The 288358-nt window shown below is 43.8% G+C and overlaps 1 protein-coding gene across 1 annotated transcript; it reads left to right on the forward strand.

Moving 5' to 3' along the window:
* The first annotated feature begins 3035 nt into the window (after nucleotides 1-3035).
* CPO (carboxypeptidase O) lies at nucleotides 3036-237507 on the forward strand. Its single transcript, XM_069221571.1, has 8 exons — nucleotides 3036-3050; nucleotides 25262-25363; nucleotides 38064-38168; nucleotides 41096-41206; nucleotides 137879-137969; nucleotides 201115-201317; nucleotides 233686-233770; nucleotides 237287-237507. The coding sequence occupies exons 1-8, from the start codon at nucleotides 3036-3038 to the stop codon at nucleotides 237505-237507; spliced, it is 933 nt and encodes a 310-aa protein (XP_069077672.1).
* The last annotated feature ends 50851 nt before the right edge of the window (nucleotides 237508-288358 follow it).

Genomic DNA, 288358 nt, shown 5'->3' on the forward strand with positions numbered 1-288358 from the left:
ACTCCCAGGCAAAAATGACGCCCGGGAGTGGGCGGGTCTAAAAAACCCGCATTAGCGCCGGATTTTAGCGCCTGGGTCAGGGCAGGCGTTAAGGGACTTGTGGGCTCAGAATGAGCCCAGAGGTGCCCTCCCCTGCCCCCAGGGACACCCCCTGCCACCCTTACCCACCCCAGGAGGACACCCAAGGATGGAGGGACCCACCCCAGGGACATTAAGGTAAGTTCAGGTAAGTATTTAAAAAAAAAAAAAATTGTGGCATAGGGGGCCTGATTTGTGCCCCCCTACATGCCACTATGCCCAATGACCATGCCCAGGGGACAGAAGTCCCCTGGGCATGGCCATTGGGCAAGGGGGCATGACTCCTGTCATTGCTAAGACAGGAGTCATTTCTATGGGGGTTGGGCGTCGTAAAAAAATGGCGCAAATCGGGTTGAGGTGATTTTTTTGCCTCAGCCTGACTTGCACCATTTGTGGACGCCCATACGCCATTTTCCCCCGACGCCGGCGCTGCCTGGTGTACGTCGTTTTTTTTAACGCACACCAGACAGCGCCGGCGGCTAACGCCGGCTAACGTCATTGAATAAATACGGCGCCCGCATGGCGCTTCAGAATGGCGTTAGCCGGCGCAAATTTTTTTGGCGCAAAACTGCATTAGCGCAGTTTTGCGTCAAAAAGTATAAATATGGCCCTGTATATCACTTTTCAGTGATATCCCTACAAATTCACATTGCAACTTTATCCGTTTTGACCTACAATTATCCTGATAAATATTATATATTTTTTCTAAACACTGTGTGGTGTATTTTTGTGGTGCTATATGGTGGTAGTATATGATTTATTGCACAAATACTTTACACATTGCCTTCTAAGTTAAGCCTGACTGCTTGTGCCAAGCTACCAGAGGGTGGGCACAGGATAATCCTGGATTGTGTGTGACTTACCCTGACTAGAGTGAGGGCTTTTGCTTGGACAGGTGGTAACCTGACTGCCAACCAAAAACTCCATTTCTAACATTGGTGATCAGCGGTGAGGATAGGACTTGTATTTGTGCAGTGACATACAGTAGCTAAGTATTTCACTACCTACCCACAGTTGAAGGTCAACTTGATTTTTATCTCGTTTTGCAAATTTGTTTTTTTCCTGACAATTTTCAAAAACTAAATCCTCACTCAACATGTCTCTGACTGGGTCTCAGATAGGAGACTTTAACCTAGTCCTGTTGGATACATATACGGTCAAACAACTAAAAGGATTCTGCAGGGCAATGAGGGTACCCACCCAAGGGGCCTCCAAAAAGGAGGACTTTCAAGTGGCGCTGAGGGCCTGGGCAGAAGCCCATTTAGAAGAGGATGAGGAGGAAGAGGAACCAGAAAATGGCCCCTCAGAGGATTTGTTACTATCTGTGGATGGTGTTACCACTGCAATTGTGCCCCCTTCCAGACCAGGGAGCAGTGTCTCTGTGCAAAGCCTGACCGCAGAGGAAAGGAGAGAGGAAAGGGAGTTCCAATTGCAAATGGCAAAACTGAATATTGAGGCTCAACAGGAGGAAAGAAAGGCAGAGAGAGAAGCCAAGCAAGCTGAGGCTGAAAGAGCAGCCAAACAGATTGAAGCTGAAAGAGCTGAAGCTGCAGCTGAGAGAGCCTTGGCTGAAAATAAACTGTTATTGGCTCATGAACTGAGTCTCAAGGAGCTGGATCTCAAGGCAAAGCAGTCTGAATCCAGCACTAATGGTGGCAGCATACTGACAGGACCTGCTGGAGAAAAGAAGGTTCGTATACCCAAAAATGTGGTGCCCAGTTTTGTGGTGGGAGATGACATACATAAATGGTTAGCTGCTTATGAAGTTGCACTAAGGGCTCATGAGGTTCCTGAAGGGCAATGGGGGGTAGCTATGTGGGGTTATGTACCGCTATTGGGGAGGGACACACTTCTCACATTGGATCAACCTGATCAAAACACATACCCACTTCAGAAAGCCACTTTACTTGCCAAGTTTGGGCTGACCCCTGAGGGATACCGTCAGAGGTTCAGGGACAGCACCAAACAAACCACACAAACATGGGTAGATTTCTTTGACTTCTCCAGTAAGGCACTGAATGGATGGGTGCGGAGCAACAAAGTAGATGATTATAAAGGTTTATATGACTTGATTCTGAGAGAGCATATGCTTAATACTACTTTTACAGAGTTGCGCCAGCACTTAGTGGATAGTAAGCTGACTGATCCCAGGAAGCTTGCTGAGGAGGCGGACCTCTAGGTTAGCACCAGAGTGTCCAAGAAGGTACCTGGGGGGGACACCCACAAAGGTGGTCAGGGTTCCCAACAGAAGAAAGAGGGGGGAGATAAACTTACAGATAAGGAACTCTCCAAAGGCCCCCAAAATAATTCCCAGGGAGGGGTGGCAACCATTCCTTTTCCAGATTTGGGAAAAAGCCAGGGACATATGATAGGTCAGGAAAATCCAACCCCAAATGCATGGAGTGTTACCAGTATGGTCACTATAAAGGCGACCCCCACTGCTCCAAGACAGCACCGTCCACTACCGGACAGACACCTGGGTTGACTAGTGTAGCGCTCGGGGAGAGATGGACCCAGATAGCTTTGGGGAACAGGTAGAGATTTCCCTAGTGTCCCTGGGAGCAGGAGAAATGGTACCCAAAGCCCACATGCCCCAAAATACTTCCAAGTACAGGCAGTGGGTCACCATTGATGGGCAGAAGGTGGAGGCTCTGCGTGACACAGGAGCCAGTATGACTACTATCAAGAGTCAGCTGGTGTCAACAGAGCAGATAGTCCCTAATACATTCCACCAGGTCATAGTCACTGACAATCGTGAGAGTCACCTACCGGTGGCTCTGGTTCCCTTTGAGTGGGGGGGGGTCTCTGGTACTCTGAAAGTAGCTGTGAGTCCTGCCATGCCTGTAGATTGTCTGTTAGGCAATGATCTTGAGCATACTGCATGGAAAGAAGTGGAGCTCAGATCTCACCTGGAGATGTTAGGGTTACCTGAGTGGGTCTGCATGATCACACGGTCCATGGCTGACCGAGAGGTAAGTCAAGGGCGTCTGGAGCCTGGAACAGTGGCCCAAAGAGCTGCCAAAAGGAGGGGCAAGGGGAGCGGGAAACCGGCCCCAGAAATTCCTGCAGTGGTTGACTGGCCTCCTGAGGAGGAGGCTCCCGAGCCAACTGGGGAAGACATTGCCACCCTAGGTGACCTACGGGAGCTTGCTGGCTGGCAAGTTGAGGGTGGACCCACCAGGGAGGAATTCTGCAAGGCGCAGAAAGAATGTCCCACTCTGGAGGGTCTGAGGAAGCAAGCCTCAGACCAGGCGGCAGGTGAAGCCTCTGGTGATCACCACATATATTGGGAGAATGATCTCCTCTACAGTGAGCCTAAGGTTCCGGCCTTTGGGGCAGCGCGTACGCTGCTGGTCCCCCAGTGTTACCGAACCTTCCTACTGGGTCTGGCTCACGAAATTCCCCTGGCAGGACATTTGGGGCAAGGCAAGACCTTTGACAGGCTTGTCACCCACTTTTATTGGCCCAGAATGAGGACGAACTCAGATAAGTTCTGCAGATCTTGTCCTACCTGCCAGGCCAGTGGTAAAGCAGGAAAAAGGGTTAAAAAAACCCTGATTCCACTTCCTGTCGTTGGCACCCCCTTTGAAAGGGTGGGCATCGACATTGTTGGTCCATTGGACCCCAAAACTGCCTTAGGCAACAGGTTCATCCTGGTTTTGGTAGACCATGCCACCCGTTACCCAGAGGCAATCCCTCTGAGGACCGTAACTGCACCGGTGGTGACCAGAACTCTGATGGGGATATTTACCCGTGTGGGATTCCCCAAGGAGATAGTGTCTGACAGAGGTACTAACTTCATGTCTGCATACATGAAGTCTCTGTGGGATGCGTGTGGTGTAACCTACAAGTTCACCACACCCTATCACCCCCAGTCTAATGGTCTTGTGGAGAGATTCAACAAGACCTTGAAAGGCATGATTGGTGGCCTCCCTGAGGCCATGAGGCGTAAGTGGGACGTCCTCTTACCATGCCTTCTCTTTGCTTACAGAGAGGTCCCCCAGAGGGGGGTAGGGTTCAGTCCCTTTGAGCTTCTATATGGGTACCCTGTCAGGGGACACTTAAGCATTGTCAAGGAGGGGTTGGAGAAAGCTCCAAAGACACCCCCTCAGGACGTGGTCAGCTACATGTTAGCCCTCCGCAACCAGATGACCCGCTTCTGGAAAGAGGCCCAAAGTAACCTTGAGGCCAGCCAAGAGGTAATGAAACGCTGGTATGACCAGAAGGCCACCCTGGTAGAGTTTCAACCTGGAGACAAAGTGTGGGTAATGGAGCCAGTAGAGCCTAGAGCTCTCCAGGACCGCTGGACTGGTCCATTTGAAGTAAAGGAGCGGAAAGGGGAGGCCACTTACCTAGTGGACCTCCAAACCCCTAGGAACCCCCTAAGGGTGCTCCATGTTAACCGACTAAAGGCTCATTTTGAGAGGTCTGAGATCAACATGCTTCTGGTCACAGATGAAGGAATGGAAGAGGAGAGTGAACCTCTCCCCAACCTCCTCTCTGCCCAAGAAGGTGATGGGTCAGTGAACGGGGTCATTCTTTCTGACTCCCTGACTCTAAACCAGAAAGGAGACTGCTATGAGCTATTGGAGCAGTTCTCCCCCCTGTTCTCCCTTACTCCTGGACTGACCCACCTCTGTGTTCATGACATTGACACCGGTGACAGTCTCCCTGTGAAGAACAAAATTTACAGGTTATCGGATAAGGTGAAGGCCAGCATCAAGGAGGAGGTCTCCAAGATGTTAGCTCTAAGGGTTATCGAGAAATCCAGTAGTCCCTGGGCCAGCCCAGTGGTGTTGGTCCCTAAGGCTACTGCCCCAGGTGCGAAGCGAGAACTCCGGTTCTGTGTGGACTACCGGGGTCTCAACTCAGTCACACGGACTGATGCTCACCCCATCCCCCGAGCTGATGAACTCGTTGACAGGCTGGGTGCTGCCAAGTTCCTGAGTACGTTTGATCTTACTTCTGGGTACTGGCAGATCGCCCTGACTGAGGGGGCTAAAGAAAGATCCGCATTTTCAACCCCTGATGGCCATTACCAGTTCCGGGTGATGCCGTTTGGATTGAAAAATGCCCCCGCTACCTTCCAACGGTTGGTTAACGGGGTCCTAGCTGGCAAGGATGCCTTCTGTGCAGCCTACCTGGATGACATAGCTGTCTACAGTTCCAGCTGGGAGGAACACCTGCTCCACCTCAAGGAGGTGCTTCAGGCCCTGCAACAGGCAGGCCTGACCATCAAGGCTAGTAAATGCCAGATTGGGCAGGGTTCCGTGGTGTACTTGGGACACCTAGTGGGTGGTGGCAAGGTGCAGCCACTCCAGGCCAAGATTGAAACTATCAAGGCCTGGCAACCACCTAGAACTCAGACTGAGGTGACAGCCTTTTTAGGCCTCACAGGATACTACCGCAGATTTGTCAAGGGCTATGGCACCATTGTGTCACCCTTGACAGAACTCACTTCCAAGAAACAACCTAGGTTGGTGAATTGGACAGAGGCTTGTCAGAAAGCCTTTGACTCCCTGAAGGAAGCCATGTGCACGGCCCCCGTGCTCAAGGCCCCTGACTACTCCCAGGAATTTATTGTGCAGACAGACGCTTCAGAGCATGGCATAGGGGCAGTCCTAGCACAGCTAAATGAGGAGGGCCTAGACCAACCAGTAGTCTTTGTTAGCAGAAGGCTATTACCACGGGAACAGAGGTGGAGTGCTATTGAGAGAGAAGCTTTTGCTGTGGTCTGGGCACTGAAGAAGCTAAGACCCTACCTGTTTGGGACTCACTTCCGGGTTCAGACAGACCACAGGCCCCTCAGATGGCTCATGCAGATGAGGGGTGAGAATCCAAAACTCTTGAAGTGGTCCATTTCCCTACAGGGGATGGACTTTACGGTGGAACATTGCCCAGGGGTTGACCACGCCAATGCTGATGGTCTCTCCAGATACTTCCGCCTTAGCGATGAGAGCTCCCAGGAGGTCGGGTAGCTCTCCCCACTTTCAGCTGGGGGGGACACATGTTAGACCTGACAGCCTTAGGGTGGTCACCCCTAACTTTTTGCCTGCCTCCCTCCACTTTTTGGACACTGTTTTTGCTGGCTTTTAGACTCTGCACACTTTACCACTGCTAACCAGTGCTAAAGTGCATATGCTCTCTCCCTTAAAACATGGTAACCTTGAATCATACCTAATTGGACTATTAATTTACTTATAAGTCCCTAGTAATGTGCTCTCTATGTGCATAGGGCCGGTAGATTAAATGCTACTAGTGGGCCTGCAGCACTGGTTGTGCCACCCACTTAAGTAACCCCTTTTCCTTGTCTCAGGCCTGCCATTGCCAGGCCTGTGTGTGCAGTTTCACTGTCACCTCGACTTGGCATTTAGAAGTACTTGCCAAGCCTAAACCTCCCCTTTCTCCACATATAAGTCACCTCTAATGTGTGCCCTAGGTAACCCCTAGAGCAGGGTGCTGTGTGGGTGAAAGGCAGGACATGTGTAGTTTACATGTCCTGGTAGTGTAAAACTCCTAAATTCGTTTTTGCACTACTGTGAGGCCTGCTCCCTTCATAGGCTAACATTGGGACTACCCTCATACAGTATTGAAGTGGTAGCTGCTGATCTGAAAGGAGTAGGAAGGTCATATTTAGCATGGCCAGAATGGTAATATAAAATCCTGCTGACTGGTGAAGTTGGATTTAATATTACTATTCTAGAAATGCCACTTTTAGAAAGTGAGCATTTCTTTGCACTTAAATCTTTCTGGGCCTTACAATCCACGTCTGGCTGGGCTTAGTTGACAGCTCCTTGTGCATTCACTCAGACACACCCCAAACACAGGGTACTCAGCCTCAGTTGCATACATCTGCATTTTGAATGGGTCTTCCTGGGCTGGGAGGGTGGAGGGCCTGCTCTCACACAAAGGACTGCCACACCCCCTACTGGGACCCTGGCAGACAGGATTGAACTGAAAGGGGACCTGGTGCACTTCTTAGCCACTCTTTGAAGTCTCCCCCCACTTCAAAGGCACATTTGGGTATAAAACAGGGCCTCTGCCCTACCTCATCAGACACTTGCTGGAGAAGAAACCTGAACCAGAAACTACATCCTGCCAAGAAGAACTGCCTGGCTGCTCAAAGGACTCCCCTGTCTGCTTTCTACAAAGGACTGCTGCCTTGCTGTTGGCCTGCTGCCTTGCTGAACTCTTGTCTGGCTGTGAAAGTGCTCTCCAAGGGCTTGGACAGAGCTTGCCTCCTGTTCCCTGAAGTCTCAGGACCAAAAAGACTTCTCTTTTTCACTTGGACGCTCCGTGCGCCGAAATTTTCGACGCACAGCTTGTTCCGCAGCGAGAAAAACGCTGCACACCGATGCTGATCGACGGGACGCCTTCGGGACGACCGGAACTTCGACGCACGGCTTCGGAAGGACAACGCTGCCCGACCTCCAGAGGAGAAATCGACGCGACGCCTGCTGTGAGATCGTAATTTTGACACGCAGCCCCGCAGAACGATGCGCAGCCGGAAAACAAGCAGGAAAATCCACGCACAGACCCGGGACATCTGGTAATCCCCACGATCCACAGAAAGAGACTGTCCGCGCGCCGGAAAACGACGCACGACTTCCCCGCGTGAAAAATAACGACGCAAGTCTGTGTGTGCTGGGGAGAAATCGACACACACACCCTTTTTCCACGTATCTCTTCTTCTGTGGCCCTCTGAGGAGATTTTCCACTCCAAACAAAGGGCCAGATGTAGCAAAAATAAAATTTGCGACTCGCATTTTGCGAGTTGATGCGACTCGCAAAATGCGAGTCGCAAATTGGAATGCCAGAAAAAAAAGCAATCCGATTTTGCGACTCGCAGCCGGACTCGCAACGCTGTGTGCGAGTCCGCAGTTTGCGAGGTCGCTGTTTGCGAGTGTGCAAAAACGAACTCGCAATTAGCGAGTGGGTGTCGCAAATTGCGAATACCTTCAAAATTGCTTGCAGATGCAGCAGAACACTCCAGAAAGCATACCAGAACACCCTGGAAACACTTCCTGGCACATGATGATGACATCACAGCCAGGAAGTTAACAAATACACCTGGGAGGAGGGCTCAACAGTGAGCAGTGTCTCTGCCACTCACAGTAGGGTGCTGAGGAGTGGTAGGCACAGCACCAAGGACGCAGCAGGGACCAGCCAGGCTGGCAGGAGGGGCAGGAGATCATAGATAACAGCCAGGACAGATTCATGTGGCACATGGCGTCAATGTGCCACATGACTGGTTGGCATTTTCCTGCCCATGGACAATTTCAACTTGTATATAGTTTCTTCATGACACTAATAAAACAGTTATTTTTGTTCCACTTAACAAATGGTTAATAGGTGAGTATGGTGGGAGTTGACACATACCGTCCAGAATATTGCGTTGCAATGTGGTCCCGTCTCAGTCTGCCTTGATTAGCTAGACTCCTATCCCCATGATGGCGATGTGGTTGTTCTTGCTCATCATCATCAGGATCTGGGTCTGCAGGGGTGAGAGGTAGCCCACGTCGGGTGGCTATGTTGTGGAGGATGGCGCATGCGACCACAATTTTGAAAGCGGTAATGGAGGTGAATTGGAGGGCGCCTCCGCTGCGGTGGAGGCATCGGAATCTTGCCTTCAGGAGTCCGAAGGTGCGCTCTATGAGGTTCCTGGTCCTCTTATGCGCACTGTTGTATTGCCTCTCTGAATCATTGCTGGGTGTTAAAAATGGAGTCATGATCCATGGCCTTAGAGCATATGCACTGTCACCTGTTGGGCACAAAAGTACACTGTTAGTAAGTCCAGATAGTCGTGCACAGTGACCTGTGTGTATGTCTGCAAGGTGTTTGCAGCTCTACCTAGGAGGTATCCGTCTCCAAACTCCCCACGTTCCAGGCGTTGATGTATCCCACTATGTCTAAAAATGTATGAGTCATGGGTACTGGCTGGAAACTTAGCTACGATGTCCGTGATGACGTAATGGGCATCACAAACAACCTGTATGTTGAGTGAGTGGGTACACTTTCTGTTGCGGAAAATATGTTCCAGATTAGCGGGGGGCATATTTGAATGTGTGTCTCATCTACACATCCAATGACATGGGGGAAGTGGGCAATGCGGTAAAAGTCCAGCTTCGTGCTGTTAATTTCTGCCTCATTCCTTGGTAAGTATATGAACTGAGACCTGTGCGCTACTAAGGCATCAAGGAATGCCCTGAGGAACCTTGACACTGCACTTTGGGATACCCCACCTGCCACGGCAATGACCCCCTGATAGCTCCCTGAGGCCAAGAGGTGCAGTGCGCATAGTACTTGCACATGCTTAGGGATGGCGCAGCCACGCAGAGTCTTGTGTTCTAGCTGTGGTTTTAGTAAATCTATTAATTCTAGAATGGCAGTGCTGCTAAGGCGGTATTTATCATAGATCTCCTCTTCAGTTTGCTGGAAAAGGGTCTGCCTTGTTCTATATATCTTCTCCTGTCTGTGGCCCCTCCTCCTCCTCTGCTGGGCTGCGTAGACTCTCCTCCTCACTGCTATCAGGTATATGTCCGCCATCTTGAGTGACCCAGATGCCTTCTGGGTCTCCTTTTATACTTTGGTAATGGTTACCACCTGCTCTGAGTTAGTGGTAAATGCGACTTGCAAACTGGGCTTTTTGCGACTAGTCGCAATTTGCGAGTTGCAATTGCATAAGGTTTGCGACTCGCAAATTGCGACTTGCAATTTGAGGGTCGCAAAATGGGGTCGCAACGGATGCGACTCGCAAACGGGTCCCATCGCTTTTTGCGAGTCGGAAATGGGCTTTTTGCATCCCATTTCCGATTTTGCACTGTCGCAAATTGCGAATCGGCCCGTTTGCGAGTCGCAAACGTTTGCTACCTCTGGCCCAAAGTACTTTGTGCTTGAAAGAGACTTTGTTTGCTTTTTTTAAAGACTTAAGACACTGTGGGGCATATTTATACTCCGTTTGCGCCAAATTTGCGTCGTTTTTTTCGACGCAAATTCGACGCAAAACTAACTCCATATTTATACTTTGGCGTTAGACGCGTCTAGCGCCAAAGTTCATGGAGTTAGCGTAATTTTTTGGCGTGAACACCTTCCTTGCGTTAATGATATGCAAGGTAGGCGTTCCCGTCTTAAAAAATGACTCCGATGCATATGCGTTGTATTTATTCTCCCGGGCAAAAATGACGCCCGGGAGTGGGCGGGTCTAAAAAACCCGCATTAGCGCCGGATTTTAGCGCCTGGGTCAGGGCAGGCGTTAAGGGACCTGTGGGCTCAGAATGAGCCCAGAGGTGCCCTTCCCTGCCCCCAGGGACACCCCCTGCCACCCTTGCCCACCCCAGGAGGACACCCAAGGATGGAGGGACCCACCCCAGGGACATTAAGGTAAGTTCAGGTAAGTATTTTTTTTTTTTTTTTTTTTAAATTGTGGCATAGGGGGGCCTGATTTGTGCCCCCCTACATGCCACTATGCCCAATGACCATGCCCAGGGGACAGAAGTCCCCTGGGCATGGCCATTGGGCAAGGGGGCATGACTCCTGTCTTTGCTAAGACAGGAGTCATTTCTATGGGGGTTGGGCGTCGTAAAAAAATGGCGCAAATCGGGTTGAGGCGATTTTTTTGCCTCAGCCTGACTTGCACCATTTGTGGACGCCCATATGCCATTTTCCCCCTACGCCGGCGCTGCCTGGTGTACATCGTTTTTTTTAACGCACACCAGACAGCGCTGGCGGCTAACGCCGGCTAACGTCATTGAATAAATACGGTGCCTGCATGGCGCTTCAGAATGGCGTTAGCCGGCGCTACTTTTTTTGGCGCAAAACTGCGTTAGCGCAGTTTTGCGTCAAAAAGTATAAATATGGCCCTGTATATCACTTTTCAGTGATATCCCTACAAATTCACATTGCAACTTTATCCGTTTTGACCTACAATTATCCTGATAAATATTATATATTTTTTCTAAACACTGTGTGGTGTATTTTTGTGGTCCTATATGGTGGTATTGTATGATTTATTGCACAAATACTTTACACATTGCCTTCTAAGTTAAGCCTGACTGCTTGTGCCAAGCTACCAGAGGGTGGGCACAGGATAATCCTGGATTGTGTGTGACTTACCCTGACTAGAGTGAGGGCTTTTGCTTGGACAGGTGGTAACCTGACTGCCAACCAAAAACTCAATTTCTAACATTGGTGATCAGCGGTGAGGATAGGACTTGTATTTGTGCAGTGACATACAGTAGCTAAGTATTTCACTACCTACCCACAGTTGAAGGTCAACTTGATTTTTATCTCTTTTTGCAAATTTGTTTTTTTCCTGACAATTTTCAAAAACTAAATCCTCACTCAACATGTCTCTGACTGGGTCTCAGATAGGAGACTTTGACCTAGTCCTGTTGGATACATATACGGTCAAACAACTAAAAGGATTCTGCAGGGCAATGAGGGTACCCACCCAAGGGGCCTCCAAAAAGGAGGACTTTCAAGTGGCGCTGAGGGCCTGGGCAGAAGCCCATTTAGAAGAGGATGAGGAGGAAGAGGAACCAGAAAATGGCCCCTCAGAGGATTTGTTACTATCTGTGGATGGTGTTACCACTGCAATTGTGCCCCCTTCCAGACCAGGGAGCAGTGTCTCTGTGCAAAGCCTGACCGCAGAGGAAAGGAGAGAGGAAAGGGAGTTCCAATTGCAAATGGCAAAACTGAATATTGAGGCTCAACAGGAGGAAAGAAAGGCAGAGAGAGAAGCCAAGCAAGCTGAGGCTGAAAGAGCAGCCAAACAGATTGAAGCTGAAAGAGCAGAAGCTGCAGCTGAGAGAGCCTTGGCTGAAAAGAAACTGTTATTGGCTCATGAACTGAGTCTCAAGGAGCTGGATCTCAAGGCAAAGCAGTCTGAATCCAGCACTAATGGTGGCAGCATACTGACAGGACCTGCTGGAGAAAAGAAGGTTCGTATACCCAAAAATGTGGTGCCCAGTTTTGTGGTGGGAGATGACATAGATAAATGGTTAGCTGCTTATGAAGTTGCACTAAGGGCTCATGAGGTTCCTGAAGGGCAATGGGGGGTAGCTATGTGGGGTTATGTACCGCTATTGGGGAGGGACACACTTCTCACATTGGATCAACCTGATCAAAACACATACCCACTTCAGAAAGCCACTTTACTTGCCAAGTTTGGGCTGACCCCTGAGGGATACCGTCAGAGGTTCAGGGACAGCACCAAACAAACCACACAAACATGGGTAGATTTCTTTGACTTCTCCAGTAAGGCACTGAATGGATGGGTGCGGGACAACAAAGTAGATGATTATAAAGGTTTATATGACTTGATTCTGAGAGAGCATATGCTTAATACTACTTTTACAGAGTTGCGCCAGCACTTAGTGGATAGTAAGCTGACTGATCCCAGGAAGCTTGCTGAGGAGGCGGACCTCTGGGTTAGCACCAGAGTGTCCACGAAGGTACCTGGGGGGGACACCCACAAAGGTGGTCAGGGTTCCCAACAGAAGAAAGAGGGGGGAGATAAACTTACAGATAAGGAACTCTCCAAAGGCCCCCAAAAGAATTCCCAGGGAGGGGGTGGCAACCATTCCTTTTCCAGATTTGGGAAAAAGCCAGGGACATATGATAGGTCAGGAAAATCCAACCCCAAATGCATGGAGTGTTACCAGTATGGTCACTATAAAGGCGACCCCCAGTGCTCCAAGACAGCACCGTCCACTACCGGACAGACACCTGGGTTGACTAGTGTAGCGCTCGGGGAGAGATGGACCCAGATAGCTTTGGGGAACAGGTAGAGATTTCCCTAGTGTCCCTGGGAGCAGGAGAAATGGTACCCAAAGCCCACATGCCCCAAAATACTTCCAAGTACAGGCAGTGGGTCACCATTGATGGGCAGAAGGTGGAGGCTCTGCGTGACACAGGAGCCAGTATGACTACTATCAAGAGTCAGCTGGTGTCAACAGAGCAGATAGTCCCTAATACATTCCACCAGGTCATAGTCACTGACAATCGTGAGAGTCACCTACCGGTGGCTCTGGTTCCCTTTGAGTGGGGGGGGGTCTCTGGTACTCTGAAAGTAGCTGTGAGTCCTGCCATGCCTGTAGATTGTCTGTTAGGCAATGATCTTGAGCATACTGCTTGGAAAGAAGTGGAGCTCAGATCTCACCTGGAGATGTTAGGGTTACCTGAGTGGGTCTGCATGATCACACGGTCCATGGCTGACCGAGAGGTAAGTCAAGGGCGTCTGGAGCCTGGAACAGTGGCCCAAAGAGCTGCCAAAAGGAGGGGCAAGGGGAGCGGGAAACCGGCCCCAGAAATTCCTGCAGTGGTTGACTGGCCTCCTGAGGAGGAGGCTCCCGAGCCAACTGGGGAAGACATTGCCACCCTAGGTGACCTACCTGAGCTTGCTGGCTGGCAAGTTGAGGGTGGACCCACCAGGGAGGAATTCTGCAAGGCGCAGAAAGAATGTCCCACTCTGGAGGGTCTGAGGAAGCAAGCCTCAGACCAGGCGGCAGGTGAAGCCTCTGGTGATCACCACATATATTGGGAGAATGATCTCCTCTACAGTGAGCCTAAGGTTCCGGCCTTTGGGGCAGCGCGTACGCTGGTGGTCCCCCAGTGTTACCGAACCTTCCTACTGGGTCTGGCTCACGACATTCCCCTGGCAGGACATTTGGGGCAAGGCAAGATCTTTGACAGGCTTGTCACCCACTTTTATTGGCCCAGAATGAGGACGAACTCAGATAAGTTCTGCAGATCTTGTCCTACCTGCCAGGCCAGTGGTAAAGCAGGAAAAAGGGTTAAAAAAAACCCTGATTCCACTTCCTGTCGTTGGCACCCCCTTTGAAAGGGTGGGCATCGACATTGTTGGTCCATTGGACCCCAAAACTGCCTTAGGCAACAGGTTCATCCTGGTTTTGGTAGACCATGCCACCCGTTACCCAGAGGCAATCCCTCTGAGGACCGTAACTGCACCGGTGGTGACCAGAACTCTGATGGGGATATTTACCCGTGTTTGATTCCCCAAGGAGATAGTGTCTGACAGAGGTACTACCTTCATGTCTGCATACATGAAGTCTCTGTGGGATGTGTGTGGTGTAACCTACAAGTTCACCACACCCTATCACCCCCAGTCTAATGGTCTTGTGGAGAGATTCAACAAGACCTTGAAAGGCATGATTGGTGGCCTCCCTGAGGCCATGAGGCGTAAGTGGGACGTCCTCTTACCATGCCTTCTCTTTGCTTACAGAGAGGTCCCCCAGAGGGGGGTAGGGTTCAGTCCCTTTGAGCTTCTATATGGGTACCCTGTCAGGGGACCCTTAAGCATTGTCAAGGAGGGGTTGGAGAAAGCTCCAAAGACACCCCCTCAGGACGTGGTCAGCTACATGTTGGCCCTCCGCAACCAGATGACCCGCTTCTGGAAAGAGGCCCAAAGTAACCTTGAGGCCAGCCAAGAGGTAATGAAACGCTGGTATGACCAGAAGGCCACCCTGGTAGAGTTTCAACCTGGAGACAAAGTGTGGGTAATGGAGCCAGTAGAGCCTAGAGCTCTCCAGGACCGCTGGACTGGTCCATTTGAAGTAAAGGAGCGGAAAGGGGAGGCCACTTACCTAGTGGACCTCCAAACCCCTAGGAACCCCCTAAGGGTGCTCCATGTTAACCGACTAAAGGCTCATTTTGAGAGGTCTGAGATCAACATGCTTCTGGTCACAGATGAAGGAATGGAAGAGGAGAGTGAACCTCTCCCCAACCTCCTCTCTGCCCAAGAAGGTGATGGGTCAGTGAACGGGGTCATTCTTTCTGACTCCCTGACTCTAAACCAGAAAGGAGACTGCTATGAGCTATTGGAGCAGTTCTCCCCCCTGTTCTCCCTTACTCCTGGACTGACCCACCTCTGTGTTCATGACATTGACACCGGTGACAGTCTCCCTGTGAAGAACAAAATTTACAGGTTATCGGATAAGGTGAAGGCCAGCATCAAGGAGGAGGTCTCCAAGATGTTAGCTCTAAGGGTTATCGAGAAATCCAGTAGTCCCTGGGCCAGCCCAGTGGTGTTGGTCCCTAAGGCTACTGCCCCAGGTGCAAAGCGAGAACTCCGGTTCTGTGTGGACTACCGGGGTCTCAACTCAGTCACACGGACTGATGCTCACCCCATCCCCCGAGCTGATGAACTCGTTGACAGGCTGGGTGCTGCCAAGTTCCTGAGTACGTTTGATCTTACTTCTGGGTACTGGCAGATCGCCCTGACTGAGGGGGCTAAAGAAAGATCCGCATTTTCAACCCCTGATGGCCATTACCAGTTCCGGGTGATGCCGTTTGGATTGAAAAATGCCCCCGCTACCTTCCAACGGTTGGTTAACGGGGTCCTAGCTGGCAAGGATGCCTTCTGTGCAGCCTACCTGGATGACATAGCTGTCTACAGTTCCAGCTGGGAGGAACACCTGCTCCACCTCAAGGAGGTGCTTCAGGCCCTGCAACAGGCAGGCCTGACCATCAAGGCTAGTAAATGCCAGATTGGGCAGGGTTCCGTGGTGTACTTGGGACACCTAGTGGGTGGTGGCAAGGTGCAGCCACTCCAGGCCAAGATTGAAACTATCAAGGCCTGGCAACCACCTAGAACTCAGACTGAGGTGAGAGCCTTTTTAGGCCTCACAGGATACTACCGCAGATTTGTCAAGGGCTATGGCACCATTGTGTCACCCTTGACAGAACTCACTTCCAAGAAACAACCTAGGTTGGTGAATTGGACAGAGGCTTGTCAGAAAGCCTTTGACTCCCTGAAGGAAGCCATGTGCACGGCCCCCGTGCTCAAGGCCCCTGACTACTCCCAGGAATTTATCGTGCAGACAGACGCTTCAGAGCATGGCATAGGGGCAGTCCTAGCACAGCTAAATGAGGAGGGCCTAGACCAACCAGTAGTCTTTATTAGCAGAAGGCTATTACCACGGGAACAGAGGTGGAGTGCTATTGAGAGAGAAGCTTTTGCTGTGGTCTGGGCACTGAAGAAGCTAAGACCCTACCTGTTTGGGACTCACTTCCGGGTTCAGACAGACCACAGGCCCCTCAGATGGCTCATGCAGATGAGGGGTGAGAATCCAAAACTCTTGAAGTGGTCCATTTCCCTACAGGGGATGGACTTTACGGTGGAACATTGCCCAGGGGTTGACCACGCCAATGCTGATGGTCTCTCCAGATACTTCCGCCTTAGCGATGAGAGCTCCCAGGAGGTCGGGTAGCTCTCCCCACTTTCAGCTGGGGGGGACACATGTTAGACCTGACAGCCTTAGGGTGGTCACCCCTAACTTTTTGCCTGCCTCCCTCCACTTTTTGGACACTGTTTTTGCTCGCTTTTAGACTCTGCACACTTTACCATTGCTAACCAGTGCTAAAGTGCATATGCTCTCTCCCTTAAAACATGGTTACCTTGAATCATACCTGATTGGACTATTAATTTACTTATAAGTCCCTAGTAATGTGCTCTCTATGTGCATAGGGCCGGTAGATTAAATGCTACTAGTGGGCCTGCAGCACTGGTTGTGCCACCCACTTAAGTAGCCCCTTTTCCTTGTCTCAGGCCTGCCATTGCCAGGCCTGTGTGTGCAGTTTCACTGTCACCTCGACTTGGCATTTAGTCAAGAAGTACTTGCCAAGCCTAAACCTCCCCTTTCTCCACATATAAGTCACCTCTAATGTGTGCCCTAGGTAACCCCTAGAGCAGGGTGCTGTGTGGGTGAAAGGCAGGACATGTACTTGTGTAGTTTACATGTCCTGGTAGTGTAAAACTCCTAAATTCGTTTTTGCACTACTGTGAGGCCTGCTCCCTTCATAGGCTAACATTGGGGCTGCCCTCATACAGTATTGAAGTGGTAGCTGCTGATCTGAAAGGAGTAGGAAGGTCATATTTAGCATGGCCAGAATGGTAATATAAAATCCTGCTGACTGGTGAAGTTGGATTTAATATTACTATTCTAGAAATGCCACTTTTAGAAAGTGAGCATGTCTTTGCACTTAAATCTTTCTGGGCCTTACAATCCACGTCTGGCTGGGCTTAGTTGACAGCTCCTTGTGCATTCACTCAGACACACCCCAAACACAGGGTACTCAGCCTCACTTGCATACATCTGCATTTTGAATGGATTTTCCTGGGCTGGGAGGGTGGAGGGCCTGCTCTCACACAAAGGACTGCCACACCCCCTACTGGGACCCTGGCAGACAGGATTGAACTGAAAGGGGACCTGGTGCACTTCTAAGCCACTCTTTGAAGTCTCCCCCCACTTCAAAGGCACATTTGGGTATAAAACAGGGCCTCTGCCCTACCTCATCAGACACTTGCTGGAGAAGAAACCTGAACCAGAAACTACATCCTGCCAAGAAGAACTGCCTGGCTGCTCAAAGGACTCACCTGTCTGCTTTCTACAAAGGACTGCTGCCTTGCTGTTGGCCTGCTGCCTTGCTGAACTCTTGTCTGGCTGTGAAAGTGCTCTCCAAGGGCTTGTATAGAGCTTGCCGCCTGTTCCCTGAAGTCTCAGGACCAAAAAGACTTCTCTTTTTCACTTGGACGCTCCGTGCGCCAACATTTTCGACGCACAGCTTGTTCCGCGATGAGAAAAACGCCGCACACCGACGCTGATCGACGCGACGCCTTCGGGACGACCGGAACTTCGACGCACGGCTTCGCAAGGACAAAGCCGCCCGACCTCCAGAGGAGAAATCGACGTGATGCCTGCCGTGAGATCGTAATTTTGACACGCAGCCCCGCAGAACGACGCGCAGCCGGAAAACAAGCAGAAAAATCCACGCACAGACCCGGGACATCTGGTAATCCCCACGATCCACAGAAAGAGACTGTCCGCGGGCCGGAAAACGACGCACGACTTCCCCGCGTGAAAAATAACGACGCAAGTCCATGTGTGCTGGGGAGAAATCGACGCACACACCCTTTTTCCACATATTTCTTCTTCTGTGGCCCTCTGAGGAGATTTTCCACTCCAAACCAGGTACTTTGTGCTTGAAACAGACTTTGTTTGCTTTTTTAAAGACTTAAGACACTGTATATCACTTTTCAGTGATATCCCTACAAATTCACATTGCAACTTTATCCGTTTTGACCTACAATTATCCTGATAAATATTATATATTTTTTCTAAACACTGTGTGGTGTATTTCTGTGGTGCTATATGGTGGTATTGTATGATTTATTGCACAAATACTTTACACATTGCCTTCTAAGTTAAGCCTGACTGCTCGTGCCAAGCTACCAGAGGGTGGGCACAGGATAATCTTGGATTGTGTGTGACTTACCCTGACTAGAGTGAGGGCTTTTGCTTGGACAGGGGGTAACCTGACTGCCAACCAAAAACCCCATTTCTAACACCACATATTTCAATGAGGGAACAAATAGGAAAAATATCAGTGATTTATTAATGTATTCACAGTTTGTATTTTCAATCTCAATGAGGTTCAGGCAGAGATATGTCCAACGGGCAGAGTATCCTGGGTAATAGAGGTGGCAGTGCCTCAGCAGTAATGTCCATAGTATATATCTGCATGTGGGTGTCCAGAGTGTCGTGTCTGACAGAGACACCAAGCCAGAGATAAGTGGTAGATGTGTAGACCATCCTTTGTGAGACAGATGGAGTGTCGGGCAGAGATTGTTGCTGGATGTGTAAAATATCCTGTATGATAATGTGAGACTGAGGCAGTGGCAGGCACAGTGATGTTGAATATTTGTGTCATAGAGATGAAAGACTCAGGTAGAATTAAATGCAAATTGTGTAGAATAGTCTGCGCAACTGAGATTAAGGCATGTACACTTAAAAGTGCAATGTCCAACACAGATGCAGCTAGGCAGAAATAAATTCCGAATGTCTTAAATATGTTGTATATTCCCAAGTGAAAGACTAACATCTTGTACATTACATTACTCAAGAGGAAATATAGTCAAACACCACCATCTCTCACTTCATTGGCTAATCAGAACACAGCCTAACAGGACTAGCAATAGAATGCCTGGTATTTACTCTGCTCCACGCTTTGTAATTATGGGAGTACTTGCTACAGTAAAGGGAATTGCTCACTTCACTGCTTGTTGTTGTTTACAAAAGGTGTTTGCGTCCCACCACTTTCAAAGTTCACCAGCTGCCACTTTTTCCACAGTCTTGGGGCATTTGAAGGGAAGGCAGTTGATGGTATGAATGTTGCTTCCTAGGACCGTCCAATGTATTTTTGTGCTTGGCCATGTACATCACACACATTATTGTTTCACATGGATGCTTGCTGGAAGGGGTTCATGTGAAGATGTTTCAGGTTGGGGTGATGGTCGGCAATCAAGCAGGCCGCCACCTGTGGACTGATTTTAACAATACCAGGACATGGTAGTGTTTGAGATGCCAGTCTGCAGTAGTTTATATTAGCCTGCTTGGCGCCTTTTGGTGGAAAGAAAGGCCTGAGTTTGTGCTTCACTATGAGTTGGGGCTAGGCCATCTCTGTTTTGTTTTTCTCGTGTGCCTTGAGCAATGAGCTGGTGTCAAAGACGCCCCATTGTCCAAACAGGAAAACTACAGGTATACATTCCTTCACTAACAGAGAATTAGCACAGAATTGAGTTATTTGCATGGAGGCAGGTGGGAGTTTTACATGTTGTCTCTGGAACAGGTTTGATGTATTTACTGCTACGTGTTAGATATTTTAACAGGCTTTAGATCAATGTATGTGATTGGTGATTCAGCCTTGTTGGATCCAGCATAGGTGGATGGAACCTTTAAAAAGAAAAGTGTCTGTCCATGATGCCAGGTGAAAACTGGTGGAAAATGTGATAAGGTGCCCAAAATGATTGACCAACAGCTATACCTAATGGGAAATAATACTAACCATGAGGTGCTGCACATATACCACAAACGGCCTATAACCTTGCTAAAGCAAGGTCTTGTAATCCATAACGGCTTCAGACTGCCTCATGGTTCATGCTAACAAAAATTATTAATGCTCTCTCTCTTTCTCTCTCTCACACTCTCTCTCATGCAGAGTCTATTCCCTAATTTTCCTTTGGGTGTTTATTTGCAAAGGAAGAAACACATTTGCACATGCACCTGTATAAAAATAAATTAGAAGCACAGGGGGACAAAAGGCATTTGGGGCCAGGCTGAGTTAACTGCCAATAGAAGTCTGCACTTAGTGCAGCGATCCAACCCTCCTGAAGGGGAGCCCCTGGCAACCCTTCAAAGGCAAGGCAGGAGTGTGCCTGTGGAGACACTTACAGTGCGGCAACATCCCAGTTATCTGTGTCATTGCATTCACACCATGTGCACCGGTCTTTGAAGGTGAATTTGAAGCCCTCATGAGGGTGAGTAAAGAAAGGACCACATCTGCTCTTGTTAGCGTGTTAGACTTTATTAAGTAAATTTACAAGGGACGCGAATAGGCCGATGGACCTTTTGACGGCGCTTCGAGTTTTTCCCACCATGAACCCCATACAAATACAAATCAATAACCATAACAAGCAATGACATCAATAATCAATAGGAGTCAGTAATTTCCACACACCATGACCTTGAGCTCATGAATAACCACACCTTTTATGTAAAAGTTAGAATGTTTATTTCCCTATATTAACAATGCTAATGTCATATTACTTAGTCTCAGAATCAAATGATAAACATACAGAAATAATACTGGCTGTCCAAAGTGACAAAAGAATTGCAATCTAATCAAAGATTGAGCCACTACACATTCCAAAGTTACAGTACAAATTAATAGCAAGAATAACTGCACAAACAATATAAAATACATTTAGATTCAGCAAAGAAAAGACATCAACTGTTATTGCATATAGCGAATTTCATCAGTGAGAACCCTAACTAACACCAGATTAGAATAGAATGTTTGGGCTTCCTACAAAACAATTTAGTTGCACAAATTTGGAAGAACATCTAACTATGGCTCTATCAAAATAGTGTTTGGTACCTAGAAACAAAGGCAAATAGACATAACAATCAATAACGTAATTATATACCTGTCCTCAATATGGTTCAGCAAGCTGTGACAGTCTTCGTCAACAGGACATCAGTTCTGTCAGCAATACATAAGTATTCAGCATCAGAGTTCAGAAAAGCAAAGTCTCTCTAAGCAGTAAAGTTAAGCATGTCTCTTTTTCAGGACGGTCAAGGAAATAACAGCGGAATGGCCCTCTCCCTCTCTGTCTTGTGTAATCACTGGAAACAGTTTAATTCCCTGTAAGGTCTCGGCTCCCCACAATTTCTGAGCATGGCCCCATCTAGCCTCCGCTAGTGTCTTTTCTGCCTTTTTCATCCTTCTCTCAAATTTCTGTTGCTGTTGCTGTCTGGCTACTAACTCCCAGATCGCTAATGCCTCGAACTGTGTTGGTCTCGGAGGGGTTCCAGATCATACAGCACCCTCCTCAGATGCTCTAAGCTCCTCAAATTAAATGTTCAATGGGCAGGAAAGCTAAGCTCCCATCCTTCTCTGTCACTTTGCACCATTGCTTCAACCAAAGACATGGCGCAACACCGTGCTCTTCGATTGCAATGTAAGCTGGTGTACCCTCTGGCAGTGCAATATCCCCTATGTGCGTTGCAATGTACGTATTTCCTCTTAAAACACTCTTTAGGGCTTTGAAAAGTTTCATTTTTGTGACCTTTATGTTATTCAAAATCAAATCAGGAAGTGACTTTTAATCCCAGAATTCTCTTCACCCACCTTCTCAACCAAATGCGCTTCACGGAAGACTGCCAATCCGTGCACGACCCTTCTCATTAACCAACGTATCCCAGCGCGGCTCCAATGACGTCAAACTCATACGCACTGCGGCTGACAAAGTCTTGTGGCTTGTCCTCCTAAACTCAGATTCACATAAAACTAATACAAAATTAATGCGAGCACTAAACAAAATTAAAAACCCAATTTGTCCATTTACCACAGGTAAGGTAACACAATTGCTTCAGAAACTTAACGGATTTTTTGCTGACGGTGTTTCGCTCTAACAGCTACTCCTTCTTAGTTTCCCTGATTCGCAAGCAAAATTTGACATGCAAATTTCACTCTCAGCTGATCAGTGGGTCTGTCCTGGTGCACATAGGACTCACCAGATCTCAGTCAAAAATTATTTCACTCACTTTGACTCTCATTCTGACTTGTCGACCACGCCCGAACGACCTATTAAACCAGACAAATTACAACAAAAACCAAGTGTCTCATACACTTTTCAATATACTCCGGAGTCTTAGACCATGCAGGGTCCATACATTAACAACCATGTGGACAATTTTTTAGCACAAAGCGCCACACATGTGAAGTTCGATGACTTCTCTACTCTCACACTTCAGAGTACACACAGTCCTTCTACAACTTCATTTGGAGTACTCAAACTCCAGAAACTCTCACAAATATCACAATTCAACTGCAATTTGCATAAACTGTGCTAGCGCAAAACCTAGCTCATTCACACCATCACTAGAACACCAAGAACATCCTCAGACTAGCTTTGGTAAGCTCCAAGATTCTGGTAAAGCCATTTTAGGTACTTAGGGGCACATTTTCTTTCCACTTTGTATCAATAAATCTAGAAAATCCAGCATTTCACCAATTTTCACTAAATCTATGAATTATTCTGCTCTTCGTACAAGACTAACCCTTATCCTACTACCATCTCTGGGGACATCTGTTATTTCTTGCTTACTATCTCTGGGATCAAATACTTTAGTATCTATCTCTGGACTTTATGAGAAGACAAATCATGTACCGAACCTCTATGATGGGCTCTTAAGGAGACAAACCATCCTCTGCTGCCATCTCTGTTAGCGCGTCAGACCTTATTAAGTAAATTTACAAGGGAGAAGCGAATAGGCCGATGGATCTTTTGACGGCGCTTCAAGTTTGTCCCACCATATATCCCATACCGATCAATAACATCAACAATCAATGACATCAATAATCAACAGGAGTAAGTAATTTCCACACACCATGACCTTGCAGTCATGAATACACACACCTTTATGTAATAGTTAGTATGTTTATTTCCCTATATTACCAATGCTAATGTTACGTAACTTAGTCTCAAAATCAAATGATAAACATACATAAATAATACTGGCTTACGAAAGCGGTGAAAGAATTGCAATCTAATCAAGGCTTTGGCTACTACACATTCTAAGGTTACAGTACAAATGAATAGCAAGAATAACCGTGCAAATAATATATAATATAATTTGGAGTCAGCATGGAAAAGACATCAACTGTTATTACATGTATCCAACATCATCAGTGAGAACCCTAACTAACACCAGATTAGAATAGCATGTTAGGACTTCATGCAAAACACTTTAGTCACACAAATTTGGAAAACATCTAACTATGGCTCTACCAAAAGTTGTAGTTGGTACCTAGAGACAAAGCAAATAGACACAACAATCAGTGACGTCATTACATACCAGTCCTCAATATGGATCAGCAAGCTGTGACAGTCTTTGTTAATAGGACATCAGTTCAGTCAGCAAGACATCAGAATTCAGCATCAAAGTTCAGAATAGGCAAAACCTCTCTAAGCAGTAAAATTAAGCACGTCTTCTTGGGACGGTCAAGAAAATAATGGACTAAACTCTATAGAAGAATGGGGGGGGGATGGCTTCTCTCCTCTCTGTGCAGTCTGGCTAAGTTAGTTTTCCTAAAACTACTTCTCACATCCTAATTGGTCAGGGGATCTTATGTTTACATTTAGTCCAATTAAACTAATCCCTCAAATCTACAATTTTACTACTACATGGTTCACATGTCGACAATTGGTTCCTCTTCTCCTGCTCCTGTCATTGAGCTCGTCAGGTATCAATATTGTTGCAGCTTATACTCTAGTCAGTGCATCCATTGTCTTCTCCTGGGAAGGTCAGTCTTACACATACTACAATATACATTGTTTCACTAGCAAGTACAGCATCTTCTAGCAAGCAGTTTCTAAGAAAAGCTTCAGCTACGAGTACATAGTCAGTACAGTGGAAAATCACAATTTAATTCTCTAACCATCTATTTTATAAAACACCTAAAAAATGCAGCTTGACGTGAGGCCGTGGAACTAGGCCAAGACCTTGCTAAGTTAAGGTCTACAACTAATAAAGCTAATTCACAATGCATAACCTTTAATATGACATATTACTACATTAATCAAACATAAGCTCAACATTTCACATTAATAAGCCATTAATAAGTACACTTTGTGAATATTGGTGGCCACTCTGGTAGTCGCACCTTTGAATGCCTGCATTATTTTTCTCTACGTTAATACGTTTTCTACGCAAACCCAAAACTCAAAATACATGAATATTCATTAATAACTCAGCGTAAACACTCTCACTGTGTGCCACTTTTAAAGGTCACAGAGCCACTTGCAGACAAATACGGAGGAGAGGGTGAACTTGTGCTCCTTGTTTCTTTTCTTTGCTCTTAAGTTAGCACATAATCTGGAAACAGGGACATACTATTGAGAACCAGAGTTGCGCGCCCATTTTATAATTAGTATCGGCTAGCCTGGTTCAGCTGATAGATATACCTCAGAACATAGAACTAGAAATGTAAGTAACAATTTGTGAGTGAAATCAGAAATTAAAAGCACTAATGCAAATTCACTAAATGTAATAAACTATCTACAGGAGCTGTTCTGTGCCTTCTAGAGACTTACGACTGAGTGGAGACAAAGGGTCATATTTAGAGTTTAGGAGACACGATACTCAGACACAGATATGGCGGAAATTCCATCCTTGCTATTACAAGTGCATTATAGTCTATGGCACTTGTAATACTACAGATGGGATAGTCGCTGCATTTTCACAGAGTACCACATCCACCAAACTCTAAATAAGGTCCATGTCCAGAAGTGTGGTTACGTTAAATGAGGAGAGCTCCTGTAGAGGCACAAAAAGGGTTTGTTGTAGAGAGACTAAGCGGTGTTGAGTCACTAAGTTGTGTAGTTCGTGTTAGAGGTGGCTACCGAACATGTGATATTAATTAAATCATAGATTAAGCAATAATACACAATGATATAAGACGAAAAATGTACTACTATTATGCTCCTTCTACCTGAAAAGTGAACTAGATAAAATTTAAAATGTTATCACATGGAATGTGGAAAAACAATGTACCTATGGTTAGCTTTCTACGCAACTAAGATGTACCATGACTGTTACAGATTTACCAGTGGATGAATGACTTAGAAAGCGTGTACAAGCAGTTAGTGACTCAACACAGCATGGGGATGACATTTGAAGCCCGGCCAATGAATTACCTGAAGGTGAGAATTAGACCTAACATCATTGGTGTGGTGTTGCTAACATTTTGCCTCCAGCTCTCCTGTTTTTGCTGACTTCACTTTTGCTGGCCTTAGGATTCTGCACACTTACCTACTGCTGACTAGTGCTAAAGTGCTTGTGCTCTTTCCCTAAAACATGATGTAATTGGCTTATCCCCATTTGGCATATTTAATTTACCTATAAGTCCCTAGTAAAGTGCACTACTTGTGCCCAGGGCCTGTAACTTAAATGCTACTAGTGGGCCTGCAGTACTGATTGTGCCACCCACTTAAGTAGCACTTTACAAATGTTTCAGGCCTGCCACTGCAGAGCCTGTGTGTGCAGTTTTAAACTGTCATGTTGACCAGGCAAAGTAAACTTTTTCCAACACAAAAGGATGATGGATGGAATGCTGAAACTTTTCAAGCACTCATCCCCAGTCACGGCTCTGGTTTGAATCCATTGTTCTTTTGCTCACCATGCCATCCCAGTTTGGACCTAACCATATGCAAATCAGTCTTGACTCTGCTCCCCTTGGGAAAAGTCCAGCCCAAACTGCCAGGCCAGGTTCTCCCTGGACTGGAAACAAGCATCCCGGGACTGGTTTTGTAGTATCACCCCTCATCAAACAGATAGCTTGAATCCAGTGGCACAGTGAGCAAGGGACCTACATCGGAGCATAACCTGGCTGCTTAGGGCGACTTTAGCAACACATACGGATGATGGACAGAGTGCTGAAACTTTCCAAGCGCAGCCATATGCAAATCAGTCTTGACCCTCTCCCAATGGGAATAGTCCAGCCCGAACTGCCAGGCCAGGTCCTCCCTGGACCAGAAACAAGCAACCTGGGACCGGTACTCATGTCTGAGCATGCCCTGGCCACTTAGGGTGACTTTTGACATGCCCAAACCTCCTTTTTAATAAAAATATCACCCCTAAGGTAGGCCCTAGACAGCCCCACGGGCAGGGTGCAGTCTATTTAAAAGGTTGGACATGTACTTTTAAGTTTTATATGTCCTGGATGTGAAATACTCTTAAATTTGTTTTTTACTACTACAAGGCCTATCACTTCCATTGGATAACATTGGCACTGCCTCATAACCTTTCATAAGTATAACTTCCAATTGGGAGGAGAAAGATTTTCTAACTTCGATGTCTTTGGAATCACAGTCTGAGATCAAACTTATGGTAAAGCCTAGTTTTCAATTGCAATTCTGAAAATGCCACTTTTAAAAACGTTTGCATTTTCTCACGTTAGCCATTTGGTGCCAGCTGCCTGTCTCTGCTCACATCTCTGGTGTGGGCTGATAGCTTATGTTGGAAATGGCCCTTTTTGCAGGGTCATCCCTAAACCTTTTGCCTCCTTTTTCCTATTTTTTCAGACCTGTTTTTGTTGGCTTTAGAACTCTGGACACTTTACCACTGCTAACCAGTGCTAAAGCGCATATGCGCTCTTTGTAAATTGTATTGTTGATTGGTTTATCCATGATTGACATATTTGATTTGCTAGGACCTCCCTAGTAAGGTGCACTAGAGGTGCCCAAGGCCTATAAATCAAATGCTGCTAGTGGGTCTGCAACAACGGTTGTGCCACCCAGATTAGTAGCCCTCTAAACATGGCTCAGACCTGCCACTGCAGTATCCGGGTATGCAGTTTTAAACTACCAATTCAACTTGGCCATTGTACCCACTTGTCAGGCCTCAACCTTCCCTTTTTGTACATATAAGGCACCCATAAGGTAGGCCCTAGGTAGCCTCATGGGCAGGGTGCAGTGTATGTTAAAGGTGAGATATGTACTGATGTGTGTTACATGTCCTAACAGTGAATTACTGCTAAATACAGTCTTCACTGTTGCAAGGCCTATCTCTCTCATAAGCATGGGGGCTGCCTTTAAATAACTTTAAAGTTCAGATTCCCTTTGAGAGCAGATAGAAATTTGGAGTTTAGGGTCTCTGAACTGACAATTTAAAAATACATCTTTTAGTGAAGTTGGTTTTTAGATTGTTAGTTTGAAAATGCCACTTTTAGGAAGTAGGTATTTTCTTGCTTAAACTATTCTGTGACTCTACCTGTTTGTGGATTCCCTGTCTGGGTCAGTTTTAAAGTTGGGCTGTTTGTGAATCCCCTCTAGACAGTGAGACAAAGGGAGTTGGGCGGTAGCCTGCATATCCTGATGTACCATCTGTACTAGAGTGGAGATGGGAGTGGTCACTTACACCTGAATGGGCTGTGCCTGCCCTCACACAATGCAGTCTCCAACCTCCTGGTGTTTGCCTGGGGCCTGGCCTGGGCAAGGTAGGATCTTGTGAACAACAAGACATTCCTTTGAAGTTTACCAACTTCAACGGCAGAAAGGGGTATAAGTATTGGAAGCTAAACCCCTGCAAATCAGATTACTTCAAGGATTCAAGAGGAACCTCTGCCTGGAGAAGAGCTGAGGAGAAGTGCTGCCCTGGCCTCTGACTGTGCTGTGTTGGGCTATCCTGCAGTTGCTGCTTCTGCCTGTGCTAGGGGACAGAGACTGGACTTTGCTTTGCATTTCTGCTTGACAGGTATCTCCAAGGGCTTGGTGTAGAGCTTGCCTCCTGTTCTGAAGCCTCAGGGATAGCAAAGGCTTCACCATCCAGTACTGAACCTGCATGCCATGGACTCTAGCTTGCCAGAGGGTGCCATTCCAGTTCCTGGGCCCCTGGAAGTGAAATTCGGGAGAAAAATGTGTCTAAGAATTCAAGACGACTCTGTGCAACTTGGCAAAGGACGCCGCTGCCCCGAACGGTGACGCCACCTGCCCCGAGGCCGTGGACCTCGCAGGAGTGCGATGACCCCGACGACCCTGTAGGCTTCGCGTAGCTGCAGCCGCTGACCCCGCCCTACTTCGCTGACTTTGGAGTGTCGTAAGTCTGACATCTGTTGCATTCAATACCATTGCAGCGCCTGCGGACCTGTGACTTCATCGCGACCCCATGAGGTCGCCCCAGAGGATCATGACTTCACCAGACTTCGTGCCTGCCAGACCCAAGGACCGACTTTGCAACCTATTCTGCTTCACCTCCACCTCTCTGCAGTAAGGACCCGATGTGGCTGCACGACACCTCTGCCCTTCTGCCCTGTAGCACCGGAACCGATGCTGCATCGGATCCAGCAACACCTTGCTCCCCGACTTTGTGCACCGGCCTGTTTTCTACCTGTTTGCTAAGGTACTGTACCTGGGGGTCGAATGACTCTGTAAACGATGCCATTGGCATCGCATTGCAGGAACGACTCCGTCACGATGCCACTTAATATCAACTTGCATTATTTGTGCCTCTCTGCACTATTTTTGTGCTTTTAAGTGCTAAATTCATATTTTTAAATGTGTATTGTGGATTTTTATCATATTTGTTCTTGTTTATTTAGATAAAATAATAACTATTTTTCTAAACCTTTGTTGTGTCATTTTGTAGTGGTTCACAGTATTACTGTGTGTGTTTGTACAAATACTTAACACATTATCTTTGAAGTTAAGCCTGCCTGCTCATGCCAAGCTACCAAGGAGGTAAGTGGGGGTTAAGTGAGTGTGATTCTCCTTTACCCTGACTAGGGTGAGAGTCGTTGCTTGGACAGGGGATAACCTGACTGCCAACCAAAGACCCCATTTATAACAGCTGAACTTTATGTATTCCTCCTAGACTGCCATACATAATAGGAGCTTACGTGTGCCCTGATGAGCTGTGTCCTGTCCACACACAAAGGGCTTCATAACTCCCTTGTGAGTCTGGAGCCAGGGCAGGAAGAGCAGGGACTCAGTGCACTTTACAGGGATGTCTTCGAAGTCACCCCTACTTCAGCGGCACAATTGGGTATAAGTACTGGACCTCTGACACTACCACTTCAATACACTTCTGGGCCTGTGAATACTCTGCCGGGAAGAAGGACTGCTGTGCTGCTGAAGGACTGCCACTTTGCTGAACAGATGCTCTGCTGTACTCCTGTCCACTCAAGATTTGTGGTGTGCTTCATTATTACAACTATTGTTGCTGGACCAGTTCGACCCCACTTTTGGTGGGAGCACTTTGGTGGTAGTCCTAAGAACTTATCAGGTGTCTGGATGTAGGAAAATGAAAACAGCCTTTAGGTGGACCCAAGAGGATTTACTTGAAAGGCATATTTGCCTGGTTTAAAAGCAGAACAAGATGGAACCAAAGCTTTTATTGGCTCCAGCTTCCTCAGGTCAGCATGTTTCAGCTTGTCAGTTTTAGCCCAAGTTATGCAGCTTTAGTCAGGAAAATTCAGGTCTCCTTAAACATTGTAAACGGGACTCTTTCTAGTAGTGTTTGTATTTGTATTTTGGATGTGTGCCACTCACTCACTCCAATCATACAAAAATACACTTTCCCATCATTTCCCAGGTTCAAATACACGCCTGACTTTCTGGTTACCTCCTGAGTTCTGTGGAGGTAGGTTTTGCAAAAGATTAAACTGTTTTTACAATCCACAATACATTGAATTATACGTGTGATTCACTGCGAACTTCATGTATTCAATGAAAGGAGAGGGTGTAGTATCTTTAGTGATCAATCACCTGTACTCATTACTGTGAGTCATTCACTTGGGGAAGCCCCGTGCTTCAACCTAAGAGGATCTTTTAACCACGTTTGAACTCATTGGAAAGGGGTTAGAAAACATAGGCAAGTTTATGTTATTACCACAACAATATCCCATCAATCCAGTGGGCTATATTGTAATTTAGAGTTGAGAGACCAGAGGGAGCACTGTTTTACCTAGATCAAGTTATTTTGTAAGCAGGGTAATCTCGTCCTATAGGAAACGTATGGATATCTGCTGCCTCTGTCATACACTGCAAGAAAAGATAAAATAATTGTCTCCTTCATCCAGAAGCCCGACAACAGAATGAGTCCTCAGAAAAAATACAAGAGTTGTACTCATTACTCCAAGGCGTGCTCCCAGCAATCCACCCATACAGGTCCCGTATATTCTGAATGTTACTTAGCGAGGGAGAACCCCTCGTTCATAAGTGCAAACATGGATTCCTGTCCATGAGTGTGGGTAAGATAAATCAGATTGATGACGTAATGTGTGGAGCATGTTCCTGTCAGAGCCATGCATGTTTGTAGCCCATAGTCGTTGTCCATCTATCGGTTACATTTTACCATCAACGTTAATTACTTCAAAATGTTCCTTGAAATGCCGTACTGAAGTGTGCCACCTAGCTAGTGGCCATTCAGGTTAATTATCTATAATTTTCCAAACTACTGGCAAAAACAATGATTAGTCATATTATGGCGTATTACTTGTCATTATGCAACACTATATATAAAATAAATAGTGCTGCTTACATTAATGGTGTATTATTTTGGGACCAACCTAGGGTATTTCTCATTTGTATTTTTACTTTTCCTGAAAGTACATCCTATGCATAAAGACTGATATATCTAATACAGTTAAACGACATATCAATCCGTTAAAGATAGATCGGGGCATGGTAAATATTTTGCTCTTTACCACAAATGGGGTATTAGTAGTTCCAGAATATTTGTGGTGTATACATTAAAAGATTACTCATAGGGTGAAGGTGTATTATGTTAAACGTACCTCAAATAAGGTGTTGTTAATTCCTAGACTGATGGTATGTACATACAATAGAGATAGTGTAAAAGTAAACGATTACTCTAAGTAATTTCAGACAAGACTCAGCCACGGAATCTGATCATTTTTGTTTGTGCTAAAATTGTATATTCATTGTTCAGGCTCCAAAAAAACTTTGCACAACCAATTTGTGGCCGCGGTTATCGTATTTGCTTCAGTATCTTCCAGTTTAAATCATTTTCTGGAAGGCCTGTGTTGATTGAGAAGGTTGTCATCTTTGTAGTAGTCTGTCTGCAACATGGGCTGCTACAAGGTTCTCCAATTTGTAGTTTAACCTTCCTGTTTGTCAACCTTCATGTCCAGTGGCCACTGGCTCAAATCTGTTCCCTCGGTGTGGTGTCCCAGCATTCACTGGGACACCAGCACAGGCTCCCCAAAAATCCTGGCACTGCTTTAATGCTGAACCTAGCTTGAAAGCAGCGTCAGGATTTCTGAGCGGCTCGGACTGCCACTCAGACACAACCCTGGGGTCTGTGCAGTTTCTCCAGCCCGGCTGTTCAAACACAGCTGGGCTGGTGAAACCTAAGTGTGCATGTGTGTTCCTCCTCCCACCTCCCATGGCCAAGCCCTGCCCATCCCTTCACTGCTAGCTGAGCAAGCACCAGAAAAACAAAACAATATTGTATTGTTTTATTTTTCTGGTGCTGGCTCAATTGGGGGGTGATGCTCTTTCGCCATAGCGAAGGAACTGCCCCTGTTCATGTCACACAGGCACATAATCCAGTATATCACATTAGTAGAATTTCAGTTGGTGTGGCCAGTTTGGATTCACTCTTTTCCAAGACCAGGTCTAAACTTTTTGTGGGTTTTGTGAGGTGGCACACACTGCAGTTACTACATGGATAATGTTCTGACACCTGCTTGATGCCCCAAAGAGTTTGCTGCTGTTCCTTCACGCCTGTTTTCTTACTCCTGGTTTGGGCCAAGGTGTACCGTTTGTTTGCAAAAAGAGGTATTTCGAAGGATAGGGTGCCAGTGCTTATGATCCTCAAGTTCTAGTTAACAATTCTTTCCCCTAATCAATTTGCCTGAATAGGTCATCATGCACACCATGCAGAGATTTTCATCCTTTCTGTTATTGGATTCGATTAGTGCCTCCCTGTTATTGTTTTGGGCCCTCTTCCTTGTTTTCTTTAGAATGGCTTCAGGATAACCACGTTGTTTGAGTTTATTGCTCAGGATGTCAGCCTGTCTGTTAAGTCATGTAAATGACTGCAATTCTGGCAAAGTCTCAGGGAGTGCTCGTATTCGACATTTTAACGCAAAGTCCGCAGGTTGAAAATATTCAAACCTAGAAGGCATTTCCAGCTGCCCCAAAATGACTTGTTGCTCTCTACTGAAGAAAGACAACAATCCTGAAACACTTATCTTGAAGAAGGACAATAATCCAGAAACACTACACAGTACTGGCAGCACAACCAAGGATGAAAACTAAAGGCTGTTACTGAAGTAAGTTTAACAATGCGCTGCATTTACTGTAATGCATTGAGGCGGGCTGAGTGCTGGGATGTGAGGCAGTATGTTCCTTTCCTCCTTTTGCAACCTAGAAGGCTGTTTTTCTCTGCTGTTTTTTTTGGTGAGTATCTGTAAATATGGAGACTTTTTCATGAAAACTTCTTATATCTGAGAAAGTAATAGAATTATTGCCTACTAAATGTTTACATTTTAGGTATTCACCTTAAGTGTTGGGCAAAATTACAAACCGTGCTGCAGTTTCAGCATTGCCAGGCCATATGATAAAGATATCATGAATGTATGTTTTCCATTCCTTGTTTGTCTAAATGGGTTGTTGCCGGTCATTACGCCAGATGATTAGAAATGGTGTGTGTAGACGCAGGCAGTGCCCAGGGCAAACGTACTGCCCATGTACCTGCTGATACAATGTTCCTTAAAATTAGGAAAGGATTTTTGTCAGTGCGCTCACATGCAATCCAATATAACATTTCTCAGGGTAGTGTGGTTCCAGGGAATGGAGTAATGAATATCCTCCCTGACCTTTAGTGTTTCTTCCTGAGGCAGAGTTGTATACAGGCTCTTTATGTCTAGACCTATAAGGAGGCTTTCATTGGGATCAAATTGTATGTCTCTTAGCAACTGCAAAAAGCTCCTGTGTATCCTTTACAAACGAGAGAATCTGTTCAACCAGGGGCCTGAGAAAGAAGTCACTGAATTGTGACAGAGGTTTTAATACTGAATTTATATCAGATACAATCAGTCTCCCAGGTACTGGATAACTATTTTTGTGTACTTTAGGCAGTGTGTAAAAGGTTAGAATGACCGGATTCTCTGATATTAAAACTTCTGCTTACTTCTTGGAGAGCCACAGATGGCTTTCTGCTTCATGCATCAAATTGGAGATAATAGACATCAGAGTGCTAGTGGGACTATTGGAGTGAGCAAGTGACACACACCAATAATACTAATATGAGCACTACTATGAAGAATTAAGTTTACAGTGTTTAAGAGTATCTGAACGGTCCTGATAAAAGCCGGGTAACTTATTGGGCTAAAACTAAATGACTGAAACATATTGACCTGGGGACCTTGAGCCAAAAAAAACCTCTTTTCCAATTGCGCCCTGCTGTTAAACCAGCTAACAGTGCCATACTCATAAAACCTCTTGGGTACACCTGAAGGCTATTTTAATTTTCCAACTACATCTAGACCATTGATAGGTCCTTAGGACTATCATCAAAGTGCTCCCTCCAAAAACAGCGTTGAGCCCGTGGGGCAGCAATAGTTGTGCGAATGCTGGCTCACTGATGAAGCATGCCACACATCATGTGTGGGAGAGAGAAAAGAGTTCTTTAAAATGAAGAACCCTTTTTGCTAATATGTACTGCAGGAACACACCCCTGTGGGTAGGACCCCTCCTTAGCGTTAGTGTTAGTCTTAGCATTATTCTGGGCCCTTTGAAGTTCTATAACCCGGCGCGGCAGTCCCTCCTGCCTTGTAGCTGCATTCAAGAGGTTTTTTCCCATGGTGGTTACATTAGTAGTTGCACCCTGAATCTCCCTCCCCTCAATAGGTGCTGCCCCAGCCCTGGCAAAAACATTCCTGTGACCTTCACTGAGTGTACACAGGTGTTGTCTGCCTTGGCTGCAGAGGTATTACAATGGCAGAGGTTGTCACAGGATCCAGAACAGGGATATCCAAAGTTGATGATGGTGTTGAGCCACTGTAGTCATGTGCAGGCACAACTGTGCATAGTGGGGATAGGAGTCTGCTACCTGTATTAGGTGTAGTGTCTTCAGGGAGAAGACAAGACATATGGCGCTGGCCTCACAAACTTGATGGATCAGGCTGCTTTTCAAGATGTCCCTTATTGGCAGGAGAGCTGTTCTCCCTGAGAGCTTCTGATCTTCTTTCTTCAGGCATAGTCGCTGTGATAAATTAGGCTGCTGGCTGAGGAGGTTGAGACCATACTCAAGCAACAACTACAATCCTTGGTAGGGTAAACCACAAAAAGTCACTAAATTAACCTGTGCTTAAATCTCTGGTAGCTTGGTACAAAAGCATTCAGAGTTAACTTTGAGGCAATGTGTAAAATATGTATGCAGCACTTAACCAGTAATAAAGTGAAAACACAACACAACAAAAATCCCACACCAATTTAGAAGAATAGAGTAATTTTAATAAATTATTTCACACTAAAATTACAAAAATCAGATCAGTAGAACTGGAGTTATGATTTTTTTGAGTTTAATATGTAAAACAGAACCTAAAAGATCTAAGTGCCAACTGCGAGCAACTAGTCGCCCAAAAGTAGGCCAAACTCAAAGGTTATTGCCAACTGCGATGGAGTACGGTTCAGAAACTGCTTACCTTCAGCCTTAGAAGAATGTTTCATGAAAAATGTCAGATATTATTACTATGGACAGGATGAAGTCATAGTGCACACACTAGCCCAACATGTTAATAGGACCTGTCACAAGTTATGATGCCTGTATCACATGCAGCCACTCAGGGCACAAGTACATGCCTATATACTAATGTGGGGACATTCCCAGCCCAATATGTGGTATTTTGAATTGTGAGACTAGTCAGTGGTGATGGAACAATTTTTAGACAAGGGGTGCAGCCATCAATGTTACATCACCCAAGACATAGGGTTTTTCAAAAATCCAAGCATCACAAAAAGAACAAGTGTAGCAAATGCGCCATGCATATTCAGCAGGAGAGTGTTAAGGATGTGGTATGTGCGGCAGGTAACAGGGTGCATTTTGGATCACACTGTCACCAATGTATTTTTCATTGAAATGGACATGAACTTTATACAGCTATGCAGTATTATTACTGATAAAGCTATATACTGCACAAAAGTCAAATGTTTAAATCAGGTTTCAGTTAAATATTTGGGCATCACCAAGTGTCTTAATTTGTCTTGATCCTATTAAAATGTTTGTTTGCACCACACTTCAGAATTAGAACAAAAGTGCTATTTTGTGCTTTTCTTAACCACTGATATATTTTTTAAATATTTGCACAATCTATTTACAGTTACATGCATTTTGTTTGTAAATCACACTCCCTGTACTCAAGCATGATTGTCACATAGTTCTCTTTACAAATTCCTCTCACTTTATTGTCAGAGATTGAAAACGAAACTGGTCTCCAGGTTACATAATAAGGAGCATTTAGTTAGAAGACAAAGCCTGACATTGGACCTCTATCTTTGACAACACAGCAAACAAGACAAGAGAAAGACACAACTTAAAGGCATCTTTATTAAACATTCACCTTCAGTCATAATTATTATTCCCAGCCCAGCTCTCTCCATGCGCTGCATTTACCTTAATTAAGCATTCACCTTCTGACATAAATACTATCCCATCTCTCCCTGTGCTGCTGCTTCACTCTTGTGCCTGTCTTCTCCTTTCTTTTTTACCTGTATTTTGTGTGCCTTCTTGCTTCTCTCTCCTTTTTGCTGCATTCTTTTTTCTTTTTCCCCTGTTTTTTGTGTCCCTTCTTGCTTCTCTCTCCTTTTCGCTGCATTCTCTTTGCTTTTCCCCCTGTTTTTTGTGTGCTTTCTTGCTTCTCTCTCCTTTTCGCTGCTTTTCTCTTTGCTTTTTCCCGTTTTTTGTGTGCCTTCTCCTTGCTTTTCACTCGTTTTCACTGCTGTCTCCAGGGCCTGCAAACACCTGGATACCCTGTCTGGTGATTAGCTGCACTTTACAAATCCTGATTGATTGATAAATCTTGTTTCATTCATTTTATTGGAGGATGGGTGTACTAGTACATTATGCAGAAAACATGGTTGTGGAACTTTTTCATGATATTTCACGGAAATCATCAGCTTTCAATATAACAGACCAAACGAAATGAGCAGGGTGAGACCTGTGTATAGTGGGGGTAAGGAAAATGGAGAAAGGCATATAGGAAGGTAAGAAAGTGTGACCCTAGAGACAAAGTGGAAATAAAAGAACAGTGTATAAAGCGGGAAACATCCTTTTTTACGACTTTTTTTTTCTGAAGGTCGTGGTTAACGAAAGCGCAACAACGCTTTTTTTAACCACGACTTCGGTTTTTTGTGCCTTAACTACGTATGTTCTGAACAACGAACATGTGTGGTTAAGGTACAAAGAAGGGACTTGGCGAAGGTAAGTGTGGGTTTAGGTTTTGGGGAGGGGGTGGGGGGTCAGGGGGTTTTGGGGTGGGGTTGGGGGTGTGGGGCGTTTTTGGTTTTGGGGAGTGGGTGGGGGTCAGGGGGTTTTAGGTTTTCGGGTGGGGTTGGGGGGGTGGGACGTTTTTGGTTTTGGGGAGTGGGTAGGGGGTCAGGGGGTTTTAGGGTGGGGTTGGGGGGTGGGGCGTTTTTGGTTTTGGGGAGTGGGTGGGGGGTCAGGGGGTTTTAGGTTTTGTGGTGGGTTTGGGGGGGTGGGGCGTTTTTGGTTTTGGGGAGTGGGTGGGGGGTCAGGGGGTTTTAGGTTTTGGGGTGGGGTTGGGGGGGTGGGGTGAGGGATGTAGGGTGAATGGTGCCTATTGCTAATGATTTTATCAGGAATGCCTTTACAACGAAATATCGTTGTTAAGGCATTCGTGGTAAAATCATTAGTAGTAGCAACGAGGTCGGTGTTCCAACCTCATTGTTAAGGCAGTAGTTTTTTTTGCAGTCGTTGTTTCATCGTACAGTTGTATAAAGCAGGGTGAAAATAATTCATTTGAGGCACAAGAGAGCAGAAGTGCAGAAAAATGTAAACCAACGAGGGACCTATGTAATTCTGATCCCAAAACCAATTGGGAAATGTACTTTTGAGACACAAGGCATTAACTGGGCTACTTTTGAAAATTGTGTATAAGTGAAAATTTAAAAAAACAACTGCACAGTATTTTCTTGGGATGCTGCAGCACACCCTGACCCCTACTTCCTCCGCCTATGAGACTGGATAGAAAACTCAAGCCCAAGATCTGAGGCACATCAGTTGAGCAACATAGTCCGTGCAGAGTGTTTGTGCAAGGACATCAACAACTCAGAAAAGTCAAGCGATTCTGGGTTCATCACACCCATGAAAACACTACTCAGCATAGCATATTCCTTAGCTCTACGCTATATATATGTCCATTTGTGAACAAATATGACTCTATTGGTCAGAAAGGAACTACAGCAGTGAAATGACAAAATGTAATGGAAACGTGCATGCTCACACAAACACTGTGCACAAAAAGATGTACACACCAGGAGTGGGCCATATCACACATATGGTGGACAGTCAAGGCTGTCATAACACCAAGATCACATTACACACAAATGTAGCAAATAAATCTCCTTATTGATTCATCCCTGGCCAGGATATGCAAGTCCCTTCAAATCAATGTGAGGCACATGGGCCGTAAATTTTGAGGTGAAGTGGAGGTGGAGGCACAGGAGATCAACCTTTATTCACCCATCACATTTTCCCTGGTGCACATCACATTTCTCTTATGTAAGGCAATCAATCACACCAATTTAATTAAATGACTGATTAATAAAGCTACTTATAATTAATTTTAGGTGTTTCTTTGGGGATGGCATTCAAAGATTAGCGAGATAATAGCAGTGTTCTATATTTTCCCGTTAGATCAGCAAGCCATCACCCTCAGCCAAGAAAATCATTTGGATGGACTGTGGTATTCATGCCAGAGAATGGATCACTCCTGCATTTTGCCAGTGGTTTGTAAAAGAGGTGAGCTTCCATGACCAGCTTGCATGTTCAGGCAAGTAGTTTGATTTAAGCGAAATTAAAGAGGCAAATAGTGGCAATAATAATTGGCCAGGCATACAAAGTGTCATGAATAACCACCAAGATGCAGGGGATGGTGCTTTATTGGGGTGACCAAGGCGCTACTTTGCTATAGACTGGTAATAGCGTTTGTAGTCTCAAGACTAGTGCAAAGAGCAATCGGTCTACAGGAGTCTAGAAACTTGTATCACATCTAATAGCTTCAGAGTAACTATGTTCCCCTCAATTACAGGAGAGGATCAGTCAGTATAAATTACCGCTGGTGAAAGCGAACTAAAAATTTGTGACAAAATCGTGCTTAGGCCTGTACTGCACTTGTGAGTTATTTAAACAAAATGTAAATGCGAGGTCAGCTTACTGGGGTCCTTATTGCGAGTTTGGCAGCCTTCCCCTAGCCAAACTCAGTTCTTCTATTTAATTTGCAGTCGGTGAAAGTGCCAGGCTTACACTGGGGAGCCTCCTCTGGTTTAGCGAGGGTAAACTTCTCACCTGGCAGTCTGTCCACCTAGGGGCCCCCAGGCCGCACTGAAGCTCGATCCCCTTCATTGAGAATGGGGCAACAGCACTTATGTTTCCAGTACATGTCCACCAAGCAATGCATAGTAGCCCTGGGCAGGAAAAATGCAAAATGGCCAAATGCGCAAGGAAAAACAAGAAATGCACGTTTGGTCATTTGTTATTTGTTAAGAGAAAGTAACATTCCGCTTCGAAAGTTTGTTTTCTCAAAAAAAACAAATAATAATCCGAGCGGTTGCTTTAATCATTGCACTTGTTTAGCTATGTTCAGTGTTGGTAAAACAGCCATGGGTGCTCCCTTCACAGCACAGAGATCCCTCCCAGCCAGTAAGATCTCTAAACACAGTACATGATTCTGCACGCAAAATAAAATGCACCTGTCTGCCTGGGACATATTCCTTATTAGTGCATAGGTTGGTGCAAGCATACCGCTCAGCAAGATGAGACATGAGGATGGGAGTTGAGGGGAGGGGCCTGCACAAAAGAGGGAAACGTCTGACACGGATATGTTTTGCATGAAAAAGAGTTGGTCAGTTTAGCGGCTTATGGAAAGAACCTGGGGCCAGATGTAGCAAATTTGGACTGTGCGACTTGCAATTTGCGAGTCGGAGCGACTCGCAAATTGCATGTCGCAATTTCCAATGCAGAACGGTATCTCAGACACCGTCTGCGACTCGCTATGGGGTCGTAATGACCCACCTCATTAATATTCATGAGGTAGGTCGCAAATTGCGGCCCCATAGCGAGTCTAGGCACTCGCAAACATGGAGGCCTGCTGTCGTCAGCAGACCTCCATGTTCATGACTGCTTTATCAATAAAGCAGTTTTATTTTTTAAGTGTAGCTCGTTTTCCTTAAAGGAAAACGAGCTGCACTTTAAAAAAAAACGAAACCTTTAGTTTCGGTATTTTTTCAGGGCAGGTAGTGGTCCTTTGGACCACTACCTGCCCTGAAAAAATAATTTTGGGTCCATTCACAAAGTGGAAGGGGTCCCATGGGGACCCCTTCCAATTTGCGAGTGGGTTACCATCCACTTGAAGTGGATGGTAACTGCGATACCCTTTGCATGGTATTGCATTCCACTCCGAATCGCAAATAGGAAGGGAACAACCCTTCCTTTTTGTGATTCTGAAATGCATATTGCGAGTCGGTCCCGACTTGCAATATGCATTTCTGCATAGGGAAATGCATTTAGCGAGTCGCAAACGGCAATTTTTGCCGTTTGCGACTCGCTAAACGTTTCCTGCATCTGGCCCCTGGAGAAGTAACTGAACTATATGCATGGTGATCTAAAACACATTGCCCAGCTAGGCTCAGGACACCTGAGCAAGATGGAGAATAGAAGGCTATATGGGTGAATGGATTGTGGTTGTCCAGAGGAAGACTAAAATAGTATGATAGGGCAGGAGGCAAGGATTTGAGTTGTGGTTGGCAACTCCTTGCTGGCATAACCTAAATTCTGATCCCAAAACCAATGGGAAATTGAGTTGTGAGATACAAGGCACTAACTAGGCTACTTTTAAAAATTTTGTAAATGTGGAAATTAAAAAAAAACAGTTTGAAATAAATGGGTTCGCAGACATAGTTTTCAGCAAATCAATATATATATATATGTATACAGTGCTTTAAATTGAAAAATAGAAGCGCAGGTACTCTGTGCCAGAGTACCTGCTTGTTTCTGAGAAGTGCCGGAACTCTCCAATTAAAAGTATTACGTTTTTCTTGAGATATGCCGGCACTCTGCCTCTCAAAATAAAAAAGTGCCGGTACTCAGTACCGGAGAGTACCGGCCCATTTAAAGCACTATATATATCTCCCCGTCTGAAACCCCAAGCGGCAACGGTGCGTGGCACAAGTGAGACAAGTGAGGTGCTTAAATCAAAAACATACTCCTTGCCACACGGACGGGCGCCGAGTACTCCAGTGCACTGAATCCAGTATCCAGCGTGCGTAAGCAAAATTTAAGTTAAAGTATTGCAGTACAGGTTGGTTTCTGACTGTGCACAGTGTTTTTCGCACTGCAATACATTAATTTTGCATACGTAGATATATTTAGATAAATTCAGTTTTTAACTGATCTTTCCAACAGCGTTTTTATAAAGTTATGAAAGCTCCTGGAGACAAAATATTCCTGCAGATTTGTTTGAGAAAATGATCAAAGAGCCGGGGATTGCACAGGAAACTCTGTCTTCTTAACTCTATCAACTGCAGGAAGTCAATTATCCCGGGATGAGCAGATTAAAAACAGACTTCCTGTCTCTCCAGCCTTTCTCACGAAGCCATTTGCTGATTCACGTTTTGTAATTGATCTGTAGCAGGCTGCCTGCTGTTCTAATTTACCCTTTCCATTTCCAGATTGTGCAAAATCACCAGCATGACCCGAAAATACAAATGCTGCTCGAGAATGTAGATGTTTATGTCCTACCAGTGTACAACGTCGATGGCTACGTGTATTCATGGACAACTGTAAGTGAACTCGGGCGCCTTCTAGTTATTGAAACTGTGATTTCTTTTCATGTGTGATTCATGTGTGAGTATGGACTGTGGCAGTGATAAACAGAATGGGCAATGTATTTAACAATCAACGGCGCTTGGAACAAAGTTGTGAATTATGTGTTGGTTGACATTCGCAAAGTCAGCCAACAATTAATATTTTGTCTGGACAATAGCAGTGCAATTTCTTCAGCAAAATCTATGCTCCCTTAACCTAAACTTCAGACCAGGTTATATCAATTACCATCAACATCCCACAGATCACACTAAATAGAACACTGCACAAACATTCCTCACAGCATGGATATGCCATGCATTTGCATATCAATCACTTTACAACAGCCCTCTCCACTAATAAACACCAAGCACAAAAATAACTAACACCGCACACAAGACAGAACATATCAGACATATTCAACAGTGCACAGATGTGTAATAAAGTTGATTATCAACATGACACCTGATGACGCAGAAATGAAGGTTTTACATTTATTAGCGCTTAAACGTAGTGCCGCAATAATCAAGTGTGACTTTAATCGAACGAATAAAGATTGTACGGGGACAAGTGTGCCCTCAGAGTAGTTTGCCAACATTTATAAGCGTGCTTTATATAACGTGATGTATTAGAATTGTACGAATCTGACATAATCGTAAACGTGTGCTACGATTTGCTTGTTTGAAACGTTTTAGCTTAGCATAACTTTAGTGCAGGCTTCGGCCTAGTTGCCTTGTCTCATGATTTGGATCCTCGTATTTTTCCAATGTGCTAATAAACGTGTATTTCTGCTTGAAGCTGTACTTTTCCCTGAGATCGTTCACATGCTTATCTTAAGGTTTCGTGCCAGCCTGGCATCTTCTTCTTTGCTCCAAGGTCAATCTGCAGGTGCGGACAATGGAAGCTCTGAAAGTGAGTTAATTGGTATAAAATGTTGCAACTTACGTAACCGTCTCCAAGGATAATGTATGCCTAGGTAGAAGCTTGAGAACTGTTGTTTTTGATTGGACAATTTGAAGCCAACCTATGAACCCTCCAATGGAAGACCCTACTGGATTTGAACTGTTGTCTATTTAAACCTGGTGCACGAGAAGAAAGTAGCCATTACCCGGACACCATAGCCTTTACCTGCCATTACCAGCCATTACCAGCCGTTGCCCGCCATTTGCAGGACTTTGCAGCTATTATGGCCCACCTTGCTGCGACGCCATTTTGAAAGAGACTCTGATGCTTTCTCTAATCGAGAGAAAGAGACTTTAAGAAATTCTCGCCCTAGAGACTTTAACTTTGATCTGTCCCTTTTGCATGAAGTAGTAGTTCATCTTGCCGCCGTGAGGCAATTGCCCCGTTCACCCTGCCCCCTCGCCCCCGTCCCATGCTGATCGAAAACGATACCTGTGAGACGAAGACTTCCTTGAATGCTGATTGAAATTGGTAAATATGAAAGGAAATTGTACAATTGCATTGTGTTTCTTTTAGGTAACCAACTGCTGATTTTTGATAAGAGCCCTAGCTAGGAGTTTTCCAAATTAATGTTGCTAAATTGTTTTTGCATGAAGTCCCACATGCCGATGCTAATTTGAGGTTAGATGAGGATTCCTTTTGTTGCACGATGCAATTTGAGACCTTGTTATGCTGACTAATGTATGCAATTAGCTCATTACAGATGATAGTTTTAGTGATTTGCATTGCCATTATCGAAGGCATTGTTATTCAAATGCTGCATAGATTGCATCTTTTCCGCCGTTATGGACAGCTATTAATGTTCATTTACATATATCATTTGGTGTTAAGACACATCTACATTGTGCTAGCTTTATTAATATAGGGAAATAAATTCATTAACTTTGAATAAATTGGTGTGGTTATTCATGACCGAAAGGTCATGGTTCGCCGAAATGTATTCTGGATTAATTGTGAAATGTTATGTTGATCAGGGTATTGCTTATGTTCGTTATTGATTATTGATTGGATTAAATTGACTGATCTCAGGTGAAGAGAGTCCCACTTGGTCAAAAGATTCATCGGCCCAAGAGCGTCCAAAACCCAGGTAAATTATTAGTACGGAACGCTCTATCAGTAGATGGTAGCAGAGGACGGTTTCGACTTTTGGGACCCCACTCGAGACGTACATGGTGTTGAATTAACGGTTTAGACTTTTGGGACCCCGCTCGAGAGGTATATGGTGTTGAATTAGATTTTTCTTGGGTAAAACAGATTGAGAAAATGATGATGGGCTAGGTCCCCCGCGACTTTCCCGGGATCTCGGAGCTTGCGAATGGAGAGAATGGAGGTGTGAAATCGGCGTTGGCGGTACTAGTGACGGTATGAGTGAGGTTAGGATTTTGCGCTTGCACAGCTTATTGCCGCAGGTTGTTTGAAAAGGTTGCGAGGATTTTAGAGAATAGCGGAGGTGCGACTCCGAGTGTAGGAGTAGGGAAGTCGTCGAACTTCATAGAAAATAGCGGAGGTGCGACTCCGAGTGTGAGAGTAGGGAAGTCGTCGAACTTCATGTGTATGTGGCGCTTTGTGCAGAAAAAGGTCCACGTGGTTGTTGTTGTTGAGACGGGCCCTGCGAGGTCAAGAGACTCCGGAGTAAGTTGAAAAGTGTATGAGACACTTGTTTTATGTTGTGGTCTGGTCGGTTTAATAGGTTGACCGGGCGTGGTCAACGAGTCGGTACGTGTGTTAAGGGAGTGAAAGAAAACTTCGACTTCGGGCTTTGACAAATTCTAAGTGCACTAGAATAGATCACTGACAAGTTGAGAGCAGAGTCTGCGGGTCAGATTTGCTTGCGAAAGTGGGGACCGAGAAAGATGGAATAACTGCCGAGGCTAGTGAAAAATCCCTAAGGTCCTGAAGCGATTGTGTTACCCTTCCTGTAGTAAACCGACAGATCTGTTTTATTATTATTTGGTTGCTCGCGATACATGCTAGAAGTTGTTACGAGAGGAGCTGAGTGAAGGAGGACAAGCCGCGAGGCTTTGTCAGCCGCAGTGTGTGAGTGTGACGTCACTAGGAGCCGCGCTGGGATAGGTTGGTTGCAGAGAAGGGTCGCGCACGGATTGGACGCAGTCCGTGGGGCTCGATTGGAAGGGGAAAGGCAAGCGAAGAGTATTCCGGGAATTAAAGTCACCTATTGATTACAAACTTTGTGAAATAAAGACGAGAAAATGAAATTTTTTAAAGCATTAAAGAGTGCGATGAAGGGGGAGTCTTACATTAAAGCGAGCGTAGGAGAGGAGATGCCACCCGAAGGTACACCAGCTTACATTGTAATGGAGGAAAAAGGGGTAGCTCCGTGCCTTTGGCTAAAGCAATGGCACAAGCTGACAGAGAAACATGGGAGCGTAGCATTCCCGATCCATGGGACATTCAATATAAGGATCCTAGAGAATTTGAGATTCGCGATGTACGACATGAAGGTACCTCCAAGGCCAGCACAGTTTGAGGCTCTAGCGATTTGGGAACTGATGGCTAGACAGCAACAGCAAAATAAGTTCGAGACCAGGATAAGAAAGGTAGAAAAGACACTAGCGGACGCTAGGTGGGATAATGCACAGAAGGTGTGGAGGTCAGATGTATTGCAGGGGATAAAATTGTTTCCCGCAATTGCTAAGGAAGAAGAGGCGACAGGCAAGAAAGTTACCTGTAAGACAAACAGGAGGTGTTCCAAAGATAGAGAGGACGAGGAAAAGTTGAGAAGAGAAGAGGAGTTAGAGGATGAGGAGTTAATCATGCAATTGCTGAACGACCGTCCACCACCTTATGCAGAGAATGGACAAGGTCCAAGTACCAGTTCTGCCCCTCCGGCACCGGTACAGAATAATGAAACTCCGAATTCAGAAACGCCATCGGGATCTAAGGACCCGAGTTTACTGTTCACCCCGCAGATACCGCAGGTTAGGAGAATATATCCAGATGTGCCGATATTGAAAACAGCAGAAAAGTATCAGCCGCAGGTCCCAAGGTACTACAGCAGTGACAACAGTACGGGAATGACCCTAGATCCAACCGTAATGGGAGTACAGAATGGTCGCAACCCAACATTGGCACAAGCTGAATCAACCCAGTTTTTGATGCCTCAAAAGCAGATGCAGGGGGGGACAGCACATGCTCAGATGACGGGGAGTCAGATGGGCATGCCGGCAATGATGACCCATAGTGTGGGAATGAACATGTCTCAGAACATGGGGAATGGACAAAACGCAGATGCGATATCCCTACCCATTACTGTAGGTCCACCGGTACCTTTGTACATTCAGCCTAACTCAGGTATGAGCGGTCAAGGATCAATGGTGCAGAGCGGGATGGAAAGGAGGTGCATTCAAAACACTCCAGAGACAACTCCGATAGCGGCTCTGCCAACTGGATCTGGGTCCTTGATGGAGTTTAGTCCCATATGTGCTCAGTCAACAGTGGTGAGGTCGAGTCCCCCACTGATGATACCGCTATCATCGAACACTGAAAAGTTGCCGCAGCCATCAATGGCAGTTGATGTGAATGCTACACTGATGGGGTTGAATGCGCAACAGTTGACACAGTGGTTCAACAGTCTGAATTCCACACAAAGCTCAGCCAGTGGGAAGGGAGAAGACTATCTGAATAGGGTCAGGTTGAACATGGAAGCACAAGAATTGGTGGAAGGGACTATGGGTGTGAATAGGCTAGAGTCCTACTCGGAAGAAGAGCTGAGGTATCTATGTCCCAGGATTACGAGAGAAGTGAACAAGGTACATAGAAGGTTGCAAGAAATAGCTGACAAAAACGGGGTTGAGATAGACAAGACAAAACACTTGAGCAGGAGCTATAGATTGGATTTCGGGACCACAGACTTTGAACACATGAGGTCAGCAGGCATGAAGGCGCACCTTAGAGAATTGCTGCAGAGTGCACAAGTGTGGAGGTGCTTAGACAAATGGGAAAGCAGATGGGTAAAGAGAAAGGAAAAGAAGAAAGACAGTGTCCCAGAGCATAATGAGAAAAGGCCACAGAGTAGTGATGCAATAACCATGTTACCAATGAGGGAGACAGCAGGGGGGAAATTAATACATGTACCGTGGCACAGAAGCGACATTCAGTCTTTTACGGATGATTTTCCCAAACTGAGAGAGAAACCGATTGAATGGTATCAACAGACTGATAGGTTTGTGAAGCTTGGAAAATGTCTTTGGGAAGACCTGAACACCCTCTTTGAGATTGTGGTTCCGGCAGATTTGTGGGAGGATTGCAAAAGAGCTGTAGGTTGGCCGACAAGTGAACCAGAGAGAGACAGGGATACGGGTGCACCATCACCTATGGTGATGAGCTTGTACTATAAGGTGATTGAGCATTTGAAGACGAAGGTTGCCGCGAAAAATGTGGATTGGCAGAAGATTGATCGAACTGCCCAAGAGGCTAAAGAGTCGATTCATGGTTACTATGAGAGGTTGTTGAAGGCGTTCAAGAACTACAGTGGCACGGAAACAATAGAGGCGAAGGACATGCTTCATTTCGTGTTTAGATTTGTGGAAGGGCTGAGACCAGAGATAAGTCAGATGATAAAGACGCATTTGATTTGTTGGCAGTCGAAACCGATTGATGAGGTGTTGAATTATGCGAAATACTGTAGCGACGAAATTGAAGTGAAACAGAAAAGGTTGAAAGAGAAAGTGATGATGATGCAACTTAAAGCAGCTCAGACAGGTCTGCAAGGGTTGCAAGGGTTCCAACAGCAGGTACCGCAACCGCAGCCGCAGTTGCAGGGAAATATGATGTTTCAGCCACAGGCGAGAGGCAGAGGCAGAGGAGGTTTTGGGAATAATGGTCCGGATTTGAACACTGTTGTGACTCCGAATGGTGTGCAGGCATTGAAAAAGGTGATGCCGTGTCACGTGTGCGGAATTGTCGGTCATTGGAAACGCGAGTGCCCGATGGTGGTGCAGGAAGGTGCAGGTGTTGGTCAGCAAAACAATGATGTCAATGCATTCCAGACAATGAGGGGACCGAAAATGAGAGGTCCAAACCCAAATTTTCAGACCATAAATCAGCTGCAGGGATTACATCCCATGCAGCCGCAGCAGATGCAGATGCCCCGTATGCAGATGACGCAAATGCAGCCAATGCAACAGCAGTTTCCCATGGTACCTAATCAGCAAATGCAAATACCTTTGGCACCAATGAGTCAGCAGCAAGTGATGGTTCCTCCACAGGTCTCGGGTCAGGTGATGAGTACAAATGGCACAGTACAACAGTTCCCATTACATAGTGAGAATGGAATAAACAATGTATGGGAGAGTGAAAGTTCAGATGAGGAAGGAAATTGTGTGCTTGCAGCATCCTTGGAAGTTGATCAAAAGGGTCCATATATGGAGGGAAGAGTTATGGGTCATAGTGTTTCATTCTTGGTTGACACAGGAGCCACACGTTCAACTGTTAGGAGCATTGAAGTACCAAAATTGCCACTCTCAGGGAGGACAGTTCAAGTGGTGGGAGTAGCAAACAGGCACCTGACGAACCCAATAACAGATCCAGTACCAGTCAGCATTGGTAACTATCAAGGGTTACATAAATTTGTGGTATGTGACTCAAGCCCGATAGCACTGTTAGGGAGAGACCTATTGTGCAAATTGGGATGTTCGATTATGTGTTCGAACGATGGAATTAGAATACAGACGAGCAGTGATGGGGAAGAAGAGGACAGTGTAGAAGGGGATGAGATGGAAACTGTTGATGAAGAGTATCCTCTGATTAACCTTTTCCCGATGATAACTGAAGAAGATATTCCAGCTGAATTACGGGAAACAGTCGGAAAGGAAGTGTGGGATATGACAGGAAAAGAGGTGGGATTGATGAAAGGAGTGGAACCAGTGAAAGTGACTGTAAAACAAAATGTAACCTTTCCTCAGACCCCACAATACCACATGGCACAAGACACCCTCATGAAAGTTGTCCAACTCATTGACGAGTTTGTAAAACAGGGAGTACTGAAAGAAGTGTTAAGCAGTCCATGTAATTCACCAATCATGGGACTAATAAAGCCAAGTGGAAAGGTCCGAATAGTGCAGGACTTGAGGAAAATAAATGACATTATAGTTAAATGTTGCCCTGTCGTACCGAATCCAGCTGTGATAATGTTTCAAGTCCCTTGCGATGCCGAGTGGTTCTCAGTCATCGACTTGTCACAAGCATTCTTTTCGGTGCCTCTTCATGAGGACAGCCAATTTCTCTTTTGTTTCAAATTCTTAGACAGAGTTTACAGTTGGTGTCGAATTCCTCAAGGGTTTTCTGAGTCACCGTCAATATTCAATCAGATTCTAAAGAAAGACTTGGAAGCATTAGAATTGCCATTCGAGTCAACCCTAGTACAGTACATTGATGACTTACTGATTACATCTAAGACAGAAAGTGGCTGCACAGCCGATACCATTGTTCTACTGAACCATTTGGGAAGGAATGGACACAAGGTGTCTCCTTCCAAGTTGCAGTTCTGTCAGAAGAAAGTGAAATACTTGGGTCATCAAATAGAGAAAGGGTCACGGAGAATAATGAAGGAAAGAATAACAAGTGTACTTCAAATGAGTCCACCAAAGACAAGGAGGGAGGTGAGAAAGTTTTTGGGAATGGTGAGCTACTGTCGCCAGTGGATTCCCAACTTCTCAACTCTAGCCAAGCCTTTACTGAAACTGACCCAGAAGGATGCCTTGGATCAAATTGAGCTGAAAGGAGATGAGATGGATGCTTTTATTGAATTGAAAGAATGCATGTGCAGGGCTCCAGCTTTAGGTATGCCTGATTACACAAAGCCTTTCACATTGTTTTGTCATGAACGTGATGCATGTTCTTTGTCTGTCTTGACCCAAGCCCATGGTGGCATAAACAGACCAGTAGCGTATTTTTCAGCTACTTTGGATCCGGTCGCAGCAGCACTTCCAGGGTGTTTGCGCGCCGTAGCAGCAGTTGGTATCAGCCTCACTCAGAGTGAAGGAATAGTGATGGGACACCCAGTAACAGTCATGGTCCCTCACTCAGTTGAGATACTTTTGACCCGCTCCCGAACGCAACACATGACTGGAGCAAGACTCACAAGATATGAGACAATAATTCTGGGCTCACTGAATGTGCAGCTGAAAAGGTGCACTACGTTGAATCCAGCAACCTTGCTTCCTGGTGAAAATGCTGAAATTGAGAACGCTGAAGACGTCGAGCATGACTGCCTTCAGGTGACTGAATTTTGCACAAAACCTCGACCTGACATTAAGGATACTAAGCTTGATGAAAATGACCAAATTGTTTTTGTTGATGGTTCATGTCTAAGAGATGGGATGGGAATTTTGAAAGCAGGATATGCTGTATGTACTGTAACAGGTGTCTTGGAAGCATCCTGGCTCCAAGGAGTCTATTCCGCACAAGTAGCAGAGCTTGTAGCCCTTACAAGAGCATGCCAATTGTCTACATTGATGAAAGTTACCATTTACACTGATAGTCAATACGGGTTTGGAATTGTGCACGACTTTGGGCAACTATGGTCACAGAGAGGTTTCCTGACTTCTTCAGGGTCCCCAGTGAAAAACGGGGAGAGAATAAGGGAATTGTTACACGCCATTCAGATGCCAGCCGAAGTTGCAGTGGTAAAGTGTAGTGCTCATACAAAAGGACAGGACTATGTTTCTCTGGGAAATGCATATGCGGATCAAGTCGCAAGATTTTGTGCCTTGAACTGTATATTGCTCAGGGATGAATGGAATTCGATAAGCGAACCAGAACTCGAACCAGCTGAAGCATTTGCCTTGAAGGTCGTGGATACAATGGATGAACTAAAAGCATTACAGAATAGCGTCAGGGAGGATGAAAGAGATTCCTGGATTAAGTCACAATGCACAAAGAGACCAGATGAGTTATGGGTTTCAAATGAGGGAAAATTTGTTTTGCCAAATAGTCTCTTATCGCAGCTAGCGCGGTTCTATCATGGGCAGGCTCACCTAGGGAGAGATGCCATGATAAGATTGTTCAAAACTGATTGGTTTAACCCCAGATTCCGTCAAGCTGCAGAAGCAGTTTGCCATTGATGTGTCATTTGTCAGCAGATGAACCCAGGGAAGGGAACGGTTGTGAACGCGAGCCACATTGGTAGGGCGAGTGGCCCGTTCAGCAGAATGCAGATGGACTTTATTGAGATGCCTGTGCATGGAGGTCTGAAGTATGTGTTGGTGATTGTGTGCATTTTTAGTCACTGGATTGAAGCATACCCCACACGTAGAAATGACAGCCTTACAGTTGCAAAACTATTGTTGAGGGAGTTGATACCACGTTTCGGATTCCCGATCTCTTTAGAATCAGATAGAGGAAGTCACTTCAATAACGAGGTGATAAAGTTACTTTGCGCAGCACTGAACATTGAGCAAAAACTGCATTGTAGCTATCGCCCTGAAGCCTCAGGACTGGTGGAACAAATGAATGGTACACTGAAATCAAGAATGGCGAAAATATGTGCATCGACAAATTTGAAATGGCCTGACGCATTGCCTTTGGTGTTAATGTCAATGAGAAACACCCCTGACAGAAAGACTGGATTGTCCCCGCACGAAATTCTCATGGGCAGGGCCATGAGACTTCCTGCAGTTCCTGCAAACGCGCTTTTGAATATTACAGATGATATGGTGTTAGACTACTGCAAAGGTCTGGCTGACGTGGTTCGCTCTTTCTCTCACCAGGTGGAAGCAACCACCTTGCCACCGATCCAAGGTCCAGGACACACACTGAAAGCAGGTGACTGGGTCGTGATAAAGAAGCACGTGAGGAAGTCGTGTCTAGAACCCCGTTGGAAAGGCCCTTTCCAAGTGATCCTGGCGACAACTACCGCCGTGAAGTGTGCGGGAGTTCCCAACTGGATTCACGCCAGTCATACAAAGAAAGTGTTGTGTCCCACAGATGAGGAAGTTGAAGCACTGAAACTGCCAGTGCCTGATAAAACAGTGCTGAGCGCTGAGACAGAGCAAAACCGAACTGAAAGCGAACAGGCAGGAACAGGAGAGAGAGAAATATTCTCTGAGGACGAAACAACCGACTCACTTGGGGAAGACCAAGGAGAAACATCAGACAGCGACGAAGCAGCTGAAGGTGACAAAGAGCCTGAAGCAGCTGAGGGTAGCAAAGAGCCTGAAGCAGCTGAAGGTGACAAAGAGCCTGAAGCAGCTGAAAGTGATAAAGAGCCTGACGAAAGTAACGGTGACGAAGGGCTCGAAAGAGGTGAAGAAGCAGGAGAGCCTGATCAGAGGAGGGCTTTCCCAGAAGCAGACGATACAGAAAAGGAAAAAGAGAACCTGATTGATTCCCCAGAAGGAGGGGACAAGGCAGAACAGAACGAAACTGTTCAAGCTTCCACAGAAGAGATCGCAGGTCCATCAAGTGGACACGGTGCAAAGAGGAGACTAAGTATATCACCAATAAAACTAAGAACTAGAGAAAAATTGAACGACAGAGAAAGGCCAAAAGTGAAAGAGAAAAGAAAGGAAGTGTCTGTCGTGGTACCAACCTCAAGTGAAGGAAAAGACTTGGCAAAAGAGGAAAGTACCAGTGAGGCAGAATCGAAAAGAGAAGCAAAATTGAAAAGGAAAAGAATACCAAACAGGAGATATTCTGGTCCAGAATGGGCATATGCAGTCAATGACGATTGGACTGATGAATTTGTATCTCTAAGCCTCGAGAACGAAGAAGAAGAGATACCAATAGAAAAGAAAAGTTTTATGGACACTGTTGATTGAAAGAGCTATGATAAATGACATTGCTTGCTACAATCTAACGTGATACAACCAGCTGAGACATTGCTAAACCGGATGAGACATTTGCTGAACTGATAAAAGACTGAGTTATTGATTGATCTTTGAAAAAAAAAAAGACTGAGTTATTGCCGAATTGAGACAAATGCTTCTAACCGATAAGTGACTGGGCTCCTGAAGAAAACTGTGTGAACATTGCGCTCGTTCAGCTTTGTAACTAAATTGCTAAATAGTTTCTTTATAAGTGCTTCTAGCTCTCTGATTCTATACAGATCATGGCTACACAAAACAGTAGAGTGAAATATTGTAAATATGCGTGTATAGGCTTGATAACTGCATGTGTACTAATGATAATGGCAATAGTGCTTGCTACACGTGGAAAGGGTGAGAATGAGAAAATTGATGCTTCTACTTTTGCTCCTGTTACTGTCACTGAACTAACCGCATTGAAAAGACTAGAATTAGATGAGAGACACTTGCATGATAAGAAGGAGCTTTCGTATAATGTTTTCTATCGCTTGCTAACAGAATATGTTGAGACTATGGATGCAAAAGATTGTTATGTGTGTACACAGATACCGACATCGGTAACCGAAGGGGTGACTTATCACCACATGCCTCTTACATATGGGATTACATGTAGTATAGTAACTTCTAGATTTTATGGTCAAACCAACATACAGTATTTTTACTCAAATTATGATGTTACCTTTGCATATGTTCCTATAATCACGCAGCTAAGCCAGATTGCTAAAGAGTGGGATGCAAAAATAATGAGGGAATTTTTCGAGCCAATGCAACCTTTTGAAACAGCTCACGCTCACAGGGAAAATCTTACCTGCTCGTTATCTGCAGTAGAAATAAGCTTTTTAGATCGCACAGATGATAGAAGGGCACAAATGAATGCGAAATTAGAAAAGGAGCTACATAAGAGGACTTCAGTAGATAATTATGCTTTTGCCGCAATAAAAACACAAGGGAGAATAGCTTTAGATGCTTGGCATGTAGGGAACTTTTGTATATATCGAGGTGAATCTTATTATGACAACATTTTCGTAGGAGCGAGTGAATGTAAACATACGTTTATCTTTAAAGCCAAATGGACATTCATGATGAACGGACTTGACCCTGTCATACCTGGTGTATATTACATTTGTGGGCATAATGCCTATTATCGTCTTCCAAAAGGGTGGTGGGGGAGATGTTATTTGGGTATAGTGTTCCCAAAGGTTTATCAACTGGATGACCTATCGATGATTCCAAAGACGTCTGGATCCCATCGTATCCAGAAAAGAGAGACCGCAGCTGCTGTGGTAGGAGATATATTTGGAGCCATGATTCCTTCATTGGGAGTTGTGTTGAATTCCATCAAAATAAGAAAGTTGTCTACTATAGTGGATAACATGTTGACAAAGTTTTCAGGTGCTATGATCCTGATGGATGCTGAACTTGCAGCAGAAAGAGCTATGACTCTTCAAAACAGGCTTGCCTTAGACATTCTTTTAGCAAAGGATGGCGGCGTTTGCAAAATGCTTGGTGCGCGCCACTGTTGCACGTATATTCCAGACAACAGTGCAAAGATTAAAACAATGCTTGCTAATCTAACAAAAGAGAGTGCAGATTTGAAGGAATTGAAAGAACCAGGAGTGTGGGAGAAGGTTGGAAAGGGACTTGCTTCAGTGGGAAATTGGCTTGGTGGCATTTGGAATGGAATATTGCTAAAAATAATACAGGGAATATTAATAGTACTGATTTGCATCTTTGGGATTTGGGGAATAAAAAGAGGAATAATAATGATTATGGCAAGAATCAAGAGAAGGAAGGAAGAGAAAATGATGAAAAGAATGGCAGAATACAAAGCAAGAACTAGGGGAACTAAAAGGAAAAGAGAACTGACAGAATTTTAATGGAATAAAATTTGTGGGAATAGTTTTGTGTGATGACAAGTAGTCATCAGAGGAGGGATTGATGACGCAGAAATGAAGGTTTTACATTTATTAGCGCTTAAACGTAGTGCCGCAATAATCAAGTGTGACTTTAATCGAACGAATAAAGATTGTACGGGGACAAGTGTGCCCTCAGAGTAGTTTGCCAACATTTATAAGCGTGCTTTATATAACGTGATGTATTAGAATTGTACGAATCTGACATAATCGTAAACGTGTGCTACGATTTGCTTGTTTGAAACGTTTTAGCTTAGCATAACTTTAGTGCAGGCTTCGGCCTAGTTGCCTTGTCTCATGATTTGGATCCTCGTATTTTTCCAATGTGCTAATAAACGTGTATTTCTGCTTGAAGCTGTACTTTTCCACTGAGATCGTTCACATGCTTATCTTAAGGTTTCGTGCCAGCCTGGCATCTTCTTCTTTGCTCCAAGGTCAATCTGCAGGTGCGGACAATGGAAGCTCTGAAAGTGAGTTAATTGGTATAAAATGTTGCAACTTACGTAACCGTCTCCAAGGATAATGTATGCCTAGGTAGAAGCTTGAGAACTGTTGTTTTTGATTGGACAATTTGAAGCCAACCTATGAACCCTCCAATGGAAGACCCTACTGGATTTGAACTGTTGTCTATTTAAACCTGGTGCACGAGAAGAAAGTAGCCATTACCCGGACACCATAGCCTTTACCTGCCATTACCAGCCATTACCAGCCGTTGCCCGCCATTTGCAGGACTTTGCAGCTATTATGGCCCACCTTGCTGCGACGCCATTTTGAAAGAGACTCTGATGCTTTCTCTAATCGAGAGAAAGAGACTTTAAGAAATTCTCGCCCTAGAGACTTTAACTTTGATCTGTCCCTTTTGCATGAAGTAGTAGTTCATCTTGCCGCCGTGAGGCAATTGCCCCGTTCACCCTGCCCCCTCGCCCCCGTCCCATGCTGATCGAAAACGATACCTGTGAGACGAAGACTTCCTTGAATGCTGATTGAAATTGGTAAATATGAAAGGAAATTGTACAATTGCATTGTGTTTCTTTTAGGTAACCAACTGCTGATTTTTGATAAGAGCCCTAGCTAGGAGTTTTCCAAATTAATGTTGCTAAATTGTTTTTGCATGAAGTCCCACATGCCGATGCTAATTTGAGGTTAGATGAGGATTCCTTTTGTTGCACAATGCAATTTGAGACCTTGTTATGCTGACTAATGTATGCAATTAGCTCATTACAGATGATAGTTTTAGTGATTTGCATTGCCATTATCGAAGGCATTGTTATTCAAATGCTGCATAGATTGCATCTTTTCCGCCGTTATGGACAGCTATTAATGTTCATTTACATATATCATTTGGTGTTAAGACACATCTACATTGTGCTAGCTTTGTTAATATAGGGAAATAAATTCATTAACTTTGAATAAATTGGTGTGGTTATTCATGACCGAAAGGTCATGGTTCGCCGAAATGTATTCTGGATTAATTGTGAAATGTTATGTTGATCAGGGTATTGCTTATGTTCGTTATTGATTATTGATTGGATTAAATTGACTGATCTCAGGTGAAGAGAGTCCCACTTGGTCAAAAGATTCATCGGCCCAAGAGCGTCCAAAACCCAGGTAAATTATTAGTACGGAACGCTCTATCAGTAGATGGTAGCAGAGGACGGTTTCGACTTTTGGGACCCCACTCGAGACATACATGGTGTTGAATTAACGGTTTAGACTTTTGGGACCCCGCTCGAGAGGTATATGGTGTTGAATTAGATTTTTCTTGGGTAAAACAGATTGAGAAAATGATGATGGGCTAGGTCCCCCGCGACTTTCCCGGGATCTCGGAGCTTGCGAATGGAGAGAATGGAGGTGTGAAATCGGCGTTGGCGGTACTAGTGACGGTATGAGTGAGGTTAGGATTTTGCGCTTGCACAGCTTATTGCCGCAGGTTGTTTGAAAAGGTTGCGAGGATTTTAGAGAATAGCGGAGGTGCGACTCCGAGTGTAGGAGTAGGGAAGTCGTCGAACTTCATAGAAAATAGCGGAGGTGCGACTCCGAGTGTGAGAGTAGGGAAGTCGTCGAACTTCATGTGTATGTGGCGCTTTGTGCAGAAAAAGGTCCACGTGGTTGTTGTTGTTGAGACGGGCCCTGCGAGGTCAAGAGACTCCGGAGTAAGTTGAAAAGTGTATGAGACACTTGTTTTATGTTGTGGTCTGGTCGGTTTAATAGGTTGACCGGGCGTGGTCAACGAGTCGGTACGTGTGTTAAGGGAGTGAAAGAAAACTTCGACTTCGGGCTTTGACAAATTCTAAGTGCACTAGAATAGATCACTGACAAGTTGAGAGCAGAGTCTGCAGCTCAGATTTGCTTGCGAAAGTGGGGACCGAGAAAGATGGAATAACTGCCGAGGCTAGTGAAAAATCCCTAAGGTCCTGAAGCGATTGTGTTACCCTTCCTGTAGTAAACCGACAGATCTGTTTTATTATTATTTGGTTGCTCGCGATACATGCTAGAAGTTGTTACGAGAGGAGCTGAGTGAAGGAGGACAAGCCGCGAGGCTTTGTCATCCGCAGTGTGTGAGTGTGACGTCACTAGGAGCCGCGCTGGGATAGGTTGGTTGCAGAGAAGGGTCGCGCACGGATTGGACGCAGTCCGTGGGGCTCGATTGGAAGGGGAAAGGCAAGCGAAGAGTATTCCGGGAATTAAAGTCACCTATTGATTACAAACTTTGTGAAATAAAGACGAGAAAATGAAATTTTTTAAAGCATTAAAGAGTGCGATGAAGGGGGAGTCTTACATTAAAGCGAGCGTAGGAGAGGAGATGCCACCCGAAGGTACACCAGCTTACATTGTAATGGAGGAAAAAGGGGTAGCTCCGTGCCTTTGGCTAAAGCAATGGCACAAGCTGACAGAGAAACATGGGAGCGTAGCATTCCCGATCCATGGGACATTCAATATAAGGGTCCTAGAGAATTTTTGATTCGCGATGTACGACATGAAGGTACCTCCAAGGCCAGCACAGTTTGAGGCTCTAGCGATTTGGGAACTGATGGCTAGACAGCAACAGCAAAATAAGTTCGAGACCAGGATAAGAAAGGTAGAAAAGACACTAGCGGACGCTAGGTGGGATAATGCACAGAAGGTGTGGAGGTCAGATGTATTGCAGGGGATAAAATTGTTTCCCGCAATTGCTAAGGAAGAAGAGGCGACAGGCAAGAAAGTTACCTGTAAGACAAACAGGAGGTGTTCCAAAGATAGAGAGGACGAGGAAAAGTTGAGAAGAGAAGAGGAGTTAGAGGATGAGGAGTTAATCATGCAATTGCTGAACGACCGTCCACCACCTTATGCAGAGAATGGACAAGGTCCAAGTACCAGTTCTGCCCCTCCGGCACCGGTACAGAATAATGAAACTCCGAATTCAGAAACGCCATCGGGATCTAAGGACCCGAGTTTACTGTTCACCCCGCAGATACCGCAGGTTAGGAGAATATATCCAGATGTGCCGATATTGAAAACAGCAGAAAAGTATCAGCCGCAGGTCCCAAGGTACTACAGCAGTGACAACAGTACGGGAATGACCCTAGATCCAACCGTAATGGGAGTACAGAATGGTCGCAACCCAACATTGGCACAAGCTGAATCAACCCAGTTTTTGATGCCTCAAAAGCAGATGCAGGGGGGGACAGCACATGCTCAGATGACGGGGAGTCAGATGGGCATGCCGGCAATGATGACCCATAGTGTGGGAATGAACATGTCTCAGAACATGGGGAATGGACAAAACGCAGATGCGATATCCCTACCCATTACTGTAGGTCCACCGGTACCTTTGTACATTCAGCCTAACTCAGGTATGAGCGGTCAAGGATCAATGGTGCAGAGCGGGATGGAAAGGAGGTGCATTCAAAACACTCCAGAGACAACTCCGATAGCGGCTCTGCCAACTGGATCTGGGTCCTTGATGGAGTTTAGTCCCATATGTGCTCAGTCAACAGTGGTGAGGTCGAGTCCCCCACTGATGATACCGCTATCATCGAACACTGAAAAGTTGCCGCAACCATCAATGGCAGTTGATGTGAATGCTACACTGATGGGGTTGAATGCGCAACAGCTGACACAGTGGTTCAACAGTCTGAATTCCACAAAAAGCTCAGCCAGTGGGAAGGGAGAAGACTATCTGAATAGGGTCAGGTTGAACATGGAAGCACAAGAATTGGTGGAAGGGACTATGGGTGTGAATAGGCTAGAGTCCTACTCGGAAGAAGAGCTGAGGTATCTATGTCCCAGGATTACGAGAGAAGTGAACAAGGTACATAGAAGGTTGCAAGAAATAGCTGACAAAAACGGGGTTGAGATAGACAAGACAAAACACTTGAGCAGGAGCTATAGATTGGATTTCGGGACCACAGACTTTGAACACATGAGGTCAGCAGGCATGAAGGCGCACCTTAGAGAATTGCTGCAGAGTGCACAAGTGTGGAGGTGCTTAGACAAATGGGAAAGCAGATGGGTAAAGAGAAAGGAAAAGAAGAAAGACAGTGTCCCAGAGCACAATGAGAAAAGGCCACAGAGTAGTGATGCAATAACCATGTTACCAATGAGGGAGACAGCAGGGGGGAAATTAATACATGTACCGTGGCACAGAAGCGACATTCAGTCTTTTACGGATGATTTTCCCAAACTGAGAGAGAAACCGATTGAATGGTATCAACAGACTGATAGGTTTGTGAAGATTGCAAAATGTCTTTGGGAAGACCTGAACACCCTCTTTGAGATTGTGGTTCCGGCAGATTTGTGGGAGGATTGCAAAAGAGCTGTAGGTTGGCCGACAAGTGAACCAGAGAGAGACAGGGATACGGGTGCACCATCACCTATGGTGATGAGCTTGTACTATAAGGTGATTGAGCATTTGAAGACGAAGGTTGCCGCGAAAAATGTGGATTGGCAGAAGATTGATCGAACTGCCCAAGAGGCTAAAGAGTCGATTCATGGTTACTATGAGAGGTTGTTGAAGGCGTTCAAGAACTACAGTGGCACGGAAACAATAGAGGCGAAGGACATGCTTCATTTCGTGTTTAGATTTGTGGAAGGGCTGAGACCAGAGATAAGTCAGATGATAAAGACGCATTTGATTTGTTGGCAGTCGAAACCGATTGATGAGGTGTTGAATTATGCGAAATACTGTAGCGACGAAATTGAAGTGAAACAGAAAAGGTTGAAAGAGAAAGTGATGATGATGCAACTTAAAGCAGCTCAGACAGGTCTGCAAGGGTTGCAAGGGTTCCAACAGCAGGTACCGCAACCGCAGCCGCAGTTGCAGGGAAATATGATGTTTCAGCCACAGGCGAGAGGCAGAGGCAGAGGAGGTTTTGGGAATAATGGTCCGGATTTGAACACTGTTGTGACTCCGAATGGTGTGCAGGCATTGAAAAAGGTGATGCCGTGTCACGTGTGCGGAATTGTCGGTCATTGGAAACGCGAGTGCCCGATGGTGGTGCAGGAAGGTGCAGGTGTTGGTCAGCAAAACAATGATGTCAATGCATTCCAGACAATGAGGGGACCGAAAATGAGAGGTCCAAACCCAAATTTTCAGACCATAAATCAGCTGCAGGGATTACAGCCCATGCAGCCGCAGCAGATGCAGATGCCCCGTATGCAGATGACGCAAATGCAGCCAATGCAACAGCAGTTTCCCATGGTACCTAATCAGCAAATGCAAATACCTTTGGCACCAATGAGTCAGCAGCAAGTGATGGTTCCTCCACAGGTCTCGGGTCAGGTGATGAGTACAAATGGCACAGTACAACAGTTCCCATTACATAGTGAGAATGGAATAAACAATGTATGGGAGAGTGAAAGTTCAGATGAGGAAGGAAATTGTGTGCTTGCAGCATCCTTGGAAGTTGATCAAAAGGGTCCATATGTGGAGGGAAGAGTTATGGGTCATAGTGTTTCATTCTTGGTTGACACAGGAGCCACACGTTCAACTGTTAGGAGCATTGAAGTACCAAAATTGCCACTCTCAGGGAGGACAGTTCAAGTGGTGGGAGTAGCAAACAGGCACCTGACGAACCCAATAACAGATCCAGTACCAGTCAGCATTGGTAACTATCAAGGGTTACATAAATTTGTGGTATGTGACTCAAGCCCGATAGCACTGTTAGGGAGAGACCTATTGTGCAAATTGGGATGTTCGATTATGTGTTCGAACGATGGAATTAGAATACAGACGAGCAGTGATGGGGAAGAAGAGGACAGTGTAGAAGGGGATGAGATGGAAACTGTTGATGAAGAGTATCCTCTGATTAACCTTTTCCCGATGATAACTGAAGAAGATATTCCAGCTGAATTACGGGAAACAGTCGGAAAGGAAGTGTGGGATATGACAGGAAAAGAGGTGGGATTGATGAAAGGAGTGGAACCAGTGAAAGTGACTGTAAAACCAAATGTAACCTTTCCTCAGACCCCACAATACCACATGGCACAAGACACCCTCATGAAAGTTGCCCAACTCATTGACGAGTTTGTAAAACAGGGAGTACTGAAAGAAGTGTTAAGCAGTCCATGTAATTCACCAATCATGGGACTAATAAAGCCAAGTGGAAAGGTCCGAATAGTGCAGGACTTGAGGAAAATAAATGACATTATAGTTAAATGTTGCCCTGTCGTACCGAATCCAGCTGTGTAATGTTTCAAGTCCCTTGCGATGCCGAGTGGTTCTCAGTCATCGACTTGTCACAAGCATTCTTTTCGGTGCCTCTTCATGAGGACAGCCAATTTCTCTTTTGTTTCAAATTCTTAGACAGAGTTTACAGTTGGTGTCGAATTCCTCAAGGGTTTTCTGAGTCACCGTCAATATTCAATCAGATTCTAAAGAAAGACTTGGAAGCATTAGAATTGCCATTCGAGTCAACCCTAGTACAGTACATTGATGACTTACTGATTACATCTAAGACAGAAAGTGGCTGCACAGCCGATACCATTGTTCTACTGAACCATTTGGGAAGGAATGGACACAAGGTGTCTCCTTCCAAGTTGCAGTTCTGTCAGAAGAAAGTGAAATACTTGGGTCATCAAATAGAGAAAGGGTCACGGAGAATAATGAAGGAAAGAATAACAAGTGTACTTCAAATGAGTCCACCAAAGACAAGGAGGGAGGTGAGAAAGTTTTTGGGAATGGTGAGCTACTGTCGCCAGTGGATTCCCAACTTCTCAACTCTAGCCAAGCCTTTACTGAAACTGACCCAGAAGGATGCCTTGGATCAAATTGAGCTGAAAGGAGATGAGATGGATGCTTTTATTGAATTGAAAGAATGCATGTGCAGGGCTCCAGCTTTAGGTATGCCTGATTACACAAAGCCTTTCACATTGTTTTGTCATGAACGTGATGCATGTTCTTTGTCTGTCTTGACCCAAGCCCATGGTGGCATAAACAGACCAGTAGCGTATTTTTCAGCTACTTTGGATCCGGTCGCAGCAGCACTTCCAGGGTGTTTGCGCGCCGTAGCAGCAGTTGGTATCAGCCTCACTCAGAGTGAAGGAATAGTGATGGGACACCCAGTAACAGTCATGGTCCCTCACTCAGTTGAGATACTTTTGACCCGCTCCCGAACGCAACACATGACTGGAGCAAGACTCACAAGATATGAGACAATAATTCTGGGCTCACCGAATGTGCAGCTGAAAAGGTGCACTACGTTGAATCCAGCAACCTTGCTTCCTGGTGAAAATGCTGAAATTGAGAACGCTGAAGACGTCGAGCATGACTGCCTTCAGGTGACTGAATTTTGCACAAAACCTCGACCTGACATTAAGGATACTAAGCTTGATGAAAATGACCAAATTGTTTTTGTTGATGGTTCATGTCTAAGAGATGGGATGGGAATTTTGAAAGCAGGATATGCTGTATGTACTGTAACAGGTGTCTTGGAAGCATCCTGGCTCCAAGGAGTCTATTCCGCACAAGTAGCAGAGCTTGTAGCCCTTACAAGAGCATGTCAATTGTCTACATTGATGAAAGTTACCATTTACACTGATAGTCAATACGGGTTTGGAATTGTGCACGACTTTGGGCAACTATGGTCACAGAGAGGTTTCCTGACTTCTTCAGGGTCCCCAGTGAAAAACGGGGAGAGAATAAGGGAATTGTTACACGCCATTCAGATGCCAGCCGAAGTTGCAGTGGTAAAGTGTAGTGCTCATACAAAAGGACAGGACTATGTTTCTCTGGGAAATGCATATGCGGATCAAGTCGCAAGATTTTGTGCCTTGAACTGTATATTGCTCAGGGATGAATGGAATTCGATAAGCGAACCAGAACTCGAACCAGCTGAAGCATTTGCCTTGAAGGTCGTGGATACAATGGATGAACTAAAAGCATTACAGAATAGCGTCAGGGAGGATGAAAGAGATTCCTGGATTAAGTCACAATGCACAAAGAGACCAGATGAGTTATGGGTTTCAAATGAGGGAAAATTTGTTTTGCCAAATAGTCTCTTATCGCAGCTAGCGCGGTTCTATCATGGCAGGCTCACCTAGGGAGAGATGCCATGATAAGATTGTTCAAAACTGATTGGTTTAACCCCAGATTCCGTCAAGCTGCAGAAGCAGTTTGCCATTGATGTGTCATTTGTCAGCAGATGAACCCAGGGAAGGGAACGGTTGTGAACGCGAGCCACATTGGTAGGGCGAGTGGCCCGTTCAGCAGAATGCAGATGGACTTTATTGAGATGCCTGTGCATGGAGGTCTGAAGTATGTGTTGGTGATTGTGTGCATTTTTAGTCACTGGATTGAAGCATATCCCACACGTAGAAATGACAGCCTTACAGTTGCAAAACTATTGTTGAGGGAGTTGATACCACGTTTCGGATTCCCGATCTCTTTAGAATCAGATAGAGGAAGTCACTTCAATAACGAGGTGATAAAGTTACTTTGCGCAGCGCTGAACATTGAGCAAAAACTGCATTGTAGCTATCGCCCTGAAGCCTCAGGACTGGTGGAACAAATGAATGGTACACTGAAATCAAGAATGGCGAAAATATGTGCATCGACAAATTTGAAATGGCCTGACGCATTGCCTTTGGTGTTAATGTCAATGAGAAACACCCCTGACAGAAAGACTGGATTGTCCCCGCACGAAATTCTCATGGGCAGGGCCATGAGACTTCCTGCAGTTCCTGCAAACGCGCTTTTGAATATTACAGATGATATGGTGTTAGACTACTGCAAAGGTCTGGCTGACGTGGTTCGCTCTTTCTCTCACCAGGTGGAAGCAACCACCTTGCCACCGATCCAAGGTCCAGGACACACACTGAAAGCAGGTGACTGGGTCGTGATAAAGAAGCACGTGAGGAAGTCGTGTCTAGAACCCCGTTGGAAAGGCCCTTTCCAAGTGATCCTGGCGACAACTACCGCCGTGAAGTGTGCGGGAGTTCCCAACTGGATTCACGCCAGTCATACAAAGAAAGTGTTGTGTCCCACAGATGAGGAAGTTGAAGCACTGAAACTGCCAGTGCCTGATAAAACAGTGCTGAGCGCTGAGACAGAGCAAAACCGAACTGAAAGCGAACAGGCAGGAACAGGAGAGAGAGAAATATTCTCTGAGGACGAAACAACCGACTCACTTGGGGAAGACCAAGGAGAAACATCAGACAGCGACGAAGCAGCTGAAGGTGACAAAGAGCCTGAAGCAGCTGAGGGTAGCAAAGAGCCTGAAGCAGCTGAAGGTGACAAAGAGCCTGAAGCAGCTGAAAGTGATAAAGAGCCTGACGAAAGTAACGGTGACGAAGGGCTCGAAAGAGGTGAAGAAGCAGGAGAGCCTGATCAGAGGAGGGCTTTCCCAGAAGCAGACGATACAGAAAAGGAAAAGGAGAACCTGATTGATTCCCCAGAAGGAGGGGACAAGGCAGAACAGAACGAAACTGTTCAAGCTTCCACAGAAGAGATCGCAGGTCCATCAAGTGGACACGGTGCAAAGAGGAGACTAAGTATATCACCAATAAAACTAAGAACTAGAGAAAAATTGAACGACAGAGAAAGGCCAAAAGTGAAAGAGAAAAGAAAGGAAGTGTCTGTCGTGGTACCAACCTCAAGTGAAGGAAAAGACTTGGCAAAAGAGGAAAGTACCAGTGAGGCAGAATCGAAAAGAGAAGCAAAATTGAAAAGGAAAAGAATACCAAACAGGAGATATTCTGGTCCAGAATGGGCATATGCAGTCAATGACGATTGGACTGATGAATTTGTATCTCTAAGCCTCGAGAACGAAGAAGAAGAGATACCAATAGAAAAGAAAAGTTTTATGGACACTGTTGATTGAAAGAGCTATGATAAATGACATTGCTTGCTACAATCTAACGTGATACAACCAGCTGAGACATTGCTAAACCGGATGAGACATTTGCTGAACTGATAAAAGACTGAGTTATTGATTGATCTTTGAAAAAAAAAAAAAAAGACTGAGTTATTGCCGAATTGAGACAAATGCTGCTAACCGATAAGTGACTGGGCTCCTGAAGAAAACTGTGTGAACATTGCGCTCGTTCAGCTTTGTAACTAAATTGCTAAATAGTTTCTTTATAAGTGCTTCTAGCTCTCTGATTCTATACAGATCATGGCTACACAAAACAGTAGAGTGAAATATTGTAAATATGCGTGTATAGGCTTGATAACTGCATGTGTACTAATGATAATGGCAATAGTGCTTGCTACACGTGGAAAGGGTGAGAATGAGAAAATTGATGCTTCTACTTTTGCTCCTGTTACTGTCACTGAACTAACCGCATTGAAAAGACTAGAATTAGATGAGAGACACTTGCATGATAAGAAGGAGCTTTCGTATAATGTTTTCTATCGCTTGCTAACAGAATATGTTGAGACTATGGATGCGAAAGATTGTTATGTGTGTACACAGATACCGACATCGGTAACCGAAGGGGTGACTTATCACCACATGCCTCTTACATATGGGATTACATGTAGTATAGTAACTTCTAGATTTGATGGTCAAACCAACATACAGTATTTTTACTCAAATTATGATGTTACCTTTGCATATGTTCCTATAATCACGCAGCTAAGCCAGATTGCTAAAGAGTGGGATGCAAAAATAATGAGGGAATTTTTCGAGCCAATGCAACCTTTTGAAACAGCTCACGCTCACAGGGAAAATCTTACCTGCTCGCTATCTGCAGTAGAAATAAGCTTTTTAGATCGCACAGATGATAGAAGGGCACAAATGAATGCGAAATTAGAAAAGGAGCTACATAAGAGGACTTCAGTAGATAATTATGCTTTTGCCGCAATAAAAACACAAGGGAGAATAGCTTTAGATGCTTGGCATGTAGGGAACTTTTGTATATATCGAGGTGAATCTTATTATGACAACATTTTCGTAGGAGCGAGTGAATGTAAACATACGTTTATCTTTAAAGCCAAATGGACATTCATGATGAACGGACTTGACCCTGTCATACCTGGTGTATATTACATTTGTGGGCATAATGCCTATTATCGTCTTCCAAAAGGGTGGTGGGGGAGATGTTATTTGGGTATAGTGTTCCCAAAGGTTTATCAACTGGATGACCTATCGATGATTCCAAAGACGTCTGGATCCCATCGTATCCAGAAAAGAGAGACCGCAGCTGCTGTGGTAGGAGATATATTTGGAGCCATGATTCCTTCATTGGGAGTTGTGTTGAATTCCATCAAAATAAGAAAGTTGTCTACTATAGTGGATAACATGTTGACAAAGTTTTCAGGTGCTATGATCCTGATGGATGCTGAACTTGCAGCAGAAAGAGCTATGACTCTTCAAAACAGGCTTGCCTTAGACATTCTTTTAGCAAAGGATGGCGGCGTTTGCAAAATGCTTGGTGCGCGCCACTGTTGCACGTATATTCCAGACAACAGTGCAAAGATTAAAACAATGCTTGCTAATCTAACAAAAGAGAGTGCAGATTTGAAGGAATTGAAAGAACCAGGAGTGTGGGAGAAGGTTGGAAAGGGACTTGCTTCAGTGGGAAATTGGCTTGGTGGCATTTGGAATGGAATATTGCTAAAAATAATACAGGGAATATTAATAGTACTGATTTGCATCTTTGGGATTTGGGGAATAAAAAGAGGAATAATAATGATTATGGCAAGAATCAAGAGAAGGAAGGAAGAGAAAATGATGAAAAGAATGGCAGAATACAAAGCAAGAACTAGGGGAACTAAAAGGAAAAGAGAACTGACAGAATTTTAATGGAATAAAATTTGTGGGAATAGTTTTGTGTGATGACAAGTAGTCATCAGAGGAGGGATTGATGACGCAGAAATGAAGGTTTTACATTTATTAGCGCTTAAACGTAGTGCCGCAATAATCAAGTGTGACTTTAATCGAACGAATAAAGATTGTACGGGGACAAGTGTGCCCTCAGAGTAGTTTGCCAACATTTATAAGCGTGCTTTATAGAACGTGATGTATTAGAATTGTACGAATCTGACATAATCGTAAACGTGTGCTACGATTTGCTTGTTTGAAACGTTTTAGCTTAGCATAACTTTAGTGCAGGCTTCGGCCTAGTTGCCTTGTCTCATGATTTGGATCCTCGTATTTTTCCAATGTGCTAATAAACGTGTATTTCTGCTTGAAGCTGTACTTTTCCACTGAGATCGTTCACATGCTTATCTTAAGGTTTCGTGCCAGCCTGGCATCTTCTTCTTTGCTCCAAGGTCAATCTGCAGGTGCGGACAATGGAAGCTCTGAAAGTGAGTTAATTGGTATAAAAGGTTGCAACTTACGTAACCGTCTCCAAGGATAATGTATGCCTAGGTAGAAGCTTGAGAACTGTTGTTTTTGATTGGACAATTTGAAGCCAACCTATGAACCCTCCAATGGAAGACCCTACTGGATTTGAACTGTTGTCTATTTAAACCTGGTGCACGAGAAGAAAGTAGCCATTACCCGGACACCATAGCCTTTACCTGCCATTACCAGCCATTACCAGCCGTTGCCCGCCATTTGCAGGACTTTGCAGCTATTATGGCCCACCTTGCTGCGACGCCATTTTGAAAGAGACTCTGATGCTTTCTCTAATCGAGAGAAAGAGACTTTAAGAAATTCTCGCCCTAGAGACTTTAACTTTGATCTGTCCCTTTTGCATGAAGTAGTAGTTCATCTTGCCGCCGTGAGGCAATTGCCCCGTTCACCCTGCCCCCTCGCCCCCGTCCCATGCTGATCGAAAACGATACCTGTGAGACGAAGACTTCCTTGAATGCTGATTGAAATTGGTAAATATGAAAGGAAATTGTACAATTGCATTGTGTTTCTTTTAGGTAACCAACTGCTGATTTTTGATAAGAGCCCTAGCTAGGAGTTTTCCAAATTAATGTTGCTAAATTGTTTTTGCATGAAGTCCCACATGCCGATGCTAATTTGAGGTTAGATGAGGATTCCTTTTGTTGCACGATGCAATTTGAGACCTTGTTATGCTGACTAATGTATGCAATTAGCTCATTACAGATTATAGTTTTAGTGATTTGCATTGCCATTATCGAAGGCATTGTTATTCAAATGCTGCATAGATTGCATCTTTTCCGCCGTTATGGACAGCTATTAATGTTCATTTACATATATCATTTGGTGTTAAGACACATCTACATTGTGCTAGCTTTGTTAATATAGGGAAATAAATTCATTAACTTTGAATAAATTGGTGTGGTTATTCATGACCGAAAGGTCATGGTTCGCCGAAATGTATTCTGGATTAATTGTGAAATGTTATGTTGATCAGGGTATTGCTTATGTTCGTTATTGATTATTGATTGGATTAAATTGACTGATCTCGGGTGAAGAGAGTCCCACTTGGTCAAAAGATTCATCGGCCCAAGAGCGTCCAAAACCCAGGTAAATTATTAGTACGGAACGCTCTATCACACCCCAGCGCAAACGATTTAGAATCAATACACTCAAAAAAATCATGCAAAAAACATACTAGATAGAGCATCTTACACGTGGTAGCAGAGAAATGCTTCAACAGCATACTCCCTCCTTACCTGTTACTCTATAGGCAGAAAATGGTCAGCAAAACTCTTTACAGCGCAGCACAACTCACCTAAGCTAATTATTTGATATCATGTTTCCCTAACACCACCACTACTCCGCTTAACACACTCACATAACCACAAGTGGGGCAATGGGCAGGGCAAATAACCCAGACAGCAGACAAATACTTTGGAAAACTTGATAACCCAGCAATCTACTAATTATTATGACTCAACTATTTTGAACAACAGTGGCAGAACAAACATACTACTGATGTGACCACTCAAACCCTAACTAAACTATTGTCTGTATTATAATCCTCAAAACAGGGCATTAAGGTAAAATAACACAAAATAAGATTGGTGCTGGCAATACTGGTATGTTATGTTATGTTAAGAGGATTTATATTGCGTATGACTGTCCCAGGTTAGGGCTTTCCAGCGCGTGCCTGCTACTACTGTAAAACAACATAAAAACCATCCTAAACCAAGAACAGCCAGGTCTTCAACAGTTTCATAACACTGGCTATTAGCTACTTTTCTTGGATGAATGGGCAGTGTATTCCATGGCATCGGAGCTATGACACAAAAGGAGCATCCCCCTTTCTAGCCAATTGGAAACTGGGTACAACAGCCATATTGAGGTCTTCTGTCTTGCCACCATTGTGGAGCAATAGGACTTGAGCAGAGAAAACAGGCTATGGGCGCCCAGCTTATTAGCAATACTATGAGCTACACACAGTGCTTTAAACTTGTTGTGCTTCTCCAGAGGGAGCCAATGCAGAGCTCAGTGTTGAGGAGAAACTGAATCTTGGCAAATGACATGGCATTCTGGCTGCTGCATTCTAGATAATTTGCATTCTATTTTCAAGAACCCAGTTTTACCCAGATAAAAGATATTGCATTAATTGTGGCACAGGATAATTAATAAAAAAAAGTGGGGCTAGTCATCTTCCGCACTTGTGGGCAAAAAAATGTATGATTTTTTTTAAGGCTTGTTAGTATGCCAAAACAGTCCAAGGTCAAAGCTTTAACTTGTGGCTCGAGTGATAAGGAGTCATTCATCCACACACACACATTTTTAAACATTGTTTTGGACTCTGGAGGCGACCCCAGCAAGTTGGGCCACCAGTGGCCACACCATTGTTGCGAATGCTTCCCAAAAGGAGGATTTTGGTTTTGTTAGCATTCAACTTCAAGCAGTTTGAATGCATCCATTTCACGACAGCAAATATAAAGGTCTTAAAGTTGGCAGGACACTCCTTTTCCCTGGCAGACAATGATAGAATAAACTGAGTATCATCTGCGTATGAGACTAGCGATATCCCAACAGATTTCTCAACTTCTGCTAGGGTCACACATAGATGTTAAAAAGGGCTGGGCTTAAGACCAACTCAAATCCCAATCTTGTGCAGTCTCTCCAAAAGCAATTTATGAGACACAGCGTCAGAGTCCCCACTTAGAGCTAATAAAATAAGCATGGCAGATCCTCCCTCGTCAGCCACCTGTAGAAGCTCTTCCATCACTTCATGAATAGCAGTCTCTAGACTCTGGACGGCTCTCAAGCCATTCTGTGAGAGATTCAGTGCTTGATGATCTAAGAATTTCACCATGAAATTGTTTACATATTTCTCCACCACTTTCGTCAAGAAAAGGCCAAAAAGAAATGGGCCATTAGTTTTCGGGCAGGGCTAGTTCTAGGGTAGATTTTTCAAAAAGCAAGAAGACATTTGCATGTTTGTAAACAGTTGGCACCACAGCAGTGAAAATCGAAAGATTAGATACACTTAAAAAATAGGGAAAAGACCCTCAGCATCTTTCTTCAAAAAGTCTGGCTTCAATGGATCATCAGCGAAGCCCGACTTTACTTTGTAAGGGCACGAAAGTAATCCACATTCAATAATTCAAACTCAGTAAGACAGTCAATAAGTTAAAATTTCCACCTCTAGATTAGAGCACCTGGGATTGGGCTCAAATACTTATCTGAACTTTCTTAATAAAATAATCCACAAGCCTATTGCGTTTATCATCGGAGGCCTCAAAAAGTCGTGGATTAGCTGTAGGCTCATGCAAGCTTCCGACAATAACATGGATCTCTTTATAAGGGTTACCACTCCTCTCAATTTTATGTGCAATAAAGTCAACACGTTTTTTAAATCAAATCATTATGTGATATACTTTAATGGCATTCATATAATTCTTTTTTGCTTTAGCCTTGTATGTCAGCCTCCACTTGCGCTCCAGTACCTTATACCGTTTTTTATTTTTGCTCAGTTAGTTGCGACTTAAACCAGTGGGTGGATGGATGGTTTTTCTGCTTACTTTGTACTCAGGGGTTAGAATATCCAAAGCTGATACTAGCCAGGATTTCATCTTCTACTGCTATATAAATAAATAAGTCAAACATAATAGTGTTCTCCTGTAGCAGATTGCAAAAGTTAGTATTATATTGTTTAAACTATTGCCTGCCTACTTATGTTTTACTTTCTTCCACCCTGACGCAAATAGTACCACCATGTAAATGGGGACCACGTAGTGGTCAGACTATGCTGCTGGTAAAGGCGCAAGCAGCTGTAAATTTGGCAAGTTGGAGAATACAGGATCCAGCAGATGGCCGCCAAATGTGTAGGATCAGTTTCTAATTGCGTCAGCCGGATAGACTCCAAATCCATGATTAAATTCAATATTTTGCTGGAATTGTCCACTTCCGGATGAAGTTTAAGATCATCAATTATATTAAAACTAGCCAGTTGCAAAACAAGCGTCAAGATATTTTCAGCCAGTGGTCCCTGAAAATGTTTCTCAAGGGAAGGGACTCCATAGACCAATAATTGCAAAAGAGTGAAGTTATTATGCACTTGAATCTGAAACAGAGCATTCTCACACTCCAGGTGATTAAACTGCCGATCATTGACGGGCTTGCATTGGGGCATATATATGCCCCTGTAGACTAGTATACAGACAACATTTGCTCCCAGAGGGCAAAAATAGCAGTTGCATCTTAAGGCTGATGCAAAACATAAATTTTTGCACTGTTCAGACAGGGAAAAGATGTTCTTTTTGCACTGCCCTTTTATTGTAATTTCTGGTCCGAGATGTCATATGAGTAAAGCATGACGACATTATTTGTTGCAGATGGCTCAAAGAAACTATAATGGAATTATAATGTCATTGCCCTTCCACTGTGTACAACATTCCTTTTAACAGTGGGAGGCATTTAGGGCCTGATTTATACTTTTTTTTAGCGCCGTAAATTTTTGCCGCTTTCGCGTCGAAAAATGACGCAAATGCGGCACTAAAAAAGTATCAAGCAGGCTCTTAGAGCGTTATTTTTAGGTCTGGTCTTTGAGACAATTTTATCTGTTTCACCAGGCGATTATGTTTACAAACAAATCATAAGTAATATGCATACATACAGGGGCTGTCGATCTTCAGGTTATATCTATTAGTCTATTACATTGTTATTCACATTTTGCTTCTGCCCACCAGAGCAATAGGCAGGTGATCTTTCAACTTTACTCACTGCCTCCCATCTCTTTGAGTGACTGAGCAAAGCTTGTGCACATTGTCCACATCCGCTTTCTTTTCCTACTGTGACAAAGCTGGTTGAAAGTGTTTTTTAATTTTTTATCTTATTTTAAAATAACAGCTATTTGTTTTGCTGGCCTTTCAGGTGCCCATTTAGTTGGTCATTTACTTCCTGTATCCTTTTTTTAAAGGTACTGCAATAAAGAGTTCGAGTCGCATTGTAACATTGTAGCTGCTTGATGATTTCTTCTTGTCGCCTTCACTAGAAATCATAAAATGCAAGGCACAACTGATAGTCTTCTTATTAAAAAAAGAAACATTGCTAGAAAACCTGACAGGTGATTGTTTTTAAATTTAAAGTTGTATAGCAAGCATTGTAACGTACTTGCAATACAAAATTCAATGCAAAAATGTCGTCACTTTTGCTCCCCCACTGCATAGATTATGTATTTCCATTCCTTTCCCTTTAAAGGAAGAAGTCTGATAATTAAAATAAGGTTGCAATGAGAATTTGCCTAAAGACAGTACTAACACTTTCTGTCAATAATCCACGCATGCTTATTTTATTATTTTATTTTTTTATAAAATAAAATATATACCCCAATACGTTCTATCAGAATTCTATTTCATGTTGAACTTCATAACAGTCATCTTTTTGAGCAAATCACATATCCCCTTAACTGTGGATAAATACTAGCAATCTGTAATCCATGGTAGCGCTGTTCAAGAACTCTGTAGTCGTTACATAAAGGTTGGTTCCTATGGGTTTATTGAGTTTGAGTAGTTCTAGCACAAACAGAACAATTGAAAGCCAATGCTTGACCTTTTCTTTACTCTTCTGGGTTCCAGCATGGAAGTCCGTCCGCCATTCCGTCGAGAGAACATAATAAGTGCTGGTAAGTATTAGATGTACTTTATAAAGTGGAACCCCTCACCAGAAATCACCTACTGTGCGTCAGGGGACTTAAAGGGTGGATGAAGAAAGAAGGGGTTTGGTAGAATAAATGAAAGAAAAATATATGCTTTAGGTACCCAATAGTGTGGATGAGCTTATCCTCAGCCCCCTTTCAAACATGCAAGTCAGAGCCCATCGACCTCCCCTCCCCCAGACTTTATCCCCTTCCTCTAAGGCTTTTGCAGCTGTCGGATAGACACCAACGTTTTACCCAGCCCCCGAACCCAGCCATACCCCTGACTCAGCCACCCTCCTCCTGAAGCGTGGCAGGAAGATGCAGCTCAATGGGAACGGCTTCCAGTTTCATCTTCTGGTCCGCCTTGGGCGGCTTCCCTCATGCCATCTCCTGTCTTGGTTCAGACCGGCTTCTCACCTCTTCTTCGGTTGTTCCTGGAGGTGTCCAAGGTGTTTCTCTCTCTTTTCGAGTACTCTGACGCTCTTCGCTCTTGGTTCCGCCTCTTGTTACCATGACCACCACACATTCTCCAATGCCGGCTCCCTTTTTTCTTTTCCCTGCGAGGATCAGCACCCAGAAACGCTCCTCGGGTCGCTCCTCCTTGCCGAATGGAGAGCTTCTGTAAGGAAATGGCTCCCTGTTGCAGTTACCCTCCACTTTTTGCCTGATATTGATGCTGACTTGACTGAGAAGTGTGCTGGAACCCTGCTAACCAGGCCCCAGCACCAGTGTTTTTTTATCTAAAATGTACCATTGTTTCCACAATTGGCACACCCCTGGCACACAGATAAGTCCCTTGTAAAAGGTGCCAGTGGTACCAAGGGCCCTGTGACCAGGGAAGGTCCCTAAGCGCTGCAGCATATATTGTGCCACCCTAAGGGACCCCTCACCTAACACATGCACACTGCCATTGCAGATTGTGTGTGTTGGTGGGGAGAAAAAGGCAAAGTTGAAATGGCATTCCCCTCAGGATCCCATGCACACAAAATACTGCCTGTGGCCTAGGTAAGTCACCCCTCTAGCAGGCCTTACAGCCCTAAGGCAGGGTGCACTATACCACAGGTGAGGGCATAGCTGCATGAGCAATATGCCCCTACAGTGTTTAAGTCTATTCTTAGACATTGTAAGTACAGTTGTGGCCATATTAAGTATATGGTCTGGGAGTTTGTCAGAAACGAACTCCACAGCTCCATAATGGCTACACTGAATACTGTGAAGTTTGGTATCAAACTTCTCAGAATAATAAACCCACACTGATGCCAGTGTTGGATTTATTAAAAAATGCACGCAGAGGGCATCTTAGAGATGCCCCCTGTATTTTACCCAATTGTTCAGTGCAGGACTGACTGGTCTGTGCCAGCCTGCTGCTGAGAGACGAGTTTCTGACCCCATGTGGTGAGGGCCTTTGTGCTCTCTGAGGACAGAAACAAAAGCCTGCTCTGGGTGGAGGTGCTTCACACCTTCCCCCTGCAGGAACTGTAACACCTAGCAGGGAGCCTCAAAGGCTCAGGCTTCGTGTTACAATGCCCCAGGGCACTCCTGCTAGTGGAGATGCCCGCCCCCTGGACACAGTACCCCCTTTTGGCGGCAACTCCAGGGGAGATAATGAGATAAACAAGGAGGAGTCACCCACCAGTCAGGACAGCCCCTAAGGTGTCCTGAGCTGAGGTGACCCCTGCCTTTAGAAATCCTCCATCTTGATTTTGGAGGATTCCCCCAATAGGAATAGGGATGTGCCCCCCTCCCCTCAGGGAGGCGGCACAAAGAGGGTGTAGCCACCCTCAGGGACAGTAGCCATTGGCTACTTCCCTCCCAGACCTAAACAAACCCCTAAATTCAGTTTTTAGAGGCTCCCCAGAACCTAGGAAACTAGATTTCTGCAACCTGACGAAGAAGAACGACTGCTGACCTGAAGCCCTGCAGTGAAGACGGAGACGACAACTGATTTTGCCCCAGCCCCACCGGCCTGTCTCCCTACTTCGAAGAAAACTGTAACAGCGACACATCCAACAGGGTCCAGTGACCTCTGAAGCCTCAGAGGACTACCCTGCATCTAAAGGACCAAGAGGCTCCCGAGAACAGTGGCCCTGTTCAAGAAACTGCAACTCTTTGCAACAAAGAAGCAATTTTTAAAGACCACACGTTTCCCGCCGGAAGTGTAAGACTTTCCACTCTGCATCCGACGCCCTTGGCTCGACCTGCGGAAAACTAACTCTACAGGGAGGACTCCCCGGCGACTGCGAGCCCGTGAGTAGCATGAGTTGACCCCCCTGAGCATCCACAGCGACGCCTGCAGAGGAAATCCATAGGCTTCCCCTGACCGCAACTGCCTGCTTCAAGGAACCCGACGCCTGGAAACCACACAGCACACGCAGCCCCCAGGACCTGAAGGAACTGAACTCCAGTGCAGGAGCGACCCCTAGGCGACCCTCTGCCTAGCCCAGGTGGTGGCTACCCCGAGGAGCCCCCCCTGTGCCTGCCTGCATCATTGAAGAGACCCTTGGGTCTCCCCATTGATTTCTATTGAAAACCCGATGCCTGTTTGCACTCTGTACCCGGCCACCCCTGTGCCGCTGAGGGTGTACTTTCTATGTCTGCCTGTGTCCCCCCCGGTGCCCTACAAAACCCCCCTGGTCTGCCCTCCGAAGTCGCGGGTACTTACCTGCTGGCAGACTGGAACCGGGGCACCCCTATTTCCATTGAAGCCTATGTGTTTTGGGCACCACTTTGACCTCTGCACCTGACCGGCCCTGAGCTGCTGGTGTGGTAACTTTGGGGTTGCCTTGAACCCCCAACGGTGGGCTACCTTGGACCCAAGTTTGAACCCTGTAAGTGTTTTACTTACCTGTGAACTTAACAATTACTTACCTCCCCCAGGAACTGTTGATTTTTGCAGTGTCCACTTTTGAAATAGCTTATTACCATTTTTGCCGCAACTGTACATGCTATTGTGATAATTCAAAGTTCCTAAGATACCTAAGTGAAATACCTTTCATTTAAAGTATTGTTTGTAAATCTTGAACCTGTGATTCTTAAAATAAACTAAGAAAATATATTTTTCTATATAAAAACCTATTGGCCTGGAATTGTCTTTGAGTGTGTGTTCCTCATTTATTGCCTGTGTGTGTACAACAAATGCTTAACACTACCCTCTGATAAGCCTACTGCTCGACCACACTACCACAAAATAGAGCATTATAATTATCTCTTTTTGCCACTATCTTACCTCTAAGGGGAACCCTTGGACTCTGTACATGCTATTTCTTACTTGGAAATAGTACATACAGAGCCAACTTCCTACATTGGTGGATCAGCGGTGGGGTACAAGACTTTGCATTTGCTGGACTACTCAGCCAATACCTGATCACACGACTAAATTCCAAAAATTGTCATTAGAAACTGATTTTTGAAATTTGAGCAATTTTTCTAAATTTTTGACAGTCTTGCTAGGGCCTTGTGTTAGTCCCTGTTAGCATTTCTTTTAGAGTTTAAAAGTTTTGTAAAAGTTTGGATTAAGTTCTAGAGATAGTTTTAGATTCTTAAAAAATATCCCAACTTTTAGAGAAATAGGCCCTCATTCTGACCTTGGCGGGCGGCGGAGGCCGCCCGCCAAAGTCCCGCCGTCAGGTTACCGTTCCGCGGTCGAAAGACCGCGGCGGTAATTCTGACTTTCCCGCTGGGCTGGCGGGCGGTCGCCTTCAGACCGCCAGCCAGCCCAGCGGGAAAGAGGCTTCCACGATGAAGCCGGCTCGGAATCGAGCCGGCGGAGTGGAAGCTGTGCGACGGGTGCAGTTGCACCCGTCGCGTATTTCACTGTCTGCGCAGCAGACAGTGAAATACATGTAGGGGCCCTCTTACGGGGGCCCCTGCAATGCCCATGCCAGTAGCATGGGCACTGCAGGGGCCCCCAGGGGCCCTGCGACCCCCCCTACCGCCATCCGGATCTCGGCGGTCCGACCGCCGGGATCTGGATGGCGGTAGGGGGGGTCGGAATCCCCGCGGCGGTGCAGCAAGCTGCGCCGCCGCGGAGGATTCAATGGGGCCGCGGTACACTGGCGGGACCCCGCCAGTGGTGCCGGTCCGACCGCGGCTTTACCGCCGCGGTCGGAATCCCCATTGGAGCACCGCCGGCCTGTCGGCGGTGCTCCCGCGGTCCTCCGCCCTGGCGGTCAAAGACCGCCAGGGTCAGAATGACCACCATAATGTCTACTGCAGAAGAGATGGTGGTGGAGCTCAACCTCACCCCTTACCTGCATTGTAGGATGTCAGAGTTAAGGACTCTCTGCAAAATCCAAAAGATTAAAACTGGATCAAACCCTACCAAAGCACAGCTCCAGGAGCTCTTGGCAGAGTTTGCTAGAGACAACCCCTCTGAAGATACCCTTACAGAGGGGGAGACTAGTGATGTGGAGGAGAATTTCCCCCCTCTAGTCCTAGTTAGGGAGACCAGGGTTTCGCCAACCCTGACTCCACAAATAATAGTCAGAGATGTTACTTCTCTCACAGGAGAGTCCAACAGCTCTGAAAGCATTGAGGGCAGCCTCAATGAAGATGTGCTCCTGTTAGCCAGGATGGCCAAAAGATTGGCTTTGGAGAAACAGCTCCTAGCCATAGAAAGGGAAAGACAAGAGATGGGCTTAGCTCCCATCAATGGTGGCAGCAACTTAAATAGGGTCAGGGATACTACTGACATGCTAAAAATCCCCAAAGGGATTGTAACAAAATATGAAGATGGTGATGACATCACCAAATGGTTCACAGCTTTTGAGAGGGCTTGTGCAATAAGAAAAGTAAACAGATCTCACTGGGGAGCTCTCCTTTGGGAAATGTTCACTGGAAAGTGTAGGGATAGACTCCTCACACTCTCTGGAAAAGATGCAGAATCCTGTGACCTCATGAAGGCTACCCTGATTGAGGGCTTTGGATTCTCAACTGAGGAGGAGTACAGGATTAGGTTCAGGGGGGCTCAAAAATCCTCGAGCCAGACCTGGGTTGATTTTGTAGACTACTCAGTGAAAACACTGGATGGTTGGGTAACTGGAAATGAAGTGCATGACTATGTTGGGCTTTATAATTTGTTTATGAAAGAACACATTTAAAGTAACTACTTTAATGAAAAGTTGCATCAGTATCTGGTAGACCTAGGTCCAATTTCTCCCCAAGAATTGGGAAAGAAGGCAGACCACAGGTTCAAGACTAGGGTAACCAAAACTTCCACTGGGGGTGACCAAAAGAAAGGGGTTACAAAGCCTCCCCAGGAGAAAGTGAGTGACACTAGAAATAAAGAAAAAGAGTCCTCTGTAGGCCCCCAAAAACCAGAGCAGGTGGGTGGGCCCCAAGACACAACCCAAAACAAATGTGGGTACCAGGGTAAGAACTGGGATGCTACTAAGGCATGGTGCCAAAACTGTAGACAGACAGGGCACCACCCCAAGGACACTTCTTGTCCCAAAAACAAACCTCCTAGCAAAATCCCTGGGGTGACCAGCGTAGCCATTGGGGATGACTCCTCAGATGAGGTGGTCTTCACAGCCTTCAACTGGAAAAAGGTCCCAACAGGTGAGTTGGAGATTCCAGAGGGAAGTAGACACTTCCACCGCCTACTGGTGAATGGAATCCCAGCCACTGCCCTGAGAGACACTTGTGCCAGTCACACTATTGTGCATGACAGGCTGGTGTTCTGAAACCAGTACATCCCAGGTGAGACTGCCAGAGTAAGAGTTAGCCCGGACAGGGTCACTGATAGGCCTATGGCTTTTGTGCCCATAGAAGTGGGTGGGACTTTTAGCTGGAGAAGGGTGGTAGTCAGTACAGACCTCCCCCTTGATTGTCTCCTTAGAAATGACTACCCAGAGGTTAGTCAGAGCCCAAGAGAAGAACTGGTCCTGTGCCAGCCCTCTCCCAAGGATTCTAGAGGTGCTACCCCTGCAGTTACTGCACATAGGCCCCAAAAGAAAAAGAAAGGAAAACAGAGTAGGAAAGGTGGACAACCTTTAGCCAAGGTTCCAGCAAGCCAAGGAGATTCTGCTCCAGTAGGGGAGAACTCCAAAAGTGGCACTGGTAAAGTCCAACCTGACCCACAAGAAGTCCTGGCTAGTCAGGCAACTGTTAAACCTGATTGGGTGGCTCCTCAGTTAACAGAAGAAAGAGGGGAAGAAGGGTGTTTACTACAAGATGTAGTAACCCCCCACTCTTCCACAGCAGACAGGCACCCTGAACCTAAAGAAGCCTGTAACTTAGCTCCGTCCCTTGCAGGCGAAGAGCTAAAGGTGTAGTTCTGGGCACTGACAGCTGTCAGTGGCTTCTGCTGGGTGTTAGCCTTTATGGCTGCACTATCCTTGGCATAGTGGTCTTGTAGTGTGGTTGGTTTTACGTATCCTTTGCCCGTTAGCTTCAGGCTTTAGGCCTTTGTGCACTTTGCCCTAGATGCTTTTAATTAGGCTTCGTACTGTTATTTTTCAAATAGCCAGTTCTACGGTTTTGTTTTTTATTCATATCACACTGTTTTGCCTACTTCAGCACTGGAGTTCTCCATAACACATTCACTCTGTGCTTCAGTCAAGGATACAGTCTGGTAGATTGCCGATAGACGTGGTAGGAGTTTAGACTTGGCATTCCTGCGTAGGGACATTTTGTGATCACGCTGACATGTTAGTTATAAAATCACTTCCTTGTCCCAATACATGCAAGAGGGAGATTCCGACCAGGGAACCACAACTAGACGCTGACTGCCTCGTTGCAGATGCTGAACCAGATCACAGGCCTTTGCTCAGGTATGAGGGCTGATGTCTCCCCAGTGATTCGGAAAGGCAAGCTAGAAGCTTAACATGCTGTGCTCTAAATAGAACAAGCAGAGGGAGAGTAGAAACTGTTAGGCACTATGATAGCTTTGTTCTTATGTTTTACTCTCCTGGTGACTATTTCAATCCTACTGTGTTGTATTGTTCTGGTTATTGCGGCTCACGCCTTATTATCTAAAATACAGTCGTTTTATTAAAACATTATATAAAACTTATACTGTCTTTGTCATTTGTATATGAGATCATATTGTAAATGAGAGAGTTGGTTTGGATCTGAGTGACCACGACTTCCCTGAGAAGTTCCAAAGATGTCATGCGCTCGGCTGCCCAATCATTTCTTCCCCGTGGGAGAAATGAGGCACTGCTAGTTAGCCGGAGCAAAAACCGGATTTAGGGTGACAGAGTTCCTTACACGTGGGTCAGACTCAGTCCCCCACACCGTTATCGATCCTGCTGCCTAGAAATCCAGTAGTCTCATTTAGGATAATGAGAGCCCACGTGACATGGCGCCGCCAACGATTGGTCTGGCTCTAATATTTAGGTCCGACTGACTCTCTTGGTCTCATATATATTTTGACTCCTCGTTTCCTTAAGCGGAGACGTCCGTGGGGCTGAGGGTTTCCGCCACCACGGAATAGGTACATCCTATAGTGGTTGGTTGTTCAAGCTTGAACTTTGAAAGGAAAACCCCAATATTGGTGTGCCTTCTCTGACCTAGAGCTATTTTTTACAAATGGCGAATCCTAATGTAGTGAATATAGCAATCAATATGCGTCACCCGCTCACAGGACATCTGATAGCACATGGACTGACGGTTCAGTGGGGTCCGGTCACTTTTGTGGTGGACTCCCATGCAGCCTATAGAACAGAACTTTTTTATTCTTGGGTCGTGTTTCCGGCAGTTGATGGGGGTACAAATACTTTTCACAAATACACTGTTGCGAATGTCCCTGGACAGTACAGGGCTTACGCATACTTAGAGATACCTCTATCTGATCAAGAACACCATAATTGGCTTGATGGCGCCCTCCCACACACAGTAGCACAAGTGAGGTTAGGTCCGCTGAGTAATGATGGTCCGACCTTGCCTTTTTTGGCTACTTACACACCATATCCTGCGGTTGCAAATTTGGCAGTGGCTGATGTGCGTCGTTTAGATATAGACTTAGCAACTACATACAGAAGACTGGTTCAGTTTGTAATGCAAGCATTAAATACTAATGCAGCGTGTGCTGCTCCGGCGCACCCACAAGCAGTGATTCCGGGTATCAATCCGGCCACTGTACACTCAGTTATGGGTAAGGTACTGGCTAAACGTGAGGAGACTCCATTTTGGCTGGCGCAAAAAATTAATACGCTGGAAGCAGTATTTCCCCATACGGGACCTCAGGATAAACATAGAATATTGACAATGTGTTTGCCGTATGGGATGGTTCCTCCGGTGGACCTTTGTAATACCTGGGGCACGGTGTTTGCCGCGCTCTACACTACGGCACGGTACACCGACATTAGCTAATTTACTGGAAGTGCTTAAACAAATTCAAGATGAATATGGGGCTGCCGCTGCCTTAGATTTGGGCCTGCAGTTAATGGGTCATTTTGCTGCGGTTTCTTCTATTATTTTAAGTAATCTCAAGGGAGAGGCAGTAGCACTAGCAGTGCGAATGCGTCTTCGGGACGTTCCGCAGATTAATCAGAAGCAGGAACGTCCGAGAATAATAGCAAAAACATATTCCAGTATTGGTTGCGATAGCCTAGGGGCTAGTCCACAAAAACCCCAATTACAGGGTAAAAATAATAAAGATAATGCTAAACAGCAGCAACCTGAGGGTACTAAAAAGCGCTCGGAAAAGAAACAGCAAACACCTAAGAAAGATGGGGGACAATCTCCGCAACCGGAGACCCCACAGAATAGGTATAATCTCAGGAATAGGGATAATTTGAAGACGCCTGATAGATATCAGTATACTGATACACGCCAATCTCGTTCCTTTCAGGACTCCTCAGAGAAGAGAAGTGAGAGAGGTGGGCGGTCAGAGCGGAGTACGTGAAACTGAGACAGGATTCACAACGCTCAACTGAGGTTTCTATTAAACAAGAAGAGAAACCGCTGCAACAAAAACAGCAATTTAAAAAGAAGAAAGTGGCAGCAGTCTCAGTTACCAACAAAGAGAGGGATAGGGAGGATTAAAGGTCCAGTGTACGTTCTCCCAATCAGATTAGTCAACAACAAAAAGTACACTGTTCCTGGAACTGGGGGGACGATTTAAGTTTTAGGAGCAAGAGCCCTCACACACCCAGATGGGTGTCATGCTTCATCATCGGGAAGCTCCTCGTCAGACCGGCGGTGCAATATCTGATGGGCTCCCCTTTCGGGGGCTCTTTACCGGAGATCTTTTAATGAATCAGGGGTGGCTGCCGTAAAGATCATGAAGGTCAGACACTCCTTATGGCAGGAGAGTGGATATTAAAATTGATTAGGAACTCCTACTTAGTCTACTTTTACTGGTTTATCTCAAGGAGTTACGATCAAGATTAAAAACAAACAAAAAAGTGGCAAATGAGGATAATGATCAACCACTTTACAAATGCCTGGAGATCTGGGAAATTATCACCTGACCCCTAGGGTCTGGTCAACATGTTTCGCGTCGTGCGGTCATGAAAGATCCTTTAACGCTTCATCAGGACCTATAATAAACTGCGCTTCTCCTGACTGTAACAAAAACAACAAAGACACTTGTAATATTTCGGGGACAAGCACGCCGCGGGTAGGTTACCGCGACAGTAAACGCCGTGGCACAAAAGCGACTGGCTGGACCGTGCTATTCCCCAAGGGGCCCCCCATACGATAAGGGATGGGTGACTTTTTTTTATTTGGATTTTTGACGAGACAGTACACACAAATGTAAGTGACTGTTACTTCTTTCCACATATATAATAGATAGTGTCTTTGTTGTTTTTGTTACAGTCAGGAGAAGCGCAGTTTATTATAGGTCCTGATGAAGCGTTAAAGGATCTTTCATGACCGCACGACGCGAAACATGTTGACCAGACCCTAGGGGTCAGGTGATCATTTCCCAGATCTCCAGGCATTTGTAAAGTGGTTGATCATTATCCTCATTTGCCACTTTTTTGTTTGTTTTTAATCTTGATCGTAACTCCTTGAGATAAACCAGTAAAAGTAGACTAAGTAGGAGTTCCTAATCAATTTTAATATCCACTCTCCTGCCATAAGGAGTGTCTGACCTTCATGATCTTTACGGCAGCCACCCCTGATTCATTAAAAGATCTCCGGTAAAGAGCCCCCGAAAGGGGAGCCCGTCAGATATTGCACCGCCGGTCTGACGAGGAGCTTCCCGATGATGAAGCATGACACCCATCTGGGTGTGTGAGGGCTCTTGCTCCTGAAACTTAAATCGTCCCCCCAGTTCCAGGAACAGTGTACTTTTTGTTGTTGAGCAGTCTCAGTTAGACATGCCGCTCAAGAAGAGAGTTCTCTTGACGAACAAGACATGGGCGTTAGCACTGTTAGACAGCGCGGCAGAGGTCACAATAGTTCGCCGGAGTCTTCTAGAGCATCTGGAGGTGAAAGCAACTGATGACTTCATACAAGTCGGAACGGCGGATATGCGAGTCTCTGATCCTGATAGGGTTTATCAAGTGACTCTACGATTAGAAGGGGGCATTAACCGCATTGTACACACCATCTTTTGGGACCATGTGGTAAAATCATATGATGTTCTGCTGGCCGAACAGGATTGGCCACCTGACTTTGTTCGCGACTGTCCGGTTGGGGAGGAGGTTATTACACCTTCCTTCTCACCACTTGTTCCGAGAGAACTAGCGGAGTCCTACAGTAGAACATGGGCTCTAGCACAAGCTCCCACCCTATATAGAAATAACGTGGGGTGGGATAGACAATCACCTTATCATGTAATTCCAATAAAGGGGGAACCTCAGCCACAGCCGCAGTATCCTATCAAATTTGAGGCAAGGGCATTGGTTAGGAAAATTCTTACACAATCGGAGTACCAGGGTGTAATTGAGGCCTGTGTCTCGCCTATGAATAATCCCTTATTTCTGGTTGCTAAACCGGACCATTCATATAGGATAGTGGTGGATTACAGACATTTGAGTAGTCATACACGCACATATGCAATACAGAATTCACATAGCGCAGCGCTTATGAATAATATAGTACGTAAGAAATACAAAACAACGTTAGATATCTCGAATGGATTTGTCTGCCAAAATATAGCGCCCGAAAGTCGGGACTATACCAGTTTCAGTGCGTTTGGCTCTCCGAATTTTTTTTTTCATTTGCCTCAGGGGTATAAGAATAGCCCGGGACTGTTTTCAGGTCGTGTGACTGAAATGCTGCACAAGTTGGACCCTGAAGCGTTATCATATGTTGATGACATATATCTGACAGACGATGAGATTCTGCAACATCTAAGGCGTGTATTGCGCATTGTTGTGGGGTTTGCTGATATTGGCTATAAGTTTAATTTTAAGAAATCAAAGATTGCCTTCCTCAGCGTCATTTTCCTGGGATATGAGCTATCGAGTGAGGGCAAGAGCTTAGCGCCACATTTTTTGGAGAAATGTGCTTTATTGCAGCCTCCTAATACGGTTCGAAAGCTCCAGTCATTGTTGGGGTTTCTGAATTTTGGCAGAACTTACATTCCTGATTATGCTACGCGTATAAAACCCTTATACGAGTTGATTTGTCCGAATTTTTCGAGTAGATTTTGGACGATTGAGTATACACACATCCTACGAGATTTGCAGACTGATCTCTTAGCAGTTAAACACTTACACACACGGGACAATAAGACACATTTAGTCATCAGGGTGATACCTGGGGCTGTTGGGTTTACGTATATGTCACCTTTAATGAGGGTGAGACAGTCCCGATTGCATACAAGTCCCACTTGTATTCTACTGCAGAACAACGATTTGCACAGACTGAGAAAATACTCACTGCAGTAAAGATGACTGTGATTAAAGAAAGACCGCTTGCCCAGGGCCAACGCATCATTGTCGTTTCCCCGATACCGGCCTTAGAGGCTGTTACAAAAGCGAGTGTTCCTAATTCGAAAGCTTTACACCCGCGATGGATACAATGGGCTACGTCTTTGACAGCCACTGATGTAGATTACATATTTGACCCTAAACTGCAGACTCAAGAATTTCTTCAATATGAAATGGAGTACCCAGTTCCTGCTGGTACGTTGCCTATTGACCAGTATCAGGTGGTCATGTATACCGATGGCTCTGCGCAACCAGCGGTTGGGACAAAACAACAGTATTCTGCTGCATGTGCGGTGGTGAGCGGCACTATGGAGGGGGAAGTGTTCTGCACCCGACATACTTATACTAAAACCTTGGGAGATTGCACGGCACAGCTGGCTGAGCTCAAAGCTCTATTGTTAGCGTTGGAACACGCGGATCCGGCGATTTTGACCTTGCTGGTCTGTGACTCCTACTACTGTGTTCAGTCTTTCAATGAATATCTGCACTATTGGAAGTTGAATGAGTTCAGAGATTCTAAAGGCAACACCATTAAACATAAATTGTTGTGGGGTAAGGTTGCGGATCTAAAAGAAACGCTTCCTAAGGTCCATGTTGTGCATACACTTGGACACCAGCGCGTTGGAATACATGTTGCTGGGAATATTTTGGCTGATGAAGCCGCAAAGTTGGCAGTGGCTGTAGCCACTGTGGCCGCAGTGACTCGTTCGAGTTCCAAACCAGACACAGAGATTTCGGCTGCCATAAAAGCTACGGCTGATGGCACGCCATTTCCTAAAGGATTTCCTTCTAAATACTGTATAGTTACTGCTTGAGTAGTGCGCTGAATGCTGTTGTTAATATTCCAGGCATTGGTGTACGTGAACTACCAAATAGAATTGAGAGGCCTCGATTAATTTCTGCAGCACATGAGGGGGTGGCGTCTGCACATGCTGGTGTGGCTGCCACGATTTCACTTTTACAGGCTCATTACTGGTGGCCTGGTCTCTATAAAGAGACAAAGCAATATGTCCTTTGTTGTGACGTTTGTCAACAGATTAAAGCTTCGTCGGTTAGACGCCCGCAGCAGACGCCCCTTCTGATTTCAAATAAACCTTTACAGTGTGTGTACTTGGATCATTGTGGTCCGCTGACACCAGATAGTGCATACAAATATATATTGGTTGCTGTAGATTCGTGCTCCAGATTTGTGTGGGTATGGCCACAACGCTCGGCTGACGCTCGAACTGTTATTAAAGATTTGCGCATCTTTGTCGATACATTTGCAGTTGCGGCTTTTCATTCGGACCAGGGCCCTGCTTTTGCCTCTAAGGCATTCAGGGACACCATGGCTTCGTTGGGGGTCCAACTCCAATTCTCGTCTGCATTTCATCCCGAGGGAAATTCTGTCGTGGAGCGTTTAAATCGTGATTTAAAGCAATCCTTAACGGCCAGGGTTATAGGTACGGGTCGTAGTTGGCTAGCCCACCTATATGGAGTACAGAGAGCTCTTAATAACTTGCCTAGACGGTCACTGGGGGGTTGTACTTCATATGAGTGCCTGTTTGGAACACAAATGTATGTTCCTGATCTAGATGGTCCTGGTGTGGAGGCAGCAGATACGCCCTTTGACATAAATGATCGTATCACTGTTTTGCAGGATTTACAACAATTCTGTGAAGATAACTCTTCTGCAAGTGCTGCCTCCTCAGGAATTAAGGATGAGCCAGTAACACCTACTGGTTGGATACCCAGGATTGGGGATCTAGTGCGTGAAAAGGTTGCAGTAAAGAAAGAATTTGGTCCTTCTTATCGAGCACCTGTCCCTGTGTTAGGGGTCAGCGGCACGAGAACTGTGATTTTACCGCCGCTGCAAGGGGCCAAAGGAAATCGCTTTGTTTCCATTGATAACATGTGGCCGATTCTGCACAGCAGACCAAGGGGGACACCCAGTAGTTCCGGAATCCCTCTCACAACTGGGGAAGACGTCCCGCTGCAGGTGATTTACACCGATGCTGTTTCCTCTCTGAGCTTGGGGAGGGTGGATGATGATCTTGCGATTGTTCCACAGACGACGATTAATATGAAATCTTTTGATCAAGTTGCTGTACGTTCTACTGATGTTTCTGAACATGTGGTTTATAGCGTGCCTAGGCGAGAGCCTCCATCTGCTTCTTTATTCACTGTTGCACCTTTTGCAAGAACTGCCTCTGGCTGCTTCTACGACGCTCATGATGCAGTGTCCAGCTCCTCGTCCTCGATGTCTTCTGTCCGAGGTCCACGTAAGCTGCTGGGTTGGCTTAAACGCACATATTTTGTTTTTCCTTGGAACTATTTGTGGCTTTTTATGGCTGTAATGACTCTTTTTTTATGGTTGGGATTTGTAGTTATTTTTTTTCTGGTAATACATGGTCATTTTCTTCCTAATCAATCTCACATTGAGCACATGGAGACTGTGTTAAAACCACATTTTTCGTCTCATATGGTTCGAAGAGACTTGTCCAATGTAAACATTTCTGCAATACCGATTCCGGATGGGATTGTGTGGGATAAAGTAATGTTTGATATATATGGTCCCACTGAATTGATTCAAATACCATATGTCCTCAAGCTATCAATGAATGATATTGTTATACCAGGCATTGTTTCTGATGATTGGGATGTGAAGACAGTAGATGCTATGCTGACAGATTTGCAATATTATACTGTCTATGACGATGAAGATGCTTACCAATTTAGAGATAATCATGGTGACATCTTTTGCTACAACTATTATGGACACCACTTTATTCATAAAGCTAGTAGCCCTAAGTCCATATTTAATTATGTGCAATGGGAACATTGCTCGATTCCCCCACAAGGGAGTTCGAAAACGTATTATGATAAATTTGCATATTTTTCTGGGCATAATCAACGAAATGCTAGGTCTTACTATTTTAAAGTTACTCCGTATTCTAATAAGCAAATGTTATTGACCGATACTAAATTACTGTATTCAAATTTGTTTGTATCTAAACTTTCGGTCGAGGGGTATGAATACTGGTTTAAGACTGTTGACTTGAAAAGTGTTTGGGGTACGAAAAATTGGCAGATGCAGGGCAGGGACACATTATTTAGAGCATGTATTATCCCTGTGCAGATGATTTTCCTCAATGACACAGTACAACAGACTAGCTGTTTGAGCTTGGCGACAATTAGAGAGTTAGATTTGCCTAGTATACCTGTCCCTTCCAAATTAAACAACTGGCAGCACTATGTGAATGCTACTTTTAGTGAATTTACACATTGGGTCCAGAATGGTACGCTTAACACTTCATCGATACATCCGGGCGGGTGGTTATTATGGCCTATAGACACTAATAAGTGTCATCAACGTTTTGTCACCTCTTCAGGGGGGTTCAGGACTAGTAGGGCAGACCCTTGTTACATTTCACCAGAACATGCTGATATTATAACTACATACAGCGTGGGGAAGCTTTGTCAGCAATGGTTGAAGTCATCCACGCTGGATGCAGTTAAGTCACATCTCACGTTACTGTCTAATGATACTGATTTACAAGTTTTTTTGTCAGGTCCCAAGGTACCACGGAAGAAAAGGTTCTTATACGAAGTTTATAATGAGATTTGGAAGCTTTCACAACAGGAGGCTGCAGCCCGGTGAGGCAGATTGATCAGGAAAACCTGATGCAGACTTTGTCTGTTGTTGATAATGGCATGCATACCCTTTCTGACCGTGTTTACACGATTGACAGCATTGTTTCCTCTGCTATTGACATTATTAAATCGGACATGTCTTCTTTATATCATGGGCAGAGTCAGACGCGGTCCATCATGCAGCTGGGTTGGACTCTTCAGACCTTGAAGGCAGGTCGCGTTCCATGGCAGCACATTCGTGCCAGAGAGATCTTTGTCTCCTTTAATTTGACTCGTCAACAACAGCTGATGGCTAAAAAGGAAGCGACATATGTTATGTTGAATATTGAGAAATTGGAGAAACTGCCTTTCACGGTGGCTGAGATTCCGTCAGCTGAGTGGTTGATTCATGGGGTTATTAATCTGCCTATCTCCACTCTGCAATTTACTTCTTGTTTGAAGCACATTCCGGTGGGTAGATATGAACTATTGGGAGACAGTTACATACACGAGGTGTGGGAGCTTCCCTTTCAATACAGATGTGTTAATGGTTTGAGGGAGGTTTTTCTTAGTGGTAGCGAATGCGAAGCTTCTGTCAGCCATTCCATGGTTTGTAAACAGCTGTCCTTGCACGGAGCGTGTAACGCTTCGATTGCTAACTTAGCTTGTTATCTGAAGGGAGTTCCAGTCCTGGTTATTAAAAACACTTTCCAGGTGCTTTCTAACGGCAGTTACATTGTTCTTAACAGCGAACGCTGCTGTGGCATGCGTGCCGGAATAGTTTACGTTGTCGTTCTCAACAAGGCCGTTACGTGCTGCGGGAATGTGTTGTTTCCCCCACTCAAATTAGGGAGGTAGCGGACATCTGGCCTCATATTGCTACTTCCAAGGTTAATTTCGACAAGTTGAGTCGGCTAACAGCTTTATTGTTTCAAAAGCATGTGGCCCTTACATCTGCTAGCGAGACATACGCACTTCAGGTGGCAAGGTCATCGGCGGAGATACAGTCCCTTTTGAATACTAACTTTCCAAGTCACTTCGGTGAACTTGTGGGACGTATATTTAATGCATTCAGCACTGCTGGTATTGCTCATTTTTTCAAAGCTGTTGGTGTTGGTTTTGCTCACACCTTCTCTTCAATATTCGGTTTGATACCTTCGGCTATACACTCTATTTTCAGAAGCATTTTTGGGGGTTTCCCGATTACTTTGGCTTTATTGGCTGGAGTCTTGCTGTTGTTGCTATTTTTTCGCAATGGCTGTCCCGCCACGACGAGATCCTATATTGCTGCTCCCGTCAGCGCAGCTGTGTCGTGAACGCATGATGCAGCATTTTGGAGCAACACTCCTGGGCCATTTGGAGTGTGACTGGTTTCTGTCATTCAGTCCGGTTTTGGATTGTGTGCAACCCGTGTTTCGGTGCCTTTGGTGCTCGTTTGAACATGTACTGGCTCTCTGTCTCTCATTGTGGCGCCCTCCAGTGGTCGATCCTGATCTGTTGATGTTCCCGATTAGGGCTCATTCCCAGACTTGTGCACTACGGCTGCGTTTGCTTCGTGAGGCAGTTTATGAGATTCCCTTCCTGGAGGAAGATGGTTTTGTCTCATTTATAGGCCCTGCACTGGGTGCCGCCCTGAATGGTTTTGGGGCTTTGGAACACACCTGCTCCATGGTACTTTGTGGCGTGGGTCTTCCGATATTGACATATATCGAAGTGGAAGAGCTCCTACTCTCTATTGCTTCTGTTTAACAATTGGATTTTTTTTTCCTCTCCTGCATAATTGACATTATATTGGATTTGGCTTTATTGTCACATGTTTTCTAGATTTATGACTTTGTTGTCTTCTGACCTTGTCGAAATATGTATATAATTTTAGGTATTGTTTATATCTGGGGCATATTTTTATATTATTGGAACCACTTGCTACCGACAAGGGGAGGGTGTAGTGTGGTTGGTTTTACGTATCCTTTGCGCGTTAGCTTCAGGCTTTAGGCCTTTGTGCACTTTGCCCTAGATGCTTTTAATTAGGCTTTGTACTGTTATTTTTCAAATAGCCAGTTCTACGGTTTTGTTTTTTATTCATATCACACTGTTTTGCCTACTTCAGCACTGGAGTTCTCCATAACACATTCACTCTGTGCTTCAGTCAAGGATACAGTCTGGTAGATTGCCGATAGACGTGGTAGGAGTTTAGACTTGGCATTCCTGCGTAGGGACATTTTGTGATCACGCTGACATGTTAGTTATAAAATCACTTCCTTGTCCCAATACACGCAAGAGGGAGATTCCGACCAGGGAACCACAACTAGACGCTGACTGCCTCGTTGCAAATGCTGAACCAGATCACAGGCCTTTGCTCAGGTATGAGGGCTGATGTCTCCCCAGTGATTCGGAAAGGCAAGCTAGAAGCTTAACATGCTGTGCTCTAAATAGAACAAGCAGAGCGAGAATAGAAACTATGATAGCTTTGTTCTTATGTTTTACTCTCCTGGTGACTATTTCAATCCTACTGTGTTGTATTGTTCTGGTTATTGCGGCTCACGCCTTATTATCTAAAATACAGTCGTTTTATTAAAACATTATATAAAACTTATACTGTCTTTGTCATTTGTATATGAGATCATATTGTAAATGAGAGAGTTGGTTTGGATCTGAGTGACCACGACTTCCCTAAGAAGTTCCAAAGATGTCATGCGCTCGGCTGCCCAATCATTTCTTCCCCGAGGGAGAAATGAGGCACTGCTAGTTAGCCGGAGCAAAAACCGGATTTAGGGTGACAGAGTTCCTTACACGTGGGTCAGACTCAGTCCCCCACACCGTTATCGATCCTGCTGCCTAGAAATCCAGTAGTCTCATTTAGGATAATGAGAGCCCACGCCTCAGAGGACTACCCTGCATCTAAAGGACCAAGAGGCTCCCGAGAACAGTGGCCCTGTTCAAGAAACTGCAACTCTTTGCAACAAAGAAGCAACTTTTAAAGACCACACGTTTCCCGACGGAAGTGTAAGACTTTCCACTCTGCATCCGACGCCCTTGGCTCGACCTGCGGAAAACTAACTCTACAGGGAGGACTCCCCAGCGACTGCGAGCCCGTGAGTAGCCAGAGTTGACCCCCCTGAGCCTCCACAGCAACGCCTGCAGAGGAAATCCATAGGCTCCCCCTGACCGCAGCTGCCTGCTTCAAGGAACCCGACGCCTGGAAACCACACGGCACACGCAGCCCCCAGGACCTGAAGGAACTGAACTCCAGTGCAGGAGCGACCCCTAGGCGACCCTCTGCCTAGCCCAGGTGGTGGCTACCCCGAGGAGCCCCCCCTGTGCCTGCCTGCATCGTTGAAGAGACCCCCGGGTCTCCCCATTGATTTCTATTGAAAACCAGACACCTGTTTGCACTCTGCACCCGGCCACCCCTGTGCCGCTGAGGGTGTACTTTCTGTGCCTGCTTGTGTCCCCCCCGCTGCCCTACAAAACCCCCCTGGTCTGCCCTCTGAAGTCACGGGTACTTACCTGCTGGCAGACTGGAACCGGGGCAGCCCTATTTCCATTGAAACCTATGTGTTTTGGGCACCACTCTGACCTCTGCACCTGACTGGCCCTGAGCTGCTGGTATGGTAACTTTGGGGTTGCCTTGAACCCCCAACAGTGGGCTGCCTTGGACCCACTTTGAACCCTGTAAGTGTTTTACTTACCTGTGAACTTAACAATTACTTACCTCCCCCAGGAACTGTTGATTTTTGCACTGTGTCCACTTTTGAAATAGATTATTGCCATTTTTGCCAAAACTGTACATGCTATTGTGATAATTCAAAGTTCCTAAGATACCAGAGTGAAATGCCTTTCATTTAAAGTCTTGTTTGTAAATCTTGAACCTGTGGTTCTTAAAATAAACTAAGAAAATATATTTTTCTATATAAGGGGAACCCTTGGACTCTGTGCATGCTATTTCTTACTTGGAAATAGTACATACAGAGCCAACTTCCTACAGCTTCCTTTAAAGTGATTGTACTCATCCTGTAGAGAAGAAGAGAGAGGTGCGTGAGATGAGGTCTTGCTCCCTTGAAGCATGGTGAGTGGTGACACAATCAATATCAATTTATTGTATATTCCCTACCTCCTCTAATATTGTGTTCTGCTGAATTACTACACCCTTACGAATGTGATCTGCTTTTGATGGGAGCCAGCTAAAATGCCTTGTGACTTGAGTTACACAGGCCTCCAATTTAATGATATTGAGAGATTTTTAACTCTTAGGTTTGATTCTGCCAAGCCTCAATATATTATCAATGTGACATATCACAGAATAAAGCGGATTGGAGGTCAACTCTGTCCACCTGGGGCTGACTAGGTGACTCTGACAATGAAAAGGCTAGAAGCAACCAACGATTGTCTATGTGAACATATGCCCGGTGTAACATACACACATCAACACCTTTTTTGACACTTGTATAGAGAAGAGGCTGTTATGGCTATTAAAGAAAGGACCAGAATGACTGGGTTTGTCATATTTGCTCTGGTAAAAATCCCTTACGAGAATATTTAAATTCTTTAGGAAATTAGATGACAAGTTGCTTGCTTTATTCATGTTTTAACGAAATACTTTACATACGACCTTTTGTGAATACTATTAGTAAATGTGTGCTACCTTTGCTTCGTTTTTATCCTGTTTGTTAATCCAGTTTTTATAGGTAAAATATTTGAAAAATATTTTAAATATATTTTCTGAGTACATATGAAAAGATGAGTTTTATAGCAAGGTAAGGACATTCACTTGTCCTTTTTCAGGCCTTGTAACATCCGAACTTTACAGTTGAGGTTATTTTTAGGTCTCAGCTACAGTTAGCTTTAGCTGTCTGTAAGCACACCTATTGTTTGCAGTACATAGCCTATACTTAGGATGAGCTTCGGATCAGACCTTGTTCAAGATTCAATGTTTTTTGTCTGTCCCTTGTTTGTCCCACTCAAGTGCATTACAGTCTCACAGTTTTCTGATTGATTAACCTATGTCCTTCCACTGCCGACATTGCTTGCATTCAGGGTGAACATTGTTTCTTTTTCTTTCAGCACTCCATCTGAGTGATTATGTGTGCTTTCTCACTCCACCCCCAAACCCACTTCACTCTATGTCTTACTTTCCCCAGCCCATCCATTAGTTACCCTGCCCCTCCCCGTCCTGATCCTTTCTTTTTTAATATTCTCCCCCCAGTCCTCCATTGCTCCCTCTCGCTTGGCACTCCTTTCCCTCATCTTCCTTCCCTCCCCAGTGCTCCTTTGCCACTCCATATTAGCTGCTGATATTTGCTAGGCTAATGTGGTTGGTCCTAATGTATGCCAGCATTGGCAAAACCACTATCAGCAACCAGACATTCTAAAAGTGTTAAGCGCAGGTTAATTTAGTGGCTCTTGTGGTTCACCCTGACATGGATTGTGATTGTTGCTTGAGTAGGGTATTTCACCACCCTTAATCAAAAACCCAATTTCTTAGAGAGATCAAAATCTAACAGTACTCCTCAGATCACTTTTTGATAGGCATGGCAAAAGGCATGGTCAATCAATGAGTTTCTTCCGAATGGGGCATGGTTATGCCTTTCCCTTCTTTTCATTAATTTCTAGAATCCAGATCTACCTTTGTTGCTTTATTTTCCAGTTGGACTTCACACGCATAGCTTCCCCTTCTCTGAAATATGTTACAGACCTTCCACATCTTCTGCCCAGTAATTCTCCAGACCCATTGGCGACTTTCATAGTACAGCGATGGGGCGTTATCTCCTCCTGTTGGCCTTATGGCTGTCTAGGAGCACTTTCACCTGAGGCTTTTCAGCTGTGGAAAAATCCTACACTCTTTGGACCAATACGACTTAACAGTCAGGGCGGTCTAGTTGGGTAAATTGGCCTGAAGGGTTTCTGCTCCCTTGCTGCCTCTCATACCATTCTAGCGAGTTTTCAGTGACTTTTGGTGCATCATGTCCTCCATCCAAATACCTTTGGTCTCCATGCCCATAAACAAGAAAACACTACTTTGCAGGTAATGATAGTTATACCTTTGTCGCATTCTCTATGTAATACTTATCAACCTTGGAAATTAATGTGGTTCTAGCAGAGCTTTGTTTCAGTGGCCTTCCATCTCTGATCTGCCTCATAAGCAGCTCTCAGTGAGATTCATAATATTGCTAAGTTGTATTTCTGTCACAAGGTTCTCCCATGTAAGTGTTCCTCTGTTCTCAACAGATGGTTCACACCAGAAGGCATATTTTTATATTTCATGGACTTTAAAGTTTGGCTGTATCTTTTTCCTATGTCCTAGACAACCCTCAGCTCTGAACTGTTACTTTACTTGTCTCAGGGAATTCAAAAGGATGACCAGCTCCTTCAGAGCCCCTTCCAACTGCTCATTTCATTTAGTAAATTACATCTCACTAAGAGGGCACCTACTTTCGGCACATGAGTCTGTTCATGAAAGAGATGGGAACCCAAATGATCAGATTGGGACCCATTGAGTTTAAGGGACTGTGATTTTGAAGACATTTGTTTGCTGGCTGCATACTTGAGAATGTCTTGAAGGCTAAGGATTTAACCAGAAACTTTGCATTTGGGTCATACAATTTCAGACAAATTGAGCATGACGGTGGATTGTTTGCTTGCAAGATTTCTAATTCATTACCTTGTTGTAAACTGGGGATTTTCCAAGTGGTGCAGAGAAAATTCAAAATGTTATTATAGACGAGGTTGCTTGGAGTGCAACATTTGCTTCACTCTTTATTAGTTTCAATCATATTTAATGCTCAGTGGAGAACAGTAAGTGATAAGCATTACCAGCAAGAGTTGACATGAAAGTGCTTCTCTGTCACAATCAGAGTATGTACATTTGTTAAATGATTCAGCAATGATTGTTCAATTGTAATTTAATATTCAACAGCCTTAACAGTATGGGTCTTGGATCTCTTGCCCATCACTCATATAACCCAATGAGAACATTCTCACAACTCTTCCTGTCATTAGTTGAGTGAGATCCAACATAGAGCTAGGAAGATCTGGGATTGACCAGTTTTGGGTTTATCCCATTCTAGTAAACTTTCATTATGCATCTAATTGTAAGTAATTACCCCGGGCTTAGTGTCTGCCCTAGTAATTTACACTTGTGCCACTTGAGGACCATGGAAGTACACATATCAGATATGCTAAGTGTATACCTTAATTGAACACCAATTCCCTAGCTTACTTCCCTGTTTAAAGGAGAATGTACATATGTTATGCATATAATTTGTGCATCAGTTCTCTTCAATGAAATTAAGATTTTCTCTATGCCGTTTAACAAATGCCCTCAGTAGGATAATCTGTTATATGGTTATGCAGACATTTATACTATAGCTTCATGAGAACAAATTGATACCATCAAACTAATTATGATTTTAATTGACTTGTGGTTAAAGTCAGTGTCAGGAAGGCCGGCCAAAAGGGGCATTTGTGTTGGAGCTCCACAAACCTAAGGGGTGGGAGGAAGAGATTGATAGACAACCCTGCTTTACAGCTACTGCTGAGTCTGGTAGTAGAGATGCAGAACAGCAGCATACAGGCACAAATCGGTTGTGCGAGGATGAGCACCATTTAATGAAGCTCCTATATTCTATGAACAAAATCTATCTGTGAGAGCAGATACACATTGACAAAAAGTGAAGACTTTTTTCAGACCCAGAGCAACAAAAAAAACTTAATTCCCTGAGATGGGCTGATTGCAGGTCTGTATTTCCTCTTCCCAATACATTGCCTTTCGGATGGACAACCATGAGAGGAAGAAGGTGGATACTGCAGCTAACAGCATGCAATGCCAATTGGTGCCTGCCTGCACATGTCCCTGTCTCACCATTGCCTTCTAATCTCCAGCTGCCTCTTGTATTCAACCGTTTCAGCCCTGGTCTCTTGCTTTGAAGCCCCAAAGCCACTCACTGTCTGAGCTACACCTCCTCATGGCTCATGTAGTGGAGAGCTGAAGTAAGCAGTCCTTCATCTCCTCGAGGAGGCAAAGAACCGCAGCTGCCTAATCATGCAACAAACTGCTATCTGTCACTGAGCCAGGATCACTTTGGTCTACTGAAGAGGTAACAAGGGTGACAGGAAAGAGTAGTCAGTGGCTGTGAGTTTGTTGACATGTGTCTGAGTGTGCATGTGTAGCTGGCTGGAGGGTAAAGGGCTGCTGATGATGACACTGGCATGTTGCTTTCTGGCATATCAAATGTTGAACTGAATATACCTGAAATAGGAATGAGGTGTCTCACATTGTGGGCTTTTTTGGCAAGGTTCTGGCTTTCCCTAAGTCAAATGTCTCTCATCTTTCACATTTATGACAGCAACATGGTTGTCTATAAAATACTATGAGGAATCTCGAGGTTCAGGTTATCTGTGGCATAATAATAGACCACTCTTAACTTAGTATAGGTATTCTTTACATATATTCTGGCTACTGTTCATGACATACTGGCTATATTTCACATTCTGGTTAACTTGGTATAGTACAGCCCCCTCTTGACATATTGGCAGTACTCCGGCTGACATTTTGGATATTCTTGGCATAATAGTATTCTATCTTTGATATATTGTGATGATTCTTGGTTATATTTTTGGGTATGCACCCTGAATATGGAAGGTAGAACATCAAGGTATACAAAATATTGAATCCAAAATATTGAAATGTAAGTAAGTATAAATTTCCTACACCTAACTCCACATATAGGTACCTTGAAGATGTATCCAAGGTATGTAAATGTGGAGTTAGGAACAGTAAATCCATACTTTCTGTATATGCAATTACCTCTTGGTCTCTTATAATTTGCCCACAAAATTCCTGTATCCTGATATTCATGGCCGATATTCAGTAGTACAATAATATTCTTGCTATCCTCAGTGATAATAATGGCCCATATCTTACACATTGTGGGTAATCCTGAGAACATTCTGACTATCTCTGATACACAGCTGGCCTATCCTTAATATACTACCCCTCAGCATTCTGGTGTCCATTCATGACTTATTGTGGCCGTTCTTGACGTTACTCTGGATGTTCCTGGCATAATGGCGTAACTGTTAGTGCATCTGACCTTATTTGGTTTCTTATCATTAGTTTATAAGGGACGCGTTAGAGGTTCGATGGACCTTTTGACTGAGGTTAGAGTAGTTCTCACCATAAGACTCAGTTTCAATAACAATCAATAGCAATACCAATCAATAACATCAATAATCTTGGAAGTCAGTAATTTCCACACACTATGACCCCTTTGGCCATGAATAACCACACCTTTATGTTAAAGTTAGAATGTTTATTTCCCTATATTAGCAATGCTAATATCACGTAACTTAGTCTAAAAATCAAATGATATACATATAGAAACAATACTGGTTGACCGCATCTTCTAATGAAGCTCAACTTAATCAAAGCGTTGATCACTACACATTCTAGAGTTACAGTACAAATCAATAGCTAGAGTAATTGTGCAATAGAGATAGCATACATTTAGATTCAGCAAATAAAAGACATCAACTGTTGTTAATATTTAGCAAGCATCATTGGTGAGTCTCCTAAATAACCTTCTGATTAGAATGGCATGTTTTGTCTTCACGCAAAAAATTTCGTCAACACAAATTTAGAAAAACATCTAGCTATGGCTCTATCAAACTTAGCGGTTGGTACCTAAAGATAAAAGCAAATGGACATAGCAATCAGTAGCATAGTCTTATACGTTGTCTCAGTATAGTTCAGCAGGCTGCGACAGTCTTTGTCAATTGACATCGATTCGGTCAGCATGGCATCGGGACTCAACAATAGAGTTCAATGGACAAGTCTCAGGAACGGAAATAATAGGAAAAGTACTTCTCTGTAAAGATTAGAAAAAGTGGACTCTCTCTCTGTGCAGTTTGGAATGAATATAGCTATCTCCTCTCGGAGCAGTCTGGGTATGTTAGATTCCCCAAAACCTCTTCCCACGTTGCGGTTGGTCAAAGAACCAGACGTTTACGTTTAGGCCAATGAAAGTAGAACCTCAAATCTAAGATATCACTAAACTGACTTTCACTTGTCGTTGATTGGCTTCTCTTCTCCTGTTCTGGTCATTGTGCTCGTCAGGTAACAACTTTGTATTGGCTTATACTCCATTCAGTGCATCCATTGTTAGTTTCTGGGAACATCGCCTTTACACACACTAAGTTTTACAAAGTATCAATAACTAATACAAAATATTCTAGCAAGCAGTTCCCATGGGAAAGAATTGTAGTTACTCGCATTTCCTCAATGCAATGGAAAATTACAAATCTAATTCTCTAAGCAGCCATTTTATGATTTGTCTAAGCAATGCAACTAGGTACAAGACCTTGCTAATTTAAGGCCTATGATTAATTAAGCAAATACAGTACATAAAATATGACCATTAATATGACATACTACTACATGAATCCAAACATGAGCACGACATTGTACATTAATAGGCAATTAATAAAGACACTTCGTGATTATTGGTAGTCACTCAATTAGGCACATTTTCAAAATTGTGCATTATTTCTCTCTATTAACTTATTTTCTATGCAGATTTAGCATTTAAAATACATGAATATTCATTAGTGAAATTTCAGCGTTAACAATCCCTCATCTGATGACTAAATATGTCATCACACTTACATCTTCCCACACAAAGTTTTGCTTCAGCTAAAATTTGTCAACCCTATCCCCTTAAATCGTTTGTTCTCTCTTTGAATTTTCCCTAAACGATTTTTCCTTTATCTCCTCCCTCTGATAATTTTTCATTTTCTTTGATTCAATCACATTGTACAATTTACATATTCCCCATGCTCCAATTATGCAAATCACAATAATCAATATCCCTTGTATTATTTTCAATATTATCCCTTTCCCAATGTTCCTGAGCCAATTTTCCACTGAAGCAAATCCTTTGCCAACTTTCTCCCAAACACCTGATTCTTTCAGCTCTTTCAAATCAGCACTGTCATTAGTCAGATTAGTGAGTAGGCTTCTAATTTCTTTGCTATTATCAGGAATATATGAACAACAATGCTTTGAATTCAGCATTTTGCAAACTCTGCCATATTTTGCTAAAAGAATGTCTAACGCAAGGTGGTTCTGAAGAGTCATAGATCTTACTGCACCCATTTCAGTATTCATTAGGATCATGGCTGCTGAAAAATTTGTCAACATGTTATCCACAATAGTTGACAACTTTCAAAGCTTTATAGAATTCAGAACAACTCCTACTGAAGGAATTATTGTTCCAAATATATCTCCCACTATATTAGAAGGAGACTCTCTCTTTTGTTTAATGTGATGTAACTCAGTCATTTTCGGTAATCATTTCAAATCTTCAAGTTGGAATATTTTAGGGGCAAACTATCCATATATAACATGTGTCATATCATCCTCTTGGAAGACGGTAATAGGCATTCGACCCACAGATGTAATAAATTCCTGGAATCGCAGGATCCTGTCCATCCAACATGAACATCCATTTACTCTGAAACGAAAAGACATGTCTACATTCACTCATTACCACAAACACTGTATCAGTACTATCTTACGCCCTATATATATATACAAAGCTTTTCGACGTGTTGCACATTGAAAGCTAACCTTCCTTGTGTTTTTATTTCACTAAATGCATAGCCTTCTAAAAGTCCTTTTCTCTAAACCCTTTCCTAACTTCTCCTTTAATGCCTTCCTCCTGTCATCTATCAGATCTAAGAATGTCTTTTCTATTGGTGTAAGCAGGCATGTCAGATTGTTTCTATGCACATATGCAGTGCCAAGGAATCTGTAGGCTCAAAGAATCCTCACTAATTCTATAATGTTCTGCTTAGCTACTCTGCTCAGGTAGTTAATTATGGGGACAAATGAAAACACGATGTCGTAATTGGAATAGAAATACTGGATGTACTCCTGGTTATAGAGTCTTGTTAGTAACAGACTACGAATCATCCCATACGTGAGAGGTACACTATGATAGGTAACTCCTTCTTCAACTGATGAAGGAATCTACATGCAGACATAACAATCTCTCGCATCCATGGTCTCAACATACTCAACATACTCACTCAATAGGCAATAAACAACATTAGAAGAAAGTTCTCCTTGTGTATTATCTATGTGCAGATACTTCTTGCCTAACTTAAACTTCTCTATTTCTGTGAGTGCAGTAGTTGCCTCTGAAGGTGAAGTATGGTTGGCTTTACTCTTATCAAGATAAGTCATTCTCACAATCGATACCTGACACAATATCATGCATACAATCGCCAGACCAACACTCAAGTATTTACAGCATCTATTCTTCCGACCCTTCTGGCTAAGGTTCCTCATGATCTGTAAAGAATCAGAAAGTAGAAGAAAAAAATAATAACTATGCAGCAAAAATCATAAACAAAAATCTTCAATATTCTTCAGTAAGTATTTACAGCTTGCAGTCTTATTTCAAGGATCCTTTTGTCAAAATCATTTAGTTTGTCAAAAATTGGGTTAGCAACTTGTCAAATCAGGTTATCAAAAGCCTTTTCCAGTTACTTTCAACAGTTTTTTTTTGTTAAACTTCTCTCAGCTTATAGTTTCAACAGTTCAGTTAATTAGTTTCCTTCAAATGCCAAAATATTGACCTGGAATGTCTTGATCAAAACAAAAAGATAAAAATTATCTTTGCCATTCACTTGTTGTTGCATGCGCCCATTCAGGACCAGCGTACCTTCAACTTGTAATTCTTTTTCTTTTCAACTTTTAATCTCCATTTAATTCTCCTTCACTCAAATCTTCTCTCCTTGTCATATCTACTTCCTCCTCAGTAGTTGTCACTGTAATTGCTTCCTTTCTCTTTGCTTGTGACTCCGGCCACTTATCTCCTTTCAGTGGACCTTTTGTTAATGCTCTTTTCAGTGTTGAACTTGTGACTTCTTCTTGCTCTGCAGGACTTTCTCTTGATGGACCTGCAACTGGTTCAGGAGGAGTCAAGCCACAGTGGCTTTGATCCTCCTCAACTCCTTCCCCTTCCGGGTCTGTCGTCTGCTCCGTTTGTCTCTCAAGATCATCTGCTTCTCGAAGAGCCCTCCTCCGGCTAGACTCTCTTGTTGCCTCAATTGAGATTCGTTCACTTCCACCTTCCTGTAGGTCTTCTCCTTTGTCTCTCACAGAAGTGGCTGAACCGCTTTCGGTTTGATCAGAGCCGGTCTCAGTTCCTCTTTCTCCCCTTTCCGGCTCTGAGGTTGGTCTGGTTGTTGTTGATAGTCTCAACAACTCCTCTTCATTGTCCAGAGGACATGTCACTTTTCTCGTATGGCTTGCGTGCATCCAGTTCGGAGCTCCAGAGCCCTTCACAGCTGTGGTAGTGATCAGCACTACCTGATAAGGGCCTTTTCACTGAGGCCCCAAACACATCTTCCTCAAGTGCTTTCTGATCACAACCTAGTAACCTGCTCTCAGGTTGTGTCCTTGATCTTGAGATGGTTGCAGTGTGGTGGCTTCCACCTGATGAGAGAAAGAGCGAACCACATCAGCCAGACCCTTGCAGGAGTCCAACACCATATCATCTGTTATGTTCACAAGAGAATTTGCAGGAACCACTGGCAACCAGATTGCTCTGCCCATGAGGATCTCATGCAGTGACAGTCCTGTCTTCCTGTTGGGTGTGTTTCTCATTGTCATCAGAACTAACGGTAATGCATCCGGCCATTTCAGATTCATGAACACACACATTTTCGCCATCCTTGATTTCAAGGTACCATTCATCTGTTCTACAAGTCCTGATGCTTCAGGGCGGTAGCTACAATGCAACTTCTGCTCAATGTTTAAGGCTGAACACAGTAATTTAAATACTTCATTGTTGGAGTGACTTCCTCTATCTAATTCTATAGAGATCGGAAACCCAAACCGTGGTATCAGTTCCCTAAGCAGTCACTTTGCTACTGTGAGGGTGTCATTTCTTCGTAAAGGATAATCTTCAATCCAATGACTAAAGAGACAGACAATCACCAACACATATCTTAATCCTCCACACACAGGCATCTCAATAAAATCCAACTGCATTCTTCTAAATGGACCTCCTGCTCTTCCAATGTGGCTCAAATTGACCACTGTCCCTTTACCTGCGTTCATTTGATGACAAATGGCCCAACGATGGCAAACTGCTTCAGCAACCTGTCTGAACTTTGGATTGAACCAATTCTGCTCAAACAATCGAATCATTGCATCCCTCCCAACATGTGCTTGACCATGGTAATATCTAGCCGTTTGTGTTAACAAACTGTTCAGCAATACCAATTGACCCTTTTCTGAAATCCACAGTTCATCCTGACACTGTAAACATTTCATTTTGGCCCATGACCTTTTCTCCTCTCTCTCAACATAATTCTGCAATATTTTCAGCTCTTCCAAGGTACCTATAACATGTAATGCATAATTTGGACATGTCTCATCTTCTTCAGGTAACAACTCCAACTTATCTTTGAATGATATACAGTTCAATGCGCAAAATCATGCAACTTGATCCGTATATCCATTTTCCATTGACAAAATCTGTGATTTCAGATGTGCACTGCATTTCACCATGGCAATCTTCTCATGCATTCTAATAGCTTGCAACAACTCCTGAATCCTCTCACCATTTCTTACTGGTGAAGCAGAAGAAGTCAGGAAATCTCTCTATGATCACAACTGGCCAAAATCATGCACTATTTCAAATCTATACTGGCAATCCGTATAGATGGTAACTTTAAGCTGTGCAGAAACATGGCATGCTCTATTAAGGGCTACCAGTTCCGCCACTTGTGCAGAGTATAGACCTCGAAGCCAAAACGCTTCAAGTATACCAGAACTGTGCACACAGCATATCCTGCTCTCGGTATTCCCATATTGTCCCTTAGACAGGAACCATCAACAAAGATAATTTGATCATTTTCTTCCAATCGGGTGTCTCTGATATCGGGTCTCGGTTTTGTGCACAGATCGGTTACTTCAAGACTATCATGCTCAATATCTTCCAATTTTACAATTTCAACATTTTCGTTTGGGAGTAAGGTTGCCATGTTAAGCACTGTACCTCTTTTCAGTGACACATTTGGAGACCCCAGGATGCTCGTCTCATAATGGGTCAGCCTGGCACCTGTATTGCGTCTTGGTTTGAGTAAGCAAAACTTCAATGGAGTGAGGGATCATAATAGTCAGGGGATATCCCATTACAATGCCCTTACATTGAGTGAGGCTCCGTCCAAACACAGCGACTGAACACAAACAGCCTGGTAAAGCAGCTGCAAATGGGTCCAATGTAGCTGAAAAATATGCTACTGGGCTGTTTACGCCACCATGGACTTGAGTCAAGGCAGACAAAGAACAGGCATCATGCTCATGACAGAAGAACATAAAGGATTTTGTGTAGTCAGGCATTCCCAAACCCGGGGCTTTGCACGAACTCTCTCTCAATTCAGAAAATGCTTTCATACAGGCCTGATCTAACACTAGGGGTTCAGTAACCTCTTTGTGAGGCACCTTCTGCAATGGCTTTGAAATGACTGAAAAGTTGGGAATCCATTGGCGACAATAGCTTACCATTCCCAAAAACATCCTGACTTCTATCTGTGTGGCTGGAGGACTAATCTGCAATATGGCTGTGACCCTTTCTCTGGATATTTTCCTAATTCCCTTCTCAATCTGGTGACCCAAATATTTCACTTCTTTCTGACAGTATTCAATCAATCAATCAATCAGTGCATTTGTAGAGTGTGCTACTCATGGCACTTGAGGGGGGGGGGGCTTCTATTGCTCGAACAGCCGGGTCTTGAGGTGTCTCCTGAAGGTCAGTAGGTCCTTTGTCTGTCGTAAGTGGATGGGGAGGGTGTTCCATGTCTTGGCAGCGAGGTAGGAGAATGATCTGCCACCGGTTGTTGTCCAGTGGATGCGCGGAACGGTGGCGAGGGCGAGGTCGGCGGAGCGGAGCTGTCAGTTCGGGGTGTAGAAGGTGAGTCGATCATTGATGTATGCTGGTCCAGCATTGTGGAGTGCTTTGTGGGTGTGGGTGAGGAGTTTGAATGTGATCCTTTTGTTGATGGGGAGCCAGTGTAGATCTCTCAGGTGGGCTGTGATTGTCACGACTCACGTGCTGCTGGCGCCTGGAATTTGCAGATCTGGTGGCGTGGATCTTCAATGTTCGACTTTGGCCCAAAAAGGGGCGACTCTTTCTGGTAGCCACGGTGCTGTAGGCAATGGAGACGCCAAGAACAGACCGTGCCCTTCAGAAAATAGCGCCAGAGGGAAAAAAACCCTTAGAAAAAGGGGAAAAACCTCCAAACAGGAAGATTCCTGGAAAAAACAAGAACAAACAAACAGGAATCCAAAAGGAGCAAAAGTCAGGAAACACAGAATGCTGAAATCCAGAGCCAAAAGGTGAGGAAATCAGGAGCGAAGACACTAACTGAGCAGAAAGTGTTGCAGCGCAAAGAAAGAAGAAAACACAGCCCTTATATACTAAAAAACAGGAAGTGACCCACAGGAAGTAAAAGGACACCATCTTAGACAGGGAAACAACACATAGAACAGAATAGAACAGGAACCATAGAGAATAACAAGGAATGCTGGGAAAGAACAGGAATCTGGGAAGGGGGAAAAGACATAAAGAAAGGCACAACAAAAGACTGCAGAAAAGAAGAAAAGAAGAAAAAAGGGAAAGAAACGAAAAAACAGGTAAGAGGGGTCATGGACCCCTAGTATAGTGGAAAGCAGAAGGTAGAACGAGGCCCCATGCAAGTCTGGGGCCTCGAAATGCGCAGGAGAGGCTGGGGGCGCGCCGCGTCCTAGCAACGCGGTGCGCGGCCCGAGCCGAACGCCCGGCTTGAGTTGAGCTCTCGGCTCGCGCCGCACCGCGCGGCGCGACAGTGATATGGCTGTGGCGGGGGATGTCAAGGTTGAGGCGCGCGGAGGCGTTCTGTATTCGTTGCAGTCTTTTCTGGAAATTGGCGGTGGTTCCCACATAGAGAGCGTTGCCGTATTCCAGTCTGCTGCTAACGATGGCCTGGGTGACTGTCCTTCTGCTTTCGGTATGGATCCACCTGTAGATCTTGCGGAGCATGTGGAGGGTGTTGAAGCAGGAAGATGAGACGGTATTGACTTGTTGGGACATGGAGAGCGATGAGTCAAGGATTAAACCCAGGTTGTGTGCATGGTTGGTGGGCGTCGGTGCAGCTCCCAGCGTGGTCGGCCACCAGGAGGCGTCCCAGGAGGAGGGGGTGGGGCTGAGGACGAGGATCTCTGTCTTGTCCGAGTTCAGTTTTAGGCAACTGTTCTCCAGCCAGTTGGCGACGGCCTTCATACCTTCGTGGAGGTTGGTTTTGGCGGTGGCGGGGTCCTTGGTGAGGGAGAGGATCAGCTGGGTGTCGTCAGCGTATAAGTCGATGTTGAGATTGTGAGATCGGACGATGTTGGCGAGCAGTGCCATGTAGACGCTGAAGAGGGTCGGGCTGAGAGAAGAGCCCTGTGGTACGCCACAGATGGTCTTGGTGGCTTCAGATTGGTATGGAGGGAGGCGGACTCTCTGGGTTCTGCCAGTGAGGAAGGAGGTGATCCAGTCCAGGGCTTTGTCACAGATCTCTGCGTCGTGGAGGCGTGTGCGCAGGGTATGGTGGCAGACGGTGTCAAAGTCATGTCTGGACACTTTGGAGTAACTCCCCAAGGTGTGCTTTAATTCCTGGGGATCTCGTGTTTGAAATCTTTGGAGTGAAAATCTAACCTGTAACTTCTCTTCAAGAGTTTTGTTTTCTCTATTTCTATGCCGTATTTCTCTGCTAAGTCTGCTAACTTTTGATGCACCTTGCTCGCCTCCCTTGTAAGTTTCAGGCACAAATATCTCAATTCTGCTTCTGTTTAGGATTTGAGTCTGTTCACACCCATAGTTCCTTCAATAAGTTCACCCACTTCCATCCCTAGTCTGGTATATTTAAAGTACTCTTCTCCCCTAGAAGTATTTTGTGGACTATTCAGCTTATCTAACCACTCAATCGATTGCCTGGCTGTCAAACCTTGCAGTGAAATGTTGTTGAGCTGAGTATTTGGCAACGGTTGCACAATTAGGTTTGGAGACTGCGGTGTCAGTAACTTCAGGCTAGAACTGATGTTTGACATTGTTCCAGTATTTGGAGGAACTCCGAAGGGACTGAGGTCTAACAATGGTCCTGTTTCATCAAAGGTCTGTCCCACAGGAGAGACTACTCGGGTACTCTCATCGAGTCCTCCCCTCATTCAATTCTGACTCAGGACTCCCTGTCTGTTTGTACTGTTATTTCCCTGGACAAACAATGGTATGACTGGGCCAATGGTGACGGTACAGACACAGACACAGATTTGGTCTAACTTTCGGGTTTTGTGGGTGCATGATTCCCGAATTCTGACTCAGCAGTACGGGCATATCTGTCTGCGTTCCTGTTATGGTGGTGTACTTTGGCATTGTTTGTGTTTGTACTCGAGGCAGTAAGAGTGGAGTTGGCTCTGTCTGAACCAAAGTTGGTTTCAGAAAAAACTGTCCTGTTAGCACTATTAAGTTTGTTGCAGTTTCCACAATGGGTACATCAGGGTAAATTCTCGGGACATTCAGCTGTGGCATGGGAGTTTGAGCTGTCGATGTAGTAGGTAGATTGGGCTCTGTGATAAATTAGGGTTAATCTGTACTGGACTCGTAGTCATGTTAACGGGTGTCGGTGCTAAAAGGTTGACACTAGTGCTCGGACCGCTCTCTTGTTCTGCATATGGTAGGGGATGATTTCTCAGTAACTGTAAAATGATCTCCTAAACTCTTTTTATCTCCACTCCCTACTCTCGGACAGACTTCCTTTTGTCTTTCTGTTAGCTTTCTTTTCTTCTCTCTTGCTGTCCTGTGTAATTGCAGGAAACAACTTAATTCCCTGTAAAGTTTCAGTTCTCCAGAATTTCTGATCACTTTCTCATCTAGCCTCCCATCTATCCTCCACTGGTGTCTTTTCTGCCTTTCTCATTCTCCTTCCAAACTTCTGTTGCTGTTTGGCTACTAATTCTTAGATTGCTAATGCCTTCGAACTGTGCTGGTTTCGGAGGGGCTTTCAAATCATATAGCACCCTCCTCAAATTCTCTAAGCTCCTCAAATTGAATTCTCTATGGCCAGGAAACTCTAAACTCCCATCCTTCTCTGTCACTTTGCACCATTGTTTCAGCCAAAGGCATGGCACAGCACCCTTCTCTTCTAATACAATACAAGCAGGTGTACCTTCTGGCAGTGCAATGTCTCCTATACTCGTTGTAATATAAGTATCTCCCCTTAGGGCACTCTTTAAAGCTTTGAAAAATGTCATTTCAGCTAACTTTATGTTATTCTAAATCAAATCAGGAAGTTACTTTTAATTCCAGAATCCTTTTAACTGATCTTCTCAAACAATTGCGCCTCACGGTTGTCCTCCAATCCGTGTGAGACCCTTCTCACTAATCTATCTAACCCAATGATGTCACATTCACACGTACAGTGGCTGACAAAGTCTTGAGGCTTGTCCTTCTACACTCAGATAGAATAATGCAAAATGATTGCAAGCACGAAACAAAAACAAAACCCAATTTGTCCATTTGCTACAGGTAGGGTAACACAGTTGCTTCAGAAACCTTACAGATTTTTTACTGACAGCCTTTTGCTCTAGCAGCTACTCTTTCTTTCTCAGTTTCCCTGATTGGCAAGTAAAATTCGACCCTTAAATTTTACTCTCAACTGATCATTGGGTCTGTCCTGGTGCACATAGAATTTGTCAGATTTCAGTCAAAAAATTATTTCACTCTCTTTGACTCACAACCTGACTCATTGACCACGCCTGATCGACCTATTAAACCAGGTGAATTACAACAAAAACCAAGTGTCTCGTACACTTTTCAATATACTCCTGAGTCTTAGACCTCACAGGGCCCATATACCAATAACCACGTGGACAATTTTTTAGCACAAAGCGCCACACACATGTGAAGTTTGATGACTTCCCTTCTCTCACACTTGGGAGTACAAAAACTCCTTCAACAACTTCATTTGGAGTATGCAAACTTCCTAAACCCTCACAAACATCACAATTCACCTGCGATTTGCATAAGCTTGTGCAAGCGCGAAACCTATTCCATTCACACTGTCACTAGAATGCAGCGAACATCCTCAAACAATCATTGGCAAGCTCCAATGTCCAGGAAAGTCATTTCAAGTACTTAAGGGCACATATTCTCTCCCCTTTGTATCATCAAATCTGAAAATCCAAACTTTCTGCAAATTATTTTCTCTTTAGGGGACTAACCATGTACCCCACTCCAACCTCTGGGTACCTGTTATTTCTCACTTCCTTTCTCCAGGAGCAAAATGCTTTATGATGGGCTCTTAAGGAGACAAACCATGTACCGGGCCTTTATGATGGGCTCTTAAGCATCCATCATACTCTGCTACCATCACTGTTAGCTAGTCTGACCTTATTTGGTTTCTTATTAATTTATAAGGGGATGTGGTAGAGATTCGATGGACCTTTTGACTGTGCTTAGAGTATTTCCAACCATAAGACCCTGTTTCAATATCAATCAATAGAAATACAAATCAATAACATCAATAATCTTGGAAGTCAGTAATTTCCACACACCATGACCCCTTTGGCCATGAATAACCACACTTTTATGTTAAAGTTAGAATATTTATTTTCCTATATTAACAATGCTAATATCACGTAACTTGGTCTCAAAATCAAATGATACACATACAGAAACAATACTGGTTGACCGAATCTTCTAGAGAATCTCAATTTAATCAAAGCGTGGATCACTACACATTCTAGAGTTACAGTACAAATCAACAGCAAGAATACCAACGCAATACAGATAGCAGACATTTAGATTCAGCTAAGAAAATAAATCAACTGTTGTATATATTTAGCAAGCATCATCGGTGAGTCTCCCAACTAACCTTCTGATTAGAATGGCATGTTTGGGCTTCATGCAAAACAATTTAGTCAACACAAATTTAGAAAAAAACATCTACTATGGCTCTATCAAAATTAGCAGTCTTTACCTAAAGACAACAATAATCAACAGACATCAGTAACATTGTCTTATACCTTGCCTCAGTATGGTTCAGCAAGCTGCGACAGTCTTTGTCAATTGGACATCGGTTCGGTCAGCATGACATCGGGACTCAACAATAGAGTTTAAGATAAAAAAGTCTCAGAAACGGACATAACAAGAAAAGTACTTCTCGTTAAAGCTAAGAAAAAGTGGACTCTGCAGTTTGGAACGAATATAGCTATCTCCTCTCGGTGCAGTCTTGCTAAGTTTAGATTCCCTAAAACCTCTTCCCATGTTGCTGTAGGTCAAATACAGTAATTGGATGTTTACGTTTAGGTCAATAAAAGTAGAACCTCAAATCTAAGATATCACTAAACTGTCTTTCACATGTCAATGATTGGCTCCTCTTCTCCTGTTCCTGTCATTGGGCTCGTCAGGTAACAACTTTGTATCGGCTTATACACCAGTCTGTGCATCTATTGTTAGTTTCTGGGAACACACACTAAGTTTTACAAAGTATCAATAACTAATACAAAATATTTTAGCAAGCAGTTCTCATGAGTAAGAATTTTAGTTACTAACATTTGGTCAACGCAATGGAAAAATATAAATCTAATGATTAATAAAGAAAATACATAATACATGACCATTAATATGACATACTACTACATTAATCCAAACATGAGCACAACATTTAACATTAATAGGCAATTATTAAAGAGACTTAGGCCCATATTTATACTTTTTTGTGCCACCTTTGCATAATTTTTTGATGCAAAAGCAGTGCAAACTTTTAAAATACAATTATATTTTGTAAGCTTGCGCTGCTTTTGCGTCAAAAAATGAGCGCAAAAAAAAGTATAAATATGGGCTTAGTGATTATTGATGGTCACTCAAATAGGCACATCTTCAAAGTCATGTATTATTTCTCTATATTAACTCATTTTCTATGCCGATTTAACATTTAAAAAATACATGAAAATTCCTTTGTGAAATTTCAGCGTTAACATAACTATAGCAGCTATGTAACAAATATATCTGCAATTTGAGAATAACAAATGGACATGTAGTGGACAATCTGTCCATTTGATAGAAGTACAAGGTGAAAGAGACAAGCTAATGTTCGGGGCCCAAACAAGAAATCATTAAAAATGAAAATCTGTTATTTTTAGGCAAAAATACTGTTTTATATGCTACCCTTTGTTTGGGGGGAAATTAGTCTTATTTGTCAAATATGAATCTATTGTATGACAAAATTACTGTCTTGTCAGAAAAATTCAAGCTGATGTTTCAGACGAAACGCATACATTTTAGATTATATAATTAAAGATATATTTGGCGGATACTTTGCTGTTATTTAATGATTTGTGAGGTGGGAGTTCATAATGCATATACATATAACTTTTTTTATGATACCATTACTGCTGCTAGGGTGTGAGCATGTAAGACTGGTCTGCTGAGTGATCCATTAAGCTGTATATATTGAGCGTTAGCATAGCTGGATGAGCCTCTAAGATCTGTCTATCTTGGCTACCTATGGCACAAGAAACTATTTAACTTCAGTCACAACATAAGAACTACTACTGCTTGGAAGGGGCATGAAGAAAAAAATAAAATGAATGCCATAGGCCATGTGAAATTCCATACCCTGATTTTGTTTAACTACCTTTAAAACGTGCAGAGTAATTTTTAGCCAGTTTTTAGGCACAATGTGCAGAAAATGTCATTATTTTTGGCACCCTATTTTTGAAAGTCACTTGAGAACAGTGAGTCCCAAAACTTTTGGGGAGCGTAACCATTGCCTGGCACACCACAAAATGACTGGATTTTTTTATTTTTTCACCTCTGCTCTTTCAAAATCTCTGGATTTGTGTCCAGTTTTTGTAAACATTATCCTATAAAATGCACCTTATGTTGTTTTAGGGTGGTGAGCAGAGCGCTCCGTCCCTGGTGTAATCTCTCCAGGGGCTTTTAACCATGCCCATCAGTTTGGTTGGTTTGTGGGCTTGCCTTTTAAAATTCGCTTCATTTCATTAGTGAAAGGCATGCATACATTATGCCTTTTCTAGTGTTTAGCCCTCCTCAAGCGCACTGGTCAACTACTGAAAACATCCGAGGTCCATGTTTCCGTATGGTTTCTAGAGTACTTTTTCTCTTTATTTTGCAGGCAGTGCGATCTCGCTGGGCAGTAGTCGAGCGCATTGCACGACATCGACCCTGTTCCATGGCTAATTGCACTTTTGCTGGTTACATGGATAATTGCACTGTTCAGATACTTTTCACTGCAAGAAAACTTCTGTTTCATTTTGTGTGTCTCCGTCATGCTTCATGGTGGCCGTGGGCTCGCTTATGTGAAACTGTTTTACTTTTCAGTTTATGGCAAAAAAAGTCTGGTTAGGAGTTTAAAACGGGAATAGCTCTAACTTGAGCAAACATGAGACCCGTTGCATTGCAAATGCTTGTTTTTTGTTGAAATGCCCCTAGAATATCTTTGATTTGCTCCCTCTGTCAGCCAAATTCAAGACAGGTGTTTATGCCCCACCACATTAACAGTTTCCAGGTGCTACTTCAGAGTAAGCCCTAGAATAAAGTAAATGAATGAGAGGGAGCACTCTCCTCTTCCAAACTTGCTATTGCACACTTCATTTAATGGTGGTGGAAGCACTAATGAAGCACCACCCGTAACAACATCTAACATAAGGCCTGTCCACCGCAGGACCACAGGGACAAAGTGGCAGGTGCACCACCCTTTTCAGGTTGAGGCATCCTTCACTTTCTATCCCATGACAGCCATGTGAGATTTTATAGACCTGACCTGGGAATGCAAACAATGACCTATATATGAAGAGAGAAAATTCACTGTTTGCGTAAATTAACTCAACAGTAGTAATTATGAACTTGCATTAATGTGAGCTATTTAAAAATGAGTTTGATGTTTTCCTATTTTATGTTCTGTCTGATCCCTTTGTTCAAAATATATTTCCACGTTTTGATTTCAGAGTTTTAGTAAATTCCTCCTGGATTGAGTAATCAGGTGTATATAAGAAATAAAAATTTCTAACCCCCAAAGCACTCTCCCACCTTTCGATCACGATGGGAACATGCAAAGAAATAACAGGGCAGATTTAAGAGCCCCTTGCGCCACATTAGAGATGCCTTAGCATCATTTTTTTCACGCTAAGGCAGTGCTAAGGTGGCCTTTTCCCTGTGCCATATTTACAAAATGGCACAATGCATGTAACCCCTTGCGCCACAATATGCCTCCTTCAGGCATAATGTATGCAAGGGGGGGCATTCCCCCATTAGGGGGGCTGAAAAAATTGTGCATTTTTTGCGGCATTGCTAACGCCTGCAGAGAGTAGGCATTTAAAGGAGGCACACCATTGTTTTAAATGGGCCTCATCGTGCTTTGCAGGATTAGCGTCAACATTTTTGGAGCCAATCCCGCAAAGTGCCAAACTAGCATCAAACATTTTCACGCTAGTTTCCTAACTGCCGCCGTGGTGCGCCGTATCTTAAATACAGCACACACATGGTGGGGTTAGGAGAGTGCTAAGGGGCGCAAGGAAAGTGGCGCTGCATTGAATGCAGCACCACCTTTCCTAAATCAGGCCTATAGTGTCTATGCCCTTCAATAGAAGGGTTTTACTTAGCTTTAGAACATGATTCATAAAAAAGTTAGAAATTTGCTCCATTCAGTATTGTCCTAGCTTTCAAGTAAATTTCCAAATTCACAAAGGTTTACAGGAATGCTTTTGGAAAGATGGGAAATCACAGATTTCCCTGAAGACTCCTGATTTTTTGGTGACTTTGCTCATTCAAGTTTTTGCTAGCAGGTGCAAATGCATGTACTTATTTTGGTTTTTCATTTTTCATCATAGAACACAATGGGGGTCATTCTAACCCTGGCGGTCCAAGACCGCCAGGGCTAAAATGACGGGGGCACCGCGAACAGGCTGGCGGTGCCCCGCTGGGCATTCTGACCGCGGAGGTTTGACCGCGGTCAGAAGTGGAAAACCGGCGGTCTCCCGCCGTTTTTCCGCTGCCCATTTCAATCCTCCATGGCGGCGCAGCTCGCTGCGCCGCCATGGGGATTCTGACAGCCCATACCGCCATCCTGTTCCTGGCGGTTCGCCCCCCAGGAACAGGATGGCGGTATGGGTTGTCGTGGGGGCCCTGGGGGCCCCTGCAGTGCCCATGCCAATGGCATGGGCACTGCAGGGGCCCCCGTAAGAGGGCCCCACAAAGAATTTCACTGTCTGCATTGCAGACAGTGAAATTCGCGACGGGTGCCACTGCACCCGTCGCACCTTCCCACTCCGCCGGCTCCATTCAGAGCCGGCGTCCTCGTGGGAAGGTAGTTTTGCACTGGGCTGGCGGGCGGCCTTTTGGCGGTCGCCCGCCAGCCCAGTGCAAAACCCAGAATACCCTCAGCGGTCTTCCGACCGCGGAGCGGTATTTTGGATGGGGAAGTCTGGCGGGCGGCCTCCGCCGCCCGCCAGACTTAGAATCACCCCCAATATATTTTCCCCTGAAGGAAACACTTCCTCCACAACCCCACTAATTTTAGTAGAGTTACTCGTCCTTTCCCACTGTGGTTCAAATTTGTTCTTGACCATGACAGTAGTAAACTTCTGACCATTGTAAGTGTGGGCATTGCCCACGTAGTATCCACAAACGCACATTGTTGTGGTTGTGCACGCCCATATCAGATCCTTGTGACATCCATTCTGTATCTAGGCGAGTCAATTTTGTCCTAGTAATATTACATCATGTTCGTATTTGAGAGTGTAAATTCGTGTTTCAGGAATTCAGTTTGCAAAATTACACTCATAAATTAAGACATATGCATATGTAAATAGAATATGCATGTAGAAATGGCTTTGTGAAATAGGCCCCCGCGAGTACCTCATCTTTCCAGTGGGTCATAATGTTTTACTTCAGTGGAGGAATCCATACATACACAAATGTAAATTCATGCGGCTTCTCTGCCTATTATTATTTTATGAATAATTACATTGTCTCTATTTAACGCTAACTGAAGGTACATTTGCATATTGAAGGCATCCTGTTAGTGTTCCTGGTTGCAGGCACGAACATTTTTCTCTGAAAGTGGCTGCTCTTACAGGGAGGGGACAAAATTGGTGAAACAGTGGGCCAGATTTACAAGGCTCTAGTGCCTCCTTGCGCCACACTAGCGCAATTTATTTTGACGCTAGTGTGGCTTAAGGAGGCATTTTTCGTTGCACCATAGTTCCAAGTGTCACAATGCATGCACTGCACCACTTTGTGACCCCTTGCGCCACATTATGCCTCCGTCTGGCATAATGTATACAAGGAGGATGTTCCAGTGTTAGGCGGCCCGCAAAAATGGTGCACTGAAACCTGCAAGATTTTACTGTTCCTTTTTGTGGCATCATTTTAACACCTGCTTAAAGAAAGCGTTAAAGTGACTTACCCATTTTAATCAGTGGGCCTCCTTGCACTTTACTGCACTAACGTCAACTATTTTTGACACTGGTGCAGTAAAGCGCCTCAATAGAGTCAAATATTTTGGCGTTATTGGCCTAACATGCGCCACAGTTTGCCATATTGTAAATATGGCGCACCCATGGTATTGTTAGGTGGGGCAGGGGCGACACAAGAAAACTGGCACATCAGCACTGATTTGACAGTTTCTTGTAAATGTGCCCCAGTGTTTTTATTTTCATAAACAAATGCCTGAACTGGGTTGTATCTGAAAACAAAAAAGAAAAGACCCAAGCATTCTAGGAGTTTACTTCTCATCTGTAAGTTGACTTTTTTGTTACTTTTGTGCCTGGGACTGCCAAGCCTCGCATGGCATACCTCAGCAGGAAAAACACCATTGGAAAATGGGTCCTAAGTTGGGGGGGTCTTCTGATGTACTGAAGCTGAGGCCCTGTGGCAGATGGGTCACCAGCAGGTTGTTCACAAGTTGCCTACAGCAGTACCATATCTTGCTTGATGCTAAATGACACGTAGATGTGTACCTATGATGTACATTTTCCCTACCTCTTTTGCCAATATACTTTAACTGCCATCCTCCTTGTGAACCATACTGACCTCGGGATGTTGCATGTCTACTTTGCACAATAACTAGACACTTCTGGTTGATCCCTTCAGACTCTTACTGGTGGGAACATCTTTTTCCAGGCTCAGGTTTTTCTGGCATAGATGTTTATCCTGAGCTTTGATACAATAGGAGCACATGACGACCAGATCACAAATCATTTCATTCAGGTTTTTGAATGAATGAGTGCTTGCAAGTAACCTCAAGGGCATCACATATGCTTCAGTGAATTCACCAGGTGCTTGGTAACGGTAATAGATGATCACATTCATAGTAGTGTCAAAGCGTGACTGCATCCTTTGTTTTGCTTAAAAAAAACTGGTGTCCCATACAACTTCATTTTCTTCTTTTTTTAATGGGAGCATTGCGGTCAAATAACTTAATTTCTTCCACATCCAGACGATTGTAAAGTAAAGCTTATTTCCTTGTAGGACTGAAACTGGTCCCAACTATGGCCCCAAGATGCTTCTCAAAACATTTTATCCATTTGAATAAATTTTCCAGTAGTGCTCTGGGCACATCATTGAAGGTACTAGGCATGGCAACCACATTGATAATTCCTGTCATGATAACACAGAATGGGTTTCTATTTAGAGTTACGACAACAAATATAGAAGAAGAATTTTAAAAATGCTCACTGAATTGGTAGAAGGAGTCACGAAATAACACCAAATTAATACAGTGCCACCTCCCCCAGACATGTTACATGAGTAAAGGATGCAGCCAAAAAAACAATAAATGTTGTAATTGGCGTACAATGAACGTAGTGGATGAAATCAGATGAATAACAAATATGATCCCTTTTGCCATCCAGTAGCATGTTGCCAAAATGTTCACAGCCAGCTCCTCACTAGTCCACCAAAGAACAGCCCCATCTTGTGCAGATGGATGGGGAGTGAATGGCGATTCTTAAAGGTTTACTGCATAAAGAATCCAGATTTTATTAAAGACAAGGAGGCTAGCATTAACTTTTATTTACTACTTCTGAGCAGCAAACCCGTTAAAATTATCCAATAGATTACTAACAACATCATAAATGTTCAGCTCATATAAACTGTGGCCTATATTTATACTTTTTTTGCACTGCATTTGCATCATTTTTTGACGCAAGAGTGGAGCAAATTTACAAAACACAATTATATTTTGTAAGTTTGCACCGCTTTTGCGTACAAAAATGACACAAATGTGGCTCAAAAAAGTATAAAGATGGGCCTGTGTGTCCTCCATTTTGCGCCTCTTTTGTTGAAACTCTCCTTCTCATCATAAATCCACTTATAACTGAAATTATCTATTAAAGATTCTACAAAGTAAATGACACAATTGTAAAACTTTCTATCCTTCCTCTTTTTTTCATATACAATAATAGAATAACCTTAAAGTTCAAGAAAATCATTATTCCACCACTTCTAGGGAAGGGTGGGTGGGAGAATGCTAGCCTCCTTGTTCTTAATAAAATCCTGATTCTTTATGCAGGAAACCTTTAAGAATCGCCATTTTATGTCAAGACAGGAGGCTAGCATTATGCAAGTTTAAAGTCATTGAAAACACATTTTGAAACATGATCTATAGATTCAAAATAACATTTCCTAAATGTTTCTGCTGAGGACCAATCAGCAGCCTTCATTATATGTGCCAAACTTCCTCCCATCATACAAACCTTACTTGCCATGGCTCCTCTCACAGAATGGTTGTGAATTTTGAATTATCCACACCAGCCTCTTTCAAAGCACCTTTCACCCATCTTGCAATGGTAGCATTTGTTACAGCCTTAAAAGGTTTTACATAAGAAATTAGTAGTTGCTCAACTCCTGCCCCCCTTCTTTCCAACATCCTAGATTCATATTCCTTCAAACAACAAACCACACACATTTTTGGATATTCATCACAAAACTGATAAAATATTGTATCAGACATTGTCTTTGTACCCTTATACACTTCAAACAACACACCTTTCGGCTGCTAAAATCTATGTGAAACTTCCAAAGCCTTAACATCTGAAATTCCTCTAAACAATATTAAGAGTAAAGTCTCTAACTTCCAAGAAAGTTCCTTTTCTTTTAAATACTTATTAGCTGTCCATTTCTGAAATAACTCAAGAACCAAATTTACGTTCCAAATTACATGATATTTCAAACTAGTTGATTGTTTCGAACTAATCCCCTTCATTACCCTACAAACTAAAGGGCTCTTAACAATGGATACACACTGTTTAAGATCATGACTTGCAGCTATTGCAGATCTGTAACAATTTACTCTTCTATAAGACATACCCTTATCAAACATTTAGGCCCAAAAATTTGCTACTTGAATATCATCTGCCTCGACGGGATCCAAACTGCTTTGTAAGCACCAACAAGACCAAACTTTGCATGCACTCCCATACTTTCTCTTTGTCCCTGGTGCCCAGGATTCATCCAATAAACCTGCAGCTGATTCCGAAAGTTCTGTGAATTCTTTGGAACGCCTAATAACCTCCATACTGGAAGTTCAGAGAACCTAACTCCACTAAAGGATGCTCTTTGCCGTCTACACCCGACAATTGACCTTTGCAACACCTTTTTAAAACTGGTTGCTCCACTGCCATCTCCATTACCATTGGAAACCAGAGCTGAGTTGTTCAAAAAGGAGTCACCAAGTAAATTAACATCGCTGACGTTTCACCTGTAACACTCTCTGAATCATAGAGAAAGGAGGAAAGGCATAGCCTCTCATTCTGCTCCAATCCTGCATAAACACATCCACTGCATAAGCACCCAGATCTGCTCTCCAACTGACATAGTTTGGCAACTGAAAGGTTAGTCTGGAAGAGAACAGATCTATCTCTAATGGTCCCATTGGTGTGTAGCCATTTTAGTTATAGCCCCATGCACCTTATTTTAGCACACTAGGCCTGCCGCTGTGCACTTTAACCTAGATATATTTTATTCAGCTTCGTTTCTTTTTTTAGCAATAGCCACATTTGCGGTCTTGTTTTATTTCTCTCTATCTAGCTGTTCTTTGCTTAGGCCAGCACTGTGTTCTTAAACAAGCACTCTGTGCTTCTCTCAAGGCTGCAGTGAGATAGGTTGCCGGTAAAACATGGTAACGCTTTGTCTCTGGTATTCATAGAAACATACACATCCTTACGTAGGAACATTTTCTCAGAACATCAGCTGTTTTATCATAAAAACACTTCCCTGTCCCATACACGTTAGAGGGAGATTCCAACCAGATGACATGACTGTATGCTGGTTGCTTAATGCCTTGCTATAGCTAGTTATGCAGACTTCAGGCCTTTGCTCAGGTATGGGGGATGATGTCTTCCCAGGGGAACCTGAAGGGCAGAACTAGAGCTTAACATCCTGTGCTCTAATATAGCCTAGGTAGGAATTAGTCTATTGACTCTAGCGACAATAGGGTAGCGTTATTTCTATGCTTCACTCTCCTTGTCACAATTTTAATGCTGTCATGCTTTATCGTCCTGGTTATTGTAGTACATGCTTTAGTATCTAAGATGAAGTTGCTTCATTAAAACCTTATTGAAACATATACTGCCTCTGTTTGTCATTGTACATGTGAGACTAATGTAAAGGAGAGAAACAGATGAGATCTGAGTGACCACGATTTCCCTGAGGAATCAATTGCGTCATGCGCTCGGCTGCCCAAACATCCCTTCTCTTATGCAGAGATGAGGCACTGCTAGTTAGCTGGAGCAAAACACGGATTGGGGTGACAGGTGCCATCTGTAGTGGGTTAGACTCAGTCTCCCACACTGCAGGCGATTCTGCCGCTCAAATCCAGTAGTCTCATTAGAATAGTGAGAGCCTATGCAAAACCATAATCTGAGATATTTTCTCGAAAAGATCCTCCCTTAGTTTTCAATCGCTTAAACTTATTTTGTGTTCCAAACAGAAGCCCCACAACTCTTTTGCCAATTCCGCCAAAATACTGGATCCTGCTCCTCCTTACTTGTTCATGTATGTCATAGCTGTAACATTGTCCATTTTCAAAAGTACAGACCTCCCCATCAGAACATTCCTGAAACTTTGCAATGCACACCTTCCCGCCTGCAATTCTAAACAATTTATGTGCTTCTCTTTCTCTAAAAATGACCACCTTCCACCTGTTTCTAAACCTAGACAATGTGCTCCCCACCCAAAATTGCTTGCATCTGTCGCTACTATAAAATCTGGTTTTGAACAAAATATCGCTCGACCATTCCATGCGTCCAGATTCTCTTTCCACCAAACCAATTCCTCTCATGCTTCCTGAGATAGGGACACCCAATCTCCGTACCACAATCCTTTTCTTAGACCAGACATCTTTAAACATTGCAAAGCCCTGTAATGTAATGGACCTGGAAAAATAGCCTGAATGGACGAAGACAGTAGCCCAATCACATGCGCTAAATCTCTCAGTGTCACTTGTTGCTTATTCATCAAAGACTGGACTTCTTGTTTTATTTTATTTCCTTTTATTTTCTGGGAGCTGTAACTGACATAACTCTGTATCCACTATAAAACCCAAAAATTCCATCTTCTTCATTGGAACCAACACATATTTCTCCAGATTTATAATGAAACCTACATTTTCCAATAAATCCCTTACAAGGATTAAATGTTCTTTTAAATCCCCTATATCCTGATTCAAAATCAGTATATTGTTAAAATAAATAAATTATCATCCTCACAGCTCTTTCTCTGAGAAAACCAACTACTGGTCTTAACACCTTCATGAAACACCAAGGTGCCGAAGCAAGACCAAAAGGCAAACTTTGAAACTGAAATAACAGTTTTTTCCACCTGAACTGCAGATACCTCTGATTGCATTTCGTTATTGGAATTTAAAGTAGGCATCCTTGAGATCCAACTTCACCAACCAATCCTGCTCCTGCAAAAGATCCTGTAAAAGATGAATTCCCTCCATTTTGAAATGATTGTAAGACACAAACTGATTCAACTTCCTTCGATTTATCACTGGTCTCCATCCTTTGTCTTTGTTTTCCTCTAGAAACAAAGGGCTTACGAACCCTTTTTCCTGTTCCTTCATTCTCACAATAACATTCTTTGACAAAATCAGAGTTTCTCTACATAAACTACTAGTTCTAACTCCCTGTGAAACTTGAATTCTCTAGGTTCTATTACTTGCACAAGTTCTCAATCAAACTTTATTACATATCCCTGTATCGTTTGCAACACCCACACACCCTGAGTGATAATTTCCCAATTTTTCTTGAAATACCTCAGTCTTCCTCCTACACCTATAGGGATAGAAGTAGAAATAATCTTCATACTCACCTTAAATCTGTACATGTCCAAGGTTACTACCCCTCGTTCTTCCATTACGACCACGTCCTCTCCCTCGCTAGGGATAAAATTGAGAACCTCCTTGGTTTCCTCTGAAGAAACCTGATCCTTGATTCTGATATTGGGCTTTAAAACTTGCTCGGCCGGTAAGTTCCCCCTCCTACTGGCTCGTCCATATAAATTACTATTTAAAAAAACTCTTCTTATAAAGAAATGTGCTTTATCTAAACTTGTAAATGTATGGACATATTTTGGCAAGACTTTGACCATCCCATCTCCAAATAGTAGGCCACAAGCCTTCTCAGAAGACTCTTTATTTGCCATATCTGATGATTTTGGATTTATACGCTTCAGGACCATTTTCCTTCTTTCTGCCAAAAGCCCTGCATTTGCATTCCCAATAAAACAAATGGCTCTCTGACACCAACCACTTAAAAAATGCACATCTAAGTTGTAGGAAAATGCCACTGTGGCATGGATACCCCCTAACCTTTTGCCTTTTGTTGATGCCAGCTTTGATTGAAAGTGTGCTGGGACCCTGCTAAGCAGGCCCCAGCACCAGTGTTCTTTCCCTAAAACTGTACCTTTGTCTCCACAATTGGCACAGCCCTGGCACACAGAAGTCCCTTGTAAATGGTACCAAGGGCCCTGTGGCCAGGGAAGGTTTCTAAGGGCTGCAGCATGTATTATGCCACCCTGGGGACCCCACACTCAGCACATGCACACTTCCTCACAGCTTGTGTGTGCTGGTGGGGAGAAAAATACTAAGTCGACATGGCATTCCCCTCAGGTTTCCATGCCCACAACCCACTGCCTGTGGCATAGGTAAGTCACCCATCTAGCAGGCCTTACAGCATTAAAGGCAGGGTGCACTATACCACAGGTGAGGGCATAGCTGCATGAGCACTATGCCCCTACAGTGTCTAAGCCAATTCTTAGACATTGTAAGTGCAGGGTAGCCATAAAGAGTATATGGTCTGGGAGTTTGTCAAACACAAACTCCTCAGTTCCACAATGGCTACACTGAATACCGGGAAGTTTGTTATCAAACTTCTCAGCACAATAAATCCACACTGATGCCAGTGTGAGATTTATTGAGAAACGCACTCAGAGGCATGCAGATGCCCCCTGCATGCCAGCCCAACTGCTAGTGCTAGGCTGACGGTCTCTGCCAGCCTGCAACTTCCAGACTAATTTCTGGTCACATGGGGTGAGTGCCTTTGTGCACTCTGTGACCAGGAACAAAGCCTGTCCTGGGTGGAGGTGCCTCAAACCTCACCCTGCAGGAACTGTAACACCTGGTGGTGAGCGTCAAAGGCTCAAGCCTGGTGTTACAACGCCCCAGGGCACTCCAGCTAGAGGAGATGCCCACCCCCCAGACACAGCCCCCACTTTTGGCGACAAGTCAGGAGGAGTTAATAAGAAAAACAAGGAGGAGTCACCCTCCAGCCAGGACAGCCCCTAAGGTGTCCATAGCTGAGGTGAAGCCTTCCTTAGACAATCTTCCATCTTGGCATGGAGGATTTAGCCCCAATGGGAGGAGTCACAAGGAGGGTGTAGCCACCCTCAGGGACAGTAGCTCTCCACCATCTTTAACCCCTTCGCTGCCAGGCCTTTTCCCCCTCCTGTGCCGGGCCTTTTTTTGCCTATTTGGGGCAGTTCGCGCTTAGGCCCTCATAACTTTTTGTCCACATAAGCTAACCAAGCCAAATTTGCGTCCTTTTTTTCCAACATCCTAGGGATTCTAGAGGTACCCAGACTTTGTGGGTTCCCTTGAAGGAGGCCAAGAAATTGGCCAAAATACAGTGAAAATTTCGTTTTTTTCAAACAAATTTGAAAAAGTGGCTGCAGAAGAAGGCTTGTGGTTTTTCCCCTGAAAATGGCATCAACAAAGGGTTTGCGGTGCTAAACTCAGCAGCTTCCCAGCTTTCAGGAACAGGCAGACTTGAATCAGAAAACCCAATTTTTCAACACAATTTTGGCATTTTACTGGGGCATACCCCATTTGTGCAATTGTTTGTGCTTTCAGCCTCCTTCCAGTCAGTGACAGGAATGGTCATGAAACCAATGCTGGATCCCAGAAACCTAAACATTTCTGAAAAGTAGACAAAATTCTGAATTCAGCAAGGGGTCATTTGTGTAGATCCTACAAGGGTTTCCTACAGAAAATAACAGCTGAAAAAGAAAAATATTGAAATTGAGGTGAAAAAAACATAAATTTTTCTCTACGTTTTACTCTGTAACTTTTCCCTGCAATGTCAGATTATCGAAAGCAATATACCGTTACGTCTGCTGGACTCCTCTGGTTGCGGGGATATATAGGGCTTGTAGGTTCATCAAGAACCCGAGGAACCCAGAGCCAATAAATGAGCTGCACCCTGCAGTGCGTTTTCATTCTATACCGGGTATACAGCAATTCATTTGCTGAAATATAAGGAGTAAAAAATTGCTATCAAGAAAACCTTTGCATTTCCAAAAAGGGCACAAGATAAGGTGTTGAGGAGCAGTGGTTATTTGCACATCTCTGAATTCCGGGGTGACCATAGTAGCACGTGAATTACAGGGAATTTCTCAAATAGATGTCTTTTTTACACACACTCCTATATTTGGAAGGAAAAAATGTAGAGAAAGACAAGGGGCAATAGTACTTGTTTTGCTAATCTATGTTCCCCCAAGTCTCCCGATAAAAATGGTACCTCACTTGTGTGGGTAGGCCTAGCACCCGCGACAGGATATGCCCCAAAACACAACATGGACACATCACAGAAAACAGAGCTGTTTTTAGCAAAGTGACTACCTGTAGATTTTGGCCTCTAGCTCAGCCGCCACCTAGGGAAACCTACCAAACCTGTGCATTTCTGAAAGCTAGAGACCTAGGGGAATCCAAGGAGGGGTGACTTGCGGGGCTCGGACCAGGTTCTGTTACCCAGAATCCTTTGCAAACCTCAAAATTTTGCTAAAAAAACACATGTTCCTCACATTTCTGTGGCAGAAAGTTCTGGAATCTGAGAGGAGCCACAAATTTCCTTCCACCCAGCGTTCCCCCACGTCTCCCGATAAAAATGATACCTCACTTGTGTGGGTAGGCCTAGCGCCCGCGACAGGATATGCCCCAAAACACAACGTGGACATATCACAGAAAACAGAGCTGTTTTTAGCAAAGTGACTACCTGTAGATTTTGGCCTCTAGCTCAGCCGCCACCTAGGGAAACCTACCAAACCTGTGCATTTCTGAAAACTAGAGACCTAGGGGAATCCAAGGAGGGGTGACTTGCGGGGCTCGGACCAGGTTCTGTTACCCAGAATCCTTTGCAAACCTCAAAATTTGGCTAAAAAAACACATGTTCCTCACATTTCTGTGGCAGAAAGTTCTGGAATCTGAGAGGAGCCACAAATTTCCTTCCACCCAGCGTTCCCCCACGTCTCCCGATAAAAATGATACCTCACTTGTGTGGGTAGGCCTAGCGCCCGCGACAGGATATGCCCCAAAACACAACGTGGACATATCACAGAAAACAGAGCTGTTTTTAGCAAAGTGACTACCTGTAGATTTTGGCCTCTAGCTCAGCCGCCACCTAGGGAAACCTACCAAACCTGTGCATTTCTGAAAACTAGAGACCTAGGGGAATCCAAGGAGGGGTGACTTGCGGGGCTCGGACCAGGTTCTGTTACCCAGAATCCTTTGCAAACCTCAAAATTTGGCTAAAAAAACACATGTTCCTCACATTTCTGTGGCAGAAAGTTCTGGAATCTGAGAGGAGCCACAAATTTCCTTCCACCCAGCGTTCCCCCACGTCTCCCGATAAAAATGATACCTCACTTGTGTGGGTAGGCCTAGCGCCCGCGACAGGATATGCCCCAAAACACAACGTGGACATATCACAGAAAACAGAGCTGTTTTTAGCAAAGTGACTACCTGTAGATTTTGGCCTCTAGCTCAGCCGCCACCTAGGGAAACCTACCAAACCTGTGCATTTCTGAAAACTAGAGACCTAGGGGAATCCAAGGAGGGGTGACTTGCGGGGCTCGGACCAGGTTCTGTTACCCAGAATCCTTTGCAAACCTCAAAATTTGGCTAAAAAAACACATGTTCCTCACATTTCTGTGGCAGAAAGTTCTGGAATCTGAGAGGAGCCACAAATTTCCTTCCACCCAGCGTTCCCCCATGTCTCCCGATAAAAATGATACCTCACTTGTGTGGGTAGGCCTAGCGCCCGCGACAGGATATGCCCCAAAACACAACGTGGACATATCACAGAAAACAGAGCTGTTTTTAGCAAAGTGACTACCTGTAGATTTTGGCCTCTAGCTCAGCCGCCACCTAGGGAAACCTACCAAACCTGTGCATTTCTGAAAACTAGAGACCTAGGGGAATCCAAGGAGGGGTGACTTGCGGGGCTCGGACCAGGTTCTGTTACCCAGAATCCTTTGCAAATCTCAAAATTTGGCTAAAAAAACACATGTTCCTCACATTTCTGTGGCAGAAAGTTCTGGAATCTGAGAGGAGCCACAAATTTCCTTCCACCCAGCGTTCCCCCACGTCTCCCGATAAAAATGATACCTCACTTGTGTGGGTAGGCCTAGCGCCCGCGACAGGATATGCCCCAAAACACAACGTGGACATATCACAGAAAACAGAGCTGTTTTTAGCAAAGTGACTACCTGTAGATTTTGGCCTCTAGCTCAGCCGGCACCTAGGGAAACCTACCAAACCTGTACATTTCTGAAAACTAGAGACCTAGGGGAATCCAAGGAGGGGTGACTTGTGTGGCTCGGACCAGGTTCTGTTACCCAGAATCCTTTGCAAACCTCAAAATTTGGCTAAAAAAACACATGTCCCTCACATTTCTGTGGCAGAAAGTTCTGGAATCTGAGAGGAGCTACAAATTTCCTTCCACCCAGCGTTCCCCCAAGTCTCCCGATAAAAATGATACCTCACTTGCGTGGGTAGGCCTAGCGCCGGCGACAGGAAACACCCCAAAGCGCAACGTGGACACATCCTAAATTTTGGAAAAAAACAGAGGTGTTTTTTGCAAAGTGCCTACCTGTAGATTTTGGCCTCTAGCTCAGCCGGCACCTAGGGAAACCTACCAAACCTGTGCATTTCTGAAAACTAGAGACCTAGGGGAATCCAAGGAGGGGTGACTTGCGGGGCTCGGACCAGGTTCTGTTACCCAGAATCCTTTGCAAACCTCAAAATTTGGCTAAAAAAACACATGTCCCTCACATTTCTGTGGCAGAAAGTTCTGGAATCTGAGAGGAGCCACAAATTTCCTTCTACCCAGCGTTCCCCCAAGTCTCCCGATAAAAATTATACCTCACTTGTGTGGGTAGGCCTAGCGCCCGCGACAGGATATGCCCCAAAACACAACGTGGACATATCACAGAAAACAGAGCTGTTTTTAGCAAAGTGACTACCTGTAGATTTTGGCCTCTAGCTCAGCCGCCACCTAGGGAAACCTACCAAACCTGTGCATTTCTGAAAACTAGAGACCTAGGGGAATCCAAGGAGGGGTGACTTGTGGGGCTCGGACCAGGTTCTGTTACCCAGAATCCTTTGCAAACCTCAAAATTTGGCTAAAAAAACACATGTTCCTCACATTTCTGTGGCAGAAAGTTCTGGAATCTGAGAGGAGCCACAAATTTCCTTCCACCCAGCGTTCCCCCACGTCTCCCGATAAAAATGATACCTCACTTGTGTGGGTAGGCCTAGCGCCCGCGACAGGATATGCCCCAAAACACAACGTGGACACATCACAGAAAACAGAGCTGTTTTTAGCAAAGTGACTACCTGGAGATTTTGGCCTCTAGCTCAGCCGCCACCTAGGGAAACCTACCAAACCTGTACATTTCTGAAAACTAGAGACCTAGGGGAATCCAAGGAGGGGTGACTTGTGTGGCTCGGAGCAGGTTCTGTTACCCAGAATCCTTTGCAAACCTCAAAATTTGGCTAAAAAAACACATGTCCCTCACATTTCTGTGGCAGAAAGTTCTGGAATCTGAGAGGAGCTACAAATTTCCTTCCACCCAGCGTTCCCCCAAGTCTCCCGATAAAAATGATACCTCACTTGCGTGGGTAGGCCTAGCGCCGGCGACAGGAAACACCCCAAAGCGCAACGTGGACACATCCTAAATTTTGGAAAAAAACAGAGGTGTTTTTTGCGAAGTGCCTACCTGTAGATTTTGGCCTCTAGCTCAGCCGGCACCTAGGGAAACCTACCAAACCTGTGCATTTCTGTAAACTAGAGACCTAGGGGAATCCAAGGAGGGGTGACTTGTGTGGCTCGGACCAGGTTCTGTTACCCAGAATCCTTTGCAAACCTCAAAATTTGGCTAAAAATACACATGTTACTCACATTTCTGTGGCAGAAAGTTCTGGAATCTGAGAGGAGCCACAAATTTCCTTCTACCCAGCGTTCCCCCAAGTCTCCCGATAAAAATGATACCTCACTTGTGTGGGTAGGACTAGCGCCCACGAAAGGAAAGGGCCCAAAACACAACGTGGACACATCACATTTTTTTATAAAAAGCAGTGCCTACCTGTGGATTTTGGCCTGTAGCTCAGCCGACACCTGAGGAAACCTAGCAAACCAGTGCTTTTTTGAAAACTAGAAACCCAGGGGAATCCAAGATGGGGTGACTTGCGGGGCTCTGACCAGGTTATGTTACCCAGAATCCTTTGCAAACATCAAAATTTGGCCCAAAAAACACTTTTTCCTCACATTTCGGTGACAGAAAGTTCTGGAATCTGAGAGGAGCCACAAATTTCCTTCCACCCAGCGTTCCCCTAAGTCTCTCGATAAAAATGGTACATCACTTCTGTGGGTAGGCCTAGTGCCCACAAAAGGAAATGGCCCAAAACACAACGTGGACACAACATATTTTTTCACAGAAAACAGAGGTGTTTTTTGCAAGGTGCCTACCTGTGGTGTTTGGCCTGTAGCTCAGCCGGGGGGGGGGGCAGAAATGCCCTAAAATAAATTTGCCCCCCCAACCCCCACCCTCCCCCGCCGGGAGCGACCCTTGCCTACGGGGTCGCTCCACCTGCGTGACATTGGCACCAAAAAACAAATCCCCGGTGCCTAGTGGTTTCTGCCCCCTTGGGGGCAGGTTGACCTAAACTCAGCCAATCTGCCCCCAAGGGGGGCAGAAATGGCCTAAATACAATTTGTCCCCCAGGGGAGCGACTTTTGCCTGATGGGTCGCTCCCCATCTCTAAAAAAAAAAAACAAAGAAAAAAAAAAAGAAAAAAAAGAAAAATTCCCCTGGCGCCTAGAGGTTTCTGCCCCCCCCCGGGGGCAGTTCGGCCTAATAATAGGCCGATCTGTCCCCCGGGGGGGCAGAAATGGCCTAAAATAAATTTGCCCCCCAACCCCCACCACCCCCCCGGGAGCGACCCTTGCCTACGGGGTCGCTCCCCCTGCGTGACATTGGCGCCAAAAAACAAATCCCCGGTGCCTTGAGGTTTCTGCCCCCTTGGGGGCAGATTGACCTAAAATTGGCCAATCTGCCCCCAGGGGGGCAGAAATGGTCTAAATACAATTTGCCCCCCCAGGGGAGCGACCCTTGCCTGATGGGTCGCTCCCCATCTCTAAAAAAAGAAACAACAAAAAAAAAAAACACAAAAAAAAAATTGCCCTGGCGCCTAGAGTGTTCTGCCCCCCCCCCGGGGGCAGTTCGGCCTAATAATAGGCCGATCTGTCCCCCGGGGGGGCAGAAATGGCCTAAAATAAATTTGCCCCCCCACCCCCCACCCGGGAGCGACCCTTGCCTACGGGGTCGCTCCCCCTGCGTGACATTGGCGCCAAAAAACAAATCCCCGGTGCCTAGTGGTTTCTGCCCCCTTGGGGGCAGATTGACCTAAAATCGGCCAATCTGCCCCCAGGGGGGCAGAAATGGTCTAAATACAATTTGCCCCCCAGGGGAGCGACCCTTGCCTGATGGGTCGCTCCCCATCTCTAAAAAAAAAAAAAGAACAAAAAAAAAAAACACAAAAAAAAAATTTGCCCTGGCGCCTAGAGGTTTCTTCCCCCCCTGGGGGCAGATCGGCCTAATAATAGGCCGATCTGCCCCCAGGGGGGGCAGAAAAGGCCTTCCCAAAAAATTGCCCCCCCTGGGAGCGACCCTTGCCAAAGGGGTCGCTTTGTTGCGTGACATTCGCGCGCAAAAACAAACTCCCTGGTGTCTAATGGTTTCTGCCCCCCTTGGGGGCAGATTGGCCTTATCAGAATAGGCCAATCTGCCCCCAAGGGGGGCAGAAATGGCCTAAATATATATTGCCCCGTAGGGGAGCGACCCTTGCCTAAGGAATCGCTCCCCACCTAAAAAAAAAGAATTCATCACAAAAAAACAAAAAACAAAAAAATGGTCCCTGGTGCCTAGAGGTTTCTGCCCCCCCTGGGGGCAGATCGGCCTAATAATAGGCCAATCTGCCCCCAGGGGGGGCAGAAAAGGCCTTCCTAAAAAAATGCCCCCCTGGGAGCGACCCTTGCCCAAGGGGTCGCTCCCTTTTGCCAATTTCAAGAAAAAAAAAAAAATCCCTGGTGTCTAGTGGGGTTTCAAAAGCCGGATTGCAAGCAATCCAGCTTTTGAAACCTGTGAGAGACTTCAAAGGGAAGGAAATACATTTCCTTCCCTTTGAAGCCTCTCGGGGCCTCCCCCATGGGATTGAAAAAGAAATGCAAAAGCATTTCTTTTTCAATCGCGCTGGAAGCTCTGCTTCCAGCGCGATGGGGGAGACCCTGTGACTAATCAGCGCGCGCTCGCGCGCTGACGTCACAGGGGGGGTTGGGGGGGGTCGGGGGTGGGAGGGGAAGGGCTTCCCCTTCCATCCCTGACTTGGGGGGGTGGGGGGGAACCCCACAGAGGGAGCGAGAGCGCTCCCTCTGGGCTGTGTGCCGAGGACGTAGTGGTTACGTCCTCGGCACAGCAGCACTGTGCCGCAGGACGTAACCACTACGTCCGTGGCACAGAAGGGGTTAAAGGGACTCTCACCTCACTCCTGAAGCATGAGACCCCACCACTCTGCACCTGACGCCCCAGGCCCGTGTCCAGAGAAACCAACACCACAGAGAGGACCCCTAGGTGACTCCCACGACATGTCCACCCTGAGATGACCTCCCTGCACCCCCCCTGATGGCACCTGCAGAGAGAATCCAGAGGACCCCTCTGACCGTGACTGCCCGGTAACAAAGAATCCGATGCCTGGAAGAAGCACTGCACCCGCAGCCCCCAGACCCGAGAGGAACCAACTACCGGTGCAGGAGTGACGAGCAGGCGGTCCTCATCTTTGCCCAGTCGGTGGCTGGCCCAAGAAGCCCCCCTGTGCCCTGCCTGCATCGCCAGAGTGACCCCCGGGTCTCTCCATTGATTTCAATCACAAACCTGACACTGTTTGTACACTGCACCCGGCCGCCCCTGTGCTGGTGAGGGTGTATTTTGTGTGCATGTTTGAAACCCCCCCCAGTGCTCTACAAAAAACCCTGGTCTGCTCCCCGAGGATGCAGGTAAGGTACTTACCTGCTAGCAGAGTGGAACCGGAGCACCCCTAGTCTCCATAGGCGCCTATGTTATTTGGGCCCCTATTTGACCTCTGCATCTGACCGGCCTTGTGCTGCTGGTGCTGGGTGTTTGGGGTTGACTTGAACCCCCATCGGTGGGCTGCCTATGCCCTGGAGACTGAACTTGTAAGTGCTTTACTTACCTGACAAACTAACCTTTACTTACCTGCCCCAGGAACTGTTGAATTTGGCAGTGTCCACTTTTAAAATTACTTACTGCCATTTTATGGTAAACTGTGTACATGACTGTTTTGATTCAAAGTTCTGCATTTACCTACGCCAAGTACTGTACAATTTATGTACTTACTTGATATCTGAATGTTGTGGTTCTAAAATAAATTAAGAAAATAATATTTTTCTATATAAAAACCTATTGCCCTGGAGTTGTCTTTGAGTGTATGTTCCCATTTATTGCCTATGTGTGTACAACAAATTCAGTAATATCATTACTGGCTGAGTATGGAAGTATATCCGGCCTAGTGGTAAATTGGGAAAAGTCGTGCGTGTTCCCGTTGGTCAAGTGGCCACTGGGAAGACAGGAAATGGCTTCGCTGGGGCGCCTGAAATGGTGCTTCGAAACATTTAAATACCTCAGGGTACACATATATCACAACACAGAAGACCTCAGAGACGGTAATTTGGGGAGAGCGCTGGCCTCCATGAAGGGCTCACTACGCTTTTGGACCAAGCTGCCACTATCACCGCCCAGCAGGGTGGCGGTCACAAACATGCTGATATTGTCTAGGCTGTTATATTATTTTGCGGCCTTGCCAATCAACATTCCCAGAAGCTTTTTCAGTAACCTGAATGCAACGTTACTACAGCTCATATGGGTTGGGGGCAGAGCACGAGTGGCACTAACTACACTGCAACGTCCGGTGGACGCGGGCGGATTGGGAGCTCCCAACTTTGAACTGTACTATGCGGCAGCACAGTTGCAGTGGCTGCAGCTTTGGTTCCACATACCAGCGTCAGCCGAGTCTGTATGGCTGCAGTCCCGGCTAAAAGGAATCCCATTGTTAACGTGGCTATCAAACAAACACCCCAAAAGCGAATCTGCCAATCCGCTGCTCGCAGCGGCACATGCTTGCTGGGGGAAATATGTTCAGAAGGGGTGCAGGACACTCCCATACACCCCGCGCATCCCGCTGGACCGTCTCCCGGGGTGGCATGCGGCTGCGTCGCACCCACCGTTGGTGTGGTCGGAGGCGGGCATACAGTCAGTGGGTGATTGTTTTGAAGACGGTAAACTAATGTCGTTTGAAGCCATGCAGGCTCTCACTGCAGTGAACCCCGGACAATTCTTGGCTTACCACGCTATATGCCACGCAATCAAAAAAACATGGGGGGCAGGAGCCCTAGAACCAGAGACTTCTCCCATAATACACCACATACTACAGGATGATGCCCAAACAAAAGTAATTTCAACCCTATACAAGATCCTTAGCAAGCCCCCAGAGCCTTACTTGGAGAGGGCCAGGGAGAGGTTGAACACTGTCCTCCCTGACCCGATCCCTCCAGAAGACTGGCCGAAAGCTTTATATCATGCCCGGGGAGTGTAGAGAAACCCCAGGTTTCGATACACCCAGTTTAATTTTATACACCAAACGTATTTGTCCCCAGCCAGGATAAAGCGAATGTTTCCCGAAACGGAGCAGGCATGCCCCAGATGTAAAGCACCAGTGGCACACTTTTATCATATGGTCTGGGAGTGCCCCCGGGTACAAATAGTATGGAACTGGGTGGTGGAGGAGGTCTCGGACATGACAGGTCTCGTGTTGGCAGTAGATCTAGGTCCTGCTTATTGGGGTTGAGGTTAAGAGAAAAAAAACACAGGCATCTACACAAATTCGTAGACCTAGCCTGCGTAATGTATAAAAGACTGATAGCAATGCACTGGAAAGCGCCTAATGCCCCTGATCAGAAATCCTGGCATACCCTTACACTGCGCTGGGCCCGCACAGAACATCAGGTACTGAAAAAACTGGCACGTGGCGGTCAACAGCACACAGGGTGCGACGCCTGGGAAACATTGGTAACCAAACTCGAGGCTAAAAACGATGATAAACCTCCATGAAGAGGGGAATATATTAAATAAAATGCATTCAGTAGAAACCTACCCAGACATACCATGTCAGGGCGACACTCTGTAACTCACTGACAGGGCGTAAGCTCCCACACCCCCCACCCACGTGACTATTACTGGCTCGTTCACTAGAACATGTGCACTAAACAACGAATAGGGCAAACATTCAAGCGTGGCCATCGCCTTTTCTCACTGTACCCATAGCAGAGTACTACCAGCCACTGCAAAGGTTAGGTTCAGCAGTAGCAGGACCACCCTAGCAAGCGCATGTGGGGCCCTTCAGCGCGGCGGCACACGCTCAAGAACCTAGCCAATTCAGCAGGAAGTAATATTGAAGGTTATAAATGGATTTGTGTGTGTGCAAATAGGGGGGTTTAGTTGTTTGAACGTAACCTAATCAGATAAAGATGATCCTGTAGCAGACATGTTAAAAGGTTGCATTATGTATCTGTATTATAAAACCAATACAAATATTTAAAAAAAAAAATGTGTGTACAACAAATGCTTAACACTACCCGCTGATAAGCCTAACTGCTTGACCACACTATCATAAATAGAGCATTAGTATTATCTATTATTGCCACTATCAACCTCTAAGGGGAACCCCTGGACTCTGTGCACACTATCTCTCACTTTGAGATAGTAGATACAGAGCCAGCTTTCTACATAAGTCCTTTCCCTTTAAATACGCATCTTCTACTGTATCAAAAATCATAGCCAAAGGCCTTAGCACATCAAGCAGTTTATCCTGAACCTGCTTCATGGACTTTTCTAATCCTTTCCTTGGATCTTAACCCAACTTAAAAAGTAATCATCTCTGGGTCCTAATTTGGTGTTAAACACACCTCATCATCAGTGACGGGTCTAGAACACTCCGCCCTCATCACATTCCTTTCATCTTTTTCCAAAGGCTTACGTAACCTTGCTTTAATGTAATTGGCAACATGGTCTAAAGGCCACCATTCCTTTCCTCTTGGATGTCTTGTATCCTTAGGCTCAAATAACTTTTCACCCAATGGGTCAATTATATCCTCACTATTCTTAGCTCTAAGAGTTCCACTCAACTCTTTCTCAAGACCATTTTTATACTCCAGGTCTGGAACATATTTATCTAAATTGTCATCTATGTTATTTTCAAATTCCTCATTTATATATTCCCTTTCAGCGTCAAGCTGACTCTCCTTTGTACCGCTCAGGGAACCTTTCATTCTCGAGCCGCTTTGGACTCCAAATCTTTCCTGTATCTCCTGTAAATGTTTCCTTTTTGCTAAACATTTCCCCCCTGGACCCTTATGAAGGTCTTCATCCTCAGAAAAAGAGAAAAAACCCTCCTCATCATGTCCTTTTCTTTTACCTAAAGCCTGTTTTACTGATTCCTGTACTACTGCTTTTAATTCCTCTGATACGATTTTCCTAATAAAATCCTCTTGATTTCATTCTTTTTCCTTATTTACCTCAGACATCCTTACTACTTTGTTTATAATTTACTTATTACATATATATTTCTTTTGTTAAAAATGCATGCTGTCTCAAAACCTCTTCGTTCTCACTATTCACCTAACTCGTCTCATAAAAACACTGCCTTGTAACGAACCACCTCAATGGTGACTCGTTACCTTGGAAAACTAACTACTACAGCAACCCACTTTAAATAAAAGCAGAATTGCTCACAACAAGCTCAAACTCCTTTAAAAAACAATCTAAACACCTTCCTGCTCTGAGCCTGTGCACGCGCTGATATGTCAGCGCGCTCCTGTTCAGAGGAAATGAAAGCCTAAACGTTCATTCCTCTAAACCACCAGAGCAGGCATACATGTGGACAACTGTCAACGCCTGCTGATCTCTATGCTCGAGCGCACTGAACTCTCCCGACACTAGCGTTTCACCTCACGTCGCACATGTAATGCACGACATAGCGCCACAAAAGTAAGGCAGCTCTCCTTTTCCATTTTTAAAAGAGCCAAAACTAAATTTGCAATTCTAAATAGAACAGTCAATATAAAAAAAGCCCTGAAACCTATAATTCCTCAAAATTGTACATTTACATTTTAAAACTACACTTGTTTTCAGTTTAAAAATAAATAAATGTTCCATCATTTAAAAAGAAAACACACTGTGTCTAAAGTCAGTTCCACCCATAAATTGGGTAAAGCTTACAACAATAGTATCATACATCTCCCATATGACATAAACCACAGCAATAAAAAAACATATACTTATCTGCTCAGAAGCAGCAAACAAAAGAGGCACAAAATGGAGGACACACAGTTTATATGGAGCTGAGCATTCTGTTAACTCTTATGATGTTGTTAATGTTCTATTAGATACTTAAATAGGTTTGCTGCTCAGAAGGAGTAAATAAAAGTTAATGCATAATGCTACCCTCCTGTCTTGACATAAAGTCCAGAGTTGCAACATCCAACATGCAGTGTAGTGTTCAGAGAAGAGTGCCCATCCATCCATTTGTTGAAAGGCTGTGGAACACAACTAAGCATGCGTGTGTGCCACAGGGGCACAGAGATTAGAGCGCCTTCATCCACTTTCCCATGGCACAGCCATCACTGAGATGCATCTAAAAACATTTTATGCATTCAAATCAGTTTTCCATTAGCATTCTTGGCACATCAAGGAAGGTACTAGGCATGGCAACCACCTTGATCATTCCTGTCATGATTACACAGAATGGGTTTCCAATTAAATTTATGCGAGCAATTATGGAAGAAGAATTGTAAAAGTGCTTACTGAACTCGTAGGAGTCACCAAATAGCCCCAAAATAATACAGTGCCACCTCCTCCAGGCGTCTTACAGGAGTGAAGGATGCAGCCAAAATAAATAATGGATGTTGTAATTTCTGTCACAATTCAATGAACGGAGAGGATGAAATCAGATAAATAAAAAATATGGTCTCTGTCACCATTCAATAGCCTGCTGCCAACATTTCCACAGCCAGATCCACATAAGCCATCGAAGAACAGCCCCATCTTGGGGAGTTGGATGGGCTGGGGATCCAGAGTTGCAACATGCAGTGTAGTGTTGAACACAACTAAGTATGTGTGTGGGCCACAATGGCACAGAGATTAGAGCGCCTTCGTCCCCTTTCCCAGGGCACAGACATCACTGAAGAGTATGCAGTGCCATGATCTGGTCAGCACTACAAATAGCATTAGCCAGTGGTGGAACTAGGCTTCTGTTCCCATCTCCGTCGCAAATTTAAAACATGTTGTAAAAAGGCAAGAGGAACGGTAACTGTTTATTCATCAAAAAGGAGCACTAACAATTGACCCATTAGAGTTCAACCCTCAGAGGATCTTCATAACAATATTAGAGCGCATTGGTGGGCACGAGCCATTCACACAAAAGTGAAGAAGGACAAACAAGGGAAGATATCAAGAGACATTATACACACGCTAAAGCAGACTGTGAAATAAATCATACAAACAGGCTAAAATGTATAGATATCAAATACGTTTCCCCCACCTCGAAATGAGACGAGGTGAGGGATCAACTGCAAGTGGTATGGACAGGGAAGTCAGTGTATTTTGTCAGACTTCTCTTGTCTACCTCAAACAAAATGTCTCCCTAGTCGTGTAACAGTCATTCAGAAGCAACAATAAATTCGAAGACTGCATGTGAAAAACTGTCTCACAAAGCAGGAATTGAGGTAATCTTGGTAAACTCAAAACAAATACTGTTTTACTTTTGCTTCTGTTTCCTTCTCTTGTTACTGGGAGAGGGATCAAAATCTTAGGATAAGCTGTGAATCAGGGTCTTCTTGCTGATATGGTTTGATAATCATGTATCCTGCTTCATCATGATACAATGTCTTCCATTGTGCTCCACAAATAGGCAGATGTTATAGGAGTCATCATTATTACCTACATTGAACAATAACAGTTCTGTATACTTTGTGATTCCTTAGAACGTGATCTGGGTTCTGCAAAATAGATCCGTATACCTGATCTTAGGGACTGAACTCTGCTGCCCTATTTCCAAATCACATCAGTTGATTTGGTACATCATGAAATACTTCTTACGACTGCCATGTGTCAGCATTGTGTGATAATTCTTAGCTTCCAGTTATTTTTTCTGCATTCTGTGATGCATCAGGATCCTTGTTTCTGATGTCCCACAAAATGAACTCTACTATAGGGACAATACATTTGGATTAGCATGTCAGGGACTTGGGAGACCTTACCTAAATACCAGCCCTCCTCTGTTCAAAATTATAACACTTTTCTCACTTAACACAGAGTAACCAGCAATCATCACAGGTCATTGTAAAAGGCACATACCTCAATCTTGGGTCAATTATAACAGACAAACATATAGGGGGTCATTACGACCCTGGCGGCCGGCGGTAAATTGGCGGTATCACCGCCAACAGGCTGGCGGTGTTCCGCCAGCTATTATGACCGTGGCGCAATAGCCACGGCCATACCGCCGGCCCCTCCACTATACCGCCAGGCTTCCGCCTGGTGGACATAATCCCCAGGGCAGCGGTGCAAGCACCGCTGCCCTGGGGATTATGAGTCCCCGACCGCCAGCCTGTCAGTGGCGGTAAAGACCGCCATTGAAAGGCTGCCGGAAAGGGGACTTGGGGTGCCCCTGGGGGCCCCTGCACTGCCCATGCATTTGGCATGGGCAGTGCAGGGGCCCCCAGGCATAGACCCATCGCGCATTTCACTGCCCGAATTTCGGGCAGTGAAATGTGCGACGGGTGCTACTGCACCCGTTGCACATCAGCATTGCCGCCGGCTCTATTACGAGCCGGCAGCAATGTTGATGTGACTTTTCCGCTGGCCCAGCGGAAAAGTCATAATAGGGAGCCAGGAATACCACCGTCAATGGCGGTATTGTGACTCCCGCAGCCTCGGCGGTCTTTTTAAAAGACCGCCGAGGTTGTAATGACCCCCATAGTTTTTACCAGCCAATTAGTGACTGGCATACCTGCACGGAGACATTCTCATCCAAGCTGCCCTACAACTCATATGATCTTGGCCATACATTTAAGTCCCCTCCCATCACTATTGTATAAATAATGTTCTATCCATATAAAGAGGCTAATTTAGAGCATTGAACGTTCACTGTGCCATTACTTGAAATAACTTTTCATTAGCTCTTCGATTCCAAAGGGATCATCTTAAATGTAGAAAAATGCTAAAAACGTTTTTTCACATCTTCAGACTTAGAGGTTAATTTATATCTTGGCAGACGGAACATTTACCAATGCCATGCAGAGTACTTTACTCCCACCATGGCAAGGGTACTCCGCCTGCCGTATTTATAGACGTCCGTTGCCCCAGCGGACATCTCTTCCATTTCCAGGAACTGCCATTTTGGTGGTTCCTGGAAAGACACTATAAGTTTGATGGACGGAGCTGTCCGTCAAGCTTGCAAATTTTTTTACTCAAAGGAAATCCCAAGGTGGGATTTTCTTTTAGCAAACTGAAAATATCAATGACCCCCCTTGCCATGGGCAGCATTTACCCATGCCCTGATGGTCCTTTACAAGTTTTAACTGCCCCTTATTGCCACGTTTTTCATGGCAGTGATGGGCAGTGAAAACTGGTCATGTGTCTGTCCACTCTAAATTGGGCATGCAGACTCACGGCCGAACTCCAATGGCTCATACTTCATTGGGCCATCGGAGGTATGTATAGGCTGCAGAGACAAAGCAATTTCTGCTGTCTACTCACTGAAAATATTCCTACATCTGAATACATGCACCTACAGGGTGACAAGAAGAGTACTTTGTTGCAGTTACGTCAGAGTACTCTTTCCACCAACATATATATCAGGCACTTATTGTCCGTTTTCAAGCTTCCCGCATTAGATGACCAAGGCCAAAAGACTCTTTTAGAATGCCTATTTGATAAATACCTAAACAATAAAAAAATAAAATCAAGCATTGTGCAGTTAATTCTTCAGAACACAAGCCATCCTGACAGTCACTGTTCACATTTTATTTTCTTTCTTAGGACCGACTGTGGAGAAAATCAACAGCACCTCAATACAACGGAACTTGCCTTGGGACAGACCTGAACCGTAATTTTGATATCATGTGGGGCAGTATGTTGAAATCCTAAAACATTCAAGAAAACAAAATGTATTTCCTGTGAATGGGTTGTTTGTGAGAATACTGAGGACAAAATATCGACCTGCCGAAATATTGTCTGTTCAAAATATCGATCGCCACAATATGGAATATTGTGAACATAAGTATTTATAAGAAAGTACAGATTTGCTATTCTTAACTCTACATCTACGTACCTTGACTAGTTATAGTAAATATATACTTACCTGCAGGATATTGCGGTACTCGATATTTTGGACACATATTTCGACAGGTAGATATTAAAATATGAATGTTCTGGTAGAATATCCTATAAGTGACCCTTGACACAATTACATTTAAGTAACTACAGCAATCTATGTCATTCTACTTACTGTTTTTCAGAACACTACTAGACACTGTGAGTAATTGGTAATATATAGTGATGTTTTCAGTCTATATGTCTAGTAGTGATCTGGAGGGGGCTACTCATATTTCAACTTCAGTGGTATGAGACTACCAGTGCCATTAGGCTGTGGCCCTATGCCAAATTTCACATGTACACAAAGGGAACTTCCAAAGGTAATAATTTATGGAAATTATGACAACTTGTTTTAACAGTACTTTGGGTAGGTGTATTCATTTCTACCATACTTTAGATTTGATCAAGCATTCTCTTTACATAGCGTTCTGTTTTGTATTTATATTATATGTATGCAGACTCCAGACAAGATACAGCGTTACAGTCTATAAATTATATGTTTTGGCAAATTCACCTCAGTAAACTATTTCTTTCCTAATTCGAGGGATTGTTGTTAAACAATTGATTGTGTTTTTAGATACAGGATACTCTGTCAGGTTGGTACTCGGGTGTCGTCTCCCTAATTGAGCCTATCCCTACTACTAGTTAGAAGTGGAATGAGCACGGCCCCCATCCAGTAGCTGGTTTATTTTGATATCTAAATGAATGATTATCTTAACATGGCATCTTGTTTGTTACAGACTTACGCCAGCACAACGGTCACACATTTGGTTCTTATAAATCTTTACTTCTCAGGAGAGTTATGATTTTTTGTGGTGAAGGTGATTCTGTAAGGTTTACCATTCTGACTTATTAATATTTACTTGTACAAGTAAGTGGACCATTATTTGAATCCATTATTCACCTTCCTGCTTCATTGTCTACCCACATTCATGTCAATAATCTGACGCCAGAGGTAGAAGGACTGGCTGAATTTTAAATACAACACTATCCTAACCTATAATGGGAGGGTACACGAACAAATTGGGCACAAATGTTTTAGAAGATATTTCCCTCTAGCAGGGCATGAAGGTTACTGCTATCAATGACACTTCATCTCATTGAGTTTGCTAGCTTTTTATGGACAGAACAACTCCAGGTCCTATCTAATGAATACTGTTCTGTGAAACCGTTCTCCTGACCAAAAGTTTACCCTAGTTACAGTCCTCCTTCTCACCATAAATGTTGATCACGTCCAAAAATTCCTCCACCTACAGTCAAAGAGATATTGGCCCTCATTCTGACCTTGGCGGGCGGCGGAGGCCGCCCGCCAAAGTCCCGCCGTCAGGTTACCGTTCCGCGGTCCAAAGACCGCGGCGGTAATTCTGACTTTCCCGCTGGGCTGGCGGGCGGTCGCCTTCAGACCGCCCGCCAGCCCAGCGGGAAAGAGGCTTCCACGATGAAGCCGGCTCGGAATCGAGCCGGCGGGGTGGAAGCTGTGCGACGGGTGCAGTTGCACCCGTCGCGTATTTCACTGTCTGCGCAGCAGACAGTGAAATACATGTAGGGGCCCTCTTACGGGGGCCCCTGCAATGCCCATGCCAGTGGCATGGGCACTGCAGGGGCCCCAGGGGCCCCGCGACCCCCCCTACCGCCATCCGGATCTCGGCGGTCCGACCGCCGGGATCTGGATGGCGGTAGGGGGGGTCGGAATCCCCGCGGCGGTGCAGCAAGCTGCGCCGCCGCGGAGGATTCAATGGGGCCGCGGTACACTGGCGGGACCCCGCCAGTGGTGCCGGTCCGACCGCGGCTTTACCGCCGCGGTCGGAATCCCCATTGGAGCACCGCCGGCCTGTCGGCGGTGCTCCCGCGGTCCTCCGCCCTGGCGGTCAAAGACCGCCAGGGTCAGAATGACCACCATTGTCTTTACTAGATTTGATGGCTTCCTACATGCTTATTGTACATGGCTGCACACGTGGATCTTTATGGAATACCTTTGCTATCAATGGACCCGGATGTCTGAGCATTCTTACAAACTATTTAAAAGGTAAGGGAATGTGGTGTGTGGAGGAGATTGTGCACCACATCAGTATGCTGTAATGTCATTTTTCCCATTGACCTCTTTAAAATAGGTTCTCCATATAACTGCCAACACCACAAAATTTTTGTATCTGAATGATCATCTTTATTGTTGCTTATGAGCAGTTGGTAACTGGTAACAAAGGCTAACCATCTCTACCACAGTCATCTTAGTCCCATTTTGGCTGACTTCAGAAGAAATACATGATGCCAGTAGCTCAATTCTAGTCTTCTACTCTTGATACAGACATTGGGATAGATGCCTCTTTGATGAGTTGCAGTACCCACAAGCAGTGTATCCAGGGACTGTGGATATCAAAGGATAAGTGAAGCCACACAATATGCTAGAACAATGGAATACATATCTACCACCATAATGTCTCCTCTATTTCACTTCTCACTGACAGCACCAAAGACACCAGCACCACTGAAGAAATGTAGTCCTTGAAGAAGTAGGCAAGAGTGAGGTCCTGTTCCTCTGCAGAGATGCTGTATGGATGTGGCACAGTCCGATCCTCAGAAACGTTCAGACAAATGCAATAGATCTTCCAGGTGTTCACATTGTTGAGAAATTAGAGAACTATGGCAGGAAAATGTATGTATTTTTAAATGACAAGATCATCACAGAAATATGCCACCAATAGAAAATACTTCACATGAACTTGTTCATGAAAAAAAGAATTGCAAAATAGAAAGACTTCACATTAAGATTTCTAGAACAGTTTTTAAAGAGGGTTATCCTTTGATTAGATGACCTGTTGTTTATCTATATATGTTTTCTTCATTCCTTTCATCCTGATGCCCTCGGGAAAGTGTAACACTCCATGATCTCTTTGCCTCAGAATGACCTTACTAATGGTTGGATGTGAATCTACTCCTGTCAGAGTGACTTCAAAGAAAACGCATGTATAAGCATGTTCTCTATTTTAGAATGTCTGGAAAGATTCCCCGTCGCAATTTACCAATACTTCACTGCTTTTTTGTCCCATATCTTGCGCAGTTGTGTAATAAAACTTAGGGCCCCCCGCAAAATACATAGAGAGCCCCCCACGCTCTGGACCAAGTCAGGGGCTCTCATCCAGGGGCCTATTGCCCATGCACAGTGCCAGTGGGGGCCCTGTGGAGCTCGGGGTATTGGTACACCACTGATTTTGTATGGTGCCTTTGGCTGGCCCTAGTTTTTGCTTGATGGAGCTTTTTCAACTCATACTTATAATGTTAAAGGCTATGCTACAAGTGCAGTCTGCTGTTGACTTAGCAGTCACGTTTAGTTAGTGGTGTTGTATACACCCTTTGAAAGGTTTAGCATGTGGATCTTGGGGGAGAAGGCAAAGTAGAAAGTACATCAACGACAGACAAAGAGATCATACTTCCTTAATTGATTTATTTAGCAAAATCTTGTTTGCAATTCACACCTATCAAAGATTATTTTGTTTACTTGGTAGCTTTTGAGTCGAGCAAAAAAAGCCCTTCTTAGACATAATTCTTGAGTATTCAAGTGATCAAAGATTTTCTCGCTAGTAGAAAAGTCTTCTTCTCCATCGGAACGTAATTTTGCCCTGTGCAAATGAATGCATCCTACTTTTGAACTAATGAGCAAATCAGCTCTTCAAAATCAGTCTTGACAAATAGCTTTTCGGATGGCCTTTTTATTGCCCAGGAAAGATCTTATGAGCCTTCAGTGTCCCATTTTTCTTGAGCAATGTTTGTTCTGGCCAAAAGTAATTTGTCTTATCAGTGAAAACAATTGTCTTCTAGTTTTCCTTCCAATTCCACTTCTTGTGTTGTAACACCTCTTATACAAAGAGGTGCAAAAAGAAGTATATAATCTGGATAAAATGCCTAAGATATTATCTAGACAAAATATTCAGAAATGTAAAATAGCTAGTTATCCCTTACTAGGCAATATATTGATCAGTGATGAGTTTTATGTATCACATCATGCTTCCAGAAGGCCAAGAGACCCATGTTGGTATTCACTGAGGATCGTTTACAATAAATAACACAATTACTGCTACTCACATAGGAACTGCCCCAGTCAGGGAAATCTGCATTGCGGCTACAAGGAGATCAGCTTAGTCTTTTGCTAGTGATTAATCTTTTACTAGTCATCAGTGCCCCACTCTAGACATTTTTATAGCATTCTGTTCTATTCTATTCTATTCTATTCTATTTTAAAACATTTTAGGAAGGATCCCCTCCCCAATACATCATGATAATGGTTGTGATATTTAGATTAGGGTCCTTTCATTGAATTTGCCATAAAAAATAGATTTTCTTTTGATGGTTTACTGCATTTTGGTACACTAGAGAGCTTGGCTGCTTTGGAGTGGCACTGTTTTTTTCCCCCTCTGGTGCTGGTAATGTCTCACTAGAGTGGAACATTTAGAAGGAAATGCAAATTGTTGCCTTTTTGAGAGACTTCAGATTGGCTTTGAAAAGTGAGATTGTTTTTGGGATTAATGGTCCATAATCCCGTTTCTCAGAGGATTTGTTTTAAATTTATGAATTCAAGCAAGATAATGTGGATGGAGGACCAGGCCTAAAAGGAAGCAATTTTTACTCCTTTAACAGTAATTGGAAGACCATTGGAAATGGAGACAACAGAAAAATGGTCACAGCAGGTTTGCAGGAATTATTACAATGGTGGGTGAATGGAAAAACCTAATGGAAGCGCTTCCTGTTTAGCAACAAAACTTCAAGTAACCATCTCAAAAGTATCTTTCCAGAAATGGTAATGTCAATAATGTGGTGCACTTGAGCTCCACTCAAAAAACATTGGACATAAAGGTGTTAGAACTGTGAGCAATTTGAAAATTGCCCTATCAATGATTACCAAAGAATTACTACGGCCATTGATGTATCATGTCAAGAACTAGGATAAAATCAAGACGACATTCGTGTTCTGCATCAGATGAAAGATGTAAAATTTGGTCATGTCCTCGCATCAACACTTTGGGGGTCATTACGAGTTTGGCTGTACCAGGACCGTCATGTCGGCTGTGGCAGTCGAACTGCCAACAGGCTGGAGGAGAAGGCTGACAAATTATGACCATAGTGGTAATTCCAACAGAATGCAACCAAACCACCGACAGCACAGCCACTGCGGTCAGGCCGCCACAGATGACAGTAACCACCTGCAGGCCAGTGGAGACCATGTTTCCGCCGGACAGATTACAAGGTTGTACACTGCCAAGGTTTCCGCCGTGGTCGCACCACCACAGAAACCCAGGCGGAAACCAACTGTATAAAAGGAGACACTCACCTTCAGGAAGCCATACTTGTCCAGAGCCACCATGGAACCAGAACTACACGTCCTCCTGCTGCTCCAGCTCCCCCAATGACTTCAGAACCAGCGACAACGACAGCAACCACGAGTACACACACTTATGTCCACTGTTGTAAATAGTCAAAGTACCTACGCACACACAACATACCAATCGGGAACGGTTGGCGAGGGCAACACTCACACATAACTCCATACCGACACGCACACTCACACGCAGTCGCATGCACACATACACGGTACACGCCCTACGGCCATCACACACACACACATCTAAAACACATACAAACCCCCAGATGCACAGCACCGGTACAGTCACACACAACAACACACAACACCACCAAATGACACAACTACACCATAATCGCTACATCATCAAAACATTGTCAAGGACACACAATAGACAATACCCCCTGACAAATCATACATACAACACCCAGTACAACCACCAGGGAATGAACACACACAACCACACATCCAAAAACGGCAGCACACGACATACCACGCAAACCCGCTACACAACATACCTGACATACCATTCCACACACACACTCACGCACATAGTCCAGGCACACAAAGGCACACAATACTGCAACTAACATATGTCAACACAAACACCACATGATACCAGCACTACAACATGTACACAACATACACGTGGCCATCACACAACACACCCATCACTGATGGACAAATGCAATGCACACAACCACACATGCTGCCCAAACCAAATAGGTAGCACAACCACTACTGACAAACAAATGCACACACACAAACAATGTCAGCCAATACCAAAACTGCCCTAAGTGAAGAAATGCAGGACAAAGATATGAGGTAGAAAACAACAACACGTTGGTCCTAATATATATTATTATCAGTAAATAAATGTATATGCCCAAGGCCAGAAGCCAGTCTAAAAATAGTGTGTGTAACATGCACACAAAAAACATGTTAGTGCCCCCAACTTGACTCATGACTGCCATGTAACCTCCACAGGTAGGGGCATCAAGTGGACAGGCAGGTACCTCAGGGATTGGGTGGGGTGCAAGAGGGGGGAGTTTGGCCTTAGGATTGCGGGGGGGACGTTTGGGTTTAGGTTTGGAGAGGGGGGCTTAGGTCGAGGCTTTGGAGAGGCATGGACACTTTTGGGAGGGGTTGACTTCTTGGCAGGGGAGGGGAATGTGTACTAGCGGGGGCAGGGGAGGCCTTTGGGGTCAAAGGACTGGACTTGAGGAGGGACACAGAACGTTTAGTGGTATCACAGGGTGGGAGAGGAGTAGGGAAAAGGGAAAACTCTGAGAGGAAAGCTTTCTTTGACATATGGGGACGGTCATAGCAGAAGGGTTTGGGTGTGGAGGGAGATGGAGTGGTTGTAAGAGGTGTAGTTGTAGATGTCTTTGGTGCATGTGTGTGGGAGGTATCTTTGTGGGTGGTGGGTGTCTATTGGGTGGGTGAATGTGGGCGTTTATGTGTTTTGGAAGGAGGGGTGGAGGTGCTGGGAGATGCTGCAGTGGATGGGTGACTGTCTGTTGGAGTGGTGACTGCAGGTATGGTGGATGTTCTGCATGTAGTCATGTCTGTGGTTCTGGTGTCTCTGGATGTGGTGACTGGGCTGGATCTGTGAATGTTAGTGTGGTGTCTGCAGGTATGTCTGGTGTTGTGTCTGTGATGCAGGGGTGGTGGGGGTATCAGGGCAGATTGTGCCTGTTGAAGTGTTTGCAGGTTCGTGTTGCTTGTGTGCATGGCGGTGGTGTGTCCTGTGGTTCTTGTGTTTGTCAGAGCTACCCTTGGATGTTGAGGTGGATGCATGCTTGTCTGTCTGTGTACTTTGTCTGCATCTGGGAAGAGGGGTTTGAGATTGGAAAGAGAAAGGTGGAGGGGGGACGGAAGACATAGGGTGATTAGCTGCTGTCAGTGTGGAAGCCAGAGACTAAAAGGATCTAGTGCACAATGAATGACCTCCAGGAATGCATTACTCTTTTGCACTTGAGTTACAAGTCCCTGGATGGCATTCACAGTGGTCGACTGATCCACAGGGATTGACCTCACGAAGTCAGAAGCCTCCTCACTGAGGGCAACAGGACTGACAGGGGCAGGGGCAGAGGTGCCTGCAGCAAAGGAGATGCCTACCTTCTTGGGTGAGCAGGCACAGACAACTGGGGGGGAGCTACAAGGAGGTCGGTGTTAGAAAGGGGGGTGGCAGACATAGATGGTGCTGGGGTGGTCCCAGATGGGTCTGCCACTGCTAGGGAGTGGCCACAGGAGTAGGATTCTGAGGATGATGATGTTGATCCTGTATCCCCAGTGGCACTCCCCTTCCCCTCCGGGCCACTAGGGCCCTCGCTGTTGGTGGTCTTAGCACTCAGTGTCCGCTGCCGACAGCATCCCCACTCACCTATGCCCCGTCTCCTTTGCCTACCAATGCTGATGCACAGAGAGAGAGAGAGGGATGGAGAGAGAAGGTCATCACATCTTTCACATACACACATTACAACATGCACAACTGTAAGTATACAACTTCTGGCAGGGAAGTAGGAATTTAAAACCCTCAGATCCCACATCATGTCCAAATATGATACTTCAAACTACCCCATTTGTCAATTGTCCACCTACATCATAAGCCAAGTATTTGAACCCTACTTTACCATTCCATCAAATCACCTGTAACTCAAAGGCATCATGGTCATCATGGCCTAGCCAAAGCACATATTTCATCACCATACTGCATATCACTGTCCTTCAGTCAAAGGTAATGCAGTTGACAGATAATAACACATCATGGCTACTCCGACTACACACCTGCCTAGTCAATCACTAAAAGTCAAGTTCCATGCAAGGAATGTAATTTCTCATCACATACAAGACAACACCTAGTCTTCAAATCACATGCCTAGCTGACCCTTGTGCACATACCTGACACAATGCCTACACACACTGATGTGACAGTCCCATACAGTTTCCATCACAATTAGATATTCAATGTCTGGAGAACAGCAATGTCAATACATGTACCAAATATGACAGGATGTACTGCAGTCACTATTCACAGACATTGCCAAATACGCCATGACTCCCTGTACTTGAGCCATGGGCTGTCTAGCACCCATGATACATTCACAGAGAGCAGAGTTACAACAGCCAACCATGGAAATTCCACAAAATCTTATGAGGGCTCAAACCATTTCATCAGAGATGCTGAATCAGAGCCACAATATGACAACATCTGTACACATACTTCACTTACAGCTGACCTGACATGTGCTACCCAAGAGAAAAGTACTGACCCAACACTTACCCCACTGGAAAGCTATGTACAAATGAATGACACATGCACCTACATGACTGCTGTGTAACTGACTACATATCCCACAACAACATATGTTAGTGACATGTAAGTACAGTTAAACGATTATATGGGGCTCAATAGAGGTAACCAAGACCAAAACCTGTCCAAACAGGGCACATCAGCTAAAATACGAGTAGCAATGAATATCCCGCTATACAGTATCAGCAACCAAGTATCCTTTGAGATATGATGAAGGCAGGTAGTACCATATGTAGTACTCTTGTAGGTATGGCATTGGCATATTTAGCGTAGACAAAGCACATTGCACAAGGGTAATACTGCCTAGCCACTTACCTCATTTACAACAAAGAACTTGGGACACAATTTATATGTCCACATGTCATTGTAATGGCAATACATGAAAAGGGCTAAAACACAACATTAGTTCCCCATTGTTGGATGTCCATCTGTTACAAACTCCACATACCTCACTGTATGATGTTGAGTTGACTGTGGGGACACCTCCTCCAAACACATATGGACAGTATTTTATTGGCTATACCACTTGCCTGAATGGGATGCCTAGGAAGCATACAACTGTTTCAGAACACTTGATAACTTGATCCTGTAATCTATAGTTCAGGGCCAATGTTGCACATAGAGCAGATCAATTGTAATGGGAGTGGTATAACACCTTAGAGGTACATGGAACAGCAATAGGATTATTGGACCGGGAAACACTAGATAGGAAGGATGATACTGCACCGTATTGACATACATGTGGCTGGGTAGAGTAACATGTGGCTCAGTCACATGTGCATCTCCACGTGCAGTCATACATATTGCTGGACACAGATGATCAACAAGTTTCCATGCACAACCCAAAGGCAAGATAAACATTTTTTTAAATGACAACTGGACTACTATGGGTTCCTCTTAGTCAAAATACCTTTAACACCTACTACATTATCACTGCTGCTATACTGAGACAGCATACACTAAACTAGCAGAGGAAAGTACATGGATTCACTCAGTACTTACCCCCTTGTGGCTGCAGTGCTGCCTTCATACACCCATTGACCTCTGGGTAGGTCGCAGCCAAAATGCGGGCCATTAGGGGGGTATAAGGGTACGACGGACACCCGTCCCTCATTGGGAGGACATCCCCAGCTGGGCCTCAGCGGTCTTCCGGGCTCAGGTCCTCCCACCGCTTTCTACAATGGTAGAATGCTCCACTGGCTGTGGACCCCCAGGGTACGCACTAGCTTGGTGATGGCACGCCAAATCTCCTTCTTCTGATGGGCGTTGAACTACATGGATGACACAGACAAAAGGAGAAAGTCATGTTCACATGCACTATACCAATAGGAGTGGACAGTACACATCAAGGTGGCACACATAACTGTTCTCTCAGCTCACATGCCTCCACAATATATCATCTGCATGCATCACCACCTTGACAAGTTCACATCAATGGAACACCGTCTGACACAACACTTATCACTCATTGCTATGACATTGGACTCACCTGCTCCTCTGGTGCTCCATATAGCTGTTCATATAGGGGAAGGACCTCCTCCACTAGCTTGTCAAGCTCATATGGGGTGAAGGCTGGGGTCATTTTACCTGCAGGACGTGGCATGGTAGCTTCCAGTGGCAGTACCCAGCAGCTCAGGTAGTGGAGGTCTTGCTGGCATTAGTGTCAGGAATTAAGTGATAAAAAAACTGCAGAAGATGGCAGTCACGGCCGCCACGTACATGACCATCACCGCTGGCGGACACTAACACTGGCCCTACGCCACCCAAAGGCAGCAATGTCTTCCAATGGCAAGTTACACCACAGTTGTGAGCACCTACCGCCATGACGACTTCCACCGGCGGACTTAAGTCACTTCCGCCTGTCCAGTACAGTAGGTCAGGCACCTGCCATTATGAGCACATCTAATATATGGTGATGTTTCTAAATCTGAGTCATATACCTCACCCCCTTTAGTGCTGTATATCTGTATGTACTGCCCTCCAGGTTGGGTGACATATTGTGCGTATATGCAATATAAGCTGTGTTGTGTGAGGACATGTGGTGAAATTTGTCGGAATGAAATGAATAAATCCTGAAATATGTGTGATACATGTATAAGTGCCACGTCTTTCACACATTGACCCCTACAGTAGTTACAAAAGTATTATCCCATTACTATATTTGGCAATAGGATACATAGCTATGTGCGGTACAGTATATGTCAGATGTAGTAGCTGTCCTCGACGTGAGGAATGTAAATAGCTGTAATAGATGTATGCATTCTGCACTTCTCATACTATGTTTAATTTTTTCACATAGTTATCCTGCCATGAGGAGACTAATACAACCACTAGTGTACCAACCACTGGTAGACCTGTACACCATGAAGGAAAGGCATGTCATTCAAACATATTGGGCCAGATGTATGAAATTATTTTGCACTTGCAAACTGTAAAATCGTCCGTTTGCGAGTGCAAAACCGTGGTCTGCGATGCATGAAATGCATTCGTAGACCACAACTAAGAAATCGCTAAAATATCGATTTCTTGCGTTGCGACCTGGAAATTGCGAGTCGCAATTTGCGATTCGCAATTTCCAGGTCGCAAGGCTATTCTGGAAAAAATCGCAAATTGAGATTTTCCCCAAAATGGCATTTTGCACTTGCAAAATACCATGCTTTGCAACCAGGTGGTAACCTGGTGCAAAAGCACACATGCCCTTTTGGCATGTGTGTACCTTACATGTTTAAAAAAAGTTTTTGGGGTGCAGGAGAGGGGGCCTTAGGCCCCCAGCACCCTGGCCTTTTGCATTTCCAAAATTGCAATTTCTGGTTCAGAAATCGCAATTTTGGAAATGCAAAATATTCGCAGCTATGGGCCAACAGGCCCATAGATGCGAATGGGGCCGGTATCGCAATTTGCGATTCGGTAATAGCATTTGCGATTTTTAAGAAATCGCTATTACCGATTCGCAAATGTGATACATGGCCCTTTGCGAGTCGGTAATAGCGATTTCTTAAAAATCGCTATTACCGAATCGCAATGGCCCGTGATGGTACATCTGGCCCATTGTCATACCATTATGGATCTATGTGATCAGTTGGAGCCAGATCTGATGCCTGCCATTCGCAATCCCTATAGCACACCTCCCATCGTTCAAGTTTTGTCACAGCTACACTTCCAAAATACAGTGGCTCTGACAGCAGGTATGTGTCAGCCCATATTCAGTATGATTTTGAAGGATGTACTGTGTGCATTGTTGAAACATCTGGACAGCTACATCAGGTTTCCCTACAGAGCGGATTTGGCCTATTTGAAGGCAGACTGTTATGAGCTGGGACACATTCCACATGTAGTAGGAGCCATTGTAGCCCTGGTCCCTCTCAGTGCAAATGAACAGGTGTATAGGAACAGCAAAAACTACCACTCAATCAACGTTCAAGCTGTGTTTGGCAGACCAGTACATCTCACACGTCGCAGCCAAGTATCCCGGTACTGTGCATGATTCCTTCATCATGAGAAACAGCAATGTCCCATTGCTACTGACACGACTCTACACAGAGAGGGCCTGGCTGGTTGGTAAGTTGCCATTGAACTGTGTATTTGCTATTTATGTCTCCTGCCATCACATTATACCATGTCAGACATACATGTTTGTGTAATTTTCCCTTTGTGTTAACAAGTGACTCGGGCTAGCCAATTCTGCCTTGGCTGTTGACACCAGTGAGGTACCCAACCATGCCAAGGGAAGTCCGCTAAAATGAGGCCCATGGGAGGACAAGGCATGTAGTTGAGCGGACTTTTGGCCTCCTAAAGACAAGATGTAGGTGCCTGAACATATGTGGAGGTGCCCTACTCTACCCACCCTACAAGGTATGTCAGAGAATAGTTGCCTGCTGCATGCTACACAATCTAGCCCTGAGACATCAAATACCACTTGTTAGAAATGGGGTCTCTAGTTGGCAGAGGTATACACCCTTGTCCAAGTAGGGACCACAAGCCTAGTCGGGTAAGTCAGACACAATCCAAATTATCCTGTGCCCACCCTTTGGTAGCTTGGCACTGAGCAGTCAGGCTTAACTTAGAAGGCAATGTGTAAAGTATTTGTGCAATAAATCATGAAATAACACAGTGAAAACACCACTTAAATACACCACACCGATTTAGAAAAATATAGGATAGTTATCTGAGTGAATTAAGGTCAAACAATCAAGATTTAATAAGTACAAGTTGAAATATCACTTTTGAAATGATAAGAAGAGTCTTAAGTCTTTGAAAAGCAACAAGTGTCTCTTGCAAGAACAAAGTACCTGGTATGCATCACAATTACACTCATGGAGACCGCAGAGGAGGATATGTGGGGAAAACGAAGGGTGTGCGTTGGATTTCTGGGAGCACACAGACGATGCATTGATTCTTTTCCACGCGGCAAGGACTTTGCGTCGTATTCTGGCGCACAGACTTGAATCCTCTTTGCGATGCAGGGTCTTTTAATGCCCAGGGACGATGCGTGGAAATCCTGGGCGTGCAGGATGAAGTCACAGGTGCTGCGTCGATCCAGAGGGCGATGCATCTGAGTTTCTGTTGCACGGCAGGCGCTGCGTCAATTCATCCCACAAGAAGTCAGGCTGCATCGTTCCGGCTCAGCAATGTGGTGATTCTTTCACTGCTGGGCAGGCTGTGCGTCGATCCGGTGGGCTGTGTGTTGAAGTTCCGGTCGCAACGCTGGCACTGTGACGATCTTCACTTGGGGAGCCGGGCTGCATCATTCCGGTTTGGTGATGTGGTGATTTTTTCACCGCTGGGCAGGCTGTGTGTCGATTCTGGCAGGCTGTGAAACGATTTTTGCTGCACAAGGAGTTTCCTGGCAGAGAAGAAGTCTTTTTGGCCCTGTGAAGTCAGGAACAGGAGGCAAGCTCAATCCAAACCATTGGAGAGCACTTCTCAACAGAGCCAGAGGCCAGCAAGGCAGCAGGGCAACAGCAAGGCAGCAGTCCTTCACGGCAAAGCAGTCCAGGTGAGTCCTTTGGGCAGCCAGTCAGCTCCTCTTGGCAGGTTGCAGGGTCTGGTTAAGAGTATCTGTCCCAGGAAGAGACTGAGTTGGTAGGGTCCGGGACCCAGTTCATATACCCAAAAGTGCCTTTGAAGTGGGGGAGACTCCAAAGAGTGGTTTTGAAATGTACAAGGTCCCCTTTCAGTACAACCCTGTCTGCCAGGGTCCCAGTAGGGGGTCTGGCAGTCCATTGTGTCAGGCCCTCCACCCTTCTAGCCCAGGAAGACCCATTCAGTATGCAGATATGTGTAGGTGTGACTGAGCATCCTGTGTTTGTGGTTGTGTGTGTGAAATGCACAAGGGAGCTGGCAACCAGTCCAGACGTTGATTGGAGACAGGCTGTAAGGCACAGAAGGATTTTAACTGCAGAGAAATGCTTTAAAAATGGCATTTCTAAAATAGCAGTATAAAATCCAACCTCACCAGTCAGCAGGATTTTGGGTTACAATTCTGGTTATACTAAATATGACTTGTCTACCCGTTTCTGATCAGAACCTACCACTCAAACAGTATATGAGGGTAGCCCTAATGTTAGCCTATGAAAGGAGCAGGCCTAACAGTAGTGGGAAATGAATTTAGGAGTTTTCCCCCACCAAGACATATAAAATACACAGGTATATGTCCTGCCTTTTACCTACATAGCACCCTGCCCTGTGGGTTATCCAAGGCCTACCTTGGGGATGACTTGTATGTGGAAAAAGGGGAGTTTCAGGCTTGGCAAGTACTTTTAAATGCCTAGTCGAGGTGGCAGCGAAACTGCACACACAGGCCTTGGAATGGCAGGCCTAAGACATAGTTATGGGGCTACTTATGTGGGTGACACAACCAGTGCTGCAGGCCCACTAGTAGCATTTAATTTACAGGCCCTGGGCACATGTAGTGCACTTACTTTGATAGGGACTTATAAGTAAATTAAATATGCCAATTTGGGGATGAGCCAATGTCACCATGTTGTTAAAGGGAGAGGGCATATGCACTTTAGCACTGGTTAGCAGTGGTAAAGCGTGCAGAATCCTAAAACCAGCAAAACAGTGTCAAAAAGTGGAGGGAGGCAGGCAAAAATTTGGGGGTGACCACCCTAAGGCTGTGAGGTCTAACACCACTGATAGCAGATGAGGGGGAGGCAGCTGAAGCTGTGGCTGGTAATGCTGAAATGCCAAGTGATAAGGAGCCAGAGGAGGACAGAGCTGGTGACTCTAGGGTTGATCTCATCAATCAGTACTTCAACTGACACACAGGTATGTGAATTATACCTATTGTACAGATGTAGATTAGTGGCATCACACCACCTTACTTGCTTCTTCTGTGGGATGTAAATAGCTCCAATGCCTATGTGTGAGTTGGGAATGCAGACTGCACGTTTGTATTGTGTACAGGACAGATTGTTCTGGATTCACATATCTTGTTGTAACAGATGCTAAGTTAAACTTCTGGTACTGAATTCACAGATCTGAGGTGTTTTATGTGTGATGTCCTATCCTCTTTCCCTTTCACTCACAGATATGCCTAGAACCGGTTTGGCTCTGGAGCTTTGGCTTGAGGAATAATGTGCCAGAAGCAGCTAGGAATTGCTGACAGACATGAGAGGTGTATGTGACAGATACCTGGTGATATATGTGTATAAGTGCAGTGTAAGGTTAATGGTTTAACCGTCATCAGACTGTGGTGGTAAATTGTTTCTCCTCTTTGTTCACCTGCGGGGTAGAGGAGGGTGTCATATGGTGTATCATATGCCTGGAGTAGTGTTTGGCACATGTGTTAAGGATCATAGCCTCTCACTTCACTACAGGTGAAGTAAATAGTGATCGCCATTGTACATAGTTTTCATGTTTTTCTGACTTTGCAGTTCAAGGTGCATGTCACTGTAGACTGACATAGATGAGTGACAAACTTGCAGGTATGGGACCAATATTTGTGTATGCTTTCAGTACTGGGTTCCTCTGTTTTAATCTTTGCAAGTTCCATGGGATATGTGAATTATAAACTATGGTATGGGTATGTGAAGAGCCTATACCAGGTCATACAGAGGACCTATCAGTTAGGCCCTGCTATGTGGTTAGATTACCATGAGCCTGACTTCTGTATCTTGTATCTATGCATTTTATGACACCATTGCATACATCCTGATGATACTCTCTGTCATGCTGTATGTGTTGATTGCAATATTGACTATACATTTGTATCAACCTGGATTTCAAGCTGTTTAACATCTGATCTGTCCTGTGACATTTCTGTTGTAAAGAGTCTCTTGCTGAAGGTGTCTCCATTTGATATCCATTACAATGTCTGTTCGAAACAGGGTGCATTACTATTGTAAATGGATTTTAAAGGACACATACACAGTACCAGTGTTTTAATGTGCATATAAAGAGTAAAATGTAAACATAATACTGATAAATATGTACGTAACAGTGATAGGTGAAGTCATGGTGGATGATTTCATCAGGGTAGCTGCTACACCAGTTGGTAACACAAGCCCAGTGTGCTTGGACAATGGGAAAATGGAGGTAGGTTTCAGAACAGTCAACAAGGTGTATCTGCGGCACACAAGGGGAACTAATCAGGAGAGGTTCACTTCCTGGCAGTGGGTAGGGGCTTGGCATCTGTTGCTGCTGGATGTTTGGGTGGACGTCCACGTTTGCAGGGGTGAAGGAGTTCTTCAGCTACAGAGGAAGGAGTGTCTGAGGCATAAGGTTCCCCTGGCAGGGCCTCCATTCCACTAGCAGCTGCAGAAGTTGAAAGGGCAGAAGTTACATTGCTAGTGGATGGTGCCTGATGTTGTGTAGAGAAACTAATCAAAGTGGTATTGATGTCTTTCAGCACTCCTGCAATAATAGCCATGCGGGCATTTTGTGCCTTCCACTGCTGCATGACTTCCTGGTGGTGGTCCCCCTGAAGCTTTTGATTTTCCCCCAACATTGTGACGATTTGGCCCATCCTGACTTGAGAACTTTGGTATGCTCCCAAGACTTGTGAGATGGTTTTCTGGTCAGTGATGTCCCTTTGAGGCCCCATCCTCTGGCCCAAAGCATCCCTTCCACGCACCCTATCCCTACGTGCCTGTGCCCCTGGCAGAGTATGCCCACTCCCAGTGGTTGCAGGTCCTTCATTGTCTGGGGTCACAACAGGAGAGGGGCACAGGAGGGAAGAGACTGCCCTTGGGACACAGGTTTGGGGGTGAATGGTTGCCTGTGATGTCGATGCAACAGGGTTGGTAGGAGCTGCTGTGGACAGGGTGAGGCTGAGAGTTGTCGACTGACCAGGTGTCCCGGATGGGCCAGGTTGTTCGCCTGTGTCCAGACATTCAAAGCTGTTGTCCTCACTGGGGCCCTCATCCTCAGGGGGACAGTATTAGGTATCCCCTCCATTGTAGCAGTAGTAAGGTTACCTGTGGCGGGAGTGAGACACAGAGTTGAGTTCATATTGTGTTTACTTGCATTTGTGTGAGATGCAGACAATGGGCTAACATGATTTCCTGCAAAGACAGTGACAGCTGCTGCACAGCATACCTTTGTTTTACATACAATTCTGTGGCTAAATTTCCATGCTCCATGTTTGGAGTTGTTATACTAGGATGGTTTATTTTGCACTGCAGATGGGCTATGTTTATTTCATTTTGACATGACTGTTCACCTCTGTTACCTGGTGAATAGTCAGGCTTGCTAGACGTCACACATCAGAGCACAATGCACAAAGGTGTCCTAGTGGGAACATAGTATGTAGGTATGCAGTGAAAAATGACCCATATGTAGATGTTGTGCATGTGCATTGACTCAGCCATCTTCCTTTCCAAACCAAGTCAGTCCATTCTTGGTTTGGGATATTGTATCTGTGGCCAGTAGGAATGGCCACTCAGCTGTACCTGTGTTTTAGTTTGGTTGCTATTGTGAGTGTGCCATTGCATTGCTGTCACTGCCATGTACTGGTTCTCACTGGAACAATCTAGATGGTATAGCTTGTAACTGAGTTGTTACATGCATTACATGTGATGTGTTGTGCACATTCCAGGTTTTCACAATGAAGGGTTAGTGCATTCTGGGAGTCGTAGTGATATCATTGGCCTGTAGTTCATGTGCCATTTCTAAGGGCTGTCAGGGCAGTTGGGCTCACTGGAGAGGTGGCATGCCAGAGATGGGTATTAGGTGATTTGGTGAGAGGTATGATGACTTAAATAGTAAAACTGGGTGGGATGGGGTGGTGTGGGAGCATGCAGGACAAGATAATTGTGTGACATAAACGTTGTGGGCACTTACCAGACTCCAGTACCCCCGGTATGCCTGAGAGGCCTACTGGGTGCAGTATGTCCAAGACCTTCTCCTCCATTGATGTAAAAGTAGGGGTAGGAAGAGGGGGCCCATCGCCAGTCTTCTGTACAGCTATCTGGTGCCCGGATGCCGTGGAATGCACCTTCTCCATAGGTCTTTCCACCTCTTCCTGATGTCCTCCCTTGTGCAAGGATGTCTTCCTACAGAGTTGACCCTGTCCACTATCCTTTGCCACACCTCCATTTTCCTGGCAATAGATGTTTGTTGGACCTGTGCTCCAAACAGGTGTGGCTCTACCTTTGCAATTTCATCCACCGTGACCCTCAACTCGTCATCTGTTAAACGTGGGTGTTTTTGTGGAGACATGTTTGTGGTTGTGTAGACGGTGTGTGGGGATGTTGTGAGAGCAAGGGTGTAGTGTTGGGTAATTGGTGTGGTGTGGGTGCTGCGCTGTGAGTTGGAGACGGTCATAGCGGATTGTGTGTGGGAGTGATGTTTGTATTGTGATAGTTGTGCTGATGTGGGGGGTGTGCTGAATGATATGTGTATGTGTGCCTATTATGTACAAGTACAAAATCTTCTCTTTTAGGCTTCTCGGTGTGTCTATATGGCGTTCTGGATGCAAAGAATTGCTGGTTGTGTAGGGATGTGTTAAATGGTGCTGTGAGTAGGTGTGTCTGATGTGTGGATGTGGATCAGGTGTGGGGTAGTCAAACTATCCAATGTGGTGATGTGTTCTGACAGAAGTGAGTTGTGACTGCTACGTTTCGGACTGTCAATGGTTTTCCGCCATGGGAGAACTGCTGTGGTGATTTGTGGATCGCAATTTGCTGAGTGGAATTGTGTCGAGCTGGTGGTGCTGTGTAACCGCCTCTTTTCCATCCTCCAGTGTCCTGGTGGTTTCAGAAATGTGGCTGTTTTTTGGCAGACTTCACAACATGACACTTAATACAGCAGTCGGATAACTGCCAACATGGTGGTCTTTTGGCGACTGCTAATGCGGCGGTCTTGACAAAAGACCACGAAAGTCCTAATGAGGCCCTTTTTGTTAGAGGGATGTGGTCAAGCCTTATGAATTGCCCTTACCAAGATGGTGGTCAGAATATGACACTAAACCACTACTACCTAAACAACTACTACTTAAACAACGACTTCCCAACACCGAAAAAACCTATAAACGAATTATTTTACAACGAAGTCTAAACAACGAAAAAAAACATTGACTAAATTATTCCTGAACAACGAACCCCTATTTAACGACTACGAAAACCACTAAATCACGAACATTCCACTAAACGACTACTATGTAAACCACGACTACCTAAACAACGACTCCCCAAATAACTACTACCTAAACAACGACTACCCCAAAAAATAATTACCTAAATAACGACTCCCCAAATAACTAATGCCCAAACAAACTACTACCCAAACAATGAATACTTAAACAACGAATCCTAAAATAACTACTACCCAAACAAACGACTAGCCAATCAACGAATACCCAAACAAACACTACCCAACACCGAAAACGCCTAAACACCTAATATATTGAAAACGAACCCGAAACAATGAAAAATATTAATAATTTATATCACAACTAAACAGTAACGATTAATAAATAAATTATTAAAAGGACTACAATACTACGTAAAAAAAAAAACGAAATCGAAAATAACAATATATTTCCTACATACAAAAAATAAAACATCACAAAAATCCAAAACATGTAAACACCGTTTTAAATCAAATTAAATAATACTCAAATAATTATAAAACAAACACAACACAAAAAAAAAAACTATATATAACGATAGTCCTACAACACTTTCTACATGACCCAGGAAGTACTTCCTCTACTGAACAAATGAGAACGAACATAAAAAAAAATGCAAACTACAAAACAAATGCACTCCACAATTATATATATCTAACATCACAAACGAATTCACAATAAAAAAACACATCCAAAACACATTCAATTTACAAATAAAACAATACTTACAAAAACACATATAAATACCAACGACCTCCATTTTCTACTCATTACTACACCGAACAACTTACAGAGAAGACGAGCATATCACTACAGAAAAGAATTAAAATATAATTTATTCAACACTGCCATCTACTGAGATAACAAGGTAAAATATCCATAAATAAATATAAAGAAATTTACTAACCTATACCACAGCTAAAATAATATATAATTAATGTACCTTTCAACTATTTTGTTACAGGCATAAACATCAAGAATCTGACCAAAAAGATTAACACCACACCTTCACCATCAAAGGTAAACCATTACCATTATACAAAAACAATTTCACTAAACCACAAACAATTGCATTAAAAAATGTGTTAAATAACGAATACTATAATATAATTAAAAAATATATATTAAATATAAAAACTACAAATTAATTTAAAAAAAGGAATTAATTCACCTAATAAATTTAACCAAAAAACAAATAATATTCACCAAATTTCAAACCTACTAAAAAAATTACTTCTAAATCAAAAAAACTAAATAATTAATAAAACAAAAGAATAAACTAAATAATACACTCTCTCTTATTTCTTACAGACTCCAAGAACCCAAAAAAACACCAGAAGACATAAAAAAGTGAAATAAATCAATTTTTAAAAAAATAACATCTAAAAGAAGAAATAAAACTCAAAGTAAGTATAATATTTTCATTATAACATACAACCAGATTTTCGAGTTAAATAAAACTAAACAAACATTCTTATTCAAATACCCCTTAACTTAACACCAAACACACATAAATTCAATAAAATAAAAAACGCTTCGCAAACACACTACATATATTATATCCAAAAAATAACTATTACAACTCCACCAAACACTTACCTCTAAACAGCTGCTAAACAATAAACATAAATAAATTTTACAACAAAACACCAACTTCCAAAACAACTAGTGCCTTAACAACAAGGACAGAACACCAACCTTAGTCTTACTACTAATAATTTTTCCACAAATACCTTAACAACAATATTTCATTCTAAAATCATTCTTGATAAAAGCATTACTAATATGTACCATTCACCCTACATCCCTCACCCCACCACCGCAACCACACACCAAAACCTAAAACCCACTGACCCCCCACCCCCTTCCCAAAACCAAAATCGCCCCACCCCCCAACCCCATCCCAAAACCTAAAACCCCCTAACCCCCACCTCCTCCCCAAAACCAAAAACACCCCACCCCCCAAACCCGCCCAAAAACCTAAAACCCCCTTACCCCCTCCCCAAAACCAAAAACGCTCCACCGCCCCAACCCCACCCAAAAACCTTAAACCCCCTCACCCCCCACCTCCTCCCCAAAACCAAAAACGCCCCACCCCCCCAAACCCGCCCAAAAACCTGAAACCCCCTTACCCCCCACCCCCTCCCCAAAACCATAAACACCCCACCCCCCCAACCCCACCCCAAAACCTAAAACCCCCTAACCCCCACCTCCTCCCCAAAACCAAAAACGCCCCACCACCCCAAACCCGCCCTAAAACCTAAAACCCCCTTACCCCCCACCCCCTCCCCAAAACCAAAAACATACCACCCCCCCAAACCCACCCCAAAACCAAAAAAACCCTCCCCCTAACCCCCTCCCCAAAATCAAAAACGCCCCACCCCCCCCCAACCCCACCCCAAAACCTAAAACCCCCCACTAACCTAATTAAAACCCTTGTCATCTACATAATCCTCTTTCACCAACTCCCTTCTTTATACCTTAACCACACATGTTCATTATTCAGAACATACATAATTAACTCACAAAATAACATATTCATTGTTAAGAAAAACATTGTTACACTTTAATTAACCACAACTTTATAAATAAAACATCATAATAAAGGCTGTTTCCCAAAATGTACTATAACAACTCCACCACATACTTACATCACAGCACCTGCTACACAATAAATAGCACAAAAATTACTATTTCTACTCCACCAACTACTTACCTCATATCACATTAAAATACTCCAAACATTAAAAAAGAATCAAAGCAACTTAACTAGATACTTACATTAACATAGGTGCTGCAGAATAATTATCAAATAATATACTATTACAACTCCACTAACTACTTACCTCATAACAAAAACTAGGAACACAATAGACCCACAAATACAAATCTAAAAGCTAAAATTACTTATCTCAATAAATAACACACAATCACCAAATATAAAACATAACAAACCACCTACACCAAACACTTACAAATAGGACACATTATATATTAATTAACTTACTAAATGGTAAACTAAATCCACCACAAATTTAATAATAAAAACTGCAAACTTCTTTTAACCTATTTCTTTTATATTATTTACAGATATTTCACAAATGCCATCGCACGGAGAAGCAAGTTACATAACCTCAAGAACCGGAAACCAGCTACTAAAATATGAAGGTTCTCTTTATTGCAGAGACAAGGTTGTCAACCTCAGGAGCCATTGGAGATGTGTACAATTCTACTCTTCACATTGTAGAGGCAGAGCTGTAACTCTAGAAAACACCGTTGTTCAAACAACAGATCACAACCACTTTGCCTCTGCAATAGAAATTGAGATAAGAGAAAACATACAAAAAATAAAAAACATTGCACACACCTCCAATGACTCCTGCGGACAGGTTATAAGGGAGGTAGTACAAAATATTCCAATACAGATTTCCTGTAGCATGCCTTCTGTACCAAACCTTAGGAGAATATTTCAACGACAAAGACTGGCAAGCAATCCCCAACATATAACACCACAAACCTATGAAGACATTAACATCCCCCCAGAACTAACAATTACCTTCTCCAAAGAAACTTTCCTCATTCACGACAACGAAAACCCTAAAAAAAGAATTGTAATATTCAGCACAACATGCAACTTACTAATCCTACAAAATAGTGAAATTTGGATGATGGATGGAACCTTTAAATCTACACCCCATCCATTCACTCAAATTTACACCATACATGCCACAAAAAACAACACTACAATCCCCCTAGTGTATGCATTACTGCCTGATAAACATTCCTCTACTTACAATTAATGTTTATCAACAATCAAAAACAAAACATCAAATAAAAAACCTAGAAAAGTTATACTAGATTTCGAATTATCAATGATAAATACAATACTAAAAATACATCCACAAACCCAAATTCAAGGATGCTTTTTCCACTTTTCACAAGCATATTGGCATAGAATACAAAAATCATCCCTAAGTAGAGAATATTTCTCAGATTGCATGCTACAATTTGAATTAAAAAAACTCACAGCATTATGCTTTGTACCACCTACAAAAGTAGATGAGTATTACAACACAATAACAGAGTCTAACTATTATACACAAAATGAAGACAAATTAGAACCCTTACTAAATTACTTCGAGCAAACCTGGATTGAACACCTAAACAGATCTGGTCGCAGACGAAAGCCAAGATTTCCAATAGAATGGTGGAACTGCTATCAAACCTGTTTAGAAGGTGGTGCAAAGACTAATAATGCCATAGAAGGATGGCACAACGCCTTCAATAAAGTAATAGGTAAACCCCACCCAAACCTGTATCATTTCATAGAAATTTTGAAAAAGGAACAAAGTTTCCAAGAAATGAGACTTGCTCAATCACTGTCAGGTAGCCTGAACCCACTCACAAGTAAAAAAGGCAAAGAAATGACCGAAATAATTTTGGCAAAAATACAACAATTTGATACAATAACACCATCAGACTACCTCAACAGTCTAGCATATATTCTACATTACTAACAACCACTAATCTACTAAAAAATTACTTGCCAGTTCTAAAAAAAAAAAACACCATCAATTAAATTGGCATTTTTCAAACTTTTTTTACACTAAATGTACACAACAAAAATTGTTCCTACCTTTGACGTTTTCATGTCTTTATCCAAACACATGATGCTGAATAAATCTTCTTCATTAATATAGAAAACAGCATCTCATACTTAGAAAAGAAAAAAAAAAACATTAATCATCCAAAAACAATTAAAAATTATTCATATTAAATGGATGATAAAAAAACCAACTCTATATACTATACAAACAATCAAAGAAATAAAATATAATACTTAACCAAACCAGAAATTCGAAAAATATCTAAAAAACGTAAAATACCAAATATACTTTTTTTTAACAAAAAAAACAATTAATCACATACTAACCAAAGCCACATCATTAATTAAAACATTAACTATCAAGAAAAAGACATGAAAACGATATAAAGGATACTACTAACACAAAAGGAAAATTAATCACAAAACCTATTACAATGAACTAAAAAATTTTTTCATAAACCGAACAACTCTTCCAAAACTAAATTTATCAAAAAAATATACAATTCTTTCCAACTACTACAAAAGCAGTATAATCATTTCTAAGATATAACACTGCTAAACAAATTTGTTTACTTTTACGAAACCACTATCGTATACAAAAATATACGAAAACAAATAATTAAACAGAAGAAACATAACAAACACCGAAAATCTACTGCCCACCTTATAACTACCTCCGACAACTATTTCCGTAATAAAAATACCCTACTACATACTGTAAAAAAAATTATAATCCAACTTACCTGAACGAGGTCTCCGCTTCCGTCCTATCTTGACCGCGATGCTCCTCCGACTGAATACAGAAGACGTCAAACAACGTAAACATGGAAGAGCACTAAAAATAGAAAACGGACTATTTCACTCATAGACTACAATAGGGAAAATAAGAAAATACCACAGAAAATAGATAAAGAAATATAAATAAATAAGGAAAAAAATTATATAAATCTGTAAATATAAATATATAATAAAAAAAAAATGTTTGCATTTTTTAAACTTGATTATATTCAAAATAAAAACTATTTTAAAAATATGAATGGTATTTTTTTTTTTTTAATTACATTTGCATGAAAAAAACATTATTGCACATACAAAAATTTATAACACCTAAAAAAAAAAAAAAATCTATCAATAATCTACAAATAATTATTTAATAAATTAACTTTTAGAAATAATATTAAAACAAAGTAATTTATGTATTAAATTATACATCCACAAAAAATTAATAATATTAATTACATCACATCAAAAAAAAAATATATATATAAAAAATGTTAACAAATTTTTTAGATCACAAACAAAATACAAATCTAATAAATATTTAAAATAAAAAAATATAGCATTATTATATTCCAAAATCTACTATACCAACTACTATACTATTAAAAAATCACATATCAATTCTTAAACATAACTATTTGTAAACAAAACTATTTTTACACCTTCAATAACAACAAAAGAAAAATACAAAACCTAAAAATATAACACAAAAAAATAATTCACCCATAATTAAAAATGTTAAACTATCAATACATTTCAAAATCATAAACCACCAATATACCAAATTGCATCCCAAAAAAAAGAAGTAAAATAAATTTAACAAAAATCAAACATAGAAAAAAAAAACTAAACATAAAAACTAAACCACAACCATAAACCCTACATTCCCTATATCCCACCCCTAATTCTAAATATACTTTCAATAATAACAAATAAACAATTAACCAAATACAATAAATAATACCAGACTACTAATATACTTCCCACCCATAACTCCTAGATCCCATATATCCCACCCCTAAACCCACATCATAAATACCAAATTTTAATAAAATACAAAAACTTAAATTAATACATGGGTATTAATACACTTCCCCACCCATAACCCCTACATCCCATATATCCCACCCCTAAACCTACAACATAAATTACAACATATAAAAAACACAAGAACTTAAATTACTACCTGAGTATTAACACACTTCCCCACCCATAACCCCTACATCCCATATATCCCACCCCTAAACCTACAACATAAATTACAACATATTAAAAAATACAATTACTTAAAATAATGCCTAAGTATTAATACACTGCCCCACCCATAACCCCTACATCCCACATATCCCGCCCCTAAACCCACAACATAAATTACAACATATAAAAAAACACAAGTACTTAAAATAATACCTAAGTATTAATACACTGCCCCACCCATAACCCCTACATCCCATATATCCCGCCCCTAAACCCACAACATAAATTACAACATTTAAAAAAACACAAGTACTTAAAATAATACCTAAGTATTAATACACTTCCCCACCCATAACCCCAACATCCCATATATCCCGCACCTAAACCCACAACATCAATTACAACATATAAAAAAACACAAGTACTTAAATTAATACCTGAGTATTAATACACTTCACCACCCATAACCCCTACATCCCACATATCCCGCCCCTAAACCCACAACATAAATTACAACATATAAAAAAACACAAGTACTTAAATTAATACCTGAGTATTAATACACTTCCCCACCCATAACCCCTACATCCCACATATCCCGCCCCTAAACCCACAACATAAATTACAACATATAAAAAAACACAAGTACTTAAATTAATACCTGAGTATTAATACACTTCCCCACCCATAACTCCTACATCCCACATATCCCGCCACTAAACCCACAACATAAATTACAACATATAAAAAAACACTACTCAAATTAATACCTGAGTATTAATACACTTCACCACCCATAACCCCTACATACCATATATCCCACCCCTAAACCTACAACATTAATTACAACATATAAAAAAACACAAGTACTTAAATTAATACCTGAGTATTAATACACTTCCCCACCCATAACCCCTACATCCCATATATCCCGCCCCTAAACCTACAACATTAATTACAACATATAAAAAACACGAGTACTTAAAATAATACCTGAGTATTAATACACTTCCCCACCCATAACCCCTACAACCCATATATCCCGCCCCTAAACCCACAACATAAATTACAAGATATAAAAAAACACAAGTACTTAAATTAATACCTGAGTATTAATACACTTCCCCACCCATAACCCCTACATCCCATATATCCCGCCCCTAAACCCACAACATAAATTACAACATATAAAAAAAACAAAAATACTTAAAATAATACCTGAGTATTAGTACAATACCCCACCCATAACACCCACAACCCATAGAATCCATTACTTAATCCACACAATATAATTTAAAAAAATTAAACATATAATAATTAAAACCTAAACAAATAAAAAACAAAACATAAAACTCACCTTAAAATTAATCAAAAAATAATTCACTTACCTTAAAATTTGTTGTTCTGGCATTAGTAGTTAAGGTAAAATCGTTGTTAAACCAGTAGTTGTTCAAAACTTCGTTGTTAATACCCAGTAGTTCTTCAAGATTCGTTGTTAAAGCAAGTAGTAATTCAAACGTAGTTGTTCAGGTTGTTTCCCTGGTGGTCAGTCCATAAATTCCTACCTGAGGTTCCCAATCCATGATGAAGTTTAATCTTTAGCAACACAAAAGGATGATGAACGGAGTGTTGAAATTTTTCAGACACTCATTTCCAGTCAAAGATCTGGGTTTAACCCATCATTCTTTTGATCACCAAGCCACCCCAGTTTGGACCTAGCCATATGCAAATCAGTCTTGACCCTGCTCCCAATGGGAGCAGTCCAGCCTGAACTGTGAAGCCAGGTCCTCCTTGGACAGGATTCAAGCATCCTCGGACCGGTTTCTGGGTATCACCCTTCATCAGCCAGGCTAGCTTCAAACCAGTGGCACAGTGAGCAAGGGACCCACGTCTGGGCATACCCTTCCCACTGAGGGCAACTTTAACAACACAAAAGGATGAAAGACGAAGTGTTGAAACTTTTCAAACACTCCTCTCCAGTTACAGATCTGGTTTTAATACATCATTCTTTTGCTCACCATGCCACCCCAGTTGGGACCTAGCCATATGCAAATCAGTCTTGACTCTGCTCCCAATGGGAAGTTTAATTTTTTCCTGTAATGTCACTGAAATCTTTACCTGAGAGTGTGGTGCTTTTCTGGTCCATGTCTTCATCTTTTATAAAGCACAACAATATTGCTAAGGAGTTTTTTTGCTCTTTGTGGCTTTTTCCTTTTAACTGAGACCCACTTAAACCGACATTTGACACTTTTCAAGAGCACTTTTAAGTGCAAGGAGGAACCCTGACTAATGGGAGGAGTCACCCTTTCTTTGAGCAATGAAGAAGGAACTTGAAACATTCACTGAGTCCTATCCATGACATACTCATAACCCCAGTTTATCTATGCTAATAGATCAGTATGAGGCTTTCACGCCAGATCCTGCCTGCCAATGGCAGTTTTGCTACCTTCAATAAACTGCATAAAAAAAACACAATGACGGTAGAGAAATGCATCAACAGGGTGCAAGGGGGAACAAGGATATAGGTGGCACACCCGGTGAAAAAACAAAAAACGTGCAAGGGCGTACCTCCTGTAAAGAAAGGTGAAGCATGATGGGAAAAAACGAGGTGGACTGCAGAAACACACATCAAAATTCAGATCGCAGTCCACAAGGAAAAATGTTGCCACACACCTCCCTTCCACTGGAAAACAGGGAGTAGCTTAGCAACTGGCACACCAAGAAAAAAGGTGCATGGAGAAAGGGGAGGCAGCGGGGCTGGTCCATGAGCAAAACAAACCTAATATGAAATTGCAAAGAGTGTGTGGTGTTTGTCCCAGGGTTAAATATCTGCAAATCTACTAGCCACAGAGCATGCAGAGTTATTTTATGGTATTGACCAAGTGGGCCTTTTAAGGGGCACTTGAATTAAATTACAACATCTGTGTTCATAAAAACAGATATTTTAGGTTTTGACAGCTGGATAAGCACATTTCACAAAAGCTTATCTTAGTGAACCCTTGTGCTTAAGTAGATGATTTGGGGTAACTAAATAACCCTTTAACCTTGTCTTTGTCTTTACTTTACCTCACTTCATATCTCTAGCTCTATCTCTTCGTATCTCCATATCTCTCGTACCTACCCCCACTGTCTATCTCAACACTCTTTACATCATGTTTATCTACATCATCTCCCTCAAACCACCACTGTAAGTCACTTCCCCAAATCCCCCTCTATCACTCACATGCTGCTTTTATATAACCTCTCTTTCTAAAACTCTTTTCTCTATTTCTGAATATCTGCTTGGTCTCTCGCAAATTTCATTTCAAGACTGGAGGCTAACATTATTCATAAAATCTTTTAATGCCACTACTGCAGCACCTTCAAAGAACTTCCATACAAACAACAGTCTAGAACTGGAACACTGTAATCCATAAGTAGTCCCCTTTCAGAACACTCTTCCTCTTTTAAATGGTGCTCTTGGAAGAGATAAGAACCTTCTTTTTATAATGAAATTGTTATCTATTATTATATGCAATTTAAGTTTTATTTTGAGTCTGATTGAGGATAAATGTTGTTTTGGATATGTATAGAGGATGCACCTCTAATTTATAGAAGCAATTTCAATTTAATATGGTTACAATGAGTGAGCAAGTTCAATTTATTGTGATTTCAGAAAACTTATAACTTAGTAATTATGAATGTTTTTGCTCTGAGACGGTGGTTACTACGCCAAGTGAGCCAGTGATCATTTTGAAGCTGCTGCTCGAGAGGTCGCATGACGCTGAACCATGTTGGTTGCCTGCTGCATCTCCACTTGAGAGCATTCTGTTCTGTATCACCAGCTCCTTTTATTGAAGACACACATTAATGATGAAGCAGATTATTGTTTAAGCAAATTCATGTGAGTAGTCGCGCAAGTTTTGGGCTCCATTTTCAGTTGGGCTGAAGTTCTTCTTAAATATAAGGAATACACTAGTCGGTCAATCTGGATGTTTTCACATGTTCAAATGAAACGGCTATTACTCTTTAGCGGACTCTGTTGGTGTAAGAGACAAACATTTGGGACTGCAATAGAAAGAGAATAAGAATGATTACTTTAGTTATACTATCGAGATTGATTTGTAATACAGTTATTAGGTGTTATTTAGGTTAGGAAATGTATTTAATATATCTTTAAGGTTAGTCTGAAAAGGGTGGTTGGTTTATTTCAGTATCTTTTGTTATGGAGTCAGGACTAGGTAGTAGTGTGGGGGTAACTGGTGTAGTGATGAATGAGGAGGTAGTGAGAAGATTGAGAATGAAATAAGGAATACAGTTCAGAAACAGTGGATAGCATTTTAAAAAGTAGCAAGAAGAAGAAAGACATGGAATCTGGTGAGGTGTTATTTTCCATGTCAGAGGAGGAAGAGCAAAGAAATGATGAAGTAGGTAAGAAATTGAGAAAGATTAAGCACTTGGACAGCACATGTATGTCTAATCAAAGAAAGGATGGGTTGAATATCATCAAAAGGAGAGGTGTCCTTTGCGGCACACAGAGATCCGGTGTCCTTGGCAGCATGCAGGAAGATGACTGTTGGCAGGTTGACACTAGTCAAGTCTCTATGACACTGTAAAGGAAAGAGTTTGATGAATATATTTTGGGCTTACAACAAGATGAAGAATTTAATAACAAATTTGAGAATTATGAGGGAGAATGTTCAGCGAAGGTGCTAAGAGACCTTTTAGGAGTGTAGATGTTTTCTCCCTTTAATATTAGCCATCTGAGAAGTGGTGACTGGTGGCCATGGAGAATGTGGGTAAATTCATAAAAGAATGGATTCCTAAACCATTGGATAAGGAGGTGAGGTGAGTGATGAGAATGGAATGCTCTAGACTGGTCAATGACAAAAAGGTGTTTAATACACCTAATATAGACCTGGAGTTAATTAGTTTTTTGCTTCTTTTAAGCAGAGACTTGAGGAAAGGTCTTGAACATTCTCTTAAGGTGTGGCAGGAGAAAGTATTTGACGTGATGGGTCCTTCAGCTAGAATTTTAGATATGGCTGAAGAGGCTCATGCGAATGAGACTCCTGTTGATTTGGAGGTCCGAGGGGCTTGAAGCAGAAAGAACTTAGCTAGTAAAGAGCCTTGGAAAATATGTGGCCACTTTTACAGCCTTGTATAAGGTACAAGTAAATATGAGGAAGATATTTAGAGGCAATGTTTTTGGAAAGGGCAGTAGAAGGGGGCCTACTGCTGTACGAGGAATGCAAAGGTCACAGTACAATAATCAGTAAAAGAGAAGAGGATATCAAGCCTTTTCAGGTTTCTACCCAAGTCGTGAGAGAGCCGGGAGGGCAGGAAGGGGAAGGATTTCACATGGGCAAGCCCAAAGCTTCTCAAGAACCCAAGGTGCGTATGGGGATTATTTTTGGTTCTTCCCAACGAAGAGTAGGGGTTTGTTTAAGACATTTCATAAGACAATGGGAGAAGATAACATAAGATCCCTGGGTACTGGAGACTATTCAAGAGTTTTTATTAGACTTTGTGTAAATTTGCATAAAAGAAGGGAACCAGAGAGTTAATGATAGCAGAGGAACAAAGGAAAGTAGTATATTCAGAGTCAGAGTCCATGATTCAAAAAAGGTCAATAAAACCCATAGAGGAAACAGCGAAGTGCTTTGTGAGCACAAATGTTTTGGTTCAAGAAAAAGACAAAGGATGGAGGCCAGCGATAAACCTCAGAACATTGAACAAATATTTGGTATACAGACATTTCAAAATGGAGGGGATCCATTGTCTGAGAGGCTTCTTGTTGAAGAATGATTGGCTAGTGAAGATAGATCTAAAAGATGGGTACTGCACAATTCCCATGGGGAGGAAGAGTCAGAGATTTTTGCAATTCAGATGGAGAAAAAATCTATCAGTTTCTATGTCTTCCATTTTGGCTTTCATCAGCACCGTGGTGCTTCAGGAAAGTAATGAGAATAGTGATGCCGTATTTATGAGAGAGAGGAATACAATTGATTGTGTATTCGGATATTTTAATCATGTTTGAGGACTTCGAGAATCTGAAGAAGGATTTGTGATGGATATGTTGGAAATTTAGGATTTTTGATAAAGAGAAATCTGTGCTGGAACCTTCAAAGAAGATGGCGTTATTAGGCTTCCAGGTGGATAGAAAGGAGGTTATGTTACAGCTTCTGGAGAAAAAGATAAAAATGATAAGAAAAGGAACTTTGCATGTGCTGAAAAAGGAGTTATTGTCTTTGAGGGACTTGGCTTGGATAATAAGAGTGTTGTCATCTTAAATTCAGGTGATATTTCCTGCTCCCCTGCATTATCGTGCTTTACAGAAATCAAAATGGAATGCCTTGAGGAAAGGACTTTGGTATGGAGACAGAGTAACTCTGAATGCAGAGTTAAAGAGTTACATTGGTGGTTCAACAATATGTAGGCATGGAATCACTGTGTCATTTTTAGATCTTTACCAGACTATGGGCCTGTTTACAACCTTGGCAGATGGGATATTCTGTCACAATGTAACAGATATCTCGCCCATCGTTTTACAAGTTCCATAGGAAATAATGGAACTTGTAATACGGCGGGCGAGATATCCGTCACAGAGTATCTCATCTGCCAGGGTTGTAATCAAGCCCTATGTGTTGGAGACAGACGCAATCCTGTGAGTCTGGGGAGATCAGCAGATAGGTTCAATTTGGACAGAGGAAGAGCGGTTGAGTCACATAAACTTATGAGGGCAATCAATGTTGATAAAGATGAACAATGTGTCAGTGGTTGCTTATATCAACAGATTAGGATGGAGCAGATCCCCCAGACTATTGGATTTAGCAAAATAGTTTTGGTATTTTTGTCTGGAGCACAGGAACACTGTAAAAGCAAAACCTTTGCCATGGGAAATGAATTTGTCAGCGTATTGGAATTCACGGCATTTGAGGGATTTCAGCAATTGGAAATTGAATCAGAGATGTTTTTGCAAGATAGAGGAGGTTTTGGGTCCACTGGAGGTGGATTTGATTGCGAGCAGGCTAACTTACCAAATGGAGAATTATTTCAGCTGGATCCTAGATCCAGAGGCATCAGTGGTAGGTGCATTTCAACAGATTTGGAAAGGGATGAGAGCTTATTTCTTTCCTCCTATCACAATGATACATAGAGTTCTATCAAAAGAGAGGGAGGCAAAATGTCAAATGACACCATTTTGGGTGTCTCAAGTTTATTTCCCAACTATGATAGAGATGGCTTGTGTGATACCTTATTTGATTCCAGCAAGAGAAGGAAGAGTACCCTTTAATTCAGCGCAGAGTGTTGAACCTTCTTGCATGGAAGGTGTCAGGAAATCTGACTGTTTCAAGGGATTTTCGAGCAAGGCTTCGGACTTACAGAAAGAGTCTTGGGCTCTGGGAACAAGGAGAAGGTATTGAGGAATATGGAGAGTTTGGGCATGTGGCACTTCCAGGGGAGTTTGGATCCCGTGGAGGCTCCTATGGTGGAGGTGATAATTTTTTTGGTAGAACAGTTTGAGAAAGGTTTATGTTACAGGACTATGAATTGTTACAGATCTGAAATTTTGGCAGTTCATATTTATGTTGATGGTAGATCGGTAGGGCGCGGTATGATGAATTATGGGACATGAATGTGGTTCTGTCATTATTTTTAACTTGGCCTGTGAATAAGTACTTGGTATTAAGGAAGGAAACTTTTTAGAGAAACTGGCAACTCTGTTGTGCTTAATTTCATGCAGAGGGGTTTCTGATGTGAAGGCTTTGTAGGTAAGTAGCAAAGTTTATGATCCAAATGGAGTTTATTTTGATATCTGGAAGAGGACTAAGACCATGTCTGAGTCTGTCTTTTATCCGAGTTTGCAAGAGGAGAGAAAATTGCATGTGGTGGATTGTTTGAGAATGTGAGAGCAGAATGATGGAGTTCAGTGGCATGGAGAGAATCAGTTGCTAATTTCTTATGTTAAACCACACAGTGCAGCAAGCACAGCAATGAACTCTAGATGGGTAAAAAGTATTATGGAGCAAGCAGGTATTGATGTGAACAAATTCAAAATGCATTCTATAAGAAGTGCAATGGCCAGTCATGGTATATGTCTGAAGGACGTTTGGAAGAGATTCTTAAAGCGTCTGATTGGTCGAATGCTAGTGCATTTGCAAAATATTACTTTAGGCCAATGAAGCATGCGTTAAATTTAGTGTTGAAGGGCTTTCAAAATGCATAACAGTAGCCTCCGGTCTTAAAATGAAATGATGATTCTCAGATTCAAATGACTAGAGAATGGCGATTCTCAGAGGTTTACTGTATAGAGAAGCATCATTTCATTAAAGACAAGGAGGCTAGCTGTATACATAAGCCTTTTATTCGCCACTTCTGTGCAGCACCTTTAGGGGCTCATTAGAACCAAACATGAAGCCACAATACAAATAGAATTTCAACAGTGCATATAAACTCTATGTCCAAAGCTCTCTACTCTTTTGTTTTGCTAGCATCTTCTTTTTTGTCCGACTATATACATTTACATCACTAAAACCCTTACGCATCGAAGAATAGGCTTTATCCTAAGTTGTGAGAGTATAAATGTACTTGCCCAATGCTTTAATCATACCTTCTCCAAAGAGAAGACCCTTCATCTCTTCAGATGTCTCTTTCTTTGCCATTTCTCCCAACTTAGGGCTTATCCTCAAAAGTACAGCCCTCTGTCTTTATGCTAAGACCCCAGCATTTGAATTACCTAAAAAGCAGATTGCTCTTTGGCTCCAACTCCTAATAAATTTATGTCTAAATCAGACCTTTTAATATATGATTCCTCAACCATATTAAAAAGTCTTGCTGACGGACCAAGCACAACCAGGAGTTTATCTTCACATTGTTTTAATGATCTTTCTAGGCCTTTTCTTGGGTCACGGCCTAATTTAAACAAATAACGTATTATTTGATCTGGATCCAGATTTTATGACAAGACAGGAGGCTCCTATTACACGTTTCTTTTCTTGCTTTTATTAAACAGCAGCAATTGAAGAAAAAACTACAAATCCCATAGGTGAAGAGAAACAAACCAATGGGAAAAGATTTGTAGTCCATGTTAACAAGAACCAATAAACAGCACAGTATGCCATTATGACGTAACTTGACTGCGAACAGCCCTCTTTTCGTGCTGCTCGCAGCCAAGTTAAGTACTTTTTATTATTACGCTCCGTTTATTTCCATGTTTCATGACGTTTACTAGTTATTTAATTGTTTGCCTTTCAAATGAGGCGCGCTTCGCCCGTCGCTCGAACGCTGTGTTTATAAAACTGTACTGTGTAGCCTGCAAGTTGCCGCATACGTTTATTATTTTCGTTCCTCATAACACTTTCCCTCACGTGCTGCCCTCGTGCGCCCTCCCTTCTACAGCGGCTCTAACCATTTCTGATGCGTCCAACCGGCATTTCCCGATCTGCGCATCAGGAGCGAGGAGCCTCTCGTGTGCCTCACCTTCTGTTCCACGCTCCGGAGCCCTTTTGCCTTCTCGTGTCAGTGTGCCGGAGAGCAGTAAGGCTTTCCCCATTCGCGCCCAGGGGCGGGGTTTTCTTTCCTTGACAGAAAGATTAACCCTTTCCTTCCTATTTGCCCTATATCTGCCTCTAACTTGTTTTTTCATTAATTTTTTTTTTTTTCACTCAGGTCAACATGGAAACTAATGGTTCCTCTTCCATTCAGGTTGACCCTGAGGAAGTTTCTGCTATTAAGCAGGATATTAATATATTTATTCAGAATTCTGTTCACCAGGCTGTGAACAGTTCCATAAATAAATTATCTAAAAACCTGGAATCGTCAGTTTTAAAAATGTTGAATCAAACCATGTCTGCCCAGTCTGCAGGGGAGTGCAGACAGCGCCTGCTCCCCAGTTCCCAGTCAAAAGGTATTAAAAAATTGGCACTAAAGATTTGTGATGTTCCCTCACCCATGGCGGAGGACGTGGTTCCTCAAAAGACTCTGTCTAAGGAGAATAAAAATCAAGAAAATTTGAATGTTTCGCAAAAACGTAAATCCAAAACAAAGCATATTGTGTCCCCCTTGGTGATTTCATCCATACAGGATACTGACGATGATTTACCTGACGCAAGCTCAGATTTGGAACCCTCTGACCAGGATGATTCCTGTGCTTCTCCTGCAGCAAAGAAATCCAAACACTTTTACGAACCCTCTAATTCTACACCCCTGCTAGACTGCGAGGGTTTACCGATGTTTGATCCTTCCTTTATTTTGCATCCCAATTCTACCGAATGGTTTCCAGCCGCTCATGTGGGCGACTATGTGTCCGCCAAACTTTTCAGCCCCCTGGATAAGCAAACAAGGGCCAATCTCAAGTCTGAGTGTCCACGCCCTTCTCTTGCACACAAGTCTTCTCTCACTCCTGCCATTGATCAGCCCATACTAACTTTCTTTACCAAGTTCGGCAAATATCCTCAAAAAGGCATTGACAAAGCCTGGTCCTCCTGTCAGGACAAGTTGATGGATGTCATCGGTCCCCTCACCCGCATATTTGACATCGCTGAGGCTGCCAGGATCGATGGTTCCATCATTGATCCTGAAGAACTCTCACTATGGGTTCAGAGATCAGTCTGTCTTCTTGGAAATGCCAACGCTGCCATTTCTCAAGAAAGGCATAAGGGTCTCCTACTCATATTGGACTCAAAGCTCGTCAATTTGGCAACGATCCAACCTCAAGCGAAAACAGAGGGTCTTCTGCTTGGTGACAGTTTTATCAAAGAACTCGGCAGATATGTAGCCACCTTTACCTCTTTAGATAAAGCCCAACAATCTTTAAGGAAGATGTTCAATCAACGGGTTTTTGCCAGGGCCGGCAGAGGCAGGAGTCGCTTTGCCGGCCGCTCTTCCTACTACAATCAAGGCTCCCGTGGCGCTTACAACTCAGCCTACCAGGATTTCAGACCACAGTTTTACCCACAAAGGGCGAGAGGTTACAGGAACGCCAGGAATTCCAATCAATCAGGTAAATCAATCTCTTTCCCAGTTTCCCGTGGGCGGTCGTATTTGTCATTTTTTCCCAAATTGGTTATCAATCACCTCAGACCCATGGGTGCTAAACACAGTCCAAGGTTATATGATAGAGTTTTATTCAACTCCGATTCAGGCCCTGCTACCTCCTCCTCCACGTTTTTCTATAGACATGTCCGCTCTCATTTCTTCGGAAGTCCAGTCTCTTTTGCAAAAACAAGCTATTGCAATTACTCGTCTCAATCCTGCCGGTTTTACCAGCTCCATTTTCCTAGTCCAAAAAAAGAACAAGAAAATGCGTCCGGTTATCAATCTAAAATTTTTCAACCAGTTTGTGATTTATCGACATTTCAAGATGGAAACCATTCTCCATCTCAGGGATTCTCTTCTTCAGGACGTCTGGATGGTTCGCCTGGACTTACAAGACGCGTATCTAGGTGTTCCAATTCATCCAGATCACAGGAAGTTTCTCCAATTCCAGTGGCTGGATCAAACATTTCATTTTACGTCGCTACCCTTCGGTCTTTCATCGGCTCCTTGGTGTTTCACCAAGCTTTTGAAGCCAATGGTGGCCCACCTCAGGGCTCAGGGAGTAAGACTTCTTATTTATCTCGACGACATTCTTCTGATGAGTCAATCTCCACAATTGCTTCTAAATCATCTCAACCTGACCAGTTCACTTCTTTCGAACTTGGGTTTCATCATCAACAAAGAGAAGTCCCTTCTTTGCCCTACCCAAACTATAGAATTCTTAGGTTTCCAAATCAATTTGCTCTCGGCTACCCTGTTTCTTCCTTATGCAAAGATAAAATCTATAAATCAGAAATTCTTCAGATTTTACGCCATCCTTACATTTCTCTAAGAATACTCGCCTGCATAGTCAGTCTTCTTTCTTCCTCCATTCAGGCCATATTCCCAGGTCCCTTACACTATCGGGCCTTTCAGCGTCTAAAGAATCTACATTTGCTCAAAGGCCTTTCATACGCAGACACCATTCCACTAGATCACGATTCTCGCACAGAATTGCAATGGTGGATAGACCATTTAGATGCCTGGAACGGAAGAGCTATCTTTCCATCAGCCCCAGATCTTGTATTAGAATCAGATGCAAGTCTGACAGGTTGGGGAGCCCGTTGTGGTCCAATCTCAACTGGGGATACATGGTCATTACAGGAGTCCAGATTGCATATCAATTGTTTAGAGATGCTTGCGGGCTCCTTTGCAATCAGAAGCCTCGCAAAGGACAGGGTTCGTTGCGCCATCCTTCTCAGAATGGACAACATTTCTGCAGTCCGTTATATAAATCATCTCGTAGGTACCAGATCCAAACCTCTTGCAGAATTAGTAAAGGGATTCTGGGAGTTCTGCCTTGCAAACCAAATTTCGGTTCATGCAGAGTATCTTCCAGGAACCCTCAACTCCATCCCCGATTGGCACTCTCGTCATCTCCACGATTCAAGCGATTGGAAACTCCATCCCGAGATCTTTCAAATTCTTCAGCACAAGTGGGGTCACTTGTCGATCGATCTATTCGCATCTCGCCTAAATTGCCAACTTCCTCTATTTTACAGTTGGCGTCCGGATCCTTTGGCAATGGCCTCGGATGCATTTCTTCAAGATTGGTCCAAGTTCCTCTCTTACGCTTTTCCCCTTTTGCTATGATCAGCAGGGTGCTACCGCAGGTCCGACGTCAACATGCCACTCTAATCATAATTACTCCTTTTTGGCAATCCCATATTTGGTTTCCAACACTTCTGGAACTTGCCATAGATTGTCCTTTCCTTATTTCTCCTTTTCCGGATCTTCTTTTAGACCCCCTTCAGCGTCCTCACAGTCTTGTCCTGGACAAGCTTCTTTATCTTTCAGCATGGAAAATTTCGGGAATTCCTCATCTTTCCCTCTTATTTTGGCGCAAGCTGTGGACTATATCAGACAGGCCTGGGCTCCAGAAACTAGAAAGGCCTATAAGTCAGCATAGGCTTTATGGCACAGCTGGTGTTTGGGAAAACACATTGATTCCTTTTCAGCAGATGCCACCTTTATCGTGAACTTCCTGGCCGCCAAAGCTAGCAAAGGCAAAGCTTTCCGTACTATCAATCTGTACAGATCTGCTATTTCCTCTGGTCATCAGTTTGTTAATGGAAAACCTGTGGGTGAACACCCTCTCATTTGTCGTCTGTTAAAGGGAGTAAAGTTTTCTAATCCACCTTTACCTAAATATAAGTTTTTATGGGATATAATGTAGTGTTGAAGTTCCTCCTTGCATGGCCGGATAATTCCTCTCTTACTTTGAAAATGATATCTGCAAAACTCACTATGCTGTTATGTCTCATTTCTATTAAGCGTATTTCTGATGTTAAAGCGTTGGATATCTCTTCTAGGCAATTAACTCCTTCTGGTGTATTATTTTCTATATCTCGCAGAACTAAAACAAATCTACATTCTGTCTTTTATCCATATTTCCTGGACCAACCCAAATTATGTGTTGCACAATGTTTAAAAGTTTATGAACAGATGACAGCTCATTTAAGAACGTCCTCAACTCCACAACTCCTTATTTCTTTCAGGAGTCCTTATCGTCCTGTGTCTGAGGCTACTTTAGCTCGCTGGGTTAAATGGATAATGTCTTTGGCCGGCATTGACACCTCCAGATTTGGAGCTCACTCTTCCAGAGGTGCTATGGCATCTAAAACCTTCTGGACGGGTTCCCGCCTTGAGGACATTCTTAGATCCGCTGATTGGTCTAATGATGATGTTTTCAGAATTTTTTACTGTAAACCGGTTGATAATGTCTCTACCAATGTTGTTCATTTGCTTTGAACTCACATAATAGGAGCCTCCGGTCTTGTCATAAAATGTAGATTTTCCTAGTTTTAATGATGGAAAGTCTTAATTTTATTAAAGACACGGAGGCGAGTATTATCCCACCTCTATTATCATAACTGCTGTTTGTTTTCTGTTTTTTCCCCATCCCTTTAGTGTCAACATCGGCTGTTCAACCGGCCTCCTAAGAAGTTATCTTACTCTTCGGATGTTCCATCATCATTTATTCGTCCTTCCTCTTCTACACTCCTGGGTGTGACAGACCACCAGTGTGCTTTTATTCATCTACAGTGTCCTGGACTAACGAACTTTTGTTCTGAATTACTATCCGTTATTATGGTAGTTGTTTTTTTAGCTTCTATTTTTCCTTTATTTCGTTTCTAATTGACTTTAACACGCAAGAAAAGAGGGCTGTTCGCAGTCAAGTTACGTCATAATGGCATACTGTGCTGTTGATTGGTTCTTGTCAACATGGACTACAAATCTTTTCCCATTGGTTCGTTTCTCTTCACCTATGGGATTTGTAGTTTTTTCTTCAATTGCTGCTGTTTAATAAAAGCAAGAAAAGAAACGCATAATACTCGCCTCTGTGTCTTTAATAAAATTAAGACTTTCCGTCATTAAAACTAGGAAAATCTACATTAGGCATCGTGGAATCTTTGTCTTCAATGACAGGGCGTGAGCAGTCAGCTCCCCCCTCTCTAAGGGTTTTCTTAATTTTTGCTCAATGTACTCTGCCACGTGTCTCCTAGGCCACCATTCTCAACTACATGGGTGTTTAACATCAGATGGCTCAAACAAAATCTGACCTAATGGGTCTTTCACTTCCTTTTTTTGCTCTTTATTTGAGGACTCTAGGCTTGCAAACTCATCCAGTTCATCATCATATCCCAAATCGAGCATATATTCATATATTCCATCATTGAATTCTCGATCTTCCCAGTCAGGCTTATAGCCCATGTCTTTTGCGGGGCTGTCCTGCCTTTCCATTGTGCCGCTTAGGACACCAGATTGTAAACGTTCTGTAACCTATCGACGTTCTTTTGTTAATTCCTTGTATCAATATGTTTTCTGTTTTTCAAACATTTCCATCCTGGGCCTCTTTTCTCTATCTCCTGATTTTCAAAGAGAGAATGAAATTCATATTTCTCAACTACCCTAACTTTCCTCTTATTTTCTGAACTGTATCACCAATTTCTCATGAAATTCAGATTTTCCTAGCTTTAGTAAAGGAAAGTCTAGATTTTATTAAAGAAGCGGAGGCGAGTATTATGCTTCCTTTTCTTGCTTTATTTCAAATAGCAGCCAAGATAGAAAAGCAAAACTACATATCCCAAGAGGCATAGCAAATGCAAAACACGATGAGGTCATAAAGAATAACCAATGAAAACCATTCAACCACAATAATTATCTTAACTGCGAACAACAAGCCCTCTTTTCTTGCAGGAGCAGATCAGAGTGGACGGAACAATGGAATAATAACCAAAATAATAGAGAAAGCCATAAGTAACGTGAAAAAGTCTTTGGCAAAGTCCAAGGAAGAAGGAGAAGACGACTTCAGGTGGATATCACCACATCCGGAAGGCACTATCCGCTGATCGTGGGAGCAATCAGAAGAACGCTCTTTCAAAGAAAGGGTCTCTGACACAAAACCAGCATGTTCAAGTCGAAGCGGTTGGTGCAGGAGAAACCGGCACTGGAAAAGAAAAGGGTGGGTTAATAAAAGAGGTGGGATAATACTCGCCTCCGCTTCTTTAATAAAATCTAGACTTTCCTTTACTAAAGCTAGGAAAATCTGAATTTTATTACAAGAACGGAGGCTCCTATTATGCTTGTTTAAAGCATATTAACAACAGAATCAGCCATTGAAGAAATAGGTTTACAATAAAAGGTTCTAAAGGTAGTAACATTAGACCAATCCGCCAATCTAAGAATGTCCTCCAAGCGAGCTCCAGCCCAAAGAGCTTTAGAAGCCATAGCACCTCTAGTGGAATGCGCTCCAAAAGAGGTAGTGTCGATACCCGCAAGTTTCATAACCCATTTTACCCAACGAGCCAGAGTAGGGGAAGATACGGGTTTGTGAGGTTTAGAAAAGAAATCAGTAACTGGTGAGAGGAGGACGTTCTTAAATCTGCAGTTCTGGCAATATAAACCTTTAAACATTTACCAACACATAGTTTGGGATGCAAAGGGAAATACGGATAATGGACAATAGAAATGTTAGTCTTGGTTCTCCTATGGACTCTAAAAGATACATCAGAAGGAGAAAATTGAACGGAAGAAATATCCAAAGCTCTTACATCAGAAACACGCTTCAATGAAACTAAGCATAGCAACATAGTTAACTTCGCAGAAAGACATTTTAAAGAAAGTACATCATTATCGAACCAAGAATTGAACAAATTTAAAACCAAATTCACATCCCATAAATGCGTGTATCTAGGTGTAGGGGGATTAGAAAATCTTACTCCCTTCAAAAGACGACACACCAGAGGATGTTCCCCAACCGGTTTACCATCGATACGAACATGTTCAGCAGAAATGGCGGATCTGTAAGTATTCACCGTTCTATATGCCCTTCCTTGGGAGGCAAGAGATGCTAAAAAGTTAACAATTAGAGTCACATCGGCTGAAAAGGGATCTGAATTCCTGTCCAAACACCAGCCACTCCAGACCAACCAGGCCGACTTGTAGGCCTTGGATGTTCCTGGGGCCCAAGAGTGGCGGATATATGGAGCAGCTTCTTCCGAAATTCCTGGGGTTCTCCAGGCTGACCCGAAATCTTCCATGCTACGAGAGTTAAGGAATGGTCGAGAATCATGTCGTGGGGGCGACCTTCTGGATCGAGCAGGAGCTCCGGGAAAGAAGGAATTAGGACAGGAAAGTCTATTGACAATTCTAGAACCGAGGGGAACCAAGGCTGGGTTTGCCAAAAGGGTGTAACCAACACCAGGGAGGCTCGTTGACGACGAACCTGGGCCATGACTCTGGCAATCATCAAAAAGGGAGGAAAGGCATAATTTAAATGGGGAGACCAGTCTTGGAGAAAAGCGTCTGTATCGAGAGCCTGGGGATCCGGTCTCCAGCTGTAAAACCTTGGGAGGTGAGAATTCAGCCGAGAAGCAAACAAGTCTACTGACATGAGGCAGAATTTCGAAGAAAGTTTGTTGAATACTAAAGGATGAAGACGCCAATCGCTGGAGTCTTTTAGGTAGCGTGAGCACCAATCTGCTATGGTATTCATTTTCCCAGGAAGATATTGTGCCGTGACCGACAATTTTCGGAGAAGGCAAAACTCCCAAAAGCTTTTGGCTAGATCGGCAAGGGGTTTGGATTTTGTTCCCCCTAGATGGTTGATATATTTTACGGCGGAAATGTTGTCCATTTTTAGGAGAATAGAACAGCTCACCTTGTCCTTTGCGAAGGTCTTCAGAGCAAAGGAGCCTGCAAGCATCTCTAAACAGTTGATGTGCAAGGCAGACTCCTTCTCTGACCATACGCCCCCAGTCGAGACGTTGCCACACCTTGCGCCCCAACCTGTCCGACTTGCATCGGATTCTAATACTAGATCTGGGGCCGAGGAGAAAATAGCTCTTCCGTTCCAGGCTTCCAAATGATCGAGCCACCATTGAATCTCCGCGCGAGAATCCTGATCTAAACCAACGATGTCCGAGTACTGAAGGCCTTTGCGGAGATGACGAATCTTTAGTCTTTGAAGTGCTCTGTAATGTAATGGCCCTGGGAATATGGCCTGAATGGATGAAGCCAATAGGCCCACAATCCTTGCCAAGGAACGTAGGGATAGACGAGAGAGACTGAGGACCTGCCGTAATTCGTGTTTTATACGACATACCTTCTGATGGGGAAGAGACAGAGATGTGGTTTTGGAATCTATGAGGAAACCTAGAAACTCCACTTGAGTAGAGGGAACCAGAGAAGATTTTTCCATGTTTACTAGAAAGCCCAGAGACTGAAGTAGACGAAGGGAGATGTGCAAGTGTTGTAACAGGGTATCCCTGTTCTGAGCCATTATGAGAAAATCGTCCAGATAGACGATCAATCTTATTCCCTGAGCTCTTAAAGAAGCTACCACTGGTTTCATTACTTTTGTGAAACACCAAGGAGCCGAAGCTAGACCGAAAGGGAGGGCTTTGAACTGAAAAATCGAGTCTTTCCATTGAAACTGCAGGAACTTTCTGTAAAAAGAATGGATAGGAATCGCAAAATAAGCGTCCTGAAGATCCAGGCGAACAAACCAATCGCCCTCCAACAGAATGTCCCTGAGATGTAGGATCGTTTCCATTTTGAAATGATTGTAAACAACGTAGTTGTTGAATAGTTTTAAGTTTATCACTGGACGAAATTTCTTGTTTTTCTTTTGTACCAAAAATATGGTGCTGAGAAACCCCGAGGGATGGAAGCAAGTCTCTTCTATTACATTTTTTGAGATTAAGGATAAAATCTCCAGATTCATCAAACGCGATTGTTCTTGAGAGAACTTTAGAGGAAGAGGTGGAGAAATTTGGCTGGGAACTTGATAGAGATCTATGCAATACCCCTGAATGGTTTGAAGAACCCAAGGGTCCGCGGTAATTCGGCACCAGTTTGTAAGAAAATGGGCTAAACGACCACCTACAGGAAGAGGGCCAAAACACAAATTTCTTACCTGAGACCTGTCCTCCCCTTTGACGGAAGCTTCTGCTCCTGAAGCCTCTCCCTCTTTGGGGGTAGAACTGAGGTCTGAAGTCCGTGGAGTAGATGGAAGAGCCTCGGAAACTGCCACCGCGGGTGGCGAAACGGCCGGTAAAGCGGCTCCTTCCTTTACCGGCCCTGGCAAAAACTCTAGAGTTGAAAATCTTCTTCATTGAAAATTGCGCCTTATCCAAAGTTGCAAAGGTAGAAACATATCTACCCAGCTCCTTAATAAACGAGTCTCCAAAAAGAAGACCGTCCGCCTGTTGACCTTCTTCTCTGGCGGCGAAGCTGCCCAATTTAGGCTCTATCTTGAGTAGAAGACTTTTACGTCTCTCTTGAGAAATTGCGGTGTTTGCATTTCCCAGCAGACAAATTGCCCGCTGGGCCCAATTGGATAGAGCTTCAGGGTCAATTTGTGAGCCTTCCAACCTGGCATCCTCAGCTAAATCAAGAATCCTAGTTAAAGGACCAACCAAGTCTAATAATCGGTCCTGGCAAACCGACCACGCACGGTCGACCCCTTTCTTAGGATCCTTACCATACTTAGAGAAAAATAACACCATGTTAGGATCAATTACCGGTGTCGAAGTAATATTACAAGGAAGGGAGGGACGAGGACATTCAGATCGTAGTTTATTTCTCGTGGCTTTATCTAACGCGTGTCTTAAGTGACACGAAACATATTCCGCCACGTGATCAGACGGGAACCATTCCGTAGAATTTGGGTGGTGTATTAACGTCGGATCAAACATTGGTTCCCCCAAAGCATCCAGTACTGTGGAATCATTATTCTGTAAAGGATTTGTATCAGACAGAGAAAATTTCAGCCTCTTCTCTAAAGGCCCTTTCCAGAGGTCGTCAGGACCCTGTAAATCATCATCGTCCCCATCATCATAATCAATGTCATCATCAGTATCCCTCAACTGAATAATATTCAAAGGAGAGGGATCCTTTTCCACCGTTTTGGGTTCCTTACGGGGGGAAGGACCAGCTATTTGGGGAGATTCATCAGTATTCGAATGTACTTGAACTTTAGAAAAAGTGCGCTTTTTACCTTTACCTGGTTCCGCAATATTGGAACCTTGAGAGGACATTTTCTTAAAAGACAACTCTAGCTTTTTTGACATTTGAAGCATAGACGAAGAAACAGCCTGTTGTACAGTGTCCTGAATAAAAGAATTCAGATCAGCACGTAAATTGTCCATATCAATATCATTGGAGTGATCAGCTACTTGTTTTGACATAGTAACGTAATAACAATAAGAAAAGATAATAATAGTAATAATAGTAATAAAAGAACAAGGATGCCAGGCAGAAAAAACCCCAAATTGAAAAAGGAAACTGTTTAAAAATTAAACAGTAACTTAAGGGTTAAAATTTATATGGGCGTGAACAAGAGATTGAATCAAATCCAAGAATATAATGAAGAATACTGAGGAGGGGCGTGTCGCGCCTTCCGCGAAGAAGCCAAGCCTCTCAGCAAACAGCTGAGGTGAAAAAACGGAGCCTCTCGAACCAAGGAGAGGTTACCGTAGCGACGCGTCTGTGCCGGCCGAGCTCTTCTGAGGAAACGCGTTGAAGCGAGACGCGCTCCTCAGAAGAGAGCGGCGGGAGAGCCGAACGTTCGAAAGAACGCTCGGCTCCGCCTGTGAAGCGCGAGGCAAGCGCTTTTGAGGAAAAAACGGCAAACGACTCAACAATAAAAACAGAAAATCTCTATTGTACAAATTAACATACTCTCAGGACATTTCCATAAGGAAAGCACATGTAAAACACATAACAATACACAAGTAAGAAACGAAATGAGGAAAGAACTTATCTTGACTGCGAGCAGCAAGAAAAGAGGGCTTGTTGTTCGCAGTTAAGATAATTATTGTGGTTGAATGGTTTTCATTGGTTATTCTTTATGACCTCATCTTGTTTTGCATTTGCTATGCCTCTTGGGATATGTAGTTTTGCTTTTCTATCTTGGCTGCTATTTGAAATAAAGCAAGAAAAGGAAGCATAATAGGAGCCTCCGTTCTTGTAATAAAATTAACCTTCTTGCCACCTCTTCCCGATTGTCCTTACCAGAAATATTACTCTCATCTGTCTTTTTTTTTAATGTATTATTACAACACAATAATTAAAAATTGCTTGTTACTTAACAGCAATTTTATAAATATACATCCTTGCTAACAATTGCTACTAACTTTAATTCATAACTATTCTTAAAAACTACCACTAAACCTTTTTTTTTTTTTTACGTATCCAACTGTGAGCCACTTCAGGAGTAATGCGTCAGTTGATCGCTCTGTGGAAACACAATCGCAATCAACTCTGTTTTGAAGATAAACCGTTGCCTAGAAACTGACACACGCTGTGGAACGCTTCCTACTAGCGTAACCACAACATGGTCAATTTTCCCTAAACAGCAACGTAATCCATCATGCGCTGACAGTATTCCCTCTGTTTCTCATAGAAATAGACTCCTTGGTCAAAAAACAAGGATGCTTGAGTATACAAGCTTCCAATTGTACTCTCATATAGCCTGCGCTTTAGGAAAACTTTGGAGCGTGAACAATGCGCTTGTGGGAGAAAGAACTCATCATCAAATAATGACACTTTTTCACCGTTTTCTTCTAATACCAGCTTATAGAAACAGTTGGTAAAAGAAATATGTCATTTTTACAAATGTAGTTTCCCTTACCGTCACACAGCTCTTCCAAACTATCCGAGAATTAAAATATATGTAAAATAGGAAACGAAAATAAAACATCAACATGTACAAATGTAATCCGAAAATGTGGTTAACTAATCAAATGTCCTACTATGAACACTCCATCTGACTATTTTATATACAATTTATACATAAACACATTTCTAAAGAACATTTAAATAGGTAATCAAATATACTTATCTGCACAGAAGCAGCAAACAAAAGAGGAAGACAACTTTGGACATAGAGTTTATATGTATTGTTAACATTCTATTTGTATTGTGACTTCATGTTTGGTTCTAATGTGTCTTTAAAGGTGCTGCACAGAAGTGGTGAGGAAAAGACTAAAATCAAGATTTCATTAAAGACTTGAGGGCTAACAATATCCCACCCTCCTCATCCCTTATTCTGTTTAAAAAAAGAGAGGGAGAGAAGAAGAGACAATTGTAGTAATGTGAGTTTAAGATAGGTATTATTATTGATGTATATTAATAGTTGAAGAGTGACTTTTGGTTATTTGTAGGATTTAGTTATGGAGTAGGCACATGTTAATGACATCTGGTTTTGTAGAGGCACAGTAGAAAAGGAAAGAAAAGAGTAAGCATTGTCGGAGGACAGAGAAGAAGACGATACATAGGAGAAGTGATGTTTCACCACATTTAAAGGGGAAGGGTGTTCTGAAAGGGGACTAATTATGGACTACAGTGTTCCAGTTCTAGATTGTTATTTGCATGGAAGTTCCTTGAAGACGCTGCAGCAGTGTCATGAAAGGATGTTATGCATAATGTTGGCCTCCGTATCTTCAATTAATTCTTGATTCTCTATTCATTCCAGTCGGAGAAATGTCACTCTTTCTCACCTCTTTGCACCTCCTTACAAAGTCCAACTCACCCTCTCCACCGCACATCACTCTCTCTACTTCTTTATTATATATCTCTTTGACTCACCTTATTGTTTCTCTTCCTCACAAATTCCTCTCTCCCTTAACGTCTCTCACTCTCCATATCTTTATTAACCCTACCTTTCATTTTATACTTCACTTCGAACCCCCGACCTCACCACTTTTTCTCTACTTCACTTTTCTCTCCACATCTTATCTCTCTTTCTATCCTTTGTGTCTCTCTTTCATTATCATTCCTCTGCCTCTTTACCCAAACTGCCTTTCTATACTCTTTTTATTCTGCAACTTTTTCTACCTCACTACACTTTCTCTACCTTGTCTTGTCTCGCCACCTTATCTGTATTCTTCTCACTACCTCACCTTCCTGTCTCTTTGTACCTCTTTCTGTCTCTACATTTTCTCAATCACCCCTTTTCTATCCTACTTCACTCCATTTCACAATTCACTGTACCCTAACCCTTTCCCTCACCCTGCATGTTCCCCTTTCCTATCTCTAGCTTTCTATTCCTCACTCTACTTTGCCTCTCTCTACCTCTCTCTACCTTGCTTTCTCTGCCTACCTCTTTATCTTTCTATCTCAGTATTTTTCGTTCTACCTTCCTCATCCTACTGTTTTCTCTTTTTCTTATGTGCCCCTTACCACACCCATTCTCTACCTTATCTCAGTTTGTAACATTCTTTTCTTTACCTCTCTGCCCTCCTGTTGTGTGTTCAGTCCCATTTCTCTTATTCATCAGAGTCAGTCTACCCGGCTACCCAGAGAAGTGTAGAGATAGCTTAGGAGAAAAGGAGGAGAAAGGAGAAAGGAAGAGAATTATAACGCAAATGATCAGATTTCACTCATGTGAATGGTGAACGTTCCCAGAGCAATGCTTTAATTTTCACTGGTGTAGCGAGAAAGTCGGTTATGAAGGGTTGTTTTTGTGATTATGAATGTCGAGCACTTACAGATACAATTTCAAGCTCTGTGTGCATATGTTTCATTTTCATATTAAGCTCTACTCCACTAAACATCCACAAAGTCACGATTAGGGGCATATTTATACTCTGTGCCGAATGTGCGTCAAAACTTTTGACACACATTTGGCGCAAACCTTGCCCCATATTTAAACTTTGACGCCCGAGCCCGCGAACGCCAAAATTCCGCTGTGTGTGTCATTTTCTGGATGCGGGAAACCATCTTGTGTTAATGACATGCAAGGTAGGCATTCCCGTCCAAAAAATGACTTAAACACCCGTGCGCCATATTTATCCAACCGTGCAAAAATCCCACACGGCCGGGAGGCGGAGGCGGAAAATGACGCACAGCCCGATTTGCATAAAAAAATAACGCCTGGCTCAGTGAAGGCATTAAAATGGGGCAAACACACCAGTACTTAAGGAAAACACACAGAAGCAACAGCAGAGCTCCAAAAGGAAGACATGGAGGTGGTTTTCATACAGCATGCACGCAGACACAGAGCACAGGACCAACAACAGCAGCTTCTACAACACAAGCAGGGACCCCAAAGGCAACGCAGAAGGCAGGAGAGGATATTCCGCACTAGGACAACCCTTCTGGGACTCCGCCAACAAGACATCATCCAGAGGTACAGACTCAACTGGCAAGCCATTCAGAAGCTGCTGCGCAACATTGAGCCACAGTTGCCACCCAGCTTGCATACACCCCACACCATTCCACCAGAAACCAAGCTGCTAGCTGTACTCCACATGTTGGCAAGTGGCTCCTTTCCAACCACCTGTGCCCTGGTTTCCGGGATCACACAGCCCTCATTCTCTGCCTTCCTACCTAAGGTACTGGATGTCATCATCTCCCTCACACCCCGCCACATCAGCTTCCCCAACACACAGCAGAAGCAGCAGGAGACCAACCAGGGCTTCTATCAAATCAACGGCTTCCCACATGTGGTTGGTGCCATTGACTGCACACATGTACGCCTTGTGCCACCTGCTGCAACCGAACATCTGTACTGCAACAGGAAGCACACACACTCCATCAATGTGCAGGCCATTGTCGATCACCGTGGATTGATCATCAACATCTTGGCAAAGTATCCTGGGAGTGTACATGATTCATTCATCTTCCGCCACTGCACCATCAATCAACACTTCCAGGATGGACGATATGGAAATGGCCTACTTGTTGGTAAGTACAGAAACCTACTTATGTACACACAGCACAGCAACCCTGTAGGACACACAACACATACACCACTACATTGACACGTGGCCAGGAAGACAATGAGGTTGTGACACTGCTAGGCATGTGTAATATCCTGACCCATTTGGATACACACCTATGGACAAATGACAGAACCAAATAACAACAGATGCCATTCCACAGACACAAGGGAACAATTTAAAACAACACAATGACAATGACATGGCCTCAACTGGCAGTACAACTTGGAAGATTAATCTTTCAATATCACATCAATAACACTCAATCAAACACCCTTCCAACCAATACGTACTGTGTAAGGGATGTATAATGCGTTTTGCTGCAGGTCAAACACCATGAAACACATAGCATGATGATGACTATAATGAAGGTGATATGGAATCATTGAGGCTGTACCAATATCTCACATCACTCCTGCTTTCACATTGCCCACTACCAATAAGCAAGTGGACTGTGCGAAGAACACATATTGATATGACAATATTGAAAGTGCACATTCCTACACATACGGATTGAGACAATTTCACACACATACAACAGATGTACAGCCAAACTGACCTTCTGACACTCTAAATGACAACCTCACAACCAAGTTAGCCTGCTGAACTCGAACATGTTCAGTAGGATAGGTACACGTTAGAACCGGAGTCGACTTGGCAAGGGCAGAGAAATAGGTCTGCAGAGAATTTGTCACACATGTGAAATTTGTGCATAATCAATTGTCAACACGTCAGTGCTGACAACGTACGGAGATGTGTTGTACATTGTCACCTAACCAAATCTAAGGGTCTCACTGATGCAACTAATTCTATTGCATATGTGAAATTGGATGGGATGTCCAGGGTATATAGATGCAACTGTGTTACCACCACTGTGGAATTGATTCTGTGTATGGAAGTATCATGTCACCCCCAGTTAAGACACATGGACACCTCTTTCACATGACATAATGCAATTGAGTACGCAATGGACTGCAACTCTACAAAAATACTGCTGACATCCGGTCAATCAGCCAAACACCCGTTCAGATAAGGAAACAACCCAATGCTGATGGTACATCCTAGAAGCCCAGGATAACACAAACACAGATGAGTCATAGACAACACAAGAGAACAACTGCCATGCAAAGTGATAATCATGGTGCAAGCAACAACAACATGTTCTCACTCATTTTCTCTTTCAGCTTATCAGGGGTATGGGATCCAGCCATGAATCATGGCCCCATTTGCAAACCCAAGCACAGCATCAGAGCGTGCCTATAATGAGGCACATTGGAGGACACGTACCATAGTCGAGAGGACCTTTGGCATCCTGAAGTCAAGATTCAGGTGCCTCGACATCACCAATGGTTGCCTCCTATAGTCACCTGAAATGGTGTGCGAAATCATTTTGACCTGTGCCATCCTGCACAACAAATGTGTAAGAAGGAACATTCCCCTACATGAACCCAACCCACAAATGCCTGAAGAGGAGGAAGAGGAGGATGCTGTCCATCAACATGAGGGGTACAATCCAAACACAGCTGCAGGATTGCGTCGGAGACAACTTATTGTCCAAAATGTCTTTTAACTCTACTCATCCATCACCACTGTCTTACCATATGTCAATAAACACTTATACTATTCACTATATCACGGTCTGGGTAATCATTTTTGCATAACATTATCCCTAAAAATCTGAATCAGAGTGTAGCCTCATGGAGCATTGCAGAAATACAGATTAGGATACAGAAAAATCCACATCATATTTGATGGGTATGAATGTACACCCAACTTCACACACACTGTAAATGACATATATCCTGTCCATTTCACATTTGAAGGGCAATATCAGAGGAGCACAGCTATTTGACACATACATGTTGGAAACATGGTTCCTTTCAGCATATGGCACACAACTAAGACACCATCAGCCAATAAGGTAACAAAATGCCTCATACATGAGGCAGTGAATGTGCTATTACATTGGTGACAAGAAGGTATGACCAGACCCTTGACATCGGTAAGTGTTACATCAGCTATCTTTGCAAGGAGTATGTGTGACAAGAATTCCATATAAGCAGCAAATGGATAGCACGAGTGCCCCAGGTATGACTAGCATTGCTCACAAGACATCCCCTGCACATGCCAGCCCAGGTCTTAAGTCCTGCCACTGCAATGTTCCCTGTCTCAACCCACCCTTCTTCAGAGTGCCCTGGAAATGGAATATGTGTACCCAGATAATCCCTCATCTACACACACCCAGACTCACATTCTGAATCCAGTGTGCTTCCCTCTTTAGTATGGTATGTCATAGTCATTGTTCTTCTGTCTGCATGGACTTCTGGTTGAATTAATGCACTGCCTTGTAGTCTGTAGGACCTGTAATCACCTGTACATTGCTTCCCTTGTGAAAGGTACTGTTGGCCCTTTGAACTTGATTCTCACCTACAGGACATGTGAGAGACTGAAGCTGCACACACCTGTGAGCACCTCCATGCAGACCAGCCATTTGAACATGCACTGCCCTTGCAGCTGCCTGGAACAGCATAGAAGCTGCCATTATATGTATATCCCTGTTATGCATTGCCGTATAAATCACTTGTGTAACACAGGCCTTGGGTTATTGTGTTACCTTCCAACACACAGGACAAACACAGTTTTCATTTTCCACAGTGTTGTCCCAACTTTGACCAGTCTCAGTCTGCTCACTGTGTATTTGCCTTGTTAAATTTTTGTTCCTGATTGACCCTGCATCCTGTTAGCCTGACTGGTTTCTGTCTTTGCGTTACCATAAATGTTCCCTGTGGCTACATTTGTCTCATAGTTGCTTTCCAAGCCCTCACTTCCCACCTGGGGTATTGGGTCAGATAGGTCTACAATGAATACTCAAGTACATTGTATAGCATAATCAGTTTACTTATCGTATCATGGGGTGGAACCTTTCTTCAAATAGCCTAATCACAGCCCATTCCTTGTCTGTGTTTCATGTATGCGTGAGCGACAAATAGTGACAGTGTACCATGGCTGTATGCATGGATTGGGAATAGTGCCTCCAGCACAACAAACAACATCAGATAATGTGCATGAAATGTCAACACATGTTAGGACCCTGACAGTCCACCCGCTGATTCACATTGCCCCCAACATATTGATGGGGCTTGCGTGGTGAATAGCTGTGAGATTAATCAGCACAGATGCACTGATGTTGCCGGCTGCAGTGGGAATTTTAGAGGCCACCCGGTGTACAAATGTTGTGAGCAAACCTGCCTGTTTAAAATTCCTGATCCTTTAACTTTGTCAGCACACCAAGGTTGCCCTGTTGTCAGTCTCATAACACGTCTGCAGTGCCATAGCTGGACTATCCCCATGTGTGTTCTCAATTCCACTTCGGCTTTCCTTCAGTTCAGCTGTGAAGGATACTTTGTAAATGCAGGAAAGGGCTCCACAGACTCATGACTAGACCTGCACGTAACTGTGACAACATGGACCCCAATAATGACTCAGGCTACACATGGCCCCACACACTTGAACCAGACACCTTTGTGCAATTTACCACTGGAAATATGTGCACTCGTGCTGCTTGGTCTGCTGGTGCTCCACTGCCACAGGAGAAACATGGCTCATTTATATGACTCCAACTGTGGCATGACATGACATTTATGGATTGTATTTGGGACTCAGTGTCACAAACACCGTACCCACATAGCATTATCCAATGCCTGACTCATGGGTATTATACAAACAAGTGCCTAGGAAGTAGTATCCAACATTCCAGGAAATGTGATGGCTTTGCCATGGTCAACCGTCTTCTATCCATCCTGTGCATGGTTTGTCATTGGTGATGATTATGTCGCAAGAAACCTAGGAAGTTCGCACAGCATTTGTTGCTACGTGTATGACAAACACATTTCCTTTCTCATTTCCACACTGAATAGCATCTGATGGTTGGACACATTGACTCCACATGCATACAAGCAGATTTGAGAAAACGCCTCTTGTGATGTTCACACAGTGGGACAACTACATTAGTAAGAGCCAATTCAAACAGATTGACACATAGGCAATGAGTTACTGTATTGGGTTGCGTAGCCTTGCTATCCCCTATTGATGCAAAACATGCCCAAACTGGGTAATACCTAATTGTATTCCACAAGTTTGGCCATCTATTACGTCAGTGAAGAGTGCAAATCCGGTACAACAACTAGAGGATCATGGTCTGCAGTAGTATGATCTGTTACATGTGCCGATACACCGGAATGAACAATGTAGGTGCAATCAGCCTATCTCTGTATTGTCACACCTGTCATGTACTATTACAAATGAGAAATGACCCAAACCAAGTCAAAGACAGAAATTTTGACACATATGCATCAAAAAAGACGCATGTGCGTCAAAAAATGATGCATATGCGTCGAAAAAAGACGCTCATTGCCATGATACATCCATTGGCCCTGAGCGGTAATTCCCACACTGTACCCCATGAAATTGGTTAAAATATGAAACATATTTGAAAATATGGATGCAGGGTTATTTCTAAGCATGTGCATCAAAAAAAATGACGCACAGACTGTAAGCGTTATAATATTTTGACACATAAGAATAAAAATGCCCCGCATTTGAGCAGGAAGTGATGTAATAGAATATCCTGTTTACAGAATTGGTAGAGTGGGTGTACTTTCACTTTCACTTTGCAGTCTGTGATATTTCCTTACTGTGTGGATGTGTTTTGACTTGTCTCTCTGTGCATTTTGTGATTTTGTCTCCTGTGTGGTCTTTAAATTGTCTTTTTGTGTTTCCAAAGTGTCTGTGGTATCCTGTTTAAGTGTATTTTTTGTCATTTCTGGTGTATAAATTTGTCTTTGTACTGTTGGGAGTCTGTTGTGGGTAGTGTTAGTTTGGGGATAGTTGGGCTGTTTTTTTCTGTTAATATTTTTCATTTCCCTCCCCTACTTTCCTTTCATTCTCCTCTGTACCCCTTTATTCCCTTTTTTTGTGCAAGCATGTTGGGAAGGCCTCGTCTTGGCAGGATGGGAGCGGAAGAGCTGGGGGGATTTATTTGGCTGGTGTGCCACTTCCTACCCTCAATGATAGAAGCAGGTGGGTGTGTGATACAGGGGTATCACACAGAGGCAAGGAGGCTCCGGTGGGCAAAGGTCCTGTACCATCTCAAGCGAATCTACAACACACCACGCAGCGACCACCAGCTGAAACACCGTTTGGCTGACCTGGTTGCCCCAGGGAGCAAGACCTGCTGGACCACCTGGGGATTGTGATTGGTGGCCCTGTTGGTGAGTACAATTCAGAGTAATGTGCACATTTAAATGCTCTGTAGTGACAGTAGCAGATTTGTTCATATGCTTCAGGCAATGATTTTGGACATGTGGAATGCAAGTTAAACATACAGTTGCCGTAAGTAATACAATATTTCCTACACATTTGTTGACGCAACAGCTGCACTAACTTACAAAACACAACAGGAGCCTGTAAATTAGTGCTGCCTTCACGTCAATAGATGATGCAATTGTGGCTCTAACATATGTTTTATGCATGGTCTGTGATTGTACCAGGAAAGACATGTTTTAAATCCAGATATTTTCAAGAAATAATGTGTCCCTCAATTTTTTTCGGATATATGTATGAACTGGATTCTGACACATACGTAACAAGTTATAGCTGACCTCAGGTAACATCTTAGACTGATATTTGGACTTTGTTGTGCCACAATTAAATTAGGGATGGATGCCAAAAGTAATGCACACGGGTTCATTGGTGTTAGTCACAACAGCTGGGTGACTGGTATTGCAGTCCTCCAGGAAAGTGGCTTTGCATGTCTCTCATGGATACACAGGATGAGAGGAATACACTCCATGAATGAGTCTGAAAACAAATGATGGAGCATGTTTGCCACCACATGATAGTTAGGGTTACTGCATGTGTGCAGATATGTGTATATCACTCACTGGAGTGCCCGGGTCTGTACATGTTTGCTGTGGTACGTCGGATGCAGTATCATCATGTCTGAGAGGCTTGACTTTCTGATTCAATCTTACACGTAGTATTTGTATTTGGAAGTGTTATACAGTGCACAGACATTGGGCGCATTTCTCCCTTCCATGCTTTACAGGTGACCTGCCCCCTACACTATCGGAGAGGTGGCTCGATTTGCGGTCCCAGACATCTCCAGTAAGATGATCCAAGTTTAATACACAGGCATGTCAATCTGTAAGTCACTTGTCCAAACCTAGGATACCCACTCATGATTAGCAACTGCATTCTATCCTGGCAATTCCATTTACAACTCGCAGATCTTGTGGCCCTTGATTGTCATCCAGAAGATAGTCATTAGTTGGCCTGTCAGTGGTGGAGGACTTGCAGCATTTTTTTTACGTGACAAATGGCTGAACAATGATGCATAGGTCATTCAAGTTGTTACCCATCTTTTAGAGTATTGCTGTGCTGTTTGATAGGACATGTGTAGGCTGCAATGGCATGTATCTTCCTCAGGGACAATCAGTGATCTGTATGATGATATGGGCTGTTTCTGGTACATTAGATGTATTGTCTGATTTACTTCTGGAGCCATATCACACAATGAAGTACCTAATGTTTTAACAGCTGTCAATATGAATCCCATCCAGATTCAGGAGTTTCAGTGCAGGGCGATGCGTTACCACCACATTCTGGATGTGGAGTCTGGGTTCCACAACATGGCAAGGCGTTATCACCATGAAAGAGCCTCCGGAGTGTGGAGGGCATTTCCCCAAGGAGGCCCTTCTGTGTCCACCACAGCCACCACCACGAGCACCACCACTACCACCCAGGTGGCACCAACCTTAGCAGGCACATTTGCAGGACCGTCAACCTCCACTGCTCCAGGACCTGTCACAGCACCACCTGCACCTCCTCCTACATGCATGGTACCGACAAGGGGACATACTTCTTCAACTGGCACCCAGACCACCCCTGCTGCAGTCATTGACCCAGCATATTTTCAGCGGATGCAACGGAACTTGGACCGTATGTTGAGGAAAATGACCAGGCTGCAGCAGGAGGAGGCACAAGTGAATAGGAGGGTGCGTGCCATAAAAAAGACCCTGCGGAGGGCAAACTTGTAAACAATATACCCTCAGCCATGATTCCCTCCCTCCTCTTTCCTGGTTCTTTTCATTAGTGGGTTTAGGGAGCTTAGTGTTAGGTTAGAACAGGCTGTTAGTTTAGTTAGTAGTAGTGGGTGGGGGGTGGAGGTATGATACTTTTAGTATCTGTTTTTTATTATGTGTGTGGGTGGGTGGGGGGTGATGTTGGGTTTTTTGTGTTTTAAAAAACAAAAAAAGACAAGCAAACAAACAAAAAAACAATTTATAAAATATAAAAATACAAAAAAATATATATTTGTTTAGTATAAGATAGTATGTGTTTAGGTTAGTATATGTTGTCCCCCATGTGTCCCGTCTTATAAGAGGGGTGGGGGGTTGATGTTTAGATCGTTTTGTTAAATGTGATAAGTAAGTTTAGCTTAGGTTAGTTAGTGCCAGTTGTGGGTAATGTGTAGTTAGGATAGGTTAGGTTAGGTAAGGTGTTTCTCCTGCTTTTAGCTTCTGTTTTTGCTGTTTAATAAATATTTAGGTAACTCTTTACAGTATGTGTCACATGCTTTGGGATCAGGGCCGTGGCATGAGTGAACAGTGTCTCTTTAGTATTAGCTTTTGTGTCCCATCCTGCAACCAAATCCCAACTGAGCTATTACATTGGCAGCTACACCAAAGCTACTTTGCTAAGATTCTGCCATCCATTGCACCCACCACTCAAGGTTACTATGGACCTCAAAGTGTTGTTAATTTTTGATGTATGTTTTCAATGTCACATACTTTGCTACCGGAATTGGTATTGAGGACACTGTGTTAAGTCTGCCTGCAGCCTGATGTCCAAGCGAATCCTTATAAGGTGAGTGGTAGTATGCTCTCATGTAGTATGGTACACATAACTCACACCTATCATTTGTTACAATGTTCAGCCTAGTTACATATTTGTACGTAAACTCATACACATCCATTCATGCAGTATGGTGTGTGTTAGCTAAAATTTGCAAAGCACAAGACCTTGGCAATAGGTGGCCATGTGGCAGGGACTAGTGCTACCGGGTACTCACACGGGTGAAGGTGATCTGTTCCACGTCTTCATCTTCTGATGTGTGGTTGTGAAGGGGCAACACACAGCTCAGTGTTTAATCACGTGGAGTCAGATATCACGGTAGCTGCCAACTGTGGGGCTATGAAGGGCAGTACTGCAGCAAGGAGGAGCTGCTGGTTCTTAAGTATAGCAGCCACATCACTGTGGTAGGCAGCCAGGTCGGCCCTGAGGGATTCAATATTGCATTCGTGCACAACAGGATTGTTGTAGGTGTTGTGTCAACTCTCTTACAGCTGTGCTGATTTCCTTCAACCTTTTTTCAAGTTCTTGCAAGATTGATGTTCGCCCTTGCATGGCTGCTGCCTGTTCTGCAGTTGACATCATGCACAAACGCACCCCCTCTAGGCTGGCTGCCATATTTTCCATCCCCACCCGCACCTCCTTGGCCAGCTCCCGCTGTACTCCAACTACAGTTCTCTCAAAGCTGGTGCCAGTGTCGTCAGAGTCCTCAGCTGTGTTGGAGCTGGCAGGTCGTACAATTGGGGTGGTGGGTGGGTTCTCTGTGATGGCTGCTAGTTCTGTGCTCCTCCTTGTGACTGAAGGTGGGTTCTGGAGGGTCCCAAGGACATCTTGGAGAGTCTGCTGGCTGATGTTTGTCAGCTCGTCATCCATGTCATCAGGGTAGTCCTGGACAGGCATATCCGCAGGAGAGCCATCATCCTCTGCAATGACATATGGTACAATTAGTGTGTCTGTGTTGTGGGATTTCTAATGTGACGTGCCTGCCTCCCTATTAGTTTCACATTGTGATCTTGGTTCCTGTTCATTGTTCCTGTCTTTCATATTAGCATTCTCCCAGGCCTATGCCCCACCTGCATGTCACATGTATGGTGGTCAGTTTGGGGACTTGTCAGCATCACATCCTCTAGGTGTTGGTTCTGGCCTATTTGTGAAGTTCACCTTCTTGTCCTACTCAACTCTCCGTCTACTTCCATTCTCATTGTGAGGCCTTTCACTGGCTGTGGGTGTTCTGATGGCACTTGCACCACACTTAACATTCTGGAACTGACCCAGTCTCTGATATTTCACATCCACCTATATGTTGCTGAGACCTAGGATATACTATGTATTGCATTGGCATGGCACGATACAGGTGTCAGCATTGGTAGCGTGTACTGCTGATGTTGGGAAATGTGTGCTACATTGGATTCCACTGATGATCCTAGCAGTGTTCCATTTCCTCCTCTGACTGTGCGGGTGTATTTCTGTAGCCAGTTACATATGTCCTCCCCCTCAATTCTGTTGTCTGAGCAGTATGACATTTGGGATGTTGCATGGTGTCATTGGAGCTATTGTGACCCAGGCATAGGGTGGACCCTGACATATGCAGCATGGGTATGACATTAGTGCTGTGTACCTCATAACGTTTATGACAATGGCTGATGTTTGTAGCAACTATGGACAATCACATTTGACAGGATTGGAACATTTGTATTGATTTCAGGGTATTGATAACATTGTCATCCTGAACCCTCTAATTTGGGTGTGTTTGATCCATGGGTACATTACTGCCATTAGCTACTTGACCTGCACACACAGCAGAGGTGGTAGTGGCAACTGTTGTCAACGTTAAGTTCCACTTGCAGATATGGCCTGAGATTGTTAATTGAGCCCTAGTTCATGTAGGGAGAATATTGGCTGACGTGTGACAGCATGCCAGTTTTACATTGAACCCTACCCTCCTGGCCTGGCTTTACCTTTCCAACATCCTTGCCATGGCAGCATAGCCCCATGCAAAGGTTGTTGGTGTAGTGTAGTACTGTGCCCCAGGTTTCCTCTGAACGGGCCATGCCCCCATACCGTGCCCCTTTACCCATGCCACTCCCTGAATATCATGACTTACATGCATTGTGTAGTAGGTATGCCCCCCCCCACTGGTTAACAATTAGGCATTTTAGTCCCCCATGCGACTTACCCTGCCATCTGTGTTGTCTCCTGGTAGTATGCGCTGTTCTGTCCTTGAATCCCTGTGACGATCTGGGGTCTGTGCAAGCATCTGGGATCCAGTTTGGCTCTCCTTAGCACATTTTGCTGTGTTTGCGCTGCAATTGCGTCAAAAAGCAGCGCGTTTCCGGTTTGCGACATCGTAAACTGGCTCACAGTCATTTTCGCAGCGTTAACGTCATTTTTCTTTACGATGTGATGCATTGGTTTGAGTTTAAAAAATGACTCACACCTGTGGTTTGCGCCGCAGTGCGTCAAAGTATAAATTTGACACCCGAGCGATGCAAAGAAATGGCGTTCGCCGGTCGGTAAAAAAAATTATGCAAAACTGCTTCGGTGCAGTTTTGCGTCAAAAAGTATAAATATGGCCCTTAATTTCCCTTGTCTACTTCTCGAGGAACAGTCTGATTCGACACTGAATTCCATGCAAAATGTTGGTGGCATGCAAAAAGTCTAGATCCAAGTGCAAAAAGAAATGGCTTCATTAATATTTGTTTAAGCATCCCTTTGGTACTGGGTGTCTGATGGACCCCAGGCTGCTTTTTGTGTGCCCCCATTTTTGAAAATTGAATCTACATCTGAAAATGGGTAATACATTGAAAGTTGTTCCGAGCAGGGGACTTTAAAATACCTTTTGGAAAGGTCCCCGAAGTTCCTTCAGAGTTCACGCTGACTCAAATTTCAATAATGCCCAATAACGTGTCAGTGCTGAAGTGCAATTCCCGTGGTGTCTGTCCAGACTGACCACATTTTCAGGAACCTGAAAAGCTCGCCATTTAGATGAATGCACTTACGTAGTTTGCAACACCAACAGTCTTAAAATAAAGTGCACTTCCAGAAAATATATTGCTGTGATAAAATGTTGTTTAGTAAAGAAATGCAATATTTAGCGAAATTGCATTACAAATTGATGAAAATAGTTTGAGAAACCGTTAAAAGTATTGCGTCCAATGCGGACTTAAAAGCAAATCTTATTGTAATTTATGATGAGCGTGGGACCACCATGCCAGTGCATAAAATCATTTTATAGCCACTAGTTGGAAACGGAGAATTAAAGTGTTTAATCATCGGATGGTAAAACGCTAAAATTGTAATATGCTAGGCTCTTAAAAGTATTACCCGAGGAGGAGGGGTTATAGAACAAACCAAAATTATGGGCAGTTGATTTCAGCCACAAACTAGTGAACTGAAAGTCAGTGGTGCAAAATGTGTGTGTGTGTGTTTCAGTACATATGTGTGTGATGGAAGCATCAATAAACCCATTGCAGGTATTGTTAAGTTAAACTGATTTTTTATTGGCTGCCAAATGTGTTTGTGGTTATGTAGGTAGAATGCGAGAATGAATCAACAATTGTATGGGTACGTGAGTGCATGGCTGATTGCTAAGCGAGTGCCAGGATGGCAGAATGAATGGTGAGTACATGGATGCCAGATAGGTTACACCGATTGTAGTGATGTCAAAAAAAGCCATGAATGAACAGACCTCAAATGAATTACCAACATTAAGCATGTTTAGATTTGCCCCATCACAAACACCTGCATGTTCACATTGGCACAAGATAGGTGTAAGGGTCTGCCAGAGGGAGGAGAAACTAGGGCCCATATTTGCAAGCAGCCTGCTTTTTGCGACGCACCGTTAGCCTAGGCGGCACACCCATATTTACAAAGCCACTTTGCGTTGCTTTCAAGGCTTTGTAGATATGGGGTAAGGCAACACAGCAGAAGTTGCTACGTTGCCTTACTTTGCACCAGGGAGGGGTTTCGATGGGTGTTGTGTGGGTGTTCCCACGCAACACCCATGAATTTTGACACATTCCCTTATTTACAAGGGTCCATAAATCTGTGAATGTGTCAAAAGCCTACACCTCCCGGGGGGGGGGGGGGGCATAAGAGTGGCACAAATAATGTTATTTTCCCCGATTTTTCCACTATGTGTGCTGTATTTTGCAGCACATATAGAAGGAGGAAATCGTCTCCATTGATTGTTTTTGTGTCCTTTCCTGCACAAAAACAATCATCCCCACAGTGTAGGCACCCTTGCACCATGGTGCCAAGGTGCCTACGTTGGTGCATGGCAGCAATTTGTGCACCAGGGGGAGAGGATAAAATTCTAGAAGATTCAGCACATTTCTCCCCTTTCATGTTGGCTCAGGGTGGCGCAGCAAGACACCAGCCCTGCGCCATGGGCTTTGTAGACATTGCCCTAGGAGACAAAGCCTCAAAGAAATGGGCCAGCAGGGAGAAGAGAGAAAGGGAGAAAGGCAAGGAGCTGAGAGTTGGAAGGGGGCAGGAGAGAACAGTTGTGGGTGAGGGAGAATTTATGAATTAGGCTCCTCAATCACCACAGTCCTGGGTGACATACATATGGCTGATGATGACTATCTCATGCACAGTGGGGAGGAGAAAGGCTTGAGGGAAAGGCTTGAGGGAGGCCAGTGCTCCTTAAGCATGTCTGAAAATGTGGGACAGATGTTAATGGAAGAGACCTTCATAAGAAGTGGAGAGTGGTGTGAGATGGACAGGAGATTGAAGACTTGTGATGGAAGTAACAGTTCACCAGAGGCTTTAGGCTTCAGGACTTCTTGAGAGCAGGATAATTGGTGGGATAATGAGAAAGGACTAACCTCAAAGTCACATCAATCTAACTGCGTGACCCTCTCATTTCCTTCAAGGTGTTGACGTTGCTTCAAATTGCAGCTCTGAAGAATTCTGTGGAACAAAACCTGCATCCGAGCCTGAAACAAAAGCTGTGGTTAATTTTGTGAAAAGCAAGAAATCTCAAATCATCTGCTATTTGAGCATCCACTCCTTTGGCCAGGTGATCCTGATCCCATATGGGTACTCCGGAAAACTGTCAAGAAACTACAGGGAAATGGTAAGGTGATGTTTCTATGGCAAAGTGCATTGACTTTCAGGGATCTTTCCTTTGCAGATTCTATAGTAAAACCTTTGGTGACTTGTTAGTCATTGGTTCGACATTTATGCATAGTTAGAAATACAGTAAAGAGGGTTACAATGTTTTCTTCATGTTTTGGAAGTTTTAAATCAAAACCCAAATAAATAGAAAGATAAGGGAGATGCTTGTAAATATTTGTTTTTTTCAACGGACTCCATACATGGGGTTAGTCTTATTTTTAAAACCTAAGGCACCTGAGCAAATGGAGATAAAGTAATTTGCCCGGGATCAAACAGTTCGGTCAAGTGAGGAAGCCAAAATTAGAACTTACTTCATTCAGGGCTCATGAGGTCATCAATAGACCACACCTTGTTTCTTATTACCAATTACACCAAAACAAGTCTTAGGCATGACAGTGTGGCCAGAGACCTCATTGGGCACTAACATATGGTTGTGTCTCAGTCATGAATAAGGCCACTTACTTGATGGAAATGAGTGCTTTGCGGACAGCACCGAGAAAATTTGAGAAACTCTGTGTTAACAGGAAAAAAACTCCTAATACTATACTTGTATGCGATGTTCAGAAGTTCATTTATCTGACACTGAAACATACATTGCACCTGACTGACACAGATATACAGATCCAAAAGCACAGGGTAAGCTAGGTAGCACCAGCCATCTAAGGTTGAAGAGAGGCATTAATCTGATTAGCACAGGGAAGCTGATCAAAAACAATGCAGTTGAATAACCATGAATAATCACAAATGGTGTGGTGGAGTAGAACTCAAAGTAAGAGAAGTTGTCTACTTTTGATAGGTGAGACCAATTATCAAGTCATGAGGCAGTTTAGAGAACGTAACACTAATATGGCAAAAGGGGTGTTCCTTAACGGAAGTAGGGAGTAGAGCCTCTGCATCTAGACAACTCCTAGATTCCGTTTTTTTGTATTCTGATTCTGTCTTTTGCACAGACATATAATATAGGAGCTATTCACCTTAATAAGAACCATGTACACCTTAAGAGTTACCCGTAGTGGGGAACAAGCTGGTGCATTGATCTCAAATTACACCGTTCCTTTGATACCCTCTTTAAACTATATGGAGCGGCTCTGTAATAATGTATTGTCTCATGCTAGACGTATGAGGGAGGCCTGATATAGATTTAAGCCATTCTCTCTCCTTTTCTTATGTGAGGCCTATAAGCAGCACTTATTGAGGCTACCCCTCACAGAACATTCTTACATAAGGCTTGGGAGCGATCGTCAGGGTGGCCTTTTCCATCGTGACGTCAGAGCATTTCTGTAGCTAGTGGACGTGGACAGTTGGTTACCCAATTTTATTGTTGTCTTCCTATCTTTGGTGACAAACAACTTGCTAGAAATTAATAAAGTGTCTAGTATTCTCTCCCCAGTGTGTGACTACAAAGGACATTGTCTTTGCTCCAGACCGGAAGCTTGTTACCCCCTAAATAGAGGCCAAGGGGTTTGTTAATCCCATAGTAAGCAAGGAAGAATATGTTGTATAGATTTATATTAAGGGCTTACTATGATATGTGGAGATATCCATTGATACGTTTTCATAGAGAACGTTAGCTTTTTCTTGCACCTGTGTGACACCATTTTGCAGTGCTTATTACTCTTGCATGTTCACATGTGTATTTTTGGACCTTATCTGACAGCCTATTGTTTGTCTTGATATCCCATGGGACAATGGGATTTATGATGTGCTCTTTGTCCCCCACTTCCTGGTGTTCAGGTACCTACAATTTGATCCCCACTAAGGTAGGTCCTGAGTGCTTTTCCCTTTCATTTGGTAACACACCTTTGGTTTAGGTATTAGGGATCCTCAGCCCTGAGGAATAACCCAGACCACTTTAGGCTCATAGAGAGGGCAAAAACATGTTGGCTTGAGTAGACAGTTAGGGTTATTAGGCTGTTCTTACTGTCTAGTGTGTTTTTAATCCTTCCCACGGACACCACTAATAAAGGTGAATGACGCCGGTAGTCCAAGAGGTATTTTTAACTAGATCTGGATCCCTGAATTTGTCCAGTAATTTTTTTTTATATAAGAACTCCCTCTGGTATAGGTCTTATCAAGAGGTTGAGTCCGCCCTGGTGGCACTGTCCTGCCAGGGTGGGGAGAGGTGGTCAAGGATGAAGCATAACACTATTAGTGTGTGAGACCACTTCTTCCGTTAAGGAACACCCCTTTTTCTGGATTAGTGCTACGTTCTCTAAACAACCTCAGGACTTGATAATTGGTCTTGCCTAGCAAAAGTAGACATCTCATTTTACTTTCATTTCTACTCCACCACACCATTTGTGATCATTTATTCTTCTTGGGTGGACGTGTGGCGTAGAGGTTTTCCCTCTTTTTCTCTCTCTCTGCTCATTCTGTTCAATAGCCATGTCGATGGCATCCATGCAAATGTGTATTCTGGTCAGCAGGGTACCAACCGGAAACAAATGACCTTCAAGAATTGTCTACTCTTCACCATGCTTCCAAATACTTTTGTGTGAGACATAAAAGTGGCACTCCACTTTTCCCTATCAAAAGTGCTGGAAATCGTCAAGCATAATGTATGCAAGGGGGGCATTCCCCCATTAGGGAGACTGCAAAAATGGTCAGTGGAATCTATGAGATTCCACTGCGTCATTTTTTAGCAGCTACTTTGAACACCTTCACAGAGCAGGCATTGAAAGGGCGCACACCATTATTATTATTCATCGGCCCCTATGTACCATGCAGGATTAGCTGCAAAATGTTTGGCCCTAATCCTGCAATGTACTACAATAGCGTCAAAAATTATGACGCTATTGTCCCTCACCTGCGCCATGGCACGCCGTATGTTTAATACAGCGCACACATGGTGGTGTTAGGGGGACCCTCATGGGTGCAAGAAAAGTGGTGGTGCATATAATGCAGCGCCACATTTTTTTAATTTGGGCCACACTTTCTCACAAGTAAAACTAAGCCATTAAGTCCATGTAAAGAGGAAAATATCAGAAATGACTCCCTTTTGAGCATTGAGAGTCTCAAATGGCATTGAAACTGCTGCAAACCATCTGAAATGCAAGGTCACTAACACGATTTTTTATAATAAGAACGTTCCTGATTTTCCCAACGCTACAAGGGACTAGAATGAATTGGCATCACCTTCTCTATCAAAGTATATTGCAAGATAGCTCACAGTGTATCTGAAACCCCGAGCACAATTTATGGTATTGAGACCCACCCATTGTGTAGCTCAATCAGACAGCTCATTCGGTTGAACATGGTCGCCACAGATATGTAAGCGTCTCTCTATCAGTGACTATTGCTGGCTCAGCCTTTCATTTCCTGAACACTATACCTAAAAAAAATGATCAACTTCATGAAATGCTAAAATGGCCTTTTGAAGTCATAGTGCCTACCAATCAACTGCAATGTTTTAGTAGGCTGGAAGACATTTCTTGGTGACAGCATGGGTTTGGAAGGGAGCCGATTTAGCATCAGGTCTCAGTGAAGCCCTGCTTGTTGATATCATGGCTGCTCAATCTTCAGATTGCACTGTTTCATACATGCAGCCAGCATGCATAAATAACTTTTGATTCAAACTAGCACAGTGGTTGACAAATATGTTAGAATCAATAATGATGTAAATGAACAGCAATGACGCCTGATGACTTCTTAAAATGAACATTAGGATCACCGCCAGCTTTATTCAGAAAATTAGCCCATACAAAATTATTCCTGACCAGTACGCTAGTCATTACAAGTGAGACAGGTCACAGTGATAGAACAATCTGTGTTTGAAGGAAGTGGGAATCACTACATGCAGCAGCCAGACCGACCTGTGCCAAGTTAATGCCAATCACAAACTTCAGGGAGAATCACTGCACATGCGCTCCTTTCTTCTGCAGAGTTCACTAGTTCAGCAAGCCAGGGATTTCATGTATGCGTCTTGGGTCCGGTCAAAAAATGATTTATACAGCTGGTGAAATCTGAGGTGCTTGGGGGCCGGAAGCATAAATGGCAATAGACCCCATTACTCGCGATTTATTATGCCAAAAATAGCCTCATTTTGGCTGTCTCCCGACTGAAGTTGCCTTTGCGTCGATAGAAGGCAATGGGGGAAATACATTCTCCCTATTATTATTTTTTTATCTCCCACTTTCCTCGTCTTAAATGTTGCCAAATATGTGAAAGACAAGAATAGAGAGCTATTATAACATGTCTCTCTCCTGCTCCAATAAATACAGTAACATCCTGCGTGTCTATTGGAGCTACTCAGCTGTGACCCCCTGCCTTTGAGCACTGAGCAGTGTCTACCCACCCATGTTCTCTTCTCCAACTCCCTCGATGGTGTTGGCCACCAAGACATTCTGCACCATACTGGCTTCTGGGTGACACAGTGGCATGTGAACACCTTTTCTGATTGGGCGCAGGATGATTGGAAGACTGAGGAAACAAACAAGATACAGCTTGGTAGTGCCAGACAAGTGCTTCCGCCCAACACAGGAAAACAAAAAGGTGCCTGCAAAACACCCACACAACACCCAAGAAAACACCTCCCAGGTGCAGGGTAATGTAACGCAGCGATTTGCGCTGTTACATTACACGAGATTTATGAAGCCACATAGAGTCATGCACGGCCACACAAGCTGGCCTTGCATGGCTTCCTAAATTTCACTTAAGGTTTGCTTTGCTCTTTCACCAGTGTGATACCCTCTGAGTCACACCTGGTCCACCTAAGTGACAGGACGCTGGGAAAGCGGCAGTGTTCTGTGAAGGTTGCGGACCAAAAGCTCTTAGCAGGTCCTCTGTTTCATCCTTCTTTCATTGATTTGAACTTACATAAAGAGTTGGAAACTCATGATGATAATACACCATTCCTTGCTCAATTACTGCCCACTGTAAAGAATTAGTTGTTCTGGGCCTGATAACACCACTCCATCCTCTTCCCCTCTCTAAACCATATGGTGATGGTTCTGATGATATAGAGAAACCTACAGAAACTACATGACAGTGGCTCAACATGCCTGGGGACTGGCCTTTGAGCTTTTTTGTGCTTTCCCGCTCTTCCCTATCTGTATGACTAACCCCTGCCACCATACAGGATTCGCAGGGCTGGGGCCCAGTAGGGGTGTCCCTGAGAAGAATCCACAGATACCTGCTGCTGTTTCCATATAAATCATCTATCAAATCATTCTGTAAAAATCCTCTCACAAGATATATGCTGGCACATACACTTGCAGACATTGGAACCACAGTAATCTCCATCACTCATCATGAAATCAGTTTTTATATGACTGCTTAAATCATCATACCTTTCTGAATGACATACAGTATCAGCTTCCAATAAGGTATTCAACCATGTTGCCTTCATTGTGTTCTGTGGACAGTGCCTCTGCTGCAGTCACACAACTATCTGCATGCACATTCACCAGCTCACCATAGGAAGGGTGTCCCTAAATGAAGTCATCTAAGTACTCTTATCATGCCAATTTATGGTATGTTAAATTCCAAAGAAGAAAGGTTTTCCCAAAAGGTTTGTTTGGATGCTCAGTTGGCTTGTCAGAACAAATTGATAGCTGGCAGGAGTATGTTGTCAAACGTTAATATCACGTTTAGATTTTGAAGGCAAATTGCTTGGCAAATATTTTCTGGGTCATGTAAAATACTGGAGTAAAACAGTAGTCACTCAAACAGGCTTTAGAAATTAAACTTCTTTAGATGATAGTTTGGAACTATTTTGTTCAGGGAAGTATCAATGGAAAAGGGGTTTACATACTTTATGTTTATTTTACATTACTTATACTTCCCTCTTGCATAATGCTGGTTACATTCCGATTAGGAAGAATATTAGAACTGGGGAATAAATGCTGAGGGTTTCCCAACTGTCGGGATTGACTGCGGATTCAGTACACTACAAGCACCAACCTGTGAATCCAGTCAGCGGGAATGATGGAGAGAAGACAGTCCGACCACTCCCCACTATGTACGGGCCAGGGAACAGAACTTACTGCTTGCCTGAAGGCACACCCAAACGAACGGGAGAATGGCCAAAACAAGAAAACAACAGCCTTCTGGCCCTGGGCAGTTGAAACCAGTCTCCTCTACTGTGTCACCAGGATGCGCCTCTAGGAACAGCTTGTGTGAAGAGATTACCCAACTGGTGCGACCTGCAGTCAGTATAGAAAGGAACTAAAGGGAACAGTATAAAGTGTGTGTACGTATGTTTGTCTTTTTCCACCCTCACTCATCTTCCCCTCACAGCATACACACACTTACGTGCCCAATGAGACAGAAACTCAAAGCTTCCACCAACAAGGATATAAGAACCTCACTCTTAACTACTCAACACAGACACGAGGTGGGGGAAGTGATTTCTCTCACATCACCTTATGATCAGTAAAGTTTCTAGCCAGACCCTGTGCCTTCATTTCCTAGTCCTCTCAAAAAGTCAAAGTAAGTTGCAGAGATACAGCTCTCTGTCAGCTAATGTATATATGCGATATAAACAGGAAAAACCCAGCAAAGCATGCAGGCCAAAAATCATGAAATAAAAGACACAGATAAACAGCATTTAGGGCCACATGTAGGAAGCCGTTTGCATGGTGCAAACTGCGAAAATCGCAGTTTGTGCCATGCAAACGGCCTAACGCGATGCACATTTACAAATTGTGAGTCGGTACCGACTCGCAATTTGTGAATGCGACTCGCAAATAGGAAGGTGTGTTCCCTTCCTATTTGCGACTCGCATCGCAATTCAGAATTGCTTTGTGACTGCGAATGCGGTCGCAAAGCAACTTGCAGTTACCACCAGTGTCACACTGGTGGTAATTCCTTCGCAAACGAGAAGGGGTCCACATGGAACCCCTTCCCCCTTGTGAATGTTGCCCAGAATGTTTTTTCAGAGCAGGCAGTGGTCCAATGGACCACTGCCTACACTGAAAAAACGAAACCAAATGGTTTCGGTATTTTTTTCATTTTGCAACTCGTTTTCTTTTAAGGAAAACGGGCTGCAAAATGAAAAAAAAACAGTTTTATTTAAAAAGCAGTCACAGATATGGAGGTCTGCTGACTTCAGCAGGCCACCATCCCTGTGAGTGCAGGGACTCGCTATGGGGTCTCAAAATGCGACCCACCTCATTAATATTGATGAGGTGAGTCTTTGCGACCCCATAGCGAGTCGCAGACGGTGTCTGAGACACCGTTCTGCATCCGAGATTGCGACTCGGAAATTGCGAGTCGGACAGACTCGCAATTTCCGAGTCGCAATCTCGGAGTTTGCTACATGTGGCCCTTAGCTCATTCTAAGTGATTGGAGGCTGAAGGAAGGTTCACCAGCCTAGAAGGAGCCAAGACAAGCACAGAAACCCTTCAGTGCCATACTCCGGTGATCCTGGTTAAATGCAGAAGATTGGGAACCAAGAAGAAGCAAAGAAGCCCTTCCGCACAGTCCTCGGGTGGTCCTGCCTCAATGCGGTATAGCAGGTGGGAGACACCCAATGATGGTCAAACTGCACTCCTGTCAATGGGCTTAAACTGTGAGATCTGAATGGTTCGATGACACAAAAAGAAAACAAATGTCAGCAGTACTTGTGGCAGAGAAGTGTGTGCCGCCCGACAACAGGAGCGTCTTCAAAAAGCATTGTAGATTGACAAACGCCCATGCTGACAAGGGGCATGACTTTTATGCCCAGTAACCAATCATGGCCTTCGGGACATCAGTGCTTCCTGGAACGACACTATGCCAGGACAGGGGCTCATGAGAAACTAAGTCCAAGTCTTGGCATGTGGACGAGAGCGCTTGGGGAGTGCACACATCAGCCAATATCACACATACAATGAGATCATCTGTCCCTGTCTCAAGGTGAGTATTATTTTGTATGTTGGGAATTTTGCTTTACACCCGTTTACAGGTATGTTTTGGGATGAAGCGGTGAAGTGGGCTGCTTCGTAACAGGGCCATAACATCAACATTTACAAGAAGTGACATCATTGCATTTCCTAGCATTAATCTCACCAGGAAAGCAAAATTACTTGTTTCCTACTAAACCATCTTAAACAGAACAAGACAGTGAAGCGGACATCATTGCTAGCATCCACCTCCACAGGAAGTGACTGCACTGCATGTTTCAGCATCTAGCACTTCAGGAAGTGACATCCTTGCATTTCCCAGCCACTTCCCTAATTCATTTAACCTCTCTAGAAGTCCTACTGCCCTATTGTCCATAGTCAAGGGCAGGCATGGACTAGGGCATTGCCTGTTTGGTCTGGGAAGGGCCTTGAGCTGGAACCCTTGTTTTACTGTAACTAAAGATCCCACCTACAACGTGAGATCTCATAATGCCCCTAACCCTGCACACCAGACTACCTGTCCCACAATCAACCACAGACCACACACTCAGACCGTGGCTTGACAGTATATAGACCCAACCTCATATACATTCCAACAGCCCCCACACCTCCAAAAACTATCAAACTCATTCCAGCTCTTTAGTGCATGCTTTGCAGTACTCCTAGCTCAAGATATCACAAACCTCATCACCTATCACAAGTTTAAAATGATTTTCATCACAGAATCATGGCTCAACCTACATCCTTGCACACCCTAAACAAACTTATTACCACAGGCTACAACATTGAGCATGTGGTTTGCACACATGAGAAGGCAGGATGCCGCACCATCATCCACAATTTAATCCTGGTCCTGCACTCTGGACAAACAAGTGATAATCAACTCCATGTAGCTCCAGACATGGCACTTCCCGCTGTGTCTGCAACACAGTTCACCACCCATTACCTCATCAACATGCCTACCGGGCAAAATAAAAGGACTTTATTGATTAATTCAGGGACCTCCTTACCACCTCCTCCATCCAACATGCCCACTCCACCCTCATGCATGATTTCAACTTTCCACATAATGAAATTTTGAAAAAACACGAGACACCCTACAAAACGTCATCAACATATATAACGTGGCACAGTATGTCACCCAACTAACTCCCACCCTGCTCATTATTCAACCAACACATGAGTTCAAACCAAAAGAGAAAAACAAGCATTCAGATCCTTCAAATACTTCTCCATTGATGACCTAAAGCTCAAACTCATCTCTTACCATGCCAGTTATAAATCTGATATCAACATCATTCCAAACAATTGCACCGCTTTGCTGGAAAACCATATGAATGCCCATGAGCCAACTAAAATACTCAAGTGCACACTGAAACCTTCAATACCATGACATGCCAGAGACCTCACCAACATCAAATGCTGCATCCTCAGGCATAAACAAAATGGAAGAAAAACAGAACCCCAATGACTTCATGCAACTAAAGTCTCTCTGCCCAAAACATAGCCAAAATCTAGTATGATACAAACACCATCAAAGAAACTGCCAACAGAAGTAAAATACTCTTCAGGACAATCAAGCCATGCACAGACCTTCTCCTGGTTCTACTGCCCCAGTTTCCACAACAAGGGAAATTCCATTAACCTCTTCTTCAGTGGAAAAAATATAAAAGATACAACAGCGCATCACCAAAACAAAGTCTGCTTCTCTTCTTAAAATTCCCCTTCTAATAGCATTTGTAGCATTCCACAATGGTTATCTTTCAAAGAACCATTTCTAGTAGATCTCACTAACATACTCCGCTCCCTCAAAACCGTCTCATTATAAGATGATGCTTACCTTCATCCTTCATCAAAGATCTCCCCCAGAACTCCCCCACTCCTCCTCACCATCATAAACACCTCCTTCACAATGCATCTTCCCCAAAGCTCTCAAGGCTGGCTAGATCCACCCATTCCCACATGAAACCAATACTAGACCCTGTTGACCTTGACAACTACTGGTCCTTTACTCAGCTCTCCTTTGCTGGTAAGTTAATTGAAAAAGCAGTCTACCCTCAGTTCCACAATAACATCAATACCAACCATCTCTTGCTTGATTGACGATGTAGTATCAGAAAACGCTGCAGCAGAGATACAGCTACCATACACATCAGATGATGCCACCCTGACCTCAAATAAAGATGTCCCCTGCCTCCTTATATTGCTGAACCTCTCAGCCACCTTTGACATCGTTGTCCATCTCAGCCTCATCCACATCCTGAAGTCTCAAATGGGATCCAGTAGCAATGCCCTTCACTGGTTCTCCTCCTATCCATCTAAACAAACACCAGTTCAATGACATGGGCACCTCCAGACCCTAGAAGATCTCTATCATTTGTGACATCCATCAGGGTTCCTTCCTGTCCGTCATTATCTTCACCTTTTACGTGCAGTCCTTTGGAGCTCTATTCACTGATAACAGTATCAACATTCACCAATATACTATTGATACAGAAGTCTACTCCAAGTTCTCCTTCACTCCAGACATCCAGTGATTAAACCTACCTGAAGTTCAAATCCACCACAACAGAATTCCTGTTAGTTGCCAAAAAGAAGAAGCAACTAGTCCAAACTTGCTTCAATAACATGAACTTTGATGCTTTCAAACCTCACATTTCACCAAATGATAAGTCTCTTGGACATCAATATTACCCTCATAAAGTACATCGCCAGCAAATAAAATCAGGCACTGACTCTGCTAGAGAATATGAAATTGTTCATCCCACAAAGCAACCTCAGGAATGCCATTCTAACCCTCAAATTGTTACATCTGGAAGGTGACAATGCCCTCTCCCCGTCTCCAGACTGGCCCCCTGTTAGAAATGGGGTCTCTGGTTGGCAGTCAGTTTGTACTCTATCTAAGCAGGGACCCTCACTCTAGTCAGGGTAATGGAGATACACCCGTCGATAACCCCTTCTCACCCACTTGGTAGTATGGCAGAAGCAGTCAGGCTTATCTCAGAGGCAATGTGTAAAGTATTTGTACCAATACACACAGTAATACAGTGAAAACACTACAAAATGGACACCACACCAGTTTAGAATAATAGTCAATATTTATCGGAGTAACACAAGACCAAAATGACACAAATCCAACAAACACAAGCAAAGGTATGAATTTTAAAAGATTAAACTTCAATATAGCGCTCAGAGACACAAATGCTTCCAATTAGTGATATCATGGCGGCATGACAGAGTCGTTTCCCAACAATCGGTCGCTAATGACACCGGTCACGGAGTTACACGGACCCCCAGGTACAGTACCTGGTGAAAATGAGGAAACAAGCCGGTGCACAGAGTCGGGAATCGCTGCGTCACTGGATCCGAAGCAGCGATGTCAGTTTCGGAGCTGCAAAGGAGCGAAGGCATCACGACGAGGCATCGGGTCTTTGCTGCGGAGCGGTGGAAGTGAGGCGGCATCGGTTCGAAGCGTTGGATCCGTGCACTTCCGGTGGAGTCGATATCCGGCAGTCACAGCGTGGTGTGGCGAAGTCGAGTGTCACGGACATCAGAGACATGCACTCACAGAGATGCGGACTTCGAGGCTTCTGTGGTGTTGGGCCTGCGGGTTCGTCGCACTCAAGCAAGGACCACAGCTTCAGTTGCAGGTGGTGTTTCAGAATCAGGCAGCGGCATCAGTCCAGGGTCATCCAAAGTCGGTGCACTTGGTTCTTCTTGGTTTTCCACCTGCTTCTCCTTTCAAGAGCCCAGGGACTGGATTAGGCACCACTTGGCAGGGGAGGAGTCTCAGCAGAGAGTCCAGGTGCTGGCGGAGTAAGTCATTCATGGCCCTGAGACTTCAGAACAGGGGGCAAGCTCAGTCCAAGCCGTTGGAGATACTGCTCAAGCGGGAATATACCACAAAGTCCAGTCTTTGTCCCCTTTCCCAGGCAGAACCAGCAACTGCAGGATATCCCAAAAAAGCACAGTCACAGGCAGGGGCAGCACTTCTCCGTCATCTCTTCAGCTCTTCTCCTGGCAGAGGTACCTCTTGAATCCTTGAAGTGATCTAAAAATCTGGGATTTTGGGTCCACTACTTATACCCCTTTTGCCTTTAAAGGAAGTTGGCAAACTTCAAAGGAAAGTCTCTGTTGTTCCCAAGATCCTGCCTTGCCCGGGCCTGGCTCCAGACTCACACCAGACGGTTGGTGACTGCATTGTGTGAGGGCAGGCACAGCCCATTCAGGTGTAAGTGACCACTCCTCCCTCCGCTCTAGTTCAGATGGCCCATCCGGATATGCAGGCTACACCCCACCACCCTTTGTATCAATTTCTAGAGGGGATTCACAAACAGCCCAACTGTCAGTCTGACCTAGGCAGGGAATACACAAGCAGGCAGAGTTACAGAATGGTTTAAGCTAGAAAATGCCCACTTTCTAAAAGTGGCATTTTCAAACTGACAATGGGAGTTGAGGCGTTGGTTCCTAACAGTTGCAGAGGAGGTGATGCGGCACTGGCAGCGAGACATTCGTTCCTCATGACAAGGCGAGGTCAGTGAATCCAGCAGGTCAAGGTGTGAGGCATTAGTTTACGGTGCCATGACCACACCATGGGGCCACAGGTGCTGCGCGGATTCACATTCGGGTGCCACAGATGTTGGTGACATGGCTCTCTGGACTCACGTTGTGGCGGGACTTTGGAGATGATGCAGCAGCGTAGGGGCCTCACTATAGGTAGCAGTCATTGTACTCAGTGGGTACAACATCTCCAGTGCAGGTAGTGGCATGGGGTCAGAGAGCAGCGCCGGCTCAGACGTCATTCTGGAAGTTGATGCATTAGTTTCTTCCTTGTTGCACCAGAACTCACTCCCAGGGGCCCAGAATTGGATTTGGCACCATTTGGCAAATCAGGACTCTCAGCAACAGAGACCAGGTGCTAGAAGGGGTAGTCTTTGATGTCCCTCAGACTTCTTAAGAGGAGGCAAGCTCAGTCTAAGCCCTTGGAGAAACTTTGGCAGCAGGATGTAGAAAGCAAAGTCCGTTCCTTTCACTCCCAGGACACAAGCAGCAAGCAGCTGGCCAGCACAGCATATCAGCAGGCAAATCATCAGGCAGAGTGGCAGTCCCTCCTACAGCATCTGGCTCTTCTTCCTTGCAGAATGTCCTCACTCCAGAAGGATTACAATTATGTGGGGTCAGAGGTGAAGTAATGATACCCATTTCTGTCTTTGAAGTAGGCAAATGTCAAAGAGAAGTCTTTGTAGTGCACAAGACCCTGCTTTTCCCTGCTCTGGCCCCAGACACACTCCAGGAGGTCGGAGACTGCTTTGCGTAAGGACAGGGACAGCCCTATTCAGGTATGTCAGCTCCTCCCACCACTCTAGCTCAGGAAGACCCTTCAGGTTATGCAAGGCACACCTCAGCTCCCTTTGTGTGCCAGTCTAGAGTGAATGCACAAACAGCCCAACTGTCAACCTGACCTATACGTGTATTCAGCAGACAGGCAGAGGCACAGAATGGTTAAACAAGAAAATGCCCACTTTCTAAAAATTGTATTTTCTAAATCACAGTTCAAAAAACAACTTCACCAAAAGATATAATTTTAAATTGTGATCTCAGAGACCCAAAATTCTTTAAGGCCGGAATTTAGGTCCAAGAAAAGAAAGGTGTGAATGTAAGCTCTGTGAAGGGGTGTCAGCAGCCCCAGGGATAGTGCGAATACATCATCTGGGACTGGGGTGCTACAGATGCTTGCAGCTGCAGGGGAGGGATGTTTCAAGTGGTGCCAGCAAAGTGCAGGTGTGGGAAGATGTGACTGCAGGTCCGAGGAGCAGTGCCAGTTCTGTGAGAGTAGGAGTAACTCAGGGCTCTTGGAGGAGTGCACACCGATGTTTGTAACTGTGGGGGATACAAGTGGTGCCTGCAGAGTGCAACTGGGAGAATATAGTGAATGTAGGGGCCGTGAAGGGGTGTCAGCAGAGTGTGCAGTCCGGGGGATTGTGTGAATACATCATTTGGGAAAGGGGTGCTACTGCTGCTTGCAGCTGCAGGGTGTACAAGTGAGGTCAGAAGAGTGCAGTCGTGGTGACAGTGTGAATGACATTAGAAACTCACAAATCTTCAATTGCTTCAGAGTCGTTGATCAGTGGATGACGTGGAGCTATCTCAAACTGAATGCTTCCAAAACAGAAATACTCACATGTGGCGACTGGAAAAATGATGCCCCACTATGCGCCCGGCCTGACGATCTGAGACCACCTCCTCAAGTATTTAAGGAATTTAAAAACCTCGGAATTACCATGGACTCCAAGTTAACAATGAATGCCCAAGTGGACAAATTAGCACAATCAAGTTTCATCAACTTGAAAACTCTGCAATGCATTTTCCCCCACCTCGGATTTCCACACAATCCAAGGTCTAGGCTACTGAACAGGAAAGCTTTTCATTAGGAATAAAATCATATATTCAACAAAAAACCTCAGCTCAAGATTGGCACCCCATCTGAAAACACCACCACAAGACTATAGGCAGTACATCCTTTTCAGTTCAAATGGCCAAACTATGGTATCCATTACCCCCAAATATAAGATCCACGGATAGTTATCTTGTCTACAGAAGACTACTCAAGAGTTGGCTCTTTCTTTCATAACCACCATATTCAAACAGCAATGGACTGCATATGCCTGTGCTGGTAAACATTTATAATCAGATTTTGTGTATATATCTAGATATGTGTATTTCTTTAAGAAATATGTATAATTACTATTTCAAAATATTAAAATATGTACATACTCTTTAAGCCTGTTTAACAAATGTATATCTACTCATGGTTAAATGTATATATATGTGTGTGTATGTGTGAATATATATGTATATACGAGCATGTATACAACGTATGTGTATGTATACATATATATGTATATTACCGGATGCTTAACATGTTCATAGGTCATTGCATAGTTCCTAGATACGTTAGATTAGATAATTATGAATCCCTGCTTTCATTTTAGCTATCACAATGAGCAAATGTTATCTTAACTATTTTAGCAGCAAGCATTTCGCTAATGAAAATTGAGGAAAGATAAAATAATGTCAGAAAAGTACACAAATAAATTAACCTCAAATATTGCTAATCTTTAAAGCCTGTGTTTATACAACACAACTTTAAATCTCAAAATATTATATCCATTAATACATTCCATACACATATATTCCCTTACTATGTATTTACATATCTATTTATTTTTTATGTTAGTCCTACTGTGCAAGAGGAAGATTAAAGAAAAAACTTTCTCACATAGGCATTACTCTGTCTCCCCATCACCCAATACCTCTATCAGTCTATTCTCCAACCCCACTCTCTGACTCATCCCAAACCTATTCTACTCCTATGATCTCCACACTCACCCTGCCTAAGCTCTTCCCTCCTCTAATGCTTCTGGCTCACCCTGAACCTCAGTTTACTATTATGATCTCCCAAACAACCCTACTAAATTCTCCCTCCCTTATCTCATCTTTGACTCATCCAATACCCCTTCTACTACTAAGATCTCCCTAACCCCTTTCTCCAGACTCCTCCCTCCTCCATCTCTCCTTCACTCATAACAAGCCTCATCATTTTACTATAAACTCCCAAGTAACACTTCTGGATTCTTCCCTCCTCTATCCCTCCATTAGTCTATTCAACAACCTCATATATCCTCTGCTCAGATCAACTCATACTAATACTGTACTCATATTTCCCTATACTAATCCACCACTAACCATTTTGGGGTCCGGAGTAGCGTGCTACCCGCCGTAAAGTGTTTCGACACCTTGTCATGGGTAGTACGCCCTATATATATATATATATATATATATATATATATATATATATATATATAAACAATCACAATATCTCTATATGCTCCCAATGGGAAATTACACTTAAAATATATTTTTAGGCAATCCCCATGTTACCCTGTAGGAGAGATAGGCCTTGCAATAATGAAAAACAAAGTTAGCAGTATTTGACTATAAGGACAAGCAAAACATGCCAGTACATGTCCTACCTTTGAAATCCACTGCACCCTGTCCACGGATCTGCATTGAGCCTACTTTAGGGGTGACTTACATGTAGTAAAAGGGAAGGATTGGGCCTGGCAAGTGGGTGCTCTTGTCAGATCCAAATGGCAGTTTAAAACTCCACACACAGACACTGCAGTGGTAGGTCTGAGATATGTTTGCAGGTCTACTCATGTGGGTGGCAGATCAGTGCAGCAGGCCCACGAGTAGCATTTGATTTACAGGCCCTGGACACACCTGTTGCACTATACTAGGGGCTTACTAGTAAAGCAAATATGCCAGTTGTTGGACTTTTTCCCTTTTGGAGAGTCATTTCCAATCTTTTTGCCTCCTCCCTCCTATTTTTTCTAACCTGTTTTTGTTGGCTTAAGGACTCTGGGCACTTTACCACTGCTAGCCAGTGCTAAAGTGCATATGCTCTCTGTGTAAATTGTCTTGTTGATTGGCGTATTTGATTTACTAGTACGTCCCTAGGAAAGTGCACTAAAGGTGCCCAGGGCCTGTAAATTAAATGCTACTAGTGGGCATGCAGCACTGGTTGTGCCACCCACATAAGTTGCCCTGTAAACATGGCTCAGACCTGCCACTGCAGTGTCTGTGAATGCAGTTTTAACTGCCGCCAATTCGATTTGGCAAGTGTACCCACTTGCCAGGCCTAAACCTTCCCTTTTCTTACAGGTAAGACACCCCTAAGGTAGGCCCTAGGTAGCCCCATGAGCAGGGTGCTGTATATTTTTAAGGTAGGACATATACTAATGTGTTTTTTTTATGTCCTGACAGTGAAATACTGCCAAATTTGGTTTTCTCTATTGCAAAGCCTATCTCTCTCATAGGTTAACATGGGGGCTGCCTTTAAATATGATTAAAGCGTAGATTCCCTTTAGTAGTTGGACATATGGAGTTTGGGGTCTCTGAACTTACAATTTGAAAATACATTGTTTAGTGAAGTTGGTTTTGAGATTGTGTGTTTGAAATGCCACATTTAGAAAGTAGGCATTTTCTTGCTTAAACGATTCTGTGACTTTGCCTGTTTGTGGATTCCCTGTCTGGGTTAGTTTGATAGTTCAGCTGTTTGCACCTCTCTATAGACAGTGACACAAAGGGAGGTGGGGTGTAGCCTGCATATCCTGATGAGCCCTCTGTGCTAGGAGGGAGTGGAGGAGTGGTCACTCACACCTGAAAGGGCTGTCCCTGCCCTCACACAATGCAGTCTCCAACCCCCTGGTGTGTGTCTAGGGCCTGGCCTGGCAAGGCAGGATCTCACAAACAAGAGAGACTTTCCTTTGAAGTAGGCCTACTTCAAAGGCAGAAGGGAGTATAAGGAGAGGACCCTAACCCCCTGAAAATTATATCACTTCTGGAATCAAGAGGAACCTCGGCCAGGGAGAAGAGCTGAAGAGCTGAGAAGTGCTGCCCTGCTTGTCAACGTGCTTTGTGGAGCTATCCTGCAGTTGCTGCTTCTGCCTGTGAAAGGGGACAAAGACTGGACTTTGTTGTGCAATCCTGCTTGTGAAGAATCACCAAGGGCTTGAACTGAGCTTGCCTCCTGTTGTTGAAGTCTCAGGGTCGTCAAAGACATCCCCTGCCAGCACCTGGACTCTCTGCTGAGACTCCTGTCCTGCCAAGTGGTGCCCTACCCAGTTCATGGGCCCTTGAAAGGTGAAGCTTGCATACAAAGACTGAAAATCCATGCACAGACCGGCGTATGGGGAATTGTTTGATGCACCTTCCGTGACGTGGCTGGTAAACAACGTGCCGTTGGCTTAGAGGCTGAAATCAACCCTCCACCTGCATCGCGGCAGGAAGATCGACAAAACGTGCCTGGAGAAACGATGCGCAACACCCACTAACGGAGGCTGATAACGACGCAAACCCCATGCAGCTGACCGCGATTGTGTGACCGGATTTTCAACGCAACATCGCTAGGCGCAGAAAAACAATGTAAAGCCTGCTCAGACCCGAAGATGCCTGTCCGGACTGATGCATCGCTCTCTTGCTGGAGAGGAGAAACGACACACGCCAACCCGACCGGAGGAGGAACAATGCACATTCTCACTTGCGAGTGAGAAATCAACACATCGCTGGCCTTTTCCAATGCACACTCGCCCGTGCGGTGTTATTTTGATGCTACCCAGGTACCTTTGTATGCTAACAATGTTCTCACTGTTTTCTAAAGGATTTAAGTCTCTTATTCTTTGAAAATTCATAACTTGACTTGTGTATGTTGGATTTTTGTCGTTTTGGTCTTGTTTTGTTAGATAATTATTACTTATTTTTCTAAACCTGTGTGGAAGAGAAGGCAGGGCCCAGCATGGCCGGCTGGACCACACCAATGCAGATGCAGGAGAATGGAGCGGCCAAGGTTGGTATGACTGGGCAGGGCGCCAGAAAGGGTTTTGTGCCCTCCGGTGGCATGGCGCCTGGCAATCAGCAGCCTGGCCATATCGAGCGACTAGGGGAGTCTCGGACAGCTTCCAGACAGCCGATGCTTAAACCACCAGGATCGGTAACGGATGTCAAGAAAGCCAGGGTGTGGGAAGGTGCTTTGCTTAGCAAGTGTGAGGAGAGTGTCAGCAATGATTTATTGGATTATGACGAGGACAGTGTTGAGGAAAGGGGAGTTACGCGAGGAGGAGGAAGAGGTATGGTGGAGTAGAAGGGGGTGTGTCTAATGCTGTCGGTAAGCCTGTCCAGTTGGCAGACAACAGATCAGAAACTGTCGGAGCGGCAAGACGGACGGTTCAAGAGCAGCCCCTGTCTTTGCAAAAAGGTAAAGGAGTGGGGCATCGTGCCCCAGCATGGTGTCGGTTGCGATAGAGGTGAATGCAGCCGGTGCAGGGGAGCGCCTGCACAAAGGGGTATATGTCCAGGACTTAGGGATGGGTCCAGATCAGAAGGGAGCAGGGAGCACGGGGCAGGGGAGAAGACAGGTAAGTCCAGCGATGAATCAAACAAAGAGAAGGTGACTGGAAAACCAAAACGCCTGTCCTATTTGGGCATGGCAAAGCCACCTGGGGCGCATCTTATGGCGGCCACAAAAGAGAAGATTTGGAAAGGGGAGTATGTTGAAATGTTAAAATTGCTGCATCGGGAAGTCAGGTCCAAAGAGGGTTCGAAGGAAGAAGAAAATGAATTGGCAAAACGCCCCAAGGTTCCATTGACCATTGAGAACTGGACCGCCGCATTTTTTATTTTTGCAAGCGTTTACTGTGAGCGTTTTCCTGACAGGGCAGTGGCACTCTTCAAATACATGGACGTTATTCAGAAGGAGTACCTCAATTACGGAGGATACGCTTGGGTGCAATATGATGAGGAACTTCGTGCCTGTTTGGCAGCGGACGCCGAGGTTCAATGGGGGGAAATCGATGCAGACTTATGGCAGCATACGATGGGACCTTAAAAATTTGGCAAGACCATTTTCACTGCGAGTGGCTTGCCTATCACATATCTGCCCTTTTGAGAGCGCCCAACCCAGAGTGGGGCACATACAGGCGCTAAGGGAGGGTCAGGAGCGTCGGGAAGTAGATCGCCCAAGACAGGAGCTTGTTGGGACTTCAATAAGGACCTTTGCACTCGCAAATATTGCAAGTTCAGGCATGAGTATTCCAAAGGCGCGGGTGGACATGCCCTCATTAACTGATACGGGACAGGCAGTGCGGGGTCTTCAGATGCGGGGCAGGGAGGAAGTTCACAGGGAAGTCAGGGTCAAGCACGCTCTAGAGATGGACAGGGTACTTTGGGAAAAAGCTACTACTCAGGTTAAGACGGACGAGCTCTGTTTTTGGGTTGGGAGGTATGGTAACAAGCAGGCAGGACAATTATTGCTCCAGGGATTTACGCATGGTTTTGAGGTGGGGTACACAGGGCCTAGGAGGCGGCGCTGGGCCAAAAATTTGCAGTCGGGAAGGAAGAGCTGGTGCCGCTCAAATTGGAGAAGGAGGTGGCTGAAGGGCGCATGGATTGGCCTCTCCCTAATTTTATCCTGTCCCCCATTGGAGTTGTTCCAAAGAGAGAGCCGGGGCAATATCGCCTAGTACATCACTTATCTTGGCCAGAGGGTTCCTCCATTAATGATTTCATTCCAGAGGAAGTGACAAATGTGTTGTATGCGTCAGTGGATGTGGCCCTGGCAATGGTGGTGTCGTTGGGCCTGGCACATTGATGGCCAAAACTGATATCAAATAAGCTTTTAGGTTGCTGCCGGTTAATCCTCGGGATTTTGAGTTGCTGGGGATTCAGTTCCAGAACAGGTGGTAGGTAGATAAGGCGCTCCCCATGGGCTGTTCGATTTCTTGTTCTCTTTTTGAGTGCTTTAGCACATTTTTGCAGTGGATCTTTCAGACGGTGACTGGGCACAAGGAGGTGACCCATTATTTGGATGATATTTTCTTTGCAGGGCCCCAGGGCTCCAACTGCTGTGAAGTGGTACTTGGTGCGTGTTTTTGGAGTCGTTCAACGGAATTCCTATTCAAACATGGCCGTTGTGTGAATGGGACGTCCAAATATTTTCAGATGCGTCAGGAGCGTAGGGATTTTGCCTGTATTGGCAAGGAAAGTTTTGTGCGGAGGAATGGCCAGCGGCGTAGCAGTCGGGAGGGCCTTTTTGGAGTTATTTCCTTTAGTGGTGGTGGTCCGGGTTTGGGGCCACCTCTTGATGCACAAACAAGTGTTGTTTCGTGTGGATAATTTAGCAGTTGTTCAGGTGGTAAATCGTCAGTCTGCCAGGGAGGTACAAGTCTTGCAGTTGCTGAGCGTGTTTGTTTTGAACTGTTTGCGCCACAACATTTATTTCAGGGCGCAACATGTGCCGGGAGTCAACAATGACATTGCAGATGCGTTATCTCGTTCGCAGTGGGAGAGGTTCCATGGGTTGGTTTCGGACGAGGCACTGTGCAGGACGACGATGCTAACGACGTTGTGGACCATAGGAGACGGAGGATGCTGTGGTTGGTGGTGAATTCATTGGCTCCCTCCACACGCCAGATGTATCTCAGGGTGTGGCTTGAATTTTTGCGATCCGGGGCTCTGAGACGACAGGTTGACAAAGACAGTGTGGACGATGTGGTAAACTTCATTATGGATTTAGTGGGATGGCGCTTGTCAAGGTTATCCATTGCAGGGAAATTGGCTGGTATTGCATTCATGGGTAAGCTTTTGTGGGGTTACGCGCCGACTGCGGGTGAATTGGGGCAGAGAATTTTGGAGGGTTGGGCTAGGGAGGAGAGGGCAGGGGGGAGGGTGAGACAGCCTATTACATTGAGCCTTTTGAAGAGACTTCTGTGGGCATTGAGGGTGGTGTGCTTTGATGAGGCCAATGCTTATTGTTTTGCACTTATGTTGTGGATGTTTTTTGGGGCATTTCGTGTTTCAGAACTGTTTGGGTCTACATCAGCACGGGGAATTCAGTGGGGTGACGTTTGCATTAGGACATAGGGCGTAGTGCTTCGCTTACGGAGATCAAAGACAGATCAGAGGGGAAGAGGCAGGCATGTGTTTTTGGCAGCTTACCCTGTTTCGGATATTTGCCCAGTTCAATTAGGCTGTGGGTTAAGGGCCATTTCACAGGATTTAAGAGGAGGAGTTTTTTGTCATGTGCATGGTAAGGCGGTATCAGCCTATCAGCTGTTAGCGGTACTGAGGGCAGGGTTGCAGGCAATTGGGCTGGATGCGGTGCAATTTGGGAATCATTCCTTTAGGATAGGTATGGCAACGGAGGCAGGATGTAGAGGTTGGAAACATGAGGATCTGCTGGCTTTAGGAAGATGGAAGTCGAATGCCTATCAAAGATATGTGAGAGGAGGAGTTAATGCATTGGAATGGTAATTGTTTTTTCTCCTGCTGCAGGTTCAGTGCCCGGACCAGCCGTGCGGTGCATCTCCATCTGGGTCGTGGACCATTCATTTGTCAAGTGGGCCTGGAGACAAGCGCGGAATACAGCAATTGGGGACAATTTGGGTTTGGACAGGGACAGGTGCCACATACGATGGGAAGGTAAAGGGGGATGGCCTGGCAGGAGCTGTTAGGGACATTGCAGCGGGTTCGGGGAAGGGGGTTTTGTCCCGATGTGCTGCTCATACACTTGGGTGAAAATGACTTAGTGCGAAGGACGGGTTTGGATATTATGAGGAACATGAAGAAGGACTTGTATGAAATTCAACGGCAATGGTATGGTTGCCATGTGGTGTGGACAGCCTTCATTCCTCGCAGGGTATGGAGAGGGGCGAGAAAACCTGGGGCAATTGAGAAGGCGTGTAGGAAAATGAATAAACAGATGCATTCATATTGCAAGGAGAAGGGAATGACTTATTTAGAAAATAAGGACTTACGTTTCGAGGATAAGCAGTTTTTTCGGAGCGATGGAGTACACCTGTCCTTCATGGGCATGGAGTTGTACCTGCTCCAGCTAAAGGAAGTTTTACAAGGGTTGTTTAAGGAGTCTTAATTAATTAAGTTTGGGTATATTCAGTTTCGGCTGTTTGTACAGGGAGAAGGCCTACTCTGACTGGGACGGAGAGGGGGGGGCAGAAAAAAGAGGGGGGTGGAGACAGAGACTGTTCACGTGACAACGATAACGGATGGACAGGAAATATGCCAAGACACTTTCAGATTGGAAGGGGGTGGACTGCAGCAGGGAAACAAAGATAACAAATTGGGCAATAGGGGTTGGAGACTTGCAGGTTCAATAGATAGACAGCAGCAACTGACTCTCAAGATAATAGACGGCAAAAGGATGAGTGGATTAATGAACTGCAAGTTTAAGGGGAAGGGAGGTGGTAGAGGAGGTTAGGGGAGGGCGTTTTGGTTACGTGAATTTATGTATAGTGAGGTGCTTAGTTTTGTGACGCTGGAAGCCAGGGTATTGTTTCGTGAGTGCACCTGTTTCCAATAAAGCGGCCTTTTACACACACAAAAGGTGGTAGTGGTTCTGTTTTCCCTCTTCCACAAATGGGTCCTGGGGGGAGCTGAAGCCAGGAGGTCTCCCCCCCCCGGGAAGGTTGTGGAGGGTGGTACAGCCCACTGGCACAGTTTTGGGTGCTTTACGGGCGTTTTTTGGTAGGCAGGGCGGCGGCAGTTAAAAAGGGGGCCATTTTATAACGGTCACCATTTTAGGTGGTGACACGGTGGCTGGTGAGCAGCCGTTTTTCCCCGCCCTCCCACCCTCAGGTGGGGAATTGTTCAAAGGGGACATTTTGTCGGAATGGCAGGCATGAGAGCCCTTTTTATTTGGAAATGGGTGCACGGGGAATCCAGATCTTGTACTTGTTGCTTGGAACAGGTGTGGGCGGAGACAGAGACTGTTCACATGACAAGAATAAAGGATGGACAGGAAATATGCCAAGACACTTTCAGATTGGAAGGGGGTGGACTGCAGCAGGGAAACAAAGATAACAAATTGGGCAATAGAGGTTGGAGACTTGCAGGTTCAAAAGATAGACGGCAGCAACTGACTATTAAAGTAATAGACGGCAAAAGGATGACTGGATTAATGAACTGAAAGTTTAAGGGAGATGGGAGGGGATGGCAGGGGAGGGGGGAGCATTTTGGTTAGGTGAATTTATGTATAGTGAGGTGCTTAGTTTTGTGAGGCTGGAAGCCAGGGTATTGTTGTGTGAGTGCACCTGTTTCCAATAAAGCGGCCTTTTACACAAACAACAGGTGGTAGTGGTGCTGTTTTCCCTCTTCCACAAAAGAAGGGTATGAAAGCAGTGCGCCCATCTTATTTGTGAGTCACAGACCATTGATCTTACCGACAACCGAGTTGGAATGGTTACTGATTCGCAAATGGGAAGCTGTTCCATGTCAACATTGTTTTTCAAAAGCTGCTCCTGTCCTTTCAAGGTACTTAGGCAACCCCCAACAAATATACATTTTGCGATGCAACTGATAAGTACACAGCCACATTTCAAAACTGTGTGCTGGTGCCAAAACGGTGTGCGAAAAAACACCCACTCAGTGACATCTTAATGATTTGTGGGACCCCAGGCAAGATATACTGTGAAGCCCCTCACAATTTTTTATTTATTACACCTTTTCAATTCATTCAGGCCCTTGTGAGGCCAAACAATACTGAATTGTAAGTTAAACCTTCAGAGATGAGTGCAAGCAAAAACAGCTGTTAAGCTCAAGGTGCATGATGTTCGCCAGCTCAATCATACTAAAAGAAAGCTTGAACAAGCAGTGATAAAGTAATTTATTTTTGTGTTTGGATCTAGGTGTTTTTACTAGCGACAACTACATTTTATATGAAATTCCATCTCTAACCAGCTTGATACTCTCACCACAGGAAAAACATGCTAAGAGTGACTTGTTACATGTTTAGCAGACTTTTTTTGTCTACAGGCATTGTTGCTGCAAGAGTGAAATCAAAGCACTACTTTGCATACTTTGAGGATTTTCAGTATTCCATTGGTTAAAATCGAATAACTTTCTCCTAATGTTTCTTCCCCTGACTTGTCCCTGTTCGCCTCTTTATATGTATGCTCTTCTCTGGTTAGATATTTACCTGTGACTCGCTGAGTACAAGAATTGGGACAGGCAAGATATATGAGATGGAATAAACATAAAGAGAACAGTACAGCAACAGATTTGAAGTAGAGGGAGAAGGGGGCAGAGACTGAGATGATGTAGAAAGATGTGTGAGAGTAGGGTAGAGAAAGAAGTAAAGTAATTAGAAAAAGGTGAGTAGTAAGAAGGAATGATTAGGAGAGGTAAAAAGAGGACCATGTAATAGAGAAAGAGAAGCACAGAACTAGGTAAGGGTTTAGAATATGGTAGAGAGGTAGATAGGCCTAGAAATAGGGAGAATGGAATGTAGAGAGAGAGAATACTACAGTACTTCAGTACTTCAGAAGGTGATGTAGGAAGAGGTAATATAAGGTTATATAGGAAAAGTGGTGAAGTAGAGAGTGGTTAAGGCAGTGAGATAGACATAGATAAAATGAGAAGGGGCCTAGAAAAATGGGTCAGGTAAAGAGAGGTAAAGGGTAGAAAGAGAAATGTGGTATAGAGCTAAACTAGCAAGGTGAGAGACATATTTGAAATAAAGAAAGAGGGTTGAGGCTTACACAAAGATAAAGAGTTGTGAGATAAAAAAAAGAGATGATGGTACGGTAGAGAGATCTACAATGAAAGACATTAAGGGAGATAGATGAGGTCAAGGAGGTGATTTAAGATGGTGTAGAAAGCTGGCCTGGTGTGTGGTGTAATTGGGCTTCATAATGGTTCAACTAAAAAAGCAGTTGCTGGACTGCACCAGTCCCTTTGGTCGGCTGCCCCCCGAATCCGCAAAATCTTCCTGAGAGGTGCTGATGCTACTGTGCACCTCCCACACAGTAAGCCACCTCCAGGGTCATCTCTGACACCACCAACTCTGTGGGTAAGAGCAGAGCATGCCCTGCTGGCCCCAATGGGAGTGTGCAACCTCATTTAACATGTACCTTTATTTGGTAAGGGTAGTCATACAGGAAGCCTGTGCTAACCTAGATTCTATACTCTTCAGCTAATTTTTCTTCCTTTTGTAAGCTACAATGTCATCATTTCTAGCAATAAAGGTGTTGCACCAAGATAAACCTACAACACTAAAGAACCGTCCACAGGACATCATTCTCACTCCCTTTAAATACCGGATCCATCTACGCACTTATCTTTATACATACAGTTTTGTATCTTCTCTTCCATCATGCTTCAATACAGGGACAAGAAACTGTCTATCTGCTCACTTAATGTGAAGGGTCCGACTCACTACATTTTGAGGAAAAAAAGTATTAACCAATCTGAAGTCTAAAAAGCCAGACACAGCCCTCATTCAGGAGACCCGTCGCACAAGACCAGAGGCAGTAAAGCTAAAGAAAGACTGGGTAGGTGGGGTGTTCTCTATTTCACTAAACGCCTCTAATCACACAGAGGACACACCATCCATCATTAGGAAAAATGAAGTGGCTATCCTCCTTCATAAAAGTCTTGCCGCACAAGTACAAAAGACCTGGACTGATGATGCAGGACATTACGTGTTTGTGAAAATGAAAATAATGAACAACACTGTTGTCCTCGGCTCCAAATATGACCGACAGATGCAAAGCGTGCCTGACTCTCAAAACTGAATAGGCTACTTACTGAGTTTGGTAAGAACAAAATAATCATTGGAGAGGAGTGGAATATGCTTCTAGATCCACAACTTGACAAAACCAGTAGCCAATCTCACTGAGATGAGGGTAACAGAGACAACCTCAAAAATGTCACTCACTCCTAGACCCAGGCACCTAATACACCCAACAGGGAAGGGATACACTTACCTCTCCCCTGCACATGACTCAGGGTTAAGGATCAATTTGTTTCTCCTTAACTCTATGATCCTTCCCAAAGTAAGTTCCCGTGAGATTGGATTGGGCAGCATCTCAGACCATGCACGCCTCTGTCTTACGCTGGATCTTCAAATGATATGCCCCACTGCTGGCATTTAGAGATTAAACATCTTGAAACTGAAGTACCCAGAGGAGAAAAAGAAACTCAATTACTTACTTTGTACTTAACAGGAACTCTGCGAAACATCAATAAACTCTCCACTACAAAAGGCACAACTTACCTCAGAGGTATGCTCAGGAGAGACTCTAACATTGAATGTAAGACAGTGATAGACAAAGAAAGAGGCCTAGTATTCGAAATATGTACGCTCTAGAATGCACATCATAATAAACCTACCCAGAGTCTCCTATAATTGTTGACATAAAAAAAATTAAACTTAATACTAAACAACTGGAAAGCACCTAACCTGAATATGAAGGAAAACATACAAACAAGTGGAAAAAGCATGACACATTCTTGCATGTGGGAATAAGACAGAGAGAGGCCCGGTTGGCTATTCCTGCCATGGTTAACACATCTGGTACACCTCGATCGCATCCCGTTGATATCCTGGCACAGTTCAACAACTTCTGTACGGCTTTGTATACCACCACTTATCCAGCAACAACCTCTGGTGAAGAAACCTTTATGCACAAGATTCCACTCCACAAACTGCCACAAACTGCCACAACAAACATGATATTGACATAATGGAGCATATAATAGCAGAGGCAATTAAAGCTATGGCAAAGGCCAAATTCCTGGCAAAGATGGATATCTGCTTGATCAGGTTTGTTTTGTTCCAGACCGCACCTCCGAGAACCACATGCACTCTCTAATGCATCTCCTCTGTTTGACAAAACAGGAATGTTAGAAATTTGGTTTCTAGTTGGCAGAGGTATGCACTCTGTCCAAGCAGGGACCACAATCCTTGTTAGGGTAAGTCACATCACAACCTAAAACTCTCCTGTGCTAATCCTCTGGTAGCTTGGCACAGGGAAGCCTAACTTAGAAGGCAATGTGTAAAGTATTTGTGCAATAACTCATACAATACCACAGTGAAAACACCACAAAAAATACTCCACACCAGTTTAAGAAAATAGATAATATTTATCTGAATAAAATAACACCAAAACGACAAAATTCCAATGAGCACAAGTCTAGAAGTCACTTTTGAAAGGTTTAGATTGGTCTTAATCCATAAGAATCAGTTGTTGCATATTTTTAACGCACGGTACCTTGGATGCGTCAAAAATAATAACACAGAGGGCCATAGAGGAGGTGGTGCGTTGAACAATAAAGCGATGCTTTGATTTTTTTGGCACGGCAGAGGTGATGCGCCGATTCTTTCCTCGCGGCCAAGGTGATGCATGGAACAGTGGTTTTGAAGTGCACCAGTTCCCCTTTCAACCCAGTCCTGTCTGTCAGGAGATCTTTGGGGGTTATCAGTCCTTTGTGTGGGGACGTGCCACAAGCCTTTCAAATGTGAGAGCCCCTCCAACCCTTCCTGCTCCGGAAGCCCCATCAGTATTCAGATGAATGTAGGTTCAGATGATTGTTCTGTGTCTATGACTGTCTAGGTGGAATGTACAAAGGGAGCTGTCGACCAGCACAGACCAGACCAGACGTGGTTTGGAGACAGACTGTAGGGCACAGAGAGCATTACACCAGCCTCACTGCACAGATCAACTACAGTGGTTTGATTTCAGAGTCGATATTGATAACCAGAAGTACAAGACAAGGATTTCCCTTGTCACCTCTACTCTTTCTGCTCGTCTTGGAAGCCTTGGCCATGGCAGAACCTTCTGCACTAGATGTAACTGGGATAGCCCCAGCCACTGGAGAATCCAAAATATTGTTCCATGAGGACGACATCCTACTGACAATGGATAACTGAAAACAATTCTGGCATCGATTCACATAATAAATGAATTCTCATTCTTCTTGGGATATAAGAAAAACTGGGACAAGACTGTAGCCATGCTGATGACTCCCTCCACTATCTGACAAGTGCTGGACACTCTCTCAGTGAAGTGGATTCCACTCGACTGAAACACCTGGACTGAAACCCCTCGGAATCCTATTTAGCAGAGACTTCTCCTCCATGGTTCGAGGCAATGTTCTAACACTACTTGAGAAAACCAAAGCAGACATTACCAAAAGGAAATCCCTCCCATGCTCCCTATGGGGCAGAGCCCAGGCGGTTAAAATGGTGACAGCCTCCCCCGCTTTAATTACATTTTTGACATGCCGCCGTCCAAAGTCCAACCTGCCACCCTCAAATTGATTGATTCCATGATACAGACATTAGTATGGGACAAGGCGCCACCAAGATTAGCTGCACAAAAACTATGCACCACCACTACCTCCAGAGGGCTAGGCCTGCCACATATGCAAACATATTACAGGGTGCTCCATCACTGGGCGCTCCCAGCCAATCCGAACGCTGCTTTGTGCAGTGTCAGGATTGGCTGCAGGGCAGGCTGGGAGCCTGTGCCTGCAGTGCGGCAGAGAAGCAGGTAACTTATTTTTTTTATTAATTCGCCCCCACGAGCGGACCCCCCAACATACCCCCTCCCCGTAGCACCCACCGCCTCAACAAAGCCCCGCTCCTGCAGACTACAGCAGTGAATCACAGGGAAGCAGCCTTGTGCTTCGAACATGGGTACTTATATGAGACTGTAGCCAAGTATGGGATCACAGACCTTCAAGCTCAGTACTACTGGGAGGGGGCAGCACAGTGCACCATTTTGAAGACAGATTCATGTTACTTCATTCCCTTTAAATGGTTGGCCATCTTACATTTTCCACAACCAGTTCTCTCGTGGGATTTTTTAGTGAGGAAGGAAAAAGTGCACTTCTCCCCCTGTTGACTCACGCACCAAATGTGCAAGTGAAATGGCCATATGCTGGTTTAAATGCAATACTCCATGGCCCTGATTTTTTAAGAAAATGTTTGAATTTGCTCTGCATCTAACATAGGTTTACTTTTTTTTTTAATTCAGAAACCAGCTGCACGTTTCTAGGTGCAATCCTGGGAAAGTCACGTGACCTTGTCTTACATTACCATATCCACAACATGGAAATATACACATGGCATGGGTCTGCTTTGGGGAAGGGAGAAAAGCGGTGCAATTGCACATGTCTGATTTCTTTGTCTTTTTCCATGCAGAAATCATTTTCCCCAGGGCGAAACACTTCCTCTATACCCATAGGAAATTTGATGAGTGTTCCATTCTTCTTCCGGCCCCAGAAAGGAATGTACTCAATGCCTTGGCTGAAGCAAGTCTACAACCATTTTCAGGATGGGACAGGGTTGAAGAGGAGTTTGGAAATTCTCCCAGAGGTCTGTGCAGATGTTCACAATCCTACAATCAAACCACGTCTTCAATCAATCAAACAATGACATTTGTGCAGCAAACAACTGCTTCGGCAGAAGCATCCTGGTGCTCTAAAACAGAAACAGAAAACCAGGGCAGGGTAACAAGTCAAATTTTGGTCAGACAGACAGGTTTTTAATTCTTTCCTAAAAACTGGCTCGGACTCAGACATGTAAAGTTTGATTGGCTAGGAATTCCAAAGCCTTTCAGTTATAACAGTAAACGACCTCCCACCACAACGAGTTTTAGCAAACATGGGGGTACGCATAAGTTGGAGGTGATTGGATCCCAAGTATCTGTCTTGTTGGCCCCAACCCAGTCTGTTTCTCGGGTAACAGGGGCCTTTGCCCTCCAACGCTCTATATGCCAATGTAAGCGTCTTAAATTCAATTCTTTTTGCTGCATGGACCCAGTATAACTGCTTTAAATGCGGGAATATGTGTTGCCAGAAAGGAACATGCCAGATCAGCCTAGCAGCCGCATTCTGTATAATTTGGAGTCTATGGATCAAAAATGCAGGAAGACCCAGGTAGAGGCTGGTGGCATATTCCAGGCAGGAAGTCACAAGGGCATGAATCAAAGTTTTGAGAGTCTCCGCCAGAAGCCGGTGTAACAACTTCCTGATGTATTTAAGCTTCAGAAAGCAAAAGGAAGAATCTGCTTAGTCTGGGACATAAAGGAAAGGTTGAAGTCGATCAGTAGGCCTAAATTCTTCAAGGTTGATGTGGCAGGTTCATTTCAACCAACCACCAAAGCCGGGGGAGGTTAGTTCTGGCTGAAAAAAAAGAACCTCAGTTTAAAAAAATTACAATCCATCCAGTTGGCTATACCTATAAAAGTCAAACCATGCCTTGAGCTGTCCACTCCCCAAACTTGTTGTAAGATTCACTCTTGCACAATATTCAGTGATTAGGAGCAATAGTACTAGGGAACAAATGGATTTATGCTAGCACAGCCACCTTTTGTTCATAATACAGGTGTAAATACAGCCAGATCCAACCGTAAAGTACCTTTATGGCTGGAAATGCCTTTCTGAAATAGGGGCTATATGATGTGAACAATAGTTACAACAACCAAAGAGTGTTAAAGGCATTTTCAGCAAACAGGTCATCTTTTGCAGTAAAATGATTCACTTAATGAGCATTTTACCTTTTTAGGTCTAGTTCGAGAATAATTTAGCAGTCACTCAGAGCTTATACCATCAATACACATCAACGCATACAGGAGCTAAATTATTGAAACTTTCTCGGCACTCACTGGACCAAATGGCAGTGGATGGGAATGTGTTTCATTTACTAGTGGGGGATAAAATTGCAGCTTATAGTCACAGATTTAGAGAATGCAAGAGGTGAGTCTTCTAAATTCTAAGACAAAGAGTCTGAAAATATGCTCCTGTCTCCTTCTTTCTTAGATTTTTTTCAGTTCCTGCCTTCGGTTCCAGGGTCCAAAGAGTGAGAAAAGAGGCTCCTGTGCTCAGTTTTTGCCAGACCTACAAAAGATTCATAGGAAGCCGAAATCTTTGCTCTTTGACCAATATCTATGGATCTTTGTCTGACAAATCTAACACCAATAAACCTTTTCAGTGACCGTTGCACTTTATAAATATTGCAAAACAATGTTGTGTAGAATGTCATTCAATCAGTAGACCAAAATATGAAGCAGAAACATTTTGCCCTGCTTCCACAGATGCAGGCTAGACAATTTAGGAGCTTCCATTGGATTTGCTGGAACAAGATAGGCTGGAATTCTGGTGATGTGGTAAGGACTAGATCAGTAGGGATAGATCTGTTCAACTCTTCATGAGACAAGTTGTTTTGTCCCATAAACTACATTTTATCACAGAAGTATTCTGCCAATTTTCTGAAGGTGACAAAGGAACATTTTGTTTGCTGCACTCTTCTCTCCCATATTCACCCATCCCATTAACGATTCCTTTTTGCTTTCCTGGTTTGTTTTCTAAGGGTACTGAACCATGAGGGAAAGTTCATCAGAGCCATTTCCACTCGAATTATCACCCCATGTTCTTAGGTCCCCGTATTGCAGAGGCAAGCCATAGGTTGGTTAGATTTCTCAGAATATTGTTGTAAATCTCTACTTCTAAGCCATTATATAAAAGTCTGATGTATCACAATTCTGGATTCCTTTAGTTTGATGACATTGTAACAGTTTACCAAGTACGCATCTAATTATCAAGGGGTCTCTTTACTAGCCCTAGAAGTTATCAGTCCCAGCAGGATGACGATAGCTGGGATGAATCTACATATTCCACAGATCCATTGTGAGTTACGCTGACTGATGAAAGAAGCCACATTTCAGGATGAAACTCCATAGTAAGATAAGAAATTTCTGGGGGACTCAGGAGTAGAGCTCCTGATTCCCGTTTAATTCGTAGTTTCTAAGAATACACTCACAGTCCACTCAAATTCCCACTGAATTATCGTTCCCGTAACATCTATGACTCCGGAAAAGGGAACACTGTCATTTTATTGTCCACTCATATTAGGGCCCTAAAAAGATGATGGTCATGAGGCAAAGTTCGATTTTGGGCCGCAAGTACAACTTTCTGTGTTCTGATATCAGTTTTGCTTTTCTTGAATTTTCTTTCGATTTTCAGAGCAGGTTTTGCTTATCAGTTGTAAAGAATAACCGAAAGTTGGAGTTTTGTATAACAGCTCATATAATTATTGTTTGATCTATCATGAAAGTTTCTGACAATTAATTGTTTTCTTCCAACAGATGGACATTGCTGTAAAGGCTGCTGCAGCGCTAAAACAAAAGCATGGCACTGAATATAAAGTTGGGCCTTTCTACAGTACTTTGTGTAAGATCTAATCCCGTGGTTGCACTTTGAACTTTAAGCTATGACGAAATAATATTTAGTGAGGGAGGTGGAGAGTGGCACGTTCGCAGGTGGGCTCTATGTGGAGTGGCAGCTCATGGTTTCCAAACGTGTGGTGAAAACCGTCTTGAATGGAATAAAGTGTTAACAAAATTGGCAGAGGTTTGGGGAATCCTACCGAAAGAAGTGTGATACAATGTGACAAAATGGGGAATTAAATAGCCCACGCAAAAAATGAAACTGGCTAAAAAACTACAGGGTTTGAAAGCTTTTATGAAAAACAGCAACGGTGAACCAAAATGTTGCAGGCATTAATTCAATCAGCAGGCAATTGGCCTCGCTGTAAAGAGCAGCAAATTTGAGTTGTAGTACCATGTTCTTCTTGGCTACTTGTATTATGGAAAAGTGGTATACTTGGCTTATTGTAAAAACAAGTTAAAACAAGTATTTGCAATGCGAGTTAGAACTATTAGCATTGTAAACTCATAACCGGACTTTTCTTGCCACATTAAATAAAAAATTTAAAAAACGATCGCGATGCGAAATAAAGAGAAAAAGTAGTACAGAAACCATACGGAAAACATAGAGCCTTGTATGTTTCCAGTAGTTTACCGGTGCTCTCGAAAAAAGGCAAGCCCACGAGCCAATGACTGACGTTACATGGGCGTGGTTAAAATCCCCCTGAAGAGAGATTAGAAGAGGGACTGAGCGCTTTATGCTTGCCTATAAAAAGGTACAAAGCAATCGGAATCGTTAAGCTGATGGGTCTTCAGAAGTAAAATTATATCACAAAAGCCTGCAAAGCACTTCTCTGGTTTACGATCAAACAAAGAATCCATGGCGAAGCGCAGCTATCTGCATATGCATTTGCAGATGCCGTTCGTAGCCCATGACCTCTACTCCTAAATTATCTAGTGAACCACCTACGCACCTTTTTGGTAAGGCCTCCACAGAGCCTGTCAGAGAAATAGGGTGAGATAAACAGCCATGGGATGAAGGCAAGACTCATATACACAGTTCCTTCCAAACTGTCTATTTTTTGTAGCGTTAAGATAATTTTAATGAGGCAAATTAGAACCTCATGAAAAACAAGCTGGTAAGAGCTCCAATAAATTGACTGAAGGCATTTTGTGAAAATCTTTACCGCGTAACTAATAAACCAATAACTGGAAAATATGAACAAGAAAAGAAATAAGCATTTGCAATGCAATGGGTCGCGCATATTTTAAACAAGTTAATTGTCGTGTTTTGACAACAGCACCCACAAGCAAAAACAAAAAAAGCGAGTGAAAACTAAGAAAGACAACTTAACTAAATAAAGTAAAGTTAGCTTTAAAAAATAAAACTTTGCAATTTTGTGCCTGCTAGGCACGTTTTTGACAGTCACAAGCTTTAAGCTTGCAGGGCACTCAATTAGAACAAAATAGTACCTCAATCACGTCGGGAGCAGCAGATGGGCACCAATTAATTTGAAATCAATTAGTGCTTGATCCCTGCTCCACACTGAGGAACGGAAATGATGCAAGATATGCCTTGACAAATTACGAGGCTGTAGAGAAGAGTGCCACGCAAACCAACACATGGTGAGCGACAGGCAGGCTCCAAGCCCTTTATCGATCACCACAGCGTCTCACATATGAAATGCATGCGCAAGCGCATGCGCTTGCAGGCTTAACCCTAAAAACACTTACTTTGTGGGTGGGGAGGTGTGTGTTCTGCATAGGTGCGAGGGGGTGAAAGGAGATTTGACGGGGACCTCCTTCACCCTGGATCAAAAGGAGTAATCGTGCCAAACATAATTAAAAACAATTGTCAATGAAGGTTTCTTGAAAAATGGTTGCTTCTCTTTAAAGCACATGGAGTTAAGCAGTACTTTAAATGGGCCGGTACTGTCCGGGACTGAGTACTGTTTTTTTTTATTTTCAGAGGTAGAGTACCTGCACTTCTCAAGAAAAAAGTAATACTTTTAATTGGAGAGTACCGGCATTTCTCAGAAACAACCAGAGTACCTGAACTCTGTTTTTCCATTTCAAGCACTGGTGTTAAGGAACTCTCTCAGTCGTCAGTGGTCTCATACCTGAGAACTGTTGTGGGGGCGGTGTTCAGCCTCTGGAACACGAGTCGGATTTCAGGCTCTGAGCAGAAAAACATCCCAGACTTCCCACTCACACCCATCTGATTCCTCTTACTAGTAGTGAACGTACATCTAAAATGTGAAACCAGCCTTGCCCTTCTGATCGAATGGGGGCAATGTAGGTTCTTGCAATGCAATGGAACCCGCATTAGGGTTTGAGGGTCTTCCCCGGCCCTCAGCCCATAAACTTTTTGTATATGCGTAGCGGACAGCCTTTGTGAAATTTTAGAGCCCACAAATTGAGCGCTCGGTTTTCGAGGAAAATACACTACTACACTCAACTTCTCGTTAGATAATTCTCAGTACTGCACACATCCGCTTTGCAATTCTCTTACTGTTATGTCACACCATTTAATTTTATTGCCCATTTGAGGCGGGATATACAAACACTTAACTGACAAATAAAGGGCATATTTACCCACTCTCCCAAACACCTCTCATGTAGGTAATCGTAGCACAGTCTGCCTCATTTAGTTCTGTTTTTATTGAAGCCAGAATTGTGCCAAAGGAAATTACAACTCTTCAAAAGTTGGACAGACATTTAGGGAAATTAGACCGTTTCCAACATGTTGGTACCTCTGAATAGTCATGAGTGAGATTGTAGATCTTAAAGTACTTTCTGTTCTGCACAAGCTTTTTTTTTTTAAACACCCGGAGTAGGTAGAAACTTAGCATTTTTTGAGGGAAGTAATGATACTAATTCTAATACTTACAACAATGGAAAAATAGCAACAATTTCCTCTATGGACCTGCCCACATGCTGCCAAACTTTGTATGTTTTGTTTTAGTTATGATCATCTGAAAAGCCCTGAGAAAAACTCAGAAAACAAGGCCTTTTCCAAAAAAGCTTGGTCTTTCAGCAAGTGCCAATGGGGTCGTTTTTAATGAGCCTCCAGTCTGATTTGGATACACCTCTCTCTGCCAGTGACTACCATTAGAAATCTAAGGGTGGGTCTCTCATGTTCTAACAGTGGATGCTGATGTCAGATTCAAATCCTTTATTTTTTAGAGCTACTTGCAGCCAATCTCGTACTATGGATCGTATTAAAAACAAATTACCTGCATAGCTTCCACAACCATAGAAAAGACCGTGCAATGCACCAAAACTCTGTATTTTAACCCTCAGGGAAATCTGGTAAAAAGAAAGCGTCATTTACTGAATAAATATCCCCCTCTTAAAAGCAATGCTTACAATGCTATCATCTAACTCTAGCTATACCAGCCAATCTGAGGTAGCTGTTTAAGGGGCAGAAGAAACAGGACAAAGAATTAGAATAGGAATTTGTACTGTAGCCACTAAATAGAGGCAATGCTACCTGGGCACCTCTAGTAACCCCTTGTGGCCTTGTGTTTCAATTGTGTAGACCCCGCCACTGGGACCTCGCAGGACTGGGTGTATGACCAGGGTGTCGACTTCGCCTTCACCCTCGAGTTGCGAGACAAGGGCAAGTATGGATTTGAGCTGCCAGAGGACCAGATCCAACCCACCTGTGAAGAGGCTGTTGCTGCTGTTATGACCATCATGAGATGTGTCACTGAAAAGAAGTTCCCAAGCACAGAACCAATGACCACTTTCTCCACATGATGACATGCAAGTGTAATAAAGGCGCCCGAGAAATTGGAAAACTCCATCAAAGTTGGATTACGTTTTTCAGGTATTGTTGGTTGACTCACAAAGAACTGCATGAATCTATTACTTATTAAGTAATTTGTTAGCCTTAGAGAGCAGGGACTGCAAATAACTTTGACTGCAGCGCTGTACAGGATGTGTCACAATCTGGAATTTAACTGGCAAAGCCAATATATCTGGTTTTGACTGCCAGCCTTTTGGCTTTGTCAGTGCTTGTTTTATTTTGTCATGGTTTTTGTAAAACTCCAGTGTGCTGCTGGGCCCTCGACAATATAACAAAATATGAGTTAAAAGCAAAAATATATATGTTTTTGTCTTAAAAAGAACACCTTACCAAAGCAGTTCTTGGCACTGATAGGAACGTTTTTGTGCATGGATGTGCCCCTTGTGAAAGAGCAGAATGCCAAAATTCACAGTGAAGTTAGCAAATGGCCGAAGGAGGGGTCGACTCATTGCCTCATTCTGTATACTGTAGTAGGTGCAATAAAAATATAGATGACACAACAGGAGACCAATAGATGAAGAGGACTTGCTGAAAGCCGCTATAATAAACATGGTAATCCCTGCAGGTAAACATGTTTTAGATGTAATTTTCGTAAAATCAAAATAACTTGGCTAACACATGACCTAATAATCTTAATATATGAACAAATAAAGAAAAACAGATTAGAAGTGAACAAAGCAAAAACTTGAAACCAAGTCAAGCTTTACACAAATGAATCATCTCGCTCATAGGATCAATGCTTTGTCAAGATTTCAGTAAAGCCATTGGGTCAGTCTCACTGATCTGTAAGTCCCTATCATTAGAGTTTCAATTTAACTGGTGCCCAAAGGCCAATGTTTCCTGCAGGCTGTTAGAAAAGGGGTTTGTGTTTGGCTAGGGAAGGCACCTAAGCCAGGCAGAACCCACCACTCTAGTCAGTGCAAGTCAGATACCCAACCTAAATTAACCTGTGCTCACCCCCTGGTAGCTTGGCACAGAACTGGCAGGCTTAACTTAGAAGGCAATGTGCAAAGTATTTGTGCAACATATATTACAGTAAAGCAGTGAAAACACCACAAAAGAAGTCTCTACATCAGTTTTACAAAAATAGTGGATCTTTAAATGACTAAAGTCAGACCAAAACGACAAAAAATCAATTATTATAGTTTGTGATATCGTCTTGGTAAGAAAGTAAAAGGAGTGCTTTCAGATATGCAGACATCGAGTTAGATGTAAGTTCTGGCAATTTGAGAAGCCTATGTGCTTCTATTAGAATAATTACGGCATTAGGAGAAGTCCAGAGAGGAGCACCTGGTACAGCGTTGGAACCGCTCAGGTTCAAATGAAAGGGGACGGGAGTCAGTGTCTACCTTGTTCCATGTTGTTCGCGCTTGTCTTGATGGTGGTGCACCAGGCAATGCCTCGATCAGTGAGTATGGGGGAAAGAGTTGTGGTGCTCCCTTCAAAGGGACTACAGCACCAAGCACTGTTCCCCACTCCCCACCACAGTCGGCTCTGCTTCTGGGGACAAGTAGACTTCGGAGTGGCCTTGCACATGGGGGTCGGTATGCAGGTGAGTCCTCCTGGATAACCTTTCCAGGCACAGAATCTCCCCACTAAGATGCTACTCTGGCATCACCAGGCTTCACCCTTGGGCCCCCGTTGTTGGTGGTGAGGTCGGACTATGGCAGGGCAGCCTCGCTCATGGACGCTTGCAGGTGCATGTGGGGCTGGCCCGCAAAGTGGTCTCCGGGTCCTCGTCATTTGGTGAAACTATGATTGTAGACACGGTGCTAGCTGGGTGGTGACAGCACGCTTGTGATGTCTTGGAAGCACTCAGTCGGCAGGGTCGGAGCATGGATTGATGGTGCTTGAGACAGGGGAATCACTGTACCCCGTCTCTGGGAGTGTAATCCAACGCACTCCTGTTGGGGTTTAAGTCAGGCAGGAGGTCTTTGGGGACCACTGGAGAACCAGGGGCAAGCCCACAAGCTCTTGGAGTTTCTGGGGAGCAGGACTTTAGAGAAATAAGCAAATCCTCCTCACGGCAGGGTAGGAATAGCAGGCAGCAGGCCAGCACAGGAGACCAAACAGCAAGGTGGCAGTCCCTCCTACATCACAGCACACAGCAGCAGTAGGCCAACACAGCAATGGCAGCAGTGGCAGGTTCTGGAAGGTTCAAGAAGCTTCCAGGCCTTTCTTTGAAGTCTACAAGGTTCCTATCCTGCCCTCCCAGGCTCTAGACACTCTGTAAGGGGGTTGCACAGCCCTATTCAGAAGAGGCAGCTCCTCCCTCCTACCTAGCCCAGGAAGACCCATCAGCCTGGTGATGGGTCATCAGTATCAAATGCCATGGCCCAGTTCCCTTTGTGTGTGCTTGTCTACTGGGACTGCACAAATTCCATCTGTCATCTACCCCAAATGTCTATTTAGAGACAGGCAGAGGCACAGAGTGTTAACCTAAAACAGAATGCCAACTTTCTAAAAGTGGCATTTTTGACTCACAATTTAAAATCCAACTTCACCATAAGTTGTGATTTTAAATTTTAAGTCCAGGGACACCCACCTCATATATCTATCACTTCCCAATTGGGAATTACACTTAAAAACATTTTTGAGGCAACCCAATGATTTCCTATGGCGGAGATAATCCTTGCACTAGTGAAAAATTAATTTAAGAATGTTTCACTATCTGGATATGTTAAACTTAAAAGTGAATGTTCAACCTTTTAAATGCACTGCACCCTGCACTTGGAGCTGAATAGGGGCTACCTTAGATGTAATAAAAATGAAGGTTTGGGCCTGGCAAGTGGGTACACTTGCCAGGTCAAAATGGCAGTTTAAGCTGCATACATAGGCTCTGCAGTGGCAGGCCTGAGGCATGTTTGAAAGACTACTGTAGTGGGTGGCACAATCAGTGCTACAGGCCCACTAGTAGCATTTAGTTTACAGGCCCTGGGCAGATATTGTGCATTTAACTAGGGACTTACAAGTAAACTAAATATGCCCATTTTGTAGATGCCAATGTCACCATGTTTAGAGTACATTGCAGAGGTCAGCAGTGATAAAGTGCACAGATTTTTAAAGGCCATCAGGAAATGAGTTAGAAAAACAGGAGGTCAGAGGGCAAAAGGTTAGGGGAGACCGCACCAAGAATGCCAGGTCTAATACAGGCCCACATTAATGTTTAATAGCAGTGGTAGTTAAAGGTATCTCTCAGTTACCAGGGGAACAAGGTACCTCCCACCCTATGAGGCATCTCTATTACTATAATGATAGTTCAGCAGTCAGGTAGTCTGGTTTTACATGTAGCATGGCTTTTATCTTATTATTAATGAGTGGCTGTGGCAGTAGTGGGGGACAGTAGTTTCCAAGTGGCATAAGTGAGGTAATTTACACATCCTGTGTTACCAAAGGTTTCTAAAAAAACCTGATTGCTAAGGAAGTTTGCTTAATGAACCACACCCATGATATTTGCTGTTAACTCGTGTTAGAATCGTTGGCTGAACTCTACTTCACAGTGAAGTGCACATTTAAAAACCCAGAAGAAATACACAGTACTGATGAATAATGGCTGCTAATTATCTTCCACATAGATTTTTTTCTTGACTCTTTTTGATGTAAAGCTACCAGCAGGTAGCTCCTCATCTTTACCACATTGGTCTTCACGAGAAGACCATTAAATATAAATTGGGTGACCCTGTGCGCATCAGAACCTGGGTATCATATACTATACAAGCAAAAATTGGTTCTGTCAGATAGAGCACTCATTACTCAATTAGTTGTATACAAAGTTGCTTAGATGGTGAAATTCCCTTTACATCATGGCGGGTCTTCATCAGGACTGAATATGGAACAGTCTAGGGTCTAAGGAGCGATTTGAATGACCTCCTCTCCCTTAAATAAGGTTTCCCTGTATCATATTGGCAAGTGGGCAATTCCTCACATGGTCAGAAATTATAGCATGAAATGCTCATCAAACATATCCTCCACAACCCCAGATCCTAATGGATTCTGTGCTGATTTAACACAGAGCATCCCGATGTTTCTTACTCATTCCAAGTGAACTGCTCCCAATAAATAGAATCCTGTTTGAGGGGCTTCAAAATCAGAATACAATCCTTCAGGATCTGGGGTTGTAGAAGATATGTTTGATGAGTATTTCATGCTGTCCTACCTGACCATGTGAGGAACTGCCCACTTGCCAATACGGAGGAAACTGATTCAAGGGAGAGAAGGTCATTCATAGCCCTTCTCCGACTCAGGGTTATTCAATATTCAGTTCTGGTGAAGAAGCGTAGGCAGGTCAAGCATGGGTGAAAGTGTCCATTTCAACTTTTATGCCCAAGTGGGGGCTCCATGAAAGGAAGGGGCTTTGATGATCTCTGTCAATCTGTACTCAGAGATTAAGCATGTGCAGTACCAAAAGAAGAAGAATGGTGATCTTTAGTTCACATCTACACACTTTTATTACCAACTTACCAGCACATTTAAACCAGTTAATTGTCCTCAGTAAGCATGTTTGTTTGGCAGAGTGACTCCATGTTCTGCCCTACTAAAATGGTGAAACACTCTCACAAATGACAACATATTAAATTATTGGGTTCCTCCAGGCATCATTTGGAAAGATAGGATGGCTTCTTCTCACCTTTGGAGGCTAAGGCACATCAGTTAGTTTCTGAAGTGATGGCATCTTTTCCTTGATAAAAAATATTTTAACAAGAAAAAAGCTGATCCATCTAGCTTAGAAGACAATGACATGGTGGATGAGTCAAGAAAGAAGGTGCATCTTTGGCAACTCATCAACATCTTCTGGTTCTTGCTTGGCACAAATATGTCCTGTGCATGTCTTCATTAGGTACTCATCTATTTGGAACTGAGTTAGAGGAACAAGGTTTCAAAGAGACTGAACAATCACCATCCGTCCATAAATATTATTTAAAATTATTCAGTTAAATGCTAATCACTGTCAGTGATTTTTCAGACAAACATTACAGCATCACAGCCTTCTTAGAACTTCAGGTGCCCTGATAATGGGATAGATAATATTACTCCATGGAAGCGTAGCCCATATTCTTCTTTTCATAATCAATATTCCTAACTATGACAAATCTGGTCTCCAGTAGCTGGTGGGAGGCAAAATTCGGAAACTTTGACAAGCGTGGAAAGCATCTATTTCATATGCTTGTGTGCTCAAGATAGTCTGGTTAGCCGACTATATTGAGTTGTCTTCTCTCCTGTTAGATTCAGGAATGACTAACACTTTGGCCTCGTAAACCAGGAAAAGACTGACTGTTATCAAGCATTAGAGGACTTGCTGAAGAAGGATACCAGTATGTCAGAACCATGGCCTCAGAGAGGTCAGAGAATCTACTTAATAGTGTTTCTTGTCCCTAAGGATAGGTATGAAGATTATGGACCGTTTACTTTTTCATCAGCCCATCAAAATTGAGTCATTACAAAGCATAATTCACTTGGTAGCTCTGGGAGACTACATTGTGACATTAAACTTAAGGGATGGTTTAATCTTTATGTTCCAATATCTACTCAAGATTGTTGCTATCTTCAATCTTCTGTCCAGGATCTTCACTTTCAATTTAAGGTGCTCCCATTTAAATTCAGTTGCACCTCACAAGTCTTCACAAAACTCTTAGCTCCTTGGTATCTCTGCTTCATCTGGAGGGTTTGACTCTTTTTTCATATCAGGACAAATGGTTGCTCCTTTGTCTATCATCAGGGTTTGTGAACAAGAGTCTATTAAAGAATCATAACTGTTTATAACAAAGTGGCTCTTTAGAGTGCTGGTCATTCAGTTAGGAGCCATCTCGGGAAATTATACTATCCAACCTATTTAATCTCAAAAAGAGTGTTATAGATCATCTAACTTGTGAGAACTAGCAGCAATTCACAGAGCTCTAAGGAAATCCATTCTATTAATTGAGTCCCAGCCTGTTCTGGTGTACTGCACCAACAAGTTGGCAGTGGCTTACATAAATTGCCAGAGGCTCTGGATCTCAGTCTCTGGGAGATTAAGTTTCCGGTTTGGGTGCCAAGGTGAAGATCATTTCCTTCCTCTAAAAGCAAATCACATTCAGAATCAGACAATTTTAATGCAGATAACCTCTGCAGGGTTTCCTGCTCCTCACTGCATGGTCATTTGCCCTTCTGTATTCAAGAGAATTTGCAGGATGTTTGAGGTTCTGAATTTGGATTGTTTGCATCTTCAGAGAATGCAGAGGTACTGAAGTATTTCTTACAGTTTCAAGGTCTGTTCACATGGGGAGAAGATGCTATTTCCATCCCATGGCCCCAAGAACATCTTTATGCATTGCCTCTAGTTGCTCTCATTCCCAAGGTTCTTATAAACATTCAGAGGGGAATAGTAGTGAAAATCACAGTATAATTTTGGCCCCACTACTCCTGGTGACCCCTGTTGAAACCCTATCAATTTAACCTGCTTGGAAGCTTCCTTTATTTCCATCTTCTTTCCTGCAGACGTCCTTGCATTTTGTGGAGGTCAGCTCTCTTTTTATGGAGAATGAATGATTGGAGAGTCCAGCACAAAGGCAGTCTACCCCAAATAGTTTGAACCATACAACAAATTAGACCTTTCACCCTTAACTCCTGCTTTAACCATTCGGACAATGTACATAAATTATGTCTATTATAAGGATTTCTCATATTGCTTGTAGGTTTGAAGATGTTCTACTGTTTGCCTGAGAAGAGTTATTTTTAAATTTGACATTGTTCACCCTACAATCTCAATAGACGGCCATTAAAACATTCAGAAACCCATGGGGAGCTTTAGATTCTGGGGAGATTTTAACCAAACACATACTAAAGAGTTTGTCTCTGTCCTTGGAATGATTTTTTGATTCTTCAAGCTTTGCAGAAACATCCCTTTGAACTTTTGTCTCAGTTGATCTTACATTTCTTACTAAGAAGGTAGTGTTTATGAAGGCAAAACCCTTGGCTAGAAAAATAGGGGAGCCTTTTGTCGAGGCCTCCTGACAGACTAATTCTTTGCCCTGACCCTTTTTTAATTCCAAAGGTTTCTTCTCTTTTTGACTGATTCCAGAAAATAAATCTACTGTCTGTCTTTCCTTTTTCTTCTTCAGTTGCTGGAGTGTCTTTACATTCTTAGGGTGTCTGCAAGGCAATTTTGACTTATTTAGACCAACCTCATTCCTTTGAGTGATCACATTAGTTATGATTGTTGGACATCAGGGAAAGGACACGCAACTTCATCACAAGTAGTCAGTTGGTTCACTCTACCATTGCCCCCTCCTATTCCTTGGTAAGTATTTCTCTTGCATCTCGTATCCCGGGGTGTTCAGCCCTGAATATGGTAATCTCTTGGGCTTCTCAACATATATTTTTAATCGACTTCTATAGAATAAAAGGCTTTAAGGACAAGAGACTAAAATTAGTTTTGGGGTTTAACAGTCCAATCTGTCCTAAATACTTATGAATTTCTGAGCGTATGACTAACTTTTTTCCTGAATTACATAAGGAAATGCCAGCCCTCCTCAGTATTGAGGAAGTGTGAGGGTCTTTTATTCACCATCTAGCTTTGAAAATGCTGTGAAAAAAGTAAGAACACATCACATGTATAAAGTCTCAGGAAGAGTAGGACTAGGAGTAATGAAGATTAGCGATAAGTAAGCCAGGCATTATTGGCAACAGCAGCCAGATAACAGAAGACAGCAGCAAGTGCTTTACTATACGATTCAACTTTATCAGCAGAAGGACCTTCTCCCTCCTTAACCATTCTACACACTGCATCCGTAAGGAAACAGCAGCAGTGGAAGCTTTTTCATTACCCCACAGTAAATGTGAGTGTTAGTTTACGATGCTTGTTTAAGATTGGAAGAACACTTTTCAGTCTTTCTGTTGAAAAGTAATGGGCAGGCATAAGTAAACATGTCACACTGTTCAACATAATAAAGAATGAAAAAAGCAATGTCTAGACAAGCAAGAAAAATGAGGTCAAGAAAACTATACAAGAAACAAAAAAATACATTATGTAGATAAATTCATGGGTCTGTAGTAGCTACAATTTGACCAGTGAGAAAAATGTAAGAAACATTACTACGTCCTGATTTAAGCATTGAACATATGAGTTGGGCCAGTATCAGGTTCACCAGCATCTGGCTTAAATAGGCTATGATACTTTGCACATTTAATTAGTCTAATTATAGGATTTCAAAAGGGTATCTGAGCAGAATTTGCTAAATTTTGAGTTGCAATATTTTTCTAACAAATCAATTTGTATTCAATGAATCATAATTCAAATCATTTTAGTCATTACTCAATCCTTATTTTTTTAATAGTTTTAATAGTTTGGATTTTTAAGCAATCACTTGGCTTCTTCCACTAATCAATTCATTTTAACAGTTTCTGAGTGGCAAAAATAAAATTAGGGTTTTTTTTAAAAATAAAATGCAAATTTTGACTAAAGCTATTTACAGCACTTTTAGACAAATAAATGTCACTGATTCCCACTCCTGACTAAAGAAGGCTACACTGGCCAATAGACATGCAATAATGAAGAATCTGCCCATAGACAACCACACCTCAGCCACATGGGAGATTAGGTGGAAACAGTGACGATTAGGTGTGATCAACAGGTCTGTCAGTGATGTGGATGGTCCTACGGCCCTTTGTTCAATACCTCAGATGAGTTTCAGTCAAGCTGTATTTAATACCTTATAATGTAGACAAGCAGTATAAGTATTGAACGTCCAACTATGCATTACATTTCTTACAATCGAATACCAATGCACTGCAAAATTGGAGTAAATAGTTTTACCTAGCAGAAGTTACCAAAATATTTTGTTCAATTTTGTACACATCAAAACAGGCTTGACAGCTTCTTACAGGAACAATTAGCTGTTTAAAACATATCTTTTTAGTTGCAAATGGAAAGATATTTTCTTCTCTACAGCTCCCAAAAACTGAACTTTAACTTCACAAAACTTTTCAGACAATTGCACTTGACTGAAACAAGAGTCATTTGTTCAAATTTAGGGCAAAAACAGTTTTCTTTTCAAAGCAGAGCTCTTGAGCTCGGTCAGTACTGTAAGAGCAGAGTGAAATTAACTGTGGCAAGTGGCAAAAAGTTTGATTTCCTCACACTCTTAGACAATACTATTGGCTCAGGTATCAAAATCACTATCAGAAAGCAGATGAAGTAATACACAGAGATGTTCATGATCACTTTAAAATCTACAAATCATTCAACTTCGTATACTCTAGCATGATCCTTTAGGTTCACAAAAATGTAATCACTAATGTTTTGCAAGGAGCAACCAAGAAATGTTATTTGCACAGAGGAATCTCACTTCCTAATCTTACTAAATCAAAAAGTTGAGGCTGCCATTGTGTCTAGTACCAGCCCTGGCTTCTTAGATGTTATTCTTGACAGCAACATAAATGTCACATCCTGTGTATCACATTCCAAGTCCCTACTATCTCAGTTGACCAATTCAATACTGAAGTCTCACACTCAAATCCTTATATAACCTTTAGAATATCTAAAACTATCGCTATTCGCGAAAAGGTGTCCAGTTTTGGACTAACCTCTAGTTTTGATGGTGAATACTGAATGAATAGTCATTATTCAAGTGAATCACTGCCATCCACACCTGTTAACCACAAACATAATAAATGTAGTATTTCAGTTTGTAGATTCTGCCTTTAGCAGGAGAATACTTGATATCCAAATTATAAGGCTTCAAGGAAGGCTCCCATGAAGCACCTTACATAGTACCTGTGTATCCTTCCGAATGTGACGTATGACATACCCAGTCTCTTGTGCACAACACTTATAATATAGTGTCTGAATAAGCTGATCTTAAATGTTATCCAATATGTCCATAGTGCACTTATTCCATCTCATTGGCAATGCAAGCTGCTTGTGCAGGAAAGGACATAATTTAAAACTACAATTCACACAGACCTACTCCACCATGGTCCCAAGCTATATCACCAAAACTGTCAAACTTTACAATCCGACTAGATATCTAAACTCCCCCTATCACTGTCTATTCACAGTCTGCCCTGTCAAGGACAAGAATGGGATTGCTTCTTTTAACAATCTTCTTTCTTTCCCCTTTAGTTGGTAAATGTCTTTTCTCACTTGAGCCAACGGTCCTGCCACAAATGAATCAGGCTTTACCCCAGTGCACATCTGATAAAAAATGGTGTTTGACTTGCTGACATTAGTGTAATAATTAGTGGATTGGCAGGATAGACAATTAATGTGCCGAGGCTTTACCCAGAGCTTGGTAAACAACTGAATTCAAGCTTATTGCTGAGGTGAGAGGACTAATCATCCTGTTTTACACAAATGCTTTGAGCTGTTTCCTAAACCCAGTCACTCAGCAGTACATGGACTGTCCACAAACCTATGGTTTTAGTGAACCAAACAATTTAGGGACCAAATCATAAGATGGCGCTTGAAGTGCTCTCTCAAGTCTAGTACTCGGGTGTTTAGTGTTATTAAATTATTTTTAAAAGTGCCAGATGAAGGCTCTTAAGGAGGCTGTTCAGCAGTTCGGTAGGTGAGATATCAAAATGAAGGGGCACAAAACAAATATTTTATATTTTTTAAAAAAAATCACTTCCCTTAATATGCCTGTAGGACGTCCCCAATGTTCCTGGTTCCAGCCTTCAATCCGAGCGTGAGGTCCACCGTCCCACAGCCATCTCCTGTATCCAATCAAGATGCTGCTCTCATGCTGTTAAGCAGCATGAGTGAAGAGTCTGGATTGGCTTGAGCAGGCTGGCTCAGCACTTCGAAAAGTACAGAAGGCTGTGCCTGCTCTCCAACCTAGCTGTCTAAAACAGGTGGGTTGGAGTAGTTTGAATTGTGCACGTTGATCTGGCTGTAGCAAGGTAGCCGGCCAAACCAGCATGCGCACTTCAAAATAAAGTGGCCAGTCCTCACTGCTGTCAATCAGCAGCAGTGAAGCACTGGCCCCGCACTTACACTCCGTTTGCTGGGAGAAAGTAAAAATAAACTGGTAATAAAATCATTTTATTACCGTTTTATTTTTCATAATTTCTGCACCGAAGTGTGGTGGGGGGTGATGCTCCTCCGGTCCCATGGAGGAACCACCGCTGTGGTTCGGGGCAAGCAGTTCATTACTGACATTTAGTAAAATTTTAGCTGACACCTGTTTTGTGACACTGTCACGTCATCACAGCTGAAACACAATAGAAAGAAACAAAAAGAAAAACTGTAAACCTCTTCTGGGAAGTGAGTGGCATGTTTGCACTACAATGAAAATCATGACAGATTATGTAAAGGAGATTTTAAATTCTACGAGGGACAAACACGATTTACACCACGAAGAACAGTACTGCAAACTGTTTGCAATACATGACTTTTATGTAGTGTTAAAATATGACTAATATTCTAACTTTAAAGTAGGACACACAAGGTTTAAATGTGCTCAATAATACTATAATATGCTATTAAAGTTAATAAACAAAATAAGTAAAACCAGGTTCCCGAATGATTGATTCCATCAGTAAATTGATTTTTTTTATATATCAGGTTATTTTTTGTTATGAAATATGTTCTTATGAAGTTTATTTTAGTGCATACAGATCACTCGATTCCTAAAATATATTTACTGATCTTTCTTTGATTATTTCCATTGCGTTCCAACCTTGTAAAAGCGAGGGGCAACAGCTGTGGGTTTAGGATTAACAAAACACCAACAATAAAATACTTACAATTTAACAACGTCTTTAAGTGCCTCCAACCTATATTTAGTGAGGTGCCAGCACTACTAAACCTCTGGCCTCTCGCACTGTAAACGTTGTTCTAAGAAAAAAAGGATTTCCATACTTTCTCTATATTTTGATGGGGGCTCCTCGTTAATTAACACCTGTTATTCTCGATCGTGTTAAATCCTAGGGTACCACTGTACATTCCTACGCTGGGGTAGGAGCCTACATTTTTATTGTCTTTCAATCGAGGCAGCATTTGTCAATTCCCTTAACCTGACTAAATTTAATCAAAATGCAATCCCTGGCTGACTTCATGTGTCACCCTAAAACTGAGGCGTCGAGCCTGCACGTGTGCCTGGACAGAGATCTCTCTCTTTAAAGCCACATAAGAACATGGCCATAAATGCTTGAAGTCATCAACGTTGCTGCCGCAAAGCCTTTTTGATATTTAGATAAAGCCGCACTAATAGTCTTCTTAAGACGATCAAAGTTGGAACTTGCAAAAAATATTGACGGTGACCCCTCAGGAACAAACATTCTTTCCACACAAGAAAGGGCCCAGAAATAACCTGCACGGGTGTGGCACAAGATTACATTTTAGTAATCATTAAAAGAGACGTCAAGTGCACATCATGGGTTCTAAACCAGACAAAAAGTCTCCTTTGGAAGTCTAAGCACACTGGCGTGCACAGTGTCATCTCACATAAGCACTGGAACAGCCAATAGGCTTCGCCTTTGGGACAATTGTTTTTAAATTTGCTGTTCAACATCCCCAATGCTGCTCAGCATGGCTAAGTAAAATAAAGTACAAAGAAGGCACTATGATGCGTGTGTGACCATGTCATGTTGTAGCCAGCTCACCATTTCTTTTTTAATGTGGAATATACCACGGTGGGGGGAGGCAACAAGCAGTGGCGGCAAAGATCAGGAGCAATGGATGACAGAGAAGAAGAGCACGGGTGGAAGGAAGCAACACAAAGGGCAGGGTGGGGAGGAGAAGCATTAGGTGAGAAAGAAGGGTGAAGGAAGCACCTTAGAGTGGGTGAGGAAAAGTAGCAATGGGTGAGAGAAAAGGAGATGGTGGAGGAAAGCAAAAAGGAGGGCAGGGATGGAGAGGAGAAGCAAAGGGTGAGAAAGCATCATTGAGCAGGAGAAGTAGAATCCCAGGTCAGAAAGAAACATTGGGCTTACATAAGGGCAAGTGAGGTGGAGGGTGTTGGGGAGAAGCACGTGCAACAGAGAGCAATGCAGAATGCATGGGGAGAGTAGATGATGGACACAGCTGGAAAACATATGCACTCCTAAGGAGTGCTTCACCCAAAAGAAAAAAAGTAATTCCTGAAAAGCAAGCAGTAGAAGCGTAGCAGCCATCCAATCAAAAGAGATCATAAAGAGGCTATGCTGCTTCGAAGGGACAACCACAAAGTTGACAAGCTGGGACATGAATAAAAATCAGGCAAATGACAGTGACAGGAAAGCCAACCAATATAAGCAATGGATGGGCTCCAGGCCCCTATATGTTCATGGTAGGCCCACAATTGTTTCACAATAGGCAGCACCTGGGCAGTCTAGAAAGTTAGGCTGATAAAGGGCATCAAGGTTAACTCATTACATCACATATGTAGCAGGGACAACAAACCAGCTATGGGGTTGCTCAATCTCAAGAATTGTTCATCATATTAGGACTCATATGCAGTGATTTGTTTATAGTCCTTACTATCAACAATTGGTGTGTTTCTAAATGACCCCATTGTTGACATATACAGGAGCAGAGGTCACAATAGTTGGTGGAGGGAAAATGGGTGATAGTGAGTTGGCAAATATCATGCTATTGGGAGATCTGGGTATTACAACTCAGTTCCTCTGACACCCTACCCACTAGTCAACAATATCTGGGAAGAAGCCTGAATGCCTAGGTTTCAAGAGTTTAAGGGGGTCATTCCGACCCCGGCGGGCGGCAGAAGCCGCCCTCCTTACGGGAACCGCCAGAAGACCGTACCGCGGTCAAATGACCGCGGCGGTCATCCTGACTTTCCCGCTGGGCCGGCGGGCAACCGCCAGAAGGCCACCCGCCGGCCCAGCGGGAAAGCCCCTTCAAAAATGAAGCCGGCTCCAAATGGAGCCGGAGGAGTTGAAGGGGTGCGACGGGTGCAGTGGCACCCGTCGCGATTTTCAGTGTCTGCTAGGCAGACACTGAAAATCATTATGGGGCCCTGTTAGGGGGCCCCTGCACTGCCCATGCCTGTGGCCTGCCCATGCCTGTGCCTGTGGCATGGGCAGTGCAGGGGCCCCCAGGGGCCCCACGACACCCGTTCCCGCCATCCTGTTCCTGGCGGTTTTTACCGCCAGGACCAGGATGGCGGGAAGGGGGTCAGAATCCCCATGGCGGTGCTGCGAGCAGCGCCGCCATAGAGGATTCTTTGGGGCAGGGGTAAACCGGCGGGAAACCGCCAGTTGCCCTTTTCTGACTGCGGCTTTACCGCCGCGGTCAGAATTGCCCATGAAGCACCGCCAGCCCGTTGGCGGTGCTTCCTCCGTCCCCGGCCCTGGCGGTCCATGACCGCCAGGGTCGGAATGAGGCCCTAAGTGTTGTGTGCAGATGTTATACCTTGATCATTACCAGTATTTAGCCCATTCAAAGGAACTGCCAAGTGAGGCATATATATTAACAGCCACAGGAAACCTGTAATGATAAGCCCAAGATGACACAATTTGGTCAAGAGAGTAAGCCTTCATTAGGTATAGTGGTTCAACTGTCAACAACTTACTAAAAATACCACTGTACTGGGTGTGCAGTGACGCAGGGGACCTCTCGACAAGAGAAATGTAATACTATCTGGTTATCATGATCAGTTCTTTATAGTGCTTAATACCAGCATTCATCATGCTTATAATCAATTTCAATTTGACACCTGCTTTGCTCCATACCACGCAGACTCTGTAAACAGGTGACTCAAGGAGACCATGATCCTCCTAAATTCACACTCACTTTTATGGGAAGGGAGTGAGCTCAGACTGACTGAGGCATCTTCCCGATCTAAGATAGAGTAAGTTCCTGGTGTTGCAATTTTACATACATCAAAATCCAAGGCACATGAGCCCTTTGGAAATGTACCTCAGCTTACAAGTAAAGGCGTTTTTGCTATTTCTCACCAATTGACACAGCATGCGAAAGGCAGCCAACGGCCCCTACTCTTACCTGTTGCATTTACATCGCCTCACAGAGCCAAACTGCGGAGTACATTTCCCATTGCATCCTAACCAGGGGTGGGTGTGAACTCTGCTCCACTCACAGAGTTTGCAGAGTTTTTCCCAATCCGCGCACGCGTAGAGCACGGAATTCTGAAAAGTTCTGCGTAGTGGGGCAGAGTAAGGTTTTTACTTGCTCACATTCGTCAACGGTGAGTTGGCAAGCGCGAGCAAGGAAAATCTTACTCAAGACCACCTCCCAGCGAGTTTTCTCAACACAAGCGGTCGCAGTATGGTTACGACCGCCCACGTTGAGAAAGCTTCTGTTCGCGTTGAGGTAGCTGCTGCTGGAATAGAAAATCAACTTGAGCTGCAGAAAAGAAGCAGCGCCCTTTTGCGCTGCGCAGGGAGCCATTTGCACTGATTTTTTAGCACGGGACAAACACCTGGCATTAAAAATCAGCATGAACAGTGTAACATAATGCACTAAGCTGCTTGCAGAACTCCGTGTAGCGCTGTGGAGTTTTTGGGGCACTTTGGGGAGCTCCGCGGAGCGCAACTCCGCGAACTCTGCCCAGGCTTACTCCTAACAGCTCCTTTCACCTGGTGCTCTTTGCACTTGCGCTATTGCTCAGTCTGTCTGCTGACATGCAAATGTGGGAGGCGGGGGCTTATGCGGATGCATTTGTTTTATTTTTTCCCTTCCTTTTGGTTCCCAGCAGGGTTTCTGGAGCCAACAAATGGTAAGCAATGGGTGGGCTGCAAGCCGTTTATTGAACACAATAGTGTCTTGCAAGCGAGAGCATGCGGTAGTTCATGCTATCGCGGGCTCGACCCTAAAAAGTACCTCCCGATATACGTGCAGTAAGTTTTACGTTTAAAATGCTCACTGCTACCTCTGACACCAAACTGGTGTCTGCTAACTTTCTTAGAAGTAAACCAAGCAAGCAAGACCACAGAAGCTCGACGTTCCACAGTAACAGCCAGCGCTGACTTCATTTGTGTTGCTGGCAAGTACACTCATTTGTGGGCACAATTACGTATTTTACATTTTCAGACTTTGATCCAAAGTAACCGGGAGAAATGCAGAAAATGGAGAAAGGCAAAGATAGCAAAACATGGATAAGGGGAGATAGCCGGGATAAAAAAAAGGCTTATAAAGTGAGAAAAAAAGGTAGGAAATCTAAGATGGTGGGAAAAAGATGCAATAAACACATGGCATTCCATCAGTCCTTTTTTCTTTCCAGCATTTCATGAACAAGCTCCTTAAGGCAATTAGTGCACGAGGCCCTATTTCCTGTATGAATGGGAGACAATTTGAAAGTCGTTATCATGGCATTGATGTGCAGTTTAAAAAGTCTCAAGAGAGCTAAATTTATGTACCTTTAATGTAGCTGATAAGTGCACAAATGTTTTTTTTTCTATATTTCTCCAGGAATGTTACCGAATACCGGAACATCTGTGCAGTCATCACAAAAGTTCGTCAGTTGAAACAGAAAAAGGACGTCACAGATTTCATTAAGGATTAAGGAGGCTGTTGTTACTATTTCATTTTGTGTTAGAGGTTTTCTGTTTATAAACATGTTATCTTCATCATGTTTATTGTACGGAAATACGTAATTATTGTAATAAGGTTAATGTTTGCTTTTTACATATATTTAAGAAGAATTTTGCTCCAGGCTTTCCATGTGTAATGCGGCACTAGACCAGCCTACTTTCCGAGGATTCACCAGGAGGCTATTTGTATTTTCCACAGATATCGGGCTTCGAGGATCTGCCTAAAAGCTTTGGGTTTCTAATGAGGCTAAAGCCAGCCTCAGAGTAGACTTTTTGAGCCTGTGATGAAATTATGCAAATTTAACAAACCTCCCTGCTTCCTCCCCGGGATTTAAAGATACCTGCTGTTTATAGGTCGGCATATTACTTGAACATTACATACATGCCAACACTACTGATTTCGGTAGGACACTCTTGATTTTCTAAATTAATATTATTACTTTTGCGATGCCTCTTAAAACTTCATCCACTACAATGCTAGTTAACGAGAAAAATAACTTATTCTGACTTCTTTCTCCAAAGAACTTAGGTGTCCCCAAATGTTGTCATGTAAGGCATTATAGTTACACTTACAACATAAATTCATGTCAACAAGGACACTGTCTCCTGCTGGATTCGTCTACCAACCTAATGCTCTCTGGGATTTGTAGTCCTGTTTCACCCAAGTTGATCCAGCTATAAACACTATAGCATCAATGTGTTAAAAGAAAAGCCTTTGATTATATCGAGGGCTGGGGACCTCCTGCAGTGTCTCTGAGATTAATATGTTCTTTACCACTTATTATATTATATTGGTGGGAACAAAATCTCCAGGGCAAAAGCAACAGCACAGTATACGTTTATGCCACAGTTTCCACGGCCCATTGGAAGAAAGAAGGCAGTGTTCCTTCCTATAACTTCGAAGGCTTAAGGGGAGGTCCTTTATTTTGGTCTTGACCTCAGGAATGGTCAATAGAATGGGACTAAATGGATCAGATTGGATTCTCCGCTGAACACAAGCTTCAGGTGTAGGCGACCCACGTACAGTTTCACTTCTGCCCCCTTATTGAACGGAGTGGTTTTCCTCAAGTTTTCCTTCCGCGGCCGGTAGGGTGCAGCAGATCTCTTGTTTGTTTCGCCCCGCTGCAATTAGGACAGAGCGCCTTGAGGTTCAGAATTAAACTAACTGCTTCCCTTGAAAGAGAGGTCGGCGATCCTCTGCTAAAAATCGGACGGCATTACTGAAACCCATCCAGGAATGTCACTTGATTGGCACCTTCTTATTCGAGGCTCTGGTTCGTGTGCCAGCAGAGAACCCGACAATGTTGTTTCTGGCTTGTGACCTGTTGGGCACCTAATCACCTAATCTTGTCACCTAAACTGGGGTTAAGCATTGTATGTGTGTGTGTGTGTGTGTGTGTGTGTATATATATATATATATATATATATGTATATATATATATATATATATATGTATATATATATATTGGTATTATTATGTTACCTATAAATAGAAGATTTTTTTTTTTTAATGGCTTTGGACATATGCATGTAATCGCCGTTTCTACTGCAATATTTTGTATTATGCTTTGGTATCTTCATATCTAATACATCTGTATACATTTTCTGATTATCAAATTATGTCGATATTGTAACATTTTGGATGGACGCGGTAACAGAGCGACGCTTCATAGATACCAAAAAAAGATGATCATTCTTATCATGGGAACCTTAGATATGGATGTTACATTATGGTACAGCACACAAACTCCTGCTGCTTTATATCTTCGTAGTGAACCTGCACCTTCCTCATTCAAAGGCAGAAAATAGTAGAACAATTTAAGCGTCCGCTAATGACATCTAGTGTTATATAACAACACTGATAACTTGTAGCTTTGTAGTGTGGCCACGCATCTTGTGGAGTGTTTTCTAAAAATGTTTCTCTTACAGTGCCTAAGCAAATTTTACGAAAGCCATGAGAACTTTATAGCTCCAAAAAGTATTCGTTTGGGAAGTGTAGAGTCGCGGCCCCAGTGACGAAACTGAGGTGCAGACGCTATCATCAAGCGTCCCTGCACAAGGTTAATTCTGGGACAATTTTCCCGTGTTCCACACCATCAGTGGAACACCCCTGGTTTGATGAAACAAGTTAAAAAAAGGCGTGTCTGCTGGGTGCGGTCTAGGAATGGTGCGTCTTGGCAGCACTAGTGTCAAGTCCAGTGTGTCCATGTGTTTATGTGCCGAGTTGTAGGCCGGGCTGCCGCCAGGCTCCTTGCCTATGTGTGTAGTGTCGGAAGCACCCGACACTTAGAAATAATGATTCGGCACACCGTTTGTTTGTTTGACTAATGCGTGGCTGGGGGCTGCGCTTTACGACACGTCCAGACTTGTTAAACGCTACTGTCCTGTCGTGCCCCACCTGCCACACCCCGGGCCACGCCCATTATTTATATACTCTACTCCATTACCCCGGACATACCACAACAGGTGGTGACAAATAGAAGGGTTGTCAGATCCGGGGGATACTCCAACTGCCACCTGTAGTCCTGTAATTGGAGCATCCGTTTCTCTATTCTGGGAGGAGGTTTTGACATTGTGCCATTGAACAGGGGTATGAGGGGTTTGTGGTCGGTCGTTATTAGAAAAGGGCGACCATACACGTAGAGGTGGAAATGTCTACAACCCCAATGCACAACAATCACTTCTTTCTCTATTTGAGAATATCTTTGTTCTGTCTCGGTTAGAGATTTGCTGGCAAAAGCTACTGGGGACCAGTCACCACCCCCTTGTTTCTGGAACAGCACAGCTCCTACTTCTTTCGGCCCGCATCAACTGCAATTTTGTTTTTTTTACTGGGGTCGAAGTACCTGAGGGTCGTGTCGCTTGACAAAGCGTCTTTGATGGCTTCAAACGCAAATTGTTCGGTCGAGTCCCATGCCCACGATTCCGACTACTTAGTCAACCATCGGAGGGGCCGAGTAAGAGATGACAAGTCTTTGATAAAGCGACCGCAGTAGTTTACCATACCCAGAAAGCTTCGCACTTCAGTCATGCAGGTGGGAGGGGGTGCGTCTTTGACATCTTGCACTTTCGCAGGGTCTGGCACCACTCCATTGGTGGAGAATACGTATCTGAAAAATTGTATCCGGTCTGTTAAGAACTAACACTTTCTGCAATGAAATGTTAAACCAGATTCCTGGATTCGGTGTAGCACATTCTTGAGTCATGTTCCGCTATGGTCGGTGCGTGAATCAGAATGTCTTCATGGACATTAATTGTGCCTGGCAGGTCGGTTAGTAATTCTTGTATCACGTTTTGGAAGACTTCAGCTGCACTTGAGATTCTGAAGCTCAGGCGTTTGTACCTCCTCAGTCCTACGTGAGTAGAAAACATCGTGATGTAACACAACTCTTTAGACAGCACCAGCTGATGGTATCCGGATCGTAGGTCAAGTTTTGAAAACCAACAAGATCCACTGAGCTCGCTTATGACGTCGTCGATCGTGGGTGTTAGGTGTCTCTTTTGATGGCGACGTAAGGGAGGTGCATATCCACACAGATGCGGACCTCCCCAGATTGCTTGGGTTTTCGCGAAACGACAATGGGCGAGACCCACGGCATTGGTCCTGTCACCTTTTCTGTTATGCCTGCTTTCTCAAGGTGTTTTTACTCCTTCTCCACCTAGGGTCGTAGGTGGAACGTGATACGCCAGTAGCGAACGGCGACAGATTGCACAGTCTTGTCAATATACAGCCTCACCTCTTTGCCTTTCAGCCATCCGATCCCTTCAAACACTCTTTGATACTGGGTGAGTAGTTCTGTCAGTGATTCCCGATGTATGCTGAACACGAAGGTGACTACCCCTAGTTCTTCCACTGCTTTACAACCCTGCAACATTCCATGTCCTTCTTCTGCTACATACACTCTTTTCAGGGATGACTTTGGATTCGTATGTGATGGAAGTTTGGAACACTCCCTTCAAGGCCAGCAGTGTGCTCTGCCCATAGGCATATACTTTGATTTTGGCTTTGGTCAACACGGGGACTGGATTCATTTGGCGATGCTCTTCGGCAGCCAGGATATTTATTGATGCTCCAGTATCAACGACTTCTAGAATGTCGTGGGTGCCTACTTGGCCTTGGCACTTTGGTAATTCCGTTGATGACTGTGCTGTGTTTCCGATGGCGAATAAGTAGTGAATGACATGCTCCACGGCTTCATCGTCATCCATGTCGCTGCCATGTTCCGACTTGCCGGTCGTCACGTTGAAGGATGAGCTACCAGTTCGAGATTTACTTGACCTGCATACCTTCACAAAGTGATGCAACTTTCCACAGCCCGCACATTTCTTTCCCCTTGCCGGGCATGCTGAAGGTCTGTGTGACGGGCCGCCACAGTATCTGCATTGTCTCGTCAGTGGTTTGTTTGGGCGGTATTTGGTCTTGCTTGCGGGAGAGACGATGGCGTTGACGGTTCACTCCTTTATAGGTCTCCTTAGTGCTGCCTCCATATGAGACGCCCGGGCCTTAGACAGTTCTTTTGTGCGTCCCATCATGAGTATGTCTGGGAGGGACCTTACCGACTCTTCTAGGATCCATTCACTGAGCTTTACTGGTGCACAACCCTGAATTATTTGTCCTCTCATCTCCTCCACTTTGTCTGCAAACCTGCAGGTACTGGCCAAGTCTCTCAGCCCCATGTGGAACGAGTCGATTGACTCCTCTGCTTGCTGGCGAGCTTGTCTAAAAATGAAACACTCATAATCAGTATTTGCCATGGGCTCAAAGTGTCTGTTTAGGGCAGCAATCAGAGTGGTGTGTGTTTTGGTGGTGTCCTCCAGGAGGTTCTTGGAGATCTTGTAGATGTCTTTGCCTCCCAAGTGTAGGAGCACAGCACGCTTCTGAGCATCATCCACCTTAGTGGCTTCAAAAAATAGTAGGACCCTCTCCACCCAGTCTCTCCACCTAGAGGCCTGAGCAGAAGGAGCACCATAAATAAGGAAGGGCTCTACAGGCAGTATTGCAGACATGGCGAGTGTGTGATCTGTTAGGGAGACTAGAGACAGGGCAGTTTAAGCGTCACTGCAGACACTGGGTCACCACATGCCTGGCGTAAAGCTGGGGTGGTCAGCACAGTCTTGTAGGGACCAGCATGGGGCCCAGAACGCGTGCACTGGCACAAATTTGAAACAGTGGGGCCGTAGGCCAGAAGAAAACCACGTGGACGGCAGTTGCCAGCATCGTGGCAACGGAAAGCTCTGGGCTTCACAGGTGGGTTGGGCAGAGGGCACCCGGAGTGCAGCGCACTCTCCACACACGAGGAGGCCTTGCACGCGGCAGGCAGGTGTCCGTACGGCAGTCCCAGCAGGATTGGGCACAGATGGCCGCACTCGGCAGTGGCAGTGCCACGCTGGAGGGCAACTCAGCAGTGCAGGCAGCACCATGAAGCATTGGCCCACGTGGCATGGGCACCGCGATCGAAGTGGTCGCCACAGAGGAGCTGCACAGCAGGTAAGACCCTCATCGCCAAACATGTAGTGTCAGAAGCATCCAACACCGACACTTAGAAATAATGACTCGGCACACTGTTTGTTTGTTTGACTAATGCGTGGCCGGGGGCTGTGCTTTACGGACACCTCCAGACTTGTTAAACGCTATTTTCCTGTTGTGCCGCACTCTGCCACACCCCGGGCCACGCCCTTTATTTATATACTCTACCCCACGACCCCGGACATATCACAACAGGTGGTTACAATGGGGGGGAGAACACACAGATATCCTTATGCTCATTAACCCCCTACAATCTTGGCCCCTATGGTTGTGTCCAGTGACCAGTTCCGTCACTGGCTCGCGACACTACAATGTGCAACCGCAGGCCTCGATCTAACAGCCCTGCCCGTCACAGCGGCCACGCCTGTCTACAGTTAGCATCCGCTTCCAAGGTGGCAGGAGAAGGTGTGGCCTTCCTACCCAGTGCGTCGTGCTGCTCTAGTTGCTGTGTCCTCACCTTTCCTCGCTGTGTGAGTGCCGACTGCAGCCTACCCTGACTCACCAGGGGCCTGCCCAGGATGGAATTGTTCACTGTGTTTCAACAGATGAGCCAAACACTGTTTTGCTGGCCATCCATGCCCAGGCCAATGAGCCCTCATTGATGCTGCCTCCTACAAATGCCACGCCCCAGTTACAAAATGTGGACACACATAAAATAAAATAAATAATTATTGTAAGACATCTGCTAGTGCCGGGACCAGCAGTGACTGAGACAGCCCTTCACTTCCATAGTCTGAAATAGTGACACTTACCTCAGCAAGATCCGCAGTGAACTGTACCAGTGCAGCATGCCATCATAAGGCACCTATAAACCTTACGGCCCATCTCTCATGTGCACGTGCACTGCTGCACCCTCAGCTCAAGCCTCCAGGTAGAAGGGCTGGGTGAAGAGAGTATTACTATTTTTTGAAGTGACAAAAGTGGAGAATGCGCAGAAGCGAGCAATGATCCTACACCTGAGTGGAAAGGACATACATCAAATCTCCAAAACCATTAATGAAGCCGCCCCAAAAACTCCCCTCACCTTGATTGCAGCCCTAAATGCTCATTTTGAGCCTATGACCAACACAGCCTACGAAAGATTTATGTTTTGCCAGGTGCGGTAGCAAGCTGAGGAATCAATAGACCCCTTCTACATGAGGCTGAGAGAGCTCACCAGCATGTGGCAGATGAAAACAAGGAAATCAGAGGGCAAATAATACAAGGGTGCGCTTCGGCGAAAACTGCAAGATAGAATCTTAAAGGAGTCAGGACGGTCACTAGCCGACACACTGACAATGGGGAGAATGAACGAACTGTCCAAAGCCTGGGCATCACATATGGAGGCAGCGCTATTGGACCAGTAAAAGTAGAACCGGTAAACACAATCATGCCAGCACCCAGCAAACCCAGACTCAAGAGAAGTATTGCCGCATCAAGACATGTGGTTACTGTGGAGGGCCGACGCACTGCCCTGAAGACTGCCCAGTGAGGGGAAAAAGATGCGCAGGCTGTGGGAAAATTATTCATTACCTAAAGGCATGTAGATCAGCAAAGGGACACACACCGAGTTCAACCGTCAACGCGGCCTTCGAGGTGCAACCCCAAACCAGTGACATGGATGACGATGATGATGGAGAACACTCCATACACTATTTTCACAGTAGGCACAGCGATCCACAGAGCACGCCGACTATCGTAATGCATCATGAGTGGGGGATCACTCCACCCCAGCAGTACTGGACACCGGGGCTTCCATTATTATCATGTCCTCCAACACCTACAAGCAGATGGAGCCGCGTCCGGACCTGACCCCACAACGATCAAGGTGTTTGCATATGGACAGTCGACCCCACTAGCAATGCGTGGCAAATTCAAGACAACCATCACTTACGGACCCCGCTTCATCGAGCATCAAGTGTACGTCACCGTAAACGGCCATGGCATGTTATTGGGGTGTTGGGCCACTGCATCTCTCGGCACAGTGACCTTCGGGGTCCATGAAGAATCCATAACCGAAATGCTGAGAGACTTCGTCAGCATGTTTTAAGGTATTGGCTGCCTCAAGGACAAAGAGATTACACATCGATGAGACCATCCAACCAGTGGTCCTCTGCCATCCTCGTATCACGTCCAATCTGAGACCACAAGTAGATCAACAGCACAACAAACTGGAAACACCTGGCATCATTGAGAAGCACTGCACCGTGGGTGTCCCCGATTGTGGTCGCCAGGGAACCCAAGCAGCCAGGAGAGGTGAGAATCTGTGTTATGAGACTGCACAACAAAGCCATCAAGAGGGAAAGACACCTCAACCCCACCAGAGTGGGCCTGATCGGCGAGTTAAGCGGAGCCTACCGATTCTTCAAGCTACACCTCAGGTCGGGATATCACCAACTAGTACTCAGTGAAGACTCACAATATATCACCACGTTCTCAACGCACGTGGGGCTACGACGAAATCGCAGGCTGAGCTTCAGAATATCCAGCACCATAGAGGTGCTCCAAAATGTCATCTGCAAGCTCCTCACTGACCTCCAGGGTGTTGTAAACATCAGCAATGATATTCTTGTCCACGCTTGTACAGTGCCAGAACACCACGTTTGTTTGAAAAAGGTTCTTCAACATATACAGGACTCAGGTCTAACCCTACATTGCAGCAAGTGTGAGTTTTTGAAGAAAAAACTGCAGTTCTTTGGATACATCTTCTCTGCAGCAGGTGTCGCCAGACCCAGCCAAAGTCTAGGACATCAAGGACGCAACCCCCCAACAACAGTGACCGAAGTCCTGAGTTTCCTGGGGATGGTCAACTATTGTGGCAGGTTCATTAAAGACCTCACACTGCTGACTCAACCACTGACAGACCTCACCAAGACAACAATGCCATGGGCATGGGGGCCAGGTGAGGAAACCGCCTTCCAAGCCATGAAAGACACATTATCGGCAGACACCACCCTCAGGTACTTTGACCTGCTCAAAGACACCACCATAGCTGTTGACGCTGGCCCAAAAGGACTAGGAGCAGTGCTGCTACAGCGAAAAGAAAAAGAATGGACCCTGTTGTTTATGCAAGTAGGCCTTTATCACCAACTGAGCAGCAATATTCGTAGATCGAGAAAGAGGCGATCATGATCCACTTGGGTGCAAGCATTTCCACCTGCACGTATATGGTCGACCATTCACAACCATGACTGACCATAAGCCTCTGATCTCCCTCTTTAGAGGAACTGCATCAAAGCTGCCCCCGAGGATCGAGAAATGGATGCTCCAATTACAGGAATTTAACATCCTAATCGAATACCGAACGGGGTCCCACAATCCCACAGACTACAGAAGAGGAAGAAGAAGACGTCAATCAGATGGAGGGGTATGTGAGATATATTGCGGAGTGAACCCGACCCCTCCCTATCTCTACCGACACTCTTCGCCAGGCCACCTTGTGGGGCGACTACCTCCAGAAGGTGTTAAGTGCAGTTCAGGCCAACCAGTGGCACGTCCTCAAGAAACAAAGGCCACAACTTGACCCCAGAGCAAGGCTTATCATGGAAGGCCTGTGCTACATCTGCGATGAGCTGACTGCCAACCCAGATGGATGCCTCCTCAGCGGGCACCATTTGGTCTTCCCCTTTAGCCTCGCTGACCAAGCTATCAAGCTGGCCCATCCTGGAAACCAAGGCATGGTGAAGACAAAGAACAGACTGAGGACCAAGAAGGTGGAAGCCCTCATCAGAGAGGTGTCAGGATGCCGGAAGTCCCAGCCCTCCAGCCCCTTTGGAAACTGAAAAGGGACCAAGACAACCATGGTAATTGACCAGCCTATATTTTGGAAGCCTCCCCGATCGTCAACACTTGTTAGTGCTCATTAATGAATACTCTAAGTATCCTGAAGTCGAAATTATACCATCCCTGACAGCCCTTGAGGTAATTCACAAACTCAAAAAAATTCTAGCCACCCACGGCATCATGAAAGAAAAAAAGATGCACAATGGACCCCCGTTGCTGAGCCAACAGATAGCTTTGTACTTAACATCGATGGAAGTGTCATCCACAAGAAGATAACCCCCCTGCGCTGGCCGCATGCCAACAGGGTGGTCGAAAGGTTCATGAGAATGCTCAATAAGACCATCTGAATTGCGACAGCCTGCCAACAAAACTTTGAGCTAGCCATTTCTTCATTTTTTCAGAATTACTGTCTCACCTCTCATGCCACCACTGGGCGTGCTGCAGGGCACCTCTCACTGGGTAGAGTAGTCAGAGACTCTATTCCACATCACCCGAGCTGGATGCTCCCACCCAATTGACGATGAGAAAACCTATGAGAAGCTCAAATAACCCAACGACAAGATCAGCCAGAAATGAAGAGCCAAGGTCTCCGATCTCCAAGTGGGCAATTCGGTGCTCATGTAAGATCAGACCCCAGGGAGCAGGTTTAGGCTGCCTTTTGAACACCAACCCTGGAACGTCGTGCGACATCAAGGCACCCTCGTTTTTGCCCTATGTGGAACTGAGGAGGTTGCCAGAAATGTATCTGCATTCAAGCGCTACTTCTCAGCAACACCACTGGTAAGTCCATCACTAAGGGCGGACTCCTCCCCGAGTAGGCTAACATGCCCTGCAGTGGGCGCTGGAGCAACTTTTAGTCAGCATGATGCCCATGGTCAGGATGGAGTTTCTACACCTCTGCAGGATGATGCCATGAGAGAACAATGGCTCGTACCTTCACAGCCCACCGCAGACCGTGCCATCTGCACCCGATACACTCTGCAGTGAAACCCCACACCGTCCACCTGGCTGAAGGACTATGAGGTCTGAACCAACCAAGCTCACAGCGGTGGGCCCAGACAAACCATGTTGATTTCCCTGTGGACATAGGGGGTGTTTGAAGTATCCTGCCTTGTTTTGTTGAAATTTAAGGAGGAATGTGGAGTCACAGCCCCAGTTTTGCAACTGAGGCGCAGACGCTACCATCCAGGGTCTGCGCACAATGGGCATACCGGGACAATTCCCCCGTGTTCCACACCATCAGTGGAACCCCCATAGTATGAAAAAATAAGTTAATAAAAGGTGTGTCTGCTGGGCGCGGTCTAGGAGTGGTGCAGTGGGATGCTTCTTGGCAGCACCTGTGTCAAGTCCAAGTGTGTGCGTGTGTTTATTTGCCGCACTGTAGGCCGCAAGTGCCACTTACTGCACACCAGCCAGTGACATGACATTAAGCACCATAATAACGATATACCTAGAATAGCTCACGCCATCTATACAATGTAAAGCTGTATTGTTGATTGTGTGAGATATTATAGATGGAGCCAGTGAAGAAGGCAGGACTCCTAACTAGATTTCGGGAGTCCGTGACTAGCATGGCACTTTGAGGATTAAAATGCTTTCTGCATATATTAAAAAAAACTCAGTCAAAATCAACTAATAAAATATTGTTGTAGTTTCACAACAGAACAGAACAAATCATAGCATAACATGACATAGACAAATTGTACGGTAGTTCCAAAACAAACCTGTTAAAGGAAACAATATGCAAGAGTAGAGATCATTGACACTGTCCGCAAATACAACATTAGATCTACCTACATAAAAATACACTGGCTTTCGTGTATGCAATTATGTCAATTTTAAGTCAAAAAAATAATTGTTTAAAAAAAAAAAACTTGCAGCACTAATTCAAAATGGCTATGGTGTTTTCTGCATCACACAAAGGTAAAATGAATGCATATTGCTTTTCCCTGCTTAATAACTATGCTTCCACCACACAACAGCGTTACAAGATCCCATTTATTTTGTAAAGTTTAAAAATGATATTGAATACAGAAGTCATAAAAATAAACTAAACCATGTCGCATAATAGCACAAACAATAGTTGAGGCTGTGCAAACCAGTCAGTACAGAAGCATATTATCATTGTAGTAGACGAACAACGTTTAAGGAAATAAAGGAGGTAGAGAAAGTAAGGAAATAAAAAAAAGGTAAGCAGTGTCAATATTAAAATAGCTAAGACTATGAATAACAAATGTATATGCACATTATAATGAGCAATTGCATAAAGTACCAAGATATCAATATGCAACTTTTTATAAGCAAATATTTAATGGCGAACTCTGAAATCTATTAATTCAGTCTGCAAGCAACTCTTCTGAATGCCTCAAGGAGGCTCAAATACTCTGTTATCAACTTGTTTTGGATTGCCTTTACATAATTATGAAATAAAAGGTGACCATACAAGACACTGTTTGATGTATAAAACAGAGGAGAAATAACACTATAAATCTATTTTATCGTTATAACATAATAAATTCCACCAAGCTCTATAAGAAAGTTTTGAGGTATCCTTCCAATTAGGTGTAATTTATTGCAGAACGTTTGCCAAAAGCAAATCTACAATTTTACATTTAGTATAAGAGTTTCTCCAATCCAATAAAAAACTTCCCAGAAATATATTTTGTAATGTGAATGATTTTTTGTTTTCATAATTACCCTTCAAACCTCAAGCCAAAAAATTATGAACTTTATGGTAATCATATATCATGCAAATTAAATCCACAGTAGCAGACTTGTAAGACCAACAATTAGAATGTACTGCAACATTAAAGTGATGTATTTTAAAGTTTATATAGCACTTACTAGACCTCTGTGGGGCCCTGGAGTGCTTTCTAACTTGCGTACTAGGCTGCACCATGTAGGGTGAATGGTTGGAAATGTGTTGCCTTAATTTTGATCCTGTGTAGGAAGTATTTCCATGTTGTGCGTGATGACCCCGAGGTGCACATATAGTGTTATGGGGCACAGGGCTTAGCAGCGTGATGGATGAAGAAGTGTGAGAGAAAGACGTGCAGTTTATGGATTTCAGTAAGCTAGAAGCTTTGAGCAGCTCTGCAGGTCTCTATATGGCATTTCGTATGTTCATAACCCACTTACCTAGTTACTGCACTGAGTTGTCTATTTTGAGATTTTTTTTTTAAGCTTTATGGTCATGGGCAGGCATAGGTTAAAGGGAGAAATTGTGGAGACATCTGCTAGCATGGACTTTATTAATATTATCCCATATATATCTGCTGTTGTAAGATACCAAGAAGCATTCATAGTATTTACCTTAATTGGACCTGCTATGGTAGACTACATTAGTAGCTTGTTTAGACCTACGGTGCTGGACTACATTAAGATCTTCAGTTGGACTTTAGCATGTAGCAGAACTCTTCAGTTATTTATTACCTGCTAATTTAGTGATGGATGTTTTATGTGCTGTGGACTGGTACAGTTCTGGGTGATGGACATGACCCCTAGCGGTTTTGTCTAATGCAAGTCTAAAAGTGTCATGCAGTAAAAACAATTATTATGCAGCCTGTGTGAACTACAATCAACTGCTCAACCTCTGAGTGTTATGGATTTAGTACTACTGTGGGTTACATACTGTATAGTAAATTCATTTATACAGCATTTGTTACCCCTGACAAGGTATTGTAGTGATTTACGCTGGGCACCATGCTGCTTCAGAGCCCGGGGTTAGTAGTTTCTTTGCCTATTGGGATTAGTTTTGTGCTCTTATAGAAACCATGCCATGCATTTTCTCCAGTTTGTATGCAGCAAATTAAATTAATGGGAGTTAGGTGTATTCTTTAGTGAGAGAGGGAAAATTTGAATTCATGAACTGTTTTCAGATATAAAAATATGAGCTACAAGAGATTAGGTATTGTTAAGCTGCAGGTATATGGCTTTTAAAGGAGAGGCTGTGATCTTTGAGATACAATAATAGGGATTACGGCAAACATGCATTTGACTTAGAGTAGTCTGTGCTCAGAGAGAGGAGGCTTGGAGAGGATGGAAAGAAAAGACAGAGTCGACAATCTGAAGTTTTAAGTTAAAGGCCGTATTTCATGTCAAGTTTTAGGAATATTGTGGAGGATTTTTGAGATAGCATGCAAAACTGTTGAAAGAAACAACATTATTTGTATGTGTTTCAATATCGCAGTAGGTCACAAGACCACCAGTGTGCACACACACCATCAGCCACAGGTAAATAGAATTAAAACGTATGTTTCTGGCGCATAGCCATTTACTAGCTGGTCATTATGGGAGAGAGAAAATGGAGAGGGCAATACTAATAAATTGCTTTTGGGCAGGAATCTTTGCTCAAATCAGACAATATTGCCCCAAGTTTGAGGTTTGTCAAAAACAGAGTATTTATCAACCCCTGTAAACCTGATTGTAGTCCCTACCCATTAATGATGAGCCTTTCAAAAGAGTAGGGATGGAATTTATAAGCCCAGAACGGGACATAGTTTTGTTCTAGTCATGGTAGACTATGCTAACCGATACCCAAAGGCTGTTCCCCTTAAACAACCCACCACTGTTCACATTTCCCACACTTTCATTGATATATCTTCCTAAGTATGGTTGCCTCAAGAAATCTCAACAGATCATGGCACCCCCTTTGCATCATGATTGATTGCTCAAGCATGCTCCTAATTAGGAAAAGAGCAGATCTGTACCTCCGCCTATCAGCCCCAGACAGACAGGTTAGTAGGAAGATACAACTGTATCCTTAAAATTACCTTAAGAAATTTTTAGGTTTAGTAGCTAGGACAGGTACCAAATGCTACCCCTAGTGCCCTTAGCTTTATACATTATACAATGACAGGAACAAAAGACAACGGGACATTCTTCCTTTGAGTTACTTTTTGGGAGCAACCCTTATTGATATGTCAAAGGAGACCTGACAAAATGACCCAGATACTCTCATAAAGTACCTTATCCAACTGGAAACCTGTTCAGGCAAGATGATGGAAGTTGTGCACCAGACTGCTGAAAAACAACAAGAAAAAAAACCTCTATAACCAACAAGCAAAGCTAAGGGTCTTTCAGTTGGGGAACTTGCTATTATTTCTCCCACAGAACTCAGAGAATTAAATGTTAAGCTAAAGGCAACTGCCATAAAAAGTTTTTGATAGAGTTATCGAATTGAGATGAATAGTGCCAGTAAAGAAACACAGATATACCATGTTAATCTCATAAAGAAGTGGAAAGGGCCTAATCTAACCTTATTTGAAAGGAATATTTTGTGTCAAAACGACTCCAAAACAGGGTATATCAATAACCAGTTAGAGGAGGTGAAGAAATGGGAATGGATGCTAGCTTTGAAACCACCATCAAAATCCTCTCTGCAACCCCAGGTTGTATGGATATGATACAACATGACATCACCGCTCCTAGCAAAATAGTGAGGCTAAGGCAGTATTGGATACCTGGAGCCAGAAGCTCAGCAGTAGATAAAGGAGTGAAAGCGGTGTTTTATTTGGGAGTTATTGAAGTTTCCATATGCAGTTGAAACTCACCAGTGGTTCTCCTCCCAAAACCCAATAGAACCATCAGATTGTGCCTCAATTTTTGCCAAGTACTCAAGATATCGAAGTCTGACACATGTCCATTGCAGACAGTAAACAAGATGATTGAGAAAAGGGGGGGGCAGTTTATTAGCACACTTGACATCTGCAAAGGGTTTTGGCAGATCCACTTCAATTCTGGAAATAAGGGAAAAACGCTTTTTCTACCCCAACTGGGTTGCACCAGTTCATTGTCCTATCTTTGAGGCTTCACAGGGCTCCTGCAATCTATATATGTAATATTATCGATAGTTCCATGTGGGAAATACATTTTGGCCATATATTAGCTGTGCTTCACACCTCAGATCAGACGGGTTTAAAGTTGAATTTTAAGAAAAGCAAGCTAATACATAAACAAAGTATCTGGAATATTTAGTTTAAAAAGGGTGTTTTGAACTACGGGAAGACAAAAGTGGAATCTATAAAAAAAAGCATATTTTCCTGTGTACCAAAAAAGATCTTAGGGCTTTCTTAGGCCTTGTAGGCTATTATCATTGGTTCATTCCTTCTTTTTCTCATCCTGCCTCTCCCCTCACAGATTTGTGAAAAGGGAATTGTATCTGCAAAAACAGTGTTAATGGAATCTCTCCCGATGTTCAGCATGTCTTTAATACACTAAAAAAACATAATCTCATTAGAGTCGGCATTGCAGTTCTGGAACTTTGAGTAACTGTTTTTACTATAAACTGATGCTTTATGGATTGGATTGGATTCGGAGCGGTTCTATCGGAAGAAGATCCAGAGGGGAAGGCAAGACCATTGTTGTTTATCAGTAGAAATCCCTTTCCTGGGGAACAGAATTACTTCATAACAGAAAAAGATTGCCTTGCTATAAAATGGGCCATCAGACGTCTGCAATATTATCTCAAAGGCAGAGAATGGAAACTATACATTGACCATGCTCCAACAGAATGGATAGCTAGGTGTTAGACCTGACACCTCTTGGCGTGATTTCCCCTGTCTTTTCTCTTCTGGCCACCTGTTTTTGATCTGTGCTGAATTCCGTTTTTGCTGGTTTAAGATTCTGGGCACTTTACCACTGCTGACCAGTGCTAAAGTGCCAAAGCTCACTGTTTGAATTGCATTGCTGATTGGGTTATCCATGATTGGAATAATTTATTTACTAGTACATCCCTTGTCCAGTACACTGCGTGTGGCCAGGGCCTATAAATCAAATACTACTAGTCGGCCTGCAGCACTGATTGTACCACCCACTCAGTAACCCTTCATCCATAGTTCAGGCCTGACATTGCAATGTCTGGAAGGGCAGTTTTAAACTGCCATTTTGACCTGGCAAGTATACCCACTTGCCAGGCCCAGACCTTCTCTTTTATTACCTGCAAGTTACCCATAAAGTAGCCCCAATGCGTAGGGAACAGGGCATTTAAAAGGTAGGACATGTACCGGTGTGTTTTACATGTCATGATAGTGAAATATTGCTAATTTCGGGTTTTCACTATAGCGAGAAGAAGAACTCCCTGTGCAGTGAAAATCAAAGTGCATCCTGCAAGAAACGACGCACAGCCTGCATCGCAGTGAGAAAATGACCACACACCGAACCGAGAAGATCGATGCAGTGCCAGTGTAATGACCGGAAATTCAACGCACGGCCCACTGGATCGACGCAAAGCCGAGCTGGATCGATGCAGCCCAACTTCCTGAGAGGAATCGACGCAGCGCCTGCCGTGCAGTAGAAATTTCCACACAACGCCCGCCGGATCGATGAAGCCCCTGTGACCTCGTCCTGAAAGCGCCGGATTTCAACGCATCGTCCCCAGGGCGTCCGAAAACCTCACAACCCGAAGAGGATCCCAGTCTACATGCTGGAAATCAACACAAAGTCTGCCCAGCGTGAAAACTCAACAACGCATCACCTGTGTGCGCCAGCAAAATCGACGCACACCTCCCCATTTTCCACGCATCTCCTCCTCTGCGGTCCCTTGCAGGGAATTTGAATGCAAACCAGCTACTTTGTGCTTGCAAGAGACATTTGTTGCTTTTAAGAAACTAAAGACAATTTATATCATTTTTACAGTGATATTTCAACACATACTTATTGCATCCTAATCATCTTGACCTGCATCTTATCAGATACATATTATATATTTTTCTTCACAATGTGTGGTGTATTTTTGTGGTGTTCTACTGTGTTATTGCATTATTTATTGCACAAATACTTTACACATTGCCTTCTACGTTAAGCCTGACTGCTCAGTGCCAAGCTACCAGAGGGTGGGCACAGGATCATTTGGATTGTGTGTGACTTACCCTGACTAGAGTGAGGGTCCTTGCCTGGACAGGAGGTAACCTGACTACCAACCCAAAACCCCATTTGTAACAGTTACTATGTGTTATGTTTTCACTCTGACATAATGGCCTTCATATGGATAGTGGATCCGACTCTGGATGGAATCTGCAATGATAATTTAAAGAAAACTGATTCAACTTTTGGTACCTGACAGCTAATTTGAAAATTACCTACTTATAGCACAACAACATCATTGCACTGTGGCTCTTAATGCCATGTGCATATTCAAATTGACTTTTTTTATTTCAGAGAAGCCTTCACAAATTGATGTTGTATGTTGTCCATGCTGGATCATCCAAGCTCTTGTTCTGCAGCTTTTTTGTAATTAGTGTTAACATGGTAATCATCCCTTTCACACTGCACAGCCCTGAAGCTTTCGCGTCCCGCGTCATCGTTTTTCCTGGCCCATTCCAAATAACAAGTGACAGAAATAATGTTACATAGAAAAAATAAAGATTGTGTTAAACTTTCAGAATGTACATCACATAGAGTGTGTGCATTGGGTGTGGTTGAGAGTTTCTATCTGTTCGGTAGGTCTGGCAGACGTGTATTCCAGTCTGAGTGTATATAGTCAGATATGTGTCTGTTTTATGAGTGTATGTGCCAGCACTGCAGAGAGTCTTTCAAGAGTGAGAAGTGAAAAGTGAAACAGTTTTACATAAGGAAGCCAACAGCCGCCATGAGCACAAAGCAAACACACAAAAGGAAACAGAAGTTTGCTCGCAGTGAAACAATCGACAAAAGTGTAATTATCCACGTAACCGAGAGAAGTGCAAATATCCCTGTAACAGGGTCGATGTCATGCAAAGCGCTCTTCTACTGCCAACAAAATAAAGAGAAAAAATAGTGCAGAAACCATATGGAAAATATGGAGCCTCGTATGTTTTCAGTAGTTTGCCGGTGCGCTGCAGGCGGGCTAAACACCGGAAAAGGCATGATGTGTGCATGCCTTTCACTAATGAAATCAAGCTAATTTTAAAAGGCAAGCCCACGAACCAACCAAACTGATGGGCTTGACATGGGAGTGGTTAAAAGCCCACAGAGAGATTAAACCAGGGACCGAGCGCTTTGGGCTCGACACTAAAAATGATGAATTTGACAGCATAGTTTTTTTTACATAGATTGACTCAAAATCCAGAGTTTATATATGTGTGCGCTTTTGAAACATTCTAATAATTTTATGTTGTGTGCTAAGCATGACTATCCTTCACCAACAGGTCTTTAAAATATAACTGCAACACAGCAGGTTTTGCGGTAAAATGTCCATATAAATTTGCTAAAGGACAATAGGTTGGTCAGACGTATAATAACATAATGTCATTATGCAGTTTCACATGGCCGATCATTTATCAAATGTATGTATGCATTTCATTTTCCATCCTTCCCATTCATGCAAATTCGAAGAAACACTGAATGTTGTGCCCCCGCCCCACAGCTTTGCCCCTGCGGGAGCCGCCCCTGACTGGCATCTATTGTTAAAATACATCATATGACAAGCAGATTGCATGAGAGTGGCTTAAACGGCAGTGGAAAGAGAGCAGTGCAGATTGGTATGATTAATAAGTGAGAGGAACATAATATTTTGTAAAATAATTAAAAAAATGTGGACTTTCAAAACAGATGAGAGATTCTGTGTGCTTTGTCAGTGTGTGCGTGCATGATCCCAGGTGAAGCCGGACAGACAACTCACCATACCCAACTGAAAGCACCTGTATTCAACAATTCATCAGAATATCCATTTATTAGTGGGGGTGTAACACCCCAAAACTCCCCCTGACTCGACACCCCTGAGTGCGAGTGAGGATGAGTAAGTGAGGGAATGTGAGTTAGAGTGAGTGAGGGAGGTACCCAGCAATTTAGAACTGCAGAGAGACAGGAAGTGAAGAAGTAAACGCAGGTGCCTTTTCCCAACCACCCTTCATGAAGCAGAAGCAGGTCTAGAACATGTGGGACACATTTTTAGTGTTCTACCGAAAAAAAGGCAAAGAGTGAAACAAAGCAGCATCTACTAAAATATCAAAGGGGTTGGTCTACCTAAAACTAACAGCATGCCTGTGTACATGGACAAAGAACAGGGAAATATAAATGCTGGACTTGTTACAGGATACAAAATTTTATTTTAGGAAAATGAAAGCGTGTCTTTGCCTGGGTACAGAATGTTTTAACATAAGAATAGATGCAGGAAAATGAAGCGCTTGGTGTCCCAGCCACTTGAGAATGCTACAGTCATGTATTGGCCTAGGTGGGACTAATGGACAGGGCAGGTCAATGCATTGTAAAGACCAATAGGATCACCATGGGACAGAGTGGAAGAATATTGGTCCTCCAAAATATGTACTGGTGGGCCCACTGGCACCCCCGACGCAATGTAACCACTGGGTTAAGGAGAGGGTACTCTATGGCCATAAAGATAGGGTGGGTGAGTAGTTATAAATTAAGGTTTCATTTTAAGGTGTAGGTTAGCATAGGGTCAGTGCACTTAGTCTTGAATCTGTCTTACTCAATGTAGTGATGATCTCAGAAGTGGTAATCTCAACAGTGGTAATCCCTGCAGTGGTGATCTCAGCAGTAGTAATCTCTGCAGTGGTAATCCATGCAGTGGTAATCTCAGAGGTAGTAATCACAGTGGTGGTAATCTCAGTGGTAGTAATCACAGCAGTGGTAATCCCTGCAGTGGTACTCTCGGAGGTAGGAATCCCAGTAGTGGTAATCTCAGCAGTGATCATTTCAATAGTGGTAATCTCAGCAAAGGTAATCACTGCACTGGTAATCTCGGAGGTAGTAATCACAGTGTTGCGTAGGCTCTCATTATTTTAATGAGACTACTGGATTTTGAGCGGTAGTCTAACCCACTGCAGGTGACACCTGCCGCTCCAATCCGGGTTTTGCTCCGGCTAACTAGCAGTGCCTCATCCCTACCAAAGGATAGTGATGATCGGGCAGCCGAGTGCATGACATACTGGGCTTCTCAGGGAAGCCGTGGTCACTCAGATCGCATCCGGTTCTCTCATTTACAATTTGGTCTCATATATAAATGACAAACAGAAGCAGTATATGTTTCAATAATGAGTTTAATAAAAATGACTGCATCTTAGATAGCAAAGCGTGAGCTGCAATAACCAGGGCGACACAACATGACAGTATTAAAATTGTGACGAGAAGGGAGAAGCATAAAAACAACACTATCATATTGTCACTATAATCGATGGACTATTTCCTATCTAGGTTGTAATTTGAGCGCAGCATGTTTAGCTCTAATTCTGCCTTTCAGGTTCCCCTGGGAAGACATCAACCCCCATACCTGGTCAAAGGCCTGTGGTCTGCGTTAGCATCTATAGCGAAGCATTCAGCAATCAGCATACAGTTGTGGTTCCCTGGCTGGAATCTCCCTCTAACGTGGAAGGGACAAGGAAGTGTTTATATAATAACACAGCTGATGTTCTGAGAAAATGTCCCTACCTAAGGATATGTATTTTCTACGAATGTTGGAGACTAAATTTCTACCACGTTCACCGGCAATGTACTGAAATGCAGCCTTGAATAAAGCACAGAGTGATCATCATCAAAATACTTTATTCGATTGAATAAAACAATCATAAAAGCAGATAATTCATATTAAAAACATCACTCAATATTTAAAATAGTATAAAAACAGTAAGTCAAACCGTATCTAAAAAGACCGTAAAGCAAGGTTACATTACAAGGAGTTAAATAAATTCACATAAAAGCCACAGTTCAAAAACATGACAGGAAAAATCAGTATAAGAATATGTTTTAAAACAAAGGCTATTGTCATTAATGAAATACTTTAAAATTTATGCAAATATGAAAACCCTATCTAGGTAATTTGATAGTATGGTCTAGCCTTCATCACTGCACATAAAAATAAAGCTATTCCATTGCAAATCACAATTGATGGTAAGGACAGAAGGTAATTAAAAGCAGGGCGACATTGTTTAAAATGCATTGATTTTAAAAATGGAATCACAAACGCTTTCCTTAAGTCTGCATAGAATTTACAGAAAAAAAGAATGTGTATTGTACGTTGCTCCGAGACTAAGTCACAGGGACATTTTACCAAGACAGGGGTCCAATCATTAATACACGGGAAGCTAACAAAACGATGAAAAATCTTTAATCTTAGACGCGTAAGGACAAACTGATGCCTTGGGTTCAGTACATTACTCAAGTATGGTTCCATGCCATCTATTTGTTGCAACATGAAGTTCCTCATTACGCTGGGTTTCTTTGCCTCAGTGGCCCATCTTAAATCGGCCAGGTGAGTAAGGCAAATATTTTTCAGTTCTTTCCTGGAAATTGTTTCCAGTTTTACCGGAGTGGAGTATAACTCAGGATAGCCCAGCTCTGTAAAAAAAATCTTTAGATAATTTAGCCATGGAATTTTCAGCGGGTAAAATAATGCCAATGCATCTTCTATGATGGCCCTATTCAGCCTAGCGGAATCAGAAGTCCATACTTTATGCCATAATAGGATTGGTTGGATACGAATTAAATCTATAAGGTATGATACCCCCAATTCTATATGGCATTCCAGTGTGGGGGTAGATTTTGGAACACTTAAAATAAACTTTAAACAATCGTTTTCAACTAGCTGTAAGTTGTTGCAGTTCCTGTATCCCCAGAGTCCTGCCCCGTACAATGCAAGAGAAACACACCTTGCATTGTACAATGTCATCATATCCTTAGGAGTCGCTCTACCAACCTTTTTCGAAAAGTTTTTTACAGTCATGATAGTTTTGGTGAATGACAGCTTCCTTTACTTTATCGCTTGTGACCATATCCCTTCATTATCGAACGTGATGCTTAAATATGAAAAAGTTCCTGTAACGTCTAGTTTCGTACCTTTTAGCATAATCTGGAATTTCTACAATATGTAATCGAAAAAGTTTTAGAATGGTTAATTCTGAGATCTAAGGCTTCCATATGCTTATCAAAGGTTGTGAGTAGCCTCTGCAATGCTACAGGGGTGCGGGCCATCAGAACGTCATCGTCCGCGTTCAGGAGTGCTGGAATCTTTCGAGTACCAACTTGTGGGAGGTCACTGCAAGCATCAGATAGTACCCCCTCTAATTTATTAATATATAAGGCAAACAGTAGTGGCGCTAGTACGCAGCGTTGTCGTACCCCCCGTTCAATAGGGAAGGCTAAGGTGCATTCACCCTGAAGCCCATAACGCACCTTGGCTTTAGCTCCAGCGTATAGTTCCCTAATAAAATGAACAATAGTTAGGTCTACCCCCATATCCAATAAAATAGCCCATAATTTACTGTGGACCACACAGTCAAATGCTGAAGTCAGATCGACAAACACTAAATATAAGGCTCCGGCCTTGGCCCTCATGTAGTTACTGAGTATAATGTCTAAGTTCAGGGCCTGCTCCATGGTCCCTATTCCAGCTCTAAAGCCATATTGCAAGTCCGAAAGAATATTATTTTCCACCGTCCAAACTTGTAGTCTGTTTAAAACAATTTGTCCAGCAATCTTTGCAAGAGTGTCAAGCAAAGAGATTGGGTGGTAGGATGCAGGATTTTGACGATCTCCCTTTTTGAAGATGGGAACAATGATGGACTCAGCCCAGGTCGGTATAAAGACTGTGGCACAGCAGGCACGTAAAACTTGAGTTAATAGTGGGCCCCAAAGTGAAACATTAGACTTATAAATATCAATTGGGACTCCATCTGGGCCCGGCGCTTTTCCGCTTTTGCTAGCGTTTGATTGAGGAACTGGTCTCAGAGAGTTCGGTTCCAAGACCAAATCTTTAGCGGAGTATATACTAGAGAAAAAAGAGACCCAATCCTCTTCAGCAATGGCTATCTCAATTGATGGTAATGTTCCATCACACAGAAGAGGAGAGTTTACAATTTTCCAAAATTTAAAGTTGTCATTCCTAAGGCTTGCTTCGTGAAGAGAATGCTAAGCCTTGTTTTTAAAATTCTGTTTTCTTCTTCTTATAACCTTTTTATACTCCTTCCTCCGAAGGTTGATGTCATGTCTATCAGGGTTTTGTCTGTGTAAGCACTGTAAGATTTTTATAGGCTTGAGTACATTCACTATCAAACCATCTTTTGCCTACACAAGGTCTAGATTTGCCAAAGCTAACTGTAAGAGAGTTTTTGATTTCGGTAGTTATTGCAATGAAAGCATTAATACAAGCCTGCGGGCAAATATTGTCTGAAAGACAAATTTCAAACTCTTTAGAGAGTTTGCTCATTAATTGTTTCATGAACTGCATAGGCTCAAGCTGTGACCAGCGGATAGTGTAGCCATTTCTTGTTCCCAATTCTATATTCTCTACCTTCTCCGTTGGTTCCTTGTGTTTAATGTTGGCTTGGGGGAATACAATGCTTAAACTTTGAGGGTAGTGATCGCTAAACAAAGCATCTAGGGCCAGATGTAGCAAAAAGAAAATTTGCGAGTTGCAAATTGCGAGTCCATGCGACTCGCAATTTGCAACTCGCAAATTGGTATGCAGTACGGTGTCTCAGACACCGTCTGCGAGTCGCTATGGGGTCGCAATGACCCACCTCATTAATATTAATGAGGTGGGTCGCAAATTGCGGCCCTATAGCGAGTCTAGGCACTCACAAACATGAAGGCCTGCTGTTGTCAGCAGACCTCCATGTTCGTGACTGCTTTCTCAATAAAGCAGTTTTTTTTTTTTTAAGTGTAGTCCGTTTTCCTTAAAGGAAAACGAGCTGCACTTAAAAAAAAAAAAAAAAACCTTTAGATTCTGTATTTTTTCAGGGCAGGTAGTGGTCCCTTGGACCACTACCTGCCCTGAAAAAATAGTATTGGGTCCATTCGCAAAGGGGAAGGGGTCCCATGGGGACCCCTTCCAATTTGCGAGTGGGTTACCATCCACTTGAAGTGGATGGTAACTGCGACACCCTTTGCGACCGCATATGCGGTCGCAAATGGTATTGCATGCCACTCCGAATCGCAAATAGGAAGGGAACACCCCTTCCTATTTGCGATTCTGAAATGCATATTGCGAGTCGGTCCCGACTCGCAATATGCATTTCTGCATAGCAAAGAGGCATTTGCGCCTCGCAAACGGCGATTTTCGCCGTTTGCGACGCGCAAATCCTTTGCTACATCTGGCCCTTAGAATTTTATATTCAAACACATAAGTAGTAAAATTATTAGATAATAATATAAAATCAATTATTGTGTTAGCATGTCTGCCATTGAATGTGGGTTTTAACTGTGGTTTACAATGATTTAGACTATTGAAGAGAAGGAGATCAAATTTAAACAACGTTTCATTCAGCAAGTTACCATAATGATTATGTGTAAAATGGAGTCGTCATCTCCACCCGTGCCAAAAAGACAAGATTTTCCCACGGATTGAGGACACAAATGTGTATTAAAATCCCCCCCCACACAATAAAAGTCTCATTATGCGCTGAGTTACATACTCGGTCCAGATCTTCCTGCAACATTTTGAGAACAGAAGCAAAACTTTCTTGAGGAACATTATTGTAAAAGTTAATAATCACCATTTGTGCAATGATTCTTAATTTACATGAGATCAGTTGATAAAATTAGATGGAGATTAATCTTACATCCTTAATTAAGTTGAACTTGTTGGAGATGAAAGTACACAGCTCACCTTTTGCCCTGCCCGGTGAGCAAGGAACGGCGGGGTGTGAAGTGTCCTAAATCCATTTATGTGGATAGGGTCCACGGACCAAGTCTCTTGTAAACTCACCCAGTGAAAGGATCGAATATATTCTAACCAGTCTTCATTCTTACTTTTCAAACGCAGACCCGCCACATTCCAAAATAAAAATAAGTAATCCTCTCCCCCAGTTTTAGTCCCTTGCCCCACGGAAGACTGTTTAGTTACTATGGGGGTCATTCTGACCCTGGCGGTCATGGACCGCCAGGGCCAACGACCGCGGAAGCACCGCCAACAGGCTGGCGGTGCTTCTGGGGCCATTCTGACCGCGGCGGTACAGCCGCGGTCAGAAAAGGGAAACCGGCGGTTTCCCGCCGGTTTCCCGCGGCCCCAGGGAATCCTCCACGGCGGCGCTGCAAGCAGCGCCGCCATGGGGATTCCGACCCCCTTCCCGCCATCCTGTTTCTGGCGGTTTTCACAGCCAGAAACAGGATGGCGGGAACGCGTGTTGTGGGGTCCCTGGGGGCCCCTGCAGTGCCCATGCCACTGGCACTGCATGGGCGCTGCAGGGCCCCCCTAACAGGGCCCCATTAAGATTTTCAGTGTCTGCTTGGCAGACACTGAAAATCGCGACGGGTGCAACTGCACCAGTCGCACACCAGCAACTCCGCCGGCTCCATTCGGAGCCGGCTTCCTCGTTGCTGGGGCTTTCCCGCTGGGCGGGCGGACGGCCTTTTGGCGGTCGCCCGCCAGCCCAGCGGGAAAGTCAGAATGACTGCCGCGGTCTTTTGACCGCAGTACGGTCTTCTGGCGGTTCCCGCCAGGCTGGCGGCTTCCGCCACCCGCAGGGGTCAGAATGACCCCCTATGTCTTTTGGCTGGATAGAAAATCCACTTATTGGCACTACATTATTAGCAAATTGACTCGGTTCAACATCCATGTCCATCTGTCCATCTTCATTGCTCTCCACCAAACCATGCCCACTCTTTAATGGATCGGAAACTGGGATTAGCGTACTAGTCGTAGGCCCACCCATTTCCTGATCAAATGATAGTCAATCAACACCTTCCAAAGAGAGGGCATGAAATCTATTTTTGGTTGGGATCGAATAGTATCTTTCCGACCTAGTTGTTTGTTTGTCAAAGTTAGAACCAAGACGGACCTGGTCAATGTTTTGCGTATAGAAGAAACCCAGAGGCAACAATATGGTGCCATAATCCGTAATCTGCCGCAGGTTTAGGTGGGTCAGAATGTCTTCGACCAGTTTCGGAGATTTAAAGGAGAGTACCACGCAGTCACCCCTAAATGACTTCTGGTTCTTTCCCACCCATTTTACCCTCCAAACCATTTTAATATCCTCAAAGAGAACTTCTGTCATGCCAGATTTCATGCGGGTTCCAATCCAATTCAAGGATTTATTCCTCAACGCTGTCCATGATTCCCTATGGTCCCCGGAAAGAGTGGGGACATTTGCCAGGACTATCACATAGGGAGTTGCCGCTGGTGGCAGATCTAATGTATCTCTTGATGTTAAAGAAGAATCTCGGGAGAGTTTCAGGCTGGTCAATGTTTCCCCTCTGTTTAGCCATACTTTTTGGTATGGGGAACTGCTGATACTAACTGGTGGAGGGCATAAATCTACGTGTCTTTGGGTGGGCTGATGCGTATGTGGTGGCTGTTTATGCACTGGTAAGGGGTTACTGTTTGAGCCTAACTCGTCACAATGTTGGGTAGTGACGGCTGTTACGCTTACACTTGCAAACTGAGCCTTCATTAAATTAAACATTGTCTCCACGTTTTCCTCCAATCGTATTAGATGTTCAATCATTTGGTCGAAAAGGGGCCTGACTAGATGTTCCAAAGAAGTAATAGTCTCTAAGGAATTAATTGCCGTATTCGCTGTAGGTTGTACATTCCTATGACCATGTTTTGAATTCTCGCAGAGAGTATGTGCATGTTGAGTAGATTTAATAAGTGGGGGTCCAGGATTACCTCGTCTGATGTTATCAAGTGGCTCTTGACTGGGGGCTTTATCCTTACTAACTAATTTGGGTTTCCTTAAACATTTAGGAGGAGGTGGATAGTTGCCGTTGTCTGAAATTAGGTCAGTTATATCCTGAATACATCCATTCTTACCTCTAATTTGAGGTCCAGTTACCGGAAAATTAGTCAATTTTAGTGGTGGGGGGGAAGGTCCGAAGATTGAGTTAAAATCCTTTCCTCAACATTAATCATTTGTTTATCAATTGCCCCCATAGCTCCTGAAATAAATTTTAATATTGTTGAGTGATCTTTCTGGGAGGTAGTATCTTTTGAGCTGGATTGCTTCCTTTTACCCATTCTCGCTAATTATTTAACCCTACTGAAAAAATGAAAAATAGTTATGCTAAACATACAGTGTTCCTCTCTGTTAGAGCTAATGAGGCTGAGTAGAATAAAAAATGCTATGTGTCTATAGCAGAAATGAGACAAAAAGAAAGAAAAAGTAACCTCCCACAGTGCTGAGGGGCTGATTTACGAGGTCAAAGAGGCAAAATTAAAGCACTGCTTCAAAAACATCAAGAAAGAAGGGTAATCAAAAGTACCTGTTAAGGCTTAGGTGCCCAAACCAGTGATTGCAGAGAAGACGTCAGGGGGGTGGCCCAGCCCAGCCTCTGCCAGGCGCTAACGGGTGCAGAACGGGCTCACCCTTGGCCCGGGAGCCGCCCGCACGCGTCCCGCGAGGTTTAATTTAAAGGGCTCCTGCCCCCTGTGCTGCTGGCTGCTGCCGCCTCCTCCTTCAAAACGCGCGACCCGCGAGGCGGGAGCGCTAGGTTTAATTTAAAGGGCTCCTGCTCCCTGTGCTGCTAGCTGCTGCCGCCTCCTCCTTCAAAACGCGTGATCAAGAATGTCTTGTTTGAGAACAGAGTGTTGGCTTACGCAAAAACAGTTACATAAATGAAAATAAAACAAGACCGTAAAAATGGTTATTAAATTAATAATAAAGCAAGCTGAATAAAATATATCTAGGTTAAAGTGTACAGCGGCCTCGTGTGTTAAAACAACGTGCATGGAGCTAGAACTAAAATGGCTACACAACACCCTCCCCTTGTCGGTTGAAAGTGGTTCAAAGCCAAAGCTAAAATATTATTGATAAAAAGCTCAACCTAAGATATATAAAAGCAAAGTCAATTCGGACAAGTTGAAGGGACACATAAGCATTCTACATGACAATTTAAAACATGAGCATGTGGCATAAAACCGAATTCGAAGGGCATGTCAATTTAGAAAAAATCCAATCTAATTCTGAGTCATGGAGAATAGGAGATCTTCCGCTTAGGCCGATGTTAAAACCGGAAAGTCTTCGCCATGAAGGATCAAGGAGCAGATGTGTAGCCTCAGTCTAAACCAAGGCGGCATCCCGTGGTGTGCCCGGTGATGAGTTGTGAACACCTTCCTCCAGGAAGGGCAACTTATAAGTAGCTTCACGCAGCAAACGCAACCTCAATGCGCATGTCCGGTAATGAACCTTCAGCGAGAACATCAACAGATCAGCATCCGATGTAGGCAAGCGCTGCTTCAAAAGGCAAACTTCCAATGCATGCTTGAAAGAGCACTAGAGGCACCGAAACACGGGCTGCACACAATGCAAAACCGGTCTGAATGACAAAGACCAGCCACAATCCAATTGCTCCAGGAGTGTTGCTCCAAAATACTGCATCATACGCTCACAACACAGCTGCGCTGATGGGAGCGCCGTCATTTCTCCTCGCTGCGGCGGGACAGCCATTACGCATAAAAAACAGCAACAGCAAGATGCCAGCTAATAAAGCCAAAGTTATCGGAAATCCTCCGAAAATACTAGAGAAAATTGAGTGGATTGCTGATGGTATTAAACCAAATACCGAGGAGAAGGTGTGAATGAAACCAGAACCAACAGCTTTGAAAAATTGTGCGATTCCAGTTGTACTGGACGCATTAAATATTTGTCCCACAAGTTCACCAAAGTGTCTCAGAAAGTTTGTATTTAACAGGGACTGTATTTCTGCAGACGACCTTGCCACCTGAAGTGCGTAGGACTCGCGCGCAGATGTAAGAGCCACATGCTTTTGAAACAGTAAAGCCTTGAGTCTGCTCAATTTGTCAAAATTCACGTTAGAAGTAGCAATGTGAGGCCAAATATCAGCTACCTCCTTAATTTTAGTAGGGGGAAAAGTATGTTCCTGCAACATGTAACGACCTTAGAGACCGAAACAACGTAAAATAATCCGGCCCGCATGCCACAACAGTCTTCACCATTGAGGAGGACGTAGCTGCTGTTTGAAAGCACCTGGAACGTAGGTCTAATCAAGGGGACTGGAACTCCCTTCAGATAACAAGCTAAGTTTGCTGCAGAAGTGTTACACGCCCCATGCAAGTACAGCTGTTTACAAACCATTGAATGGCTGACTGAAGTCTCGCATTCACTACCGCTAAGAAAGACTTCTTTCATGCCACTGAAACATTTGTATGAGAAGGGAAGCTCCCACACCTCATGGATATAACTATCTCCCAGCTTCTCATATCTGCCTACCGGAATGTGTTTTAAACAGGAGGTGAATTGAAGTGTTGAAATAGGCAGATTAATGACCCTGTGTATTAGCCACTCAGCAGATGGTATGTCAGCCACAGTAAAAGGCAACCTTTCTAATTTCTCGATGTTAAGCATCACATTAGTTGCTTCCTTCTTAGCCATTAGTTGTTGTTGTCACGGTAAATTAAAGGAAGAAAATTTCTCCCTTGCACTGACATGCTGCCAGGAAACGCGACCCGCCTTCAATGTTTGAAGTGTCCAACCCAACTGCATGATGGACCTGATCTGACTCTGTCCATGGTGTAAAGAGGACATATCTGTTGTATAATGTCTATAGCAGAAGAGAGAATATTATTTATGGTATATATTCCGTCGGACAAGGTGTTAATCCCATTATCCACAACAGCTAATGCCTTTTATAGATTTTCCTGGTCTATTTGCCTTAACCGGGCAGCTGCTTCCTGTTGGGAAAGCTTCCAAATTTCATTATATACTGCATATAAGAAACGTTTCCTACGGTCTTTTCTGGGGCCTAACAGGAAGTCCTGTAAGTCAGTAGTATTAGACAGGAGACTGAGGTGTTCTCTAACCGCGTCTAGTGAGGATGATTTTAACCATTGCTGGCACAATTTACCTACACTATATGTTGTGACTATACCCGAATGTTCGGATGATATATAGCGAGGGTATGGCCTACTAGTTCTAAAGCCCCACGAGAAGTTAAAAAAACGTTGATGACACCCATTGGTCTCTATTGGCTACAATAACCACCCGCCAGGACGTGTCAGTGAAGCATTAAACATATCATTCTGGACCCATTCATCAAGCTGATTTTCAGTTGCATTTGTATATTTTTGCTATATATAAAAAACTTTGCGGGGAAGGTATACTGGGCATGTTTAATTCCTTAATTTTAGCTAAGCCTAAACAACTTGTTTGTGGTACTGTGTCATTTAAAATTATAATTTGTACAGGAATAAGGCATGCTCTAAACAAAGCTTCTTTTCCCCTAATTTGACAATTTTGCGTTCCCCATATACTTTTCAGATCGATCGACTTTAACCAATATTCATAGCCTTCTATAGACAACCGGGAAACAAGGGATTCTGAATATATAGATTTCGTATTGGTCATTAACATATGTATATCTTTAGTAGGTGGTGCCCTAAAATAATAGGAATCAGTATTTTTCACATTGTGCCCAGAAAAATATGCAAACTTTTCAGAGTATGTTTTGGAACTCCCCTGCGGCGGAGTCGGACAATGTTCCCATTGTGTATAATTAAAAACTGTTTTGGGGCTGTTCGTTCTATGTATGAAATGGTGCCCATAATAATTATAGCAAAACATATCACCATAATTTTCTTTAAATTGGTAAACATCTTTGTTTTCAAAGACAGTATAATATTTCAATTCAGACATCATGGAATCAACTGTTCACAGCCCAATCATCAGAAACAATGCCTGATACTACTATAACATTCATTGATAGTTTGAACGCATACGGTATTTGAATGACTTCTGTGGGACCATATATATCAAACATTACTTTGTCCCAAACAATCCCATCAGGAATTGGTACTGCGGAAATGTTCACTAATGACAAGTCTCTTCAGACCTTATTCAATGAAAAATGTGGTTTTAAAACCCAATCCAAAGAAAAAAGGCTAGGAGAGTCAAAGAGAGCCATAGATAATTCCATGGAAAAAGAAAATACGTTTCTTTAAGCCAGTTTTTTAGCTTACGTGCACTTGACAAGTCAGCTGTCAAAGAGGCGAATGAGTCTGAGAAGTCATCGTTGAAGTCGGCAAAATACCCAGAGGCAGTTCGTGCAAATGGTGAAGCCGGTGTCAGTGGTGGAGTCAGTGTTTCCTGTGGTGGCACACTATAGATAGCACCATCCGTCTGTGTTGGAGTTGAGTCGAGTTGGTCAAATATTTCTAAATTGTTTGAAGTTAGTGGAACCAATGCAAGATCATTTTCCACCCTCCCCAAGCTCGGAGAGGTGTCGGTGTTGGTATAAATGACTTGTAGAGGAACTTCTTCACCAGTAGTGAGATGGATTCGGGAGCTACTGGATGTTCCCCTTGGTCGGCTGTGTAGTTTTTACATTGTCAATGGAGACAAAATGATTTTCTTTGGCAACTGCCAACGGTGGTAGAATTACAGTTCTGGTACCATGTATCCCTAGTACTGGGACTGGTGCTCGATAGGAAGGGCCAAATTGTTTTTTCACAGAGACTTTTTCACGTACAAGATCCCCAACTCTGGGAATCCAGCCGGCAGATGTTACTGGCACATCCTTGATTCCTGTGGAGGCTGCACTGACAGAAGAATTGTCATCACGAAACTGTTGCAATACCTGTAAGACAGTGACACGTTCATTTATGTCAAAAGGTGTTTATGCTGCCTCCATGCCAGGACCATCAATATCCGGAACATACATTTGAGTTCTGAATAGGCACTCATATGAAGTACGACCCCCCAGGGACCTTCTAGGCAGATTATTTAGTGCTCTCTGGACTCCATGCAGGGGGTTAAGCCAACTACGACCCATACCTAAGACTCTGGCTGTTAAGGATTGCTTTAAATCACGGTGTAATCACTCTACAACACTATTTCCCTCGGGATGAAATGTAGACGAGTACTGGAGTTGGACCCCCAACAAAGCCATGGTGTCCCTGAATGCCCTTGAGGCGAAAGCAGGGCCCTGGACCAAATGGAAAGCCGCAACCACATATGTGCTGATAAAGACTCACAAATCTTTAATAACAGTCTCAGCGTCAGGCAAGCATTGTGGCCACACCCACACAAATCTGGAGCATGAATCAACAGCGACTAAAATATATTTGTATGCACTGTCCGGTGTTAAGGGACCACAGTGGTCCAAGTACACACATTGTAATGGTTTATTTGAAATTAAGAGGGGTGTCTTTCAGCAGGAGCTTGGCAGTGAAAACTTTAATTTGTTGACAGATGTCACAACAAAGGACATACTGTGTGGTCTCTTTGCTGGCCACCAATAATGGGTCTGCAGGATCAAAATTGTAGCCGCCACACCAGTATGGACAGATGCCACCCCCTCATGCGCTGCTTCAATCAATTGTAATCTTATGTCTCTATTTGGAATGTCTCGTACACCTACACCTGGTATCTTAACTTCAGCGCTCAGCATACGTCCCATTCGATAGTGATATTTGTTAGGAAATCCTTTAGGATAGGGTGTACCATCAGCCGTAGCTGTCACAGCAGCCCAAATGTCTGCGTCTGGTTTTGAACTCAAACCAGTCACTGCAGCTACAGCCACTGCTGACTTTGCGGCTTCATCAGCCAGTGTATTTCCAGCAACGTGTATCCCAATGCGCTGGTGTCCAAGTGTATGTACAACGTGGACATTTTGTAGCGTCTCTTTCAGATCTGCTACTTTCCCCCACAGAAGTCTGTGTTTAATGCTGTTGTCTTTGGAATGTCTGAACCCATTCTGGCGCCAATAATGCAGGTATTCATTAAAGGACAGGACACAATAATATGAATCACAAACAATCAGCGTAGGCTGTGCAGGATCCGTGTGTCCCAGTGCCATCAGCAGAGCTTTTAGTTCTGCCAACTGTGCTGTGCAATCCCCTACGGTTTGCGTAAAGGTATCTAGAGGACAAAATTTATCGCCCTCCATGTAGCCACTTACGACTGCGCAGGCAGAAGAATATTGGTGTTTAGTACCAATTGCTGGTTGCGCTCAGTCATCGGTGTACATGACTCAATGGTACTGTTCAATGGGCAATGTATTTGCTGGAACTGGGTATTCTATTTCATACTGTAAAAATTCTTGAGTTTGTAACTTTGGGTCAAAAATGTAGTCTACATCAGTGGCTGTCAGAGACGTAGCCCATTGTATCCAACGTGGATGTAATGCTTTTGCGTTTGGAATGCTGGCTTTTGTAACAGCCTCTAGGGCTGGGATAGGAGAATCAACAATAATGCGTTTTCCTTGGGCAAGAGGTCTTTCTTTAATGACAACCATCTGGACGGCAGTGAGAATTTTCTCTGTGGGAGCAAAGCGTTGTTCTGCAGCTGAATATAAGTGTGATTTGTATGCAATCGGGGCTGTCTCAGCTTCATTGAATGTCACATAGGTGAAACCAATGGCCCCAGCTATTACTTTGATGACCAAATGTGTTTTGTTGTCCCTCGTATGTAAATGTTGTGCTGCAAGCATGTCTGTTTGCAATTCTCGAAGAATGCGTGTATGTTCAATTGTCCAGAATTTACTTGAGAAATTGGGACGTATTAGATCATATAAAGGTTTTATGCGTGTAGCATAATCTGGAATGCAAGTTCTGCCGAAATTTAGGAAACCCAATAGGGACTGGAGTTTTTTAATCATATTTGGTGGTTGTAACTGTGCGCATTTCTCTAAGAATTGTGGCGCTAGGCTCTTTCCTTCACTTGACAGCTCATATCCCAGGAACAGGACGCCTAGGAAGGCTATTTTTGGTTTTTTTTAAGTTGAATTTGTAGCCAAATTCAGCAAATCTGACAACAGTGCGGGCTACCCGTCTTAAATGTTTCAGCAATTCATAATCCGTAAGATAAATATCATCTACATAGGACAATGCTTCAGGGTCAATCTTGTGCAAGATTGCAGTGACACGAGCTGTGAACCGTCCTGGGCTGTTCTTATACCCCTGAGGTAAACAACAGATTTTTTTCTGGGATCCTAGTGTGCTGAAACTTGTTAAGTCTCTACTCTCAGGTGCTATATTCTGGCAACAAAAAAAACATTGGAAATGTCCAGGGTTGTTTTGTATTTTTTACACACTATGTTGTTCATTAGTGCTGTGCTATGTGAATGTTGTATAGCATATGTGCGCGTATGACTGTTCAAATGTCTATAGTCTAAGACTATTCTATATGAGTGGTCTGGTTTAGCTACTGGGAATAATG

This window comes from Pleurodeles waltl, chromosome 3_1 (assembly GCF_031143425.1).
Source record: "Pleurodeles waltl isolate 20211129_DDA chromosome 3_1, aPleWal1.hap1.20221129, whole genome shotgun sequence".
Lineage (NCBI taxonomy): Eukaryota > Metazoa > Chordata > Amphibia > Caudata > Salamandridae > Pleurodeles > Pleurodeles waltl.

Coding starts and splice junctions, on each gene's coding strand:
- CPO (XM_069221571.1), top strand. Junction 38,169..41,095: donor GCCAGTGGTTTGTAAAAGAG/GTGAGCTTCCAT, acceptor TTCCATTTCCAG/ATTGTGCAAAATCACCAGCA. Junction 137,970..201,114: donor TTTTGATATCATGTGGGGCA/GTATGTTGAAAT, acceptor ATTTCCTTCAAG/GTGTTGACGTTGCTTCAAAT.